Source organism: Lissotriton vulgaris, chromosome 8 (assembly GCF_964263255.1).
Source record: "Lissotriton vulgaris chromosome 8, aLisVul1.2, whole genome shotgun sequence".
In the NCBI taxonomy this organism is placed as follows: Eukaryota; Metazoa; Chordata; class Amphibia; order Caudata; family Salamandridae; genus Lissotriton; species Lissotriton vulgaris.
The window spans coordinates 1,485,970,032-1,486,247,670 of record NC_141696.1 but is presented as its reverse complement, the minus strand read 5'-3'; the positions used below and the strand labels follow the sequence as shown (position 1 = coordinate 1,486,247,670).

At 45.1% G+C, this 277,639-nt stretch overlaps 1 protein-coding gene across 1 annotated transcript; it reads right to left on the bottom strand.

The window, feature by feature from the left end:
• Positions 1-140,107: 140,107 nt before the first annotated feature.
• STYXL2 (serine/threonine/tyrosine interacting like 2) lies at positions 140,108-277,402 on the bottom strand. Its single transcript, XM_086935543.1, has 6 exons — positions 277,265-277,402; positions 226,758-226,886; positions 211,892-211,986; positions 197,504-197,735; positions 168,188-168,405; positions 140,108-143,810 (listed from the first exon to the last, which is right to left on the bottom strand). The coding sequence occupies exons 2-6, from the start codon at positions 226,865-226,867 to the stop codon at positions 140,911-140,913; spliced, it is 3,555 nt and encodes a 1,184-aa protein (XP_086791669.1). The 5' UTR covers positions 226,868-226,886; positions 277,265-277,402; the 3' UTR covers positions 140,108-140,910.
• Positions 277,403-277,639: the final 237 nt, after the last annotated feature.

Genomic DNA, 277,639 nt, shown 5'->3' with positions numbered 1-277,639 from the left:
CACCTCAGGCAGGTCATAACTCGGTCTCCCAGCAGGCACTTCAGAATTCAGCAACATGCAGGGGATCCAGGACAGATGGGCTCTCACAAGTGCAGGCGTCCTTCAGTTTTGGTGACCCTGGTGCTGACCAGGGGACTAGCCACATATCCATTTGAGTCACTTCTTCTGTCCTGGCACAAGTGAATACTTTTTCCACAGGTGGGCATGGTATTCATAGCCCTCTTTGCCAGTTCCTTGAGTTCAGCAGGTACAGCCTTTCCTCGGTTCAGTATCTTTTTGCTGGGTCAAGGGGGCAGCAGGGCAGCCCTTCTTCTGTCTTCTTGCCAGTCCTGTAGTGATCTGAAGACCACGGATCTGGCGTGCCACTTTTATGAAATTCTCATTTGTGGGAGGGGAGGACTCACTAGCCAACTAAGCAACAGTTCCCATGAGGCTACCCTTCCCATCTTACGTCTCTTAATGGGGGATTTGGTTCTCAAACAATCCCAGGATACTCCTCTCTACCCTAAATCAAGATGGCACAAGCCTTCTTCCCCTGTGAGGAGCCCTGAGGACACATCTGAGCTGTACCCAGCCTAATGAGCCACTCCTCCTGGAAAACTGCTTCTGCAGCAGGTTTCCCCCCTGGAAAAGATGCCAGCCTGTCTGCCTACATAAAGTTGGCAGGGTATGCTCAGACGTTGGTCCCTTGCTCACTTTAGCACTGCATTCAATCTAGCCTTGCTTATGAGGGGTGTTACCCCAAACCAGTCCCAGGATGCTTGTTTCTGGTCCAGGGAGGACCTGGCTCGGCAGTACGGGCTGGACTGTTCCCATGAGGCACAGGGTCAGACTGATTTGCATATAGCTGGGTCTGAACTGGGGTGCGAAGTGAGCTAAGGAACGATGATGGATTCAACCCAGATCTGTTACTGGAGGTGAGTGTCTTAAAAGTTTCAGCACTCCATCCATCATCGGCTTGTGTTTGTTTTGTTCGCCCTAAGTTGGCAGGGCATGCCCAGACGTGGGTCCCGTGCTCACTTTGCCACTGGAATCAAAATAGCCTTGCTGATGAGGGGTGTTATCTCGAAACCGGTCCCAGGATGCTTGTTTCTGGTCCAGCGAGGACCTGGCCTGGCAGTTCGGGCTGGACTGTTCAAATGAGGCACAGGGTCAAGACTGATTTGCATATGGCTGGGTCTGAACTGGGGTTGGGAAGTGAGATAAAGAACAATGATGGATTCAACCCAGATCTCTGACTGAGGGTGAGAGTCTGAAAAGTTTCCCCACTCCGTCCATTATCTCCTTGTGTTTGCTACATAAAGGAGTTGGCAGACGAAGGTGTGATTGCTATTTATGTCACTAAGGCACCAACCTCTTTGAAGCTGGGCAATCCATGGTCACTGCCCAGTAGTCATTCTGCTGAAGGAGGCCACACCGTCTCCCTTCAGCATTTCTCTTCGTTCCCTGTTCCTGGAAGCACTACACACATCCTAGCAGAGGGGCAGCATGGTCTCTCAGGTACAACTTCTTCAGATAAACAAAAAGGCCACCAAAGCTTTGAGCAACCTGGTGGTGACTACCTAAAGGCACCTTTCTTTTAAATGTTACCTTAAATCTGATCTCAGCAATGACCCAGATTGAATGTAACAAATAATTTGATACCTTAGATTAATATCGTTGGTGCTCCCAAATGGAAGTTAGCGCTTATTGCAGTAGCTAGTGGAACTCCCTGTTAGCCAATTGGACTACCAGCCTTGCTACAGTTAAAATTCCAATTTTTCATTTTCATTGTCAGGGCACGTCAAATAAAAAAGAAATTTGCCCTTCTTCCTCATATTAAGCCCCTTGCATGGTGGACCACAGAGCCCTTCCCTAGGAGTTACTTACTAATATTTAAAAGGAAGGATTTTACCTGGCAAAATGGCATATTTTGCCATGTCGAGTTGGCAGGTAAACCTACCCGACATGGCTGCGGTGGCAGGTCTAGAGTCACATTTTCTCCTCTTCACTGTACTCTTGGCACAGTGATGTGCTACAGTCCATTAGTGAAATTTAACTTACTAGCCCTAGCCACCTCTCATTCTATATACTAGTGAGTTATAAGTAAGTGAGGTAGTAGCCAATCGTACACATACTTTTTCTAAAACACTTTTTATTATTCGCAGACATTTTATGATAGTGTACAGACAAAATTGGAAATATTTCGATAAATTATCTGTACTAAGCAATGTCCAACCCATTATATTGTTCATATGTCGATATGGAGCATTAACTGCAAAATTGTCCTGGTAAGTTCTTCAGATCTCCACCGGCAGCGAGCCCCGAGACGGTGGAGTACGTATTCCACCCCTGAAGGCATTCCAACCTCCCCAAATCTGTTAACATTTCTTAGGTCATCCCCAATTTACATAGACAGCCTTTTTGTCTACCAAAGCCTAATCCATATCCTTGCACGATTTGTTGTGTGTTGGTGTATGTTGTGCTCCCCAGTGTTTGGCGACGTTACTTTTTGCTATTATCATGCCTTGTGCCACCCAGTCCTGGTTCCTGCTGTTTAGGACTGTGGATTCAAAAATATTGAGAAGGCATCTTTTGGGTTCTGGTGGAAGTGAGGTCTCACATACCTGTGTGATTGTGTGCATGATTGTCTTCCAATAATTCCTAATCTCGGGACAGTCCCATAAAATGTGGTTGAATGTGCCCGCCTCTCCACACTGGCGCAGACAGAGCGGGGAATCAGCTTTTACCATTCTGACTAGAGTTTCCCTTGGTAAGTAGGTTCTAAGGAACACCTTGCGTTGAACTAATCTCATTCTAGAGGGTATTGCCACCTCTTGTGGGGATTCCAGCGCTTCTTGCCAGTCGTTGTCGTGTAATTCCCTATGTCTTTTTTCCATTTTCCTCGGAGACCTTGCATTGGGTTTGGCAAATTATTGATTAATTTTTGGTAAGTTAGGGAGATTGATATGCGGTCCATTCTTTATGTAAGCAACCTGTCCTCTATGGCATTGCCTCCGGGAGAGTCGTGCCCGCAGAGATCACTGCCCTGAGCGCATGTCTGACCTGTAAATAGCAGAATTATTCTGTAATGGCTGTACTGTATTGTTGTTGCAGCTACTCGAATGGGACAACTTTCCCCTTGTCCCAGAGATCCCACTTTTGGAATCCTTTACATTCGATTAGTCTACCCAGTTTCTCAGCTTCCCAAGTGGGGTAAATTGCGTCAGCCTATTATGCCATCCCAGTTTCTAGTTCTAGTGTACCATGTGCCATACATGACCCGTCTGTGCTGTGGGCCCAGTGAGGCTTCTATTGTTACCCTTAGCGTACAATGCTCGCAGTGTGCCCCCTTCACCCAGTGTATGTCTGTCCATTTGAAATCTGGGATCGGTATGCGGGCAGTGTGACCAATGATTGAGGACTATAAACTGTGACACCCAGTAATAATCTTGTATGTGCGGGAGCGCTATGCCGCCATCGTACCATCCCTTAACTAAGTTTTTGGTGGCTATGCAGGGTGGTTTCCCATCCCATAAGAGGGTATGCACTTCAGCATCTTTTGCTTAAAGTATGTCTGTGGTATATGGAATGAAGTATTTTGGAGGGTATTAAAAAATCTGGTAATGCCATCATTTTAAAAAGTGCGGCGCCCCCGTAACGTTAATGGGAGGAAGCATAAGTGTTTGAAGTCGTTTTGCAGGCGTCTCAGGGGCTCCTGGAGATTTCTGTTCATGAACTCCTCAGGATTCGTTGTGGTGAAAATACCCAAATAGCAAAAGCCCTCCACTACTACTGTTACCTCACAGCCCTTGGTTATCTTCGGGGGGAGGGCCATTGAGAACCTATAGGACTGATTTGTTCCAATTTATCATGTACCCCGAATACTTCCCAAAGTTTGTGAAAATATTCATTATTCTTGCAAGGGAGCATGATGGTGATGAATGTCTGTTGTGATCTCACCTGTTTTTGCCTCAGGAGTACCACAGAAGTGAAGACAGGTCCTCAACTTCCCCAGAACACCACCAAGGGCCAAAGAAGGAATCTGGTAAACAAATAATGGTACCCAGGGGGAAGAAGGGAAGACAAAACAAGGAAAGTGGGGAAAAAAGGGTCTTCTCTGGATAGATTGTCAGGAAGGCTGTAGAGGATCCGAAAGCAGGTGTACCTCCAACAATCATCAGCTATGTATTAGAAAGAAAGCAAAAGAACATTTAGCATCACACCCTTGCTATCGGGTGCTTAAATATGTGATATGCCTACTTACTAATATACTTTTTCACTTCAGGTTGTTTTTAACTTGTGAGAAGATAAGACAGCTGGCACCATAAGGACTTCCTGGTTCTATCTGCAATAGCAATACTCCAAGGTCACTTTATGTAGCTAACTTAGAACAAACATAAACTAGTTTAATAGAGTTTATACTCTCCCCTGAATGAGTGGCTTGACGCACATAGAAATAACCCAAAAAGGAGAGTGCTGAAAACGCACTGTGTTGAAAATATATATTTGCTCTCTCTCTCTAATGAGGAGCCTGAAGTGTTCTCAAACCCTGTCAAGAATCACACCTGTTTTACACCCATAGCCACTCATAAATTATAGTGGGGAAATAAACAAGAAATCCAAAAGGTAGTAATTCCTCTAATAGTCAGGAAATACTCAAGCATACATCGATGACAAGATTTGCTTAAGAATCACAGGTATCAGAAATGCCCCAAACCTCAACTACTAAATCAGGAGGAGGACAAACTTACAAAAAAGAGCTTTGAATGCGGTGCGCTAGATTGAGTGGTCTCAGGAACGGAACGTACCTCGGAACGCCGAAATCCAGATGAGCCCGAAAACTCCACCACCGTGACTCGGAAACCAATAGTAAAGCCCCGGAAACGGAATCAGTACGAGAAGCGTTGTTGGGGCTGAAAGGAGGGCTTAAGATCAGCCTCATGTCTTCACACGCATGCGCTAATGTTCGCGCATGTGCATAAGGTATCGGCGGCCATCTTGCCAACCAGCCCGCCGTCCTGGTTTTGCCAACCACAACGGCAGGCACGACAATATCATCAGCGTATAGTGATGTACAGCCCTCACAGTCCTTCATCCAACGGAGTCCCCGTACCAAGGGGTCCCCCCTTACCCATGCTGCGAGATCTTCTAGTACAAGTGCAGTGTATTGGCGACAGGGGGCAACCCTGAAATCTCCCACAGCCTAGGGCGAAGGTCCCAGATAGTCTGGCATTGACCACTACCTGCGCCAGCGGTTTTGTGTACAGGAGGCGGACTTAGGACCTGAATTTGGGGCCGAGCCCCATGCACTCTAAGACTGCAAAGAGGAAGGTCCATTCAATGGTGTCAAAGGCCATGCGAGCATCTAAAGAGAGGGTGATAGCCTCCCTGTATTGTATTTTTTCTCACCAACACCCAGTGGAGGAATCGTACACATACTTTGAGGGTCAGAGCACATGCACTGGGACCTGGACAGCAGGGCCCAGTGCACTACAGTCGAACAACTAGCAACACCAGTCCAAAACCTTTTGGGGTAGAGGATGATCATGCAAAAAGGGTCAATTCCTATAGCATCTTTTTCTTAATTCTGGTTAACCCATATCCCAAGAGTCGGCAGGGGGTGGAATATTTCTCCTGAGATGCCACTGGTGGAATGGGGTTGCCTCAGTAACCAGCCAGTCCGCTTAGGAAATGTAATGCCACTTCTCTTGGGAAACTTGACCAATCTTTGGCAAGTCCAACCCCAGAGCAGGATTTACAGTTCTCTCTTGGCTTTGTGAGCCTGTGACAGATTAGTGTAAATGCTAATGCAACAGGCATTTTTACACCCGTGAAAGGACCACTGTGAAGATGAGGCAGTTTTGTGAGCGACCTTTAGAAAGACAAAAATTATGGAAGCATTTTTTGATCACTGTAAATGAAATTTACTTTTTGTCGATGAGTGTACGTTTTGGTCTGGCCTTGGTGATGGACCCAAAGAGGTAAAACACATTCATGGGAGAGATGTTAGACCACAGGACCAATGAGCAAGACTTCTGTTATCTGATCAGTAGAGTTATCTGGTTGTCACCCATGATTTTAAGGATCCTGCATTGCAGATAGACCATGGAGGTACTGAAAAGAATTAGTGACTGGACCAATCTTGGTCTAACGTCTTAAGCGATGGATTTCAATAGGATGGTTGCCAGATCGCTGTGGTTCATGTGGTTAGTCAACAAGGGTGTAAACCACGTCAGGAGAGTTCTGATGATGATGATGCTCAAGATGTCTGATAGAATATTGACTGCAAAAATATTGTTTTGTCCTCTGCAGTTTTTCTGTCCTTGAGGGGGGTCTGGTGGTGGGTCCTTGGAATCTGGTATGACATAGATTACTTGCCGGTGTGGATGTGGGGGGCACCATATCTTGGCAGACTTTGCAACCCAGAATAGCTGGAGGAGTCCTAAGTAGAAGATATGAGGTATCGGGTGTAGGAAGGTGGATATCTGACTATATGGTTACCCCAACTTTCTGCCTAGTGTTTAGCTGGTTTTTTGTCTTAGTTGGCCTGGGATCCTGCTATTCAGGGCCCCAGGCTGTCTGCTTTCTCTGTAAAATGGACTTCATGTACTTTAGGTACATATCTAATTGGATATTGGGTCATCTTGTGAGCCCCTGTATAGTGTACTATAGGCACCCAGGGCATGGGTGCATCCAAGGCCTACCAGGGTCTGCAGCATGAATTATGCCACCCCTGACTGGCCATCCAAACTGACACCACAGGCTGATAACTCAGCTTGGGCAAGTTTGTGTAATCACCCCTTGCTTAGAGATAGTATTCCTATATCTACCCTTATATATAGACACATAAATACCTATAAGTCACTCCTATGGCAGGCCTTGACAATCCTGAAGGCAAAGTGCTTGGTTTTATGTGAGATGGTGCTCTAGCATGAGCTGAGCCTGTCTGCAGCTTTCGGAACCATGTCCTTATAGCTGTTCTATGATACAGCTGTACCATATCCTCTTAAGTGCATTATAATCCTCGAGGTTAATGCTAACTTTGGTTTGGCTTTATCCAAACATGTCGTGTACGGTGTCAAACACTTTGGAATACTACCCCCCCCCCCCCGCCAGTCCTGGTGGCGGGGGTAGCATTCCACCCTTCTAGAGGGAGAAGATATGCAGTTACTGCTTTCCCCGGTTAAAGTTAAACAGAGCCTCAGCATCACAAAATGGATGCTGCTGCCACAGACACGAGTCTGACCTCCTGCTGCTGGACGAAATTCCAGCAGGGGAGGCCTGGAGGACAATAGGTTTCCTGTCAAGGGAGGTGCTGGCACCTCCCCAGACAGCCTGTAGTGAATTGGGGCAGGGTGGGTTCAATGGAAACTGCTGTTTCCAGACACTGCCTGGGGCACACAAGGTGCTCCATGCATAGCCCAGTTCAAACCAGTTGCAGGGGCACTCCAGCCCCAGCTCTGGCGCGAAACTGGACAAAGGGAAAGGGGTGTAACCACCCCCTTCTCAGGTTCCACTCATAGGAGGGACCTAGCAGGTAATCCAGCCCCTTAGATTAGTATAAAGTTAGGAGCTGTGTCTAGAGACATTAGATTATTCTGGAAGAAACTCTGAAATGAACTCTTGGACCTTCGACGTTCCATTTCGACTGGAAGACTGAAGACATCTCCCTTGTGGTCAAGGAGTGACCACCCTGTGCAAACAGGCACCAACAGTAACTTGCCGGTTTGCTTTGTCGACGCTCCCGCTGAAACCCGAAGACTCAGCGATGCAGCCTCTAGACTTCCAGACTTCTCTGACTCCGACCCACATCCACTGCAAAGCTGAGACCCATGGCGGACACGAGAGACGTGAGACCGGACCTCCTGCAGTACCTGCTTTTTGCTAACTGTGCAGCTTCTGAGGAATCCTCGAAGTTGTGCATTGGGGATTGAGACGCCCCAACCCCGAGCAGTAAGTGCACCGAAGCTCAGCCATCCACACTCCACGAGTGCCGCGTGGGGCCTGCGCCTGCATTTCTCCTCGATGCGTATTCACGGTTGCTAGCCCGTTAGATAGTGGCCCTCCTGAAGACATTCTTTTGCAACAACATCGCTTGCCTGGTTGCTCCGGGTTTGCTCCTGCTTTCCTGTAAAGGGGAAGCTCCCCAGACCTTGCTGGTCTGAACAGAAGCATATCTTCCCTTACTGGGTGGATTGCCTTTGCTAAGGCTTGTTGGGTCCAATCCGGATACCGACACCGCCAACAGCTCGATCCTTTATGGGACAGTCCGTATCCAGCTCCTGGTCATCGTCAATGCCTCCTGGTCTAAGTGGCTGCAGAGACAAGCTTCATCTCCTCACCTGATTGCATCTCAACATCGCCTGGTTCCTTCCTGGTCACTGGCTAGTGACCCAGACTCTGTCCCCTCTGCTTTCAGGTTCTTCCCTGCTCCGATCCACCCTTGGATCAATCTGGACACCTTCCTCTTGGTTGCTTGCAGCACTTTCTTGCAGCTTTCCATAGGATTGATCGCGAAACCCGACACAAAAGAACACCTATGCACCCGGTTTCCCTGATGAGGTAACTCGAGTACTCCGGTGCTCCGTGGGTAATAACTATCCAAGTGTCCTAGTTTAACTGGGTTTTGCTGTACTCCACCTGGAACTGTCCGAAATCTACTACTTTGTAACTTTTACGTTCCCATTGAAAGTATATGGTAACTCGCGTGTGTGTTTAGACACTGCACATGCATCCTGTGGGACTCCTACTTCCTAACCTTTGTATGTTCAGTGTAGCCCCAGCAATTTCCTAGGCCCTAGGCCTACTCACCTTTCCTGAAGTGGTTTTTATATCACTTACTTAGTATATGGTCTGTGAGGCCCCTAGGGCAGAATTGTATTTGTGCAACTTATAGCATGCTTATTGAGTAACTTGTGCTGTATCTCGAACTCTGACCTCATAAAGAGTGCAGAGGGGTTGTGTTAGTAATAAATAAATATATATTTGATATATACCTTGTGTGGTGTCCTTTCATTTGGCATTCAAGGGATTATAATTGGTAAAACGATTGGCTTCACATAGACTCTTGAGTTTAGCCTAAGACTGCTTTGTCCATGCTACCACTAGAATAGCTGGTCTATAAGGTTGACTTTACAACCATCACCATAAGGGTTGTTTGGACTGATACAGGGTGCCCACTAGAATAGTGGACATCACATATCAGGCCAACTTCTCACATCAGGGAGCTGGGCCAGGTGCATCGTACCGCACACAACCTCAGTTCACTGACATAGCTGGTGTTCTTATTACACCCATAATGGGTATCAGCAGCTAGTAGGCAAACAAAATATCCGTAATGTGGGGAACTGTTCCAGAAGGATGAGTTTCCAACACCAGAGGAGTTCAGGGATGATAGAGTTAAATGCATTGCAGATCTTAAGTTACTTTAGAATCAGATCCAACAAGGCTTCAATATTTGTGGTGTTCACTGCTCAACCTAAGCATGCACCCCTGGGAATGGCTATTAACATCTGTGGCCACCAAGAGTGATTCATGCTCTTTATAAAGGCGCCATTGAAGGTCTGGTAGTAGAGGTTCCACATTTTATACTTTGTTTCTCTACAGCTACTCCATATTGTATTGATCTACAGCTGCTGCATAATATATTGATCTACAACTGCTCCATATTGTATTGATTTACAGCTGCTCCATATTGTATCGATATACAACTGCTCCATATTGTATCGATCTACAGCTGCTCCATATTGTATCCATCTACAACTGCTCCATATTGTATCCATCTACAACTGCTCCATATTGTATCGATCTACAACTGCTCCATATTGTATTGATCTACAGCTGCTCCATATTGTACTGATCTACAGCTGCTGCATATTATATTGATCTACAACTGCTCCATATTGTATTGATCTACAGCTTCTCCATATTGTATCGATCTACAACTGCTCCATATTGTATCGATCTACAGCTGCTCCATATTGTATCGATCTACAGCTGCTCGATATTGTATCGATCTACAGCTGCTCCATATTGTATTGATCTACAGCTGCTGCATATTATATTGATCTACAACTGCTCCATATTGTATTGATCTACAGCTTCTCCATATTGTATCGATCTACAACTGCTCCATATTGTATCGATCTACAGCTGCTCCATATTGTATCGATCTACAGCTGCTCAATATTGTATCGATCTACAACTGCTCCATATTGTATTGATCTACAGCTGCTCCATAATGTATCGATCTACAGCTGCTCAAAAATATTATATCAATCTACAGCTGCTCCATAATGTATTGAGCTACAGCTGCTCCATATTGTATCGATCTACAACTTATCTGTATTGTATTGATCTACAATTGCTCCATAAGGTATCGATCTACAGCTGCTCCATAATGTCTTGAGCTACAGCTGCTCCATATTGTATCGATCTACAGCTCCTCCATATTGTATCGATCTTCAGCTGCTCCACATTGTATCGATCTACAGCTGCTCCATATTGTATCGATCTACAGCTGCTCATATTGTATTGAGCTACAGCTGCTCCATATTGTATCGATCTACAGCTGCTCCACATTGTATCGATCTACAGCTGCTCCATATTGTATTGAGCTACAGCTGCTCCATATTGTATCGATCTACAGCTCCTCCATATTGTATTGATCTTCAGCTGCTCCATATTGTATCGATCTACAACTGCTCCATATTGTATCGATCTACAGCTGCTCCATATTGTTTCGATCTACAGCTGCTCCATATTGTATTGATCTACAGTTGCTCAAAAATATATCGATCTACAGCTGCTCCATATTGTATCGATCTACAGCTGCTCCATAATGTATTGAGCTACAGCTGCTCCATATTGTATTGATCTACAACGGATCCATATTGTATCGATCTACAACTGATCCATATTGTATTGATCTACAGCTGCTCCATATTGTATTGATCTACAGCTGCTCCATAATGTATCGATCTACAGCTGCTCCATAATGTATTGAGCTACAGCTGCTCCATATTGTATTGATCTACAACTGATCCATATTGTATCGATCTACAACTGATCCATATTGTATTGATCTACAACTGCTCTATAAGGTATCGATCTACAGCTGCTCCATAATGTATTGATCTACAACTGCTCCATAAGGTATCGATCTACAGCTGCTCCATAATGTATTGATCTACACCTGTTACATATTGTATTGATCTACAGCTGTTCACAAATATTATATCGATCTACAGCTGCTCCATATTCTATTGAGCTACCGCTGCTCCATATTTTGTTGATCTATAGCTGCTCCATATTGCATTGATCTACAACTGCTCCATATGGTATCGATCTACAGCTGCTCCATAATGTATTGTATTGATCATAAAAAGTGTATGATGACCATCAAAGGAAGCTAAATTTTTGTATTTTTAATTCAGTGAACCCCCTCCACCTTTATTTGGGTCTAGTATTGATCAATTGTGAGGTTTATGTTACTGTTGTATTTGTGTTTATGTACCAGGGTTTTTGAGTTAATTCCGTTTTTCCAGTCGCATGCTGAATGGCACAGGAGACTGCCCACTTAGTGGCATCTCTTCTGTGCCACCACATGCCACAAAAAGCAAAGCAGAGATGCCATTTTCAGTAGCTTGGTAAAAAAAGGAAAAGAAAGTGCTTTATGACCTCTTTCACTGGCCCTTTGGTGATAGTCTATGAGCAGAATATTTAATATTTTGACATGGCGCGTTACCTTTCTCACTTCCTTAAAATGTGATGTTCTTGAACAGCATCATATAGAAGGGGAACAGGCTCTGCCCTTCTGGTTGTTCAGGCACAGATTAAAACAAGTTGAAAAACGTTTTTTCTCATCTCTTTGATTAAATGGAAGGTTTTTCATCTCTGTGATCTACCTTTTAGTTTGCTAGAATGTGGAGCACTTACAGTGCTCTGATGCCTAACAAAGAGAGTAAGTTTATCTTTTGATGTACCCTGGATGGATCAGAGGCTTACGTAGAATTTGACAACCCTCAATAAGCAGCAGGTGTCCTGTCTGGCCTCTGTAGAGCGTACAGGGCCTCCATGCGCCCTAGTTAGGACGGACGGGACATTCGCCGCTTTGTTGAGGATGTCCTGCATCTTCTAAACTTTAAATAGGGCCCTTATGGCCTCATATAATAATACAGTTTGCATTTGCAAAGCCTCTGATTCAGAAAATCACAGGGGTTGTGACCTCAAAATGGCTTTTTTAATGTACTAGTCACATTTTGCGATTCAGTAACAGGCTACCAAATTGTAAAATGAGTTTAGAAAGGCATTACACATTGCTATTTGGAAGGGGCATGTTTAGGCGGCCAGTCTAAATAGTGATTCATTGAGGTCCAGGGGACTGCTGCCAAATCTCGAACAAAGTAAAAAAACAAACTTTTATTTTTTTATGCAGCCCTGTTTCCTATATCTTTATTATTCAACTAGCAGCCCGTCCCGACGTTGTCCGGGTATGAATTGCTGCCGGCCAGTAGTATATTGTTTTGTAGGATTTCGTTTTGATAGCATTTCTTATCTGTGACAGGCCTGTGAAACGCTCCGATTCACAGTGCACTGCTGATGCACTTAAGAGTGCGAGTTCAGTAGTGTGTGAACTCGAGTTTCCCTACTTTATTTTTCCTTGCAATATTATATAGCGCGAACTCGACAACATGGCATGAGCACAATTTACATTACAGAAGAACACATTATTTTGTGGTAGGCACGGGGAGACAAAGCGATTTGCCTGGAATCACATGATGTTGAGCTGATGCCGAGATTCAAACGTAGCTCCCCAGCTCTAAAGTTCGCAATTCTAGAACTTGTGGCAGAAGGTGTGTCTAAAACTGTATGTCAGTGCTGGCCATCAATGAGAGAGACCTGTGCATTTTTGAAATGGGTGGTGAAAAAATATGAGTATGTTGCTGGAGACGTGGGCCGCCATGCCACCAATGTACTTACCGGGGGAGGGTAAACACCCATTATTCTGCAACTTTCTTTCCGCTTACCATCACTCCGCATACTTTCATTACGAAACTACCATGACTCCGCAATGCCATTATAACGCATGGCATTACATTTTATATGCTTTTACCACGCATACATTTACAACGAAATTCTTTGTAAATACATGAATGGTAAAAGCATGTTTTTTTATTATGTTTGGATAAGGTAAGTATGGGTATAGGGGTATATGTTTTGGGGTACTGTGGTATATGTTTTGGGGTGTTTGGGTATTTTAAGGGTTCAGATATAGTTTTGGGTTATGGGGTACAGGGGTAGTTTGGGGTTTAGGGATAGGTATGAGTTTTGGGGTACAGGGGTATTTTTAGGGTTTACGGCTAGGTTTGGGTTTTGGGGTATAAGGGCATTTTTGGGTTCATGGGTAGGTTTGGGTTTTGGGGTACAGGGGTATTTTAAGGGTTCAGGGCTAGGTTTGGGTTTTGGGGTACAGGGGTATTTTTAGGGTTCAGGGCTAGGTTTGGGTTTTGGGGTACAGGGGTATTTTAGGGTTCAGGGGTAGGTTTGGGTTTGGGATACAGGGATATTTTTAGGGTTCAGGGCTAGGTTTGGGTTTTGGGGTACTGGGGTATTTTTAAGGTTCAGGGCTAGGTTTGGGTTTTGGGGTACAGGGGTATTTTTAGGGTTCAGGTGTAGGTTTGGGTTTTGGGATACAGGGGTATTTTAAGGGTTCAGGGCTAGGGTTGGGTTTTGGGGTACAGGGGTATTTTTAGGGTTCTAGGGGTAGGTTTGGGTTTTGGGGTACAGGGGTATTTTTAGGGTTCAGGGGTAGGTTTGGGATTTGAGGTATAGGGGTATTTATAGGGTTCAGGGCTAGGTTTGGGTTTTGGGGTACAGGGGTATTTTTAGGGTTTAGGGATTGGTTTGGGTTTTGGGGTGCAGGGTATATTTATAGGGTTAAGATGGGTTAGTGTTTAAGGGTGTTGGGGTATTTTAAGGAGTAAGGGTGGGTTATGATTATGGGGTGCAGGGGTATTTAATGGGAGCAGGGTGGGATTAGCACACGATATGAGACATGGCATGAAGGGCGGAACGTACCACACGCCCCCAGAGTTTGTCATGCCCCCAGCACAACGCAGACACGCCCACAAGGGACTACTTTGCTGGCACAATTCTTTTACCTTTTAAATGTATATGGTGGGCGTCTGCATAGCCCATGTCCTTCTGCTGCAACTGCCCTTTCCAACGCTGTATTGGGTGTTGTGATTGGTGCTGTGGTTCCTGAGATTACCCGCCTCAAAGGTTTGGGCTCTCTCTTTATTATATTAGTATAGATAATTGAACCATCTTAAAAAGACATACAATTAAAATAGCTATAAAAGCACTATAATTATTAAATGTACCTAAAAATATTAGAAGAGATCAAATGAAAATGCAATTGGTAGTTTACAGTCCTTCCTATACCCCAATTGCCAAAAAGAAACTGACCATATATAAGTGCATTTCATTTTGAGGATATTTGGCCATCATTCCAGATGCAACAGATAAAAAGAATAGTGACTAAGAACTGGTCTCTTTTAAACAGCCTTCCAGAGCTACAAGGTAGACCCATGTTTGCTTTTAAACGTGGCCAGAATCTAAGAGACAAATTGGTTCGTGCCTATGACCAACAGAACAACATAAACATTGTGGAAAATATGAGGCAATTGGCACCAATAAAAGGTCATTACAAATGCAATCGTTGCATGGCATGTGAAACAACTAAAAATATGAAGCCATTCACTCTAAACGGCAAGGTGACAGAGCTTAAACAATTTTCCAATTGTAAAACCACAAATGTGGTGTACTGTGTGAGATGTCCCTGCGGGTTACCATATATAGGGAAAACAACCTAGATGGCCAAACAAAAAATATTACAGCACCAATCACGGATACGCTGCAATGTAGAGAATGCCCCATTGGTTGAGCATTATAGAACTCACAAACACAGCGAAAAAGAAATGGACTGGTGGATCATCGAAGTGGTGAAACCTACCAACAGACAGAAAAATGTAGATCAGAACTTAACTATGAAAGAAAATCGCTGGATTGAGGCAGTAAACAGTATTAAACAAGGTTTAAATTCAGCAACAGAGTGGCATACACTGGCATGTCTCAGATGACAATACAATGTAGATTGTGCGCAGCATTCAAGCTGACAGTCAGGTTGTTTTTCCAAATAGATCACTAAAGCCAATATGTGTCATCAAGTTGTATGTAACCAGAAAGATAATGTCACAACAGCAAAAATTGACTTATGTGATGCTTTGACCAACCTGCTGTTTTCTCTCTGTCCACACAGGTCACCAAAAATTTAAATGAAACTTATACTTAACTGTATATCATTTAGGAAATCTTTATTACATAGAACAACACTCTACAATGTTCTTTACTTCCTTCTACACTGTGAGCGTATATCAAAATGAGGTTGTATATATTTGAAATATTTTCTCAATTGTACTTCATTCAGGAAATCTTCTTCATGTGGAACAATAATCTGTAATGTTTGTAACATCTCTCTATATTGTGAGCGCATATTAAAGCGACAGTGAACAGAACTATAATGTTCAGTCATGATGCATCTAGGATGTATAAATTTAAAAACGCGACAGTAATCATTGATATCTCGACTCAGTTCAAATATTCTACACAATTTATAACTGCAGTTAAGTACAACGTACAAAAATTTATTGATACAACCTAAGATTCTGTCCATAAGTGACGTTTTTTTCCAATCACGGCATATATATATATGCCAAGGTCTCTAAATAGCATATGTCACTAGGTCGGTATATATATATATATATAAACAAAACCACCCGTGAATAATGTAATGTGGAGGCTCTAAAGTGAGGTCTCCACTTTAAGATGGCCGCTGTAATACGCTGATGAGTTGAGACAACACCTTAAAGGTAGTATAAGCAAGGTAAGATTCATTTATAAATTGTAAGTTCAGGCAGTTGTAAGTAACGTAAGATCCATTTTGCAAAGTGCAGTTTTTTTAAATCAACCTAAACATATCCCAGAAACATGCCAAGGTTTCTAAATAGCGGTAGTTTCGAGGTCGGCAAATACATAAATGAACCCGCACGTGTAAAATGCTTCATGGCGAGATATCCACTAAAAGATGGCCGCCAAAATACGCTGTAATACCTAGACAACCACAAATGGGCGGGCGTAAGCAGGTATTTATACGTATAGAAGGCACGTCATCGCTGAGTTACTCTCTCGCGTGACTACGCCACGTTCGAGATTGATTCGGAAACTTGGATTTTGAACAAGTAAGTTCGGCATCACAGGTCTCTTTTAGAACTGTTAGCTTATAGAGTTTTAATATCTTTGCAACTCTGAAATGTAAAAACTTTAATTCCCGTTGCTAAATAAGAGGGCGTCAGTTACATTATGTATATGTCTTGGTTAACATTGCCATTTCACAAAGACTTTGATAGTTTGTTAGTATTTTGTTATCAAACCATGACGCACATACAAGTGCTGTTTCCAATTCACGAGCACAAGTCTGTTCTAAAATAACACTTCAGCAACCTCTAGATAAATATTTCTTATAGTTAAGTCAACGGAAAATGTCGCGGTTGTCTATTAAGCGATTATATAAATATTACAATCCTTTTTTAGATACGCTGTGGAAACGCTGATTGAATACGTCGGTTCCATCATCTGTTCATGCTAAAAAACTTCCTCAAGAGCAGGTAAATTTCAGTCTATTATTGAAAATTAGGCATAATGCGGAAGACCTTGCCACAAGGCATTTATTTGCAATTAGATTCTATTATTTGTGGTGAAAAAATGTCACAAATACAAATGTCTTTTCCAATCCAAAAGTGCAGGATTGTTTTGCATATTAAAAGAATACTCAAACAATTGGATATATTTCTGTATAACCGTTATTACTAGCTAAGTCGTGGGCCAATGTCACGGTTATCTACCCAGCGATCACATAAATATCACAATCCTTTTCTAGATACGCTGTGGAGACGCGGATTGAAAACACCGGTCCCATCATCTTTTCTTGCTCATATTCCTCAAAGAGCAGGTAATTTTCTGACTTTCAGAGATAAATAAGCACAATGCAGAAGACCTTTCCAGAAGACATATATCTGCAATTAGACTCTATTCTCTGTGGCAGGTTGTTTGAAACTTCCAGTCAAGACAAATTATCCAGAATTAGTTGGATCCAGACAATATACAGGTACTTGATGTGCAAATACATGAAGACACTTTTATGAATTTGAGGCTGTCCCTTATTGATAGTTTAGAAATATTGAACATTCATCTGTCTCTTGAAGTGAGCAAAGATATTAGGTTATTAAACAAAGAGAATCCAAATCAGATGGGGGGAAAGTGTTCAACAAGTGGTGTTGGAGCACTTAGTGTTTTGTAAAATACCCCTCACACACCAAAAGGCCCCTTGGTGTCATGCTTCATCATCTGGGTCTTTGCACCCCTCTAACGGGATGTGGCGTGCTGCGACCTACGACTACGTGGGAGCACTTATAGTTAATTACTATATGTGGTGCATGTGTATTGGGTGTATTTACAAAGTGAGTGGTGGGACGAGGTGAAGGTTTAAAAAGTACCTGGCACGTGAGCAGCGGAGCAGCGTATGGGGTAGGACGGTGAATAGTATGTCCCGGACCTATTGCATAAAAAGCAAAACCCCAGACGTTCCTATTTGCTCATGAAGCAAGCAAGCAAGCTTCATAAGTCATTGTACTTGTAGCATACCGCTGTAGGCACATTATAGCCTCTTAGTATTTTCACTTTTGATATTTATCAATTTTTATTACATTTTGATACATAATTTAAAAAAACTTGAGTAAGGTGGGGAAGTTGTGCCCCCTTCCTGAAGAAGGAGCTTTGCCTCCGAAACATGTCGACGCACACCAAAGGTTCTGTCCATTAACACGACAGGTTTTACCTCACACTGCACTTTTTTTAATAGTACCAGCCGGAGTTAGGAATAAAATTTTTTCGAGTAAACTCACGTGCCAGGGACTTTTTAAACCTTCACCACGTCCCACCACTCACTTTGTAAATACACCCAATACACATGCACCACATATAGTAATTAACTATAAGTGCTCCCACGTAGTCGTAGGTCACAGCACGCCGCATCCCGTTAGAGGGATGCGAAGACCCCAATGTTGAAGCATGACACCAAGGGGCCTTTTGGTGTGTGAGGGGTATTTTACAAAACACTAAGTGCTCCAACACCACTTGTTGAACACTTTCCCCCCCTCTGAGTTGGATTCTCTTTGTTTAATAAAGTAGTCTGTGGAGCAAGAATCCTTCTCTATTTTGCTCTACCTCCCCATCCTGTTGTTTGTACAAAGATATTAGGTGTCAAGAGGTATACACCAAAATTATAAGTCATCAGTTTTCATGTAGTCATTATATATATAATGACTAAAGTATTGGTTACCAATGTCACGGCTCCAAGGTATCTGATGATAAGAATCAGACATTAATAGCAGGCTACAATCAGCCACATATGCACTAAAGGTCAATTGCACATACACTTACTGCATCGCATAATATGTTATTGATTTAAATAAGCAGGTTTGACATTTGAGTCACATTCTGTTATGTGAAGAAAACGTGTTTAATGAGGAGTTCAATTAAAGCAATACTCCATGAAACAAATGTATTTATCACTGTATTATCTCATGTTCCAAAATGTGGAGTTCAGTTAACAATTAATTTATGTATCAAAGTATATTTTTAATCAACTATAGCGAAGAAGATATGTATTAGATAGCGCTACATAGCTCTATTTGCAAACGGTTTATAGCTTTTAATTTCTATTCAAGAAAGGTAACAATATGATTATTGTATCTTTCACAGGGGTTCTCTACTCTCTAAAGATTGAATTGTCCTGAGGATGGCCTTAAGGATTTAACAACTACAAGGCCGAAACGTCGACTTCTTTGTCCATATCTTTTAAGTTGAAAGAACTTAGACAAAAGAATCATTGTTTTAAGTTATGCAAGATTCATTGTTAATAATTCATTAAGAGTGGACTACAGCGCAAGTGGACGTGAAGAACAATTCATTTTTTCCAGTCCATTTGTCTTTGATGAATTTTTCTTATTGTAAAAGTACCCTTCTTAAACAAATATATATAAAGAGATATTATTTTACAAACTCAATAACCGTGTAACTTTCCTTCTTCCTTAGTATTTTGATTACTATGTCCAAATCTATGTGACAATTCATAATAATAGCAGGTATCGATTGAATTCAGTTGATCAGAAGCACAAAAGTATAAGTGATCAATTACCTGTGATTTAATCTTCGAAAAAATTCCCTTGTTGGCATTTTAATAGAATCAAATTTTAGCCCAAGCTCGCAAGGGTATATTGGGTCACCCACCTCCTCTATAACTATATTTAGCACAGATATTTATCTGCTGTGGGCCACTGTAACAGGTGGTTTAAACAACTTTACAACTTCAGAATAAATCATCCTATGTCTGAAGCTGAAACTCTAACATATTCTGATGAATATGTGCTGAAAATAGCATCAGGACCCTCACTACTGGGCAATAGAGGTCCAGTAACCAATCTACCTTATGAATCTGACTTAAATCAATTAGAACGGCTTAAAAAGAAGCTGGTGAGAACCGAACTACATGCAAAGTTCTTGACAGCTTGCTAGAATTCCAATATTATACCATCTGGTCTGCAGATCAAAAATGTTCCCATCATCTTCATAGATGATGATGTATTGAAATCAGGATTCAGCTTTGCAGCAAACAAATGCTCCAGAACATGGATTGTTTTAAGTATTTAGACTGCCTCCAGACAAGTAAAGCTATTACTTAAGGAAATTGAAACCTTGGAAAATAAGATCTCCAGTAACGTTGATATAACCGATGCTAAAGCTCTATTAGAAAAGGTGTCTGTAACAATAAAAGACTTTGAAGAGTTTAATGCTCAGAAGAAAACTGAGAAATTGCAAAAGGATATACGCAGGTACAACAAAGAGCGTACTTATCCCTACCTCCATAAAGATTACTATCAAAATCAAGTAAGTTATCAGGGTCAGGGAAGCCATCAAGGCAGTTCAAATCAATACCAACAAAAGAGAATTACCTTTTTGGAGACAGGTTCTGACACAGACGGGGAAGATACCACATCAGGTCCCCAAAGACAACATTACGAACCACAACCTTCCACCTCTAGACAGCCTTTTTTAGGGCAGGGCAGGAGAGGGTCCGGACCACCTAGGAGAGCACGAGGCGCGAGACAGGGTTGGTACCGCAATCAATATACACCAGGGCAGAGACAAACTCGCAATCAACACTAAGAATGGTAGAAATGGAGAGATTTACAATGGAGGAAAATAAAACCATCCCCATTTTTAATCTCTCACAACACCAACTAAGTGAAACAGAGATCTCTGTGTTATCTGCGGGGCTTTCTTTTGTGCCCACGAATAGAAACAACCTATTCCAAACAAAATTGGAACTATATCGATTTTTCAGGACCATAAGGCTTAAGAATTTCTTTGCAAATAAGCCATCAAATCAGGACAAAGACATCACAGGTCTACACCATCCATCGACCTTTTTTCCTCCAAATAATCTGGTAGCTAAGGAAATTCTAACATTTGAAAATGCAGTCATGATACAAACTGAGAATCTCTTTCAAAAACCATTCTTTGCTAAAAATAATCTCAATAAGGAAGAATTTTTAGCCCTTAGAAACTTACAAACTCTAAAAAATACCATAATCAAACCAGCTGACAAGGGCGGAGTAATTGTTTTATGGGATCAATAGTCCTATAGGACAGAAATGCTGAGGCAACTCAACCTTGAGACCAATTACCAACGGTTAACAGCCGATCCTTCAAGTAGGCTTGAAAAAGAGATAGCTGCATTAAGTAAAAAGGGACTGGATGGAGGTTGGTTGAGCGAGAAGGAAGCTTCTTTTCTGATCAATCAAGCACCCACCATTCCAGCAATTTACATCCTCCCAAAAATGCACAAAGATGCAGATAAACCACCTGGTAGGCCTATAGCCTCAGGTTGCAACTCTCTGCTGAAACCATTAGCGGAGTATTCTGATTTTTTCATCAGACCATTTGCAGTAGGTGCAAGTAGTTACATCAGAGACACCACTGCAGTGATCAATAAACTAGAACATCACCTCTTTGATCCCACAAAGGAGATAATGATCACCATGGATATAGAGAGCCTATATTCAAACATTCCACAATCTTAAGCTCTGAGTCTTCTGGAACAACTACTGAATACAAGACCTATTCCCCATGATGTACCGACAGACTTTGTGATTGACTGCATAAAGATCTCTCTTTGTGAAAACTTTTTTCTGTTTGAGAGAACTTTTTATAAACAATTTAAATGGGTAGCCATGGGGGCATTATATGCACCAGATATAGCGAATATTTATGTTGCAAACTTTGAAGAACAATATGTTAAGAGTGCGCTCAATCCATATCTAGCCAACATTTCATGTTGGCTTAGATATATTGACGATATATTCCTAATTTGGAGAGGTACTGTTGAGCTCCTAGTTCAATTCCACCAATGGCTCAACAACAGAAATCCTCATCTCAAATTCACAATGGAAAAAGATTCAAAAGAGATGAACTTCCTAGATATAACCATCAACTCATGTGAAAACAATGCGTTCTATACCACCCTTTATACAAAACCTACAGCGAGGAATACACTGTTAAAATATACAAGTCACCACCCCAAGGCACTCAGAGATGGGTTGCCCTTCGGGCAATTCCTCAGACTAAGACGCAATTGTACAAAACGATCTGACTATTTCTATGAAGCAAAGAAACTCAAAGTCAAATTAGCAGCAAGAGGCTATCCAAACAAGCTTCTCAAGACCTCCTTAAAGAGGGCATGGTATAACAATCGGGAAGCCTTACTTGAGATCAAAGAAAAAACAGAAACAAAAGCATTGGTCTGTGTTACCACTTTTGGGACTATGACGCAACAGATAAAAAGAATAGTGACTAAGAACTGGTCTCTTTTAAACAGCCTTCCAGAGCTACAAGGTAGACCCATGTTTGCTTTTAAACGTGGCCAGAATCTAAGAGACAAATTGGTTCGTGCCTATGACCAACAGAACAACATAAACATTGTGGAAAATATGAGGCAATTGGCACCAATAAAAGGTCATTACAAATGCAATCGTTGCATGGTATGTGAAACAACTAAAAATATGAAGTCATTCACTCTAAACGGCAAGGTGACAGAGCTTAAACAATTTTCCAATTGTAAAACCACAAATGTGGTGTACTGTGTGAGATGTCCCTGCGGGTTACCATATATAGGGAAAACAACCTAGATGGCCAAACAAAGAATATTACAGCACCAATCACGGATACGCTGCAATGTAGAGAATGCCCCATTGGTTGAGCATTATAGAACTCACAAACACAGCGAAAAAGAAATGGACTGGTGGATCATCGAAGTGGTGAAACCCACCAACAGACAGAAAAATGTAGATCAGAACTTAACTATGAAAGAAAATCGCTGGATTGAGGCAGTAAACAGTATTAAACAAGGTTTAAATTCAGCAACAGAGTGGCATACACTGGCATGTCTCAGATGACAATACAATGTAGATTGTGCGCAGCATTCAAGATGACAGTCAGGTTGTTTTTCCAAATAGATCACTAAAGCCAATATGTGTCATCAAGTTGTATGTAACCAGAAAGATAATGTCACAACAGCAAAAATTGACTTATTTGATGCTTTGACCAACCTGCTGTTTTCTCTCTGTCCACACAGGTCACCAAAAATTTAAATGAAACTTATACTTAACTGTATATCATTTAGGAAATCTTTATTACATAGAACAACACTCTACAATGTTCTTTACTTCCTTCTACACTGTGAGCGTAAATCAAAATGAGGTTGTATATATTTGAAATATTTTCTCAATTGTACTTCATTCAGGAAATCTCCTTCATGTGGAACAATAATCTGTAATGTTTGTAACATCTCTCTATATTGTGAGCGCATATTAAAGCGACAGTGAACAGAACTATAATGTTCAGTCATGATGCATCTAGGATGTATAAATTTAAAAACGCGACAATAATCATTGATATCTCGACTCAGTTCAAATATTCTACACAATTTATAACTGCAGTTAAGTACAACGTACAAAAATTTATTGATACAACCTAAGATTCTGTCCATAAGTGACGTTTTTTTCCAATCATGGCATATATATATATGCCAAGGTCTCTAAATAGCATATGTCACTAGGTCGGTGTATATATATAAACAAACCCGCCCGTGAATAATGTAATGTGGAGGCTCTAAAGTGAGGTCTCCACTTTAAGATGGCCGCTGTAATACGCTGATGAGTTGAGACAACATCTTAAAGGTAGTATAAGCAAGGTAAGATTCATTTATAAATTGTAAGTTCAGGCAGTTGTAAGTAACGTAAGATCCGTTTTGCAAAGTGCAGTTTTTTTAAATCAACCTAACATATCCCAGAAACATGCCAAGGTTTCTAAATAGCGGTAGTTTCGAGGTCGGCAAATACATAATTGAACCTGCACGTGTAAAATGCTGCATGGCGAGATATCCACTAAAAGATGGCCGCCAAAATACACTGTAATACCTAGACAACCACAAATGGGCGGGCGCAAGCAAGTATTTATACGGATAGAAGGCACGTCATCGCTGAGTTACTCTCTCGCGAGACTACGCCACGTTCGAGATTGATTCGGAAACTTGGATTTTGAACAAGTAAGTTCGGCATCACAGGTCTCTTTTAGAACTGTTAGCTTATAGAGTTTTAATATCTTTGCAACTCTGAAATGTAAAAACTTTAATTCCCGTTGCTAAATAAGATGGTGTCAGTTACATTATGTATATGTCTTGGTTAACATTGCCATTTCACAAAGTATATTGTTAATCAACTATAGCGAAGAAGATATGTATTAGATAGCGCTACATAGCTCTATTTGCAAACGGTTTATAGCTTTTAATTTCTATTCAAGAAAGTTAACAAAATGATTATTGTATCTTTCACAGGGGGTCTCTACTCTCTAAAGATTGAATTGTCCTGAGGATGGCCTTAAGGATTTAACAACTACAAGGCCGAAACGTCGACTTCTTTGTCCATATCTTTCAAGTTGAAAGAACTCAGACAAAAGAATCATTGTTTTAAGTTATGCAAGATTCATTGTTAATAATTCATTAAGAGTGGACTACAGCGCAAGTGGACGTGAAGAACAATTCATTGTTTCCAGTCCATTTGTCTTTGATGAATTTTTCTTATTGTAAAAGTACCCTTCTTAAACAAATATATATAAAGAGATATTATTTTACAAACTCAATAACCGTGTAGCTTTCCTTCTTCCTTAGTATTTTGATTACTATGTCCAAATCTATGTGACAATTCATAATAATAGCAGGTATCAATTTAATTCAGTTGGTCAGAAGCACAAAAGTATAAGTGATCAATTACCTGTGATTTAATCTTCGAAAAAATTCCCTTGTTGGCATTTTAATAGAATCAAATTTTAGCCCAAGCTCGCAAGGGTATATTGGGTCACCCACCTCTTCTATAACATCATTCCATGGGGACAATGTCAGAGTCATTGGATAATCATGCAAGTCTTAGGCGAGAAACAGAGAGTTTACTGAAGTGAATTCCCCTAAGACTTCATGCTACAGTAATATATGATGCTTCAAAAACATACACAGGAGCTCCGTCCGGTGACACAAAACAACTTCTTCGTTGTGGTGTCTTACTATGTAGTTTAAAAATCATGGGCTGAGGATCTGTTTTCTTAAGCAAAGAATTTTAGTACAAGGTAACATAAAACAGGTTTCAACGTTTCTCGGCTGTTTAAGTTGCCAGAGCATACATCATTATGGACATTATTAGCACTCCATTTTTATTTTCCAATAAAACACTAGTGCCCAGTCTTGACATAACATAGACTCTTCTCTTGGCAGCTGGTTGTGTTAGTTCTAGATGCAGAGTAAACATCTTGGGCCCGATTCACAGAATGAACTTAAGACTCAATCCTACACTTACTACTATTTTGGTATTCACAGAATGCACTTACTACTATTTTGGTATTCACAGAATGCACTTACTACTTTTGGCATTCACAGAATGCACTTACAACTTTTGGCATTCACAGAATGCACTTACAACTTTTGGGATTCACAGAAGTTAGGATTTTGTCTTAAGTTTGTCTTAAGACAAACTTAAGACAAACTTAAGACAGACTTAAGACAAAATCCTAACTTAAGTCTGTCTTAAGTCTGTCTGAAGTTTGTCTTAAGACAAACTTAAGACAAAATCGTAACTTCTGTGTATACTAAAAGTAGTAAGTTCATTCTGTGAATGCCAAAAGTAGTAAGTGCATTCTGTGAATACCAAAATAGTAGTAAGTTTAGGATTGAGTCTTAAGTTCATTCTGTGAATCTGGCCCCTTATTATTAAAGAAGGGGTCGTCCACAACTCTGCAAGCCAATGGTTTCAAAGTGAGCTCTACATTTTGTAACCTTTGAACTCCCTCGCGACCTTTGCTGGATAAGATGCCCAGGGCTGATGTTAGGTAAGGGGTCTACACCATGTATCACCCGAAAAAGGATAGGTGTTAGATGAGTGATTGAGTCAATACTGTAAAGGCCCGGTTCGAGTCTCAATGCTGCCATTGTGGTACCACCCTCAAGGCATGATAGGGACCTTAAAAGCAATTTGTAATCTTTTGGAGAGCTGTGGCCTTATGAAAACACCATATTTTGGACCCTTAAAGTGCATAATTTAAAGCTTGCACCCTGTGTATTTTAAGGACTGACTCAAATTAAGGAGCTCCGGTGTTCCCTCTTGCAGCACAAAACAGCATTTGTATTTTGGGCCATGAGACAGACATTTGTTTCCATTCACTTTGATCATGACATTTTGTGGTCACAGTGGATTACCAGGTAGTCAGATGTGGTTACCAGTACCCAGGCCAATGATATTCTGTCAGTTTCAAAGGTTTTCTCTATTTATTCCTAGGATTCATGGTCATAATCTTTGTCTTGGAGCCAGGCATTGATGGTGACTTGTTTAAAGATGCAATAATTTTCGAAGCCACTCTATGGACGATTTATGACTCATTCTGTGCGGGTTAAATGAACAGCGTCATCTGCTAACAGTAAAATAAGAATTCTTTCTCCTGCCGCAGCTGGATTATCTAAATTCAGTTTCAAGAGGAAGCTGCCCACACCGCTGATTTATAGTTTAAACAACGTGGGTGCCTTGTCGAACTCCCACCTTGATGGGAAATCGGATGGTACCTTCCCCTTTCTAATATACCTAACGCTGGCAGTGGGGTTTTGACTGAGAAGTCTCAAAGCAAGTATCTTTTGACCCTCCAGAGTGTGGGCCTCATTTACAATATTTTGATGCACGGCAGCGCAGAAACCCTTCCTGCTGCGCTGCTCTGCGTCAAAAGAAAAGGGCTGGAATGTGCGGTATCTCTGAGATATGGAGCATTCCTGTCCTTTTCCCCGGCGCTGGCGCATAATGGGCGGCCATGCGCCGACGCAGGCAACCTTACGCTATGGTGCAAGGGTGTCTGCGTTTCTGGGGTGGTTGTTTTTGTGCAGGAAGGGATAACTTCCGGCACGAAAACAATCACGAGCGGTGTTTTCCTCTTTCTATATGTACTGCAGAATGCAACACACATAGAAAAAGGGGAAACAAGGAGAAATAAAGGTTTTTCTCTTCTTTGCGCCTCCCTCACGCCTCCCCTGGTGGGGCGTAGGAATCTGACACATATCTAGGTTTACCAAACCTTGTAAATCCAGGAATACGTCAGGTTCCATGGATGTTGCGTGAAAACACCCACAGCAACACCCGTGAAACGCCCCTTTCACACAGAGTAATGCTTGAAAGGGAGCCATATTTACAAGGCCATGAAAAGTCCCGCTGAGTGGCTTTATGTGGCCTAGTAAATATTTGCAGGCACACTGCTCCGAAGGTGCTTCAAAAAAGTGATGGACCAGCGGCACAATGGGCCTTGGGCTATAAGCCCCTGCCTCTTTTGACGTACCCAGTATGGATTGAGGGGCTTACAAAGAATTTCACATCCATCAAGAAGGGCTAATGGATGAATATAGCCAATCTTATCAAGAAACAAAGCGTTTACAAGAGGTGAATCATAATGAATCGCTATTTGGAAGGAGTGCGTTTAGAAGTCTCTTCTAAATAGTCATTCGTTATGGTATCTATCATTGTTATGCGACCAAAATCTGGTCACAAAACATTAAAATGTTATCTACTCTCAAATTGGAGTGGTAAAACATTTAGAAAAGGGAACGGCTGCCTTTAGTTCTCCACTCCTTTTGTAAATGTGAAAAAAGGGGGCTTATTTACAAGCCCCTTGCGCCGCCGGTGCATCACTTTTAATGTAGGAAAAGTGATGCAAAAGTGGCGCAAGGGGCTTGTAAATAAGGCCCTCAGTGTACAATTCGTGACCACTTTTTGTGAATGGAAATTTCGTACAACAGGACCATAGTCTCAAACTTGAACCTTTTTTAATGCAAAGCCTGCATGTGCACAAGCTACCCCATTTCCATTGAAAGAAATGACTCTTCTGCGTGCATTTGGAATGACTTTAGTCAAGAGGACTGGATGCTTTCATCCCACATTTGCCAAATTTACTGAGTGGGGGCTGGAGTTATGTGACAGGAAGTGTCACTCACTTCAGGGGTACGTGAACTGGATCAGTGGTGCAGATGAGGTACGTGATGAAAGAGAAAGCAGAGTGTTTTGATTGAATGCTGTATTTGGAAAGTGTGTGTTGTAGCGAATGAAGGAGAGTGCGTATCCAAGTTGTATGGATTAAAGATGAAAGGGGCATATTATCAAGGGGGTTTATCTCTGCTTTTTTGTCTTTAAAAGCCAAGAAAGCGGAGATAAAATTATCTCCCTATTACCTAGCTGTCGCTAACACCAGTTAGCAACAGCTAGTAGGAGATAGCGACCATCTTGGGCCCCGCTTTGCATGTCAGTGATATTTATCACTAATGACATGCAAAGTGGGCGTGCCAAGATGTTAGCGACTGGAAACAGTCGCTAACATCGCTATCTCCTATTACCAACTTTTGGAGATATTCGCGCTAAGCACGAATATCTCCAAAAGCTAACACCTGCCCTGAGCAGTTCTTAGCCATGTTATCCAATGGGAGGTGGATAACATGGCTAAGAGCATTAGCTCGGTAATGCATGAATATCGCGGAATTTTCAGCGATATTCATGCATTGCGGCCGATTTTTATCGCATTTGCGATAAACCTTGGTAATACCAAGGTTTATTTGCGGTAAAAATCGCCGCAGCTCTGCTGTAAATTTCTGTCTCTAACCAAGCAATAGCGATAATTATTGCTATTGCTTGGTAATATGCCCCGAGGTTTATTAAGCGTGTTCCAAGTTACAGCTAACGCCCCCACCAGGAGCTGCATCCTTGCTACTCAGCCCATTCCTCCACCTGACACTCATCCAAACACTCTCAACATTCTGATGACCTCACACCCTGGCTGAGCAGCAGGGACCTGGGACTCTGGGGAGGATGCAATGCAACCAAGACATGTCACAACAGGGTGTCTCAGTTTTATTTGAGGCTGACAACAGAAGGCATGTCTAAGGCCCTGGCTTCATGAATTTATGGTCAGTTCTGCTCCTCTCTCCCCCGCTGCCCAGAGTCAATGCCGGCTTACAAAAATGAGCCCGGAATCAGGGTTTTGGGGGGTACCGGAAATCCACGGCCTTTAGGTAAATTTAATGAAGGATGTTGAAATGAATTGTGGTTTTATTATCAAGGGATTTTATGGAGTAATCCAAATACATCTTACTGTGCTGGACTGCAATGCATAATTCATCATTTAGGGCCAGATGTGGGTGAATTCAGTTTAGCGTGTCCTTAATAGCGATTTTTACCGAATCGCTATTAAGGACTCGCAAAATTGGATGTAAATTGGAATCGCAAAAAAAATGTGATTCCTTAATATTCCTTAATTCCGAATTGCAAATTAAGATTCAAGGAATACCATCCCATTCATTCGGAATGAATAGGATTTGTGCCAGCAATTTTGGAGTAACCAAGAGGCACTTTCAAGGGTGCAAGGGTTCCAAAAGGACACCCTGTTGCACCCCTAAAATGTGCATGTGTGCACATGTTGCGCACATACATGCCCTAAGGGCATGTATGAGTGCCACATGGCACTCTGTAAAAAGCCAAAAAGTATTTTTTTAAATGAAATCGGAAAATACCACCAACTTGAAGTTGGTGGTATTTTGCGATTCCTTAAGGGAAAATCTCAATTTGCGATGCCTACCAGCATAGCATTTAGGGAATTGCAATTCTCTAAATGTTTGCGCAACATAAGGAATCGCAATTTTTGTGTTTCCTTATTTTGCTTGCGGGTATTTGCCTACCTACATCACTCACAGCCAAATTGCGATTGTGAACGCTGAAATTCTGCGAATTTCAGTCTTTGCGCCGCAATTTGGCTTTCTACATCTGGCTCTTAGATCTGACAGGAATCACATTGCATAAAATCAAACCCCTTTTCATTCTATCTGCAGTGTGGAGTAGCCATGAAAGTCCCGGCAGATTAAAAATCTTCAGGTTATTTTAATTCAGATAAAGATATTGTCGGTCACCCACATTCCAGGGGCATTGTTGTTGGTGTGACAGGTGGTGTGAAGTGATGTTGTATGCACTTCTCCTGACCCAGGATATGAAGCATAATCCTAAACCCAGAGCCACTGGAATTATGCAGCAACGGAGAACCAAATTATGTGGCAGTGTTGACTAAATTATGCGGTAAGGAAAGACCAATTGTGCAGCGTAATGTCTCAAATTTTGTGATGGTATTACTTCCCTATTTTGTCATTTTTACACAAGTTAATTCTGCCTGGGCAAAGGTTTCACATCATTAGTATCAGTTTAACTCCCAGATACAGTAATAGGCAGTAGAAAGGGGACCAGTCAACCTTTGCGAAGGGTTTTCCTCTCCACTGCAGCACACGCCGCTGCATTTTTATGAATTTTTGATCCATTAGAGCTAGAAACAATTTTTCTGTTAACATCTGCAGATTATGCAACAGATGAGGGGTGATGTGGCAAAATATACAGCAAATTCATTATTTTGCTGAAAACGTAGCGATCGCAAAATGGCACAATTCCGGTGGCCCTGCCTAAGACGTTCGAGGGGATGGTTAATTTCTAGATGCAGCAGTTTATCAGATAAATAAAAAATAAAGTCAAAACTAGACTAAGGCTTCCCGAACTCTGCAGTGGGTCAGAAGCTAGCCAGCCGCTACCGTGGGAGGGACTGAAAACGATCGCCCCCATTGGCTGCATCATCATAGCGACCAACCTGGTCAGGGACGAGGGTGAGACACCACCCGGGCCTACTTCGAAGGCCGGAGGCTGCAGACAGCGCAGGTGTTTACAGTGGAGGCAGACTCTCGGCTCTAACCCGCCATTATTTTTAACGATGGCTTCAATTAAAATGCCTTTCCAGAAATGCCTTTGTGAACATTTTAAAATGCCAGGAATTACTACATTAGAGGCCGTCGGCGATCAGGTGTAAAATGTGTTTTTTGACGCAGATCATGTTTAACTTTAAACCCATTACAAACATTTGGGAAATTATTTATTTTTAAAATATTTTGGCTCCATTTCGTCGAGTTTGTTTTATTCATTCTCTTGGATGGCTGTGAATAGGGGCTTCCACGTTGGAAATTTACACTAGCATAGATGTTCATGGCTGGAAAAAATGCCCCAAATTAATCTACAAATGGCTAAAGCGTAGAAAAAAAGCCAATGAGGTGTTTGATATTTAAAAAATGTTAATATGTTCTACTTATTGACATGTTATTTTTGAATTCATACAGCCACACATGCGCACTGCCATTTTTCATACAACACGATGTCATTTTTAAAAATATTCATGTTCTTAAAAGATTGTTGGGGCATATTATCAAGGGATTTATCTCTGCTTTTTTGGCTTTAATAGCCAAGAAAGCGGAGATAAAATTATCTCCCTATCAGCAACAGGGTGCTAACACGCAAATTTGCATGTTAGCACCCTTTTTCTCTACGCTTCCCCTTGCATCTCTAATGAGATGCAAAGGGGCGTTCCAGAGAAAAATAATAGGAGAAATGTTGTTAAGCGACATTTCTCCTATTATCAAGGATTTCACTTACCCTGTTAGTGATAAACAAGCATTGGAAATGCAATAGGTCTCGCACCATTAGAGTTAGTGCTTTTAGAATTGTTTATGGGTTTTTTTTGTAAATGTTTAGCATTTTTGTTTCCTGTAGCCAATGATAAAGTATTACAAATAAAAAAAGCCATAAACATTTCTAAAAGCTCTAACTGAAATGGTCTGAGAACTATTGCACTGTGTGAGGGTGAGTGAGGGTGAGGGTGAGTGAGTGAGGGTGAGTGAGGGTGAGTGAGGGTGAGTGAGGGTGAGTGAGGGTGAGTGAGTGAGGGTGATGGAGTGAGGGTGAGTGAGGGTGAGTGAGGGTGAGTGAGGGTGAGTGAGGGTGAGTGAGGGTGAGGGGTTGAGGGTGAGTGAGGGTGAGTGAGGGTGAGGGTGAGTGAGGTGTTGAGGGTGAGTGAGGGTGAGTGTGAGTGAGGGTGAGGGTGAGTGAGGGTGAGGGGTTTTGGGTGAGTGAGGGTGAGGGGGAGTAGTTGAGGCTGAGTGAGGGTGAGTGAGAGTGAGGGTGAGTGAGGGGTTGAGGGTGAGGGGTTGAGGGTGAGTGAGTGAGTGAGGGTGAGGGGTTGAGGGTGAGTGAGGGTGAGGGTGAGTGAGGGTGAGGGGTTGAGGGTGAGTGAGGGGTTGAGGGTGAGGGGTTGAGGGTGAGTGAGGGGTTGAGGGTGAGGGGTTGAGGGTGAGGGAGGGTGAGTGAGGGTTAGGGTGAGGGGTTGAGGGGGAGGGGTCGAGGGGGAGGGGTTGAGGGTGAGTGAGGGTGAGTGAGTGAGGGTGAGGGGTTGAGGGTGAGTGAGGGTGAGGGGTTGAGGGTGGGTGAGTGAGGGTGAGGGGTTGAGGGTGAGTGAGTGAGGGTGAGGGGTTGAGGGTGAGTGAGGGTGAGGGGTTGAGGGTGAGTGAGGTTGAGGGTGGTTGAGTGAGGATGAGTGAGAGTGAGGGTGAGTGAGGGGTTGAGGGTGAGGGGTTGAGGGTGAGTGAGTGAGGGTGAGGGGTTGAGGGTGAGTGAGGGTGAGGGTGAGTGAGGGTGAGTGAGGGTGAGGGGTTGAGGGTGAGTGAGGATGAGTGAGAGTGAGGGTGAGTGAGGGGTTGAGGGTGAGGGGTTGAGGGTGAGTGAGGGTGAGGGGTTGAGGGTGAGTGAGGGTGAGGGTGAGTGAGGGTGAGTGAGGGTGAGGGTGAGTGAGGGTGAGGGTGAGTGAGGGTGAGGGTGAGCGAGGGGTTGAGGGTGAGGGGTTGAGGGTGAGGGGTTGAGGGTGAGTGAGGGTGAGGGTGAGTGAGGGTGAGGGGTTGAGGGTGAGTGAGGGTGAGTGAGGGTGAGTGAGGGTGAGGGGTTGAGGGTGAGTGAGGATGAGTGAGAGTGAGGGTGAGTGAGGGGTTGAGGGTGAGTGAGGGGTTGAGGGTGAGTGATGGTCAGGGTGAGTGAGGGTGAGGGTGGGTGAGGGGTTGAGGGTGAGTGAGGCTGAGTGAGGGTGAGTTTGAGGGGTTGAGGGTGAGGGTGAGGGGTTGAGGGTGAGTGAGTGAGGGTGAGGGGTTGAGGGTGAGTGAGGGTGAGGGGTTGAGGGTGACTGAGGTTGAGGGTGGTTGAGTGAGGATGAGTGAGAGTGAGGGTGAGTGAGGGGTTGAGGGTGAGGGGTTGAGGGTGAGTGAGTGAGGGTGAGGGGTTGAGGGTGAGTGAGGGTGAGGGTGAGTGAGGGTGAGTGAGGGTGAGGGGTTGAGGGTGAGTGAGGATGAGTGAGAGTGAGGGTGAGTGAGGGGTTGAGGGTGATGGGTTGAGGGTGAGTGAGGGTGAGGGGTTGAGGGTGAGTGAGGGTGAGGGTGAGTGAGGGTGAGTGAGGGTGAGGGTGAGTGAGGGTGAGGGTGAGTGAGGGTGAGGGTGAGTGAGGGGTTGAGGGTGAGGGGTTGAGGGTGAGGGGTTGAGGGTGAGTGAGGGTGAGGGTGAGTGAGGGTGAGGGGTTGAGGGTGAGTGAGGGTGAGTGAGGGTGAGGGGTTGAGGGTGAGTGAGGATGAGTGAGAGTGAGGGTGAGTGAGGGGTTGAGGGTGAGTGAGGGGTTGAGGGTGAGTGATGGTCAGGGTGAGTGAGGGTGAGGGTGGGTGAGGGGTTGAGGGTGAGTGAGGGTGAGTGAGGGTGAGTTTGAGGGGTTGAGGGTGAGGGTGGGTGAGGGTGAGGGGTTCCTCTCGGAAAAGCTAGCAAATGCCCCCTGGCCGCATGAGAACGACACAACGCTGTGGCCTCCACAGAGGGTGTTCCATACACACAACCACTTGCTGTAGTGCTTTGTCCACTTGTAACGGAATCTGGAGAAGGCCGGGGGCGAAATGTCAACAGAGGAAAGAAAGCAAACTCAACCTGGGGGCCGGGTTCAGCCTGGAGTGCCGCTTCCGGGAAGGGCAATGTCCTTCTGGGGAAATTGGGCGCATTGTTTATGCAGAACAAACCGCTCTTCTTAAAGAGGCGGTTAATCCCGTCAAAGGCAATTGCCACAAAATTAGCTAAATGAATTAATGAACATGAAAGAAAGCCCCACAGCTTATCGGCACAATGCCGAGGCTGTCTGGATGCCACAGTGAAAGCCGGGCGCTCGGCCAAATGCCATCCCATATGCGAGGAAGCTGCGCAAAAAAGTGCCGCAGGCCTAGAAGTGTCCTGAAGAACTAACTGCTAAGAAAGAAATTTTCAGCATGAAAATCAGGATGCTGTCACCACAGCTGGGCTGTAAATTTACCACTTACTACAAATGACTGAAAACGATGTTAGTTTCTGCATTTCCTCTTCTAAATTTTAAATGTTTTTTGCGCCCAACATAGCAATCGCTTGTTACCCTGCAGCAATTTTAAAGGTTACTGTGCTGAGACAGGCTGTATAGTCGGGATTAGCATCTTCTGGCGGTACCAAGCAGCTATTTAGTAGAGGTCTTTCAAGCTAGCAGCCTTCGATACAGGGTTGGAGAGGAAGGATAACCAAACAAGCACGTCATACAGAGCATGAATGCACTGTGCACAATGCTGCATGCCCCAGGTCGAAACAAAGAGAACGCAGCACTTGACCCACGCATTCTTTGAAACACTGGAGAATGCACAGGTAGTAAAAGGAAAATGCTGAAGTAAATACGTCCCATCCACAACCTGGACTTGGTTGTTAATATTTTCGTTCAGAGTTTTCGCACCGTGTGTGGGTGACAAGTCAAACAGACCTGTGCTATAAAACACACTGCAAGAAGAAAAAAAAGAGAACGCTCATTGTTAGAAAACAAACCCTGATTAAAATAGGATAAACAACAAATAAGGGCCACCAGGCACAGCGATTTATTTAGGGCAGGTGGGCATAAATCCGCGCCATTCTCATTACACTGCCTGCTCACCTTCACCGTCAGGGAATGCAGGCTGGGAAATTGCTGCCAGAAGAGTGATGTGTTTTGGGTTACACGCAACCATGACTTTGTGGACACCGCTGCCCTTCCAATCTGAGTGACGCACGTGGCCGCGTCCATGAACGTCACGTCAGACTTGCACGACTGCCCCTGCTGCACCACGAGCTCTTGGTTTATTGAGTCACGTCGAAGATATAATTTTCTGTGCTGTTGTTTAAAACCATTGAAGCTAAAATTCATACTGCTGAATGACGTTTGCACACCCACGTCTTTTGCTGCGTTGGTGGTATGTATTCTGTTTCTATGTTGATTGCTTGTGACAGCTTTTTTTTTTTTTACCACAAAAAAAGCGAAAGAGAAAGCAGGGTAACCTGACCCAGGAGGGGGGAGGGGGGAGGGGGGAGGAGAAATGCGACATGGCGGGGAGGGGGCGGAGCGGGGGAGAGGGTGTGTGTGTTGTTAGGAGGGCATTGCGAAATGCGAGACGGCGGGAAGGGGGCGGACATGGCGGGGAGGGGGCGGAGCGGGGGAGAGGGTGTGTGTGTTGTTAGGAGGGCATTGCGAAATGCGAGACGGCGGGAAGGGGAGGGGGCGGAGCGGGTAAACCAAGACGGACGTGCACGCGCTTTTAAGCTCAATGCGCATGCGCATTGAGCTTAAAAGTCACGGGCACTGCAAGGAATCGCCACGATTCCTTGCAGTGTGGATAAAGAGTGGATAAGTCCCAATACTCTCGCTTGCTCGATGCGCATGCGCATCGACAGGCGAGACCTAAAAAAGCAGCGCTAACCGCGGTTAGCACTGCTTTTTTTGCACCTGGTATTTTCCTGACTTAGCCATGATATCCTATGGAAGGTGGATATCATGGCTAAGTTTGTGAGCCCCTATTATCAAGCTAACGCCAAACTTTGAGAGATTATCGTTGGTTTTCCAGCGATAATCTCTCAATTGGTAGTTAGCGCGAGGATTTTTATCACTTCTGAGATAAACCTTGCTAATAGCAAGTTATCTCTGCGATAATTTCCGGCGATGCTTAGCGATCAAAAATTCGTTGCTAAGCATCGTTAGCGATAAATATCGCTAAACGTTGGTAATATGCCCCGTTGTTTTAAAAAAAATGTGAAGTCTTTAGGAAGCCAGTTCGATTTACTAAATTTACCAGGTTTACTAAGGTTTTGAGTCAGGGTAGCGTCACTTTTCTGCCGCAGCCCAGAAGCAAAATCCTTTTAGGTCTTTTACTAAGCTACGCAAAGCCACCTTGACTGGTTTAGTAAATACAAAGAAACGCAAGACAGCACATTGTGCTTGTGCAGCCTTGCGTTACTTTGCGTCCAGAAGGCGTACCTTGGATGGAGCATAGTCCTTTCTATACATCCACCGATCGACTTTGACCCAATTCTAGATTTACTAAGATGAGTGAACCTGGGAATTCTGCAGCACACATCGAAAGAGGCAATTTCTTCTAAGGATCGTTTTTGTGCAGGGGGTTAGACGTTCCTGCGTAAAAACAATCCTGCCTGTAATGCAGGTGCCCTTGCACCATGGCGCAGAGGTGCCCGCATTGGCGCCAGGCAGCACTCAATGTGTCAGCGCTGGGAGATGGCAGGGATGTGTGATCCTAGTAGATATGACACACTCCTGCTCTCGCCATGGCCCACAGTGCAGCAGGTTGTCCTGCTGTGTTGTGTTGCGTGACATTTTGATAAATCTAGACCAATGTCCCAGTGGTTCGATGAGGTCAAGTGCTTGACCAACCAGTCCTAGGGGTCACTTGGGCCTGCTCTGCTCTGTCAGAAAAGGGGCCCTGCATTACTAGGGTCCCTCCTTTCGGGGATGATGACCGGTCCCTCCCTCCTATAACCAGATAGGCAGAGGCAAAGCAGAAGTGCCCTCTGGCCAGCACCAGCGAATGCCTCATTACTCTCTCAGAGACTTGCTCTCGACTCCGTCTGACTGCTAACTCTTACTGACTATTAACACTTAGACAGCTCCATTAATAGACTCCTATTCACACACGTGCCAGACATCGGACAGATTACCTCAGTTACACAAGCCCCTATTGCCTCTTCAACTCTTTTTTTTGTCAAATCTGTTTTTATTATTTTGAGGTTACACTTGACAGTACAAGCATCATTTATAGAAGCTCACAGTCATATACAGGTTATTCGTCAATGGATATGGAGAAGTGTGGCTCACTGGTTAGAGCAGGCAGACCCTGATGCAGAGGTCTAGCCCGGGACCAGGGTTCAATTCCCGACGCGGCAGGGTCTTGAGCTCAAATGTCCACGGACTCGATAATTCTCGCTTCGGTGCCTGACCTAATCATGGGTTCACACTCTGCAACTCTGGGCATTAAGCTTGCTTAATCTCCACAACGGCCCCCCGCGGCGGGATGCCTGGCTTTCACCTTGGGGATGCCCTGTAGGGGCTATCTCACAGGGAAAAGCCAGGACGGGTTCCCAAGGCAAGCGCTTAGAGACCCCTGGGTGATAAGCGCTATATAAATCCAATTTACAATACAATACAATACAATACAATTAGCGCATGGCCACCATATTTTATATGCGTTCAAGCTTTACTATGAATGGAACAAAAGGAAAACGCTGACCCAGGAGCTAACTGAATTACATTTCGCCAGTCCTGATGCAGTCTCTGAGGCTACCATCGAGGATCGGTGTGCTAACCTCTCAATGGTCCATGCGGTCCAGGGCTGACCCTACATCTTGGGCATGCAAACAGATAGTGTATATATGAAAAAAGAAACAATAACAGTGGCAGCAAAAACTGGATGTGTATTTTAACTACCTCTCTGTTCCCCCCCTGGCCCCAACACCCAACACCCCACCCCCCCTGGGTTAACGTGCGCGCTCCTCATCTGTGGCCCCGTTGGTGTGGTTGCCTTCGTGTCCTGGTGGAGCAGGGGTAAAGCATCACCTGATTATCCCGTCAGTGGAACTACCTGTGGTGTGCATTCACTCGTGTGAGCACCTCCCGTACCTTCCGTGTGGCTCGTGTGCCCCCCCGTCCGGCTGTTGGAGAGCCCGAGCATCCGCTCCCAATGGGCCGCTATAGGTTCCTTCCGTAGCCCTAGTGTTTCCTCCCTGCGAATGGCTGTCCACTCTGCCCTAGCCCACGCCTGAAATGAGGAATTCCATGCCAGTGTACACAGCAGGTCACGTGCCTTCCCTCTCTTTGTAAGGAGGCACTTTGCTACCACTAGCCCCAGGTCCAAGAACTGGGACGACACCTTATCCTTGGGGGATCTCATGAAGTGATGCAGGATGTACTCAGGCCAGTCAAAGGGTATGGTTCGTCCTGTGCAACGCTGCAGTAGCCCACTAATTGCGCGCCAGTAAGTGCCCAGCCCAGGACAGCTCTACAGCATATGCAGAAACCCCGCCCCCAGCTCACTACACCTAGGGCTGAGCGCATCATCACAAACTCAGGCGTGAGGTAAGCCCTGTGGACAATAAAAACCCCATGTCCAAACCATAGCGTAGCAGCACCGCTGACAGCCCCATTCTAAGCAATCAAACACCTTCTCCAGGATCAGGCATCCCGCCCTGGGCCACTCCCGCGTGGCCTCATCTGCCACCCTGAAATACCTCCTGAGGTTCAATGACGTGGACCGCGCAGGGACAAACCCGTTCTGATCAGTATGGATTAAGTGAGGGACCACCGGCGCCAACCTCTCCGCCAGCACCTTTGCGAAGATCTTATAATCCACGTTAAGCATCGCCATGGGCCTATATCAGCCTAGAGCCGCATGGTCCCTGTCAGGTTTAAGCAGGGAGACCAAGAATGCCTCCAGCATGGAAGGGGGCAGTGATCCTTCTTCCACCGCTTCAATATATGGTCTATGAAGTAGTGGGGCCAGGGATTCCCGGTAGCTTAAGCTTTATAGTATTTTGCGGGCAAGCGGTCCGGCCCTGGGGTCTTCCCAGATGCCATTGACTGGATCACCTCCCCAATTTTCTCCAAGGAGAGAGGCGCGTTAAGCGTCTCCTTCTGCTCCTCGAAGGCCGTGGGCATGTGGATAGAGTCCAAGAACTCCTCTAGGATGTGCATGGGGCCAATCCCTTGTGTCCTGTATAGCTGTTTATAATGATCTGTTAGGGCACGATGGATTTCGCGCTGTGTATACACCAGCATTCCATCCGCTGTTCGAAGTGCCCCTATCGGGCACTGCGTCCCTCTTGCCTTATCAACCAGGCAAGTAGGTGGCCCGTTCTATCCGCCTTGGTGTGCGTTCTGGCCATGTGTGCCGCATAGTTATGGGATCTCAACCATTCCAAAAGCTCCGCGTGTTGGGTGCGGAGGTCCCCCAGCCTATGTGAGGGCCTGCTCCCTCCCTCTCCTTCCCGCTTATACTGCAGTAGCTCAGACTCAAGGCGCGTAAGGGAGGCTGAGAGCGTCCTGCGTATGTTCCACGTGGCCCACAAGCAATGCCCCCGGACGGCGTCCCACTCTACCTTGGCATTGCTCGCCGTCCCTTCATTGATATCAAAATACATGAGAACCGCCATGCCCAGGGACGAGCGAAACTCTAAATCCCCTAGCGCTCTAGGCTGTAGCCGCCACTTGGGCACAGGTGGGCGATCAGCTTCCCAGCTGATCTAAAACCACAGGGGGTTATGATCGGTGTGTGTCCTCCCCAGGTATTCCGATTGAGCAATAAGCGGGAGCAGAGACTGGGAGCCCACTATTCTGTCCAACCGGACATGCAAGTCATGGACTGCTGAATAGTAAGAGTAAATTCTGTCAGTTGGGTATACGCCACAGGTCCTGCAAAGCCCAGTGTGAAAGCCAGTCCCTGAACGCCTGCGCATTGGACGCATTGAACGCCACTGCTGTGGCACGAAGGGGGGGGCGGGAAGACCTGTCCAGCTGAACATCTTGTACCATATTAACCCCTTCAGCGCGGCGCGAATTTTCGCGCTGTGCTGAAGGTTCTATTGGGCCAACGGACTCATGACGGAACAGTTCCGTCATGAGCATAGGCCAACCGACGCTCATGACGGAACCGTTCCGTCATGAGCACTGAAGGGGTTAAAATCCCTGCCGAGCAACCAAGGGAGCCCGACATAGGAGTGGAGGATCTGGGCCAGTTAATCTAGGAAAGACGGTTGGTCTACTTTGGGGGCATACAATGATCCCAACAACATCTCCTGACCATTCAATTTGCCCCGCACAAATGTATACCTGCCCTCTTGGCCCACCCTCACTTCTTCACAAACAAAAGGAGTGCCTGCCCGTACCCAAATCAGTGTTCCACGCGCATGCACCAAGAAGACCGTACCATAAATTTGTCCCCGCCAACGCCTACGAAGTTTGTCAAGTTCTGTCCGGGTCATGTGTTTTTCCTGCAGAAGGGCAACACCCACAGAGTGGTGGTGCAGGTAGGAAAAGATGGAATAACATTTCGACGGTGTGTGCATACCACGTATGTTCCAGGTCACAATGTTGGTGCGTGTCATCATGTGTCTGGGTAAGCCATCACATCGCAGGACAAAGAACCACATCAGGGGGTCTGGGTCGTGGTCCGAGGGGGGCATATCGGTGTGCTGCAACTCAAACAAGACAACAACTGCAAACACGCAACTAATGGGGCGAATCGCCGAAAGGGCATACGTCCAAACCTCAATGGAAAATACAGGTAGTGGTGAGCTATTCCAGTGCAGTGCCTGGTGGGGTGTGTGTGGTGTTAGTGACTTAGCTGCACTATTCCCCTGTCTCATGCCTCCTGTACTTGCGGGAGGTGTACAATGTGTCGTAATCCAGTCTAACGCGCAGGTCCGGTGTGAGTCACAGTGATAAGGAGCCTGCGATTGTAGTGCCTGCACCGTGTGGCCCGCCCCCGCGCAGCAAGCTGTCCCCCGGCAGTGCGCATACGCCTCACCAACTTTCAATGGCACCTTCGATGTACAGGGCATTTCTACAGCATGAGTGCGGGCATATGAAAGATAAAACAGGTCACAGCATATGTATATTTGTAAGCCATGTATGGGTGCAACACAGCAACGTGGTATCACATGAGCTGGTGAGCAGTTTGGGGTGTCACCACAGGCAAATTTGAGTCCTCGGAGATCACGGTGGATGGAGATGACAAGCCGCTAGTTCCCAGTTCACTGCGTATGTAGGTCTCCGTGCTGCTATTGTTGTGCACTGTCCCAAGGGTTGCCACCACCTCGAGAGCTTCCTGGCGTTCCATCCTGATTTTCTCTGGAATGGGCGCAACTGGGCCCGGCCTCACATTCAGGTGTGCCCCCCGCCGTCTACGCCGTCTTGATCTCCTCTCCGGCCGGCCGCTGTCATCCGAGCCTGGAGGTCGTGTTCCTGTCCACTGCCCCGACTCCTCCAGCCAATCCCAAACTTCCGACGGGACGTCAAAGAAACTAGAACCCTCCTTCGAGACCACTCTTAGGCATGATGGGAACAGCAGGGAGTAAGGCAACTCCCTGAGTTGAAGCTTCACTGCCATGTAGGTGGTTCTCCGTCTCTGCATCCCTGCTGTATAGTCCGGGAAGAACATTACCCGATTGTTTCCCAAAGTCAGTTCGCCTGATTTCCTGGTTTCACGCAGCACCACATCTCTGTCCCAATAATTAAGAAGTTTAAAGAGAAACGGGAGAGGTCTCGCGTCCGGCCTGGGCTTCTGTGCAGGCAGCACTCTGTGCGCCCTTTCCACCACAAACTGCTGTGACAGCGCCCCCTGGGGCAGGAGATCGCGTAGCCCGCGCTCGACGTACTGCTCAGGATGTCTGCCCTCCTCGCCCTCTGGAAGGCCCACCACGCGAACATTGTTGCGCCGGGAGCGCCCTTCCGCATCTTCTATGCGATCTTCGAGCGCGTGGACCCGGTCGATAATGTCTTGGAGCGCTATAGTATGGCTGGATCTCCTGAAGTGTTTGGCTTTGTGTTGTAACCTTCTCAGCTAGTTTACGGTGATCTGCGTGGAGAAGGGTGAAATCCGATGTGACTTTGTCAATCCGTGTCTCTAGGGACTCCTTGGTTTGCTCCAGGGTGGTCCGATCCTTTCCACCGCTGCAAGCGCAGTGTCCATTTTGGGTGCAAGGGCCGCCGCCTAAAGCTCCATGCTTCCACTCTGGCTTCCCTGCGAGGGGTCAAGGCTGCCGGCCGCTGCTGTCCATGGTGCGACTTGTCCCGCAGCTGGCCCATCGCTAGTTGTTGTGCCGATGGCATCCGCAGGCGGGCCTCAGTTCGGATGGGCGCGATCGGTTACAGGCCACCAAAGCCCGGGCCTCTTCCTGTTATCAAGAGAAAAGTCTGTTGTGCCAGTCCGTTAACAAAGCTATTGGCAGGGAGGACCCCCCCTCTGCAAGCATCGACCCGAGCCTGCAGTCAGGTCAGCAGTAGGCTGACTTCCTGCCGCTATTGTCGGGGGGCTAGCCACTCTGCGCTATCTACCGGCACTAGGGTTTTTTTTATCATGTAGTACGCCTTTCCTTTACAATGCAGGGATTTCTGGTCTTCCCCCGCTTGCCCAAGGCGCCACACCGCTGCCCGCGTCTCTCTGGCAGACTCGGCTTAGCCCCACCTAGTACACCTGTCGGGCGCTCACCATAAGTTCACAGGGGCCTTGGGCACAGTCTCCCTGCAGCACCTTTCATCATCCAGGGCCTCCCCTATGGCAGGCGTGACTCTCGTGTCAGGGGCGCAGTCTCACTCAAAATGGCGCTGCCCCCAAAATGGAGCTTGTGTCTTAATACCTCCGCTCACCGCGCTTCAGGCCCTGGCGGCTGGAATTCCCGGTCGGCTCCTCTACAGATTCCCACGCCTCTGGGCACTCCAGGCACAACTGCACTCAGTTTCCCCTGCACTGGGGGCTGCACCTAAGCTATCTTGCCTGGCGCAGTGAATGCCCCCACGTATTTGCTAGCGGGGGGGGCGACCGTCCACTCCACTCCCAGTGTCCTGCACTTGCCGCACTCAAGTCAGAGCCCTGCAGGGGCTACCTGCAGGCGCTCTGTGTCCTCCACAATGTCCTCAGCAGTTTATCCCCCCTGCAGCCCAGATCAGGCACGTCGCTATTAGTCCAGGCTCACAGGCACATCGGGCCCGCTCCTCACCTCTCTGTCTGCTGGCTGCACCAACCCCCGCAGGCCTCCAGTTCGCCTCAGGCCACGAGGGGCCCGCCGCCTGCGTGGGCACTCCGGAGTCCTTGTGCAGCGCAGGGCCCACTCAGGGCCCGAGTCACATCTCGCTTCTAGCAACCTCACTCCACAGGCACAGGGGCCAGCCATTACTTTCAGGGGCCCAGGGCGCACTTTCTCTTCCCAGGCCTCGCGTCTCACCCCGTCAGCAGCTACCTTCCAGTGTTCAGCCGCCAGCAAGTCCCTGGGTCACAGATGCCCGCCCCTCACCGGGACGTCCGCAGAAGACTGTTCGGGGCGCGGGCCGGAACGCTTCCACTGGCGCCTGCTGCCGTCATGGGCCCGCCTATTCCTCTCACCACAGAACCCACAGGCGGCAGGCCGCAGGAGTCCACGGTTCGTGGCAGGTCCCAGCGGCTCACCTCCGGTGTATTCTCGTCGGGGAGCTGTGCTGCACAGGGCAATACCAGGTCAGCCCGTCAGCGCGCCCCGGCCGTCCCGTAGCTCCGTCTCAGGTCCCAACGGAGGCCGTTACCTTCTGCAACAGTTTGCGCGCTTTCACCTTCTGGGCCGCACTGCTCGTCCTGGCCGCAGCTCTCCGTTCAGCGCCACAGGATCGGAGAACTACCGGGCTTCATCGGCTCCCCACTGCATCCACGCACTAGTCCCGCTCAATGGGGGCATTGAGCACACCTCAAAAAGGAGAAATGGAAAATAATCAGGGGTGATCGGACGGAGCATTAACAACTCACGTCTACCATGATTGCTGGCTGGTCACGCCCCCCCATTGCTTCTTCAACTCTTGCATGCTCCTGCTTTCCTGGAAGACATCACTGCTTAATTTTTTAAAGAATAAGTGGCAGGGCCCTTGTCAGGAAGCCACTGTAGATTACACCATCCATTGCCCCGCCAGGGCTGCCAATGCCAGTACCAACACAACTCCTACCCATCACTCTCCTCCAAGAGTGACAATTGAGACTATTGGAGGCCCCCAAAGCTATAGGAATGCCATGGGTAGCAGGGATTAGTCATTTTTAATTTATTTATTTTATTTATTTATGGGTTTATATCACGCTTGAATCCACTCCCGGAGGAGTATCTCTGCACCCAAAATAAAACGCCATTAACAGAGAGAAAAAGGGGGGGATAGCCAATCATAAAAGAAAGAGGATCCTAGTGGAAAAATTCAAAGCCGTGTCAAATTTGAAATAAGAACGTTTTCAGCCTTTTTCTAAAGGTCAGATGGTCCGGACACTGCCTCAGAAAAATTGGAAGCTTGTTCCATAATACAGGTCCAACCACTGATAAGGCTTTGCCTCCTTGCCTTGCCTTTCTAATCCTAGGAACTCGCAGGAGCAGCTGATCGCTCGACCTAAGGGTACGGGCAGGAACATATGGAGTAAATTTCTCTGCTAGGTAGGAGGGTCCAAGTCCATGTAAACCCTTGTGGACCACACAACAGGTCTTAAACTTCACTCTTTGGCGGACTCAATAAATCAATCAATCATGGCATTTATAAAGCGCGCTACTCACCCGGGAGGGTCTCAAGGCGCTGGGGGGGGTATGTTACTGCTCGAACAGCCAGGTCTTGAGCTGTTTCCTGAAGGAGAGATGGTCCTGGGTTCGCCGAAGGTGGGTGGTGCAACCAGTGCAGTTTTTCCAAGAGGGATTTTGAAGGAGACCTGGAGGGTGCATTAAGGACCAATCTGGCGGCAGTGTTCTGCACTACTTGAAGTTTGCCCAATACTTCTATTGTAAATAAAGATAATCCTTTGGGACCAGTTGTAATGTAGATAATATTGTAGATTTATTCATAAAGATAAACACATCAGTAGATCACAGGAAGATGGTAAGTCCTTTAGATGCCCCACCAGGAGCAGCCTCCTTGCTGCTCAGCCCATCCACACCAACTGACTCTGACCACATACAAACCCAACCCAACATTCTACATGACCTCATCACAAGCTGAGCAGGAAGGCAGAGAACTACTGTAGGGAGAGTGCAACAAGTAAAAGGTAAACTACAACAACTTCTTCATTTGCGGATGCCAATAGTCCATTACAATAGTCGAGCCGACTGAGTATCAGGGCCTGCACCAAAGTTTTTCTTGTAGAGTCGGGGAGTAGCGGAAATACTTTGCGGAGGAGTCCTATCGCATGGAAACATGATCCTACTATACTATTTCCGTGCTGCTTAAGGGATAGCTCCTGATCTAAGCGGACCCATATGTTCTTTACCACCTGTTTTGGTTCGGGAACCGGGCCAAGATCTGACGGCCAATGATCTGGGGCCCATAGTAACTTGGCTTCTCCCAACAGCATGACCTCCGTCTTGCCTACATTGCCCTGAAGGAAGTTCGAAGACATCCATTGGGAGACCGCCTTCATACCTTCGGAGAAAGATTGTTTCACCTCCGAGGTAAGAGATTTGAACGGAAAAATAAGCTGAGTGTCATGGGCATTGGACACTGGGATGAAACTGAAGGTTCTCATAATCCTCGCCAGGGGGGCCACATAGATGTTAAAAAGAGTTGGGCTCAAACATGAGCCCTGGGGCACCCCCTTGGTGATTTTTACCTCTGCTGACCGAAACGGTGCGTTCGGAAAGAAAACTCTTCAGCCAGGCCAGTGCCCTATTTTTCAGCCCAATCTCTGCAAGACGTCCAATCAAGATGTTATGTGATATCGTATCGAACGCTGCCGATAAATCTAGCAGTACCAGGACAACCGAAAAACCATTGTCCTGGTACATGCGGAGATCGTCCGTAACCGACAGCAGGGCCGATTTAGTGCTATAATTCGTCCTAAAGCCGAATGTACATTGAATCAATAAACAACTATGATTGTATGATTGTGCTCATCCCCTCAATTAGTGGCAGACTGTCACAGGTGCAGGAGTTGACAATTAAGTGCTAATGCTAATGCTAAACACCGGAAACCACTGGCTCAAATTAAGCCCTGGAGCAGATATATGGGGGTGGAGGGGTGTTCAGGAAGGGGTGAGCGGGATGGAACACTCCCCTCCAATATTTATTGTTAATCAGGTAACATGCCACAGTAGACCAGCTGGTTAAGGCAACTCATCAGGTGAGTGTTCCCCTGGCTGTGCTGACAGGCACAGGGCAGGGTGCTCAAATGATCTGATAGAGGCACTGTGCTTAGGAAGCCAGACTCTCTTCTGGAGTCCTTGACCTAGGCATCATGCTCTGTAATCATTCAAGTCAGTTCATCCATCATTCAGTCAGGTCTATGCATCCACTAGTTTCAGGATGTTTTTAGGCAGTCTGGGGCCTGCCTGGTGTTGCTTGAGTCTCCAGTGAGGGGGTGAGAGGATAGAGGGTGCTGCTCTACTCCCACAGTAAGACAAACCATACATTTTGAACAATTAAAGTAGTGCGTATGTGTTTGTGCATGTGTGCACAAAATTGTGTGCACTTGAATGTGCTTACATGTAACATGCCTACATGTAAATACATGTACAGGTGAGTGTCTGTCCACATGTGAGTGTGCTCATAAATCTGTATGCACATAAGTGTGTGTGTTGTGTGTATGTAGGAATTTATGTTTACCCTCATGTTCACAGTGGATCTAGTCAGACTTTCAACATTCTGAGGTCAATAAGATTAAAGCCATTGAAGCGAGTAGGAGTAAAGATCAGAGGCCAGATTTATCATTGTATTGCGTTGCCCTTACGTCACGAATAGTGTCTAAAGGGCAACTCAAGACTTATTTGCATATTGCTGCGTCTGAACTGGGGTGGCGAAGTGAGCTAAAGAACGATGATGGATTCAACCCAGATCTGTGACTGGGGGTGAGTGTCTGAAAAGTTTCAGTGCTCCGTCCATCATTTCCTTGTGCTTGCTTTGTTCGCCCTAAGTTGGCAGGGTATGCCCAGACGTGGGTCTCTTGCTCACTTTGCCACTGGATTCAAGCTAATCTGGCTGATGAGGGCTTTTAGCCCGAAACCGGTCCCAGGATGCTTGTTTACGGTCCAGGGAAGACCTTCTTTGTTTGTCAGTTCGGGCTGGACTGTTCCCATGAGGCACAGGGTCAGACTGATTTGCATATAGCTGGATCTGAACTGGGGTGGCGAAGTGAGCTAAAGAATGATGAGGGATTAAACCCAGATATGTGACTTGGGGTGAGTGTCTGGAAAGTTTCAGTGCTCCGTCCATCATCTCCTTGTGTTCGCCCAAGTCAATACTTCATGTCAGAAGCAGCGCAAGGCCACCTTGAATGTTCCTGCGTTGCTTGCTAAATCTGGAGAAATACAAAGTTGCGGAAGTTGCAGCCTTGCGGGACTCTGCCCTGGGAAGGCGTTCCATGGGTGGAGCATGGGTGTTCCCTCGCCTCCACCCGTGGATTGTGGCGCATTCCCAGATTTGCAAAAACTGGTAAACCTGCAAATGTGTCAAAATGCTACGCCTTTGCGGGGCACTGCAACAAGGAAAAATATCTTTATTTTGCCGCTTTGTTTCCTTTTTTTTTTTCAGAACAAATTTTATTGTTGTGTTAGGTAAGATTGCAAGAAATCCACAGTACTCCGAACACCGGAGGAACCGTGAGCATAAAATCAAAATACAGAGACAAGCAATCAATATAGAAATCAATATCAATCATTATTATTGAACAATCCTTAGTCCTCCACCCCTTAAGAACTACCCCCCACCCGGGTCCCCCCCTAGCCCCGTTCACGATGTCCATCCACGTCTGGTAAAGTAGTCCGTATGAAAAAGGCAATACACTCTTACCCACGCCCTGGTTCTCAAAGCAGTTGCTCACTAGTTACATCTTGTCGCATCGGCGGCTCTAGCCACAGCCCCCTGTAGTCCGCCCACCTCTTCCAAATTTTGTAGTGCTTTCTGGGGCAGCCCCGGGCCTCAAACACCGGACGTTCCAGACCCATATAGTAGTCCAAACCCTGTTTCCAGGCCTCTAACGGGGGAGCTCGAGGGCTTTTCCAGGCACGGGCCACGTCCCTCTTAGCCACCACAAGGCCCAGGAGTAGTAAGTGTCGTTTGTAGATGTTGCCACCCACCTGTTCCAAAACATGCAAAAGGTCCAGCTGCGGTGTACGGGGGAGCGTCCAACCCAGCACCTCATCCAAACAATCCCAAACACGCTTCCAGTATCTTTCCAATGCCCCGCAGGACCATACTGTGTGTACGAACATGCCAACATCTCGGCCACATCTCAGGCACTCAGGGGAGGCAATCAAACCAGCCCTACACAGTCTCTCTCTCGTGTAATAGGCCCTGTGCAGGTATTTAAATTGGATAAAATGCAGTCGTACAGCGATGGCCGCCTCCCTCGGGGCCGCCAGAGCCTCTCTCCAACCCTCCTCATCCAATTCTCCTACATCTCTCTCCCAGGTAGACCGTAAGTTATCCAGAGAGGGGGAGCAGTGAGTAACTAGTGATTGATAGATGCGGGATATTTTCTTATCTACTAGCTCCCCCATAAACAACTTAGCTTCCAGAGGGCTGAACTCCGGCAGGGAGTCTAGTCCCTCCAGGACAGGGAAAATAGCGTGTCGAAACTGCAAATATTTAAATAATTTGGTGTTAGGCATATCGTATTCGTCCTTCAGGTCCTGGAATGATTTAAGGGTCGTTCCCTTCATGACGTGACCCAGCGCCGAGATCCCTATCGCATCCCAGCCGCGAAACCCCTGCAAGGCTGCAAGAGCCGGTAAGCAGCCATTGTGTCACAGCGGGGTCTCCTCCGTCAGCTTATTCCACCATCCCATGTGGCCAAGCGCTCAACGCCATATTTGGAATACCACCTGTGTAACCACCGAGAGTCTCCTCCTCTTTCCCGCCGAGTATAGCAGCGCATGCAAAGTATCGGGTTCCATAAAAAACCTCTCAAGGGCATAGGCCGGATCACTGCGATCACCATACCACCTCTCGTTTAACATCAACAAGTGGGAAGCTTGGTAGTAAGATAAAATATCCGACGACGCCAGGCCACCACAATACGTGGAAAGGAAGCAGGTGCGAAGTGCCACACGGACAGCACCCCCAGCCCAGAGGAAGCGGCCCAGTGCCGAATTGACCTGACGAAACCACTGCGGCGAGACAGGGTAGGGGTGGTTCTGTAGCTGATAGAGCAGACGAGGGAGGGCCACCATCTTAAAAATGGCCATACAGATTCAGGGGCATGCGGGACCATGTCTTCATATCGGACCGAACCCTGTCCCATACCGGAACGATGTTACGTTCCCACGAGACTCCCGGTATATCCGTTAAGAATACTCCGAGGTATTTAAAGCCCCCCACCGCTTCCTGTAGAGTCGACGCCTAGTCACCCAGCGCCACGCCACCTCCCAGGGTCCATAGAGTAGATTTCTGCACATTAAGGTGAAATCCCGAGACCTCTCCAAACACCCTCATAATTTCAAGGACTCTTGGGCCCGACCTATTGAGGTCTGTGAGAAAGAACAGCACGTCGTCTGCATAGAGAGCAATCCTGTCGGAGGGCCCAGATTCCCACTCAAACCCCTTCATCTGCACGTCTATGCGTACCCACGCCGCAAGAGGTTCCATGGCGAGGGCGAACAGATATGGCGAGAGAGGGCACCCCTGGCGGGTGCCCCGTCCAATAGGGAAGGTATCCGAGGTCGCGCCCGCCACCCGCACTGACGCCGTCAAGTCTGTATATAGCAGCCAAATACAGGAGAGAAAATGGGGTCCAAGATTCAAACGAGGCAGAAGCGCGTAGATAAACCCAGCTCAGCGAGTCAAAGGCTCGATCTATATCAGCCAATAAAAGCGCCGCCTGAGTTCCGGTAGCTCGCATCATTTCCAAAGCTACCCGGGCCCGCCTAATATTATGCCTGGTAGCTCTGTGCTTGTTTCCTCTTTTTAAGTGTGATGCATTCTGCAGCATACTTGGGGGCATATTAACAAGGGCCATATCGTCGCTTTCCCTGCACATAGCGCCGGAAAAGCGTCAATTTACACATCGCACAATCATCAAGGCGGCGCAAACATGCATTAGCACATGTTAGCTGCTATTTATGAGACGCCTCGCATCTTAGCGAGATACAGCGTTAATCAGATGCAAAATAGGTGTTCCCTTCGAAAACCAACATGAAAAAAAGTTGCTAAGGAAACACCGCGGTATTTACAACCCGGCCCCAAACACACGAATCGATAATTAAAGCCGAGCTAACCGTGGTTTTCGCCGGATTCCTACATTTGCAAAAATCTTGACTTAGCTATAAGTTAAATGGGAGGTGGATTGCATGGTTAAGTCCACATCTCCCTATTTATAACATTCTCATTAGCGCTGTTCTTATTTCGCTGTATTCTGCCGCTATTGATGTGTATCGCCATCTATAGCCGGGTTTCATATCGCCTGTCAGCAAAGTGTTGCAAATACGCCGTTAACACGGCGATGTGAACCGGTGATAATGCAAATCTCGCTAAGCGCGATTTGTGATGATTACCGTGGCCCCTTGATAATATTCCCCTTAGAAAGAGGAAACAGTCTCTAAAGATTGTTTTTCTACAGAAAGGTTTTCCTTCCTGCACAAAAACAATCCTACCTGCAATGCAGGCACTCTTGGACCTTGGCACATGGGTGCCTGGGTTGGCTCTAGGCATCAGATTGCGCGCCAGAGCAGGCAGAGATCAGGAATTCACCATATATTGATAAATATGGTGCATTTCTGCCCTCTCCCTTTCAAGTAGCGCAGCAAGTTGTCTTGCTGCATTGCGTGAAATAATAATAAATCTGGCACGGATGTACCATGTTACAACGCATACCGTTACAACTACCTACCATTACAACGCGACCATTACAACGCATACCATTACAACGCATAGCGCTTTGAGGTGCTGGATAGTGGTAAGTATAATTTACTATTCTAACTCCAGTCCCCGTGGACCCTAGGGAAGGTGTTGGATAGTAAATTATACTTATTCCCTATCCTAGAGCGCCCCCTGCGCAATGCGTTGTAATGGTATGCGTTGTAAAAGTCGCGTTGTAATGGTAGTGCGGAGTAACGAATGCGTTGTAACAGGTGTATACCATCTGGCACCAGTGATTCAGTGGCCAGATCCTCATAGGGTGAACGTGCCCAGTCACAAACGCACGTTATGTGTACCATATGCATGAGTGTGAGCACATGAGTGTATTTGTACATGATTATCTGTGTCTGTGTGTGACGCAAAAGCTGTAGGAGCACCAGCAGCTCGGAATCAAATGCATTATCAAAACTATTAGTTTGTCAGTTATGAATAACTAAATAAATGGCCTCTCCAGGTATGATCTTGGTTTTGTTGGTACCTGTCTGAATGTCATAATGTTAGAACAGTGGTGCTTAACCTTCTGACTTTTGTGGACCCTTACCTAATCATTACTGGAACCTTGGGACCCCCACTGAATCATTACTATCCAGATACCCCCACTAAGTCGTTTCTGATGATTTGAACTGCAAACCAATACACAACAAATACAGAAACAGGCGTTCATCAAATAAATACACAAATGATGAAACCTTTTATTTAATTCACAAACAACATTTTTTTTAAAGTCTAAATTTTGGGGGACTCCCTGGCACCGGAAGCAAGGAGATGCCTCTTGAATATTTGGGAACCCACTGACTTAAACACCTCGCAAACACAATGGGCCACTCTGGGTTTCATGTTAGCTAAAAGAAATATAGTCCAGTTGTGGGGATCGGAGCAACCCCCCACCCTGGAAGTGTGGGAAAACAATTTAGATTGGTGTATGTTTAGGGAGAAAACGACGTATCTTGCGAGTGGATGCCCTCGAAAGTGGTCACATGTCTAGGTGCCCTGGAACCGCCATAGAGGAGAAATCTGTACGCCACCCAGAAGTGCCACTCTTGGTAACCCCCCCTCCCTGTCAAGTTTCCTGTTATTCGTATGTATTGTTTATCCAGTGACCCCCCTGATGTAGAATTTTCTACTCCTAACGTACCTCTGTATTGTATCTCTTTGCTGGTGTCTTGTTTCAATAAAAAGAAATATATATAAAAAAAAGTCTAAATTTTAAATGTAATGGGAAGGCAGAACTTTTCAATATTTAATTGAGTCCACTCATCGTCCATACTATAATCTGACACACTTGCTGTACTACCACGAACCAATCTGAGGATACCAACTTAATTTTAAGCCTTACATTAACAGAACTTCATAAACTGTTGCATTTGACATATTACTTCTTTATTTAAATGCACTTCATTGATATGATTTAATTTTCTAAGCATTCATGGACCCCTCGGGTAGGCTTCTCTCACCCTGAGTGGGCCCAGAAACGCTTTTGAAAGCCAAAATGCATTGACAGTTGTTACACAGCTTTCTTGGTGAGAAATTGGATTAAAATCAATCACTGCAATCACTGATCTCCTAGTGGAGATCTTTTTGGGAATTGCTGTTGAAGGAATGTCGATATAAATAAGTTGATTAGTTTGACTTTAGTTCCTATGGAGCATTATATTCCTGCCTCCATTCTTTTCTATTGAAGTTTTTCCTCTGCCATCAATGACATTACCCTGATGCACGACATAAATATGATTAATACCTGGAAGCTAGTTATTTCCATAGGCGGGATTGGTGGTCTCTTTCCACAGGGAGCTTCTTGCCTGCGGAGGAAGCACTGAGCTCCTGGAACGCTGCTGGAGTGCTCCGGATCCTGCTGGATGATCGACTGCAGAAGCGGATCCTGGTGACCTGCGGGCCTTCTGCCCCTGCCATTGGAGAGCCGCCTACCAATGGAGAGGACGCTCGGATCACGGTCCATGGGAGGTGACGAGTAGGAGCCTGCGGAGTTGTGCCGACCACTTCCTGACTGGGTCACGGACCTGCCCTGTGCCCTGCTTGGCTGCTAGAGCTGCCCGATAGGGCTGTAAATGCCCACAAGGATTGTCTCAGCCTGCAGGGTTGGCTGTGCAGGGTCCTCAGTCATCGTACGGGGAGCCGGGCAGCTCGGTGGATGCCGGTCACTGCGGGCTCCACCTGATGACTTCCCACTGCCCGCCGTAGCCAGAGGCATTCGCTGCTGATCTTTACGAGATGGGGACGACCACAGATGGATATTTTATCTGATGAAATGAGCAATGTATTTTTTGTAAAAACCTTACCTGCTTTCTGACTCGCCCCGTTACGCCGCGTCCATTGTGGGCGTTTGAGCGGAGGGTGAGGAACCCACCACTTCCTGCATCTCCAGCGCTCGGGTTAGCGCTCTAGTTCATGCTTACCTATCCCTATTTAGGAGGATGGGTCAGCGACCGCGCAGCGGGTGCGCCAAGTGCGCGCCGAAGGTGCGCAAAAGGCAAGCCCGTCTGCGCCCATCCGCAACCTGACACGGCCAGGGGCCAGGACCCCTGTGTCTGACTCTAAGGAACGGGTAAGAGTTTTGCGATACTCTAGAGAAGAACTAACTCCTACGCCCTATACTCAAAGTAGCGTGTACACATGGTATGTTGCCTGAGTGCATGCCCCAAAAGTGTAGAGGTTGCCACTATTTCCCCACCACTGATTCGGAGATGGTAAGGGGGGCGGACCAACTCTCTATTTACCTACTGAACTGTCGTTCCTTTAAAAAACACAGTCTGAACATCTTTGACTTTCTCATCGACTATCAACCTGACTTGTTGTTCCTAACGGAAACCAGGCTGGATGAGGCCTCTGCTCCTGATATTCGGGAGGCCCTCCCGCCTTTATATGGCCTTCTAAGAATTGACAGAGGAATTCAAAGAGGGGGGGAGGGTATAGCTATTGTCATAAAATAGAACTTGAGTGCTCCTTGGAGCAAGTGTCGATTAGTAATTGCGAAGCGGGCCTTTTCTCTATCAAAGTCTCCCCGGAGTGTACCATTAAGGGCTATCTTATTTATCGCCCTCCAGGGGGGTCTTTACAGTTTGCGGAAAGCCTCCTTGAAACGGTGACTCAGCCTGCTCTTAGGTATAGTAAATTCCTCATAGTAGGTGATCTTAACCTACATTTTGAGGATGCTAACTGTACTGAGGCACAATCCGTAATTACCTCCCGGAAAGCCCTGATGCTTAGCCTATCCGATGGAAGGCCAACTCATCAAGCGGGACATCTTCTTGATCCCATTTTTGCCAATTGGGATGATATTAAAGTATTCCCCCCTATTAGGATCTTATGGTCTGACCATTATCTAATTCCATTTATGGCACTAGGCCTGTCCAGAGGGAAAAAACCTAAACGCTCACCTCCACCTAGGCGCCCATCTCCACCTAGGCGCAGGAATTGGAGGAAATTCAGCCATGAGACATTTGAATCTGCCTTAAGCCCGGAAATCCCTCCGCTTCATAAGACTTTCATGGGAGCTTGGAGGGATTATGAGGATTGGGTAACGAAGGCCCTGGATAAGGTGGCCTCTTGGACTCAAAAAGCCTCGGCACGCGGATCAAGGTCAGCCCCTTGGTACAATGAGGATCTGCGCACAGCTAAGGCCAAATGCAAGGTCCTAGAACGCCAGTGGCGGAAAGACTATGATTCTGCCCACAAAGAATCCTGTAGGAGTAGCCTGTGGGCATACCATAGCCTGATTAGAAAGGCGAAAAGGGATCATATCAAAGAGAGGATTGAACTTTCTGATAACTCATCCAAAGAGCTCTTCCTAATCTACAAGGAGTTAACATCTCTTACGGCGACTATGACCGAAGACCCTCCTTCCAGCAAGATTTGTGAAGACATTGCTGACCACTTTGTGAGTAAAGTGGAGAAGATCTATGAATCTTTTCAGCAGAGCCCTACAGCAGTCATCTCGGCTAGGGTGACCTGCTATGGACCTATGACAAATGGTGATCTCAGGGAATTCAAGGTCCCTCCGCGGGAGGAATTGATAAAAATAATCTCGGATATCCACTCCGGATCTCCCATGGATGTTGTCCCTGCTAAGATCCTCAGAAGTCATCTACCCCTTCTGAGTGACCACATAGGCAATCTGGCCACTCTGTCTTTTCAAGAAAGTCTGGTGCCTGAGGAATAGAAACTAGCCCAGGTTGTTCCCATAAAAAAAAGGCCAATCTGAGTATGACTCAGTTGGATAATCTTCGTCCTATTTCCCTCCTGCCTTTTTGCGCCAAAGTAGTGGAGAAATTGGTTAACAACCAACTGGTTAGCTTTGTGGAGGATAACCATCTTTTTCATTCCTCCCAATCGGGTTTTAGGGCGAAGCACTCTACTGAGACGGCCCTCCTTTTCTCCACAGAATTGCTCAGTTGCAAAGTTGATGATGGACATACTGCCGCTCTGATATTAATTGATTTAAGTGCTTTTGATACCGTATCGCACTCGGGGCTCCTTGCACGCTTGAATGAGATGGGGATAGCCGGCCAAGCCTATGAATGGATGGGCTCTTTCTTAGCTGATAGGAAATTCCACGTCCACTGCCCCCGTATAAATCCAAACCCAGGTCTCTTAGACAAGGGGTTCCGCAGGGCTCTATATTGAGCCCTACGTTGTTTAATCTCTATATGGAGCCCCTTGCAAGGCTGGTTGAATCTTATGGGGTGGATATTGTCTCATATGCGGATGATACCCAACTGGTGATTACTCTATCTCATAACCCAGTTGTGGCAGCTGAGAACTTCTCCACCTGTCTTGTGGCACTGGCTGGCTGGATGAAGAACAATTGCCTCCGCCTCAATGGTAACAAGACGGAACTTCTGGTAATCGGTCCGTCTCCCTCCATCTGGACTTCAGCTTGTGGGCCAGCTGACTTGGGTTGTATGCCCATTCCCTCAGATACAGTGAAAAATCTGGGCGTACTTCTGGACTCTAACCTTTCTTACTCCCAACATATGGGGATTGTAGCTGGGAAATGCTATGGCACACTAAGGGTCCTCCGTAAGATCTCTGGGGCATATTATCAAGGGGGTTTATCTCCGCTTTTTTGGCTTTAAAAGCCAAGAAAGCGGAGATAAAATTATCTCCCTATTACCTAGCTGTCGCTAACACCAGTTAGCGACAGCTAGTAGGAGATAGCGACGATCTTGGGCCCCACTTTGCATGTCAGTGATATTTATCACTAATGACATGCAAAGTGGGCGTGCCAAGATGTTAGCGACTGGAAACAGTCGCTAACATCGCTATCTCCTATTACCAACTTTTGGAGATATTCGCGATAAGCGCGAATATCTCCAAAAGCTAACACCTGCCCTGAGCAGTTCTTAGCCATTTTATCCAATGGGAGGTGGATAACATGGCTAAGAGCATTAGCTCGGTAATGCATGAATATCGCTGACTTTTCAGCGATATTCATGCATTGCGGCCGATTTTATCGCATTTGCGAAAAACCCTGGTAATACCAAGGTTTATTTGCGATAAAAATCGCCGCAGCCTAGCGGTAAATTTTTGTCTCTAACCAAGCAATAGCGATAATTATCGCTATTGCTTGGTAATATGCCCCTTAGATCTTCTCCCCATTAAAGCCAGGAAAACGCCAGTGCATGCCTTAGTCACTTACCATCTCGATTATGGGAACTCACTGCTCTGTGGCCTTAGTAAAAAGGGCCTGACCCAACTCCAATGTGCCCAGAATGCGGCGGCTAGGTTGGTTTTGAAACTACCTAGGAAGTCATCTGGGAAGCGTGCTCTTCAAATCATGCACTGGCTTCCCATGCAGGAACGCATTCGGTTTAAAACCTTGTGCATCACCCACAACATCGCACAGATGCCTCCAGAGCATGACCATATATCGCTCCAAACGGCTGTTGAGATCTATGGGCAGCATGCAACTGGTGGTCCCTCGTATCCGAAGAGCACGGATGGGAGGTCGGTCCTTTAGATTCCTAGCAAGCAAATACTGGAATGAACTTCCAATTGAACTTCGGATGGAACCTTCTGAATCGCGTTTTAGGCTGAAATTGAAGACCCATCTGTTCCCCAAGGTTTAGTTGCATTAGGTTCCTTTTTTCCTTTCCTCCCCTCTATGGTGGGCCCTTTCTGGAGTTCTGACGGAATGCATTCACAGCGCGGGGACGCACTGTTCTTCTGTGTAACCATGCGCTTAATAAATGTTTTTATTATTATTAATGGTTTTAATTAACCTAAGACAATAAAAAATTACTTACACAGATGGATTTGTTCCCATGATTCCCGTGACTGTCCTTCCACTGGTCGTCACAGCCCAGAAGCCCCCGCTACTGGTCTCTAAGAGGAAGGGATGTATTATTTGTGAGACCAGGTCCCATCCTTTTGTTTTTTATTTTGGTTTATTTCGTTCTCCTTCGCTGTCCTGCACTGAGGGCCGAGGAGGTTGCCCCCCCTACCACTGACTCTCCCTGGTGAGGAGAGCTGCAGAGCGTGACCGCTGTTCGCCGACAACGTGTGGTCTGACTGGCAGCAGACTTTGATAGGCCCCCCTGCATATCAGACTCCACCAGGTAATCTGCGAAATCTCCTGAACCACCAGGTTAGGGCTCCCAATGCCCTGGAAACCTCTCCCACAAAATGGCGTCCTTCTAAACACTTCATAGCCAAAACAAACCTTGACTTCTCCTTTCAGGTTCCTAGAAAGCAAAGAAGGTCTATGGTTTGTCCTCTCAGGTTCCTAGAAAGGAAAGAAGGACTATGATTCCATAGCACTAGTTTTTGGATAGGGCAGCCATCTTGTATTGGACACAGTGATCACCACGCCATTGATTGAGCTCTACATGTCCTATAGTGACAGACTTTTCACAACTAATGAATTCTATGTCGGGATAAACATTGCTGCTTCAATCTCTCCTTATTTGGAAAATCACTGACTATCTCTAGGTCTATTCTTCACCCATTCCATTAGCCCCTCACATTGCTGCCTATACTCCCTACTACGCAGCCAATTATTTAGTCGGCAGATAGTTGTATCCCCCAAAGTTTCTATTGACTACCTTTACAAGTATTTTACCCCTCAAACCTTTGGTACATTTATCTATCATGGAGCAATACACATTCAGTTCTAAGGATAACATATTAGCTTGGGTAGGATACAATGCTTTCAAGATCATTTACCCTCCAAACCTATCTAAAAATGCAGCAAAGTATTTCAAACAATAAATTACTCAAACAGAATTCTGAAACGCTTATCTCTGACTCCTAATGTCATTCCAGTGAATGTTGAAATCCCCGAAAACCTTCAAAGCCTTCCTCTTGGACCTGAATCTCACCCATTATGTAATGGTCCTAATAGAGGCGCAACCCTCAAACTTATCATATCCAAAGACAATGTCATACAAATGGAATCCAAATCCCCTTGTGACTGGTCTGATCACTATCTATTTTCCTTCCTTATCTTGGGAAACACGCTAGTTCGACAGGGGCAACCACGTAAAATCGAACAATGGACCTGAGAAATATTAACCTTACTGAGCTATCTTCTAGGAGCAACAATATCTTACAGCCCCCTACAAACATGGTGAATGTTAACGATCTCACAGATCACTATTTGCAATCTACATCAGATATCGTCAACACAGTTGCTCTGAAACAGCTTCAAACACTCCCCTGCAAACCATCCAAACCCTAGTTCAACCGTAACCTTAATGAAGAAAGACACAAGTTAAAACTTGCTGAGAGATCTTGGACAATCTCTCCCTCCATCTCTCACCTCAAGCATTTGAGGCGGTCGAGAAATGCCTATCATAAACACATTAGATGATCTAAAACAGAATCATTTAAGACACAACTAGATGAAGCCAAAAAATAGACCCAAAAAATAATTTGAACTTATGAAGCAACAAGCAACCCACAAACCTAACTCCTATTCAGGAGATAAGGGATCATCACTCTGTGGAAATGACTTCTCCACCCATTTCATGGAAAAGACCAAGAAGATCGAATCAGAACTACATCTTCCCTCCCAACATCTACCAAACCATTCCCTCCCTAATCTCCTTCCCATTCAACAACGGGGAAATACCCCCCAGACAAGCATCTCCTAATAAAACAATGCTACCTGGAATGCTTTCAAATTTCCAGGCAAAGTCGACATACTCAACATGATAACATTGCTAAAATCCTCAAACCATTTCTTTGATCCTGTGCCCGCTAAACTTACCAAATAAATAAAATCCTCCATTCTACAGCTCTGGAAAATGATTATTTATGCATCCCTATCTCTGGGCCTCATTCCTGACTGTTTAAAAATAGGACAGTGACCAGCAAAAATTAGCCTCACAATTTATGTTGCATTCAGCATTACAACTTGGTTAGCAATTGAATAGCTTTATAGGTGAATATATACATGTGAATAGCTACAATTGCCTGGCCCCATCAATATGGTACAGTGACAGAGAAGTACTGCATATTAAATGAGCAACCATTTCAATGCAGAGTGAGGTCACACATTAGCCAATGTGTGCCTACCGTAGAGGTGTCTAGTGTGCCCACAAGTCACACGTGCAGATTGGCTGCTTGGCGCGCAATTTCTTCATATTCATTTAGATCTTTCAATATAGTATTGAAGATATGTATCCATTTGCACTCACAGTAGTTTACGTTGTGACTCACCCCCCTTCCCCGTTGGCTGATGTGGACCTTTTCAATCACTCACCATCTCAGACTGTCTGCAGTATGGCCACATTGGGCGAAATGCTCCATCTGATTTACAGTGTTGTAAGATGCAGCACTTCACTTTTTGGGAGGTCTGGCCTATGTACAGGAAGTCACAGGGGCACTGTTTGGCATATATAACTCTTTGCTGTCAGTATATGTAAACAATCTAATTGATTACCTTTATTCTTTGATTCTCCTTCTCACTTCCCAACACCACTACCTTCCTTTCTCCTACCCTTTTGCGCGCAACCTATGGTTACTGTTCAAGTACTTTCTCGATTGGCTCAAAAATAAATATCTTGTTATTGTTTACAGATATTTGTGCGCCTGTTTGATGTGTGGTCTATTTACTTGTTTTGATGCATAAATCAGGGATTTTATACATGCATTATTTAGTGTTTTAGGTTATTTGCTAACCAAGTTGTAATGCTGAATGCAACATAAATTGTGAGGCTAATTTTTGCTGGTCACGGACCACTGTTCTCATTCCCGTATTGCGCCCAGGCCCGGCTTCACTGTAGGGGCTACCCCATTATCTATAATGGGTAAAAATAGGACAGGTCACTACTATACTCAAAAAGCCTAATGCAGATCAGTCTGACCTCAACAACGTGTGTCCCATTACCAACCACCCCACACTAGTAAAGGTCCTAGAAAAATGTGTGCACTTGCAACTCTGTGACCATATCGAAAAGTTCCATCTTCTGGACGACTACCAATCTGGCTTCAGAAAGGGACATAGTACTGAAACAGCGCTAATACATATTGTTGATGATGCCCTGAGACTGCATGATCAGAATAAATCATACCTATCCTCTGCATTTGACATGGTCAAACATGACAGCATGATAAACCTTCTGGAGACAAGGATGGGGCTATCCGAAAAATTGCAGGCTGGTTTGCAACTTTCCTACACAACAGATCTCAAAGAATAAATATCAATCATACCCTCTCCGACTTCACTCCGGTCTGTATTGGAATACCTCAAGGATGCATGCTCTCTCCTACGCTATTCTATATGTTTATGGAACCCCTCACGGAAATTCTAAAGCGCTCAAATATTCTTTATCACATGTATGCTGAGGACACTCAATTATACTTGAAAATCTCAACCCTGAAGACGGTAAGACTTTCAATCACACCCTGCTGCAAACCAGCATTAGCTAACCCACAACCATCTCATGCTCAACGCACTCAAAACAGAATCCCTCTTGATCACCCCCCACAACTGCTCTGGCCCTATACATGAATGGCTCAAAAAACTTACAGCTTTCAATTGTGTCTCGACTATCATTGACTTCACGAGATCGCTTGGTATAACTCTGGACAAATATCTGAATATGCAAGATCATATCAGCGCAACAACCAGGCGTGCTATAAGCTGTGCATCTTAAAGAAAATCAAACCTTTCTTGCCCCCTGAAACCTTTCGCATGGCAGTACAATCCTTTGTCATTTCCAGATTAATAATAATAATAAAGGCATTTGTAGAGCGCACAGCTTCCTCGACTGATGTGTTCCAGAATCAGTTCCAATTGTGTGACCTACTCGACCGCAGTGTGTGTTGGAGGCAGCAGTCAACCTTGGCCCACAGCCATAAGTCGTCGGCACAAGTGCAGTTGTTAGTAGTGTTCGATCACCTACGTAACAGAGATCCTTTTCACCTCCAGACTGAACAGTGTCTTCCTCTTACTTCTCTCCTTGCATACTGTGATATGTACTCTGCCATGAAGAAATCAAGACTCAGTTCCAAATGTGTGACCTACCTTAACGCAGCGTAGGCCGAAGGCAGAAGTCTGCAAGGGCACACAGACATGTGTGGTTGGAATGTCATGCACAGAGTTGGTGGCACCACATCGAAGGGAGTATTGTGATATAAACTCTGCTATAAAATATGTACATAGTGTAATCAAGACTCAGTTCCAAATGTGTGACCTACATGTTCGCTGTCTATGCCAGTGGAGTACGTCAACGAGAAAGGAGTACTTCGGGCCTTGCTCGCGGAGGCCGTGATGGTCTGAGGAGGCAGCCAAGGTCCCGGGCCTCAGGCTTGGAGCTTGCTCTGACACGTGTTGGGCCCTCTTTGACACACGCCGGTGTTGGCAGGTGATCAGTGAGGCCTGGGTGCACAGGGGCGGGCAAGACGGGTTCGGGGACCTGTGGCCGGGGTGCAGCAGGCGCACAGGATCGCAGGCAACACCGCTCACGGCAACAGCATCGGCCAGGTGGTGAGGTGCGAGGTGCCACCCTGGCAGGCACGTTGGGCATTCCAGAAGAGAACCACGCCCAGCGATACGTGCTTTTTATGCACACCCCTACGATGGCCTGGCGTACGCCGGGCCAGCCCACTCCGCCCACGCTTACAGTGGGGGACGTAACAAGCTACATTTTCGCTGTCTTCCCCACTGGCTGGGGTGACATGGTTGCACCCACTGTCCACTACACTCCATACACCAGCGGTGTATGTCGAAATGGATATGTGTGTGGTCTGCATACTGCAGTCTGGCCATCACATCCATGCCACACTTGGCATTGTGTACATTCTCATTCATGGGTCACTTGCCTCCTTCGCACATGCCTGGTTCCCAACTCTACCCACATTCTGCTATTGTGTGGCTGGGGTGCCATGCCGTTGTTGGTTCATGTACATGGCAGGCCCAGGTTCTCACAGTAAGTTGGGCTGTCGTGTCTGGTGGGTGGGAATATTGTTTGGCATGTTGTATGTGAGTTTGTTAAGTGTGCATTCACATAGTTGTAAGTTGCATTATTGTGGAGTTGAAGTGTGTGGTGTATTCATTAGGTACTTACCAACGGGCAGTGCATTTCCGTAGGTGCCATCCTGGAAGTGCTGGTTGATGATGGGCTGTTGGAAGATGTAGGAATCATGCACACTGCCTGGGTAGTTGGTGACGAAATTGTTGAAGAGTCCCCGGTGGTCTATTATAGCCTGCACATTGATGGATTGCGTGTGCTTTCTGTTGCGGTAATTGTGTGCAGTTTCAGCAGGGGGCAGAAGTAGGACATGTGTGCAGTCAATTGCCCCAACACGTGTGGGAAGCCAGCTATGGCATAGAAGCCTTGCTAGGTCTTCAGCTGTTCCTGTGCAGTGTGGTGGAAGTATAGGTATTGGGGTACCAAGCTGATGATGGCATTCAGGACAGGTGTGAGGAATTTGGATAGGGCTGGCTGTGAGACTTCTCCGACTCTGTCGGTTGTTGGTTGAAAGGTACCAGAGGCCAACGGTGCAGCACAGCCAGCAGCTTTGTCTGAGGTGGGATGTTGGTTGTCTGCTGTGTTGGTACCGTCAGCCTATGGGCAATGATGGACAGGATGCAGAGGACGGTTGTCCTTTTGAGCCTGTAGTGGGCAATGACATTCTCTGGTGTTAACTCTGTGAGGCTGGTGCGTTTCCTGAAGGTCCGCTGTCTTTGTCTGTGCTGCCTCCATGGTGGTCCGGGGGTGGTGGCAGTGGGTGTTGTGGCCCTGTTAGGGCTCTGAGCTGCATGATCAGTAGCTACCTGGCATCTGTTGTTCTTCTGGTGCGGCTCTGGCCTTGGCTCCCTATTCTGGGGCAGGTTGTTGTCCGACTTTACACCAGGTGAGAGCAGGTGCTAATTTCCTGCTGCTAACGCACCTTAACGCCTCTTTTGGGTTCTTATCGCTGACCTGGCTGGTTGTTGAGAATGTTACGGTGTAATGTTGTTGCAGCTTTTGGCACAGGAGCGCCTACTCTGCATCTCATTAGCAATAGTTGCCGGGGTCATCTGTGGCAATGTTTTTTGCGGCTGCTATCACAGGTAAACTGGTGATATGGGCTGCTTGCACCAGCTTTTGAATGGGGTGATAAATGTATCGCTAATTTGGCTGCGATAAAGTAGTGATAACTCAGCGATAAGTCCTTGAGAATATACCCTTAAGTCTCTGAATGGTGCAGGTTTCGACAAATGTTTTGAGGAATAAAATCAGAGAGACTGCAGCCCATACACCTCCCACCTCTTACTCAGAGATAATGTCTATTTGGCAGGAAAACTGGCAAGATTGTTTTTATTAGTGAGTTCCAGAACCCTTTTCGTACATGGATGAACTCACACAAGAAATGTAAATGCAAATGTACAGGAATTTATATAGCGCAAATCACCGAGCGGTTTCTAAGCGCTTGCTTAGGGAACCCGTCCTGGTATTCCCCTGTGAGATATCCCCGGCAGGGTATCCGCAAGGTGAAAGCCAGGCATCCCGCAGCGAGGGGCCGTTGTGGAGATTAAGCAAGCTATTGCCCAGAGTCGCAGAGTATGAACCCGTGAATCGAGTAGGCACCGGAGCGAGAATTGTCGAGTCCATGGACTTTTTAGGACTCAAGACCCGCCGAGGCGGGAATTGAACCCTGGTCCCGGGCTGACCTCTGCTTCCAGGTCTGCCTCCTCTAACCAGTGAGCCACACTTCTCCACTGTATATTTTAAAAGGCTTTAATGAAAATGAGTGCCCTAGCCTAATGCGGATATTACAGCTAAATATTGTAATTAGGGCTTCCGGCTTTATGATGTTTATTTTTTTAACATTTCCATCTGTATTTATCCATAATTATTTTTTGGCTATTTTGTCTGAATTTATCTTTATTTATTTTGTGTTTTATGAATAAATGAAGCAGTAACTCGTATATATGTCCACATTAATTTAACCAATAAATGTGCTCTCATACTTTGAGGCCAGTCCAATATTGGCACATTTATCAGCCAAATATAATAAAACTAAAGCCATGTGAAAATATTTGCATAATAGCACAAACATATGTTAAGATATGCAGTTATTTAAAAACATTTAATGTGTTTTTTTAACTACAAATGCTCTCAATCTGCACCACTATTGGCTGGGCATTCATGAACAACCACAAGAAGGAATCACTGAAAAGGGGCTCAATTTTCTGTATTTTATCCACTTTTAAAAATAAATACAGACTGGAAGCACACTGTTTTCTGTCTGTATGTAGCTGTAAAAATCAGTAAAAACAGAAAACTGCCAGCCTTAATTATAATATGCAAAAAAAACAGTTTTTTTATAGAATTTTATATAGCCTGAACTTGACCCGAAGGTATCAGGTATCAGAGCGTTTTACACAACCACCAGTTGCTTTACATGAGGACACATTCATTTGTGTTAGGCACGGAGAGATTAGTAGCCAGATGTAGGTAGCCAAATACCGGTCGGTAACAGCCAAAAATACAGAATTTCAGCCGTTACTGACCAGTATTTGGACATTGAGATGTAGGGCTCCCAAAAACTACTGAATCGGTAAAATCACAAATTCAGTAACTTTTCCGAATCAGTAACTTTTCCGAATCGGTAAATATTCCGAATTGGTAACTTTTCCAAATCGGTAAATTTACCGAATCGCTAAAGTCACCGAATCGGTAAATAAGAAATGGAAAAATAAAACTCTTGAGATGTAGGTGACCCCTAAAATACCGAATAAGCATGAAATTCGGTATTTAAGAGTCTGTATTTAGCATGGATTGAAAGCAGGTGGTAACCAGGTGCAGGCTATAAAATAGGGCCCCAAAATGCAACAGTGTAACCAGAATGGCAGCATTCTACGTCATAGCAAGGCGGCTACGGCTACAGGCAGCAGGAGAGAGGGAATGGAGAAGGGAGGAGCAAGTGTACAGGCAGAGGATAACACTTCCAACTGACTGAGCCAGAGATACTGCAAAGGTACAGGCTACACCCCCATCCTGGACCTGATCAGGGACCTGCATCCACTCCTGGAGCACCCAACACCAAGGGCGCACGCCATCCCACCCCATGTGCAGGTGCTCTGTAGCATACACCTGCTTGCATCTGGGAGTTACCAGAGTGTGGTTGCTGCGGTAGGTGGGATGTCCCAGAGCTGCCTGTCCCGTTTCTTCAGGAAGTTCCTGGATGCCATGATGCAGAGAATGGAGCATTACATCTGCTTCCCGGAAACTGATGCGGAACTGCTCAGGACCAAGACTGACTTTTACCTAATGGCACATTTCCCACACGTCATTGGCTGTATTGATGGCACCCACATCCCAATATGCCCACCTGCTGCCACAGAGTACATTTACAGGAACAGGAAGTCATCCCACACAATAAATGTACAAGTAATCTGTGAGGCCAAGTACATTATCACGGACATAGTGACCAGGTACCCAGGAAGCACCCACGACTCCTACATCTTTCAAAACAGTGGGATCTACACCCGCCTGACAGCAGGGGAATTAGGCGAAGGATACCTGCTAGGTAAATTACTGTGTGACACTCCCTTGATAGATAATGCAAACGTATGTTTATGTGTGCCTGTGAGTAATGGTTTTCTCTTTTCACATTAGGGGATAGTGCATATGCTCTCTGGTCCTTCATCCTGACACCCTACCTCAACCCCACAACCCCCAGCCAGAGACGATACAATGTGGCACATTAATCAACCAGGAACATCGTGGAGCGCACCTTTTGGCCGTCTGAAGAGCAGGTTCCGCTGCCTGCACAAAAGTGGAGGGGCATGGCAGTACTCACCAGTCATCTGCTGTAAGATCATTGCAACTTATGCAATGTTGCACAACCTCGCTACTAAGAAGGGCACCGAGGTGGAATTGAGCGACTATGAAGACCATGATGATGACCATGCACTACCAGCACCCAACACAGTAGGAGGTCCGACACCAACAGACGGCAGACAGAGATGGGCACAGATCACACACAACTACTTTTGAGTAAGTAAAGAAACACAGCAAGGGGTTCAATGCAATAAACGTAGTTTAATTGGCACTACGGTAAATGTCTGAAGACACATTTGTTAAATCCAAAGTGTGCCTAGCCCAACTGGGCAGACAGGGGTCACCTCACCCTCACATGTCCACGCAAAATTTGGCAGCCTTACTACCTGCGCCCATGCACTACACTGCATGATGCCTGTGGTTGGGTCAGATCATTGTCTGCTGAGCCAGCTCCTGTACTCTGGCGTCTGCTTCTCCTCCGAATTTCCGGGATAGGGGTGCTGCTTCTGGTACTTGTTTTATCTGTGTCCCCTAAACCTTCACCTCCTGTGGTGGCTGACTGGTTAGTCAGCAGCACTTCCATTGCTGTAGTGACTCTCCCCATCCCCCTTGTGAGATCTGTGCAGCAGTGCACCAGCCCCTCTTGCATTGCAACAGAACGGCGACACACCAGTGAAGTCGTTGTTGCCAGACAATGCATGGCCCTTGTCTGCTGTTGCATGCACTGCCTCTCCCTGCGCCTTTGTGCGGGGTCCTCATGGAGTTCGTCACAAAGTGTCATCACGCGCTGTGACATGTCCCTCACCCCATCGGCCATGTCCCTCATGCTGTACGCCATTGATGTGATCCCCAGGTTCATGTTCTCAATGTTTTTATTCATTTGGCGCATTTGTCTGTCCACTGCACTAATTGCTTTTGCCTGCAGGCGCTGCACCTTCACCATTGATGTTTCAAGGCCACGGAAAACACAGTCACCATGCCCACTCAAGCTTGCCTCCCGGACCCTACGGCGTCTTGTGCCTCTGGATACAGTGACAGGAGTGGACGGAAGACCAGCTGTATTTGACTCCATTGACTCCATTGGGATCTCACCCTCCCTTTCCTCATCAGAGGATGTTTGTAGGATTCTTAACGGGGGAACATCATGCCTCCTGGGCCTGCAGATTTCTGACACCACTGAGCCTGCTGGTGTGGAAAGTTGTTGTGGCTCATGTTGTGGGGAGTCAAAGAGCAGAGGTGATGATGGCAGTTGCATGGTGGCAGCCTCTGATGTGGCAGCTGCATGTGTGCAGGGTGCTGGAGGTGTTGCAGTGCTGAGCCCTGCATCCCTGGCTTTATTTATTTATTTATTTATATTCTTGTATAGCGCTAGAATTCGACCCCCGGAAGGGTATCTCCGCGCTTACGCTTTACCAAGGGGCCTTGACCTAGTTCTGAGCTGTGAGAAAGATGGGGAGATAGTCCTAGCAGGCAACAAATAGAAAAGTTTTCAGGGACTTCTTGAAGGATTGGAAGTTGGTAGTATTTTTGAGGGCAGAGGGCAGTGAGTTCCATAGGATGGGGCCTTTGTAGGACAGGGCTCGCCCTCCCTGCCTAGCTTTTTTTATCCTTGGAACCTGAAGTTGTTGCTGACTGCTGGAGCGCAGGGTGCGACTGGGTTTGTAGGGTGTGAATTTTTCTTTTAAATATTTAGGTCCATAGCCAAACGGACATCCGTGAATAGTGCAGCAGATTTTAAATTTTACACGCTGTCTAATTGGCAACCAGTGGAGTTTTGTCAAGAGGGGGAGTGAGGCAGACCTTGGCTGGGCGTTGAGAACTAGTCTCGCAGCAGTGTTCTGGACCACCTGCAGTCTCTGTAGTTGTTCCTCATTGGCCGAGATCAGCAGGCCATTACAGTAGTCCAGTCTACTGATTACCAAGGCCTGGACGAGAGTCTTCCTGTAAGAGTCTGATAGGAATGGGAAGACTCGTCGTAGTAGACCAATGACCCGGAAGCAGGATCCTGCTACTTGATTTGTGTGCTCTTTAAGCAGAAGTGTTTTGTCTAGCTGCACACCGAGGTTTTTAACAATCTGTTTGGGGCTTGGTGTTGGTCCTAAATCTGGGGGCCACCATTCCGGGGACCACAAAAGTGTGGCCTCCCCAAACAGCATTACCTCAGTCTTGCCTACATTGCACTGGAGGCGATTTGTGGCCATCCAGTCAGATATTGCCCTCATTCCGTCCGCAAAAGATTTTTGTATTGCGGGCGTTAGGGTTTTAAAGGGGAACAAAAGCTGAGTGTCGTCAGCGAACGACACAGGGGTGAACCCATAAGATCTTACAACGTCCACCAAGATGGCCACATACACGTTGAAAAGTGTGGGGCTTAGGCATGAGCCCTGTGGTACTCCCTTGGTGAGCTCCCTTGAGATGGAATGATGGGAGCCCAATCTGACCTCTTGTTGTCGATCTGAAAGAAAGCTTTCCAACCAGGAGAGAGCCACACCTTCTATTCCCATCTCCCTCAGACGATCGAGAAGTATCTCATGAGACACAGTGTCGAAGGCAGCGGATAAATCTAACAGCACTAGAATCATGGAGTCTCCTCCATCCAGTGACATCTTGATGTTATCGGTCACTGAGAGGAGGGCGGATTCTGTGCTGTGATTGGGCCTAAATCCAGATTGAGAAAAATCTAGGCCCTCCGCTGCCTCGATGTATTTGGACAAGTGAGTGTTTACGTGTCTCTCGGTCATCTTGCTGAGAAGAGGTAGGAGGGAGATGGGACGGAGGTTGGAGAGGTCGGTCCATGGAATTGCTGCGTTCTTTCGGATTGGGTTCACCACTGCTTTTTTTCCATTCTGTGGGCACAGATCCTTCCCTGAGAGAATGGTTGATCAGTGTTTGGATATGGGGCCCAAGCAGATGTTGCAGGGAGGCAGTTATTTTGGCTGATAGGAAGTAATCTGGGGATCCAGATTTTATGTGGCTCATGAGGGAGGTGAGATCTGAGTCATTGACTGCTGGAAATGTCGTAAGTGTGGTTTTTCTCCGTGTGGGCAGAGTAGGAGGAGGGAGAGGGTTGTTACTTTTTTGATTGGAGGCCTGTAAGATTTTTTCATAAATCAAGTTGATTTTATTTTCGAAGAACAAAGAGATTTCGTCGCATAATTTTTGGGAGAAGTCGTCAGGGCTTTCGCATGCGGTGGGTTTTACAAACTCCTGAAGAATTTTGAATAATTCCTTAGATCGGTTACCCGCTTCTGCGAGTTGTTGAGAGAGGCTATTCCTCCGAGCAAGTTTGATATTTTTATAATATTTAGTCTGGGCCTCATGATGTGCTTTCTTGTTTTCTTCGGTTCGTGTTTTTCTCCATTTCTTTTCTATCCTCCTACATTTTTGTTTCTCTGTTCTAAGCTCCTCAGTGTACCATATTTCTTGTTTGGTAGCAGGGTATTGTTTGTGTAGTTTTAGAGGGGCTATTTTGTCAATTGCTTCTGTAAGAGAGTTGTTGTATTTGGTCAGTGCGATCTGTACACTATCAGTCTCTGTGGGGATGGGCTGCTTCCATTCCCTTTGCAAATCCTCTACGGTGACTTTGTGCCACTGTCGACGCCAGACAGGTGGGAGGGAGTTTTTATGAGAGGGCTTATCCGCCTTGGATATTGAAAATTCCACGATGAAGTGGTCGGACCAGATTATTTGAGCAGGGGGAAGACAATGTACTTTGGGGAAATTAGTAAATAACAGATCTAGGAGGTGACCTCCTATATGGGTGGGTTCGTGGTTTTGCAGATTCAGACCGAGGGAAGATAGATCAGAAACCAGAGAAATTGTTTCCGGGTGTGCAGAATTATCTGCGTGGATATTAAAATCGCCGAGAAGGAGGAAGTCTTCCTTTGCTTTAAAATGTGGGGCCAGGAGTTCCAGTAGTGCAAGGGAGAAGCCTGTAGTGGGTACCGGGGGGCGATAGACTAAGGCTCCTTTCCAGAATCTGTTTGTGACAGTGCATTTTAAAAATCATTATCTCAAAGAGCGGGCTGTAGTTTTGGTCTAGTATTGTGATCTTCAGGTGTTCTTTATACATGATGGCTAGGCCACCACCTGTTTTCTTTGGGCGGTCAAAATGGACAAACTTATAGCCTAGAGGAACCCCCACGGCTATAGCAGGGACCGTATGGGGTTTCAACCAAGTTTCCGTTAGGAAGCAAAGGTCTGGTTGCATTGTATGTGCTAGGTCCCATACTTCTAGTTGGTGTTTAGGTAGGGAGCGGACATTTAAGAGGAGGCACTTTGTCCCTTTAGTCACCTTGGGTGAAGTTTGTTTCCTTTTATCGGACATCTCAGCACAGGGTATGGCGTGTGAGGCTTGAAACTTGCAGTAGATGCAAGAGAAAGGGCCCTCGGGATACGGCCAGGAGTCTCTGGAGCATCCTGATAGAGGGGTTGGTCTGAGGTGTAACAGAGTTTGCGCCCTATACCTGATGTGAGGGGTCCTTGCAGGAGTGTTAGTCTTAGATATCGGGCCCATGGCCCCTGGTCCCGTCCTGTCGCGGACGGGCGCAGACGGGCAGCTCTTTGGCTGCTCTTCGGCGTGTCTTCGTGTGCGCGCGATCACTGCGCGCTCGGGGAGGGGCGAGGGCTAAATAGCCCCAGAAGTGCGAGCACTAGAGCGCTAACCGCTGCAATGCTACCGGAAGTGCCTTGCTCACACCTGACCGCCCTCCGCACAACGGTAATAGTTACCCTGTCGGACCGGGGCGGGCAGGAAGGAAGTAGAGCCTCGGCTTGTTGCTGAGTCAAGACAATTGTGAAGGAGCTGCTACCCTCCTATTATGTCAGGTAGGGAGAGCGAAAACCGTAGTGATTAAAAATGCCGATTCGGCGAGATTGTATTCATCAGGCACAAATGTTATTTTTAAAAACTAGGCATAGTATCAAAGTTACGATTTCCAATTAGAGTTAAAAACATACACAGCGTGGAGCACAGTTTTTAGGCAACCTTCGTCAAGCGAGCGGGTCGGGGACACTGCCACCATCACCTTACCGCAGCTTCTGTGAGGTCGATGCTCAGCCTAAATAGCCCCAGAAGTGTGAGCACTAGAGCGCTAACTGCTGCAATGCTACCGGAAGTGCCTGGCTAAGACCTGACCGCCCTCCGCACAACGGTAATAGTTACCCTGTCGGACCGGGGCGGGCAGGAAGGAAGTAGAGCCTCGGCTTGTTGCTGAGTCAAGACAATTGTGAAGGAGCTGCTACCCTCCTATTATGTCAGGTAGGGAGAGCGAAAACCGTAGTGATTAAAAATGCAGATTCGGCGAGATTGTATTCATCAGGCACAAATGTTATTTTTTAAAACTAGGCATAGTATCAAAGTTACGATTTCCAATTAGAGTTAAAAACATACACAGCGTGGAGCACAGTTTTTAGGCAACCTTCGTCCTGCGAGCGGGTTGGGGACACTGCCACCATCACCTTACCGCAGCTTCTGTAAGGTCGATGCTCAGCCTAAATAGCCCCAGAAGTGCGAGCACTAGAGCGCTAACCGCTGCAATGCTACCGGAAGTGCCTTGCTCACACCTGACCACCCTCCGCACAACGGTAATAGTTACCCTGTCACACCGGGGCGGGCAGGAAGGAAGTAGAGCCTCGGCTTGTTGCTGAGTCAAGACAATTGTGAAGGAGCTGCTACCCTCCTATTATGTCAGGTAGGGTGAGCGAAAACCGTAGTGATTAAAAATGCCGATTCGGCAAGATTGTATTCATCAGGCACAAATGTTATTTTTAAAAATTAGGCATAGTATCAAAGTTACGATTTCCAATTAGAGTTAAAAACATACACAGCGTGGAGCACAGTTTTTAGACAACCTTCGTCAAGCGAGCGGGTCGGGGACACTGCCACCATCACCTTACCGCAGCTTCTGTGAGGTCGATGCTCAGCCTAAATAGCCCCAGAAGTGCGAGCACTAGAGCGCTAACCGCTGCAATGCTACCGGGCTTCTTCCTCACTCCTCTCCCATTGGGGTGCCCTCTTCTCCCTCTCCTGCATTGTCTTGCGCGAAGTCTCTCCTGTGGATAGATATGGACAGTGGCTTAGTGGTGCTTTCATCGTGTATTTCTATATTAAATCACAAATCATTTGCACTATTTCATGGTCCTCCCCTGTCTCTAATTGTATTGTGTGGCATGCCTGACATTCTTTCATGTTGCCTGCTCTGATGTGAATTCTTATGACTACCACTCCCATAATGCATTGCAGGTGGATACAGAAGCCTGTACTGGAGTTCCTCAACACACAGCCACATTGGGGGAGGGAGACAGGCAAGGGGTGAGGAATGATGGACATGTCCCTTACCTTTCTTTGATGCAGCTCGGGCTGAGCTGTCAGCATCACCGATTCCAAAAACGCACTCTGGCACCAGTGTGGACTCCACGAGCTCTTCCAGATCTGTGAGAGCAGGTGCCCAGTTCTTTCCTTCACCTGTAGCATTGGCCTCTTTCCTTATTGCCGCCAATTTCTTTTTTGGTTATGATCCTCAGATCATACCATCTTTTCTATTGATCGTCCACTTCCCTGGTTGTCACTCCAATGGCGTTCACCTTGGACTGGATCCCCAGCCAGGTATTCCTCTTCACAGCCTCTGCTACCTGCAGAGACTGCTTTCCACAAAGCTGGGAGTAGTGCTTTACCACCTCCTCCACCAGCACCTGAAGTTCACCTGTGCTGAACTTCATCTTCCTCTTCCTCTCTGCACCTTCCCTCTGGGAGTCTTGGGAATCCATCTTTCACTCCTGCACAGCTCAGCTTCACAACAGCCTGTCAGTGTGTAACTGCTCTCCTGGGTGATCAGTTACTCTGCACCTGCATGGGTGTGGCCACTTCCTGGTTGTGGGGTGGGGTGGATGCACAGGATTGGTTGATTCCTCTGTTGGTTGGCTGAGGGGCGGGGTGGAGACACATGATTGGTTGGTAGCTCAACTGCTTGCTTTTTTGTATCCCCGATTCGGTATTTACCGATTCGGTATTTACCGATTCAGGAAATACCGATTCAGTAAATCCCATTAATTCCTATGGGCATCCAGGCCCATAGGAATGAATAGGATTTACCGAATCGGTATTTGCCGAATCGGAAAATACTGAACTGGTAAATACCGAATCGGGGATTCCGATTTTTACCGATTCTTTATTTTTTACCGATTTTTTTCCTACATCTCATTTCTCATTTCTAAAATACCGAATCGGTAAAATTTGGTATTTTAGAATCGGTAAAAATGAGATACCTTCATATGGCCCTAAGTGATTTGCCCAGAATCACAGGATGTTCAGCGTCGTTGCCAAGACTCAAACCCGGTTCCCCAGATTTGCGGTCCACCGCCCTAGCCGTAAGGCCAAGACTCAAACCCGGTTCCCCAGATTTGCGGTCCACCGCCCTAGCCGTAAGGCCAACTCCTCTCCCAATACAGTTGATGAACAAAATGCAGGACAATGCCATACATTCTCCCCAGAACAGAGATCTTGGCCTAAATCCATCATTTGTTTGCTCCTCATGCCATTCAAGTTTGAACCCAGCCATACGCAAATCAGTCTTGACCCTGTGCCCAATGGAAATAGTCCAGACCGAACACCAAGGCCAGGTCCTCCCTGGACTTGAAACAAGCATCCCAGGACCAGAACCTGGCTTGGCAGTTTGGACTGGACTGTTCCTATGATGCACAGGGTCAAGACTGATTTGCATATGGCCAAGTATAAACTGGGGTGGCATGGTGAGCAAAAGAATAATCGATTTATCCCAGAACCCTTGACTGGGATGAATGTTTTGATTTGTTCTGCATTCCGTCCATCAACTGTGTGTCTTTTACTTGCTGACCCTAAGTGCGCCGGGTATGCCCAGATGTGGGTCCCTGGCTCACTGTGCCTCTGGATTCAAGCTATCCTGGCTGATGAGGGGTGAAACTGGTCCTAAGATGCTTGTTTCCGGTCCAGAGAGGACCTGGTTTGGCAGTTTGGGCTGAACTGTTCCCATGAGGTACAACATCAAGACTGATTTGTATATGGCCAGGTCTAAACTGGGGTGGCATGGTGAGCAAAATAATGATGGATTTAACCCAGATCTCTTGATGGGGAGGTGAATGTTTTGATTTGTTCTGCATTTTGTCCATCAACTGTGTGTCTTTAGCTTTCTTGCCCTAAGTGCACTGGGTTTGCCCAGACGTGGGTCCCGGGCTCACTGTGCCATTGTATTCAAGCTATCCTGGCTGTTGAGGGGTGAAACCCCAAAACTGGTCCTAGGGTGCTTGTTCCTGGTCCAGGGAGGACCTGGCTTGGCAGTTGGGGCTGGATTGTTTCCATGAGGCATAGAGTCAAGACTGATCCGCATATGGCTAGGTCTAAACTAGGGTGGAATGGTAAGCAAAAGAATGATGTCTTTAACCCAGATCTCTTGACTGGGGAGTGAATGTTTTGATTTGTTCTGCATTCCGTCCATCAACTGTGTGTCTTTTGTTTTCGTGCCCTACCTAAGTGTGCCGGGTATGCCCAGATGTGGGTCCGGGGCTCACTGGGCCTCTGGATTCAAGCTATCCTGGCTGATGAACGGTGAAACTGGTCCTAATATGCTTGTTTCCGGTTCAGAGAGGACCTGGTTTGGCAGTTTGGGCTGGACTGTTCCCATGAGGTACAGAGTCAAGACTGATTTGTATATGGCCAGGTCTAAACTGGGGTGGCATGGTGAGCAAAATAAGGATGGATTTAACCCAGATCTCTTGATGGGGAGGTGAATGTTTTAATTTGTTCTGCATTTCGTCCATCAACTGTGTGTCTTTAGCTTTCTTGCCCTAAGTGCACCGGCTATGCCCAGACGTGGGTCCCGGGCTCACTGTGCCATTGGAGTCGAGCTATCCTGGCTGTTGATGGGTGAAACCCCCAAGCTGGTCCTAGGATGCTTACTTCAGGTCCAAGGAGGACCTGACTTGGCAGTTTGGGCTGGACTGTTTCCATGAGGCACAGGGTCAAGGCTGATTTGCATATGGCCAGGTCTGAACTAGGGTGGAATGATGAGCAAAAGAATGATGGATTTAACCCAGATCTCCTTACTGGTGGTGAATGCTTTGATTTGTTCTGTATTCTGTCCCCCAACTGTGCTTTTTGCTTTCTTGCCTTAAGTGTGTCTGGTATGCCCAGATGTGGGTCCCGGGCTCACTGTGGCACTGGATTCAAGCTATCCTGGCTGACGAGGAGTGAAACTCCGAAACCAGTCCAAGGATGCTTGTTTCCGGTCCAGGGAGGACCTGGCTTGGCAGTTAGGGCTGGGCTGTTCCCATGAGGCACAGGGTCAAGACTGGTTTGCATATGGCTAGGTCTAAACTGGGGTGGCATGGTAAACAAAAGAATGATGGATTTAACCCGGATCTCTTGACTGGGGGTGAATGTTTTGAGTTGTTCTGCATTCCGGGCCATCAACTGTGTGTCTTTTGCTCTCTCGCCCTACCTAAGTGCGCCGGGTATGCCCAGATGTGGGTCCCAGGCTCACTGTGCCACTGGATTCAAGCTATCCTGGCTGATGAGGGGTAAAACCCCGAAACCTGCCCTGGGATGCTTGTTTCCTGTCCAGGGAAGACCTGACTTGGCAGTTCGAGCTGGACTATTCCCATGAGGCACAGGGTCAAGGCTGATTTGCACATGGCCAAGTATAAACTGGGGTGGCATGGTGAGCAAAAGAATTAAGGATTTCACCCAGATCTCTTGACTGGGGTGAATGTTTTCATTTGTTCTGCATTCCGTCCATAATGGCACCGAAACAAAAGATGGTAAACAAGTGGCCACATGATTGGTGGGGTTTTATATAATCCATCTAGAATGGGACCCTCCCTTCCTAGGCTTAGCTGAGCCATAACATATTCAGCATGAACAGTGGCTGAGTTTCTAGATGGACTGTCATGCATACATTGCAAGATATTTTTCAGCCTGTCGCCAGCCAGTATGCCTGGCTTTAGAGACAAAGTCATTTTGTGGCTGTGTTTGGCATTCCTGAGTCTGAGAGTGCAAATAAGACTCAAGCTGCAGGGCCATGGCTACCAGAGCCAAGATGCCTGTGTCGTGAGCCTTTGTCTCCCTGGAGATCCAAAATGGCCTCTTAATCTGTATCATCCAGTTTAAATACACTTTACACATTATCTTGTAAAGAGTCAGACCTCAGGATTTGTGATGTAAAATGCACAAATTTGCACGTGAACTTTGTGTGCACTTACTTAAACTTAATATATAACTAAATCAAACCACTTTATGCAATATGTGAACTATTTGTTGTACTATCAAAATAATAAATGCTATAGTTGTAAATAAAAAACAAAAACGTGCATTTATAATGAATTAATATATGAGTGAATGCATAAATGCTTAAAACGGGGCGCACAAACCGGAAAAATGAAAAGTACATGATAATCGATTTGAGTATGGTGGCTCGTGCCATCATAGGGTAATTCTTGATTGCTTTTACACAATATGTGCAGACTTGTCACAGACTTTGATCTATCGGTTTCAGTTACAACTGGCCATCTCTTATTATCTCTCAGACCCCAGTGAGGTTAGGCCTGACCCCAGGGCTCCTGTGCCCTTGCTTGCCTCCTGTGGTCCCCTGTGCATTTTATGATGAAACCCTGCTCTACTTGAAAGAACAGTTCTCTGCTTCTAGGCCATCTAGAAGCCAGTGTACCTGGGATGCAGAGTTTCTACTTGTACATTTATTTAATTTGAAGAAAGCACTCGGTAGGTTCTTTGCATCACCTAACTGTCACTTGACAAAAACTTCCAGCTGATATGAACGTGCAATGATTTTCAGCACTTCAGGCAAAATAGCATTTTGCAGCTGGAGTGCTGCCAACCCCCTAATATATATAGGCCTTCTCTTGACATTTGCCTCTTCCTAATTGTGGCTCCCTAATGTTGCCGCCTTACTTCTCTTGCTGGAGGCAGCGGTGGCCCTGCAGCTGATCTGTATGAAGCTGATCGTATAATGGCGTTTGTTGTCAATACAAATGCATCTGATTTGAAGGAGCCTTCTGTGTTGGTTTTTTTCTCCTATATTTTGTTTTCTAACTTTCTCTTGCTCCAGACGCTGATCCCCTCTAGGCACTTTATAAATGCGAGTGGGGTGAAAGCCGGACAGCGCCTGTAGGAATGGGTCAACACTTTAAGATACAAACAGATTTAATAAGATTTTGTTCTGTGTTTGCGTCACAAAAGTGAAGCAAATTGGAGCAAAATCTTAGCGCTGGAAATAACAGAAAAGTAATACTATAGCGCTTGGGGCATACCAAGGTTTCTCACGCTAAACCCAAGTGACTAAATTAAGATTGGGTTTAGCGTGAGAAAACTGCGCCCTTTTCAAGTAGGCGCACGGAAGGAGAAATTATTTCATTTCTCCTTCCTTTTCCTTTTCCTTTGCACTGTGCAGCACGCATTCAAAGTGGGGAAAACTTTGCATTGTGTCTGGGCATCTAGCAAGGATACCCTTCCTGTACAAAATCTATGCTAGACTAATGCACACACCCTTGCGTTATGGCGCTAAGGATATGGCGCTCTTCTGCTCCCTCCCTGTAGCGCAATATAGCACAACCTCGCGGGGGGCTGCGCTGCGTGACTTTTTTGTAAATCTCCCCCGAAATGTTGATGTAGAACGCTGCTTTAGAAATACATTCACAGCATTCTGTAATTGCTTCATGGCACCATCATGTCCTTGGCGTTGGCCCAGTCTTCGCCCCACACACAGCGATGCGCTCCGCACTCCAGTCTGTTCCAGATGGCGGCCCACTCCACGCATGACTTTCCCTTCCGCAGCCTTCACACACAGATTCCTGGTGCCCGCTGCCAAGCATGAGTAAGCTGGGATCACAGTTGCCAACCTGTAATCTTTCCTTTGACATGCTAACCTTATCATGAGGGCGAGGGCGGTGGTTCTTTCTCCATCGTCTATTAATTTGTGAAGGCCCATCATGGCCGCCCTTTGCCTGACCCCGCCTGCCTGGCCACCTGCCGGCTGCTCTCCAGGAGCACCTGTACTCCCTGCCTCAGGTACTGCTTTTGTTGGGAGCTCCTTGCCTGTGATTTTAGCTTCTGTGCGGGCGAACCCTTTGTCTCTCGGCAGCTGAAGTACCACAAACGCCTATTGACAAGTCTGTGGTAGCTGCCTGGAAGGCCCAGCAGGGACTTTCCCAGACACAAAGAGATCAGTTGGTTTCAGGTGTAGTCAAACGGAAAGTTTTTGGCTTCATGACAGCGCCCTCCCACCCCCTCGTTAATCCTCGCCCCCCTCCTCCCATTGCTGGAAATGTTTTCTGCAGGAGTTCGACGAATGCGCTTGAATGTTGGGCTCCGTCCTCTTTGCACACTCCAAAATGGCGGACAGGATTGTCATCTCAAATAGTTTCGCCGCAGAGCTCGTCTGTCCACCAGGCAGGCTCCTGCTCGCCTGATTAAACACGGGCTCTTTACAGTTCAGCCGCAGGGTAATCCCAGGGCCTCTTTAGGGGGTTCGCTACAAGACCCAGGCCATGAAAAAGCTGCCCTGCCGAGCCTGGCCTTGCCATGGAACCCCTGCAGGAGTGCCGGCTTGTGCATCTGGCAGGGGCTCGATTGACTCACCATTCATTCTTCAGAGAGCTTAACATTTTAAATTAAATATATAGTTTGAAACCACACCTCTGTAGTTACTGTTGACACCTCACTTCTTAGGAAAGTCTCTTTTTATTTTTTTTGCCTTTTCCCCCTTTGAATAATTTGCGGCTTATTTACAAGCACATTGCGCCGCCACTTTCATTGACGCACCGGCAGTGCAATGGGCTTCTCCATATTTACAAGGCAATGTAAACCCACCCTGCAGGACTTTTCACTGCCTTGTAAATATGTTTCCCTTTCACGCGTAATTCTGCGTGGAAGGGGCCTTCCATGGGTGTTGCTGTGGGTGTTTCCACGCAGCGTGCATGGAGCGTGACGCAATAACAGATTTACAACATTTTGTCAACCTGTGAATGCATCAGAATCCTACGCATCCCCAGGCGCAATGAGGAGAAATACTTTCATTTCTCCATGTTTTTTCCTCTTTCTTTGCGTGCTGCATTCTGCAGCATGCATTGGAAGTGGAAACTGCCTTTAATTATTGTTTTTGTGCCGGAAGGTGCCCCTTACTGCACAAAAACAGTCACCCCCTCAGCTCAGACTCCCTTGCAAAATGACGCAAGGATGGCTGCTGTTTGTGCAGCGGTTCAGGTGAGAAGGGCAGGAATGTGTTGTATCTTGTCGATAAATTGCATTCCTGCTCTTTTATTTTGATGCCTGGCAGCGCAGCAGGAAGGCCTGCTGCACTGCTGTGCATTAAAATATTGTAAATAAGGCCCTCTGTGTCAAACTTGGGGGGATCAGTGTTCAATTGGTTCAAAAGTTAAAAGAAAAGTCACAAAACAAGTCACTTTTTCAAATAATATGTATTTTCCAATAAGAAACTGTGCACATTACTCTGAAATCACCGCATGAGAATTCCCAAAATCTTTAATGGCATAGTGGTCTTTCCATTTTTCAGCGAATTTTATTGGTTTTGTTAAATTTTCTGTTCTGGCATTTTGGAGATAAATATGCCTGTAACTGTAAATGCTTGTGATCGCCAGAAAAACTGCCTATGATGCAAAGTGCGATTTTATGTTAGAAAGTGCATGTGTCGTCTAGGCATAAAGGCAGTAAACACTTGCTGTGCAACCCTTCCAATGTTTACGGAGAATAAGTGAAAAAGAACAAAACATGACATATGTGGGCCAACCCTGGCCTTTCATACGGATGTATGTCATTACAACGCATGCTTTTACAACGCATGCCATTACGACGCAACTTTTACAACGCAAGTCGTTACAACGACTTGCGTTGGGGGGCACTGGATAGTGAATAGTTTAATTTACTATTCCAACTCCAGTCCCCGTGGATAGTAGGGATGGTGTTGGATAGTAATTAAACTATTCCCTATACTAGAGCACCCTCCAGCGCAATTCGTTGTAATGACTTGCGTTGTAAAAGTTGCGTCGTAATGGTGGTGCGTTGTAAAAGTTGCGTTGTAAAGGATGTTTCCCTTTCATACAGACCTGGGAGAGATGGTTGCAAATAAGTCCTTCATCCCCCACGCCCCTCTGTCCTGATAAGAACAAGGAGGAAGCAAAGACTCCTTGCTTTGCCATGGTAGGGTAAAAAAATTAGAGGTGGGCGATTAACTCTGCTCCTTCGGCAGAGTTGGCAGGGTTTTGCTCATTCCGTGCTCCACTTGGAGATCGGAGTTTCAGAAAACTCCGCCAACCACCATATGGCTGAGTTTTTCCTCACACAAGCAAGAAAATGGAGTGCTAGACCGCCTCCTGGCGGGATTTCTGAACGTTCGTGGTCACTGCAGGTTGCTATCACTTGCATTGAGAAGGCTGCCGCTCAAGTACAAAATCTACTTGAGTGGCAGAAAGAAGCAGCACCCTCTGGCGCGCTGCGTGATGCAGTTTGTGCTGTTTTTACAGCGCAGAAAAGCTCCCAGCACTAAAAATTCGTGCGAGCAGCGTAACTTACCAGATTCTGCTGCTTGAGAAACTCTGCAGAATCTCGCAGAGTTTTAGGTAACTCCGTGGAGGGATGAGCAGGATTGATTTGGGGCTCCAGGGGGTTCCTGCACAAAAACAATCCTTACAGACAAATCCTTCTTTCTATGGGTTCTGCAGAATGCAGTATATGTGCTAAGAGGAAATAACAAGGAGAAAGGAAGCTATTTCTACTCGTTACGCCTCTCATGGGTAGGCGCACTATTCCGTCACAAACCCAGGTTTCCAAACCTTTGTAATATGGGTTTGTTCAAAATATGTGTGTATGCATAGGAACCCCAGCCATGCAACGCCTACTAAACACAATATAACGCTAGGCTGCACTAGGCACTGTATTACTTTGTATTTACTAAACCACGCAAAGCTTTATTTACAATTCAGTGCTCCTTGGCGCAAGAGTTAACAGATTCACCAGAAATACTAATGCATCTGTTGGCCCAAAAGTGACGCATTGCTGGAGTTGCTCATAAAAGTGAGGCAACTCCAGCACTGTGCTACAACAAAGAGATGAGTCCCATTCAAAAAGCCCTGCGTCATTCCTCACGCCTGGTCTGAGCAGGCGTAGGGATTTTGACGCAGTGAAGGCGTAGAGTGACGCAGTGAAATATTGTAAATTTCACTGCATCAGTTCTACATGGCTTTTTTGTGTGGGAATGCCCACCCTGCATACATTACACCTGACGCAGGTATAATGTGACGCAGGGCTTTACAACGTGGCACATCTCCCTAGATGCGTCACGTTGTAAGTTGGCCGCATTGCTTGCACTACCGTTGCGTCAAAAAAAGTGACGCAATGGCAGCGCAAGTAGGCGCAAGGGGCTTGTAAATCTGCCACTAAACATCTGCTCTGAAACACAAAATCAGGTTGTTTGGGGTTAGAAAGAGAAAAGGCTGTGAAATATCTGGGACGTTAATTTCCGGGAGAAAGTTTTCCTGCCCAATGGAAATTGCCCATCTGACCCTTTGTGCCTGAAAGGTAGTTGGCGGAACAGAGGGGCATATTATAAACAACTAGCGATATTTATCGCAAAAGAAGCATAGCAAATTTTTTTTATCGCCAAGCATCGCCGGATATTATCGCAGAGATAACGTGCTATTAGCAACGTTTATCTCCAATGCGATCAAATAACCGGCGATAGCGGCGAAATGCGTGAATATCGCTGGAAAAAAGCGATATTCACGCATCATCGCCAATAGTGTCTTAGCCAGAATATCCACCTCTCATTGGATATAACGGCTAAGAACTGGTCTGAGCAGGCGTTAGTTTTAAGCGATATTCGCGCTGAGCGCAAATTTTGTTATCGCTAGGCCTGCCTTGCTAATAGGCGATAGCGAAGTTAGCGACTGCTTTCAGTCGCTAATGGGTTGGGTACGCCCACTTTGCATGTCATTAGCGATAAATATCGGTAAACGGCAAACGGGCCCCAAACCGCTCGCTGTCACCTAAAAGCTGTCGCTAACTAATGTTAGCAACAGCTTGCTAATAGGGCGAAGAAATTATCGCCCGTTTGCGGCTGAAAACGGCCGCAAAGCAGCGATAATTTCATTTCAGCTGCCTTGATAGTATGCCCCAGAGTGAGGGATGTGGGCGCAGGACAGTGACCCGTGATATCTTGGCTCAAACACCTGAAGTGTGTCAGGCTAGAAAGAGTTCCCCTGGTTCTAGACCCAGGGGTTGCTGATGCAGCCATCCTGGTGAATGGCTCAATCTTAGAGTCAGGAAAGACAATGGTATTCTGAAATACGCCACTGACTTAAGGAAGCTCCCTGCGTTGCTGTCTTCGGACGCTGAAACGTCCTCACCTTCAAAGACACAAGTTTAAGTAGACTGGAGAGGCCAAATAGTCATGGAGAGTTACTCGAAGTAAAGTGTGGTGTACACTGCCATCTAGTGGATAAAGTGAGGTTCCGGGGAAGGGTTGCGTGAATAGAGGAAGTATATAGATAGGTAAGGCAGTGAGAGTATCAGCCTCTGAAAAGATAGTTTTGGGAAGAAGAAGAAAAGTGTCAAATTCTGTTTCCTTTATTAGGTGGGGCTTAAAGTCATATTTAAGGCTGAGGAGGACAAAGAGAAGATTCCTAAAGGCGACATTAGATTGTGTCCCTTGCAAGGATCAGGGGAAAGGATTGCAGGGCTGCCGAATGTTGCACCTGTTTTCTCATCTCAGCGCACAAAATAATTACTTTTTTTAATTTAAGAAGAAATGGGCCCTTCATCCAAAATTAGGTGTATGCTAATTGATCTAATCAAAAGATGTAAGGGGCTGCCCTTCGGGTGGGTGTAAAGTTTTAATGCATCTCTTTGAATAGTGGTATGTGAGTGAGGGTTATTGTTTGAGGCTTTTAAAGGGATGAATCGTCACTGTGGGAATGCCTCCTTTTCAATGAAGTTGGAAGGGTTTAGCTAAGAAGAGTAAACAAGTCCCTGCGTGGCTAAGAAAGCAAACACTTAATTGCAAGTCCGAAGGGCAAGTTGTTTATTTAGCTGTTTTCTGTGCACAGGGGGTGTTTTTCTAACGTCACCGAGCTTGGGATAATGTAGGGATTTATCAAATGCTGTCTAGTTAGTATATTGGGCAAAGTTTGTTTTAGGCCATAGCAAGAGAATTTAGTTGATTCAGTTCAGTTATGGGCAACTAACTACATGTAATTTAGGAAGGTGCAAATAATGCTGTCTGGAGTTTTTGCTTTTTAAAATAGAATGAGAGTGGGTCTTCTGCCAGGCAATATGACATGTCGTTTCCTGTGTAGGTGCATTGACTTGATGAGGATGAAGCTCCAGCTCACCTCTGCGGATCACTCTGGCTGGAGTGGTGTTGATGCACCCCACCCCTAACCTGCCAAATCAGCCCCACATCCTGCATCTATAAGTACTGCAGCCTGTGGCTGGATTCACACGTGGTCAGAGTAGCTAACATCTACCTTGAACAGCTGAGAGGTCTTAAAATAATGCCCCCTCTCATAGAAGCTCTCCTACAAGTGGCAGTGACTGACCACTTGAACAGTCTAGACTGAGCTATGCTTATTCGATCTACCCTGCTTGCCCTGTAAAACGTGCACAATGATGCTGCCCCATTTATTTTCAGACCCTCAAGATTGGAGCAATAGTACAATAGGAATCCGGTTATGGCCTAAACTTTGCCTGCACACAGTTTGTCCCTTATGTTCTAGAAAGTGCTCACTCCTTTGGGTCAACCGAAAAAACCCACATTTAAACATACAATTCAACAATTTTGAGGAGCACTATAAGGCTCTTTCACAAAAAAGTCTGAGGAAATCTCTTACACTTTACAGAGTTTACACATTAATCATATATAGATCAAATGACAGCTGTTTCATTTTTGGAATTGTCTTCTTGTTTTATCATGAAATCTGCAAAATTAAAGAATAAAGATGATGAAAAACAATCAGATTGAGAACTTAACTTTTGTAATATATGACTACTAAAAGTCACATACTGTCATTTGATCTATATATGAGTAGTGTGTAATCTCTGTAAAGTATAAGAGACGTCCCCTGTGCTGAGATATCTTTCCACCCATACAAGGTCCAGTTCAAAGCCATGACAACTGAGCACAAAGCACATTGGGCCCAATTCACAGAATGAACTTAAGACTCAATCCTAAACTTACTACTATTTTGGTATTCACCGAATGCACTACTTTTGGTATTCACAGAAGTTAGGATTTTGTCTTAAGTTTGTCTTAAGACAAACTTAAGACAAACTTAAGACAGACTTAAGACAGACTTAAGACACAATCCTAACTTAAGTCTGTCTTAAGTTTGTCTTAAGACAAACTTAAGACAGACTTAAGTCTTTAAATCCTAACTTCTGTGAATACCAAAAGTAGTAAGTTCATTCTGTGAATGCCAAAAGTAGTAAGTGCATTCTGTGAATACCAAAATAGTAGTAAGTTCAGGATTGAGTCTTAAGTTCTCTCTGTGAATCGGGCCCATTACCTCGAGGCACTGAACTCCTGGCCAATTGAACAAAAGAGAGTTTTCCCTAACAAACCCAGAAAGGACTGGGAAATATAGCAACAGTCAAAAGGGAATTGGTTCCTTTCTGTGGTTCCTAAATTAAAGCGCGAAACGCTTTTAGGAATAAGACACCAAAAACTTTTCTGATCTCAATGGTATATATCCTAACATGTTCCACAATTACCTCAAAAAAGCATAATTTTCATTAAAAATCAAATTTATTAAAAACTTAATCAAAAACAGCATGATATATAATCAACAGTTTTGCATATAAAAACAATCACAATACATTGACCTTCAACACAAATACATGTTAACAATAGTTAAAAGTAGCCAAGTTGTCGACGCGTTTCGGTGTTTAAGATTGATGGTACACCTTCCTCAGGACTACAGTAAAATTCTTCAATCTAGAAATATACGGAACAGTCAATTAGTATACATTCATTGAGGGATTTCATTTACAGAAAGTTTTTTTAATCTATTGGTGTCTAGAGTATAAATAGGAAGATTTCTTACTCAATTCGCAGTATTCAATTTGCGGTGTCAGTCTAAATCCTGGGGATAGATAAATCTTATCCACTATTATAATTCTGGTTTGTTCCTTTGAAAGACCTGTGTACACATAATATTATTTGGTGTACAGTTAGTGTGTTGATTTAATCCACAAAACTACCTCTGTGTCCCCTCTAGAGCTAGGTAATCGTATGCTTACTTTATATTTTGTGGTAGGAGCATTGGGGTTTCGTTCTCTATGTTGATTTCAACCATATGAAAACATTTTCCTTGTCCACTGTTATAAATCAGGTTGGTTCCTTAGAATAACCTGTGTATACATAATGATATTGGGTATACATTTAGTGTGTTCATTTAAAACACAAAAATGCCAAGCGCTTTACAAAACTAGATGAAAGTATGCTTACTATGTAACTAGTAGTGGGAGCGTTGGATTTCATTCGTTATACGGAAGACTCAGGGTAATCATCAGGTTGGCGTCTTTCCACTCCTCGCTCTTGCTTTAGCGTGATGGAGATGGAGTGCTTCTTTTTATAATTGAAGAGAGTTCCTTTTATCTAAATAGAGAATGATAGTGGAGTACAAGTATTACACCTTATTGTATTCCATTATCTGTGGGTGAAGCTATTCAGAATTAGTGATACTTTTTAAATTGCATAAAAATAAAGCGTGTTTAGTTTAGAGCAGTGCATATTTAAAAAAGCGTTACGGTGCATGAAAGATTAGGGCGTGTTACTATTAGAACAAAGCTCCAAAGCATCTTAAAGTTAAGCTAATTGCTTAAGATATGTAAGCCCAAACAGACGCTACCCAGTTGGTCTAAATATCCCAATGTCTGTTATCGCCCAGGGAAACATAACGCCCGGTCGTCCCCTTTCTCTTACCTCCGTAGTTAGAGCTACACGCCGCCTGCCTGGTAACCCGGTCTCCAGCGTCAGTTAGTGCGCTGGGACAAGACATTAGGGACCCACCCATGCGACCCATAGTTTCAGGCATTGAGTCAATAACGGAGCCACTCAGCAAGTATGCTGATTGTTTCATTCGCCCCTTAGTTGAGAAACTACCATCCTATATAAAGGATACTGAGGATATGATCTCTAAGATAGAGGGAATTAGCTTTAACAATGAAACCCAGTGGTTGGTGTGCTTGGACATTGAGTCCTTGTACACCAACATACCCCAACAGGATACCATTACAATGATGAAGGACATCTTGAGTGATGCAGAAGGTTATCTGTCTGCACACAACACTTTTATTGTAGAATGCATAGAAACTGTTCTCCTGAACAATATCTTTTTGTTCAATAGTGACTTCTTCTGCCAAATAAAAGGCACGAGCATGGGGGCCACCTGTGCGCCGAGCCTAGCCTGTTTATATGTGGGCAACTTTGAAAAACTCCACATATATAATGAGCTTTGTCCCTTCTATGAGAACATCAAACATTGGTCTAGGTTCATAGACGATGTCTTCTTTATATGGGAAGGGACAGAGGAAGATCTTGCTAAATTCCTGGAGTGGCTCAACTGTGGGGATGTGAACCTCAAATTTACAGCCAATAAGAGTCAGGTGGCAGTTGACTTCTTAGATATTAAGATTAAGGCTGATAACGGAAAGCTATGTGTTGAGCTGTATGTTAAACCTTCAGACTGCAATACCTTGCTCCACCATGAAAGTTACCATCCCAAAAATCAGAAGGATGGCATCCCTTACAGTCAGTTTGTCAGAATCAGGAGGAACTGCACTGATAAAAACTCTTTCGAGAAACATGCTGAAAATTTAAAAATTAAATTATTACAACGAGGCTACCCCAAGAGGTTAATAAGAGACAGCTATAAAAGAGCTAAATACCAAAGTAGAGAATCCCTTTTTGAAACTGGCAACAAAAAGAATGAACTTGAAAATAATATTGTCATGGTCTCGAACTTCAATGGATTAAGCTGTAAGGTAAAAAACCTCATTACCAAGAATTGGTCAATTCTAAACAGAGAAGGTAAAATTCCCCTACCCAAACCTATTTTCTCCTACAGGAGGAATAGGACTATTCGAAACTGTTTAGTTCAGATCTATAGAGAGCCCAAAAAAATTAAACAACTAAGCATTGATCAGGGTAAACCCATTAGAGGCAACCAACCGTGCGGATCATGCACTCATTGCAAGTCCATCATTCAATCTGACAAAATCGAATTGAGAGGTACATCACATTGGGTGAACGAACATGTCAACTGTAGAACTCCTAATGTGATCTACCTAATAATCTGTCCTTGCCAAAAGGGATACATTGGCGAAACTGGGCATGAAATCAGATTACGTCTATCCGAACATCGATCTGCCCTGAAAAACCATAAGAAAAATGCCCCATTGGTAGATCACTGGATCACCGAAAAACACAAAGAGGATGAAATAAAATGGTGCATAGTAGAAAAAATAAAAACCACTATGAGAGGAGGAAATGTGGACGTTAAACGTAAACAAAGAGAACAATTTTTCATGTCTAAATTTCGCACTTATACACATGGTCTGAACAGCAGGGAAGAATGGGAAAGACTGGTGCGATAACTAGCCCAGTGTCTCTTTAAACTTCCTTAGGCGTGCTATGTTCAGTGCAAAGATGTCGGATATAAATTATCATTATATTCATCGAATAAATTAAATGACAAGCTACATAAAATAGATTTATGTCTGTAAATACATCTGTCTATAAAAAGACGAATTCTGAACAGTCCATATGTATAAATGTTAATTCTTTATTAGAATGGAATATTGGCTCTGAGTCTATGATTTGCCTAGAAACGGAATATTGATGAATAAGAATATGTGATTTCACTTCTAAAAGTAGAATATCAAGTTTGTGTATTTGATTCAGTTATGATCTGAACAATGATCTACATAACAAAAATGAATATATTTGTGTGGCCAAATAAGAATGTAAGAGGTGACCTTGTGATGACAATCCGGAGCCCTTTCTCATTTATTAGCCCCTTTTTTTATTCATTAACTATTTTCCTATATAATGAATTGGGCATCACAATTTGAGGCTATTGGTACTAAAATCTAACTCTACATGCTCCGATTTTCATGCATAAGTGAGCCTCAGGTATAGTTATGTGTAGTTAATGTGGACTATACACCTGGTATTATAAAAATAACATAACAATATGATTTATTTGTGGTTATATTGAGATGTACCATCACGAAATAAGCAAGGAGTCTGGTACTACAACATAGATGATAGAAGCCCTACACAATATACATCCTCGCAGAGACTCCAATAAACTACCAAAATGGCGGTCTAACTCTGTGGCTACAGAGTGGTAACATGCCCCGATATATTTACAAAAGCATGGGCCTGAATGTTCTATAATAAAAGTTTATGTTGTGTAACCTCCTAAAAGCCAAATACAACATAAACCAATCAAAAGCGAGCGTCGCGCATAAACGAAATGCAATTGCGCTTCGTAAATAATTCTGTCTTCACGATTAGTCCCTTTTCGTTTGTAGGCAGTACTAAGCCCTATAGAACCTACATCCTCGTAGAGACGCCAATAAACTACCAAAATGGCGGTCCAACTCTGTGGCTACAGACTGGTAACATGCCCGAATATATATTCACAGGAGCATGGGCCTGAATGTTCTATAACAAAAGTTTATGAGGTGTAACCTTCTAAAAGCCAAATACACCATAAACTAATTAAAAGCGAGCGTCGCGTATAAACGTAATGCAACTCCGCTTCGTGAATTATTCTATCTTCACGATTAGTCCCTCCTCGTTTGTATGCACTATTAAGCAAGGAGATGTTAAAAAACTACTAAAATGGCGAACATACAGTGCTTATCGTAAAAATCGGCACAGGTGTTAGAAGTTATTGAATTAGAGCATACCGCCACATAGTATAAAAGGACCCGTCTTGTCCCAGCGCACTAACTGACGCTGGAGACCGGGTTACCAGGCAGGCGGCGTGTAGCTCTAACTACGGAGGTAAGAGAAAGGGGACGACCGGGCGTTATGTTTCCCTGGGCGATAACAGACATTGGGATATTTAGACCAACTGGGTAGCGTCTGTGTGGGCTTACATATCTTAAGCAATTAGCTTAACTTTAAGATGCTTTGGAGCTTTGTTCTAATAGTAACACGCCCTAATCTTTCATGCACCGTAACGCTTTTTTAAATATGCACTGCTCTAAACTAAACACGCTTTATTTTTATGCAATTTAAAAAGCATCACTAATTCTGAATAGCTTCACCCACAGATAATGGAATACAATAAGGTGTAATACTTGTACTCCACTATCATTCTCTATTTAGATAAAAGGAACTCTCTTCAATTATAAAAAGAAGCACTCCATCTCCATCACGCTAAAGCAAGAGCGAGGAGTGGAAAGACGCCAACCTGATGATTACCCTGAGTCTTCCGTATAACGAATGAAATCCAACGCTCCCACTACTAGTTACATAGTAAGCATACTTTCATCTAGTTTTGTAAAGCGCTTGGCGTTTTTGTGTTTTAAATGAACACACTAAATGTATACCCAATATCATTATGTATACACAGGTTATTCTAAGGAACCAACCTGATTTATAACAGTGGACAAGGAAATTTTTTTCATATGGTTGAAATCAACATAGAGAACGAAACCCCAACGCTCCTACCACAAAATATAAAGTAAGCATACGATTACCTAGCTCTAGAGGGGACACAGAGGTAGTTTTGTGGATTAAATCAACACACTAACTGTACACCAAATAATATAATGTGTACACAGGTCTTTCAAAGGAACAAACCAGAATTATAATAGTGGATAAGATTTATCTATCCCCAGGATTTAGACTGACACCGCAAATTGAATACTGCGAATTGAGTAAGAAATCTTCCTATTTATACTCTAGACACCAATAGATTAAAAAAACTTTCTGTAAATGAAATCCCTCAATGAATGTATACTAATTGACTGTTCCGTATATTTCTAGATTGAAGAATTTTACTGTAGTCCTGAGGAAGGTGTACCATCAGTCTTAAACACCGAAACGCGTCGACAACTTGGCTACTTTTAACTATTGTTAACATGTATTTGTGTTGAAGGTCAATGTATTGTGATTGTTTTTATATGCAAAACTGTTGATTATATATCATGCTGTTTTTGATTAAGTTTTTAATAAATGCGATTTTTAATGAAAATTATGCTTTTTTGAGGTAATTGTGGAACATGTTAGGATATATACCATTGAGATCAGAAAAGTTTTTGGTGTCTTATTCCTCAAAGCGTTTCGCGCTTTAATTTAGGAACCACAGAAAGGAACCAATTCCCTTTTGACTGAACTCCTGGCCTCCAGGGTTCAGTGATGAGTGCGAATTAAGCCCTACGCTTCTCAAACTAGTTCCTCCTTGTGGTCACTTAGGCCTCTTAGGAAGACACTTTTCCACTTGTTTCTGCAACAAATTGCAGCTTTCTGTCTTTCACTGTACGATCCTTATCAAACCTAATGAGCTTTAGAAAGCTTTTGAAGCCTTAATTCAAATGTAAAGTGCTCCCTTCCCCGACCACTGTTTATTCTTGCCAGTGTGATGAGTAGTACCTCTAACTATCATTTTGCAACAGCTGCAATAAGTCATATATATGGGCACTATATAAAATAACATATCATTTACCGAAACCCTCCGGCCTTGCTCAAGGGCCTGAGGGGAATATTCTTTTTTCGGGGTGTAGTGCAATTGGAAATGTTTGTGCACCCTTTATCTTGCACATGGTCAGGATAGTCCGTGACCCTCATGATCCTGGTAGTACAAAAGTGCGGAGCGGGACACCATTGGCCTTTACATGGGAAGGGGGTTAGTTAATTTATTTATAAAGTTAATTTCTAGGCTAGAAATGACGAAATCCAGTTTCTAGGTGCTGCATAATTAATTACAAATCTATAAACAAACATGAAGACACAATGGGGCATATTCTCAAGGACTCATCGCCGATTTAGCGGCACTTTTCTGTCATGAAAGCGGCGATAGATTTATCACCCTATCTCCAAGCCTGCGCTAACAGGCGGCATCGCCAGTTTACCTGCGATAGCTGGCGCTAAAAACATAGCTGAGGCAGACAGCGATAACTAACGCTAATCATGCAGAGTAGGCGTTCCCATCAGAAACTCACGATAACACAGGAGGACGAAAACCTGCAGTATAAAGGGAGCCCAGCCCAGAGCCACATCTGGAGACCAACAGATGCCATGGAGCTACTAAACATGCAGCTCAGAGACCCAAGAGGGCCACAACACCCACTGCCACCATCCCCAGGACTGCTCCCACCCCCAGGACGACCCCCCAACCCGGATTACCAGAGAGGCAGTGCAGAACTTGACAGCGGACCTTCCGAAAATGCACCAGCCTCAGAAACTTAACGGAAGAGGATGTCATTGTCCACGACAAGCTCAAAAGGACAACCATCCTCCGCATCCTGACCGACATTGCCCACAGGCTGACGGTACTAACACAAGGACAACCAACATCCCTCCGCATACAACGCTGCTGGCTGTGCTGCCTCACAGCCAGCCCTATCAAAGTTCCTCACGCCTGTCTTGGATCCCATCATCAGCTTGATACCCCGGCACCTTCACTTCCCCCATACTGTGCAGGAACAGCTGGTGACCTAGCAAGGCTTCTACGCAATAGCTAGCTTCCCGCACGTGTTGAGGCAATTGACTGCACACATGTCCTACTTGTGCCCCTGCCGACACTGTACACAGTTACCGCAACAGAAAGCAAATGCATTCCAGGATGTGCAGGTAATAGTGAACCACCGGGGACTGTTCACCAATGTCGTCGCGAACTACCGAGGCAGTGTGCATGATTCCTACATCTTCTGACAGTCCATCATCAACCAGCGCTTCCAGGATGGCACCTATGGACATGTACCAATGGAACACACCACACACCTCATCTCCACAATCATACAACTCACAGCTGTGGGAATGCATACGTAACACAATCACATCCCACATGCCAAACAACATGTCCACCTACCAGTCACGACAACACAAGTAACTGCGGTAACAGGGGCCAGACATCTAGACAAACCATTCACAAAGGTATACCCCTCTGCCACACAATTGCAGAATGTGGGGAGAGGTGGGAATCAAGATTGTGGGAAGGAGGCAAGTGACCCATGAATATGAATGCACACAATGCCAAGTGTGGTGGTGATGTGCTGGACAGACTTCAGTATGCAGAGCATAGACATGCCCATGTGGACATATACTGCTGGTGTTTGTAGTGTTGTGGACAGTGGACGCAACCATGCTACCTCAGGCAGTGTGGAAGACCTTGGACACGTAGCTATGTCCCCCCCACCCCCGTAAGCGTAAGCATGGTGGGCTGGGCCGGTGTACGCCAGTCCAGTGTAAGAGTGTGAATAAATATCCTGGGCCTCTGGACGTGGTTCACTTCCGGGATGGCCACCATTGGTGTGCAAAAAAAGACAACTGGGTGTCATTTGGGGTCAAATATGACATTTCGGGTGTCATTTGGGGTCAAATATGAACCCCCTGATGCAAAGATGCACCCTGTAACTCAGGTCCCATAACATGAGCAACATGGACGTAAGGGGGATGATGTCAGGGTTTATGGTGCATGTGGATGTGTCAGAGTGTGACCTGCTCCTTCATGGATGTGGTCCACACTCAGCCACCTCAGTGTCGTGGCGTGCACCATGTCATGATAATTGGACTGCAGCCATGCTATCAGTCATGCAGTGTCACTTGCATTGTCAGTGTGGCTCATGGACCCGCAGCTTTGCTGGGTTCAGCACAGGTGCATGGGTTTGTTGTGAGATTAGTATTGTGCGGGGAGGGCCCCGCTGGGCACATTGTCAACGGGGGCCTACTTGCTGTTTCTATGTGTGCTGCAGTATGCCAAAGGGATCAGGGACATGACCCAGAGTCATTGTGGGTGTGCACTGTGCACACTTAATTGTGCATGTGTGCCATTGTGCCCATCTCCCCCTGTCCCCCCAGTCCCTGGTCATTACTCACCATGTTGCTGTTGTTGGCTGTCTTGTTCTGCAGTGTCCAGTCCCCCAACTCCTGCCCCCGTCTCTCTACTGATGGCTGTGGAAACCATTTCCTCCCTCTCGTCCAGCTCCTCCTGTGGTGCTGGACTCCCACCTCCAGTCTGCATTGCTGCTTTCCGGTTGTCAGCGAGTTTCAGCTTGGTTTTGCGCTTCACATCATTCCAGTGCTTCTTGGCACTTCACTCCGACTGCATTCACCTTGGCCGAGATGAACTGCCATATTGCATTTTTAGTTGCCAATGACACAGTGGAGGTGATGAACAATTGTTGGTGGTGTTCTATCACCTCAGTAATCAGGATCTTGTTTTGCTGTGGACTGACTCGCGGGTTCCTCTTCTCCTTGCCCTTCTCCTTCCCCGAGGTCCCTGGCTGGTCGTCCAGGGGGTTTGTGGGGTTCTGGTTGGCCTCTGTAGTTGCTCCATCTTCCTCCATGGTGCTTCTCAGTTGTTTGGGTTTGTGTTAAAAAAAAAGATATATATTTGTTATTTTTTTGCAGCTTTTATGGTGATTTTTTCCGCTTGACGTGGGAATAGCAAGCCTGGCGCTGTTTATTGCTGATATTTTTATTGCTGTTGGGCCCATCGCCACTTTTTATACTTAGGGTTTCCTTTTTTTTTGGCATCCCGGTAATTTTAACGCGGACATTTGACGCGTTATCGGGAAACAATGATCCGTTGCTGGCGTGTTGAGAACACGCCGTTAACACAGCGTTAGTTTCCCGCAATAGACAGCTTTATGTAAAATTGCGTTAACCTAGTTTGGCGATAATTATCGCCTGTTCTTGAGCATATTCCCCAATAATTAATAAAATTATTGCACAAGAAGAGAAACGTCGGGGGAGGTTCAGCGAGCCCGGGGAAATTCATAACACAGCACGTGCTGTTTTAAGACTCTGTCTATAAGTGTACAAGCCCTTGAAGTGTTATGAACACAGCACAGGCTATTTCAGGCCTCGGTTTGTCAGTGCACAAGCCCTTGGAGTTTTATTAAGACAGCATGTGCTGTTTTAGCCCTCAGTTTGTAAGTGTGCATGCCCTTGGAGTTCTATGATCGCAGCATGTACTGTTTTAGGCCTAGGTTTGTAAGTGTACAAGCCCTATGAGTTTTATGAACACAGCACATGCTGTTTTAAGCCTCGGTCTGTAAGTGCACAAGCCCTATGAGTTTTATGAACACAGCACATGCTGTTTTACGGCCTCGGTTTGTAAGTGCACAAGCCCTTGGAGTTTTATGAACTCATCACCTACTGTTTTAAGCCTCGGTTTGTAAGTGTGCCAGCCCCTGATGATTTATGAACACAGCACCTGCTGTTTTAAGCCTCGGTCTGCATGTGCACAAGCCCTTGGAGTTTTATTAACACAGCACCTGCTGTTTTACGCCTCAGTTTGTAAGTGTACAAGCCCTTGGAGTTTTATGAACACAGCACCTGCTGTTTTACGCCTCGGTTTGTAAGTGTACAAGCCCTTGGAGTTTTATTAAGACAGCATGTGCTGTTTTAGCCCTCAGTTTGTAAGTGTGCATGCCCTTGGAGTTCTATGATCGCAGCATGTACTGTTTTAGGCCTCGGTCTGCATGTGCACAAGCCCTTGGAGTTTTATTAACACAGCACCTGCTGTTTTACGCCTCAGTTTGTAAGTGTACAAGCCCTTGGAGTTTTATGAACACAGCACCTGCTGTTTTACGCCTCGGTTTGTAAGTGTACAAGCCCTTGGAGTTTTATGAACACAGCACCTACTGTTTTACGCCTCGGTTTGTAAGTGTACAAGCCCTTGGAGTTTTATGAACACAGCACCTACTGTTTTAGGCCTCGGTTTGTAAGTACACAAGCCCTTGGAGTTTTATGAACACAGCACCTACTGTTTTAGGCCTCGGTTTGTAAGTACACAAGCCCTTGGAGTTTTATGAACAAAGCACCCACCTACTGTTTTAGGCCTCGGTTTGTAAGTACACAAGCCCTTGGAGTTTTATGAACACAGCACCTGCTGTTTTATGGCCTCGGTTTGTAAGTGCACAAGCCCTTGGAGTTTTATGAACACAGCACCTACTGTTTTAGGCCTCGGTTTGTAAGTACACAAGCCCTTGGAGTTTTATGAACACAGCACCTACTGTTTTAGGCCTCGGTTTGTAAGTACACAAGCCCTTGGAGTTTTATGAACACAGCACCTACTGTTTTAGGCCTCGGTTTGTAAGTACACAAGCCCTTGGAGTTCTATGAACACTGCACATGCTGTTTTAGGTTTCGGTTTGTAAGTACACAAGGCCTTGGAGTTTTATGAACACAGCACATGCTGTTTTAGGTCTTGGTTTGTAAGTACACAACCCCTTGGAGTTTTATGAACACAGCATGCGCTGTTTTAGGCCTCGGTCTGTAAGTATACAAGCCCTTGGAGTTTTATGAACACAGCACCTACTGTTTTAGGCTTCGGTTTGTAAGTACACAAGCCCTTGGAGTTTTATGAACACAGCACCTACTGTTTTAGGCCTCGGTTTGTAAGTACACAAGCCCTTGGAGTTTTATGAACACAGCACCTACTGTTTTAGGCCTCGGTTTGTAAGTACACAAGCCCTTGGAGTTTTATGAACACAGCACCTACTGTTTTAGGCCTCGGTTTGTAAGTACACAAGCCCTTGGAGTTTTATGAACACAGCACATGCTGTTTTAAGTCTCGGTTTGTAAGTACACAAGGCCTTGGAGTTTTATGAACACAGCACATGCTGTTTTAGGTCTTGGTTTGTAAGTACACAAGGCCTTGGAGTTTTATGAACACAGCATGCGCTGTTTTAGGCCTCGGTCTGTAAGTACACAAGCTTTGTGATTTATGAACACAGAAGGTGTTGTTTTAAGCCTTGGTCTGTGAGTGTATAACCCCTTGGAGTTTTATGAACACAGTACATGCTGTTTTAAGCCTCGGTCTGTAAGTGCACAAGCCCTCAGAGTTTTATGAATGGCAGCACCTCCCCAGACAGGCTTTAGTGTATTGGGGCAGGGAGGGCTGCATTCAGAGATGCTTTTCCATACACTACATGGGGCACACAAGGTGCTCCATGCATAGCCCGGTTCAAACCAGTTGCTGGGGCACTCCAGTCCCGCTCTGGCGCGAAACTGGACAAAAGGAAAGAGGTGTAACCACCCCCTTCTCAGGTCCACCCATAGGAGGGACCTAGCCAGGTAGTCCAGCCCCTAACCTTAGTATAAGTATAGGAGCTGACTCTCTAGGATTTTAGATTACCCTGGACGAATCTTTACAAGATATATCCTGGACCTTCGACATTCCATTTTGACTGGAAGACGGAAGATATCTCCCTTGTGGTCAAGGAGTGACCACCCTGGGCAAACAGGCACCATCAGCAACTGCCAGTCTGCATTTTCAAGGCTCCCGCCGGATCCTGAAGTATCTGCGACACAGATAGACTTCCAGACTTCTCTCACTCCGACCCACATCCACAGCAAAGCTGAGACCCGTGGCGGGCACGAGAGACGTTGGACCGGACACCCTGGACATCCTGCAATTTGCTAACTGCTCAACTCCCGAGGTACCCTCGCAGTTGTGCATTGGGGTACAAGAAGCCCCAGACCCGAGCACCATTTGCACCGAAGCTCAGCCCTCCTCACTCCACGAGTGTTGCATGGGGCCTGCTCTTGCATTTCAGCTCAATGCGTCTTCCTGGTGCCTTGCCTGTTGGCTAGTGAGCCACCTGAAGACTTTCCTTTGAAACAAACTTGCTTTCCTAGTTTCTCCAGGATTGCTCCAGCTTTCCTCCAAAGGAGAAGCGCCACAGACCTTGCTGGTCTGCAACAGAGCCAATCTTGACAACCTGCGTGGGTTGTGTTTGCCAAGGCTTGTTGGGTCCAATCCAGATATCGACACCGCAATCAACTAGATCCTTTGTGGGACAACTCGAATCCAGTGCCTCGTTGATGCCTCCTGGACCTCGTGACTGAAGAGACAAATTCACCTTCTTCACCTGAGATCATCGCGACATCGCCTGGTTCCTTCCTGGTACCTTCCTGGTCACTGGCTAGTGACCCAGACTCTGTCCCCTATGCTTTCAGGTTCTTCAGATCTTCGATCCACCCTTGGATCCACCCGGACACTTTTCCTCTGGTCGCCTGCAGCACTTCTTTGCGGATCTCCATAGAAAACGTCGACGAAACCCGACACCACAAGGCACCTATGCACCCGGCTTCCCTGGATGAGGTAACATGAGTGATTCCCTAGGCCCTAGGCCTACTTTCTATTCCAGACGTGGTTCTTATACCACTATTTTAGTTTATGGTTTGTGAGGCCCCTAGGGCATTACTGTATATTGTGCAACTTATCGCATGCTAATTAAGTAACTTGTATTGTGCTTTTACCTCTGACCTCATAAAGAGTGCAGAGGGGTTGTGTTTAGGATAAATACATATATATTTGATAGATACCTTGTGTGGTGTCCTTTCATTTGGTATTCAAGGGATTATAATTGGTAAAACAGCTTGCTTCACATGCTCTCTGAAGTCTTAGCCTATTGACTGCTTGTCCATGCTACCACTAGGATAGCTTTCTATAAGGTTGACTTTACAACCACCATCAATAAGGGTCGATTAAACTGGTGCAAGGTGCCCACTAGAACTAGTGGACATCATATGCCAGGCTAACTTCTCACACTTGGAGTTCTATGAATGCAGCACACGCTCTTTCAGGCCTCGGTTTGTAAGTGTGCATGCCCTTGGAGTTCCATGAAGGCAGCACACACTGTCTCAGGCCTTGGTTTGTAAGTGTGCATGCCCTTAGAGTTCTATGAATGCAGCACACGCTCTTTCAGGCCTCGGTTTGTAAGTGTGCATGCCCTTGGAGTTCCATGAAGGCAGCACACACTGTCTCAGGCCTTGGTTTGTAAGTGTGCATGCCCTTAGAGTTCTATGAATGCAGCACACGCTCTTTCAGGCCTCGGTTTGTAATTGGGGAAACAAAATGCGAATGCCAGTACTGATGCAAAAGATTTAGTTAACAAATGTCAGAACCCTGGACCTGAAAAATTCATTCAAGGCTGGTCGCTCATTTGTAGCTTTGTTTATTTTCTTTGATTTTATCAAAACACATATATTAAAGGCAGTCAACAATATTACATGCTAGGTGCAAAAAGAATGTTGTAGAAAAAGGGGGAGTTCTTTCATCCAATCAAACATGTCTCAGGCATACAACAATCAACCATTCAAGAACAAAAAAGACAATGTGTAATATATTACAGTGGACAATATTTACAGTGGACAAACAAACACAAAAATTCTGGAAAAAGCCACGGTCTGCAAAATATTTTAGATGATATTCATGAAAAATTATTTTTAGCACATGTACATTTCTTCAACAGCTTTAAATATTCTCTGGTTTAGTTGAACAAAAATAATAACATATACTAAGTAATGTACAAAGGGTAGTGATAAGCAGTAAGACAATTCATATGAGCTTATCATCCATGCAGACTCAAAGGTGGCTATGGGCCTACGCGTTTCGAATCCTGCTGATCTGAGAGGATTCTCTTCAGGGCCTTTATTTTTTATCTGGAGAAAAGAAAAAAGGAGATTTTAGGGGAAATAATAAGAGTAGTGATTTAAACAGGATCAACATAAGATTCCTCACTCAGGTCACACCCACTGCTCCACAGCTTGCCACATTAGTGAAATAACATCTTAGTTTGAATACCAGATTTGCAGCTGACTAGCTGGGGTTTTTTTTTTTTAAGGGGGGCATAATGTACCTACAGAACTTATTCAGGAACACTGCATAAAGAACAGCAAGGGGGACTTTTAATCTTACCTGCCTAGGCGGGGCTGCTTTGTCAGGGATGAAGTCAGTTATGAAAAAAGCAGTAGCACCTAAGGGACAGTGGGAACATGTATAATCAGTAAAATGTTCTTATTGATCCAGCGGCAAAATGTTCTATGCGCACAGGAGCAATCCATACCTAATCGACTGGAGCTTTTATTTTCCAGTGAACCACCGTCGGGAAAGGAAACATGGGAGGTGACGAAATCTGGAGAAAGTTTGAGGAAAGTTTCAGTTCACTGAAATGGTCTAGAAACACTAGAGTCTTATATAGTGGCTGCTGAAAGTTCTTACCTGCTAGAAGCACATGGAGCGTCAAAAGTTCTTATGACCGGCGTTTGTTTTTTCAGGTGTTAGGGAAACCTGAGGGGGGAGTTAACAACCGCATGTCAGTACATTTCAAATCTTAGCTGTAAAAGGCTCCACGGCAAACATGCGAAAAGCCGAGATTTACCGTTATTAGTTGCACATCCAACGTGTGAATACTAGTCACCGATGCTTTTTTCTTTAGGTTAGAGAAACCGTAAAAAGTTGCACGGGCGGGGGCCGCTCAGCGCGGCTCGCTTGGTACCAACGGGTTACAGGCCCTGCAACAATGTAACAAGGCAGGCCTCAAAGACTATTCAGCTTACTTAGCGTGAACGGGGATGAGAAAAAAACGCTTGAAACCTTACCGGCAACGCGGCTCTGCACGCTGAAGGCATTTGATTGAAAAAGGGCTAGATTGCTGTAGTGAAAGAAGGGAGGGGAGATGGAGGGGGGAATTAGTTGTGAGATGAGGAAATCATACTGACTGAAAAAGCGGGACGAGCGCTTCGTGGTACTTACAGTTAAAGAACTAGTCGAAGTCCTAACACGACGGCGTGGCGGAAAGGCTGCACTCTGGCTCAAGCACCTTAGCTGTCTGGGCTGCCAAACGACCGCCTATATATACATCAGGTGTGACAAAGGTGCACGCCCACTGTGTTTCCCCAGTACCTGTTAGGAAAGGGAAAACCAGAACTGGATTGGCGGATCCACATATAATTCCTAAGGGCTACTCTAGCCTGCAGAGCGGGGGAAATGAATATGGGTGAAACTTAGTTATAGTTTAAATATTTCACTTAATTCATTCAGTCCAGACACCGCGGTGTCGAATTTAACTATTAATAGGGCCTCCCGTTTTGACAATGCAAGATTTTGATCACCACCACGAGGACTCTTTTCCACTTTGGAAATTACGGTCCATTTCAGGTCACTTACTACATGTTGCATACGCGTCCAGTGAAGCACTAAAGGAGCGTTTTCAATTTTTCTTTTAATTCTGGATTTGTGTTGTGAGATCCGCTGGCGGATCTCCTGATTGGTTTTGCCTATGTACAGTAGGCGACAAGGGCAGGTAATGCCATATACGACAAACTTGCTCTTACAGTTACTGAAGGACTCGTGTTTCCAGAAAATTCCGTTATGTTGGAACAATGAACCCTCAATACAGGATTCACAGCACAGGCATGTGCCGCATTTATGGTGCCCAATTATGGGGGGCATCCCCATCATTTGGCGCAACGTCGCCGGTTTGGGTGCTGGCATGGCAGCCCGGACAATATGATTAGCGATGTTGTTTTCCTTTTTAAAGGCAAATAGGGGTATGTCAACAAGACTGTCATCCAGATCTTTTACTAAGTGCCAATTTTGCTTTATGACTTTTTTCAACTGGTTGGCATTAGGGCAATATGTCGTGACACAAACCTGTCTTTTCAATTCTGATTTAGTTTTGCGTTCTAGTGTGGTTTCACGTGGTGTCCATTGGGCTCTCCTCATACAGCTTTTCACAAGTTTCTTGGGGTATCCCCTGTCACACAATTTAGATGTTAGTTTTGCTGCGTGTTGTTGAAAATCTTCTTTGAAAGTACAGTTCCTGCGAACTCGCAGGAACTGTCCATATGGGAGATTTTCTTTGAGGTTCCTCGGATGATTACTTGAAAACAACAGAGACTTGTTTCTATCAGTGGGCTTGCTGTATAGGGTCGTCGCCAGTTTCCCTTCAACAGGGAAAACTTCCACGTCTAGAAAAGCAATTTTCTCAGTTGAACTAGACATGCTGAATTTTATATCAGCCGTTCTATCATTCAGCCATTGGTGGAACTGGTTGAGTGTGTCATTATCGCCTGTCCAAATCATAAAAACATCATCAATAAACCGGAGCCACGCTCCGATGTATTGAGTGTAAGGATTATTTTGATAAATGTACGCCTCCTCATACATTGACATAAATAATACCGCCAATTCCGGTGCAAAGGGGCAGCCCATGGCTACCCCCTTGACTTGATAGTAGTATTCGCCATTAAAGCAGAAATAATTCTTCCTTAAGGCGAAGGCTGCCAAGTCCACGATGAATGCGGTGGGTACCTGCATAGGCCTTGGTCTGGAATCAAGATAGTGTGTGAGTACTGCTATCGCCTCATCTTGAGGGATCTGAGTGTATAAAGCAGTTACGTCCATGGTAACTAGTCTGTCTCTGTTTTCAATGAATTCGATGTTTTCTAGTCGGTTGATAAAATCAGTTGTATCCTGGAGATAGGATTTAACACTGATCATGAATTCTTTTAGAAAACAATCAACATATTTCGCTGCTGGCTCGAGCAAAGAGCCACAGCCGGCCACAATGGGTCTGCCGGGGGGATGGTCAGGATCTTTGTGGACCTTAGGTAATACGTAAAACATCGGCACTTTCGGATGTAACATTTTTAGATAGTCAAGTTCTTTCGGCCCAATGAAACCTAAATCAGACCCTTCTTGTATGATGTTAAAGAGTTCATTTTGGAGGTCTGACGTCGGGTCTTTATTTATTTTGCGGTAACAGTTGCTATCTGCCAGTTGTCTCATGACTTCGGTGGTGTAATCATTAATGTCCCACACTACAATTGCACCACCCTTGTCGGCCTGTTTTATTACGACAGAGCTGTCTGTTTTGAGGTTATTTAGGGCTGTCATCTGTGCTTTGGTGGTATTAAATTTTACATATTTTCTTTCCTTTTCCATAGTTGATATGGCCGATAACACACTCTTTTCAAAGGTCAAAAGGTTTTTTGGGACCTTACTAGCTGGGGGGCAGAAGGTGGATTTATTCCTAAGACCAGTGACTTCCATTGCCTGGTTATTTGGGGCTTCCTTAAAGAAAAGGGTCAATCTTAGTTTCCTACAAAATTCAATGAATTCTGACTTCATTTTAACGAAGTCAGTCCTTTTGGAGGGGACAAATGACAGACCTTTAGCCAACACGCTTTCTTCGTCAGGTGTTAGAACTTTTTTGGATAGGTTGAAAATCGGTGAAGCGTCTAGTTTTTGTAATGTTGCCTCCTGGTTTTCATTTCCCATGGGATATTGATTCTCACACTGCCCCTGGGTGGTGCTTGACCTCTCCCTAAAAAATGGGGGTTTGACGATTGGTTTTGTTGTTGCTGGTTGGCGTTCCAGTTGCGATTCCTATTCGGACGGGTGTAGTTTCCGGTGGAGTCACTGTCAGCCCCCGATGACGATGTGTCACTAAAGGAAATAAACTGCTTTCGTGACCTTCCCTGGTTTCCTTGGAGGAAACGTCTGGATTCTACTTTGGAGTAGAAATCAGTCTGCAAGTAGGGGTATATATTATCTAATGAAAAACCTTTTTTGTCCTTCTCAAATTGGTTGGATTTTTGGGTTATCGTATAGTCTTTAAATTCTTGGACCTCCTTGTTAACTTTGTCCAAGAGTGCCTTAGCATCAGCTATGGTCGGATTGGTGCTTATTTCTGACTCTAATTTAGAGATTTCGGCTAGTTCTTCTTTGGATATTCGGGCAGCTGTCTCAACTGTTAGAATCATCAAATCTCTACTGCATTTGGTCTCTATCATGGAGAAACCTTTCTTAAATATTGGGTCTTCTGTGAAGATTACCGGTATATTTTTAATTTGTAAACCAGCAGGAATGGTGCCTTCCCGGAGGTGTTGCAACAAGAAGTGACCGTGGAGGTCTGTCCTTATCTGCTTCTTTTTAAGGCGGATTAGTTTATCCGATTCGTTCGATGTAGTAGCTGTTTCACTTAGGGTGACTGAGGAGAAGACAGGTGGGTCGCTGAGGAAGCTTCTAATGTGATCCTCTGTGTAGGCGAAAGTGTCTTTTTCAGCCATTACTCTGAGGAACAAATAAGAGAAAAGGAAAGGTTACAAAAACCTAAAGAGGGAAAGGTGAAAATTAGCATGTACGTGGAAAACACTCACACAATTAATGCAACATGAAAGGTTAGCGGAAGGTCTATCCTTACTTCAAGTGAATGAACAACAGAACCTCGCGGGCCAGCGCCCGCTAATAGAACCTAAAAACTCAAATGGGGTGGCTCTAATCAGTATGGCTGAGCCAATATCTAGAAAAACAAAATGCGAATGCCAGTACTGATGCAAAAGATTTAGTTAACAAATGTCAGAACCCTGGACCTGAAAAATTCATTCAAGGCTGGTCGCTCATTTGTAGCTTTGTTTGTTTGTCTTTTTTGTTCTTGAATGGTTGATTGTTGTATGCCTGAGACATGTTTGATTGGATGAAAGAACTCCCCCTTTTTCTACAACATTCTTTTTGCACCTAGCATGTAATATTGTTGACTGCCTTTAATATATGTGTTTTGATAAAATCAAAGAAAATAAACAAAGCTACAAATGAGCGACCAGCCTTGAATGAATTTTTCAGGTCCAGGGTTCTGACATTTGTTAACTAAATCTTTTGCATCAGTACTGGCATTCGCATTTTGTTTTTCTAGATATTGGCTCAGCCATACTGATTAGAGCCACCCCATTTGAGTTTTTAGGTTCTATTAGCGGGCGCTGGCCCGCGAGGTTCTGTTGTTCATTCACTTGAAGTAAGGATAGACCTTCCGCTAACCTTTCATGTTGCATTAATTGTGTGAGTGTTTTCCACGTACATGCTAATTTTCAACTTTCCCTCTTTAGGTTTTTGTAACCTTTCCTTTTCTCTTATTTGTTCCTCAGAGTAATGGCTGAAAAAGACACTTTCGCCTACACAGAGGATCACATTAGAAGCTTCCTCAGCGACCCACCTGTCTTCTCCTCAGTCACCCTAAGTGAAACAGCTACTACATCGAACGAATCGGATAAACTAATCCGCCTTAAAAAGAAGCAGATAAGGACAGACCTCCACGGTCACTTCTTGTTGCAACACCTCCGGGAAGGCACCATTCCTGCTGGTTTACAAATTAAAAATATACCGGTAATCTTCACAGAAGACCCAATATTTAAGAAAGGTTTCTCCATGATAGAGACCAAATGCAGTAGAGATTTGATGATTCTAACAGTTGAGACAGCTGCCCGAATATCCAAAGAAGAACTAGCCGAAATCTCTAAATTAGAGTCAGAAATAAGCACCAATCCGACCATAGCTGATGCTAAGGCACTCTTGGACAAAGTTAACAAGGAGGTCCAAGAATTTAAAGACTATACGATAACCCAAAAATCCAACCAATTTGAGAAGGACAAAAAAAGGTTTTTCATTAGATAATATATACCCCTACTTGCAGACTGATTTCTACTCCAAAGTAGAATCCAGACGTTTCCTCCAAGGAAACCAGGGAAGGTCACGAAAGCAGTTTATTTCCTTTAGTGACACATCGTCATCGGGGGCTGACAGTGACCCCACCGGAAACTACACCCGTCCGAATAGGAATCGCAACTGGAACGCCAACCAGCAACAACAAAACCAATCGTCAAACCCCCATTTTTTAGGGAGAGGTCAAGCACCACCCAGGGGCAGAGTGAGAATCAATATCCCATGGGAAATGAAAACCAGGAGGCAACATTACAAAAACTAGACGCTTCACCGATTTTCAACCTATCCAAAAAAGTTCTAACACCTGACGAAGAAAGCGTGTTGGCTAAAGGTCTGTCATTTGTCCCCTCCAAAAGGACTGACTTCGTTAAAATGAAGTCAGAATTCATTGAATTTTGTAGGAAACTAAGATTGACCCTTTTCTTTAAGGAAGCCCCAAATAACCAGGCAATGGAAGTCACTGGTCTTAGGAATAAATCCACCTTCTGCCCCCCAGCTAGTAAGGTCCCAAAAAACCTTTTGACCTTTGAAAAGAGTGTGTTATCGGCCATATCAACTATGGAAAAGGAAAGAAAATATGTAAAATTTAATACCACCAAAGCACAGATGACAGCCCTAAATAACCTCAAAACAGACAGCTCTGTCGTAATAAAACAGGCCGACAAGGGTGGTGCAATTGTAGTGTGGGACATTAATGATTACACCACCGAAGTCATGAGACAACTGGCAGATAGCAACTGTTACCGCAAAATAAATAAAGACCCGACGTCAGACCTCCAAAATGAACTCTTTAACATCATACAAGAAGGGTCTGATTTAGGTTTCATTGGGCCGAAAGAACTTGACTATCTAAAAATGTTACATCCGAAAGTGCCGATGTTTTACGTATTACCTAAGGTCCACAAAGATCCTGACCATCCCCCCGGCAGACCCATTGTGGCCGGCTGTGGCTCTTTGCTCGAGCCAGCAGCGAAATATGTTGATTGTTTTCTAAAAGAATTCATGATCAGTGTTAAATCCTATCTCCAGGATACAACTGATTTTATCAACCGACTAGAAAACATCGAATTCATTGAAAACAGAGACAGACTAGTTACCATGGACGTAACTGCTTTATACACTCAGATCCCTCAAGATGAGGCGATAGCAGTACTCACACACTATCTTGATTCCAGACCAAGGCCTATGCAGGTACCCACCGCATTCATCGTGGACTTGGCAGCCTTCGCCTTAAGGAAGAATTATTTCTGCTTTAATGGCGAATACTACTATCAAGTCAAGGGGGTAGCCATGGGCTGCCCCTTTGCACCGGAATTGGCGGTATTATTTATGTCAATGTATGAGGAGGCGTACATTTATCAAAATAATCCTTACACTCAATACATCGGAGCGTGGCTCCGGTTTATTGATGATGTTTTTATGATTTGGACAGGCGATAATGACACACTCAACCAGTTCCACCAATGGCTGAATGATAGAACGGCTGATATAAAATTCAGCATGTCTAGTTCAACTGAGAAAATTGCTTTTCTAGACGTGGAAGTTTTCCCTGTTGAAGGGAAACTGGCGACGACCCTATACAGCAAGCCCACTGATAGAAACAAGTCTCTGTTGTTTTCAAGTAATCATCCGAGGAACCTCAAAGAAAATCTCCCATATGGACAGTTCCTGCGAGTTCGCAGGAACTGTACTTTCAAAGAAGATTTTCAACAACACGCAGCAAAACTAACATCTAAATTGTGTGACAGGGGATACCCCAAGAAACTTGTGAAAAGCTGTATGAGGAGAGCCCAATGGACACCACGTGAAACCACACTAGAACGCAAAACTAAATCAGAATTGAAAAGACAGGTTTGTGTCACGACATATTGCCCTAATGCCAACCAGTTAAAAAAGTCATAAAGCAAAATTGGCACTTAGTAAAAGATCTGGATGACAGTCTTGTTGACATACCCCTATTTGCCTTTAAAAAGGAAAACAACATCGCTAATCATATTGTCCGGGCTGCCATGCCAGCACCCAAACCGGCGACGTTGCGCCAAATGATGGGGATGCCCCCCATAATTGGGCACCATAAATGCGGCACATGCCTGTGCTGTGAATCCTGTATTGAGGGTTCATTGTTCCAACATAACGGAATTTTCTGGAAACACGAGTCCTTCAGTAACTGTAAGAGCAAGTTTGTCGTATATGGCATTACCTGCCCTTGTCGCCTACTGTACATAGGCAAAACCAATCAGGAGATCCGCCAGCGGATCTCACAACACAAATCCAGAATTAAAAGAAAAATTGAAAACGCTCCTTTAGTGCTTCACTGGACGCGTATGCAACATGTAGTAAGTGACCTGAAATGGACCGTAATTTCCAAAGTGGAAAAGAGTCCTCGTGGTGGTGATCAAAATCTTGCATTGTCAAAACGGGAGGCCCTATTAATAGTTAAATTCGACACCGCGGTGTCTGGACTGAATGAATTAAGTGAAATATTTAAACTATAACTAAGTTTCACCCATATTCATTTCCCCCGCTCTGCAGGCTAGAGTAGCCCTTAGGAATTATATGTGGATCCGCCAATCCAGTTCTGGTTTTCCCTTTCCTAACAGGTACTGGGGAAACACAGTGGGCGTGCACCTTTGTCACACCTGATGTATATATAGGCGGTCGTTTGGCAGCCCAGACAGCTAAGGTGCTTGAGCCAGAGTGCAGCCTTTCCGCCACGCCGTCGTGTTAGGACTTCGACTAGTTCTTTAACTGTAAGTACCACGAAGCGCTCGTCCCGCTTTTTCAGTCAGTATGATTTCCTCATCTCACAACTAATTCCCCCCTCCGTCTCCCCTCCCTTCTTTCACTACAGCAATCTAGCCCTTTTTCAATCAAATGCCTTCAGCGTGCAGAGCCGCGTTGCCGGTAAGGTTTCAAGCGTTTTTTTCTCATCCCCGTTCACGCTAAGTAAGCTGAATAGTCTTTGAGGCCTGCCTTGTTACATTGTTGCAGGGCCTGTAACCCGTTGGTACCAAGCGAGCCGCGCTGAGCGGCCCCCGCCCGTGCAACTTTTTACGGTTTCTCTAACCTAAAGAAAAAAGCATCGGTGACTAGTATTCACACGTTGGATGTGCAACTAATAACGGTAAATCTCGGCTTTTCGCATGTTTGCCGTGGAGCCTTTTACAGCTAAGATTTGAAATGTACTGACATGCGGTTGTTAACTCCCCCCTCAGGTTTCCCTAACACCTGAAAAAACAAACGCCGGTCATAAGAACTTTTGACGCTCCATGTGCTTCTAGCAGGTAAGAACTTTCAGCAGCCACTATATAAGACTCTAGTGTTTCTAGACCATTTCAGTGAACTGAAACTTTCCTCAAACTTTCTCCAGATTTCGTCACCTCCCATGTTTCCTTTCCCGACGGTGGTTCACTGGAAAATAAAAGCTCCAGTCGATTAGGTATGGATTGCTCCTGTGCGCATAGAACATTTTGCCGCTGGATCAATAAGAACATTTTACTGATTATACATGTTCCCACTGTCCCTTAGGTGCTACTGCTTTTTTCATAACTGACTTCATCCCTGACAAAGCAGCCCCGCCTAGGCAGGTAAGATTAAAAGTCCCCCTTGCTGTTCTTTATGCAGTGTTCCTGAATAAGTTCTGTAGGTACATTATGCCCCCCTTAAAACCCCCCCCCCCCCAGCTAGTCAGCTGCAAATCTGGTATTCAAACTAAGATGTTATTTCACTAATGTGGCAAGCTGTGGAGCAGTGGGTGTGACCTGAGTGAGGAATCTTATGTTGATCCTGTTTAAATCACTACTCTTATTATTTCCCCTAAAATCTCCTTTTTTCTTTTCTCCAGATAAAAAATAAAGGCCCTGAAGAGAATCCTCTCAGATCAGCAGGATTCGAAACGCGTAGGCCCATAGCCACCTTTGAGTCTGCATGGATGATAAGCTCATATGAATTGTCTTACTGCTTATCACTACCCTTTGTACATTACTTAGTATATGTTATTATTTTTGTTCAACTAAACCAGAGAATATTTAAAGCTGTTGAAGAAATGTACATGTGCTAAAAATAATTTTTCATGAATATCATCTAAAATATTTTGCAGACCGTGGCTTTTTCCAGAATTTTTGTGTTTGTTTGTCCACTGTAAATATTGTCCACTGTAATATATTACACATTGTCTTTTTTGTTCTTGAATGGTTGATTGTTGTATGCCTGAGACATGTTTGATTGGATGAAAGAACTCCCCCTTTTTCTACAACATTCTTTTTGCACCTAGCATGTAATATTGTTGACTGCCTTTAATATATGTGTTTTGATAAAATCAAAGAAAATAAACAAAGCTACAAATGAGCGACCAGCCTTGAATGAATTTTTCAGGTCCAGGGTTCTGACATTTGTTAACTAAATCTTTTGCATCAGTACTGGCATTCACATTTTGTTTTTCTAGATATTGGCTCAGCCATACTGATTAGAGCCACCCCATTTGAGTTTTTCGGTTTGTAATTGGGCATGCCCTTAGAGTTCTATGAATGCAGCACATGCTCTTTCAGGCCTCGGTTTGTAATTGTGCATGCCCTTGGAGTTCCATGAACGCAGCACGCGCACTTTCAGGCCTCAGTTTGTAAGTGTGTATGCCCTCACTTGGAGTTCTATGAACGCAGCACGCGCTCTTTCAGGCCTTGGTTTGTAAGTGTGTATGCCCTCACTTGGAGTTCTATGAACGCAGCACGCGCTCTTTCAGGCCTTGGTTTGTAAGTGTGTATGCCCTCACTTGGAGTTCTATGAACGCAGCACACGCTCTTTCAGGCCTTGGTTTGTAAGTGTGCATTCCCTCACTTGGAGTTCTATGAATGCAGCACACGCTCTTTCAGACCTCATTTTTTAAGTGTGCATTCCCTTTGAGTTCCATAAAGGCAGTTCGCACAGTTTCACCCCTCGGTTTGTAAGTGTGTGTGCCCTTTGAGTTCTAAGAAGGCAGCACACACTGTCTCAGGCCTTGGTTTGTAAGTGTGCATGCCCTTTGAGTTCCATGAACGCAGCATGCGCTCTTTCAGGCCTTGGTTTGTAAGTGTGTATGCCCTCACTTGGAGTTCTATGAACGCAGCACGCGCTCTTTCAGGGCTTGGTTTGTAAGTGTGCATTCCCTCACTTGGAATTCTGTGAATGCAGCACACGCTCTTTCAGACCTCATTTTTTAAGTGTGCATTCCCTTTGAGTTCCATAAAGGCAGCTCGCACCGTTTTACCCCTTGGTTTGTAAGTGTGCGTGCCCTTGGAGTTCTATGAAGGCAGCACACACTGTCTCAGGCCTTGGTTTGTAAGTGTGCATGCCCTTGGAGTTCAATGAACGCAGCATACGCTATTTCAGGCCTTTGTTTGTAAGTGTGCATGCCCTCAGAGTTCTATAAAGGCAGCACGCACTGTTTCAGGCCTCGGTTTGTAAGTGTGCATGCCCTCAGAGTTCTATAAAGGCAGCACGCATTGTTTCAGGCCTCGGTTTGTAAGTGTGCATGCCCTCACTTGAAGTTCCATGAACGCAGCATGCGCTCTATCAGGCCTTGGTTTGTAAGTGCACAAGCCCTTGGACTTTTATGAAAGTAAGAAGTGCTGTTTCAGACCTCGCTTTGTAAACGGTCATGCCCTTGTAGTTCAATGAACGCAGCACACGCTCTTTCAGGCCTCGGTTTGTAAGTGTGCATGCCCTCACTTGGAGTTCCATGAACGCAGCATGCGCTCTATCAGGCCTTGGTTTGTAAGTGCACAAGCACTTGGAGTTTTATGAAAGTAGGAAGTGCTGTTTCAGACCTTGCTTTGTAAACGGTCATGGCCTTGGAGTTCTATGAATGCAGCATACGCTCTTTCAGACCTCGATTTTTAAGTGTGCATGCCCTTTGAGTTCTATAAAGGCAGCTCTCACCGTTTCAGGCCTCGGTTTGTAAGTGTGCATGACCTTGGAGTTCTATAAAGGCAGCTCTCACCGTTTTAGGCCTCGGTTTGTAAGTGTGCATGACCTTGGAGTTCTATAAAGGCAGCTCTCACCATTTCAGGCCTCGGTTTGTAAGTGTGCATGACCTTGGAGTTCCATGAACACAGCACGCACACTTTCAGGCCTCGGTTTGTAAGTTTGCATGCCCTTGGAGTTCCATGAACACAGCACGCACACTTTCAGGCCTCAGTTTGTAAGTGTGCATGCCGTTGGAGTTCAATGAAGGCAGCACACACTGTTTTAGGCCTCAGTTTGTAAGTTTGCATGCCCTTGGAGTTCAATGAAGACAGCACACGCTCTTTCAGGCCTCGGTTTGTAAGTGTGCATGCCGTATCTTGGAGTTCCATGAACGCAGCAGGCGCTCTTTCAGGCCTTGGTTTGTAAGTGCACAAGCCCTTGGAGTTTTATGAAAGTAGGAAGTGCTGTTTCAGACCTTGCTTTGTAAACGGTCATGGCCTTGGAGTTCTATGAATGCAGCACCCGCTCTTTGAGACCTCTTTTTGTAAGTGTGCATGCCCTTTGAGTTCTATAAAGGCAGCTCGCACCGTTTCATGCCTCAGTTTGTAAGTGTGCATGCCCTTGGAGTTCCATGAACGCAGCACGCACACGTTCAGGCCTCGGTTTGTAAGTTTGCATGCCCTTGGAGTTAAATGAACACAGCACACGCTCTTTCAGGCCTCGGTTTGTAAGTGTGCATGCCGTTGAAGTTCAATGAACGCAGCATGCACTCTTTGAGGCCTGGGTTTGTAAGTGTGCATGTCCACCATTAGAGTTCTATGAACGCAGCACGTGCTGTTTCAGACCTTGGTTTGTAAGTGTGCATGCCCTTGGAGTTCTATAAAGGCAGCACCCACTGTTTCAGGCCTCGGTTTGTAAGTGTGCATGCCCTTGGAGTTCTATAAAGGCAGCACATGCTGTTTCAGGCCTCGGTCTGTAATCGCACAAGCCCTTGGAGTTCTATAAAGGCAGCACACGCTGTTTCAGGCCTCGGTTTGTAAGTGTGCGTGCCCTCAGAGTTCTATAAAGGCAGCACATGTACTTTCAGACCTCGGTTTGTAAGTGTGCGTGCCCTCAGAGTTCTATAAAGGCAGCATGCGCTGTTTCAGGCCTCGGTTTGTAAGTGTGCATGCCCTTGGAGTTCTATAAAGGCAGCACGCGCTATTTCAGTCCTCGGTTTGTAAGTGTGCATGCCCATAGAGTTCTATAAAGGCAGCACACACTGTTTCAGGCCTCGGTTTGTAAGTGTGCATGCCCTTTGAGTTCTATAAAGGCAGCACGCACTGTTTCAGGCCTCGGTTTGTAAGTGTGCATGCCCTTTGAGTTCTATAAAGGCAGCACGCACTGTTTCAGGCCTCGATTTGTAAGTGATTCAGAAAAGGGGGTGGTGATGGACAGAGTATCTGAATTAGGCAGAACACTCTGAGCTGGGATGTTGCAGTGAGCTAAAAAACGGTGATGGATCAAGCCCTGATCTGTTGACTGGGTACGAGTGTTCTGTTTAATTCAGATACTCTGTCCATCACCACCCCCTTTTCTGAATCGTTTTGTCCACCATAAGCGTGGAAGGGTATACTCAGATGTGAGTCCCTTGCTCACTGCACCATCAGGATTCAAGCAAGCCGGGCCGAAGACGGCTGTAATGCCAGAAACCGGTCCCCGGAAGCTTGTTTCCTTTCCAGTATAAGAATTGGCTTGGTAGCTTGGTCTGCCCTGTTCCCATGATGCACTGGGCCAGGGACAGACTAATTTGCATGTAGCCAGGTTCTGAGCTGGGATGGTGCAGTGAGCTAAAAAACGGTGATGGATCAAGCCCTGATCCGTTGACTGGGTACAAGTGTTCTGTTTAATTCAGATACTCTGTCCATCACCACCCCCTTTTCTGAATCGTTTTGTCCACCATAAGCGTGGAAGGGTATACTCAGATGTGAGTCCCTTGCTCACTGCACCATCAGGATTCAAGCAAGCCGGGCCGAAGACGGCTGTAATGCCTGAAACCGGTCCCCGGAAGCTTGTTTCCTTTCCAGTATAAGAATTGGCTTGGTAGTTTGGTCTGCGCAGTTCCCATGATGCACTGGGCCTGGGACAGACTAATTTGCATGTAGCCAGGTTCTGAGCTGGGATGGTGCAGTGAGCTAAAAAACGGTGATGGATCAAGCCCTGATCTGTTGACTGGGTACAAGTGTTCTGTTTAATTCAGATACTCTGTCCATCACCACCCCCTTTTTTGAATTGTTTTGTCCACCATAAGCGTGGAAGGGTATACTCAGATGTGAGTCCCTTGCTCACTGCACCATCAGGATTCAAGCAAGCCGGGCCGAAGACGGCTGTAATGCCAGAAACCGGTCCCCGGAAGCTTGTTTCCTTTCCAGTATAAGAATTGGCTTGGTAGTTTGGTCTGACCTGTTCCCATGATGCACTGGGCCAGGGACAGACTAATTTGTATGTAGTCAGGTTCTGAGCTGGGATGGTGCAGTGAGCTAAAAAACGGTGATGGATCAAGCCCTGATCTGTTGACTGGGTACGAGTGTTCTGTTTAATTCAGATACTCTGTCTATCACCACCCCCTTTTCTGAATCGTTTTGTCCACCACAAGCTTGGAAGGGTATACTCAGATGTGAGTCCCTTGCTCACTGCACCATCAGGATTCAAGCAAGCCAGGCCGAAGACGGCTGTAATGCCAGAAACCGGTCCCCGGAAGCTTGTTTCCTTTCCAGTATAAGAATTGGCTTGGTAGTTTGGTCTGCCCTGTTCCCATGATGCACTGGGCCAGGGACAGACTAATTTGCATGTAGCCAGGTTCTGAGCTGGGATGGTGCAGTGAGCTAAAAAACGGTGATGGATCAAGCCCTGATCTGTTGACTGGGTACGAGTGTTCTGTTTAATTCAGATACTCTGTCCATCAACACCCCCTTTTCTGAATCGTTTTGTCCACCACAAGCGTGGAAGGGTATACTCAGATGTGAGTCCCTTGCTCACTGCACCATCAGGATTCAAGCAAGCCGGGCCGAAGACGGCTGTAATGCCAGAAATCGGTCCCCAGAAGCTTGTTTCCTTTCCAGTATAAGAATTGGCTTGGTAGTTTGGTCTGCCCTGTTCCCATGATGCACTGGGCCAGGGACAGACTAATTTGCATGTAGCCAGGTTCTGAGCTGGGATGGTGCAGTGATCTAAAAAACGGTGTTGGATCAAGCCCTGATCTGTTGACTGGGTACGAGTGTTCTGTTTAATTCAGATACTCTGTCCATCACCACCCCCTTTTCTGAATCGGTTTGTCCACCACAAGCATGGAAGGGTATACTCAGATGTGAGTCCCTTGCTCACTGCACCATCAGGATTCAAGCAAGCCGGGCCGAAGACGGCTGTAATGCCAGAAACCGGTCCCCGGAAGCTTGTTTCCTTTCCAGTATAAGAATTGGCTTGGTAGTTTGGTCTGCCCTGTTCCCATGATGCACGGGGCCAGGGACAGACTAATTTGCATGCAGCCAGGTTCTGAGCTGGGATGGTGCAGTGAGCTAAAAAACGGTGATGGATCAAGCCCTGATCTGTTGACTGGGTACGAGTGCTCTGTTTAATTCAGATACTCTGTCCATCACCACCCCCTTTTCTGAATCGTTTTGTCCACCATAAGCGTGGACGGGTATACTCAGATGTGAGTCCCTTGCTCATTGCACCATCAGAATTCAAGCAAGCCGGGCCGAAGACGGCTGTAATGCCAGAAACCGGTCCCCGGAAGCTTGTTTCCTTTCCAGTATAAGAATTGGCTTGGTAGTTTGGTATGCCCTGTTCCCATGATGCACTGGGCCAGGGACAGACTAATTTGCATGTAGCCAGGTTCTGAGCTGGGATGGTGCAATGAGCTAAAAAACGGTGATGGATCAAGCCCTGATCTGTTGACTGGGTACGAGTGTTCTGTTTAATTCAGATACTCTGTCCATCACCACCCCCTTTTCTGAATCGTTTTGTCCACCATAAGCGTGGAAGGGTATACTCAGATGTGAGTCCCTTGCTCACTGCACCATCAGGATTCAAGCAAGCCGGGCCGAAGACGGCTGTAATGCCAGAAACCGGTCTCCCGGAAGCTTGTTTCCTTTCTAGTATAAGAATTGGCTTGGTAGTTTGGTCTGCCCTGTTCCCATGATGCACTGGGCCAGGGACAGACTAATTTGCATGTAGCCAGGTTCTGAGCTGGGATGGTGCAGTGAGCTAAAAAACGGTGATGGATCAAGCCCTGATCTGTTGACTGGGTACGAGTGTTCTGTTTAATTCAGATACTCTGTCCATCACCACCCCCTTTTCTGAATTGATTTGTAAGTGTGCATGCCCTTTAAGTTCTATAACCCCTTCCACGCGGGGCTAATTCCCTCATGGTGCGGGGGTGGGGAGGGGCAGCGCGCGGCACCGCGGTGCTCGTGATGAGCCCAGCTCGAAATCCTACACAGTGGAGCTATGCTCATGACGAGCTGGGCTCGTCACGACTACTCCCACTCCTTTAGAACACCCGCACAGGCGGGGAATTAGCTGCACGTGGGAGGGCCGCAGCAGTTATGACGAGCTCAGCTCGTCATGAGCACAGCTCCACTGTGCCTCATGACGAGCTGAACTTGTCATAAGCATGGAAGGGGATAAAGGCAGCACGCACTGTTTCAGGGCTCGGTTTGTAAGTGTGCATGGCCTTAGAGTTCTATGAAGGCAGCATGCACTGTTTCAGACCTCAGTTTGTAAGAGTGCATGCCCTTCGAGTTTTATGAACGAAGCACATGCTGTTCGAAGCCTCAGTCTATGACTGTGCCAGCCCCCAGAGTTTTATGAACACAGCACATACTGTTCTAAGCCTCGGTGTGTAAGAGTGCACACCCTTGCAGGTCCATGCACACAGCACATGCTGTTTTAAGCCTTGGTCTGTAAGTGCAAGTGGACAAGCCTTCTCCCAGTGTGATGCTTAGGGGTGGTACCTTCTTTAATCTGGCTCCTGTCACTTTCAGTTTTTTTACCTCTGATCTTGGAGCAACGCCATTTCCTCATTAACAGTTTCTCTAACTTGTTGGAGGTACTTCTCTGGCAGGTTGATGGTAAGGGAGAGTTCCACGAGGTGCAGAGGGGCTTTGCATCTTTTTGATGTCAGATAAGAAATAGGCGCCTATATAACTATGTTTTTCCAGTTTCAGCCAGGCAGACATGACTGCGCTTGTTTATGATGAGCACTGTCCTGTTCTGAACTCTCTGGCGTTTCACAACTTCCTTTTTCTGAATCCACTCAAACACAGCCATGCAGAACTGGATATAGTAAAAAACAGAAACTCAGCTGTCTTTACTAGGAAGTTACTGTGGTTGGTAGAGGGTAAAGGGCGAGTCTTGCCCAGACAATGCTACAGGAGATCATTAGTGGAATTGACCATTGCTTGGACTTGAGCCCTTGTGTCACATTTACACTGCTGTTGTGTCACTTTTTGTGATGCTGCAGCAGCGTAAATCATGTACCACATTGCACCATATTTACGAAGTGACGCATCTAGGCTGATACGTCACTTCGCAAACCCTTGCAGTACATTATACCTGCGTCAGGTATAATATATGCAGGGTGGGCGTTCCCCCGCATCAAAGCCTCGTAGAAGTGGTGCATTGAAATCTATAAGATTTCAATGTGCCACTTCTAGGACGCCATTGCTTGAAAATTTTACGCCTACCTCATGGAAGGCGTTAGTGTGACGTAGGCCCTTTCACATGGGACTTGCAGACATATCTGTAACTCTTTGCGACATAATGCGCCGTACATCAAATAAGGCACATTCATCATGTCACACGGAGGGCGCACTGAGAAGTGTCGCATTGCTGCTTTGTCGCAGCGATGCAACACGTCTCATAAATAAAGTCACGGGCCACCTTTACAGGTAATGGAACAGTCCATATTGTTTGGGCCAGGAACAAGGTTTGGGGGTTTAGTGGCCCTGCTCTTTTAAAGCCCACATTGAACAAGGATGGGGGAACTGTTCTCCCGCCAACTTGCCCAAGCTAGGTGGGCAGCTGAGCTAATAGCCCCCAAGCACTGCCCATGTGTGGGAGGGAAATGGCTTAACCCCCGGTCCCACCCCCAGAGGGTCCTGCCTGTCGTATTCCTTCTAAACACCGACACCCCCATCTCATAAGAGCAGGAGGAAGCTTTCCCCCTTCACCACTTGCGTTGGCCAATAATAGAGGGGGGGGTGTAGGAAGCAGTTTTTCTGTTGCAGTACACCCCCCCCCCCCCCCACCCCCCCATTTTACCAGACTACTGATGCACTTTGACCTGATGTGCCCTGGGTCCCTGCCAATCAGGTTCCCAGTGCCTGTGTTGTTTCACAAAACTGTACCTAGTACCCCTAATTGGCAACTCTCTGGCCACGTCAGTCCCTTGTAAAAGGTACCATGGGTACCAAGGGCACTGTGGCCAGGGAAGGCCTGAAAGGGCTGCAGCACTTATTGTGCCTCCCTTAGAGGCCCTGTAACCTTACACACACACACACTGCCATTGCAGGCTGCATGTTTTGATGCAGAACAAAGTGAAGAATCAACATGGCTTTTATCCCTGTGGGCCATTCCTGCAACTCATTGCCCTGGCATAGATCATCCACCCCGCTAGCTTGGTGCCCTCTACTAGTTGTGAGTGTACAGATGCATGAGCCCTGTAATCCTACAGTGTCTAGACCAATTCTTAGACATTGTAAGTGCAGTGCTGACATTAAGAGTATATGGTGCTGGGAGTTTATCATTACAACCTCCACAGGACTATAATGGCTTTACTAAAAACTGGGAAGTTTGGCATCAACCTTTCCCAGCACAAAAAACCCACACTGATGACAGTGTGGGGTTTAATGAAAAAATGCACTCAAGGGCATCTTAGAGATGCCCTCTGAAAGACAACCAGCCTCTGGGAGGTTCCCTGTCTGGTTCACACCAGCCTGCCACCACAAGACATGTTTCTGGGCCCTTGGGGTGCGAGCCTTCGCTCCCTGAGCCCAGAAACAAAGCCTTTCCTGTGCAAAGGTGGTCACACTTCCCCCAGGCCAGGAAGAGCCATCTGTGGCAGTGGAGCTTCAAAGGCCTTGCCGCCTTTGTAATTGACCCCCAGCCTCTCCTGCTATCAGGAGCAGGTCCCTTCCTGTCTCCCCTGCTTTTCAGTGGGAAGACAGGCGGGAGATTTAGCTCGGCCCACCTCTGCCAACCCCAACCCTCACGTGGGGTAGGCGAGGTGAAGCCCACTCTTCAGTGCCCGCCATTTTGAAGATAGTAGGCACTCTCCAATCAGGATTAGGGATTGTACCCACTCCTCCATGTGGGTGAGCACACCAAGGGTGTAGTCACCCTAAGGTCAGTAGCCCATTGATTACTGACCTTGAGACCCCTAAAACACCCCCTAAATTCAGTATTTAGGGGGTAGCCCTGAACCATGAAGAAAGATTCCCGCAACCTACGAAGAAGAAGGACGGAAGAAGATGCCCAGCAGAGAAGAACTGACTTGGCCCCAGCCCTACCAGCCGTCTGCCGTATCCTGAAATCCTGCACCAAAAGTTGCCTTGTCCTGCAGCCAGCGACCTCCAGAACCCCAGGGAAGACTGAGTGCCTTTAACAAAGACCAGATCTCCTGTGAACAGAAGCTCTGTTAAAAAGAAACTCCCAAGATAGACTCTGAGCCTGCTGGGGACAAAGAAACCCGACACCTGGAACTACCACTGCACCAGACGCCTACTGGCCAATTTCGGGTGGCCCACTAGACCCAGTGAGGTCCCAGTGAGGTCCACCAGAGCTCCCCAATGTCACCTGCAGGCTCTGCACGGTGACCCCAGCCACAAGTGGCCAGTAAGGTAAAATCCAACCTCCAAAGATACCCCTGCATCCATCTAACCGCCCTGTGCCCTGGGGAAGAGAACCCAAGGTGCACCTATGTCCCCGAGCCCTCCAACTTACCTGCCCTGCTGTTGGTGCCTCCTGAAAGTCTTGCTGGACTGAGCCTGAAGCCTAAGTCCAAAACCGGCAACTCCCATTGAAATCAACAGGGCACCTGACGCTAAAACAGCACCCTGCACCCAGCCGCCCCTGCACCGATGCGGGTGCACCTGGTGTGCTAACTCGGATCCCCCTATACCCTGAGCTTAACACCAGGAGCTTTGCTCCCACAACCTTGTGGCCTGCTCGTGAGCAGCCACCAACTGGAGGCCCCATATCCCCCATTGGATAACATTGGGCCTCAGCACTCTGTACCCCGCCACCCTAGTGCCGCTGAGGGTGTTCTGAGAGTGCATCCTCGACCCTGGGGGAACTCTGGTTGTAACCCCAGAATACTAACTCCCACAAATAAGTACTTACTTGCAAACCGTTAACTTCATTTCCTTCCATAGGATTCCTTTAACTGCTTTTCATTGAAAATTCATGTAAGTGAGGAGTTGGCTTGTATGCAACACTGAAAAACTGTAAATGTACTAAAAGTGAATTACTTACATTTTGTCTATAAAATGTCTCAAGTGCGACATCTAGGCATATCGCAGTGATTAGAAAAAGTAACTTAAAAAGTAATCTAAAAATTAACAAGCACAGTAATCTGTAAAGTAACTAAAAAGGGTGCAGAGACAGAATATTGAATCCAAAATATCGATTTACACAAATATCAAGTTAAAAATATCGTGGGTCAGAAATATCGATAGACAAATTCTCGTGGTCAAGAATATCGAATTTAGGTAAGTAATATCGATGTTAAAAATACAGAAGTGTAAAATATCGTTTGCAAAAATATAGTTGTTCAAAATATCGATTTTTTATTAAAGTTATGTATTTTAGTATATACTTGATATGTTTGTATTTTTTTGTATTTGTTTGTATTTTTAATACATGTGTTACATTTGTAGTAGTTAGTAATAATTTTTTATTTGATTTTTGCGTTTTTAGTTCCGTAGCGGGTTGTGGGTTTATAGGGGAAAAGGGTGGGAAGTTGGCCCGAGGATATCTAGGGTGTGCCCTCCAAGATGAGTGGGAAACAAGCCTCTTTGTGAGAGGTTCGCTAGATGGAAAGCGTCCAAAAGGGCAGAAGAATCTGACGCCTTCACGTGGTCAAGATGGCACCTGTAGGTTGTGGGTAGAGATTGCAGGTTTGTACTATGCACAGGGTACGCAACAGACACATGTTCAACCGTGCATGTAAAAAGGGGAACATTAACCATCAGTGCACAGGGAAAGTGTTTAACAATATAACATGCAGAGGCACATGAGGTCAGAATGCTCACTCCGTCTCTTCGGGAAGCACTCATCGTCACGTTGCTCAAAAAAGACAAGCCCCCGGAGCCATGTGACTCTTATCGCCCGCTGTCACTAATCAACATTGATGCAAAGATCCTGGCAAAAATTATCGCTACTAAACTGCAACCCCTAATGCATGGCCTGGTCTTGCCGGATCAATCGGGTTTTATTCCTGAGCAATCCACTTCGCAAAATTTGCACACGCTCTTTTCCATGTTTCATGTGCTAGATCCTTCATTGGAAGCCGCGGCAGTGTTGCTCGACGCTGCCAAAGCTTTCGACTCTGTGGAGTGGCGATATATCCATTTTGTTCTTGGCCGATTGGGATTCCCCCATCTATTCCTGCAGTGGATAAATGTGCTATACGCGGCGCCATCGGCGAGAGTGAGGGATGGCGGCTTGACGTCTGAACAATTGTGTATAAGGCGGGGCACTCGGCAGGGTTGCCCGCTATCGCTCATGCTCTTTGGGATCGTTCTGGAACCGCTAGCGTGTGTGATTCGACAGCGTCATAGAGAGACGGCACTAAATTTCAATCATCGTCCGGTTTCAATCTCCCTATATACAGATGACATGGTGCTGTTTGTGCGTGACCCGTCTCGCTTCCTGACGCAGTTGCTGCGCGAGCTGGTGCGATTTGGACGTCTTTCGGGGCTCCAGATCAATTGGGATAAGTTGCTCATGATTCCACTCACGGCGAGGACCAGATGTCCTGAGCTGGAGTACCCACTGGTGTGGTAGGAGGAACCTGTCAAATATCTCGGGGTGTGGGTGCATCGTGATCCAGCAGTTGTTGTACGGGAGAACTACGGCAGGGCCTGCGCGAACCTACAGCAAACGATTGAGCGTTGGCTGTTGTTGCCGCTGTCGCTGGCGGATCGTATAGCCCTCGTAAAAATGGTGGTACTGCCCCGGTTTTTGTATTCATTTGTAAATGTGCCTATAGTGCTAAATCTGCCCTTCTTCCAGACTCTCAGGGGATATCTGCTCCGACTGGTGTGGGGAGGCAAGAGTGCGAGAGTTCAGTGGTCCATACTCACCCGGGGGTACGAAGACGGGAGTTTCCCGGCCCCAGATTTTTATGTATATTATCTGAGCGCACAGGCCCAGTATCTGTACTACTGGTACAGACCGCATGCTTTTATACCCCATGTCGCAGTGGAGGAGGGTGATGCAGCTCCAGTTCCACTGCACAGCATTGTCACACATTTCTCGCGAGGCACTCCTAAATCGGAGATCAATTCAATCGATGCCACGATAACGGCATGGCAGCGCATAGGGCGGCTGGCGCGGAAGTTACCACTGTATGCGCCGGACCTCCGCTTGGAATGGCATGGGCGACTGTCGGTTACTGGCGAGGGCCCGTCCATGAGGGTGCTCAAAGAGTCGGGAATCACTCACCTTAGAGACGTCTACCCAGGTGGCGTCTTCCTGGATCAAGGGGACCTCGGACACGTGACGAACCAATCACTCTTGTTTCGCTTCGCGATCCATCGACTAAGAGAGCGCGGCTCGGGAGCACTATCTCACCTTCCCAGAGGAGCCCCCGGTTCTGAAGTCGCTGCAGGCCGTTCTCACAGTGCCTAATAATAAACGACTATTATTAAAATTGTATAGGATAATTAAAGATGAAACAGTGGTAGGGAACGATAAAAGCTGGGCCAGTGGAATGTGTGTCTGGACGCTGCCATCTCTGAAGACAATTGGCGGCACGTCTGTGGGCTGACCGGGTCGCTGAGTATGAATGGTAACCTCAGAATTATTCACTTCAAGTATTTACATCAGACGTATCATAACCGGCACGCCTGTATAAATATCGCCTGCGGGACTCGGCGAGGTGTGATAGATGTGGTCAGGATGATGCGGATTTTTTGCACCTGGCATGGAGCTGCCGGCCGGTGGCTGACTTTTGGGAGGCAGTAGTGAGTAGTCTGAGTGAGATGGTTGCTGTGGACATCCCCTGTACGCCGCTGGTGTGTCTTCTTTGCTGTGTCCCACACATCAAGGGTATGAATGGCAGGCTGGTACGTTTGGCGCTGCTCATGGCTGCGAGGAGGGTGGCGATGACATGGGGGAGGGGGAGGCGTCCGAGTTTGAAAGACTGGCTAGCTGATTTGGTGTACTGCCGAGATAACCTGACTGTGTATGCCGAGGAGCTGCCCCTGCGGTCCAGGCCGAAAGACATCTGGGAGCCACTGCGCCTATATTTGCTTGCACATTCTGAGGGGAGTGCAGATTGTAATGTTGGAGGTGGGACCCTCTCAGTAACACTGGAGCAATTCTAGATTTGGATTCAGACACTTGGATAGTATCGGGATTGAACTGTCTATCGTTAATGTACTAGGATTGAAATGGGGTTTGTTTTATGTTTTTCTTTTTAATATCTAAAGGGGGGCTGGCTTTAGTGTTGCTTCAGGTCTGGGTCCACATATGCAATGTTTATTATGGTAGTTGCGATATACCTTGCTTACATTATCCAGTCTTGGATCATCTCTTGGTTTGATAGATTGCAAGTGAGTGTCTTAACGTGAGACTTGTAACCTGCTTTATAATGTGCTGCAAATGTGGATGTATAACGCCTTTGTTTCTATGTATGGCAATTTGTATTGGAAACTAAATAAAAAAATAAATAAAAATAAAAATGTTTAACGATATAACACACAAGACTAGAGTAGAGAACCCGATCATACACGCCGCGCTCGCTGCACAGAACGAGCACCGATGTTTTCCAAACGAAAAAGGCCACATTGCACGTATTTTGCAAGTTACATCTCAAACGGACATTCGCACTCACTCACGTATCAAACACGTTTCGCGCACAAATTATGCAATAGTTTGTGACAGACTTATCCGCACACATTAACACTGTGCATATAACATGTACATAGTCTGTGTACAAGCTGGGCAGTACTCCGTGAACAGTCAGGCAGAGTGCGTGGACATGAACACCCCCATGTCAGGTGCACAACCGAATTCTGCATGTGCATTCACCCTGCACGCTTGGAGCACAGCGGGTCCTCTCTTGCAGCCACCCAGTTGCTGAGCCCACTCTGCCCATCGTTCTCTAGAACAGCACAGTGCAAGGGTCACGTGCACCCTACTCCACCTGGGTACGAATGTTTCCTCGAACCGGCCCCCTCCCCCGTCACATCCTCCCGGGACAGTTGGGTCGGCCTCTGGAGCCACCATGAGAGCAGAGCACCGGAGAGCAGTCAGGCTGGTGGATGATTGAGTCAATGCGGGCAGGCTGGGTGTGCACTTAATGACTGCATGAATGCAGGCACCGACCACTCACGCAGACAAATGAGGGAATGCACAGATGTAGGGTGAGTGAATGCATGGAGAGGCAAGCCCTCAAACAGGACTGGAAGCCCCTACTTTCAACGCGGAAGCCAAAACAATACTTGCTCTCCTTCGCTTGGGCCTCTTTGGACAACGTGGAGGTCTCTTCCTGAGACCGAGGGATGCCCGAGCGGAGGCGCAATTCCCTGCACACACCTGAGATGCAACGGGCAGCAGTAGCCTGGTCCCGTCTCCCCCGGCCTCCAATATTGCTGTGCCAGGCGGGGCACATGCTTTGCAACGCATGTCGCCTGAAACTGACCTGCTGCCACGCCTACAGGGGGCCCCTTGCCGGCAACATCCGCAACCTGGCTATGGAGAAGCTGGCCACGTCTGTCTACTTCCCCTGCAAGGTGAGCCAAGAGGGTGGACAAGATGGATAGGGAGAGTGAGAAGGACATAAGAGAGATCAAACGAATGTAAGCAGAAATGGGACCGCAGCTGCATCAGAAGAAGGGTTGAGGGGAACTCAGTAAAGTAATGATGAGGACAGCAGTATGGTCAATAGAGAGAAAGAGTAAGTTCAGGCGAACGTCAAACAAGTGATCCAAAGAGTTGCAGAGAAGTATGGGAGCAAGCAGGACAAACTCTCCATTTGAACATTTTGTTGCTTCTCTGCGAGCCATGGCCTATTGGTGTCTATTACGCGCACCAAGCACGTAATAGACACCAATAGGCCATGGCAGGAGCAATGCGCCTGCCTCAGGCCAATTACGTGCAGTCTTTTAGAATAAGACGCACGCAAAGGCCAATGGGGTAGTTGAAAAGGAAATGCACACGCACAAGCGTGTGCGATTCCTAGGTCAGCTTAGATTCCCTGTTTTTCACCTACAAAATGTCTCGCGCTGCGCAGTGCAACACAGGCGCGAGACCTAAAAACGCTCTTCCTATGGAGATGCAGACCTACTAAATAACTATCCAGTAGCTACAGTGACCTATATCAGATAATCATGAAATATTCTCCTATTTTGTCATCAAGGGGTTCTGGTTACTTTATACACCATAAGGCCAAGTTGTTTGTAAATGTTATCAGAATCAGGAGACAGCAACTTAGGACTAAATTACACTTGTTACCCATTATGTATTTTTATATTATATGATTATAGGTTTTTGGTATAATTTGGAAGTCATTAACACTTTTTTGACAATTTATAATCAAATAAACTTAGAGAAATTTAAATTTAATAGAAAAATATTTTAGATACAAGAGATACTGTTTTTTTTTAAAGTAAGTATCATGTGGCAACATGAATATTACCACAGGGACATGGAAATCAGAATATACTATTACATCCTTGTTTAAATGTTTGCTTTCAGTGAGAGGACTGATCCGACCTTACAAGTCGACCAGGGCTCTTCGCTCGGATGGAGAAAATCTGGCCATTGTTCCACGAGTGAGGAAAGCACGAACAGGAGGCCGACGGTTCTCACTGAATGTGTCAAACAAATGGAATGCCCTTCCTAGAGAACTTCGAATGGAACCGGATCACCTGAAATTTAGAAGAGCACTCAAAACCTTTTTGTTCCCTACCATCCCTTAAACCTTGCTTCTCGCTTGAGTTCACCAGGTTCAGATTAGGATTAGCGCTGGGACGCTCCAGGGCAGCCATGCGCTCTACAAGTCCAAATCAAATCAAATCTTTCAGTTGATTTTGTTGTCTGCTGCAATGTTAAAATTTATTTCAATAAAATTTTCCCTATACTCTGACAATCGTACATTCCTATGGGCCCGATTCACAGAATGAACTTAAGACTCAATCCTAAACTTCCTACTATTTTGGTATTCACAGAATGCATTTACTACTTTTGGCATTCACAGAATGAACTTACGACTTTTGGTGTTCACAGAAGTTAGTATTTTGTCTTAAGTTTGTCTTAAGACAAACTTAAGACACACTTAAGACAGATTTAAGACAAAATCCTAACTTAAGTCTGTCTTACATTCAGGCCCCCATTTTCCTTTAGGAATTTATTTTACATGAGAGGTGAGAATGACCTAGAAAAGACACAGAATGTGTTTTTGTGGTTCTCTCTGACGTTTTTCCTTGTGTCAGTGTATGCTTCCTGGGTACAGGAAAGGCAGTGGACTGTGCCAAGTCAGCATGCGAGGTGGGTGACTTAAGTATACTATTTACATTTGGAAGTGGCTATTTGCCCAGCCCCTGGCCAGATAGTACATATTCTCTGGTGTTTACCCAGAGGCCAGCAATATAGTACATAATCTCTGCTGTTTAGCCGGCCACAGGCTAAGTAGTAGCAATTATGTACAGTTTGACTGGCAGCTGGATAAATAACATGAAGCAGGTCTTTAAGGAGCAGCAGGACCAACAGCAAATTCTGGAATACTAGAAAGATTATAAGCATGAAGATTATGGCCAGTAGGAACAGGGAACAAGAATAAACAAGAAAGATGATGGGACCAGTACCAAGGATACCAGTATGACCAGAGCCAAGAGCACTAGAACCAACACAAGGAGGATTCGAAGGATGAGCACTAAGAGGACCAAGAACATGCCTAAGAGTGCTGTGTGGGGGGGGCACACCATAGGACCAGGGTCATGGGTACCATGTGGAGCAGAAAGACTAGTACCTGGCGGAAGAAGGGCCAGGAAGATCAGGAGGACCAGAACAACCAGAGCCAGAAAGACTGAGGAAACTGGACCTGGATGGACCAGGATTCAAACAATGAGGCTCTGAAGAACTCAGACAAAGAGAACCAGAACCAAGAGGGTCCAGATCGTGTGCAGTGTCAGAAGAGCCATGAGGACAAGGGGCAGAGCCAAGAGGACCAGGATGATCCAAACCAGGAAGACAAGGACTAAGAGGGCAAGGCTTAAGAGGATCGGGACACAAGAGGCCAGGTGGACAGAGAAGACCAGCAGGACCAGGAACTGAGGTATCAGGAATTGGATAAGCAGGGTATGAAGGATCAGAATGACCAGATCAAGGGGTTGGGGGTCAAGAGAATCAGGAGGGAAGATGAAGAGCTATGAGAAAGAGGCCTGGAAGGACAATGTTGGGCAGGAGGACCAAAACCAAGAGTTTTAGACATACAAGGACCCCAACAACAACCAGAAACAAAAGAATCAGGTCTAGTGGGCACAAAACCAGAAAGAGAATACAAACTGTAATGACCGGAGATATGAAGACTAGTGATAAGCAAAGCAGACTGAGAGTGCGGAAGACTAGGAGAACAGGACCTGAAAAATCAGAAGGAGATGGCCAGGCAACCAGAGCCAGCAGGACATGAGCTAAGAGGACCAGGGCAAGGGGGACCAGTGGAACCACAAACAAAGAGAAAAGGAAAATCAAGTCACCGGGGCCAGGACAGCATACCAGGATAAGGAGGACCAGGATGAGTAGAAAAAGGAGGACCAGGACAAGGAGGGCCAAGATGACAGGAGCCAGGATGACCAAACCGAGTGGTTAAGAACAGAATGAGATGAAGAAGTAGACAGGTTAGTGCAGAATCAGGGGGATCAGAGCCAAAAGTATCATGGCGAATTGGAAGAGGACCAGGAGAAGTAGACAGGGCAGGACCAGGTGGACTAGGGCCATTCAGAAGAGACCAGATTGGTGAGGATAAAAAAATCATAATAAGAAGAACCAGGAATAGGGGTAGGAGTACCAGAAGGGTCACAGCAAGAGGACCAGGACCTGAAGTACCAACTGGAGCAGGAGGACCAAGCTGACGCTGATCGGGGTGACCAGGAAAACCCGAGCTAGCAGGACTAATGGGACCAGACAAAGACCAAAATGAACAGACTCAGCTCAAGAGCACCTAATAAGGTGGACCAGGGCAAGGAGAATCAGGATGATCCATACCAGGAAGACTAGGACTCACAGTGAGGATCAGTAGGGCCAGGATCAGGTGGTCGAGGAAGGGCTAATGCATAGAAGGGCCAGGAGCAGGGCCAGGAAGACGAGGGTCAGGACGGACTAGAACTAGGAGCTCCAGATTCAGAAAACCAATATCTTGGAGACCAGAACTAGTTGGATCATGGCCAGGATGAGAATCAGGTGGACCAAAACAACCCAGAAAAACGGGCACTTGGAATAGGACCAGAAGGGAGACCAACACTAGAAGGCGCAGAAGGACCTGGAGGAGAAGGAAGAAGAGAAGGGTCAGGAAGACACCTGTTTAAATCTATGCCACATGAACCTGGATATCCCTTTTTTTAACAGCTCTTATTCTTGCTTCTTATACTGTCCACCCGCAGGAACCGCCATCTTTTTTAGCCAACATATGGAACTGGTCAATATTTCCTGAAAAATCAGAGCCTGCAAAGGAACTAAAAAGCCAGGACTGCTGCACTCGGAGTGATAGCAGACGCTGTCTGATGCTGACACAGTAATCTAGGGTGGATGAGGTGGCCGGAGAACTGAAACTTATCAGAGGGTCCCAAATGTGGATGGGTGAAACTGAGTTTGGCCTGTGACGAATGGCAGAAAGAGTATATGAAACTCTGCTAGCTAAAGTCATCAAAAATAATAAGGCTCAGATAAACAGGAGAGGGGGTGAGGGAGGCTCTCGATAGATTGCCACCTATAGAAGCATTCTGAATTACAAAGCTGATTGCCAGCTGTGATAGCACTGGGAACCAACGCCAGCAGTGACAGATTCAGCACCAGACTTGTGGTCTGTGAAACTCTGAGGTGAAGGGTGGTGGAGATACATATGTTGCAGAAATGTTTGGAAGGCCAGCAGAGAAGCAATGAGTGTCAACACCTGTTGAATAGTCTGTGTGACTCCCAGACTTCTGAGTTGACATTCAATGTGCATGTATGTGCAGTGGATATGCAGCAAATGTGCAGCACTAAGACTCTGTGTGTGGTGAAAGTCTAAGTGCATGCACCAAAATGCATCCCATGGTGCATTTTGCATGATGTGATGGAGAGTAGACACAGCTTCCCTAGACTGTGGAAGTGTAAAACTGCATCTCTATGGACGGAGGTTGGTGACTCAGAACTGAATTGAGGGATGATGGAGAAAAGGCTACCCACAGATTTTCTGTGGTCCTTCTTAGCAAAGGGCTGCTAATTACTTCTTCCTGAGTGACGACATACTGTAGATGTTAGGAGTGAGAGGTGGGTCAGAGGTTTCTTTTTATTAAGGATGACAACATTTCTAAGCAGGGCAGCCCTTTTGTCTGTGCCTGATGACTGCCCAGAAAGGCTGAAGACAGCCAGGTGCCGAGACCTCACGCTTCACTGTCTCCTTGTTTTGGATACTCCTGCTTGGAGCCAGCACTATTGCTTCTTCTGTGAGAGTCATCACCTATAATACAAAGGTTGTGTCTAAGCTACAACCAGAAAATGACTTTTAAATGAGAATCACCTCAAATTAGTTCTCAAGCCTCAACAGTGGATCCACCTCCCCTGTCCGGGAAATGGGTATAAAAGTGGAACTGTGAAATGATTGATCCCTACGTTACAAGAATGGAGGTAACAAAATGTCTCTGTGTATTCAATGTCTTATTTCTTACAATGCTTGTAATAAAGTCAATAAATACAATATCTCTGTGAATTTAGTTTCTGCTGTGTCTTTGATGTATATATTTACTGAAAATATTCAATCGTATTCCAGCGACACTCAGCGCAGTAATTATAATATAAGCACAAGGATAGAAATGGAGAAATATTCAATGTACTTCCTTCAATGTAAGCTCAGTATCACGAAGGTGCAGTGAACAATAGTAAAGGAAGGGCTGTATATTTCTATCCTATCCTAAATACCTAGTTGCAGATGAAAGAGAAAGATCATTATAGATTTAGATGAGGAGACCAATTAATTATAATTCCATTCCTATGTTTGTGGCTCCTCGACTGAATAACTTTCTCTGGCGGCCTGACAGAGTAGGGGTCTTTGGAGGACAAACTTTACACCTTCCAAACTATTTGGGTAAAATGTGTCGGCAAGGTGACAAGAAAAAAAGTAATGACCCTAACACCTTAGGAGAAAACTCCCAATGTGTGAGAGCAATTCATTTTTATTTTAGGAATTTGTTTTTGTAAAACAAATAAATTTTGAAACATCCTGCTATCATGTCTGATGATATTATCTGTCAAACATTTCCTGCATGGACAAGAACTGCTATAACAGCAGTGCCTGGCAAGATAGCCCCATGAAGGGCCAGATCTTTCAGATCTTTCTGGAACCCCCTGCAATTATGTATTTTGTGAAGCAACTTATTAGCGCATAGATCGGTTTGTAAAATACTATTCCATTCGACAAACAGTATGTGTGCAATTGGTGACCACATTTTGCAAATTAAACAATAATACATTAGGACTCTAACTTTCAAAAAGAGATGGATGGCAATTGTATTCACTCCTTGTTTGCAGTTCTACCTCATGGCAAGTACCTTTTGAAATCTGCATAAGGCATAATAACACAACATTTAAGCTGTTTAGCCCCATTCAGTAAAATTCTGAAGTTCCTCTGCTATGTGCTCGGCTACTGGCCAGGTTGTTCATACTATATGCTATTTAGTGAGCCACCATGTGAATAATGACGTTTCTTTTCTATTTGCAAGGCCACAAGTAAAATAGTACATCATTTCTGCTACTTAGCCAGCAGCCAGGTAAATAATGACTTTTTTTTATATTTGCCAGGTTACGGCCAAAATAGTATATATTATCTTATATTAAACCAGCAGCCAGGAAAATAATTACATTTACTTCCGGGAGACAGCCGCTGATCGTGTAGGTACACGGAGGGGAGCCGTGTGCGCTAAAAGAAACGCCGCATGAAGACATCCCACGCTGTCGTTTCCGTAGGGGCGTAATCATGTCCCTTTTGAAGTCTTTTCATACATCCCTACCAAGTGTGTAGTGAGGTGTTGACGGACAATTTCCGTTTTATTACACTGTATATATTTTTTACACTTAGAGCCTCTCGGGAGGGTGCGCCTTAGCGCGCGCATACCACCGGAGGACTTTTTGATATAGGTCCTGAAGAAAGCTGAGCGATACGCCTACAACAGCTGAAACATGTCGACCAATTTATGCCTCTGACTTAGGATTCCGGTTCCTTAATTAAGAACCTGGGGAGTCCGCTCACTCTGTTTTTAATCGATGCGGGCTGGCCATTATTAAAAAAATTTCTAAAGGCACAACCCATGCATTTTTTAATTAATTTTTTGACACATTTGCACAATCACAGTTAGTCACCTCTTAATTTGGGCACTGTTGCACTCACCACATCCTGCTCCGCTGTAACCAGGCGTCGTAGCACGCTGGGGAGACATTCGGTCACCCCAGCGGGGACCCGATGATGAAGCATGTCACCAACTAGTGGTGAGTGAGGGTCCTTCAAAGAAGTAGGGTTCTCTCCCTCCACCCATGATTGGGTGACCAGCAAGCCCCTAGACTTTCCTCCAGTTGATGATAGTCTCTTGGGCTTAACCGGGGACTTTGAGACTACCCCGCTGTGTGCACTGCACGCGTGTGAGCATTGATCACGCGTGCGACGCACAGCAGAGTTTATTTCTTACAAACCTTTTAACTATCACATTTATTCCTTTGTATCACAGTCACTCCTTTGTTGTTTATAATTTATTTAGTATTCACATAACTGCTGGCCAAGCTGTGAATAATGTCTTCTGTTTTGGCAGCAGCCGGGTATTGAGTGAAGTTTCTTTGCTGTTTGCTTAACTACTGGTCCAATAGTACTTAACCTCTGCTAATTAGCCAGTGACAAGTTACATTGTGAATTTTCCTTGTTATTTGATTTGCTGGTGGCCAGAATAGTACATCATCTCTATTATTTAGCGAACGTCTGGGTAAATATCAACACTTCCCTGCTATTTGCAGGCAGCCAGCCAAACTGTAAATAATTTCAACTATTCAGCCAGCAGCCAGTAAATCGCAGAGAAAATTCACTATTTACCCTGTGGCTAGCTAAATAGCTGCTACTTTTTTTTTTACATAACTGGTTCTACTATTAAGCTCAACTGAACAATTTGGGAAGAATAAAAGGTTGAATCAGCTTTTTTGGACATCAATTGGCCTGCAGTGATAGTCAATTGGGCTGCAGTGATAGTCAATTGGCCTGCAGTGATAGTCAATTGGCCTGCAGTGATAGTCAATTGGGCTGCAGTGATAGTCAATTGGTCTGCATTGATAGTCAATTGGCCTGCAGTGATTGTCAATGGGCCTGCAGTGATAGTCAATTGGCCTGCAGTGATAGTCAATTGGGCTGCAGTGATAGTCAATTGGCCTGCATTGATAGTCAATTGGCCTGCAGTGATAGTCAAGTGGCCTGCAGTGATAGTCAATTGGCCTGCAGTGATAGTCAATTGGGCTGCAGTGATAGTCAATTGGCTTGCAGTGATAGTCAATTGGTCTGCAGTGATAGTCAATTGGCCTGCAGTGGTAGTCAATTGGGCTGCAGTGATAGTCAATTGGCCTGCATTGATAGTCAATTGGCCTGCAGTGATAGTCAAGTGGCCTGCAGTGATAGTCAATTGGCCTGCAGTGATAGTCAATTGGGCTGCAGTGATAGTCAATTGGCTTGCAGTGATAGTCAATTGGTCTGCAGTGATAGTCAATTGGCCTGCAGTGGTAGTCAATTGGGCTGCAGTGATAGTCAATTGGCCTGCAGTGATAGTCAGTGATAGTCAATTGGCCTGCAGTGATAGTCAATTGGCCTGCAGTGATAGTCAATTGGCCTGCAGTGATAGTCAATTGGTCTGCATTGATAGTCAATTGGCCTGCAGTGATAGTCAATGGGCCTGCAGTGATAGTCAAGTGGCCTGCAGTGATAGTCAATTGGGCTGCAGTGATAGTCAATTGGCCTGCAGTGATTGTCAATGGGCCTGCAGTGATAGTCAATTGGCCTGCAGTGATAGTCAATTGGGCTGCAGTGATAGTCAATTGGCCTGCATTGATAGTCAATTGGCCTGCAGTGATAGTCAAGTGGCCTGCAGTGATAGTCAATTGGCCTGCAGTGGTAGTCAATTGGGCTGCAGTGATAGTCAATTGGCCTGCATTGATAGTCAATTGGCCTGCAGTGATAGTCAAGTGGCCTGCAGTGATAGTCAATTGGCCTGCAGTGATAGTCAATTGGGCTGCAGTGATAGTCAATTGGCTTGCAGTGATAGTCAATTGGTCTGCAGTGATAGTCAATTGGGCTGCAGTGGTAGTCAATTGGTCTGCAGTGATAGTCAATTGGTCTGCATTGATAGTCATAGTCAATTGGCCTGCAGTGATAGTCAATTGGCCTGCAGTGATAGTCAATTGGTCTGCAGTGATAGTCAATTGGTCTGCATTGATAGTCAATTGGCCTGCAGTGATAGTCAATGGGCCTGCAGTGATAGTCAAGTGGCCTGCAGTGATAGTCAATTGGGCTGCAGTGATAGTCAATTGGCTTGCAGTGATAGTCAATTGGTCTGCAGTGATAGTCAATTGGCCTGCAGTGGTAGTCAATTGGGCTGCAGTGATAGTCAATTGGCCTGCATTGATAGTCAATTGGCCTGCAGTGATAGTCAAGTGGCCTGCAGTGATAGTCAATTGGCCTGCAGTGATAGTCAATTGGCCTGCAGTGATAGTCAATTGGCATGCAGTGATAGTCAATTGGTCTGCATTGATAGTCAATTGGCCTGCAGTGATAGTCAATGGGCCTGCAGTGATAGTCAAGTGGCCTGCAGTGATAGTCAATTGGGCTGCAGTGATAGTCAATTGGCCTGCAGTGATTGTCAATGGGCCTGCAGTGATAGTCAATTGGCCTGCAGTGATAGTCAATTGGGCTGCAGTGATAGTCAATTGGCCTGCATTGATAGTCAATTGGCCTGCAGTGATAGTCAAGTGGCCTGCAGTGATAGTCAATTGGCCTGCAGTGATAGTCAATTGGGCTGCAGTGATAGTCAATTTGCTTGCAGTGATAGTCAATTGGTCTGCAGTGATAGTCAATTGGCCTGCAGTGGTAGTCAATTGGGCTGCAGTGATAGTCAATTGGCCTGCATTGATAGTCAATTGGCCTGCAGTGATAGTCAAGTGGCCTGCAGTGATAGTCAATTGGCCTGCAGTGATAGTCAATTGGGCTGCAGTGATAGTCAATTGGCTTGCAGTGATAGTCAATTGGTCTGCAGTGATAGTCAATTGGCCTGCAGTGGTAGTCAATTGGTCTGCAGTGATAGTCAATTGGTCTGCATTGATAGTCATAGTCAATTGGCCTGCAGTGATAGTCAATTGGCCTGCAGTGATAGTCAATTGGTCTGCAGTGATAGTCAATTGGTCTGCATTGATAGTCAATTGGCCTGCAGTGATAGTCAATGGGCCTGCAGTGATAGTCAAGTGGCCTGCAGTGATAGTCAATTGGGCTGCAGTGATAGTCAATTGGCCTGCATTGATGGTCAATTGGCCTGCAGTGATAGTCAATTGGCCTGCAGTGATAGTCAATTGGCCTGCAGTGATAGTCAATTGGCCTGCAGTGATAGTCAATCGGCCTGCAGTGATAGTCAATTGGGCTGCAGTGATAGTCAATTGGCCTGCAGTGATAGTCAATCGGTCTGCAGTGATAGTCAATTGGCTTGCAGTGATAGTCAATTGGTCTGCAGTGATAGTCAATTGGGCTGCAGTGATAGTCAAGTGGCCTGCAGTGATAGTCAATCGGTCTGCAGTGATAGTCAATTGGCCTGCAGTGATAGTCAATTGGGCTGCAGTGATAGTCAAGTGGCCTGCAGTGATAGTCAATTGGTCTGCAGTGATAGTCAATTGGTCTGCATTGATAGTCAATTGGCCTGCAGTGATAGTCAATTGGCCTGCAGTGATAGTCAATCGGCCTGCAGTGATAGTCAATTGGGCTGCAGTGATAGTCAATTGGCCTGCAGTGATAGTCAATTGGCTTGCAGTGATAGTCAATTGGCTTGCAGTGATAGTCAATCGGTCTGCATTGATAGTCAATCGGCCTGCAGTGATAGTCAATTGGCCTGCAGTGATAGTCAATCGGCCTGCAGTGATAGTCAATCGGCCTGCAGTGATAGTCAATCGGCCTGCAGTGATAGTCAATTGGCTTGCAGTGATAGTCAATCGGTCTGCAGTGATAGTCAATTGGCTTGCAGTGATAGTCAATCGGTCTGCAGTGATAGTCAATTGGCTTGCAGTGATAGTCAATCGGTCTGCAGTGATAGTCAATTGGCCTGCAGTGATAGTCATATACCACGTCACCCACCCGCTCTCACCACAAAGACTGAGAGTCCAGTCCATCTATGAGGTAGGGGAGCAGGTACAATCTGTAAAAATCACAAAACAGAAGGGGATCAGAGGTGGCCTCTGCTTGTGAAAAGGGCCTCATATGCAGAGACTGCCAGGGACACCCAAGGATGATAAGGAGCCTGAAGGAGTCCAAAACTGCTGAAGCATTCCAGTGAACAAATGCTGAGGAAATCATAGGCCACCGACAGTATAGGAGTGCAGGTTAAACAGAAACAAACGACTGTCAGAGAGAGATTGAGAAGTTACAAAGATGTACAGGGAGGGCAAGAGGCTGGTGGGAGTAGAGGAAGAAAGAGGCCTGCATAGGGAGAGCAGACATTCAAACAGGAACAAAGAGCCCAAGGCTGCCAGTAATGTACGCCAAGCATCTTTGTGGCAGTCCCCTAACACTTCCACAACACCCCCCCCCCACTTACTTCCACCTTAGTAACCAAGGGCACCTAATCTACAGTGAAACTTCAGTCGTTATCCTGCAGCAGGCTTAATAATTTAGAGTGTCTGCTATTTAATCGGCAACAGCATAAATGATTTCTCTATCAAATGGTACCTAATCTCTTTTGTTTTGTCGGTGTCTGTGTAAATAGTGAAGCTTCTTTGCTAGTTGCATGGCCGTCGGGCGTATAGTACATGGTCTCTGCCATTTAGTCGGCGGACGGGAAAATAATGAATTTTCTTTGCTGATTGCACTACTGCTGGCCAAATAGTGCATAATCTCTGCTATATAGTCATCAGTTGGGTAAATAATGAAGTTTCTTTGCTGTTTTCCCAGTTGCCAGTCAAATAGTGTGCCATTTAGTTGGATGCCAGGTAAGTAGTGAAGTTTCTTAGCTGTTTGCATGGTCGCTGGTGAAATGCTCCATGTTCTCTACAGTTTTAGTCAGCAGCCAGATAAATAGTGAAGTCTCTTTGTTGTTTGCACAGTCGCAAGACAAATAGTACATGATCTCTGCTATCTAGCCTGTCAATGTCAATGTCAATGTCAAAGGCTTTTGTATAGCGCAACAATTCACCAAAAGAGGTCTCAGCCTGCAGCCCTAATATTACAGAATCTCTTCTATCTAGTCAGTGGTCGCATACATAATGAACATCTTTGCCGTTTGAACCCCACCGGACAAATAGTCCATGATCTCTGCTATCTAGTAGCTGCTGGGTAAATAGTGAAGTGTCTTTGCTAATTGCGTGGCCGCTGGCCTGATAGTACATCATCTCTGCTCTTTAATCAGTGAATGAGTGAAAGTCTCGAACTTGTTTCAGAAATGTGAGGAATGCAAGGTATGTTTAATGTGGCTCTAACAGGGCCAAGTAAAATGCAGAAGCAATTGTTGTGTTTGATTTCAGTCTGTCTTTGTTTAGGAAAGCTGCATTTGCTAGTAGCAATGCATGGTCTGGAAATACAGGAAATGTTTAATAGTGTTGGCCTCATAACTGTGAAATAGAGGTTTTGAAGCCACTGGCAACCAATAAATAAAATAATTGCATTGTGTTATATATACATGTATATGAATGTATAAACACATATGTACACAATTACCTTACCTATACTTACAATACGGGCTACAGACATCTGCGAAGCTCACACGTAATGCAGCGTCTTACCCTCAGCAATGTTGGGGACACAGACACCAATTTAAAAAAGCCAAGAGAGACTGTAATGATGCAAAATTCAGCAGCCAGGCTGACTTTGAGTTTGCAAGAGTGAGCACACAAAACCCACTCTACACTCTCTTCCTTTAGAGCTCAGAATCTTACTCAAAGCTCCCTGCACTAGGCATAAACTCTATAGAAGAAAAAGGCCAGGCTGTCTGAAAAAAACATGGCCCCACAATATCCGCAAAAAGAGGAGGCATGACAACAGGAGACGTATCGACCAGGAGGTGAGCCAGGTGGGTGCCTCTTTCCGGGCCATGATAAATTCCACATTACTGGATCTTTCAATATTTCTGCACATTGTAAAATGTGACAACCGGCTAATTATATAATAATTGATTTATTTGAATTGATGAATGAAAGGTGGCTGATTGAATTTTGGTATCATTACGTGCAGTATATAGCATCATCAACAGCATACTGACTACCATAGGAGTCAGGGTAATAAAAGAATACCCATACAAATTAAAAATGGATATGGAAAGCAACCTAGATGCTTCAGCTCCGCTATAATTTGATTGTAGTGGCAAGGCAACATACAGCAAAATCAAAACTGAGGCAGTGCTCAAAGAAGGCTAATGAGACAAAAAGACTGTATCATCTATCGAAGAAGGCTCAGCAGACAAAATGAGAATATTTCTTATGCTGGGTCTGGTGGCTTAGTAGACTAACGCGTCCACTGCAGGGGCCTGTGTTTGACCTCAGGGTCTCAGGTTGAATCCCAGCAGGTCTATTCAGCCTTCATCCTTTTGAGGTCGATAAAATGAGTACCATTGAGTTGGGTAACAATAAACAACTGTTATTCAGTGCCAGCATACCCTTCTGGGTGATAGTGCTCTTTACAAATACACGTTATGTTATGCTACAAAAAGACTGAGGCAGACCTCAAAGAAGGATTATTGGACAAAAAGACTGTGTCAGCCACTGAAGAAGGCTGAGTGGACAAAAATATTGAAGCAGCCATCGAAGAAGACTGAGTGGACAAAAAGACAGAGACAGCCATTGAAGAAGGCTGAGTTGACAAAAAGACAGAGACAGCCCTCGAAGAAGGCTGAGGGGTCAAAAAGACTGACACAGCCCTCGAAGAAGGCTGAGCGGACAAAAAGACCGAGACAGCCATTGAAGAAGGCTGAGCGGACAAAAAGACTGGGGCAGCCATTGAAGACGGCTGAGCGGACAAAAAGACAGACAGCCATCGAAGAAGGCTGAGCGGACAAAAAGACTAAGACAGCCCTCGAAGAAGGCTGAGCGGACAAAAAGACTGAGACAGCCATTGAAGAAGGCTGAGCGGACAAAAAGACAGAGACAGCCTCGAAGTAGGCTGAGCGGACAAAATGACTGAGACAGCCATTGAAGACGGCTGAGCGGACAAAAAGACAGAGACAGCCACTGAAGAAAGATTATTGAACAAAAAGACTGAGGCAAGCATTAAAGAAAGCTGACTGGAAAAAAATACTGAAGCAGCCATCGAAGATGTCTGAGGGGCAAAAAATACTGAGGCAGCCATCGAAGAAGACTAAATGGACAAACATACTGAAGCAGCCATCAAAGAAGGCTGAGGGAACAAAACTACTGAGGCAGCCATCGAAGAAAGATTATTGAACAAAAAGACTGAGTCAACCATCGAAAAGGGTAAGCTAGAAAAATATTGCAGCAGCTATTGAAGAAGGCTGAGTGGACAAAAAGACAAGCAGTCATAAAAGAAAGATTATTGGACAAAAAGACTGAGGCAACCATCGAAAAAACTTATCGGACAAAAGGACTAAGGCAGCCATCGAAGAAGGCTGAGGAATCAAATAGACTGAGGCAGTCACTGAAGAAGGCTGAGCGGACAAAAAGACTGAGACAGCTCTCGAAGAAGGCTTAGCGCACAAAAAGACTGAAACAGCCCTCGTAGAAGGCTGAGCAGGCAAAAAGATTGAGACAGCCTTCAAAGAAGGCTGAGCTGACAAAAAGACTAGGACAGACCTCGAAGAAGGCTGAGCAGACAAAAAGACTAGGACAGACCTCGAAGAAGGCTGAGAAGACAAAAAGACTGAGACAGCCCTCGAAGAAGGATGAGCGGACAAAAGACTGAAACAGCCCTCGAAGAAGGCTGAGCGGACAAAAAGACTAGGACAGCCCTCGAAGAAGGATGCCGCCAGACAAAAAGACTAGGACAGACCTTGAAGAAGGCTGAGCAGCCAAAAAGACTGAGACAGCCCTCGAAGAAGGATGAGCGGACAAAAAGACTGAGACAGCCCTCGCAGAAGGCTGAGCGGACAAAAAGACTGGGACAGCCGTCGAAGAAGGCTGAGCAGACAAAAAGACTAGGACAGCCCTCGAAGAAGGCTGAGGGGTCAAAAAGACTGACACAGCCCTCGAAGAAGGCTGAGCGGACAAAAAGACTGAGGCAGTCATTGAAGAAGGCTAAGCAGACAAAAAGACTAGGACAGCCCTCGAAGAAGGCTGAGCAGACAAAAAGACTGAGACAGCCTTCGCAGAAGCCTGAGCGAACAAAAAGACTAGAACAGCCCACGAAGAAGGCTGAGCAGACAAAAAGACTAGGACAGACCTCGAAGAAGGCTGAGCAGACAAAAAGACTGAGACAGCCCTCGAAGAAGGATGAGCAGACAAAAATACTGAGACAGCCCTCGAAGAAGGATGAGAGGACAAAAAGACTGAGACAGCCCTCGAAGAAGGCTGAGCGGACAAAAAGACTAGGACAGCCCTGGAAGAAGGCTGAGCAGACAAAAAGACTAGGACAGCCCTGGAAGAAGGCTGAGCGGACAAAAAGACTAGGACAGCCCTTGAAGAAGGCTGAGCGGGCAAAAAGACTGAGGCAGCCCTCAAAGAAGGCTGAGGGGTCAAAAAGACTGAGACAGCCCTCAAAGAAGGCTGAGCGGACAAAAAGACTAGTACAGCCCTCGAAGAAGGCTGAGCGGACAAAAAGACTGAGACAGCCCTCGCAGAAGGCTGAGCGGACAAAAAGACTTGGACAGCCGTCGAAGAAGGCTGAGCAGACAAAAAGACTAGGACAGCCCTCGAAGAAGGCTGAGCGGACAAAAAGACTGAGACAGCCTTCGCAGAAGGCTGAGCGAACAAAAAGACTAGAACAGCCCACGAAGAAGGCTGAGCAGACAAAAAGACTAGGACAGACCTCGAAGAAGGCTGAGCAGACAAAAAGACTGAGACAGCCCTCGAAGAAGGATGAGAGGACAAAAAGACTGAGGCAGCCCTCAAAGAAGGCTGAGGGGTCAAAAAGACTGAGACAGCCCTCAAAGAAGGCTGAGCGGACAAAAAGACTAGTACAGCCCTCGAAGAAGGCTGAGCGGACAAAAAGACTGAGACAGCCCTCGCAGAAGGCTGAGCGGACAAAAAGACTAGGACAGCCGTCGAAGAAGGCTGAGCAGACAAAAAGACTAGGACAGCCCTCGAAGAAGGCTGAGGGGTCAAAAAGACTGACACAGCCCTCGAAGAAGGCTGAGCGGACAAAAAGACTGAGGCAGTCATTGAAGAAGGCTAAGCAGACAAAAAGACTAGGACAGCCCTCGAAGAAGGCTGAGCGGACAAAAAGACTGAGACAGCCTTCGCAGAAGGCTGAGCGAACAAAAAGACTAGAACAGCCCACGAAGAAGGCTGAGCAGACAAAAAGACTAGGACAGACCTCGAAGAAGGCTGAGCAGACAAAAAGACTGAGACAGCCCTCGAAGAAGGATGAGCAGACAAAAATACTGAGACAGCCCTCGAAGAAGGCTGAGCGGACAAAAAGACTAGGACAGCCCTGGAAAAAGGCTGAGCAGACAAAAAGACTAGGACAGCCCTGGAAGAAGGCTGAGCGGACAAAAAGACTAGGACAGCCCTTGAAGAAGGCTGAGCGGGCAAAAAGACTGAGGCAGCCCTCAAAGAAGGCTGAGGGGTCAAAAAGACTGACACAGCCCTCGAAGAAGGCTGAGCGGACAAAAAAAAATGATGCATCCATTAAAGAAGGTAGAGAAGAAAAAGGCAGAGACAGTCATTGAAGAAGGCTCACTGGAGAAAAAAGTTTGTGTGCGCTGGTCTCGAACTTCACCTAGTGAATATTTTTGAAAAAAAATTGCTTTACATTTAATTACCCACAACTCAAATGATTAGGGCACCAAACCTCTCGGAGACTAACCATAAGTAATTACTCCTTCTTACTGAAAACAGGCATTTACATAACCTATAGCATCCTAACTCACTGCAACACAAACTCGAGCACTCCAAAGTGACTGGAACACAACATCCTAGTCCTCTGTAAGACTGTTGAATACATTAATTACATTCGTTCATTCCTCATAGTAGCCATTCTGCAGCAGAAAATGATTGTGACACAAAATGTCCAATAATGTATTCTAATTTTCAGCAATTAAATAAATCCAGTGCCAGATCCAACACAGACAGTACCTCGATGCATAATGCACCCGTGCTCTTGATTTGGACAGTATACAGCACATTTCAAGTTGATGTTACAGCATAAAGAATAGTCGCTGTGCGACAAATACAGTGTATGTTACCAAACATGGTCATTAGTAAGGGGCAGTGTTTGTTGGCCTGCATGAGCATGGTGGAAGCGGCAAAAGAAGTCTTCAGATTAGCTTCTACAATCTCTTTCCATAAAGGTATTCTAAGAAACCAATAGAAATAACTTTGAGGCAAGACTTGGTTTGCTATGAAGTCACAAAACATGGAAGGAGGATCAGCCAGGGGGAGCCAGGTGTATGCCAGGTAGAGCCAGTTAGATGCCTTCAGCAGGGGCAAAGCCAGATGAGACATTTCATGGCCCACAAAGTGTTTCTGCACATTGTCAAATCAGTTAATTCAGTATTTAACTGAGCATTAAAATGGTCTGGGCATTGCACACCAGGGGGTGGAATTCGATTAAGTTACTCAAATTGATGAATGATTTGTGGTTGGTTGACAATTGGCTAAAACAAGAAGGAGTGAGGGACATGACATGAGATAAAGGTAAGAGGAAACTTGTTTTGGGGAAGTAATCCTTTGCCAGTTCGCTACAAAATGGATGTCTGAGGCTGCTCGGAAGGCAGTAGGCCAACAGTATGGAACAACTACTGTCACTTAGGAAGTCCTGCTCTCCTTTTATGATTTATCAGAGTGTCTGTGCTGCTGTCTGCCGTTAGTCCTTCTTTCGCAGACTATGAAGCTTTGCCTTAGTTTCCTCTTGCTTATTCCTCCAAGCAGCGATGATGTCATCGTCATCCATTTCCTCTTCCTCGTTGTTTTGTCTGCTGTACTGTGACCATCGACCCAATGGTGTTCTTTCTTCCTCTGTGCTGCTACCCTCTTTGGCTTTGTCTGCATCCTTTTCAAAGCTCTGATTGAATTTTCTCTTTGCTCCAAGTTCTGATGCATCACCATTGAGCAAAGCTTCTGATGCCTCAAAGTGACGTGCTCTAGTGTAACTTGATGGTGACTCCGGGGAATCAGGTCGACTGCGCGATTCTGGAGTCGTCCTGGAGAAGAATGGTTCTGGGCTGTCATTCTTTGAGCTGGCGGACGCATTGAATTTTGATTGTGCATAACGGCTGAGTTCTTTGTCCTCCTCCTTTGAAGCTGAGGAGAATATAGACGAGGCTCGATAGCTATCACGCGTACTTTGTTGACAAGTTAATGAGCTGTTCCTCTGTTCTGTTTGAGACCTGAAGATTCTATCACTAATTGATTCGGAGTCTGGATCTCTAGCAGTAGCCCTTCTTGCATACTGGTTGGTACTACTCTCTGAGCACTCTTGATGTATTGTCCTACTTCCAGCTTTCTGGTCGTTGAGCCACTTCTCAACATTGCTTTCTATGGATGACTGCAGACCCCTTGAGAATCCTACGGCAGACATATAGCTGGTTTCAGCTCTGCTTGTGTCTCGGACATCCCTTGAGAAGCCTCCTGGAGAAGCATAGCTTGTTTCAGCTCTACTGGTGTCTCGGACACCCCTCGAGAAGCCTCCCGCCGAAGGATAGCTTACTTCGACTCGGCTGGTATCTTGGTAGTGAAGAGGTCTGTAATTTCCACTTGTGGTATTGAATGAGTCTTCTTCATTTTCATCGTCATCTTCTTTGGCTTTTTTCTTTTTGAACAAAGTGCTACGTTTATTGTCTGTGGCAATTTTCTCTTTTTTATACTCTGACATTTTCTCACTGAGCTCTGTTCTTAGCTCCTTCTCTTTCTTGTTCAGTTCCTTCAGATCTATGTCATCCACAAACAGGCTGTAGAGTGGCTTGCTAGTCTGAGTGATCTTTCCCCTAATGCTGGAACTCAATGAACTATCGCAAGACATCATCGACTGGGTATCAGTGTTTCTGATATCCCGTTGGCGTGACATGGACCCAGCAAAAGATGAACTGCTTTGCATGCTCAGGAGAGACATCTTATCATCATCAGGGTTTCGGCCATGATCACTTGATCTCATGCCGTTACTCACTACAGAAGGGGCACGGGACATCATTAGAATCTCATTCTGCTTCTGAGCGATAGTCTCGTTGACCACATTGGTTATCCAGTTCTGAATGCTAGCCATGGAAATTGCATCACCAGACCCAGGTGTAATATTTGGTAGAGGTGTTATAGGGACTTGAGGAATACCTGGGGCCCCAACAGATTGTGATAATCGAGATCTGTTGCTTTGCATGCTCAAGACAGATGCTGAATCCTCAGCACAAACTCCTGAGTGCACTGATGGCAAAAACGCACTGAGTGGGATACTTCCACTCATTGCACTTTCAGTTTCCCAGCCACATTGGGACTGGCTCTCCTCCAAAGTCTTCCTGGAGCGCTCAAGGATCTCTTCCCGTCTCTGCTTCCTCTTAGCAGAGGCCGAATCATCCCCTTTGGCAAGCTCTACAATCTCATCCTTGTTCTCTGTGCCTACTTTCTTTTGGTGCTTGATCTTCCAAGATTGGTAGGCTGACAAATTGGCGTCTGTCAAATTCTTTTCCTTTGCCTCACCTTGGTCAGCATTTTCTTCCCCCTTAAGGTTTTCACTGGGCTGTGAATCTTTCTTATGTAAGCCATACTGTATCCTTTTTATCTTCCACCTTTCCAGTGCAGTGAGCTTGTCTTTGTTCTTCTTGCAGAAGTTGTAAAAAGAACTGGTCTCAGAGAAAAGGCTCTCCTCGTCTATATCCCGTGGCTTCCTTTCAATCCGGGTAGGGCCTTCTTCTCTTGAGTCTCTGGCATTAGACTGCTTTATAGCTTCTTTTTCAATTTCCTGAATCCTTTTATTCCAGATGTCCCAGGTACTATCCTCTGTGGTTTCAGAATCAACGCGCCGCCTACTCATTCGGTTGATACCACTGGCTTCCAATTGCTGTTTCAACATCTGAATGTCTAAACTACTAACACTTTCTATGTCACTAAGTTCACTTGGAGAATACCTTCTACCTCCCAGGAGAGAGTCTCCATCTTCATCTTCAGACCCGGCCGATTGGTATTTTTCATTTCGACGCTGCCATTCATAGATCAATTTTCCTATATCATCGTCATCCTCACTGGTCTGATCTGGAAGCTCCATTTCTTTACCTTCATTGCTTTTCTTGGGTACTTCACGAGGGGGCAGGCCTTGCTTTACTCTCCAGGCTTCATACAGTTTTTCCTCTTCCTCCTCATCAATAAGAGTAGGTTGCTTGGACACCACACTAGATTTTGCAATTGAGCTCATAACACTTCCCATAACGCTACTAGTTTCCTCCTCTTGCACTGTGATGGAATGCGCCTTCGCCCCCATAACACTCCCAGCATCCTCCTCCTGTACCATTATGGAATGAGCTTTTGCTTCAAGGACTGAGCCCTGGCTTGCCGTTTCATCGTCTCCACTCTCCTGTTCAAACTCTTCCCGCTCTTCCAGTAGGTTGTCATTTATTTCTCTAAGCTGTTTCAAGAAGCCATCATTAGGGTAAATGGCACGCTTCTTCCGGATCGTCATAAGGGCCTCCAGTATAGTCATATGGTGGAAGATCATCAAATATGCAGCAACCATCACCGCCGATCTGCTGGTCCCCATTACACTGTTCACTAAGACTTTGCCTGAAAGAAAACAAGAAAGACAGTCATGAACATTGTAGAGACTATAGCTTTGTGCTCTGAATCCATTGTCACACTATAATTCAAGTTACACACATTAGATGTGTTTACATCAAGGTATTTCCATAAATAAACAGACTAGAACAAAAGAAATTAGATTTTGTGTAGGTTGAGTCGAAGCGATCTCTCACAAGACCATAATTGGATCAACACCACCCCGACAGCAATGATTAATTTGGTGAACTGGTGAGCAAATATGACCCTTTCCCCATCATTCTCTTCTTATATCACTTGCTTTGATATAAATATGTAAAAAATACAAATGAGGTATACACAGGTCCAATTATGCAAGTCACCATTCATTCCACGCATATCACAGCTGATGCAGATATACAAAGCTGTAACACCTAGTATGATGTAGTTGCATTTAAGGTGAGCCTCAAACTTCTAGCCCATTAGCTCAATCCTATGCTCAGGCCACCCTGCCAGAGCTCTGCAAGGTCAGGGTGCTCTCTAATGTGCAGGCCGGAGAATCCCTTCTGATTCTACTACAAAATATCGACCCAGAGAATCTTATGATACAAGAATATCGAGGACAGAATATCGAACTGCAAAATATCAAAAGGTAAAAGCATATAGAGAAGTATAGATTTACTATTCCTAACTCCACATCAATGTACCTGGACGATATATGTACCACATAGGTACAAATATGCAGAGTTAGGTATGGAAAATCTAGATTTACCTGTTGGTATATTTCTTTTCGATATTGTGTCCCATCGATACTCTGAAGTCGATATTCTGGGTGCACACTGTTGGGATTCTTACAACAGAGAACCGATTCAACAAACTAGTCAGATGGCTTTTGTTAGGGTTAATGGAGGTTGGAAAAACACTTTGGACCTATTTCTAAAGGCTCCAATGCCTGCATAGTAGGGTTTACCAGTGTCAACCTGCATGCGTGACTCTGGCAGGTTGCTGAAAAGTGGCAAAAAGGCGTCTATAGAGTTTATGAGCTGGCTGATGAGAGGGGTGTTATGCTGCCCTTTGCCAAGAGCTAAAAACAAAATCATAACCATTTGCTCTAGCACGGCAATTTGGTTGTGGACTTCTGGCATGCAAAAATTAACAAGCTGTGGCATGAATAAGAAGCAGGCAAACAAGAGTGACAAGGAAAGTCAACCAATGTTAAGCAATGAGCAGCCTCAAGCTCCTCTATGTACTTCATCAGTCACAATAGCTCTCGCAACAGACACAGCATGCACTGTCCAATAGGCTCGAACTAAAAACAAGGACACAAATCCTTTGACGCCATTCCTCCAGGGATATGAATGCTATCTCACCTCATGTGGTGAGATTGACCATTGGAATCCTTGCAAAAGGAATGACAGCTCTTAGCTCATCCAACATAAAGTATGCCCCTAGCACCTCAGGCTTCTTGGCTTTGACCACAGAGGAACCTCATTTCTTCACCCTCACTCATCACTATTACATTTTTTATGTATACAATGCTGAATCAGTCCCTAAACTCTTGCACAGGGATACTCTGCTTCCCAGCTACGTCTGTGCTAGATAAATACTAACACAAACATATTTACCCAGGTGAATGTCAACTCATGAGGATTTAGGCATTCTTCCTCCCCTCATATGGTTAGAAGATGTGGCCTTAGGGAAAGCTGGAAGGTCTATGTTTAAGAATACAGTAGCAGAATCATGAACCAGACCTGCTAAGCTCATGCTGGGTTAACGAAAATAACTGAATACCCATGGTGGGTTAACAAAGATGACTGAATACCCAGGGCTGCACTTGAAAAAAAAAAAACAATTGTACTGAGCAGTCGGGGGAAAGCAATACAGCATTCTTCACAACCGGCCCAACACAAGACCATCCCCAGGGGTCTAGACATGCTACCCACACAGACGGCAAAGCTGTAGCAATTCTTGTTCTGATGTTTTGGAATGGTATCTATATCAGGCTGTCTCCTGATCTTGAAGTTTTTATTGAGGACTAGTAGAGAGAGGAGACATCTGCTCAGGCTGTTTGCTCTCTTATTGTGCACACCTGGGATGAGTTATACCATGACCATGCCATAGGAAATGACCCTCTCTCACACAGATTTGTGGCAAGTGACTGGAGTGTTGCCTTATTTTGAGATACAGAAAAGGGCCCAGTGTTGTTGCTATGTACCATAACCACCTTGGACCTAGCTACTGGAATTAAAGAATTTAAGACTGAGAAGACTGCCCTCAACTCAAACAACTTCATGCAGAGGGGTCTATTGGATCCATAACGGCCCCAGGTTTAATCCTGGCTGAGTCTCTTGTACCTGAAACTTGAGAACATTTCAGGGTAGGGAGCTTGGGTACAACAAAAGTGGGTCTAATGGGGTAGGCTTGGACTGGTGGTCCAGCAACCGATGCTAGTGATTTGTTAGGTGACTAAACACGTGTCTCCTTTGCATGGAGATCTACCCTCGAGCAGGATGCCCGTGGCCCTGGAAGTCTCTGTAACCACCTGGTCATCAAGGAGCTGCGTTGAGTTCAGGGAAGAGATTCATAGTCTCTCTGATGGATAAAAACATTCTGGTGCAGGTGAGGCTTTCATCACATCAATATTCAGAAGAGCTTGTATGAATCCAATTCATCTTAATGGAATCAGGAAAACTTTGGGACACTTACCAGGAATCTGAGATCTAAGATAATTGTGATGGACTGGGCCGATCAAATGCAGCCATCTTTCTAAAGGCCGTCTTTGCCTTGAAATTGTCCAGAAAGATGTATCAATTGATATTCTACATGGGAGCTAGGCCACTCCTAGGATGCATAGTTGCAAATACTCTTAAGAGTGTGTTGAGGCTAAAGGACAGCATCCGCTATTGTAATGTTGCTCACCTACAGCAACCTGAAGAAACATCTTGTCTCTCTGGAGACAAAAAGAGTAGTTGCTCAGAAATGCTGCCAGTAGCTTCAATATGTGCATGGAGAGGTATTGTAAAAAGTAGGTTGGTTGCTCTGCATCCTCTTCAAGAGGGTATGGCCAATAATACCCTCTTGAGGAGTCTATCCAATCCTTCCAATAGCTTTTTGGATACCCTGGCATCTGTAGTGTTGAAAACTGAAAGCATGGCAGTTCCCGGTCACAAACAGCCTCCTAGCATCAATGATGACCTGGATTTAATGATGCTAGTGGCCGGAAGGTCTTTTTACCTACCTGGTAGTCCCATATGATGGAGTTTTGGAAATCACCTACGTCAATCGGACATCTTGCCCTTTCATATGGTCTGTGCCTTTCCTGGTCTTACCCTTGATGTTTCTTCTGATGGACTGTGACATTAAGGATAAGGACGTGCTCCATTGTTCATGTCATGTAGCAAAAAGTGGTCCTTGTCCTGAAAAACTGAGAAGCCTTGGACTACTTCCAAAATAACTTGGCTCTGGCCATTACTACTTCAATGGAAGTCATGTATTTAGGTGTGTGCATAACCGTTGTGTTCTACAGGAGCATCTCTTCCATTGAGTGCTCAAGTAGGTTTTTCCAAACAAACAACAGAAAGCCAACAACGCTGTCTTGAGCTACAGGAAACATGTATTGTCACTTCATATAGAGTCTGCAGTTTATTGTCTTTACTTTTTTAATGGTTAGGTCCCTAGAAATCAGCAGTGTCTGCTTACCTACCCAACACTGCTGTCATCTTTGGTAAATATCGTGACTGTAGGAGGGTGCAGAGAGCGACCATTGGTTAGACTGACTGGAAGTAACCACCATTGGAGATCCTGGATTATATCCTGAGTTACTGGGATCAAGGACTCCAGAATGTGGTGTACCAAAGGATACAGATGTAAATGACCACAAGGAAGGATGGCCATTGTTGAGACTGTGTCCCCTTGATCCCTAAACCAGTCACACCAAAGCTTGAGAGAGGGAGAGAAGACCGAAAAAGTGAGCCAGCAACTTGGACCTCCTGTCCTCTGGAAGAAAATCTGCTCCCACATCTGTGCTAAAGAGGACCCAGATGAATTGCAGAGACTGAACTGGCACAAGGCTGGATTTCTTGAGATTTAGAAACAGTTTGTATGACTGGAAAAGATTGCAGAGCCCCTGGAGGCGTTTGTTTGCCTTAAGAAAAGAAAAAGCTGCAATTAGCCAGTCCCCTTGGGTATACTTGAATGTCCTCAAATTGCAAGATATCCACCAAAGGAGCTAAGAGCTTGGTAAAAACTCTTGGCGCTGCGGAGAGAGTGAATGGAAGGACCTGGAATTGAAAATGGTTTTCTCTCAACGCGAATCAAATATACCTCTGCGATTCCTTGTGAATAGATGCATGAAGATAAGCATCCAGCATGTCAAGAGATGCTAAGAAGTCCCCCTGTTTGATCACTGGAAGGATGCTCTGGACTGTGACCATCTTGAAATGGACATGAAGAATATGCCGATTCACTCCTTTGAGGTCCAAAACTGGGCTGAACTTTTGTGATTATTTTTAAATTTGACACAGGATGGCGTAAAACCCCCTCTGTCTCTCCTTTTGAGGAACTGGATTTATTGCTGTTTGTCAAGAAGTACTTGGATTCCTTCGTGGAGGGTCAAACATTGGGCCCGATTCACAGAATGAACTTACTTTTGGTATTCACAGAAGATAGAATTTTGTCTTAAGTTTATCTTAAGACAAACTTAAGACAAACTTAAGACAGACTTAAGACAGACTTAAGTTAGGATTTTACCTTAAGTCTGTCTTAAGTTTGTCTTAAGTTTGTCTTAAGATAAACTTAAGACAAAATTCTAACTTCTGTGAATACCAAAAGTAGTACATTCATTCTGTGAATGCCAAAAGTAGTAAGTGCATTCTGTGAATACCAAAAAATTAGTAAGTTTAGGATTGAGTCTTAAGTTTGTTCTGTGAATCGGGCCCATAGTGCTGGATCTCTTGGAAATGAAGTTGGACTAAATGAATCACTTTGAAGTGTGGAAAAGTCTATGCAATAAACCCCTGATACTGTTTGACCCAAGCATCTGACATTGTTTGAGCCCAGAGATGTTGGTAAGAGTAGACGTCCCCCAACTGGAAGACAGGAACAGTCATGCCTATGAAAGGGAAGGTGCAGTGGAGGACTGAGGATGGAACCAGGACTTGTGGCCTCAAGGAGCACCCCAGCCACAACTCCTTCCACGAAATGGCTGGGAATTACCCTTTGAAGGACCACATGCAAATTTCCTTCAGTAACCAAATCCTCTTAGAAAATGGATGCATTTCTTGCAACTTCTTATTTTCCACAGACAATTTGGCCATCTCTTGTAATTATGGTCTGAAAATCTTTGAGTCCAAAAAAGGCAATTTCATTAACACTGACTTCTGAGCCTAATCAACTTTCCATGAGCAAAGCCAAATGAGATCTCGAGCAGCAATCTCTGCCCCAGAAGCCGCAGCTGAGGCACATAAGTTATCAAATGTAATGTCCGGCAACAAATTTACCTGAGTTTCCTCCATGCCCAATAAGGAAGATGTGTCAGACACTTTATCCATCAAGTTAGCCAATGCTTGGAAGTCCTAGAGACACGTCTGAACTGTATATGTCGCATAGTCCTTTGCTCGGACTGAAATGTTTGATTCAGAGTGTGCTCTTTTGCTAGCCCCTTCAACCTTTGTATCTGTTTGGTCAGCCAGAAGAGCATCTTCTGAAAGCACCATGCCTTGAGAGGATAACCCAGCAGCCAAATTGTCCACTTTCACAGCAGGTGAATAGGTCTCTGAAAATCCCTACACGGATAGCATTTAGCAAGGAACCTAGGGAAGAGTAGTTTGTTTATATCCTTCTATTCATGAGAAATCACCCTTTTAACTACGCTGTGAAGAGGCAAAGAGTCAGGATCATTCTGATGGTAATGTGTACAAAACTCCTCTTTGTCTGTGCCTGTAGCAGAAGGAGTTGTCTCGAAGGTGCTGAAATAGATCAACTAGCTTGATGCCCTGCCCAAATCATCCTATCTTGTTCTCATCCTCAGGCCAGCCTCCCAAAGCCTAGAGATTGCCGGACCCTCCGATGGCGACCAATAAGGACTACCCTCCGCCTGCTCCAACGACGCTAGCGACTCCTGGCCCACTCTAAGGTACCAGACCTGCTCCATGTCGCTTTCACCCACCTGCAGCAACCACTCTTATACCTTAGTCTACTCTGTGCCCCCCCACTACCTGCTTCATGAGGCGTTCTCCCCCTGCAGTAACCACTCTTATACCATCGTCTACTCTGTGCCCCTCACTCATGGCTCCTATAGTAGGGTGGACCCTTAAGTGCCCACCAAACATTCGTCGTGGGCACTTTCCCACAGTCGATACTACCAGACCAAGGGAGTCCCGCCTCCCTATTTATTTATTTCAATTTGTATAGCGCGTTATCACCCGGGGTGTCTAAGCGCTTGCTCAGGGTAAACACCAGATATTACAAGACAGGCAACCAACTTACATCACGCCCCATGCTTCTTGAAAGAGCACCGTTTTTAGGATCCCTATCAACAGGTCGTCCCGTCCCTCCTACATAATACGCAATAATGTCACCAGGCACCCCATTTTCCGCCGCACCACCCATGTCGATCCACATTAACCGCACGGCGCGAATGCCTTCGCTATTAGCTTCTTCCCTAACCTCTCTCCAAAACCAGGAAGAAACCTCAAACATAATCTAATCAGACAACACCCAGAAATGCTATTTGTAGACACGTACCACTGCTCCTCCAAAGGGCAGGTAAAGATGCATCTCATCTTCCACACAGATAGACCTGAGAGCTGGAACACTACATTAAGAATGCAACCTCACATATCTAAAACGACGACCACCTCACATAGCTGTAAACTGACGACCTCTCTCCCCAACCAGGCAACTAGAAAAGCGAGCACATCAGTGACCATTTACTCAAATGGCACAGTTTTGATTCAGGCCAACAATGAGAACTTAGAGGCCTTTGATTCCCTCTTCCCTACTCTTCGCTCCTCCCATCTTCACTCTCTTCATCCCGCTCCACCCCAGCCCCCTTTCCCGATTGACCTGCCCCATCAGGAGAAGAAAATATCTACTTCCACACCCCTGATGAGATCCCCCATCCTCGCCCCCAGAAACTCCTCCCACTCCTCTGTCCCCACGAACCGTGACCTTCAATCTTCCAAGGAAGATCAGTCCCCACAGCCCCCTCAATCTTATCTTCTTCAACATCACTCCATCATCCCACGGGCTCGGTCTACTGACCCCCTTCAATCTTCTGAAGAAGATCAAGCCCCACCGCCCCCTCAATCCTATCTACTTCAACAGCACAACATCATCCGTCAGGCTCGGTCTATTGACCCCCTCATCACTCCAGCAGAATCACTGAGTAAGAGCTCACAACTAAACCCCCTACCGAGGGTAGCTAACAGAGACAGCCATGCTGACCTACTCAGCATTAGACCTCCCAATTCGACCCTGCTCCCCACCCCACCCCACCCCACCCCACCCCACGAGATGTCCTTACCCAAAATTGCACACCCCCAGCCCCGGAAAAAATGGCACACCGTCTGTCCCTATTAGATAGTCAGTTAGAAATTATATTCAGTGGCCTTTCTAACCTAGACAAGGCTTGAAAGCCTCAACATTCCCAACTCAGGGCTTCCTATCCGACTGACTCTAACCCCTAAAACCCCAATTCGGGACCTCACCTGCCCTCGTGAACCGGCTGCTGAGGTCCCTTAGAACCGACGCTGTGATACCACTACAGTCTCTCACAAGAATCAAAGCCCCCGCGTCTGGGGCTCAGAGTCCCACTAGTAAAGATGCAGAGATCCAAACACAAAGACCTTCCAGAACTAAAGCAGCAATGTCCACTGAAGAAGCTATGGACCTAGCCTCCACTTATGACTCTCCTCTCCCAACTTCCACTACCTCCAATATTCAAGAGATCACAGGCTTCGGAAGAGACTTCCCTCCTGTGAAAACTACAAGAGCCCCACCCTCCCTCACCTCCATACCGAGGGCCCCATCAGGAAATCACCCAAGCAAAAATAATCTATCTACTAACTGCATGCTCATTAACTGTAGATCAGCCCCCAAGCATGCAACGGAATTAGCTGAAGTCATCCTCTCTCAGGACTTAGACATTGCATTCATCACGGAGACATGGCTAAATGAGATCTCCCCACCTTGTTTAGACATGTTGGTGCCCCCAGGTTTCACCGTCATCAATAACCCCTTAAGTGCTGCTGACGGCCAACGGTCGTCAGCAGCGCTACCTCCCCAGTGCTGCGCACGACCATTGGACGTCCATTCAGCACTGGTTCCAATGGACAGCGCAGCACTGGGGAGGGATGTTTACACGCAGCTAAGGTGTTAAAGATAGAAAAGATCAACGCGGGGGAGGTGTATCCATCATCCGAAAGGATGACATTGACATCGCTGTAATGGACTCATGCAAATATAGCTCCTTTGAATGTCTATCTGTCATCATCAAGACTAAGGATAACAGCCCTTTAGTTGGTCACCTTTTCTATCACCCACCTGGCAACACCCCCACTTTTGGTGAACACCTATCTGACTTGATTGCCCACTGCGCACTCTAAGACACTAACTACATAATCCTGGGTGATCTCAACTTACACTAGAACAAAGCCAACAACACACTTATTCAATCTCTCAATATTCTCCTTTGTGACAATAACCTTTCCCAACACTGTTCTAAAGAAACTCACAACAAAGGAGCGACCTTGGATGCCCACCAAGGCGCAATTACGATCGACAACATCCTCCCAATGGACTGGTCGGATCATCACATGATATTATTCCGCATCAACCAAGAGTTCTATCCCTGTCTCCTGTTCAAGACCCCCCCCCCATATGGTCCAGAAATCTTACTCAGATCCCCCTGGACATCATGGAAGATAGGCTAAAGTTGCTCCTACCCAGCGACAAATATCTCTACACAACTGACCTCACCTCGCTCTTTAACACGAATTTGGTAATCCTTCTTGAACAACTAGCACCTTTGAAACTAAGAAAAAATTGAGCCATTCTGTCCAGATCTTGGTTCGATTCTGACACTAATGAAGAAAGGAAACAACTAAGAGCCGCAGAAAGATGCTGGAGGAGCTTGCCCGCTACCTTCCATCGCGACAAACTTAGAACTATCCGGAAGAAATACAAAAATCATATCAAGAACAAAAAATCTATGAATTTCCGCTTTGCACTGGATAGCGCAAAAAACAGACCCAAGGAGCTCTTCAGTATTATCAGACAACAAACCTCCAAACCGGATACTTCCCTGGGGCAGGCCTCCAAAGAATGGTGCGACAACTTTGCCAACTTCTTTAAAGATAAGATATCCAAGATCGAGCGCTCTCTGGACACCAACTACTTCTCCCCTCCCCTTAGCAGCCTGGGTGGGGTGCTTGGTAGCGCTCCCCCTCCCATCACTAATCCCTGGTCACTCTTCCAGCCCATTCCAGAAGTCAAACTTATCTCCACCTCTAACCCTTCATCTCACACCCTAGACCCCCTTCCTGCTCAACTCACCAAAAAATTGAAACTCTCCCTAGCCCCTCTATGGTGCAGGATTATTATTAGCTCCCTAAAAAACGGAATCGTCCCAGACTGTCTGAAAGTGGGACAAGTCATCCCACTGCTAAAAAAGCCAGGCCTAGACATAAATGACTTAAACAACTTCAAACCCGTCTCTAACCTTCCTCTTCTTTCCAAAATCCTAGAAAGATGTGTACTCCAACAATTAACTCATCACTTGGACAATACCAACCTCCTCGACTCACATCAGTCGGGATTCAGGAAAGGGTGCAGCATGGAAAGAGCAATCCTCAACATAATTGATGACATACACAAATCACTGAACTCAGACCAATGTTGCCTCCTCATTCTCCTAGACCTATCGGCGGCATTCAACACAGTTGATCGCAATCTTCTCCTCAAAGCTCTCGAAGAAAGGGCTGGACTAGACGATGTGGTCCTCAACTGGTTCTCCTCATTCTTGGACAACAGCTTCCAAAGAATCAAAATCAGAAGCTTTGAATCCGACCTTCACCCAGTCGAGAGGGGAGTGCCCCAAGGATCAGTGCTCTCCCCTCAACTCTTCAACATTTAAATGGAAACCCTCACCATCCTACTCAGAAAAGCTAACATCCCCTTCCATCTCTACGCTGATGATACCCAAATCTACTTGGAAATCACCTCTTCTGAAGACATTCATAGACTCAATGAAACACTAAAGGAAGTGCAATGTTGGCTGTCAAGCAACCACTTAAAGCTGAACCCGGACAAAACCGAACAACTCCTCATTTTGAACAAAGAAGAGAACCCACAAATGGTTGAGTGGTTAAAAGATATTGATGCGCTCAATGGGAACCTCACCATGGCCGACTCCGTTAAATCAATAGGTATCACGCTAGACTCCAAACTAGACATGACCAAACACATTAAGATCTCGGCTAAGAGCGCTTTCCTTAACCTGAAGCTACTAAACAAAATAAAACCTTTCATTCCATCCAAAGATCTCAAACAAGCCACCCAAGCATTGGTGCTGTCAAGACTGGACTATGGAAACCCAATCCTCTCGGGAATAGCCAAAACTCATCTTGCTCCTCTGAAAACAACCCTCAACGCGGCTGCCAGAATGGTCACTGGAAAAAAGAAATTTGATCACACCTCTCCGGAATTAAAAGAACTCAAGTGGCTACCAATAAAAAGGCGGGCGAACTTTAGAACAGCCTGCCTCATCCACAAAGCCCTTCACACAGGCAAACCCGAATATCTGGCGTCCAAAATCAAAAAAGCAGGTTAGAACAGGAACCTCAGAAGCTCTAATACCCTACTTCTTATCCCGCTAAAAGCTTGAAAACCAAAAAACCCGGACATGTCCTTTGCCGCAAATCCGCTCAAAATATGGAACTCCATCCCCCCCACATCAGAACTATTCCTTCTTTCCCTAAATTCCAAAATCAGCTCAAAATCCTTTTCCTCTACCGTTCCCTATCTAACAGATAGGAGCAGTTTGGAGTTTTTAAAGTGACATTGCTCCTTTCTCTGATGCGGATTGTCAAGACCTTGTAATGGAACTCGTCATCATTCTCTGTACTACGATTCGTATCTTGAATGTCTCGCTTTATTGTATTACTAGCAGCCCGTCCCGACGTTGTCCTAAGTATGAATTGCGGCCGGCCAGTAGTATATTGTTTTGTAGGATTTCGTTTTGATAGCATTTCTTATCTGTGACAGGCCTGTGAAACGCTCCGATTCACAGTGAACTGCTGATGCACTTAAGAGTGCGCGTTCAGTAGTGTGTGAACTCGAGTTTCACTACTTTATTTTTCCTTGCATTATTATATAGCGCGAACTCGACAACATGGCACGAGCACAATTTACATTACAGAAGAACACATTCATTTGTGGTAGGCACGGGGAGACAAAGCGATTTGCCTGGAATCACAGGATGTTGAGCTGATGCTGAGATTCGAAAGTAGCTCCCCAGCTCTAATGTTCGCAATTCTAGAACTTGTGGCGGGAGGTGTGTCTAAAAGTGAATGTCGGTGCTGGGCATCAATGAGAGAGACCTGTGCATTTTTCAAATGGGTGGTGAAAAAATATGAGTATGTTGCTGGAGATGTGGGCCGCCGTGCCACCAATGTACTTACCGGGGGAGGGTAAACACCCATTATTCCGCAACTTTCTTTCCGCATACCATCACTCCCCATACTTTCATTACGAAAGTACCATGGCTCCGCAATGCCATTATAACGCATGGCATTCCATTTTATATGCTTTACCACGCATACATTTACAACGAAATTCGTTGTAAATGCATGACTGGTAAAAGCATGTTTTTTAAAATGTTTGGATAAGGTAAGTATGGGTCTAGGGGTATATGTTTTGGGGTGTTTGGGTATTTTAAGGGTTCAGATATAGTTTTGGGTTATGGGGTACAGGGGTAGTTTTAGGGTTTAGGGATAGGTATGTGTTTTGGGGTACAGGGGTATTTTTAGGGTTCAGGGCTAGGTTTGGGTTCAGGGGTACAGGGGTATTTTAGGGTTCAGGGGTAGGTTTGGGTTTTGGGGTACAGGGTTATTTTTAGGGTTCAGGGCTAGGTTTGGGTTTTGGGGTACAGGGGTATTTTTAGGGTTCAGGGGTAGGTTTGGGTTTTGGGGCACAGGGGTTTTTTAAGGGTTCAGGTCTAGGTTTGGGTTTTGAGGTACAGGGGTATTTTAGGGTTCAGGGGTAGGTTTGGGTTTTGGGGTACAGTGGTATTTTTAGGATTCAGGGCTAGGTTTGGGTTTTGGGGTACAGGGGTATTTTTAGGGTTCAGGGGTAGGTTTGGGTTTTTAGGTACAGGGGTATTTATAGGGCTAAGGGCAGGTTTGGGTTTTGGGGTACAGGGGTATTTTTAGGGTTTATGGATAGGTTTGGGTTTTGGGGTACAGGGTATATTTATAGGGTTAAGATGGTTTAGTGTTTAAGGGTGTTGGGGTATTTTAAGGAGTAAGGGTGGGTTATGATTATGTGGTGCAGGGGTATTTAAAGGGAGCAGGGTGGTATTAGCACACAATATGAGACCTGGCATGAAGGGCGGAACGTACCACACGCCCCCAGCGTTTGTCACGCCCCCAGCACACGCCCACAGCACAACACAGACACGCCCACAAGGGACTACTTTGCTGGCACGGTTCTTTTACCTTTTAAATGTATATGGTGGGCGTCTGCATAGCCTATGTCCTTCTGTTGCAACTGCCCTTTCCAACGCTGTATTGGGTGTTGTGATTGGTGCTGTGGTTCCTGAGATTACCCGCCTCAAAGGTTTGGGCTCTCTCTTTATTATGTTAGTATGGATGTTTTGCTTTCTTTTGCACTTTTCTGTAATTATTGTGAAGCGCTCCGATACCCTTCGGTCTGGCTAGCGCTATGTAAAACTTCTTAAATAAATAGTCTAGTCTAGTCTAGTCTGGAAATTTGTATTGCGCAAAACATATCACATCCCGTGAGGGAGTCTCATGGCGCATGCGGACAGTCCCAGAGTAAGAGGAGAGAGATCCTGCGAAAAGGCAAGACCTAGCTGAAAAGCCATGTTTTCAACAATCTTCGGAAACTCATGTGCTCGATCGTTGCACGGATATTCAGAGGAAGTTTGTTCCATAGGAGAGGTGCCATATGTGAGAAAGCACGTCCCCCATTCCTGACTGTTTGTACTCTAGATGGAGTGAGTTGGAACTTATAGCTAGATCTCAGTTCTCGTCCGGGCTGGTACCAAGTCAATTTTTGGTTCCAGTATTTGGGTCCAGTGCCATGCATATGTTTGTGAACCAGACACATGGTTTTAAAAATGACTCTCTTTTTTATGGGGAGCCAGTGTAGATTTTTTAGGCTAGGAAGGGAAGGGGATTGTTTTGGGAGTCCCAAAATCAGACGAGCAGCAGTGTTTTGAACAACTTGTAGCCTCTTTATATGGCACTCATTTATGGCCAGCAAGATGGAATTGCAGTAATCTAGCCTATTTATAATGAGGCCCTGAACTAGAACTTTGCGTGCTTCTTTTGGTATCCATTTGAAAGCTCTGCGGAGGCTTCGCATGATTCCAAAGCAGGTTCCAACAGTGTGGTTCACATGGTCCTTCATGGATAATTTATTATCCATGTGGATTCCAAGGTTGCGGACGGATTCTTTTGGGACCGGACATTCCCCCATTTCCGGGGGCCACCAGTCCTGAGACCAGTGTGCACTGGCTTGACCGAAAGTCATTATTTCAGATTTTGCGCCGTTTAGTTGTAGGTGGTTCAGACTCATCCAGTTTTTAACCTCTATCAGGCACTTTTTAAAACGTTTTTTGGTGTCATTAATATCATGACCAAGGGTAACAAGTATTTGCGTGTCATCCGCATATGATAACACGTCAAAACCATGGGCCCTAATGAGATTGGCCAGGGGGGCCATATAAACATTAAAAAGTGAAGGGCTGAGAATAGAGCCTTGTGGCACACCCCTTGTAACTGGCCGTGTGCTGGCTAAGGTTTCATCTATTTGCAGTGTGGTGGTTCGGTTTGACAGATAGCTAATGAACCACTTTAAAACCTGCCCTTTGACACCATACTCCCACAGTCGTCTGACTAGGATATGGTGGGAGATGGTGTCAAAGGCAGCCGATAAGTCTAAAAGTACCAGAATGCATGACTGGCGTTTGTCAAGGGCACCTCTGATGTTATCGGTCACCTCTATCAGGGCTGTCTCCGTGCTATGTGCCGCACGGAAACCTGACTGTGAGGTGTCGAGTAGATTGTTCCTCTCGAGATAGCTTATCAGCTGCTCATTTACAAATGCCTCCAGCACTTTCCCTGGAAAGGGTAGCAAGGAGATCGGGCGATAATTTGAAAAGGTGTTTGCATCCGCACCGGGCTTTTTTAGTAGTGGTTTTACTCTAGCCGCTTTCCAGATTTGAGGGAATTCCGCTTCTCTCAGGGATGTGTTTAGGAGGCAAGAGAGGGGATGGGCCAACACTGGAGTGAGGGTAGCAAATAGTTTGGATGTTAGGTGGTCACAGGGAGATCCGGATTTTATTTTATGTCCTAGACGTAGGATTTTTTCATCGTCTAACAATTCAAAAGTGGACCAGTTGGGGGAAGAGACATCTTGGTTCATATGTAGCTCTATGTCAAGGTGTTGGAGAGATGTATTTTCTGCATTGAATGGTTGACATATTTTTGTGATCTTATCGTCTAGGAACATTGAAAGGTCTTCTGTCCATTCTTTGGTTTTTGGGGCCTCTGGTGGGCTTTTAACGGACGTAAATAAATAAAAAAATTAAAATCATTAATCTATAGATGAGGCACTTTAGTTGGAGGAGGAAAGAAACCATCACAAGTCTTCATAGCTGCCTTTACAGAAGCATTAATCATTATAATTGAATGAATCAGAGGGCCAAAGAGGTTTGTAAGGTGAGAAGAGATTAAATGAAGTAGGAATAAAATTGATACAGTATAGAAAATATCAAACCCAGCACGCTAATGCTACAACACATGACTAGTTTAGAAACTCTGGCCTGGCTATTCATTCTCCACTGGGGTGTGGATGCAAGCACAATCAACAAGGCAAGCAGGAAATTTCCACAGTTTTAGATCTTATTTTAGTCTCGGGCATCTTATTTTAATCCAGGGGGAATTTTTAAACAGACTGACACTGCATTTTTGTACACTAGGAATCAATTTAGGTGGTATCATTTGTTTAACAGGGGCGTAACTTTTAAAATCGGTACAAAAGGCACTCTATCCTACCGAACTACGCTGCTCGGTGAGGAGTAGGAAGGCAGAGGTGGTCTGGCCGTGTTCAGGGCCAACCCTTGTGCCATTTACTGCCATCATTTTGGTAGGCGGTCTAGTTGCTCTGACTAGTTTTGAAACTCCAACCCAGCTATTTACTCTCCACCTCGGCACGCAGCGGGCGTGCCAAAGGCAAGCCCATGCACCGGTCCGCGTCTGGCCAGGGGCCTGAAATGCTGCCTGCAGGTAAAGCAAGGCCAGTTTATTCAGGAGCGGACCTCCACAGGCTAAATGTCATTCCTATAGATATCTGTAAACAAGACATATTGCCATCCAAGCTGCCATGGCCATGTAAAGCTTGTAAGGCAACTCTTGGGATACTTCATATACAACATTTTATACCCAAGCAAACATGAGTCAGGAGAACTGTCAAACAATCAAGATGTATTTGGGGAATTGTAGGTCGCTTTCAAAGCACAATACAGAGATATGTATGTACATAGAAGATTATCAAATCTGATGTGATGTTTCTAACAGAGACGTGGTTAACTGAGGATTCGACACCTGATGTAGTAATGGCTTTTTCCCCCCCGGGATATATATTAGCGAACTTCAACTGGGAAGGTGAAAGAGGAGGTGGGGTGGCAGTAATCCTCAAAGAAGAATGGAAAGGATCAATCAACCCGGTCAATCTGACTGGTTGTGAGAGCGTACAATTCTCGATAGAATTTTTACCTACCGCCACTTTCTCTGGCCTTCTGTTGTATAGAGCTCCGGGGGCAGCTTCCCATTTTGCTTCATTATTTCCAAATATAGTGGGGGAATACTCCCTAAAAAATGCTAACTTCACCCTTTTTGGGGATTTGAATATTCATTTTGATTATGTGAATTGTGAGGTATCCACTAGGAGGGAAGCTTCACAACTAATACAAATCGCTAAGGGTCCGACTGAGATGCACGGCTATCTACTAGACCTGGTATTCTCTAACCTATCCAATATCTGTACTGAAGAGGCTATTCCTACTCCTTGGTCTGATCATTGTATAGTCCCAATGAAGCTTGAAATGACTAATATTAACGGAAAGGTTTTTAATGGTTAAAGATGTGGCACATTTTGAAACGTTTTTGGAAGAGGTACAGCCGCCACTAGCAAAAACTTTGTATATAAAATATAGATATGGAATACTGAGAACTAAAGTCCTTGAGAAAAGTTGGGTAAAGACAAACAGTGATCTCTTCACTTTATGTCCTAATAATGCAAAGGAAGATGTCTTTCATATATTATTTTTTTGTCCCAGTTATGCGAAGCCTAGGAAAAAGTGGATAGCGCCGCTATGTCGTATTATTGGTTCAAATTCCTATAAGGAGGCTGGTAGAATCTTAAAAACAGACACCAGTCAAGTAATTGTGTTTGGCATCAGTAGATTTCCTCTTGCTGCTAATTTTATTAGATTGAAATTGGGTCTTCATTTCTAACTACATAACTTGTTGAAGTCCTCTTAAACTAATACTATTAAGATCTTTACATATGCCATAAGCAAAGGATGACCGAGTACCCAACTTTGCGGTTGGGCATAACAACCATGCATTACTTTTTACTATTTCATCGTAATTTTTTTTTTGATGCCATGGTGGTTATAAATTTAATTGTCTTTTAGCTTGTAAATATGTTGGCTATTTTTAACTTTATATTTATTCAAATCGTGTGATGACTTCTCTGACCGTAATCCCATGACTCAAATGAGATGATGTAGACCGGGATGAATTGAACTGATAATGTAATTAAATTCTAAGTAGACCCTCCATACCCCATTTGTATTCTTGAATATTATATAACTGTATTTTAATGTATTTTAATTGTATATCTTTTATGATGCAATTGCAACGAAATAAAGATTATTGACTTGACTTGACTAATATGAGTTTGAAGAGGCCTCTGCAACATAAGCCTAGAAGACTCTGGGCAAAATTGGATAGCAGGGAGTCAGATAAAATGTTAACCAAATCTGTATCCGCCCTGACAGGTGACACTACAGAGAGGTATAACAAGTTGGAAAGCTGGTGGAACAAATGTCTGGTTACGCTGGTCGCTTATAAAGTTCCTAAAGGAAATCAAATCGAAAATTTGCTATAGAATTGCAATAGAAGACTACAAGCGTTTGGTAAAAGAAGCAAATATAACTTATTTTAACCCCTTCAGCGCTAATGACAAGGGTAACTCGTCATGGAGTTTCCATTGATTTCAATGGAAATTACATTGAAGTTCCACCAGAAGCATAGCATCCAAGTGGTTAAGGAAAAATTTGACACCTCACAGAATTCTAAGAGAGAACTATTTAAGATAGTGAACTTACTAATGAACCTCCCTTATAGTTCTACTAATTGTCCCTCCTTGACAGAGAGGTGCAATAGGTTTGCGGAATCCTTTCAAAATAAAATTCTGAGTGCTTCATCTTGGAAACCTGCAATAGCTAGCAGACATCTCCTATTTTTAAGAGCTACTTCTGCCCTAATTACGTTTGCACGAAAACTAGGGAAGCCCCCCCAAAAGAACTCCTTCAAATATACTATGCAAAGTGCCACAGCGTCGCTGTTTATGGCGCTGGGGTATGGGGCTATGTACCAGTTGATATTTTGCAGAGGGTGGAGAACACTTTGATTTGTTATTTGTTGGCCGTCTCACAGCGCTCTCCAACGTACGGTTGCCACGTTGAACTTGGTATGGACTACATAGCGGAGTACATAAAACTTCAGCCCATTTTACTATGGCACCGCATTTGGACAACAGAACAATGTTCTTTAACTCGTGCCTTAATCTTAGACTGTCTGGGCTTACATAATTGGTCAAACATTCCGTGGCTGTCTTTTGTACATGATACCTTCAGGGACTTGAATCTTTCTATATATTTTAATGAGCCAGTGCTTTTAACTGGAATCCCAAGAAAGTCTCTGAAATTAACGTGTCTGTCACATCTAAGAGAGCTACGTTCAGCCCAAGAATCTAATAAAGCTTCAAATCGACACTTGCTAAGCATTCAATGTAACCAGGGTATCCAACCGTATCTAATGTATAGCTTGACCAACTATGAAAAATATATGTTGACACGGTTTAGATTTAACACTTTCTTCCGCCTGCTTACATTTCCGAAGAGACAAGATTGGTCTTCCTCTATCACTAGGTGTCCATACGATGGTATCTCGGAACAATCTAATATTCACGTATTACTGTTCTGCAAGTTCTATGACTCACAACGCAAACGCTGGTTACTGCCAATTCTGTTGACCCAAGGCTTAAGGAGATGTCGACCTGCGTTCCTGGCTTTACAACACCTAGAAACTGTATCAACTGCCAAAAGTATTGCTATGTTTCTTAAAAATTGTTTTAAAATACGTTGTTCTTACGACCAACCATAGTTCCAAAGTCGTATTATAATATTTCTCTCTGGAGTTTTAAACTATATTCTTGCCTCTGGTACAAAAAATTTACCATTAACCGACGGTACCCAATCCCTTATAATCTCTTTATTTTTTCATCGGTAGATATAATAGTCTTTATCCGGCAACTGTGACGAAATTGTTTAATATTAATTTTAGCCTGTTTTATGGTAAGTACGATGAAACTGTATAATATGTTGATTGCTTTTATGATTTTATCTAGTTCTAAAATCGAATAAAGCTTTATACTACTAAAAAAAAAAGATAGTGAACTTACTAATGAACCTCCCTTATAGTTCTACTAATTGTCCCTCCTTGACAGAGAGGTGCAATAGGTTTGCGGAATCCTTTCAAAATAAAATTCTGAACATTCTTAACTCCATGGCTGCTAAGGCAATTCCCCTCCTGTGCTGGGAATTGCTATTTGACATTATTTTATGACGAGCTGGGCTCGTCATCAGCGTGCGAGGAGGCTACGCCATGACGAGCCCAGCTCGTCATCAGCTTGGAAGGGGTTAACTCACTCCCAGTAATGCCTGCAGCTTTAGAGATAGGAAGGAAAATGGGTGACAGCCAGAAAATGGCCTGATTCTTACTTCTTTTCCGGCATTAGATCTTGAACCCCTGGAGGCATTTCTTCAATCTATTTAGTCTGGTTCTCCATTAGACACGCTCCCTGCAGATGTGCTTGTAAAAGGTGGAACTAATGTATGTTTTGAATCTCTAGCTGGAGAGTGGTGACATTCCCAGGGCCTAGAAGAAGGCAGTAGTTAAACCTCTCTTACAAAAACCTATGGCCAACTCTGCTTTACTACAAAATTAAAGACCTATTTCTTTTCTCCCAGTGGCTTGCCAATGTCCCTGAAACTGGAACAGTCTGAAGTAAAGTTCAAGAAACTACTGAAAACATATTTGTTTGAGATAGATTGTCTGTTCTGTCGGTGTGAGTTGGTGAGTTAGAGCTGGGAGGCCTAGATAAGGTAGCCTTGCGCTCTACAAAAACCAAGTAGAATACAATATAATTTCAAAGATTCAACTCAAATAAGGCAGCTCCCAAACTCTTGCGGGAGCTGTGCCTTGCTTTTCTTCAGAACACCTGAGCAAGACTTCAAAACACCAGGGCACAACGTGAACACTCTTCAAAAGAGGACTCTACACACTTTAGAATACCAAAATACAACATAAACAAAGCTCAACACTCATTTGCCAAGTAAAGGGGAATATTTATTGCAGCTAGTTCCCATATATCAAATGGCACATGTAAAATAAATTAATATAGTGAATGTATAAACACAAGAATAAATGCATAGAAAGATAACTGCACAGACACAAGATTGTGTAAATAAAACTTGGATTACTACACTGGCTGTCTGTTTTGCTTCATCATCCTTGCCAGCACGACTTGGGAACCCATTTGCAGTCTCAGGCATGGATAGTCTCAACCAGGCACAATAGCCCTGGGCAGTGCATCCACTCCCAGGAGAGTTCTTGTCAAAGCGCCAAGCGGTCTCCGCCTATATACACTTTCCTAACACGGAGAGAGACTTCTAGAAGCTCCTCCTCCCTTCATCTGCGCTGTAGGTGCTGGCTACGCTCTCTGCGTTGAGGTCACTCAATGGAGCTGGCCAGGCTCCAATGAGAGCCTGGTAGCCAGCCTTAAGTTTCCACAACGCACACGAAACCCCTCAGGCTCCGTCACGATGTTCTCCACAACAAAGTACATTGTGGTGTGGGTCCAGGGAGAGGGAGCCAGCGGCCTCGGACAGAGGCAGTGATGTCAGGCACTACTGTCCTCCCAGTCTGGAGGTTGAAGACAGTCTCAGCTCCTGGCTCAGGTCCCTGAATACCCCTCAGACACCACACACTCCAGAGTGCAAGCTAGCGCAGGTCTCCTGGTTGCAAGCACATGTTCTTTGCGCCCCGGGACCTCAGGTGGGCTGCTGATCTTTACGAGCACACTCTTCTGCACAGTGTGATGAAAGTGTACGTCAGGATGATCCTTGTCCCAACCGACGATCACTTTCACCCGTTGCCACCACACCCTCTGCGGTCCTTACAGTCTCAGGGAGATCCTTTGTGTCCCCAACCGGCCCTTGAAGAGCACTTAGGGACCTAAGCCCATGACAGTTGGCACTTAGCTGCAGCCCAGCAACATTCAAGCAAAATCCACCAAGTGATAGCCCCCTTCCTGGAGTACACTAAGCTTGAGGCTACTACAAGTCTGCAGATGATCCAGGTGCAGTTCCTACTGCCCTAATGATTCCTCACATCAATATTCCAGAGTCAAACCAGCGTAGGATGGTTCCAAATCCAAAAGCGTCTCAAACTTTAGAGGCTCGAGCCCCAGTAGTTATATCCACATTGGCCTTTGAAAATACAAAAGGTCAAAAGGCCACCTTTGAAATACATGGCTCTCTCTAAATGTTGTCCTGTTTGCTATCATACCCCAGGAAGTTTGAGCACTATCTTTAGTGGGGCCAAACCCTGCCCCTTGGAATGCAGGTGCATATTCTCCCAGAAAGGCCCCAGCGGTCTGCAGTTCTCCTTGAGCTCCTAATTTATGGCCTTCTATAAGGAATGCACAGATGAAGCTGTCTCCCCAGTGCCCAGCTGTGAATTAGGAGACAGGCCGACAGCCACACAGAGCCACGAGCAACGAAATGCCCACTTTGCCAAAGTGACATTTCCACCTACATAATGCTGAATCCACTACTGGAGAGGATTCGTCATTACAAACTCATTGATATCAAAAACTATACTGCTACTACTCTGCACACTGGAAATACTGCTCAATAGTCTTTCCCTATATTCCCCCATGAAAATGCAACGCGAGAAGCAGGTCCAGTCGTACCGAACGCACCCTCTGGTGCCATTCATGACCCTTGCCTGTAACGCACACGCGCACATGCCGTACCTCTTTCCGACACCATACCCTATCCCCAGGGAGATATAGCAAGAGACAGGGAGAACCTTGGCACATAGATTTTTAAATACGAAAATGAGTAACAGTAACCTGTGCACACAGGTCCCTCCAAGGTACACCTTTGGTACGATCGATAAGCTACCTCCATGAAGGGCACAACCACTGTTTCAGGCCCATGGAGGAGCATTCGAGGTACATGCCCTGGGTATATGTCTTACCCCTCGACAAGGGACTTACAGCTAATTCGAATCAGCCAATCACGTATACACTAATCACAAGTTTGTATATGTTAAGCACAGCGTTTTATCACTGAATGGCAGAGTCAAACGCGCACAAAGTACTAAGGCTAGCACTTCATTCTGAAGAAAACCGTGAAGATGAAAATCAAAAGGTTGAGGGAAAGCACCAAAAAATGAGCTATTTCCAACACCAATGACATTTTAGAAACACCTATCCTAAGTTAAAATACAGGAAGGGAGAGGAATATGGTGATGTGACCGATCAAGAAGCCTCTTAGTTAGCAACAGCTTCTATGCCAGCAGAAAGAAAGAACAGGATGTGGTCATTCCGAGTTTCTTCTTTTCTGCCTCATGGGAGTTTGGCATTTTGGAGAAATGTTAAAAATTTTGGCTTAGTAACAGCTTTTCTAACCCCGCAGAAAACCGCTCATGCGTACGGATTGGGACAGGAAGAAGCACAAGGCGGTAATGAATCCTCTTCCGCCTTCAAGTTAAGTTACATCCAGTAAGATTTCTTCATCAATATCTGCTGGCCACTAGTTCAAATCTTAGCAAGGCCAACTAAGCCTTCTCTCCTCCCTTCTTGACATGGATAAATTGACAACCATTAAGGTTTGTCTCTGGAATGGGTAATACTCATGCTGACTCATAATTATCAGTTCCAAATAATACAGGAGAATCCACATTCTCTAGACAATTCCATTTCCATTTAGCACCAAGTTAGGAGGTAACTACAAATGTTTGCAGGTGGTAAAGGGGAGCCCGGGGCCTATGCAGGTGGCTGGGATTGCTAGCACAATGGGCTGCATGAGGGAGCATTGCACATTCCCTTCCACCCTGTAGGAGTTGGTCTGGTGGAGCTGGGCTGTGCTTGCACCAACAACCCATGGGGTATAGCTTCAGGGGGGGGGGGTGTTTGGGGTGTGACTCTCTCCAAATAAATGCATTCTTGCCTTGGTAGTTTGCTCAGGGGGCCAGAGCTCAGTCTGCTATGCATGTGTCAGTTTTTCGTTGTGGGCGATGAATAAAAGACAAAACAATGACCTTTGCTTTAAAACAGGAAAGAAAGACAGAGAGAAACATCTGGTGGCGAAATTAAAAAATGTGAAACCAGAGGACATGGAGTCAATACCTGCTTCCCTGCTTATATAATAATCCTAGGCAAACATTTTAATTCAGAGCCTCTTTTTACTTTATGAACAGATACAAGAACACTTTTAAATACTTAAGCTCAGGATGTGCTCTGTGCAAGCACCACTTATGATTGATTTAATGGACTCTAATATTCCTCTGTCTACAATAAGAATCTAGGCCACATGTACATGACTACTTTTAGGTTACATGAAGGGCTTGGGAAATAGTCACTACTGTTTTTTAGCAGTAGTACTTTAGAAGTGCAGTTTGTGAATAGCATTTTGCAGTACTTTTGTAGTGCTCTTGTACTACAAAGAATATTGCAAAATACAGGTTGTGAATAGCCTCCTGGACCTTCAATTTGGGGTGAGACATGGAAGCTACACTTTTAGGTTAAGTTTACACTTGATTTGTGAATAGCAGAAAAGTAGTAACCTTACTCAGTTACTCAGGAGTGTAAGGTATCTTTGTGAATCGGGCCCATAGAGTGACTGGTTTACCAAAAAATAGCAACTCTGCACCCATATAAGTACTCATTGAATGGGTACAAATGTACTACTTTTTGGAATTCACAAACATTGGCAGTAATAGACTCAGTAAGCTATGCCAGTCTCACGTTTCCAGGCACATTACTAGCAGTCGAACAACCAAAAGGTGGTGGGAGGAAAGTTTGCAAATAGTCTACTCAGGAGCAATCGGTTGTGGTAGCATTCCAACCCCTCGATTTTCACTCACTGTGTCACAAAAGACAGAGACACACCTAATGCAAATCTGTACTGACCTGTTCCTCATGGACACAGTCCACCTGAAATTTGGTAATCTCACCCCTCCACTCTGCAGCTGACTGCTCTTTTAGTTGGGAAATTTGAGATTCACCCCTACCCCAACCCCCTCAAAACTCTCTGACCAAGCTACGTCCCTGCAGCTGGTGTTTCTGCCCGGTAGAATTGGGTCCAGTGTTCACACACCCAGTAATCGGGCCACTTGTGAACAGGTGGAGCAATATCTTACTCAGGGATCCCACTCTGCCTGACCTGTATTCTAGCACCAAACAGGGTAATAGTAACACCTATCCATTACAGCCAGGCCTGGACTGGAAACCCAAAGAAACCCAGGCAATTTTTCTCAGACCAGCTCCCCCCAAGCCGGGAAGGGTGGGGAGGTTGCAGGTGTGAAGCACTGCTGCTTTTGTTACTGGGGCCAATATTGCAGCCCTTCCAGGCTCCCAGGGAAATGCCCAATGCCCACTACGGCCAGTCCAGCCCCGATTACAGTGCTTAGAAACAGAAAAATGGTACAAGAAAAACAAATTCATTGTATTTGCATTGTTTCACAGTAATGGTCAACGAAAGTCGTATATACTTGTTCCTTGTGTGTTCGTTTTCTCACCTCTGTACGTCAAGAGCGCCTCATCGAGAAATTCGGCCCCTTTGCGAAGGTGCTTCGATATATCACAATCCGGAAAGTCGTCCACCTCTATGCCCAGGTAATGAATGTCCATGCCAGAGTAGAATTCGGGTGATGTGAACACCCCCGTGCCATGCCCACAATTCAGAATGTGGGTGATTCCCATCCGCTTCAGCCGCCCTTTGTTGACAGCGACGCTCCTATGGGAAAAGGAACAGACAGAGGGTTCAGGCAATAGCACAGCATGGAACATGAGTGCCTAGCAGAAACAAATGTGTGAGCTTATACAGCATGTGACAGAGTAGGGTTGTGCTACCTCACATACACGGTTGCCACCTTGTTGTGTTTTTTACAGGCCTGGACTGTAATTTTAAGCCCTGGGCGGGTGAAATACTGAGACAAGCAGTGAAATCCAGAATTGTTACACTACTGAAACATAAACGTTAAACAGCAAACACACAAGAAATCATTATTAGAGCACACAGATGAATAATTTCCATATTAGAAAATAATCCTGACAATTTTACACAAATTCTTTTTTACCTGCCAGTGCAACCAAAAAGCGACGCATTGCGCTTTACCATCGCCTCAAATTTAAAAAGAAACAAAAAAAAGGTGTGTGCAGTTTCCAATTCAAACATTTGTGGACATGCACATTCGGTAGTTCTGAAAGTGGTCTGGTGATGCAGGGGTGAGATGGGCAACTTCTGCTAGGATCCCTACTACATCTGTCCTTTCCATGTACAGTGTGTAAACAGCACACTGGGACAAACATACATACTATAAAAACAAGCGATGACAAAGGCAATAGGACTCACAATCCAAGAGTTATTGGCATTGTCAATGTCTTTTAGCCATGTTAAATAGAAGTTTTGCTGCTGTTCAGTATGGCTGAAAGTCATGGAAAATAGCATTATGACAAAGCCAGCGCTGTCCGCCTCATGACGCTACTCTTTAATTCGAGAGAACATGTCGAAGAGACAGGAAATGCGCTGTCTAGCCTAGACCTATAAGAGGAGGGAAGTGGCCGCGGGAGAGCTGACCAGCAGGAAACAAGCAATCGAGAGTGGGTTGAAGCCATTCAAGGGTAAGAAATCAGACCTGGGAAATCAGTATAAAGAAAGAGTGTGGAGTTGAATATATTAATGCTGTAGAACGGTGACCAGAAATGCCAGGTTCAAGCTGATTGAAAATAAATACATAGAATTTACATGACTCCCCAGCTGATGCATAATAAACCCAGAAAATAGGAGCTATTGCTATAGATATATAGTGGAAATGGGCACATATTTACATACATGGTGATCATGTGCTAAGATGGAACAATTGTGTCTACCAGTAGAATGACAAATATCCAATTTCGAGGGATGGACCAGTAGCCCGCATCCTTGGTTGTGCCTGTTAGGAGTAGTGCTTATAGACAAAGGGCGAAAGAAACCGACAAAAACATCAAAGCTAGGATTAACATTGGCTAAAAGGAGGATTGCCATGAACTGGAAACATTCCACTTAAGATGTGGAGAACAGCTATGGTGAAGTGGGTCAATGCACAATGCAAATTAAGGAGACATCAACATTCTATGCAGGGAGCAGATGTGGCTACCCCAGGATGTGAATAGGCAAGTCTAACTTGGAATATCCCTCAGACAATAGACCATCACGAATAAATGACTGATGTTGAGGAACATGAACTGGAAATCACACTTGACTTGACTTAAAAATGCTACTTAGTTACATGTAAATAGACATATTTGATCTTGTGCCAGTAGGAACTCATGTGATATACACAAGAGCAGAAAATGGCCCAACTTTAATACAAATATTAAGCTTATTGAAGTAATTATGTAATGTAGCAGGGTTTCCGTTCTCCCACAGAACTGTGCACAGAGATCTAGAACCTGGGTGAGTTAGGGTGACCCAAAACTCACCTTTGTTTCAGAAATCCCCTTACCAAGCTAGCTACAGTGTCTCATCGGGAGTAATAACTTACCAATGACTTAGACAATCCAGAACATGAACTTAGGGTACCTCAGGTATCGTGGAACACATGAACACTCTTTCGTTATATAATCATTACAAACCGAAACTGGGAGGGAAAGAACACACGTGCAAGTTTGAAATTTTTTTTTTCAATGCAAAGTTCTCAAACGCAGTATCTTGTATAATATCAACATACATATTATAAAGATCAGAGTTAGCAGCATAGTCACTAATCCATAATAAGCAAAAGGTGATAGCATGTTATGATGCAAAAATCTATAGAATTCTGTATCACCTATATTTCGCGCACCCTATTTAGCATATTATATTATATTTAAGAAGGTCTCGTTTGGGTTCTAGCAGGGCGGGCCCATACCTCTAATTCTCAGTAGGAGTAGATCACATCAACAGCTACCAGCTCTCTAAATGCGAAGCATCAAGTGTGTTGATTCATTTCCTGTAACTCTATCTTAAACCCGCGTAGAGCCCAATGTTGGCAGCAACATTATTTGTGTTATGTCTAATGTGGTGCGAGGATCAAGCCTTCAGCAACCTTGTGTTAGGTTATTCTTAGAGGGTGCAGTTCTCAGTGTGCAGACAGTTGTACCAAGTGTACCAAGCACGACTGATATCAGAGCAATAACATATTATTCTCAAATAAATCACATCTTTCGTCTAGGTTGAAAGCTAACATAACAATTAGGTGTCGTGTCCAAACTGAAGCTGAAAGAAAATATGGCGTTTAAACATTTAATAAGCTCATGCTAACTAAACACAATATATAGAAACGTAGTAACCATATGACACCCCCCCAATGACCCGAGGACGGTTAAAAAAGGGAGAAAATATAAGCCAATACTTAATGAGAGGCAAAACATGAAAGCAGAGTTCAACAATATTGAGCCAAGCTAAATGTATGTAAATGTATATAAGTTTTTAATAACAAAAATATGTATGAATGCCTATAGTGGCCACACCAAAAATATAAAAAATTCGAACTTAAGGCCTACTCCCAGTTCATAGGCCTAGAACATATGAAAGTCGAATGTTCGTAATAAAAAAGGCACCATTCAGAATTACTAAAAAGTCACGTGCCATAATAATGAAAGTCTTCAAAGTCACTCATGGGTTGAATGAATATGCAAAATAGGTAGCTACAGCTTCCAAAATGAAATCACTGTCATCATCCGAAAACAGTTCAGCCATCCAATTAAGCAATGGGAAAGAACATACGTGCTCCTCCAGCACCGATTCCTCTAGTAACATCAGAGGACAACTCAGTGGGTTCTCAAGAACGCTATGTGCCAGAAAGTCATGCGCCGCTGCGAATATGTCCCACTGACCCATTAGTCCATGCATCGCTGCCAAAGCCATAACCCTTTCGCCAGAACAAACCAACTCGTGAGAAACTACGGGGCTCATCAGCTGATCAAAATCGACGTCAGGAGAAGTCGGTAAGCAGAGACACAAATCAATGGCCCAGTCGAAATCACAGCTCAGGCAATGAAACACAGGCTGGACACATGTGAAATAGGAAAATCGAAACGATAATCCAAACGCTGTGCTTAAAGTCGCAAGCGGTAAGGAGCCATAGTATTCAAGCATCCGGTTGCGAAACTGCATCATTAGGGGCTGAGCGTTTCCTTGCGCAGGATGGGCATCCATGTTTTATAAAGCAAAATATCACCAGAACTCCTGCAGCCAAAGCCAGCAAAACAGGGAATCCGCCAAACAGGCTTGCGAATATAGAATGAAAAACCGCAGGGATAATACCAAATACTTTTTCAAACGTAGTCACGAGACCACTGCTAACCAATTTAAAAAAATGTGCTAGGCCAGTCGTGGAGGAGGCATTGAAGATCTGATGAACCAGCTCGCAGAAATGAAACGGCAAATCAGTATTTAAAAGTGCCTGCACCTCTGTGGGTGTGTTAGCTATGTGAAGGACATAAGTTTCTTGGGCCGAACTCAGGGCCACTTCTTTCTGAGACAATAGTGCTCTTATTCGGCTCAAACCATTGAACTTCGCTCCCAAGGTTGGTATTCGGGGCCAAATAGAAACATCTGCACTCCCATGCGTGGGTGGATATAATACGTTCTTGCAACACACCACGCGTTCTGATACAGTAACCACATAGGCGATACCGACCATTAACCCACAACACATTTCGTTATTCAAAAGTAAATAACTACCGTTAGACAATAAAGTGAATGTGGGAACTATTGCAGGAACCGGCGTGCCTTTCAAAACACAGGCTAAGTTAGGCTTGTCCTGATTACAAGAACCATGCAACTGGATGAGTCTGCATATTACTGAGCGGTCAGGCGACTGTGTACATTCCTCACCATTCAGATTCACTTCATTTCCCTCCTTAAGACATCTATATGTGTACGGTAAGGACCATGTCTCATGGAGGAAAGCACTTCCTAATGGTTCATATCGCCCTATAGCAATATATCGCATACAATTTGTAAATTTATACATAGCAAAAGGCAAGGTAATAATACCATGTATAAGCCATGCAGCAGCAGTAACCTCTGCCACAGAGAAAGGCAAAGATTCTAACTTCTCAATGTGTAACATAGAAAATGATGCATCTCGCATGGAAAGCATGCGCTGCTTGTCAGTCAAATTAAACGGGGCAAATAATGATGAGACGTTCATATAACTCCAAGGCACTCGACCAGACTTCAGAGTCTGTAGTGTCCAGGCAAACTGCATAACAGAACGCAATTGATTTTGACCATGATATAATACGGACACTTCATCATGCACAATGTCAACAACAGAAGAAACAATATTGTTTAATGTGTAAATTCGGGAAGAAAGCGTGTTAATACTGTTATCGACCACTGCAAGTACCTTTTCCAAATTTGCTTGGTCAATTGCCCTTAGGCGCTTAGCAGCCTCAATTTGAGACACTTTCCAAATTTCATTGTAAACAGCATAAATCCACCGTTTAGATCTACCCTTAGCCGGGCCTTTTATGAAATCATTTAAATCCACATTTTCAGTTAATTGAGATAGATGTAGCTTAACTGCAGCTAATGTGGAATGTTGCAACCAATTCTGACACAGTTTCCCCACAGAGTAAGTGGTGACAGTATAATCAGTTTCAAAACGAGGATCTGGTCGTACTTGAGTGAACCCTTCAGCCAATCCCAGGAATCGACGTTGGCAAGAATCAGAACTCTTTTGCCACAACAGCCAACCTTTTGGATCCAAACTGGATATGTTAAAGGACGAATTGTGTAACAGAGACTGTATCTCATTAATAGACAAATCTGAAAAATTACCCCATCCTGAATATTTTTCTAATTCGGGGATAATTGGTGTATTTAATTTTTTAGAAGTAGCCAATCCAAAGCATGTTGTTTGGGAAACAGTAGAATTTAGAAACAACATGTGATCGGGATGAGACATGCACGGTGCAAAGCCTCAGTGCCTTGTACCTGCCAATCTTTGGTATCCCAAACCGATTTAAGGTCAATTATTCCATTCCAGAACTCGTAGCCATCTAAAGCCAATCTGTCTAGAAAGGACTTCGAATACAGCAACTTTGTATCGGTAAGTCTAACTTTGGACATGGACTTTTCTGTCATTCTGAAATAAAAGGACTCAGGATTTGATTGATTGAAATCTGTAAAATATTTGTATCTTTTCAGAAATGTACTGGAGCTTCCAATTAAAGGAGCTGGGCAGTGTTCCCATTGCGTGTAATTCACAGTAACTCTCCTGGAATTTGTCTTATGGAGAAAATTATTACCATAATGTTGGAAGCAAAACAAATCACCATAATTTATAGAATCTAAATATAAGTCTTCAGCATCAAAAGCCGCATAGTATTTCAAATCAGAAAATAATGCCTCTACGGCCTGAACATCCCAATCATCAGAACGTATATCTTGTTTAATAACATCTCCCATGTTTACTCTAAGTACATTCGGAACATTAATCACTTCAGTGGGCCCATGTATTTGAAATCTAACCGCATCCCACACAATCCCATCAAGGACAGGCCAAGCAGTAATGTTAACTGTATTTAAGTTTCGTTTCAGTCTGTGCGCTGAATGTGAAGAGGAAAGAGGGGCCAATGTTCCATTAAGGTACCGAATTCCTGTTCTTTCTTTAACATAGTGACCATCGATCAGGCGGAAAAAATAAAACACAAAACCAATTGACATAAAAAGGTAAAAAGAAAATAAGATCAACCAAATGTATGTCCAAGGGGGAATCAAAAAATGTTTTTTAAACAACGTGGCATATTTTGCAATAGTTGAGGGTTTCTTTGAAGGTTCCGAAACAGAGTCAAAAGAGAATCTGGACTGGTCGGCCAAACGAGTCTGCAAATTAGGCATCGATAAATCAGCAGGATAGGTGTAGTTCAACTCATCAATGTTAGTAACAGGAATAGTATTTAATAAAGGACTGGATATGGCAGGCATCTCGAGGGACACCTCCTGTTCTGCACCAGATGTAATAGCCAGCACAGAGTGCCTCACCATGGAAGGACAGGATACAGCCGGTGTCATGCTATGAAGAATCGGCCACCCTGTGTGTCTTGACATTGTCAATAGAAATAAATCTGTTTTCCTTACGACCTGGAAGTGGTGGTAAAATGACTGTTCTTGTGCCCTTCACTCCAAGAACTCGAACCGGTGCACGATATGAGGGACCAAACTCTTTCTTGTTATCGATCTTCTCTCGAACCAGTTCTCCAACTTGGGGTAGCCAGCCAACTACCGGGATCTGCAGCGCATCATCCGATGTGGAGGACAAATGTTCCTTTGCAAGACTGTCTCTGGTCTTTTGTAGATTCTGTAAAACATTGCAATGTTCATCTACGTCAAAGGCCGTGGCCTGGGCCTTGCAGTCTAGCCCATCGAGGTCAGGGACATACATCTTGATACCAAAGAGCATTTCGTACGGGGTCCGCCCACCCAGAGACCTTCTAGGGAGATTATTAAGCGCACGCTGCACGCCTATGAGGTGGGCTAACCAGTTTCTGCCAGTGCCTATAACTCGAGCTGTCAAAGATTGCTTTAAGTCGCGGTTCATTCGTTCAACTACACTATTGCCCTCGGGCCTGTAGGGACTCGAAAACTTGACTTGGACCCCCAACGAAACCATAGCATCCTTATACGCCTTAGAGGCGAAAGCCGGACCCTGATCCGAATGGAAGGTACCACAGGCAAAAATTCCCACAAAGACTCGCAAATCCTTAATGACAGTTCGTGAATCAGCGCTCCGATGTGGCCATACCCACACAAAGCGTGTGCATGAATCAACTGCTACTAAGATGTACTTGTATGCAGTATCAGAAGTAAATGGACCGCAGTGATCCAAATAAACGCATCCTAGCGGTTTATTCGAGATGTACAACTGTGTCTGAGGCGGACGCGCAGCAGTTGAAGGCTTAATCTGCTGGCAAATGTCACATTGAAGGACATAATCGCGCGTCTGTTTGTACAGTCCCCGCCACCAGAACCTTTGTTGTAGCTGAGTTACAGTGGCTGAGACGCCCGCATGCGCAGACGCCACTCCTTCATGAGCCGCTGCAATCAAAGTAGCCCTGCGATCCGAGTTGGGAACTAGACGTTCACCAACATCAGGAATTTTCACATAAGGAACCTTATCGGGACTTAAGTGGTATGTGTATTTAGAAGGGAACCCCGCAGGATATTTACTTCCCTTCTCTGTTGCAGCAACAGCTGCCAAGATGTCATCATCTATTTTGCTTTTGGACCTCGTGACTGCTGCAACCAAGTATTTTGATACCACTGACTTCGCTGCTTCATCAGCAAGCGAATTGCCAACAGCGTGGACCCCCACGCGCTGATGGCCGAGAGTATGAATCACAAACACGAGTGGCAACTTCTCTTTAAGTTCCGCCACTCGGACCCAGATCATTTTATGTTTTATTGTGCTACCTTTGGAATCACGAAACTCATTCTGAATCCAAAAGAACAAGTTTTCATTGTAAGACTGGACACAGTAGTAAGAGTCACTTACGATCAAAGTCGTCACACTTGGATCTGCGTACTCCAATGCAAGTATCAGAGCACGAAGCTCAGCTAATTGTGCGGTGCAGTCCCCAAGCGTCTGCGTGTGCACGACACTGGACTTGAACTCGTCGTTCACCATGGCACCGACCACAATGGCGCAAGCGGAAACGTAGGCATGTTTAGAGCCATGCGCAACCTGCTCCGAACCATCAGTGTAAATGATGCAATGGAAATCCTCCAACGGCCGCATTGCTAAAGGAGCAGGATGAACAAATTCATACTGTAAATACTCCTGCGACCGTAAAGTGGCGTCAAAAATAAACGTGACATCCTATGACGTCAAGGATGCAGCCCATTGAATCCACCGAGGGTGCAAAGCTTTGGAATTAGGTACACTGGCTTTCGTAACCGCCTCTAAGGCAGGACACGGGGTAACAACCAACATGCGTTTTCCTTGTGACAGGGCACGTTCCTTAAGAATTGCCATCTGTACTGCAGTTAAAACTTTCTCCACAGTGGAAAAACACAATTCAGCCGAAGTGTACAAGTGTGACTTGTAAGCAATAGGTACTGTATCCCCTTCATTAAAGGTCAGGTAGGTGAAACCCACTGCCCCCGGGATAATTCTTATCACCAGGTTGGTCTGGTTATCACGAGTCTGTAAGTATTCAGAAGCGAGCAAATCAGCCTGCAAAGACTGCAGAATCGCTGAATGCTCAGGCAGCCAGCATGATTTGGAAAAAGTTGGTTGTATCAAAGCATACAAAGGCTTGATACGCTGGGCATATTCCGGAATGTAAGTTCTCCCGAAATTCAAAAAGCCCAGTAAAGATTGTAATTTTTTCAGTGTTGTCGGAGAGCGCAATTGTGCGCATTTCTCCAGGAAGTGAGGTGCTAACCCTTTTCCCTCGTTGTTAAGCTCGTAACCGAGAAACAACACCGTGTACTCTGCAATGTGCGACTTTGCAAAGTTAAACTTGTAACCAATGTCAGCAAAGTTACAAATTATGCTATTTACTCGACACAGATGCTCCCAAAGATCGTCGTCTGTGAGATAAATGTCATCCACATACGAACAAGCAACTGGGTCGATGCCCTCCAGAAGAGAGACAATGCGGGCGGAGAATACTCCAGGACTGTTCTTATAGCCCATTGGGAGACGCCGAAACATTTTTTGCACACCGCCGCATGTAAAACTGGTCCATTGGGAACTTAGACCGTCTAATCTATGTGCATAAAAACCATTGGAAATGTCGAGCGTGGTTTTGAACCGCTTACGCTCAAGACTATTCACTAAAGCAGAGCCATGAGTATTCTGTACTGCGCAGTTACGGCAATGCGAGTTTAAATGCCTATAATCCAAAACCAAACTATATGAGCCGTCCGGCTTGTTTACAGTAAAAAGGGGGTTATTCATCAGTGACACACACGTTTCAATTACACCTTGATATTCCAATTGTTCAAGGATAGCCGCGACTGAAGCTTTGGCTTCACGCCGTATGGGATATTGAGGTTGAGGCTGCGGCTGAGACCGTAAAGGAATCTCGTGGCTTGGTGACAATTTATCCCAGCCACACTGATTGCGGTACACAGCCGGCGCAAGCGCCAGAGCCCACTCTTCTGCAAAATGCAGCGCTTCCACTCTCGGTACAGTGTGCGCGAAACTGGGTAGGATTACCTCCTCCCCTCGCAGAGCTGCGAGAACAAAAGGCGGGGGCCAGTCAGCCTCCGAAAGCAAAATGTCATACGTAGATGAGAGATTTTCCCAAAATACCCCTTTTACAGTTCGCTGCATGTCACCTTCAATTAACAGGACAATTTCAAAAAGACGTTCAGGGGGAGCAACATGCGTATCAGCAGTTTCAATCACAACATAAGTTTCAGTCGCTGTCACCTTCAACAGTGGACGGAGGGCCTCTCTCACTATGGTAATCTCCGCCGCGCTGTCCAGCAAGGTCAGAGCCCACGTCAGATTCCGAAGCCGCGTTCTCACTATCTGGGGCATAACGATGCGCTGTCAGGGCGGCGACTTTCTTCGTGGCAAACTGCGGTCTCTTGGGCGTAGAGCCTTCCTGCTGCTCTCCACCGTTACGCGGGCGGGGCTGACCACGTCCTTGCTGGCCACCCCGGCCCCTGCCGCCCCCTCCACCACCGGTTGACGGAGCCGATGAGTCCTGAAAGGAACGAGGAGAGCGTTGGTCAGAAGCCTGAAACCTCTCAGGCGATTTAATCATTAACGCGATCCGACTGCGCAGGCAACGGAGACGCAGGAGCAGAAACCTGTGTTTGTTGTTGTTGTTGCTTACCCTGATTCTGCTTTTTAGGCCAATTTTGTTTCTTGGACTTTTGTTGACCACTAGTTTCCAATGTCTGACCCTGGGGCTGCTTTTTCTCTTTATCAGGAAAAGCCTTAAGCCCCTTTGCATTGCGGCCCACCGTTTTATAAGCAGCCACAATAATCCTTGCCAACTGACGGGGTCTCTCGGCCTCGGGAATCAACGCTAAAGCGTTAGCAACCTGAAAGTTCACTGCATCTCCCTTGACATTTGCAAGGATCAGATCGCAAACTACATCAAAGGAGCCACACAGGCGCATACCCAATTCAACCGCCGACTCCGGTCCGTGTTCGTCCTGAACACGTTTAAGGACCGCACCCAGATTGGTCACAGACGGGGTGCCATAGCACTTTGAATAGACCGCTGCAAAAGTCTTACCCCAGGTCTCACAGTCAACAAGCTCAGGTGCAAATCTTTCGGTAAACTAAGTGTAAGAATCCGGTGCTTATCACCGGGATTCGTATTAGGAAACACAGCTTCTAGCTGGCCGAATTTCTCAGCAAGCCAGAACGGAAAATCATCCTTGTCCTGCGGCTTTTTGCCCATCACGGAATTCACCATGACAGGATTGATTTTCAAACCAGCCTGTTCTGCACGAAGCTGTGCGCCCCTAGGGGCTACGTCTTGAACATTACGGCTAGTGTAATGAACAAGCGCTCTAATCACTGCCACTGCGACTTCATGAAGTTGCCGCAGATCAGCTATGCCACAAGTGGCTCGATTAGGGTGAGGAGTGAATCCAGCCAAAGTGGGCCAAGGTGTGCCCGGAATGGACAAAGGACCCAACCACGGAGCGGTTAAAGCGTGTGGTAGGGCGCCACCAAACCAAACTCCATGCTGCCAAGCGTCAATAGGAACTTCCAGTGCTCTGTACGGAGCATACGCAGCCGGTACAGCCGTAGCAGTGTTCGTGTGGAAAACACCAGAATTAGCGTTCACCGCCGGAAATGTCACCCACGAATAAAACAGTTCGTACGGGTAAGCATGTTCCGCACTCACCACTAGAACAACAGCCAAGCCTTCCATAGGTACATTATAAGCCCGCAAATGGTCACGCACCGCAATGCGACTATGCGGCGGGATGTCCACGGCTTGTGCCATGTCAGCACAGGAAAGTGAAAAAAAAAAAGAAAAAAAGAATACTTTGTAGCACAACTGGGTAGTAATTCAAGGAAACCGTTTTTAGATAGATTCAAGCTTGAAAAAGACCTATTTCAAAAATAGGTAGGTTTTTCCGACACTGCCGTTTTCCGGAAACGGGAATGAAGGGGTTAAGGTTTGAATGATATACTACTCGAGTGTCATGACATAAGGCCAACAACGTATGGGCGCCATGTAGCAGGGTTTCCGTTCTCCCACAGAACTGTGCACAGAGATCTAGAACCTGGGTGAGTTAGGGTGACCCAAAACTCACCTTTGTTTCAGAAATCCCCTTACCAAGCTAGCTACAGTGTCTCATCGGGAGTAATAACTTACCAATGACTTAGACAATCCAGAACATGAACTTAGGGTACCTCAGGTATCGTGGAACACATGAACACTCTTTCGTTATATAATCATTACAAACCGAAACTGGGAGGCAAAGAACACACGTGCAAGTTTGAAATGTTTATTTTTCATTGCAAAGTTCTCAAACGCAGTATCTTGTATAATATCAACATACATATTATAAAGATCAGAGTTAGCAGCATAGTCACTAATCCATAATAAGCAAAAGGTGATAGCATGTTATGATGCAAAAATCTATAGAATTCTGTATCACCTATATTTCGCGCACCCTATTTAGCATATTATATTATATTTAAGAAGGTCTCGTTTGGGTTCTAGCAGGGCGGGCCCATACCTCTAATTCTCAGTAGGAGTAGATCACATCAACAGCTACCAGCTCTCTGCATGCGAAGCATCAAGTGTGTTGATTCATTCCCTGTAACTCTATCTTAAACCCGCGTAGAGCCCAATGTTGGCAGCAACATTATTTGTGTTATGTCTAATGTGGTGCGAGGATCAAGCCTTCAGCAACCTTGTGTTAGGTTATTCTTAGAGGGTGCAGTTCTCAGTGTGCAGACAGTGTACCAAGTGTACCAAGCACAACTGATAGAGCAATAACATATTATTCTCAAATAAATCACATCTTTCGTCTAGGTTGAAAGCTAACATAACAATTAGGTGTTGTGTGCAAACTGAAGCTGAAAGAAAATATGGCGTTTAAACATTTAATAAGCTCATGCTAACTTAACACAATATATAGAAACGTAGTAACCATATGACACCCCCCCAATGACCCGAGGACGGTTAAAAAAGGGAGAAAATATAAGCCAATACTTAATGAGAGGCAAAACATGAAAGCAGAGTTCAACAATATTGAGCCAAGCTAAATGTATGTAAATGTATATAAGTTTTTAATAACAAAAATATGTATGAATGCCTATAGTGGCCACACCAAAAATATAAAAAATTCGAACTTAAGGCCTACTCCCAGTTCATAGGCCTAGAACATATGAAAGTCGAATGTCCGTAATAAAAAAGGCACCATTCAGAATTACTAAAAAGTCACGTGCCATAATAATGAAAGTCTTCAAAGTCACTCATGGGTTGAATGAATATGCAAAATAGGTAGCTACAGTAGTAACCGTATGACAGTAAGCTGAATTTAGTATGAATCAGATATCTGTGTTGTAGTTGGTTGTTATTCTAACTGTCACATACAAAATTATTAGATTTAAAAAAATACATTTTCTATTGTTATTAGTGGAATGACAAGAGAGTTGAAGAATGCACCATATACAGGTCAAGGAAAATCTATTCTTAAGGTGCCTGAACTGAAGAATATTTTGGTATCAAAGATAAAATGGTTTTAGAACTAGAATAGTTTTTTTCAAACTGGTAATTATACCTATAGAACCATCCATATGGTTAGTACCACTATTGGTAGCAGGAAGAGCCAATGCGAAGGTAACATTTTGTGAGGATCTCAGGGATTTAAACAACAAGATTTTGCTGGACAATTTCTTTTGCCCAAAACAGGGGAAATCTTAGCATCTAGGATGCAAATTGGTTTTCTATACTTGATCTTCCAGCTGCCTACCACCAGGCATCATTACAACCAGAAAGTAAAGAATTAACAGCATTCTGAACACCTGTAAGACGCTTTCAATTCAGGCAGATACTCTTTGGTTTGTCTTTCACAGTGTTTCAGATATAGCTGAGCAGTTTACTGGAAGGTGTGAAGGGACTTATGCATTTCCAAGAATCTATGTTAATTATATAAATACTAGAGAAGAATGGGTTGAGAGCTGTGGAAAGAATCTTGTTTTAAAGAAAGGCAGGGAATATTTGAGATTTGGGTGTCCAAAGCAGAATAAAATCGGTACTGAAGGAAAACCCTTGTGGAAATTGAGGGTTAAATTAGTAGACGAAGACATATTTGTCATAAGGAAGGACAATATCGTTCCACAATGACAGATGAGAAATAGGATATTAAAGATGAATTTTGAAGGCTCTTGGGATTTCCTCTGCATGGTAAAAACATGTACCCCTGTCCTAAGTGCCCAACTGTACTGCTGTCTGGATTCCTAATGCTGAATTTTGTTGTCATAGGGAAACACGGATCATGTGTGGGAACCATGACTAACACCGGTCTCACGGATTGCTGTCTTGTTGGATTGGGAGGGGCACCCAAAGCAAAACCGTCATACTGGTGCAAGGCTACCACCAAGAGTCAAGCATCACGAATGTGGTGGTGGCAGCATACCGTGTAGTGATCAATAGGAGTGAACAGGTCCTTGTAACCCTTTGTCACTGGAATGAGGCTCACTCGCCTTTGTTAAGGTTCTGCTGCTGTGTGCTTAACTCACCCTTGGCCTGCATCAGGTTGAGGTAGAGGGCTGTGTAGCATGGAAGACGTGACTCTGCCCTGGATTTATGTGCGCCTTGGAAGGGTACAGTACAGGGTTAGAGCAGTGCAGCATATGTGTGGTTAGTGCATGTTCTGAGTGTATGTATGCCTGCAAGGAATACCCTACATGAGCTATAGTGCTGTGCAGTGCATGTGCTGAATGTATGTGAGATTATGGAAAGTACAATACATGAAGGGTGAAGTGATGTGCAAGGTTCACATGGTGACTGTGTGTGTGCTGGCAGTGTGTGTGTTTGCAAATGGCACACCCTAGTGCTATACAGAAAGGCTACAGTACTGAGCAGTGTGAGTAGACTGTAAGTGGTGCTGAATGTGTGTGTGTGTCTATAATGGCACAATGTATGGAGGCAACAGTACTGGACAGAGTGTGTGCTGTGTACATATACTGAGTGAGTGTGCCTGCAATTGAACATTGCATAGCGGACCCTGGGTTCCGTTTTGAGAAGCCCAGGCTGCCTGGTGAAGACATGAGGACTAGAGGACGCCCCCACCCAGACAGATTTGTGTATTGCTGCATTCATATGAGATGGGTGGGACACACTGGTGCAAGGGAGGAACAGACTTCCCCTTTACACCACAAAAGGGTGCTCTGTGATTCAGTGGTGGATCACAAGGAAGAGTCCTGAACACATCTCAAGCAGGTGATGGAGGTAATAAACGAATCCTAAAGAGTAGGACTGGGAGACCAGGATTAACCTTTTGATGTACATATCACAGTGGCTGGCATTGAGGTGTGAACTCTGGTCACTCCCATGAACTATGTTGTGGGACTATAAACTTTGTAGTATCTCCTGCTGTGAAAGATAGCCATTCATGAAGGAAGAAGTGAAGGAAAAATGTACACTTCAAAAGAAGCAGAACTCCAACATAAGCCTTCAAAGAATCAGACCCTAAATCAGATTAAATGTATGGAAAAGGACTATAAGTAGGGGAGATTGAGACCTCAACATTTCTCATCTGCCATGTAGCTAGATGGGCTATCTGAGAAGGGGAAGCTCTGCAAGACTTCTGCCTGTGACCAGGACTGTGGGCAAAAGCATACCAGTCTCGCTGCTAGGTGAGAGGTAATCACCCAGGGTAACCAAGACTACCTGCGCCAGAGCCTGAAGCACCAGCGCCTGCCTGCTTGCAAAGACCTGTATGCCATGTGAGGAAAAGGAGAGCGAGGTCCAGTGGGAAGTTCTACCAAGAGGACATCCTGAGCGAGGTGTGGGGACTTGGCTGTTCACCAACAGGTCATAACACGTATGCAGGTTTGCTTTTGGCAACCCCGGTATGCCAGGAGAGGGCTGCCGGAGATTGATCCGTGCATTGAGCGCTGTGCGGAAAGCACCAAACCCATACTGCCTCGATGCGGTGACTCCATATGCCTGACTGCTTGCTTTCCCTCCTGAGGCTTGAGCCGGGAGGTTATGCTATTTTAACTCCTCTAATTTTAAAAACTGTTGAACTGTTGAATTTCCCTGTGTGTCCTTTCCCTCCCATCGCGCTGAAGTGCTAGACGCGATCTTGCCACTTTGATATTTTAAAAATCAAAAATCGCCACTTAGCTACGCCCATATCTATTTTGGAGGAAAGGTGTATGAGACCTGGAGTTTCGCTCCGTTTTCCCAGCCAGAGTAGCCTACTTGCTCGGACTCTCTCGGTGGGTGTGGCCGATTAAAGGGCCGTCATCTGCGGGGACTGGGTGAATACAACAGCGGCCATATTAGTGTGGGCTCGCTGGGAACGTCGCTCGGACGACGTCATAAATACATACGTTCATGGCTCCGCGCAGCGGACGCGCATTGCGGGCGTGCCGATCGCGCGCCGGAGTCAAGCCAGAGTCCTGCCCGTCTGCGCCCGTCTGCGACCGGACGGGGCTCGGGGCAGGACTCCTCAGATCCGGCTCCCCAACATCTTTAGAGCCACATAACAACAAGAGTCCTCGCTGTTATTATTCTAAAGCTGACCTGCTGAAATTCGGTAAGCCACTATCACCTCATTGTCTGCACGCTACAGACCCGGTACTTATACCCGCACAATGCAACATATGCCATCAATCACTTCCCAATAGTATCTCCACCACGAATGAAACGCTGAACCTTAATATGGCATTACTTAATTGTAGGTCTATGCCTAAGCATAAAATTGAAATTCACGATCTGCTGACTAATGGAGATCTGCACACCTTGTTTCTTACTGAAACATGGTTAGATGAAGCTTCCTCCCCGGAGATCTTAGAGGCTATACCGAACAACTATTGCCTTCTGAGAATAGACCGTCAGAAACAACGGGGGGAGGACTGGCAATGATTTGCAAAAAAGAACTTGAGTGCACCTTAACCGAACAAAAAATCACGGATAGTGAGTGCGGCAGATTCACCATCAAATTAGATACCACTAATACAATCACGGGCTTACTAATATATAGACCTCCGGGAGCAGCGCTATCCTTCTGTAGCCAACTTATTGAACTGGCTACGCAGCTAGCCATCAGACATAAAAATACTATCATACTTGGCGACCTTAACATCCATCTAGAGGATAGCCACTCCAAGGAAGCTCAACTCCTACTGAATGCTTTTAACGCGATTGATCTCAAGCTTCTATCCACTTTGCCCACACATCAACAAGGGCATTTATTAGATCCGATATTCACTAGCTGGGAAGGCGTTAATATTTCACCACCTATTCCACTAATATGGTCTGACCATAGTATGGTGCCATTCAAGATAGCCAAAAATGGTATCACCAAGTTACATGCGAAAATCCCTCCTTACAGACGTCGTAATTTAAAAAAAATGCACCCCTGAATTGCTGCTGCAGGAACTTACCGAACATCCCCCGGCAACAGGCGATTCCCTACAGGAGGTATGGGATAACTTTGAATCATGGCTAACCAAAGCGTTAGACAAGATTGCTCCTTGGACGACCAAACCACCAGCTCGACAAACTAAAAATGCCCCCTGGTTTTCTGAAAAATTGAAAAAGGCTAAAGCCCTATGCAAATCCATTGAACGAAAGTGGAGGAAAAACTACACTCCAGAACTCAAAGAAAACTATAGAACTGAGCTGAAAAAATACCAAAAATTGGTACGATTAGAGAAGAGTCTCTATTACAAAAGCAGAATTGTGGAAGCTAAAAACCCTACTAAAGAATTATTCGGTATCTACAGAGAAATCACCATACCCTCTCGCCTGGATACTAAAGACACCTACTCCACAGAAATATGCGACCAGATAGCCAATTTCTTTGTGGAGAAGGTAGAAAAAATTCATGCTACTTTTTCCAGCAGTACCAGGATAGATAAAAATAAGGTAGATAACCTAGATTCTTGCCCTCACAAACCTCAGTTAACTAACTTCAGGACCCCCAATAAACAGGAACTAATGAAAATTATAAACACTATTTGCTCAGGCTCCCCTATGGATGCCTGCCCCCCGGAACAGTACAAAGCGGTCATGGAAAGCTTATTACTGGATCATATAAGCAACATGATCACAACTTCATTCCGGGAAGGCAATGTCCTGAGAAATTGGAAATCTGCCCAGGTAATACCACTAAAAAAGAAACCTAACATTCCAATCACTCAGCTTCAAAATCTGCGGCCAATTTCCCTCCTACCTTTCTGTGCCAAGATCATAGAAAAGGTGGCCAATCTCCAACTCATGGAGTTTTTGGAGAAAGAATCACTCCTCCACCCTTCCCAATCAGGGTTTAGATCAGGCCACTCAACAGAATCAGCTGTTCTGTTTTCCACTGAACTGATTCGGAAAATGGTGGATGAGGGAGAGACAGCAGCGTTGGTCCTATTGGACCTAAGTGCAGAATTTGATACTGTGCTGCACTCAACGCTGCTGTCTCGGCTCTCAGACATGGGAGTAAAAGATTCTGCTCTCACCTGGTTCCAGTCCTACCTCACTGACAGAACTTTCCAACTTCACTGCCCACCCTTTAAGTCATCACCTCGCAGTGTTAGCCATGGGGTTCCACAGGGCTCTAGTTTGAGCCCTACCTTATTTAACATCTACATGGAACCCCTGGCACACATAGCGGAGGAATTTGGGGTGGGCATTGTCAGTTATGCTGACGACACCCAGTTGGTGTTCAAAATAACGCCAGACAGTAGAGACTTAGCCTCCAACTTCTCTAACTGTATGTTAAAGATAGCGACGTGGATGAACGACAACTGCCTCCGTTTAAACGGAGAGAAAACAGAGGTACTGATAGTAGGGAAGGATACTTCTGTCTGGTCACATGCATGGTGGCCGAGCGAGTTGGGAGAACTACCTGTGCCTGTAGAGAAGGTGAAGAATCTCGGAGTCATGCTTGACGCCGATCTCTCAGGCAGGGCCCAGGTAAACAAAGTGACAAGCAAATGCTATAGCACCCTAAAAGTACTGCGTAAAGTACTAGACCTTCTACCGTCCGAAGCGAGAAAGACCATAGTCCATGCCTTAATATCCCCTCATTTGGACTATGGTAATGCTCTCTTACTTGGTCTTAATCAAAAGAGTCTGCACCAGTTACAATGCACACAGAATTCTGCAGCACGACTGGTGCTCGGTCTCCCACGGAGAGCATCCACAAAAAATGCGCTTGCCAAGCTTCACTGGCTCCCTGTTAAAGAGAGAATTATATTTAAAACTCTCTGCTATGCACATCGCATTGCCCAAAACAAAGGCCCTAGCTATCTGAGAGGCCTCATCACCATCCATCGGCCGATCAAAGATCTTAGATCAGCGGGCATGATGCTATTTAAAATCCCCCGCATCACTAAAGCTAAAATGGGAGGAAAATCCTTCCGCTATTTAGCCACCAAGCTCTGGAATGCTCTGCCAATCCAGCTGCGGATGGAGCCATCTGAAACAAGGTTTAGAGCCAGACTTAAAACTCATCTATTTCCCAAAAATTAATTCCGTTCGCCCGACTCATGATCTTTCTTGATGGGTTGCATTTGCAGTCAGCGCCGGGACACACAGTTTTGTGCAGCCAGGCGCTTAATAAATGCAAAAAAAAAAAAAAAAAAAAAGAGGCAGTGGTGTAACAAAACTTGAGGGGGCCCCCCTGCAAACTACATGGAGGGGGGCTCCCCTCCCATCCTCCGTGCCAGTCTAGAGCTCTCAGGCCAGCGACCCGCCATACTGCAGGGGATGCGGGGAGTGGTATGGCTCACCAGTTAGAGGCGGCAGACCCGGGAGCAGAAGTCGGCCGGGACCAGGGTTCAATTCCCGACGCGGCAGGGTCGTGGACTTGGGTCAGCGGACTCGATAATTCTCACTTCGGTGCCTACTCTAATCTGGGGTCTCTCTCGGCAACTCTGGGCATTAGCTTGCCTAATCTCCACAACGCCCCCCCCCCCCCAACGCCGGGGATGCCTGGCTCCACCCTGGGGACTCCCAGCAGGGACCATCCCACAGGGAAAGCCAGGACTGGTTCCCCAGCGTTGCACAGCGCCAGGAAACCTCCGGGTAGCAGCGCGCTTTACAAGTGCAAACATAATAATTGTTACGCCACTGTCAGCAATACAGTCGCTATAAGTAACACTGGATGGTGGAGTCAAAGGTTGGGCTTAGTCTGCCAGCAGGCTATAATAGGTGGTGCTCCATTCATTACAGGGTCCCCGCCATCAGCAGGCCGGGGAAGTTTGCCCAATTTTAGGTGGGTTTCCAGATGCAGACTCCTGTCATGATATACAACATCGGGCCCACTCATCGTTCAGTTTTGACAAAAGTGCATCCACTGCTCCTTCTCGTTTCCGTTTTAAAACATTAGACAATGCGACAATGCAGTATTTCAAAAGCAGATGCAACTACAAAGAGCAAATTTTGATAATACATTTTTATTAGTAGACAATAGCAATCTTAAGAGGCTTTGCATAGCTTCATACACACTGTGACCCCAATTCCATCACAGTCTTTCTCTCTCTCTCTCTCTCTCTCTCTCTCTCTCTCTCTCTCTCTCTCTCTCTCTCAGTGAGTCAGTCTCTCTCTCTCTCTCAGTCAGTTAGTCTCTCTCTCTCTGTCATTCAGTCTCTCTCAGTCAGTCTCTCTAAGTCAGTCAGTCAGTCAGTCAGTCTGTCAGTCTCTCTCTCTCAGTCTGTCAGTCAGTCAGTCCCTCTCTCTCTCTCTCTCTCTCAGTCAGTTTCTCAGCCAGTCAGTCTCTCGGTCAGTCAGTATTCGGTCTTTGAGTCAGTCAGTCTCTACTCTCTCTCCACTCTCTCTCTCCATTCTCTCTCTCAACTCTGTCCACTCTGTCTCCACTGTCTCTCTCTCCATTCTCTCTCCACTGTCTCTCTCTCCACTGTCTCTCTTTCCACTGTCTCTCTCTCCACTCTCTCTCTTCACTCTCTCACTCGCCACTCTCCACTCTCTCACTCTCTATCTCTCTTTCTCTCTCTCTCTCCACTCTCTCTCCACTGTCTCCCTCCACTATCTCTCCCTTCTCTCTCCCTACTCTCTCTCCCTTCTCTCTCCCTACTCTCTCTCTCTCTCTCTCTACTTTCTCTCCACTCTCTCTCCACCCTCGCTCCACTTTCTCTCCACTCTCTCTCCACTCTCTCTCCACTCTCTCTCCACTGTCTCTCTCCACTCTCTCTCTCTCTCACTCTCTCCACTCTCTCTCTCCACTGTCTCTCCACGCTCTCTCCACTCTCTCTCTCTCCACTGTCTAACTCCACTCGCTCTCCACTCTCTCTCTCCCCACTGTCTCTCTCCACTGTCTCTCTCCACTCTCTCTTGCTCGCTCTCTCCACTGTCTCTCCACGCTCTCTCCACTCTCTCTCTCCACTGTCTATCTCCACTCTCTCTCCACTCTCTTTCTCTCCACTCTCTCTCTCCACTCTCTCTCTACTCTCTCTCTACTTTCTCTCACTCTCTCTCCACTCTCTTTCACTCTCTCTCCACTCTCTCTCCATTCTCTCTCCACAATCTCTCCACTGTCTCTCTCCACTCTCTCCCTTCACTCGCTCTACTCTCTCTCCACTGTCTCTCTCTCCACTCTCCCTACTCTCTCTCTCCACTCTCTCTCCACTGTCTCCCTCGACTCTCTCTCCACTCTCTCTCCACTGTCTCTCTCTCCACTCTCTCTCTCTCTCCACCCTCTCTCTCTCTCCACCCTCTCTCTCTCCACCCTCTCTCTCTCTCTCTCTCTCTCTCTCTCTCTCTCCACTGTCTCTCTCCACTCTCTCATTCTCCACTCTCTCTCTCACTCCACTCTCTCTCTCACTCCACTCTCTCTCTCACTCCACTCTCTCTCTCACTCTCTCTCACAAAGTAGTGTGCGTTGCCATGGGCGTCTGCAAAAATGTTTCCGGGGGGGAGAGTAGGAGGGGGGGGGGGTAAATTTTTAACTTCATCACCATCCCCCTTGCACCCTTCTCCCCTCTGCCTTGCACCCTTCTCGCCCTCCCCCTTGCACCCTTCTCCCCCTCCCCCATGCACCCTTCACCCCCTCCGCCTTGCACCCTTTTCTGCCTTGCACCCTTCTCCCCTCTGCCTTGCACCCATCTCCGCTCTACCTTGCACCCTTCTCCTCTCTGCCTTGCACCCTTCTCCCCTCCCACTTGCACCCTTCTCCCCTTTGCATTTCACCCTTCTCCCCTCCGCCTTGCACCCTTCTCCTCTCTACCTTGCACCCTTCTCCTCTCTGACTTGCACCCTTCTCCTCTCTGCATTGCACCCTTCTCCTCTCTGCCTTGCACCCTTCTCCGCTCTGCCTTGCACCCTTCTCCCTTCTACCTTGCACCCTTCTCCCCTCTGCCTTTCCCCCTTCTCCCCTCTGCCTTTCCCCCTTCTCCCCTCCGCCTTGCACCCTTCTCCTCTCTACCTTGCACCCTTCTCCTCTCTGACTTGCACCTTCTCCCCTCTGCCTTGCGTCCTTCTCTCCTCTGCCTTGCACCCTTTTCCCCTCCCCCTTGCACCCTTCTCCCCTCTGCCTTGCGTCCTTCTCTCCTCTGCCTTGCACCCTTTTCCCCTCTACCTTGCACCCTTCTCCCCTCTGCCTTGCGTCCTTCTCCTCTCTGCCTTTCCCCCTTCTCCCTTCCGCCTTGCACCCTTCTCCTCTCTACCTTGCACCCTTCTCCTCTCTACCTTGCACCCTTCTCCTCTCTGACTTGCACCTTCTCCCCTCTGCCTTGCGTCCTTCTCTCCTCTGCCTTGCACCCTTTTCCCCTCTACCTTGCACCCTTCTCCCCTCTGCCTTGCGTCCTTCTCCCCTCTGCCTTTCCCCCTTCTCCCCTCCGCCTTGCACCCTTCTCCTCTCTACCTTGCACCCTTCTCCTCTCTGACTTGCACCTTCTCCCCTCTGCCTTGCGTCCTTCTCTCCTCTGCCTTGCACCCTTTTCCCCTCCCCCTTGCACCCTTCTCCCCTCTGCCTTGCGTCCTTCTCTCCTCTGCCTTGCACCCTTTTCCCCTCTACCTTTCCCCCTTCTCCCCTCCGCCTTGCACCCTTCTCCTCTCTACCTTGCACCCTTCTCCTCTCTGACTTGCACCTTCTCCCCTCAGCCTTGCGTCCTTCTCTCCTCTGCCTTGCACCCTTTTCCCCTCCCCCTTGCACCCTTCTCCCCTCTGCCTTGCGTCCTTCACTCCTCTGCCTTGCACCCTTTTCCCCTCTACCTTGCACCCTTCTCCCCTCTGCCTTTCCCCCTTCTCCCCTCTGCCTTTCCCCCTTCTCCCCTCCGCCTTGCACCCTTCTCCTCTCTACCTTGCACCCTTCTCCTCTCTGACTTGCACCTTCTCCTCTCTGCCTTGCACCCTTTTCCCCTCTACCTTTCCCCCTTCTCCCCTCAGCCTTGCACCCTTCTCCTCTCTACCTTGCACCCTTCTCCTCTCTGACTTGCGCCCTTCTCTCCTGAGCAGTGCTCTGTGCTGCCTCCTGCTCTCTCTGGGCCCCCATCCCCCATCCTCTTTCCGGGCCTCAAGCTCTGACTGAAGAGAAACAATGTAAGTTGATACTTTGTTTCTCTTCAGTCAGCGGGAGGGGCTCAGAGCAGGCTGCAGACATCCTGCACCTGCTTTAGAGGGAGAGAAGCGTGCTATAGCACAAGCCTCTCTCACAGCTCTCACTGAAGAGCTGAGGGGGCCTAGGGCCCCCTTCATTTACTGAAGAGAGTGGGGCCCCCGCACCGCCACCTGCCAGGACTCATGAATGCCTTAGCAGCAACCCTGTATGCCAGGAGGGGCCGCTCTGGTGAGGGCGATTGCAGTAGACGAGTCTAGGCTGTGTCTGGAGATACTGCGGAAACTCCGTATGCCAGGAGGGGCTGCCAGTGCTAAGTTGCCAAGTGTGGCTGTGAATCCTGGGCACCTTAGACACTTTTGACTAATTTGTAAGAGTCAACAATGAACTCTTGAGTACAGCCTACTAGTGAGTGTTCCATGGTTGTGGTCACATGTACATGGGGAATAACTCCAACCACATTTCATGGAAAAGGGTGGAATAGAACTTTGCCTGACAAACACTAGAGCCCTGCCATCAAGTGGATTGTGTTATTGTTTACAATGGTCATTATATCTTTGCATGTGTAGAATTAGAAATTAAATATTCTCTTTTTTATTGAAAAAAAATTTGACTGGACATTATTAACAGTGCTGTGTGCACTTTGAGTTATGAATTGTGTTCACTTACCTGCATCTACACTTCCCCCCCTCGAGGGAGCCTTTGACTACTTGTCCACATCTACCACTGAGAGTTAAGTGCAGAAGGGGTACTTGGGCAAGTTGCTCAGTAGCCCCTGCATCCAAAGAAGTTCTGACAGAGGGCATATGGGAATAATAAGGACCATGGAAAGAATAAGGGACAGGTTTTGGTGGCTGAGTATTTACTGATAGATTGAAAGGAATTGAAAGGATTGTAAGAAATTGTGCCAATTGTGTCAAGTATGAGAGTGCAGGTAAAACTCAAAAAAGTTTTGGGGTATATAATCTGCCCTGAAACATGTCCTAAAATGCCATGGGAGATGTTTTCTATTGATGTAGCTGTGTAGCTGTTTGATTCAAGTGGCTAATGGGGAGAGTAATTATGTGATAGTCTTCATAGATATGATTTTCAAATTGAAAGAAATGGAAATTGTGTTTAAGGCTGACACTAATGCTATGTTCTCTTTTTCAAAGTGAAGGACCACCCTCGCTTTAAATTAGTACCAATGTTATTTGATGACTGCTAAACTTATCATGCAAGTGGTAACTGGTTGGAAGAAAGGTTCACCCAAGTGACCAAAGGAACTATTCAGCTAGTTAAATGAAAATTCACTCGGATGAAGAAATCAAGGAAATGCTGTGAGCATAAAGAGGAACCTCTAATGACACCACAGGTTTATTCCATTTGGTGTCAGGAGGGGTGTAGGCCCTATTACCAAAGTTGGACTCATCAAGTTAAAAGCAACAGTTGAGAATGGTTAATTGGTCTTCTGCTAAAGTAAAAAAGAAAAGGAAAAGAGCCCAACAAGTATATAAAGCATAGTATGACAATTGAACCATGTTGTCATTGAATTCAACGGAAAAACCCTGACTTCCAAAACATTCAACAACTGTAGGAGTCAGAACGTGGTATACCTGCTGGTCTGCCACTGCAATCTGGGGTATGTGGGGGAGACCAGCAGGGAACTCAGACTCAGAGTGTTGGAGCACAAATCGGCCATTCGCACAAACAAATGCAATGCACCATTGACAGAGCATTTTAGACAGCATAATCATTCTTGCGATGACATACGGGGTACATCCTGGAGAAGATTAGAACCACCAGACGAGGTGGTGACATCGATAAATTAAGAAAAACTCGGGAACAATGGTACTTTTGCTTTTTAAATACCATTCTTAAAGGCTTAAACACCAGAGAGGACTGGACAAAATGTATTTAGACCAACCTATATTTGTCTCAATCTGGAGACATGAATACTCTGTTAAGCTTTCTACTCACCAGTTTTAAGTATTTCTCAAAGTGGAGGCACATAATTCCTCACGTTTATATATGAATCTCACCTATTAGGATTTATTTATTTCCTTTTATAGACAAACTTTCCCCATCTTACGACCCTTTTTTATTTTGACAGCATCAGGAAGCGTGTTAGCCCGTCCCTTCTGCTCTTAACGCAATAAGGAAATTGGTAGCAAATTTTTTTTTTACATATTCTTCTTTCTCGGGCTACGTATCCCCTAAACCCCTGCACTATTGCAGCTATACAACTTTAATTAGTATTGAAAGTCCGGTTGCCTTATACAAACACTTCAGTTAGTAGACCAATCACAAGTTTAGTACCCCGGCCAATGGGATTCCGGCATCACAAGCCCGTGTATGCAAATACCCTAGATCCAAATACACTCTTCTGATTGGCTCCTATTTGGACCAATGATGCGCCAGATACGGTATTTAAACACGGCGCCCCCCACTTTCTGGTAGACTCCACGCAACCAGAGAAGCAGGCAGTCCTTTGCGATTCAATAGGTAAGAGGACATGGAAACATGGGGAATGTAGAAGGCAAGCTTTAAAATTAAAACGCTTCACCTCTAACGGCCCCGTCTGCACCTTTGTCTCGATTTCTAGTGAAACAATTGTTTACATCGCAAGGACATGACGTAAGCGCCCCTGGTTCCTTTTTAAATGGAAAGAGAAACGCACTACGAGGCTTAACTATTTGAAACGACTACTGCCAACGTTTAAGCGCCCTAGTAACAGGTACGCCAGTCCTCTAATAAAGCTAGATGAGGTAGTACGATACACTGTAATTACAACTATCATGATCAGTGCCCTTCCCCGGTAAAGATATATTACTTGCCTCCTCCTAACTGCCCATTAATGTTTTGACTTGTAGGACTTTTTACCTGCAACTCGATAAAGAGATGGAACTTTAAAATGGACATATGAAGCCAGTATTTCGTTGCCTACACCATATTTTATTGTGGAAAATAATGGAAATCTGACAACATCCAAAAGTGGATTTAAAGGTAACTAAATAACAACAAAAAATGATCGCTATCAAAAAGTCCAATTTGGTAATCAAAAACATGGGATGCAGGTCATAATCCCTGGTCTTTAAATCTGCCAAATATAAACAGCAACTTCAAACGCCAATTAAAATCAAGCTAAATACAAATAGATGTTTTCTGCTAAATTTGTTAATAAGAGGAAGAGTTAACAGGAGTGAAATGTAATAGTCCCCTGAAATGTAATAGTCCCCTTTTTTCTAGAGGTCTATAAAAGTGAGAAAAAAAGATTCCTCCTCACATGCCAATCCAGGCCTTCGAAACTGATAGGTAAAGGGAAATTAGCAGACTAGTCAGTTCCCAGAAACATAGAAGTGTATACATTTGAAACGAATGTTGTAGCACATTAGAAAATGTATTGTGATTGTTTGTAAAGGAACTTGGTATTCAGGCTATATCGGATTGTTTTTAGATTGCCACGTGTGACCACAAACACAAATGTACGAGCAATTGTAATGTTTTAGGAAGGCTTTCACTTATGCAATTATTCTTGTACTGTTATCCTTTCAACTGTAGGAAATTAAAACAATTCTAACAATTTGGAATTATGATGTATCCACTCTAATCCATTTTGTATCCATTCTTTAAGGAGATTATATTGACCCCTGTACTACAACAGATACCAATTGTAGTCTTGACAAAGGTGGATAGAATTGTGGGAGACCACCGAAACGCGTCGACGCATTCTTCAGTATAAATCTCGACTCGGATATCCTTGTTGATACACTGTATTGTTGTGTGCATAACATTGGTGTCAGAAATAGAGTTTGAATATACGCTTAGTATTGTACGAGTTTAATGTCTTACTGTTTTCTGTCTTCATGTATCAATTTTGCTGGTCAATATTGAATGTCAGGTTTTTTTATTGTTTTCATTGTTTTAAAAATCTGTGTCAAGTGGTCTTCTAACCGTCCACTTTTTTAATTATTGTATGATCAATAAATTGTGGTCTTTTTTTATATACGTGAATCTTGTAATTGTTTTGGTCCCTAAAGTTTTACAAATTTTATTTTTGTTCAAGGGAATCTCTCCTTTTTACATGGGTCATTGAAGTATGGCAATGGGACAATCAGTGGAACTAAACAAGTCTGCAGCACTAGCATTTACCGAATAACTATGTGTCTATCCATCCAGCTAGGATGTATTATGTGTCAAATTATTTAGCAATTGGGCAACTCCATTATGTGGGAAATGCTGATGGTGCAGACACAAAAATACAAAAAACGTAAGGCTGAAATACCTTAATTTTTGTTTAAATTCTGTCGAAAAAATATTGTGTTTTTAATTGAAATTGCTGTCATTTAAAATGAACATTAGCATTATGCTTAGGATCCGCATTACTTTTAGAATCTGGACACAAGGATAGGGTCACTTTTAAGGGTTTGTGGTAGTCATATGGTTAGGAGTGGGTGTAAGGTCAATCTTAGACTCAGGGCTGGGCCTGATTTAGAGTTTGGTGGAGGATTCCTTCATCACAAACATGATGGACATCCCGTCTGCTTTATTACAAGTTCATTATATCCTATAATACTTGTAATAGGGTGGATGCGATGCCAATCATGCTTGTGATGCAGTAACCCTCAGCCCAGCTATAATCAAACCCTTCGCTTCAGGACTAGGGATATGCTTAGGTTAAGGCGAGCATTGGACTAATGTTCAATGTGGGCTCAAAAACGTTAGTTTTAATTTTGATGTATTTCAGGATTCTATTCTTGGGACTATAATCATAACCATTGTGATCATGTTTTAGGAATTTACTTGTTGATGTTCTGTTTTCAAAATAATTGGTTTAGGTATTAAGACTTACAACTTTCAGAGATACACTAATTTCCTCATAAGTTCTGGAGGTGGAACTCCTTAACAATGTTCAAAATCTAGGACCTCCTGAGATATTTTAAGTGCAAAATGGCGGCAATGTGATTTTAGCTATGGTGGCAGGGTTGATCTCTGATTTTGCATGTGTGGTACGCAGTCTCGATAGTGGTAGTTCTTTGAGCAATAATTTCACCAAGACAGAAATTGGGAGTTTTGCCACCAATATGTCTTCTAAACTTCAAAGCTAAATAAGCTAAATAACTTGAAAACACAACTTAACTGTTAAACAATGTTCCTTGTTTTAGAAGGGATGCATTAAACAAGTTAGTTGGGGTAGTGGTATAAACAGACTGGCAAATGCATCAACAATGCCTTTTGCAATTCCTTATTAGCAAAAAATAAGGATTCACTAATAAGGAATAGCAAAAGGCTATGCATGTAGAAATCGCGAAAAATAGCGATTTCTAAACATTCCTTAATTGTGACTCGCAAATTGTGAGTCGCAATTAAGGAATACCTCCCCATTCATTCCAATAGGGCTAGAGGCCGATAGGAATGAATGGGAAGACATTCTCAATTTGCGATTCTCAATTAGAGAATCGCAAATTGAGATTGCAATTTCAAGGGTGCCAGGGTGTCAAAAGGACACCCTGTTGCACCCCTGAAATCTGCATATGACTACATCTGTGTGTGTAAAATGGAACTTTGAAAAAATGCACTTCAGTGCATTTTTCAAAGTTTAAGCAAATTACAATGAAGTTCAACTTTATGGTTATTTGCTCCCCTTATTAGCGAAATCGCAAATGTTTTAACTTTAATGAATTGCATTTAAGGAATCTCAACTTGAGATTCCTTAAATGCAATTGCAATTTAGAGATTACTTAAATTGCGATTTTTGATTTTGGGATGATGCATCCCAAATGCAAAAATACCGGTAGCAAAGGGGCAGATTCTGAGAATCTGCCCGTTTACGACCGTTTTTTGCTTTGATGCTTGTGGGCCAGAGTCCCTATCATTAATGAAAAAAAGTTGTAAAACTCAATCTGTAGTGTGACATAAACTTTGGTAATTGAAAGCGAAGTGGTAATGGTAGACAGCCTTCTGCAGTAGAGCTGCTGCTATTGTTTGCACTTCTTGCAATGCCTTATATTAAGAATAGGCCCCACAGTGACCTATGTTGTCAGAGGTGTCAGTTTCTGGGCAGTCATCTTTGTATGGGATATCACACAAACAAAATCAAGCTTTTCATCCCTCCTCTCCTATCCTCAACACCTTTACTCACTTTTCTGCTATGAAGACATTGGGCCAGACCTCATCCACAGCATTCATTGGGGCCTCGAGGCGATCTTGCATGAGTACCCTCTGCAGGTCCAGCACACAGGGAGTATTGAACAGGCTTCTATCATCAATTTTCTCCTTGATCCGGTTGTAGAGGTCTTCCACCATCAGCTGCTCGGCGGATTCCATCATATCCTGGTGCGTAGAAAGTGGCTTCACCTCCTTCGACTTCAACTCTGGAATAAACCTTCACTGTCAGTAACAAACATCATCATGCACTGCCTTCCTACAAATCACCACTCCACACAAGAGACATTAAGGAGCAAACCATGAACTAAAACTGAAAGCCATATGCTATCATATAAATTCACTTTTTTGATGACTGCATTATTCCCTGTTATTGGTTTCTAGCAGTCTAAGCAGAAACACCATTTGAGCTTGTCTTCTATTTAAATGGAATACAAGTTACAATATTCTTCTGTACTGTATAAAATATACTTCAGCACTTTTCTTGCTTCATTGCAGCGTTGAGAGTTCCTTCTAATCCCTCACACCTGAAAACATTGTCACAAATGATCATTCTCTGAGTCAACCACATTAATAGGCTGCAGATTAGCCCTTCATCATGCTTACCTGGAACATTCCTTATTACTAGAGGTGAGTCCTCAAGACACGCCACCTGATTGCCACCAACCTCCAAATGTGAGAAACTCTATTTTTGACCACACCCCTGAGGCAGAGTTAAATCTAACCCAGACTCATTCAGCCCATCTGTAGGGATGGATGCCTTGTTTGAGTTGGAGAGGGTGTCATTGGTGTCTCTCGTCTGCAGCAACAGTGGAGGGTCCTAGGCAACACTAGTTTACTGCATGATTCAGGAACTTTAGTCCTCTGACAAGTCAGCTGATTCCTACAACTGGAGGGAGCTATCACAAGCTCCCCTGGCATTTCATTTCATGTTTGGCAGATTAGCAGGCAGTTCTACTTCTCATCACCAACCAGGTGCAAATGTTCTATATCAGAGGGGCTTGTGGGTGGGATCTGCGGAAGACCGCAGATGGATATGCACTGACACTATGTTGTATAGTGCCACAGAGGGCCTTGGATGCAAACCCTGGTGAGGTTGTATCACACAAAGGTTTCCTAGGAAGAGTATATTACACTTGTTTTACCGGCAGCATATCGTCCATGGAGTCAGATGATTTTAGTTCAGACACCAGGATACTTTGAGTCATTCAGAATACTGGCTCCTCTGGATGGACCTGTTGGCAACAGTTGCCATGGATTTTCTGGGGTTCCCCTGCAGAATTTCATATACCCTGTCCCTTTAGCCTATTCATCCATTGGAAGACCCCAACGCCTTTGTGTAGTAGTTGAGAGGATAAAACTGCAGGGCTTCAGAGGAAAGTATTGTTTATAGGGAGGGATGATCTGCATACATGAGTCTCAAACAATTGCAGTGGCTCCCAACGCACAAGATGTATATTTGCCACTGGCCCAAATCTTTTTTCTTGTGGCTCCTCTAATGGTTTACATCCCCGTTGAGGCAGTCGATCCGTTCTCCCTTGCAGTATTGTTGGATTCTCGAGCCTAGCAGAAGATTTGCTTTGAAACTTTTGAAAAACTGACTTTTCAATTTCTATCAGCTGTGATGTTATTCTTTCTTGCCATCTCTTCTCTCTGAAGAGCTGGGGAAATTGGTGCATTTCTACAACATGAACTGTATCTCAGATTGCTGACAAATAGGGTGCTTGTGCACCATGGGCCATTTGATCGTCGGTTGATCACCATTGACCTTGCCCTCAGGAAAACAATCTTAGCCACCTTAACATGTGAGTATATTTTGCTATTTCTAAAGAGGTGGATCCTTTACCTGCTTCATTTGATGGCTGTTGTACCCTGGGATCATGGTATTGGGAAAACACCAGGGGATGTCCTTGAGTGACATTAGCAAAGCAACCACATGGGCAACCCTCTCACCTTCATTCATAACTAATATTTTTTGAAGGAAGATTACATTGCAAAATTTTGACCCCTAGTATTGAGTTTTATACTTGTTGATAATTATTCTTTGAATTGTAATAAATTATAGGTGGTATATGTTGGCTTGGTTTGAATATTCCCTTGAATAAATCACTGCTAAATAAGCAATATATCATGGCCTGGAAAATGCTCCAGGAATCATTACTTCAGTCTAATCGACTTTGCCACAATTGCCGCGACCCTTCCCACATCGAATAGTTGTGTGTCACTAAATTGAAGTCAATACTATCCTATAAAAATATCACACCCACCATATACTTTTAAGTCCACATCTTCTTACCTTGACAATATAGGGGCTCATTATGATGTCGAGCGGAAAGTTTCCCCCAGATACCATCGTCTCTGATTCTGAACCGACCGACTCGCGGTCGACAGTTCCACCCGACCAATTACGATGCGACTGAACACTGTTCGGTCGGATTCCGTTTTCCCTATGGGAGCTCGTGTTCCGACCGACAACTGGCCTTACCACAGGTTCCTATAGGGAAATGGGGTGTGTGTGGAAAAGCCTGCACCCTGTCCCAGGAACCCTATTGTGCCTCCCACACAGTGTAGGGTTTTACAGGGGGGTGCCTTGGATATCTCTTTGGCCTCCAACCGGAGGCTTTAGGATGAAGAGGGCCCTGCTAGAGGCCCCCAAAGTCAATTTCCGACAGCCTTTTCGTGTTAGACAGGCCGACTCGGAAAGACTGTTGAAAATCAACATTGTAATCGGTCGGTCAGAAACGCTGTCCATAGAGGTGCACGATGCGGTTTGGACCAACACGGATACTCTGAGAGCCAGTCAGAACCGATTTGGAATGACCCAGGGGTTTACTTTCCAACGCGAACATCATAATCGGTCGGGTGGATTGCAAACCGATCAAGTCGTTCAAAAGGGTTGCGACGCAGTCTATGATATTCCGACTGTCGGACGGAGGCTTTCTGCCCAACATCGTAATGAACTCAATAGTCATAGTTGGTGTAGTGAATGCAACAAGTTTGTCATGCTGTGTATTGCATACGATCATACAGGAGTTCCTGGTCATTGCTGATTTATAATCAAACTGAACAGTTGAATCAAGCTAAAGTTGTATTCTTTGGAGTTTAGATTCAACCCGCTTGCCTGTCTCATTGACAGGGACTGACCTCCAGCAGTGACAGCTGTGACGGCTAAACATCAGACTAGCAGTAATAAACATGACTGGTAAGTAAATGAGCTAAACAATGAGGTAACTGCTATGCGACCATATGTTTTGTTATGTGGGCAATGGTCTTCGATAGGAATACTCTTGTCAACAGTGGGCATTGCTCTTTCATGTCATGCATCAGTGATGAGCCATTAAAACATGATCAGATAGAGGAACTATGGCAACTGAGAACCTGGAGGGAAACATCCTTTACAACGCAACTTTTACTACGCAGTGCTTTTTCATTGCAACTTTTATAACGCAAACCATTACAACGCATTGCGCTGGGGGGCGCTCTAGGATAGGGAATAGATTTAATTTACTATCCAACACCTTCCCTACTATCCACGGGGACTGGAGTTGGAATAGTAAATTAAACTATTCACTATCCAGCACCCCTCAACACTATGCGTTGTAAAGGCATGCGTTGTAAAACTTGCGATGTAAAAGCATGCGTTGTGATGTCATACATCCGAACCTGGGTTCTAATCCCGGCTCAGGCATATGACTGAAAATCATTGTGTTCTTGGTAAATCACTAAAGGCCTGATCTTGATTGAGGAGTATGATACTTACTAGTCAGGGCGAGACAGCAACTAAAATACTCAGAGCCTTGACTGAGTCCCTGTCCTCCTCATTTAGAGATGTCTGCTGGCTCTGCGGACATCTCGAGCCACTAGCATGAACCGCGATCAAGGCAGTTCCTGTTAAAATGTTAAAAATTTGATGAACGGATGGATGGCTCTGTCAAACAATACTCCGCCCGTGAAACCTGTAACCAGTTTTTGCTTTTAAAAAATATTTGTTTCAACATTTTATGCTTGAAAAAGCAAAAACTAATAACCCCCACATCATAGAAGCTATCTCCTATTGTGTGAGAGTTATGATTTTTCTTATACAGTTTCTCACCGCCAGGTTTTCACCTGAAGGTGACGAACAACAAAAAAAATTATATAACCATACATGCCAACATTTTAGGACAGGGACGTGGGAGATTTAAAGTAAAAAATCAGGAGAATGAAAATTCCCCATTGACTTCTATTGTAGAAAATGCAATTTGTGGCGGGAGACAACTGAAATAAAGCAATTTTTGCCTTGAAAAATCCGTAGTCTCCCGCCTAAATTGGGTCTATTGGCATGTATGTATATAACATCGTCCACTCTAAATCAGACGGGCAGAGTTATATGTAAACCTGCGAGGGGCTGTCGGAAGAGTATGTAAGTGGAAGAACTGGAGTAGGCTCCACTGCTGACATACTTAAGGTCCGTCCGCCTGTAAATCATGTGGACTGACCGAGGGTTTGGTGGGGATGGTACTTTGTCACAGTTGCGATGGAGTATCCTCTGCGCGAAACAAAAAATCAGGCCCTTAATCTCCCATTGCTTAAAACTGTAAATATGTGTGAAATGCAATTGTAAATATTTTTTTCCAAGTTTTATAAAGCGCGAACTCGACCAGAAGGTATCAGAGAGCTTTACATGAGCACCAGTTGTGTTATAGAAGGACACATTTATTTTTTTTAGGCACGAGGAGATTCAGTCGTTCCACCTGGTTCCACAGCTTCAAAGTCAGCCGCTCTAGCAATTAGGCCACATGTGATATTATTAAAAAATTCAAATGTGTGAATTCTCAAGAGAGCGATACGCCCTTGTATGGTCTCCTATCGCCCCCATAAATGGACGGTGCTTCGCTGCTCCTAAATCTAGGTTTCTAAAACATACATACAATATGTAGAGATGGAGACCTGGCACTACTCTGCTAGCTCCTTTGTATTCTTTCTAACCTGGATTAAATGTGTAAGAGATGCGCCCTCCAGAACCACACATCATTTCTTATGTCTAATTCTCAGACTTAGGGATGGGCCTTTCCCGTCTGCTTTATTACAAGTTCTCTTCACTAAAAATGTCTAAGTTGTTATAACTCGCACCCATACTGAATTAGTTTAGATCACTGATGCAAATCTGTTTCTGTTTCCAATGGCCTGATTTAGAGCTAACATAATTATTCATGCAAAATGTTTAAATAATGTCATACAAATTTTGTTCTATAAAATAACAGGTTCACTATTTGGTGCTGAAAGAGAAATCGCTAAATTTGACAGAGGAAAGGCAGTGAAAGTGGATGATTTTTAAACAGATATGTGAAATTTTGCAGCCAGACTTTTTTCATGCATTCACTATGCAAAGCACCAATTGAGAGGTTGGATTAAATATGTGCAGAGATTCCAGGTGAACGGAAATACCACTTTCCATTGGCATTTCCACATATTTACTCCTATTACGAGCTAAGCCACTAGTGAGCAACCAGAATTACCCACCACAATTCCACAAATATTCGCATTTCAGTGGAATTTAACATAAACAATTATTATCTGTTCTAAGCAGCTGCAAAGGTGTATGGGGATGGTGTTATAAGGGGAAGTGGAGGAGGGGTGGTAGGGCAGGGAATATGAATTCTGCCCCATTGCATCTGTTATTTACTGCAATAGAAAATGTCTGCAATATGATATAAGTGTAAAGTTACTTTCAGTGGTGCATTTGAATAATAAGTTTCCAAAAAACAATTGCACAGGTACTTTTAGCACTGACCAGGAAGACATATGCTCTACTCGAGGCCCCTTGAAGCTATAAGAATGGTTTGGGTCGCAGATATTAGTCATATTTAATGTGTACTGAATTAATAAAAAACTCTTGCTGTGTTCATCTCTAATTTAGACAAGCAGCGCACCATGTCATAAGTGTTGACAATTTAGATTTTTCACAGCCTGCTGGGCAGAAAATCTGGATTTTATTAAGAACACGGAGGCTAATATTATGCAAATCTCCTTTATTACCACAGCTCAGCAGCAATAATGGAATAGAACTTTGTGAACATTCTGAAGAGATGACTAGTCCCTCTCTGACCAGGTATCTTCCTTCTTGTCAGGCTGCGAAGAAAGATGTCCAACATGAAGAAAGGAACAGGATTCCAACGAGTAAACTTTCAACTTCTAATCAGGATTCCAACGAGTAAACTTTCAACTTCTAATCCAGTAGATTCTTATTCTGAAAGAAGAAGAATACATTTCCGAGACATTGTTCAAATAAAAGGGTGGGTTACAAATCAGATTAAAAAATAGAGGCGGGATAATATTAGCCTCCGTGTCCTTAATAAAATCCAGATTTTCTGCCCAGCAGGCTGTGAAAAATCTACATTTTATGGCACAACACGGAGGCCATATTATGCAAGTTCAAAGTGCATTAAGAACATTATCAATCACATTAGAGATTGGTCTAAAATAACAAGATCTAAACATAGTATCATTAGACCAGTCTGCCGCCTTAAGAATTTCTTGTAAACCACCACCAAGGAAATAGGCTTTAGAAGCGGAAGCGCCCCTAAGGGAATGAGCTCCAAAGATGGAGGTGTTCACACCACTTTCGCACATAACTTCTTTCACCCATCTGGCTAGAGTTGGAGAAGAAACTCCTTTATGGGGAAGTCTAAAGGAAATTAATAATTGAGTTTCATTTGATCTTAGACTGGTAGTCCTCCTCTCATACTCTTTCAGACATTTACCCACACAGAGTCTTTCATTCTGAGGAAAAAAGGGGTAGAAGATAGAGGAAGATAAAGTCTTAGTTCTTCTCTTAAGGTAGAAACATACACCTTCTGGTTGAATGGATCTGCTAGAAATATCTAGAGCTTTGACGTCGGAGGTTCTTCTAAAAGATACCAGACATAATAAAACAGTAAGCTTGAAAGAGATACGTTTTAAAGAGAGGGAGGAGTTCTCTCCCCAAGATGATAAGGTTCGGAGTACCAGTGTTACGTCCCAAAGGGCGGTATATTTAGCGGTAGGTGGATTAATGACTCTCATGCTTCTCATAATTTTTTTAGTAAGTAAGTTCTGTCCGATGGAGAGACCATCAATGAGGGAATGACCTGCAGAAATTGCAGATCTATAGACATTTACGGTTCTATAAGAGAGTCCTGAAGTAAAGAGTTCAGAAAGGTACTTGATGACATGAACTAGATCAACTGAAACGGGATCGTGACTTCGTTGAAGACACCAGCGAACCCATTTGCTCAATGCCAGTCGATACGCTTTCCTTGTACCTTGAGCCCATGACTCAGAAATGAGTCTGAAAGCATTTGGCGAAAGCCCAGGGATTTGCCATTGTCTCCTGAAATCCTCCAGGCCGTCAGAGTTAGAAGACCCTGATCCACGAGGGGATGGACGTCTCCCTCTGGACCCGAGAGTATTTCCCTGAAGGAGGGTATTAGAATTGGTAAGTCTATGCTCATTTCCAGAATGACTGGAAACCAGGCTTGGGACCTCCAAAGAGGAGCTACTACAGTTATAACGTCGTGGTAGCGTCGAGCATGAAGGAGAAGCCGAGGAAGCAATGTAAAAGGTGGGAAGGCATAAGGTTTCAGACCTCTCCAATCCTGTAGAAAGGCATCTACATTCTGAGCTTGAGGGTCGGGTCTCCAACTGAAGAATTTCTTCAGTTGTGTGTTTAGACGGTCCGCAAAAAGGTCTGTCCTGTATGGACCCCATATTGATTGAATGGCTAGAAAGGTCTGTCTGTCTAGTCTCCAGTTGCTTGAATCTCTGAAATTCCTGGAGTACCAGTCTGCGACACCATTGCTCAGGCCTGGAATGTGTTCCGCTATAACCGAAATACCTTTGTTCAAGCAGTATTCCCAAAAGCTCTTCGCAAGGTGCGTTAGGCCCTTGGAATGTGGACCACCTAATTTGTTGACATAACGGACTGCCGAAACATTGTCCATGCGTAATGTCACACAGCATTTCGCTGTTTTGGGTGTAAAGCAGCGAATCGCAAATGAACCTGCCAGTAGTTCTAAGCAGTTGATATGCAATCTCTTCTCTTGAGTGGTCCAACGACCGCCTGTGGAGTATTTCCCACATCTCGCTCCCCATCCTTCTAAGCTCGCATCTGATTCTATTATCAGATCCGGTTGTTCCCCGAAAATGGCTCTGCCGTTCCATGCTTCCGCATTCCTGAGCCACCAAAGGAGTTCCGTCTTCGATTCCTGATTTAGAGAAACCATACGGGAATATGAATGGTTTGATCTTAGAGCACTCGCCTTTAGTCTTTGGAGTGCCCGATAATGGAGGGGTCCCGGGAAGATAGCTTGAATCGTTGAAGAGAGGAGGCCAACGATTCTTGCCAGTACTCTCAGAGGGAAAGTCTTCTTCGCTAGAGCCTTCCTCAACTCCTTCCTCACATTCCTGACTTTCTCGGAGGGCAATTTCAGCTCCGCCTTGAGAGTATCTACTGTAAAGCCGAGGAACTGCGTTTGTTGGCTGGGAATAGTACAGGATTTCTTGGTATTTATGATGAAACCCAGATGTTGAGATGCAGTCTCATTCGATTGGGCCATTATAAGGATGTCGTCTAGGTATATGATCAGTCTTACCCCTCTTCCCCTGGGCCAGGCGGTTACAGGGCATAATACCTTGGTGAAACACCAGGGGGCGGACGACAGACCGAACCGGAGACTGCAGAATTGGTAAAGTTTTCCTAACCAAGTGAATTGGAGGAATTTCTGGTGAGGTTCCCAGATGGGAATTGTTAAGTAAGCGTCTTTTAGGTCTAACCTTGTGAGCCAGTCCCCTTTCCTCAAAATGTCTCTTAGGAGGTGTATACCCTCCATTTTGAAATGTTGGTAAACTACCCAACGATTTATGTCTTTTAGGTTTATTACGGGTCTCTGTTCTTTGTTCTTCTTTTCCACTAGAAAAACATTGCTGAGGAAACCTTTTGTTTCCGTCTCGACTATTGCCCCTTTTTGTAATAGTTCTTGTACTTCTTTGGAGACTAGGGGCCCGATTCACAGAATGAACTTAAGACTCAATCCTAAACTTACTACTATTTTGGTATTCACAGATTGCACTTACTACTTTTGGCATTCACAGAATGAACTTACTACTTTTTTTATTCACAGAAGTTAGGATTTTGTCATAAATTTGTCTTAAGATAAACTTAAGACAAAATCCTAACTTCTGTGAATACCAAAAGTAGTAAATTCATTCTGTGAATGCCAAAAGTAGTAAGTGCATTCTGTGAATGCCAAAATAGTAGTAAGTTTAGGATTGATTCTTAAATTAATTCTGTGAATCGGGCCCTAGGTCTCGGTCTTTGAGAGAGAAAGTGATCTCGTGAGGGCAACGTGTTTGAAAGGGAATACCCAGAAAATCTAATTTGTAACCCTTTACTGTATCTAAGACCCAATTGTCTTGTGTTACTAAGTTCCAGTTCCCAGCAAATTGCCGTAGTCTCCCTCCCACCCTTGGAGGGATATCTGAATGGTCTTTCAAGGTTCCTACCTGAAGAAAAGGAACGTTGTCTCCGCTCGCCTCTGAAGGTGCGACCTCGATTCCTCTGTCTTTGTGGGAAGAATTGGGAGCCATGGTTGTTGGAGAATCTTCCTCCGCGGGTGTTGAAGGGTCTTGAAGACTGAATTCCGCGGCCGGGGAAACGACCCTGTATTCTCCCGGCCCTGGTAGAAACTCTATCACTGAATACTTTTTAAATTTCTTTTTGTGACTTTTGAATTGAGCTGAATGCGCTCACATATTTAGGCATTTCTTTTATGAAGTACTCGCCAAAGAGGAGACCTTGTGAGTCCGCACCTCCGTCTTTCTTGGCTAATTCGATGAGTTTAGGATCTATTTTAAGTAAGACTCCTTTTCTCCTCTCGGTGGAGATGGCAGTATTAGCATTGCCAACAAGGCATATTGCTCTTTGCACCCATTCTCGTAGCTCCTTAACATCAATTTGGTTATTCCCTACGTATGCAGACTCTGTCATTTCGAATATTTTAGTAGGGGGTCCTATTACATCAAGAAGACGATCTTCACATGATTTCAGTCCTTTGTCTAGACCCTTCCTTGGGTCCCTGTTGTTTTTGGCTATAAAAGCCACAACCTTAGGGTCTAACTCTGGGGTCATTGCTATTTTATTTGGTAGGGATGGGCGTGGGCACTCGGATCTGAGTCTAGATCTGACTTCTTGGGGTATTTCCCTTCTAAGCCAGAATGACAGGTAATCGACGATGTGTTGGGAGGGGGTCCATTCCGGGGAGAGTGGGTGCTTAATTAGAAGGGGATCAAACATTTCTTCCCCAAATGGGTCTAGAGGCATACTGTTAGAGCCTGAGGCCTTCGAAGCTCCTTCTAAGCTTCCGCTTTGTCTTATATTCTCATCCTCCACATCGGTATTAAACCCTGATGAGCATGATAGCCCAATTTCTTCTTGACAGCTTTCGTCGCAGTTGATGTGGATAGGAGACTCTGGGCCTATATCCTGCCCATCTGGGGTGCCCGAGGCACCAGTCTGGTCAGCGCCCCTAAGGCATGAAAGGGTGGAGCTTTTGGGCTTCTTTGCACCTTTAGATGGGTTAGCCCCAGTATTAGTTCTCTTTTTATTTGTCTTTGATAGCCCATTTACCTTGCTAGTTGAGGGGATAGATAAATTTGGAATAGAATCCAATTTCTTACTGATGGCATCGTCAATTGATCCCAAGGCCTTCTCTAAAGCCTTGTTGATGAGTTCCTCTAGCCTTTGGTCAATAGAAGGGGGTGTAGTCATGGTTAAATATGTGGCTCCCCCTTTTTTTTTTGTGTAAAATTAAAAGCTCCCAGTGGTGATCTAAATAAGGGAATAAATCGGAAAAGTTACCGATTAAATGCGTGAAGAAAAAACCGTGTAGGGGGAAGATTGTAAGTGAAGGTCGTTAAATAACCGATCCGCGGCGTAGCTGGTTGCTAAGATGCATGGGATGGTTGATATGTGTATGACGAGGCGTACGTGGCCGTCGCTAAGGTACTTTCTTCTAACGCGCGTGCGCGTCATTGCATCCAGGTCGCATCGGTTCCTGGTTTACCGAAAAAGTTCCGATGCCGGTCGTGAGTGGGCAATGAGTTTGGGAGAGGACCAAAGCGAAGCTTGGAAGCGGCCGGGTGGACGTAGGTCAGAGACCGGAAGAGCAGGTAGGCCGAGAGCGAGGCACGGGGTGCGCGAGGGGCAAGTCGCGCGTGCAAGCAACTTATTTTTGAAAATATCTCCGCTAGGGAGAGGAAAGGTGCCCGTTTGTAGTGACACGGCAGACAAGGTGTAAAAGGTAACACGATCGCGATCGGTAAAGAAAAGGCTCGTTGTCCCTAACTGCGATATAAAAGGAAATGAAATGGGGCAATTCAGTACCCCAATAGCCTGAAGTGTATCAAAGCAGGGATCCAGGGGTAACAAGTGAATTAAGGGATCGAGCACAATAGAGCCATAAAGTACAAAGCTACTGCTGACATTTCAAAGAAAAATACGCTTAAGCAAAGAAAAGCTCAGAATCATTATAGCTAAAACCATTACATAAAGCGCTCTACAAATAAACAGGTAAACCCCAAATGTTACAACAAAGCTAAACTTAAGTAAGTTGCTAAGCTTGAAGAGCAGTACTTATCTTTCTGAGCAGCAGCAACAAAGAAGGAAGATACCTGGTCAGAGAGGGACTAGTCATCTCTTCAGAATGTTCACAAAGTTCTATTCCATTATTGCTGCTGAGCTGTGGTAATAAAGGAGATTTGCATAATATGGCCTCCGTGTCGTGCCATAAAATTAATTGCTGGTGCCGAGCAACCACTGGCTCAAGTTAAGCACTGCATCTACAAATCTATACATTTTAGGCATGGCCGGTCTTACCAGTCTAATGTAATAAAAACACATATCTATCTATCTATCTATCTATCTATCTATCTATCTATCTATCTATCTATCTATCTATCTATCTATCTATCTATCTCTCGCTATATATATAAATATATATATGTTGTGTTTAGAGCAAAGTTCCACAAATTACGCCCCACTCTATTTGGCTGATTTCAACACACGTTTATTTCACTCTTCTTCCTCCTTCACCTACGCGTTTCGAACTTACAACAGTTCCTGATCACGGTAGTAACAAATCCCTCATTAGTTTCTTGTTATTTATACTGAGTCGCCGCTTATACATTTAAGGTGCATTGTGGGCTCAGTAGTTTAAAATAACAGCCTGTCTGTGCCTGTTTCTTATTTGGAGGATTTTGAGCTTTCACCAAGGCATATCTTCATATGCTTAGTGCATACTCTATCTAATGTAGGTGATTGCTTCCACTGTACACGGAGAAGGCAAGGTGTAGGCTAAGTGCCTGATTAACCTTTTCTGTTTATATATCTTTCTACCCGTAATATGGGGAAGCAAATCATTTAGGTGTTTGATCGATTCAAACGATTTTAAGCTAAGTGATTGTAATTGTCAAAAAGGGGGTGGGGTCGCACACTACTCACACACCGGCGGAAGTTGCCCCTAAGGACTCTGGTCATTGTAGTAGAGTGTTCGCGATGCATCATCTTTCGATCTTGCTATCTTCGCTGTCTTCGCCATCCCTGGACACGTGTTTCGGGTTTTCAACCCTCGTCAGCAGGGATAGGCAGTGTTCTGGGGTCGCCGATGGCTGCCAATATCTGTGTGCGACCCCACCCCCTTTTTGTTGCTTGTAATTGTCCATCTAGTAAAAGCTCTCTCTCCTTCCCAAGCAATAACACAGGTAACACAGACGTGTGTTGATATCAGCCAAAGAGAGTGCGGCGTAATTTGTGGAACTTTGCTCTAAACAAAACATTGCGAGGCTTGTCTCTGCCTCGCCGCCGGCACCAGCTGTTTCCTGCTCCTCCCAGAAGGGACGTTTGCTCTAACACATATATATATATATATATATATATATTGTCGTGAGGGGTGACAAATAAAGTATTTCTTGCCTGAAAAACTTTGCTGCAGAGGCCTGAGTTTCCTTCTTCGCCAGGGGCTCGTCTGGAAGTGGTGGGAATTGTTTCGAATATATATATATATCTCAGCGGTTCCCAAACTTTTTCGACCTGCGGCTCCCCTGACCCAATGGCCGTTGCCCGTGGCTCCCCACTTTTACTTTTTTGGGAGGGTGGGGTGGATGTAAGCCCGGCTTCGGGAGTATTTGCATTTTTCTCCCTGAAAATAATTGGGATGAAGCTATTAAAATCATATATGCAGGGTGTTTTGTATTACTAAGGTGGCGCCTCTAATAAAATATTCCTAGTTACACTTCTTTGCCCATGTCTTTTTCAGAGTACCCTCTGAAAAAATGTTTTTATCCCACTTACAGTGCTAGATAGCATCCCATGCATGTAGGCCCCATTACCAAAGTGTTCTGTTGCTGAAGAATATTTGTGTGCACTTCCATTTCTACCCATGTCATACGTGCCAACACACCTGTCTCAGCAGGGTGACTCACGATTTTTTAAACAACATACAGCTTTATTTTTGCTGTCTCCTCCCTAAAGTTGCCTCCAAATCAATGCAAGTAAAATAAATTCCTCTGATATATTTTTTTTAAACGTCCCTTTTTCTTGCTTCCAAACGTTGGCATTATGCTGTATATGGTGATTTACTTCCCTGGTGTCAAGGAGAGAGCAGGCCTGTCTGGAAATGTGTGTGTACTGAAAGAAATGTGTACTGGAAGTACCTACGATTCAAGCACAAATGTCAATGCTTAATAATTCTTAGTGTGTTTAATAGACAGGACAACTGTACTTTCCAGCTAACTTGCATTGGTGTAAAATGCATTTGGAAAAAAAACAATTAACGAGTCTAACACAATAATTCAGGCATCTTCTGCTTACTTTGGGAGTGGTGTAAAGTGGGCATCCAGTGAAATATGGAGTTCATCCCCCTTTGACATGCCATCAATTAGGCATTCCGTTTACAGCTTAAGGCATGTTACTTACAAATCATCGACATCATGTGCTTAATTCGAATTAGTTTAACTGAAGCCAACAGACTCTTCAACATTCAATGCATTAGAGTGCTTGATGTGCAGCTCCCCAGGCTAGGTTTGAGGGCTCCTCAGGGAGCCACGGCACAGAGTTTGGGGACCACCGCTTGTAGGCAGCCAAATGTCTTCTTTTGTTCGTTATATTTTGTGCAATATGCTTGCAATAACAATAAACAATGAAAACAGTTACATCATAGCACTAGCTTGCCAAGGCCAGGCCTATTGGCTTTGCATATGTTCTCTTGGTCGTTAAAGGTGGACACTGTACGCTCTATTTGTCCTTACAGTCATGCTGGCTGGGACAAGGATGGCGAGAAGCGAAGCTTACCTTCGTTTATGATTTGCTTGGCAGCGACAGCAGATGAGAGGTGGATGGGCTCCATGAAGATGCTCGCGGTGTAGGAGTCTGACAGCAGAGAGTACCTGTCAATCAATGCAGATGAGATGGAGACCATTAGTCCTTTCCAATCACCCTTTACACATGGAATGCAACTCAAAGCTTGATCACATTTTCAGAGACTTTATTCCCAGTTGTGTTACTCAATGAAATACTACTTCCAGGGAAGCTAGACATTACTATCTCTCGTGGGTACTCTTGTTTGTCTATAGTGTCACTAGCCCAAGACCAAAGGCACTAGTGTTCTACAAAGGACCAGTCAGCGCCACTCTCCCACAGTAACTTGGGTGAACGGTGAAGGATACATCTTGGAGATGTATAGGTTTTGGTCCTGCTACAGCTTGACACTCTATACTGCACAACAAAGGTCAATGGTGAGTCTTTTAAAAATAATACAACTTTACAATTAGGGAAATGCAGTTTAAAAAATATATAAACACAGGAGGTCTTAAGGTGTTATCTATATGTCTGTCTACAGATATACAGAGTGTAATATGCTACTTATTACCATTGTATGTGAAGGCCAGAGTGAGCATGATGCTCCCCTCAACAATGGTGACCAAAAGCATGTTACATTCTGCAAATCCGCATACAAGGTTTATACCACGCCACTGCTTCCATGTTTATGTTTTTCAAAAAGATATTTAACCAAAACCAGGATACAGGGTTTTAAATTGTGTAGTAAGGTAAACTCACACTGAAGAGGCCTTGCACTCTCAGGAGAATTATTTGTATGTGTTCAGTAACTGTAATATACATTACCTACGGCAGCAAACAATGTTCTTGTAATATGAAGTTCGCTCTACTGTGCAATAAACCGCATTTTGACCGTGCGCTGGTGTGATTTAATCGTGAATGTTCGTCTATTACTTAGAAAAATTGTATTAAATAATGTATCATCGAATAACATTTACTTTCACTGGTATTTACCTTTTTGTATTCACCATCAGTTTTGCCGGAAGGTCTGATGAGAGAGTGAGGAAAGCTGAGGCTGCTGATGACTTGTAGATTGACAGGAAGTACTCAATGCACGCGGGGGAAGGCGGGCAGTGCTTACACACAAGGATTGACCATAGAAAATGCTGTGTTTTCGATCCTGTTTTTTTTCCAGTGGATTTTTATTATAAATCTCATCAGTTTTGGATGTCCAGTAGTTGGTGATATTGGATAGTTAGTAGCACATTTCCCAACTTAAAATAATAACTAATAAAATTGTCACTTTTACCCAAAACAGTGAAATGCTGAGAGGGATATATGAGATGTGTCTTGTTCCTCTGGGTCTTCTACAGTGTCTGGATTCTAATGTCTGTGTGTGCAGGGGTTGTGATATTGATTGATTGTTGGACAGAAAGGTTCTAGAGATCACTCCTTCCTTGGGAGGGGTGTACATCTTGTGTATTCATCTGGACATACTTCCCTGGCTGCACCTGACCGAACTCGTGAGTGTAGGGGTGCATACGGCTTGCCTCTAGTGTGCCAGTGGCCGTCAATGTACAGAAACCTCAGGCAACTCAGAAATACAAGTTTAGCAACTTATCTACATAAAAAGGGGTTCACAAAAATGTACTTCTGTTGTACCCTCTAATTATACGTTTTATCATTAACTGGCAAAATTTAAAAACATGGTAAAACATAAAGTTACGTCCTAAATTCAATTAGTGCAAATACTGCCTTTAGAAAATCCACATCATATCCTTCCCATCTTTCACCACACATACCCTCATACATACATCTCACACAGACATGCAGATGATATACATGACGTTTTCTGTAGCACTCGAATCATTAGCACCATCTTTTGGGGTTTTTATACATGAATTCTCAGGATCATTAATTGTTATTTTGACATCGATACAACAAATCTTTTGTTTTCCTTTTTCCAGTGGCTGTAGGTCTCAAGTTTTTATAGATGAATTCTAAAAATCATTAGATATTATTTTAAAATTGATACAATTATACTCTTGTTTCCGGTGGCTTTAGGTCTCAGGTTTTTATAGATGAATTCTAAAGATCATTAGATATTATTTTGACATTGATACAATAAATGTCTTGTTTTCCTTTTTACAGTGGCTTTAGGTCTCTGGTTTTTATAGATGAATTCTAAAGATTGTTAGATAATATTTTGACAATGGTACAATAAATCTCTTGTTTTCCGTTTTCCCGTGGCTTTAGGTCTGTACGCCTGTTTCAGCAAACCCGCCTCCATCAGGAAAGCCACAACTTTCTCAAATGATTCAAAGGAACCTGTTGTTATGCTATAAATGCCACGACGGAATATATGCATATAATTACATCCAAAGGAAAATAATTTGTTGGTAACCTTTGATTGATAAGCAAAAATGTCCACCCGGGGAGCCCATAAGCGCCTTGATGTGGTTCAATTGATTGAAACTAGTCGACCTGGAGATGAACTGTGATGAAACTCCAGGGTTCTACATGTAAACAATATACATGTTGGGGCCAGTGGAGATGGACTTTAGTGGAGTTCCAATTTTTAAACGGTGATGGACTTTAGTGGAGTTCCAATTTTTAAAAGGTGATGGACTATAGTGGAGTTCCAATTTTTAAAAGGTGATGGACTTTAGTGGAGTTCCAATTTTTAAAAGGTGATGGACTTTAGTGGAGTTCCAATTTTTAAAGGTGATGGACATTAGTGGAGTTCCAATTTTTAAACGGTAATGGACTTTAGTGGAGTTCCAATTTTTAAAAGGTGATGGACTATAGTGGAGTTCCAATTTTTAAAAGGTGATGGACTTTAGTGGAGTTCCAATTTTTAAAAGGTGATGGACTTTAGTGGAGTTCCAATTTTTAAAGGTGATGGACTTTAGTGGAGTTCCAATTTTTAAAAGGTGATAGACTTTAGTGGGGTTCTAATTTATAAAATCGGTTATGGACTTTAGTGGAGTTCCAATTTTGAAAAACGTGATGGACTTTAGTGAAGATCCAATTTTTAAAAGGTGATGGACTTTAGTGGAGTTCCAATTTTTAAAAGGTGATGGACTTTAGTGGAGTTCCAATTTATAAAATTGGTTATGGACTTTAGTGGAGTTCCAATTTTGAAAAACGTGATGGACTTTAGTGAAGATCCAATTTTTAAAAGGTGATGGACTTTAGTGGAGTTCCAATTTTTAAAAAGTGATGGACTTTAGTGGAGTTCCAATTTATAAAATTGGTTATGGACTTTAGTGGAGTTCCAATTTTGAAAAACGTGATGGACTTTAGTGAAGATCCAATTTTTAAAGGTGATGGACTTTAGTGGAGTTCCAATTTATAAAATTGGTTATGGACTTTAGTGAAGTTCCAATTTTTAAAAGGTGATGGACTTTAGTGGAGTTCCAATTTTTAAAAGGTGATGGACTTTAGTGGAGTTCCAATTTTTAAAAGGTGATGGACTTTAGTGGATTCCGCTTTTTAAAAGGTGATGGACTTTAGTGGAGTTCCAATTTTTAAAAGGTGATGGACTTTAGTGGAGTTCCAATTTATAAAATTGGTTATGGACTTTAGTGGAGTTCCAATGTTTAAAAGTTGATGGACTTTAGTGGAGTTCCAATGTTTAAAAGGTGATGGACTTTAGTGAAGATCCAATTTTTAAAAGGTGATGGACTTTAGTGGGGTTCTAATTTATAAAATTGGTTATGGACTTTAGTGGAGTTCCAATTTTTAAAAGGTGATGGACTATAGTGGAGTTCCAATTTTTAAAAGGTGATGGACTTTAGTGGAGTTCCAATTTTTAAAAGGTGATGGACTTTAGTGGAGTTCCAATTTTTAAAGGTGATGGACTTTAGTGGAGTTCCAATTTTTAAAAGGTGATAGACTTTAGTGGGGTTCTAATTTATAAAATCGGTTATGGACTTTAGTGGAGTTCCAATTTTGAAAAACGTGATGGACTTTAGTGGAGTTCCAATGTTTAAAAGGTGATGGACTTTAGTGAAGATCCAATTTTTAAAAGGTGATGGACTTTAGTGGGGTTCTAATTTATAAAATTGGTTATGGACTTTAGTGGAGTTCCAATTTTGAAAAACGTGATGGACTTTAGTGAAGATCCAATTTTTAAAAGGTGATGGACTTTAGTGGAGTTCCAATTTTTAAAAGGTGATGGACTTTAGTGAAGTTCCAATTTTTAAAAGGTGATGGACTTTAGTGGAGTTCCAATTTATAAAATTGGTTATGGACTTTAGTGGAGTTCCAATTTTTAAAGGTGATGGACTTTAGTGAAGATCCAATTTTTAAAAGGTGATGGACTTTAGTGGAGTTCCAATTTTTAAAAGGTGATGGACTTTAGTGGAGTTCCAATTTATAAAATTGGTTATGGACTTTAGTGGAGTTCCAATTTTGAAAAACGTGATGGACTTTAGTGAAGATCCAATTTTTAAAAGGTGATGGACTTTAGTGGAGTTCCAAATTTTTAAAAGGTGATGGACTTTAGTGGAGTTCCAATTTATAAAATTGGTTATGGACTTTAGTGGAGTTCCAATTTTGAAAAACGTGATGGACTTTAGTGAAGATCCAATTTTTAAAAGGTGATGGACTTTAGTGGAGTTCCAATTTTTAAAAGGTGATGGACTTTAGTGGAGTTCCAATTTATAAAATTGGTTATGGACTTTAGTGGAGTTCCAATTTTGAAAAACGTGATGGACTTTAGTGAAGATCCAATTTTTAAAGGTGATGGACTTTAGTGAAGATCCAATTTTTAAAAGGTGATGGACTTTAGTGGAGTTCCAATTTTTAAAAGGTGATGGACTTTAGTGGAGTTCCAATTTATAAAATTGGTTATGGACTTTAGTGAAGTTCCAATTTTTAAAAGGTGATGGACTTTAGTGGAGTTCCAATTTTTAAAAGGTGATGGACTTTAGTGGAGTTCCAATTTTTAAAAGGTGATGGACTTTAGTGGATTCCGCTTTTTAAAAGGTGATGGACTTTAGTGGAGTTCCAATTTTTAAAAGGTGATGGACTTTAGTGGAGTTCCAATTTATAAAATTGGTTATGGACTTTAGTGGAGTTCCAATGTTTAAAAGGTGATGGACTTTAGTGGAGTTCCAATGTTTAAAAGGTGATGGACTTTAGTGAAGATCCAATTTTTAAAAGGTGATGGACTTTAGTGGGGTTCTAATTTATAAAATTGGTTATGGACTTTAGTGGAGTTCCAATTTTTAAAAGGTGATGGACTATAGTGGAGTTCCAATTTTTAAAAGGTGATGGACTTTAGTGGAGTTCCAATTTTTAAAAGGTGATGGACTTTAGTGGAGTTCCAATTTTTAAAGGTGATGGACTTTAGTGGAGTTCCAATTTTTAAAAGGTGATAGACTTTAGTGGGGTTCTAATTTATAAAATCGGTTATGGACTTTAGTGGAGTTCCAATTTTGAAAAACGTGATGGACTTTAGTGGAGTTCCAATGTTTAAAAGGTGATGGACTTTAGTGAAGATCCAATTTTTAAAAGGTGATGGACTTTAGTGGGGTTCTAATTTATAAAATTGGTTATGGACTTTAGTGGAGTTCCAATTTTGAAAAACGTGATGGACTTTAGTGAAGATCCAATTTTTAAAAGGTGATGGACTTTAGTGGAGTTCCAATTTTTAAAAGGTGATGGACTTTAGTGGAGTTCCAATTTTTAAAAGGTGATGGACTTTAGTGGAGTTCCAATTTATAAAATTGGTTATGGACTTTAGTGGAGTTCCAATTTTTAAAGGTGATGGACTTTAGTGAAGATCCAATTTTTAAAAGGTGATGGACTTTAGTGGAGTTCCAATTTTTAAAAGGTGATGGACTTTAGTGGAGTTCCAATTTATAAAATTGGTTATGGACTTTAGTGAAGTTCCAATTTTTAAAAGGTGATGGACTTTAGTGGAGTTCCAATTTTTAAAAGGTGATGGACTTTAGTGGATTCCACTTTTTAAAAGGTGATGGACTTTAGTGGAGTTCCAATTTTTAAAAGGTGATGGACTTTAGTGGAGTTCCAATTTATAAAATTGGTTATGGACTTTAGTGGAGTTCCAATTTTTAAAAGGTGATGGACTTTAGTGGAGTTCCAATGTTTAAAAGGTGATGGACTTTAGTGAAGATCCAATTTTTAAAAGGTGATGGACTTTAGTGGAGTTCCAATTTTTAAAAGGTGATGGACTTTAGTGAAGTTCCAATTTTTAAAAGGTTATGGACTTTAGTGGAGTTCCAATTTTTAAAAGGTGATGGACTTTAGTGGAGTTCCAATTTTTAAAAGGTGATGTATTTAAAGGCAGGCCATCCTGTTTAGATGAAGTGCTGCCTGTCCTGGGGTTACCGGCTTTCCATGATGGATGTCTTCAAAGTTCCCTATCAAATGAAAGGCACTGACCAATGGCAGTCCAGCTGCATTCCTCCTCTGTGTGGGGGCACCATCAGTCTCATTAAGGGGTGTTTAGTCTGCCCGCCTTCTGCTGCGTGATCCAATGAGGTTAAGTGTTAGTCTCAGTCCACAGACCAAGAAGATGAAGTACACACCAACGGCGAAGCAGCGCTTAATTTGAGCCAGTGTATGTAGATGGGACACACAGGCACTCATTTTTTGGGGACGGGAAACTATTTTTCTTTCATAGCCCAGGGCAAGAAAGAAAGTAAACGAAAAGGCGGAAAGAGGGAGGAAGAAAAATATGGACAAACAGTAGCAAAGAAAGTAAGCAGAGACGACAACAATCCTGCAAGAGTGAGATAAAGGGGCAGGGAGTGTCTGGAAGTGGATTAAAGAGGCATGAGGTGGATTCAAGATTACACAGCTATGGTATTTGGCGCACGGACTTACAATAGACCTGGCAGCAGGCGTCTGAGCAAAACTTTAGACTCAGCATTCATTCTTATACAGATTAACCACTGCAGTCAAGAGGGGCTGACAGTGATGATTTTAATTTAAAAAATACACTCTGCAGTACAGCTATGACCAGGCCAAACATCCAACTAATCTCGGGCATTAAATCAGAACATCCCTAACCTTCCAGAGCCACTGACCAGTGCCATTCAGGGGCGTAACATAAGGGCCTGTACCACAGGGACCCCCTAAGGGGCCCCTCAACCCTTGACGGGTCCTCATTCAACCCAAGGCCAATGAATAGTTGTTAGATATGGCAGACTTTCAGGCCCCTCCTCACGATTTTGCAGGGGGGCACCATTATTTTTTGTTACGCCAATGGTACCATTGTTTGCATCCAGTGCACTAGGATCAGGGGCGTAGCTTAGTCATTTAATTTCGGGGTGTGAATCTCAAGTTTCTTAACTAAAAAGACAGTGTGCCACAAGGTTGGGGTTGAGATGGCCAAGGTTTGGGTTGGAATATTTCCATGAAGTACAGGGTCACTACTAATTTGCATTAGGCGAGCCTCTATCTAGACTGGCACAGTGAGCAAAAAACGAAGGGTTGGAATGTTATCCTGTGCGATTGACACTGGTTAGGCTATTCACAAGCATTCACTCCATATTTCATAAACCTTTAGGTATTTGATTGTCAGTAGTACACCTAGAAACCTGACTCTGGCACAGGTTTCCAAGTCTACTACTGCGAATGTATGTGAATTCCAAAAAGTAGTACATTTGCACCCTTTCAAAAGTACTTCTATGGGTGCAGATTTGAAATGTATTTGGTAAACCAGTCACTATATGGGCCTGGTTCATATAACTTCCATTTTTGAGTAATAATCAGCTTTGAGTAAGTTTACTACTTTTTGGCTAGTCACAAAATCCAAGTGTAAATTTACTCAGACTGTAACTTTAACGTCTCTGGCAACTTGAAGGGCCTGGGGCTATTCAGAAACAGCATGTTATTGTGCGTTTTGTAGTACTACAATAGTACTGTAAATGTAGTACAAAATGCGAATCACAAATTGCACTTCTAAAGTACAACTGCAAAAAAAAAGTACTTGAGAAGCGCGGTTTGTGAATAGCATTTTGTATTATGTTTGTACTGCTCTTGTACTACAAGACGTACTACAGAATGTAGTTTGTGAATAGCCCCCATGCTCTTCATGTAAACCCTAAAGTAGTCAGGTAAACCCAACACATGGCCTAGATTCTTATTGTAGATGGTGCAACATTGTCTATCAAATCAAACATAAGCGGTGCTTGTACAGCACCTATCCTGAACTCAAGTATTTAAAAATGCGCTCATATGTGATAATAAAGTAAAAGGAGGCTCTGAAATAAATTGTTTGTCTAGGATCACACAATTTGGACAAGCAGGGAAGGCAGTATTGAGTTATCTGGTTTCACATTTTGATTTCAGCCACCAGATGTACATCTTAGACGCTCTCTCCTGTTTTACAGCAAGGTCACTATTTTGTATTTTATTCTTGCCACAGGACCGACACAGACACAGCAGACCCGACTCAGGGCACCCTGACCCAACGAACAGGCCAAGAATGCATTTATTTGAAGTGTGTCACATCGCAAATACACTCTTGAAGCTACGCCCCTGCCTATGTCTACTTCAAATAGATTGTGGATTCTGGCTTACCCCTCTCCTAATCCCAAAAGTGACAGGAGCAGGCGAACTGGAACCACATACACAATTACATCATTCTAAAATTAGACCAGACAGTTTCATAGCAGTGATTGGTCAGCATTTTATAACTGTGCTGATCTGATGCTTCTGCAACTGTCTACATTTCCCCACATGGAATGGTGATATTGTTTGCCTGGTCATGCTCTTTTTTAGATCTTGCTAGAGGCTGCTTTAGCTGTATGCCAGTATAAACTATGTGCAAACTGTCTTGCTACAGTGTCTCTCCTCTGGTCTATCCAGTGCTTAATTTGGAAAACAGTTAAGTGCCAGGGCCCGCGTCAGGATGCTACCACAGCTCGCACCAACCACTGCCCCTGCCAGTACTGCCAACGATGGTACCGACAAAACTACTAACCATCACACTCCTACAAATGTGACATTTCAGACTATTCCAGGACCCCCAAAGCTATAAGAATGGCTGCGGCGGCAGGTATTAGTTACTTTTAATGTATTTTGAATTAATAAACAACTGTTGTACTCATCTCTAAATCAGATAAACAGTGCCATCATGTGGCAAACTGCCATAAGTCCCAGTGTTGAGAAATAATTGCTGGTGCCGGGAACCAGAAACCACCATCACAAATTAAGCACGGGGTGTATCCATATATCTGCATCTCCTCACAACTACAACCAAGTCTTTCCTTGCTCCATGGTCTCGGTCCTAATTCAAGACTTAGGAGTCAATTAGGATGTCGTTCAGAAAGGATCCGAGCGGCATTCGATTAGTTTGAATCTGATTCCGAAGCCTAGTTTCAGACCGGCTCGGAAGCATTTCCGAACGACCGATCACGATGTTCGTAAACCCTTCGGACTGTCCAACTCGGTTCCAATCGACTTTTGGAGTAACCGAGTCGATCGGAACCGACTCGTAAAAGGTTTACGGACCGAGGTTCCGACCGAGCGATAAAGATGTCCGATTAAGACAGCATTTCCAATTGGTTGTTCCGACATAGATCGGCTGTCACAATCTGACTTTGAGGGCCAGTAGCAGGTCCCCCTTCACCCAGGGGCCTCCGAATCAGGGCTGTGGGAGTACCCATGGGTCCCCCCTTTCCAACCATACACAGTGTAGCAGCATCTTGGGGTGCCCCCCACAGGGTGCACGATTTTCCCCGCCCACACCTTTCTTCAATGGGAGGCTGTGTATTTGGTCAGAACACAGGCTCCCATTGAAGTCAATGGGAGTCCGACTGAACAGTGTTGGGAACCATCGTATTTTTTTTTGTAAATATCTTTTTATTGCAGCAATGTCATGAATGCATACAGTATATTCGAGCCATTTCCCTTGTCGCTCAATTGAAGCGCAACTCCCCCACCCCCGCATCACAGAGCCATTCAGCTCACACCCCGGAGGTTGAGCGGCAATACCATGGGGGAAAAAAAACTGCGCTGGAGCATTCTGTATCGGTCCATAACTACCAGGTGGTTGGGAAATGGCAGAGCTGCTTTTCGGTCCTCACGGTCCCTCTTCCGTGCCCCAAGTCCAGTTGAACCAAGAGTCGCTTTTTACCCTTACTGAACATCCATCCCCCACTCCCCCTCAACACTCCCATCCCCGCCTACCCCTCTACCCTCGCCCAGAACCACCCAGAACTGCCCCCCCCGCCCCCGCCCAGACCCCCCACCCCCCCAGGCGTGCCAGAGTACCACCGAACCGAGTTCTCAACCCTCCCAACTAGACCAGATCCGAAGCAGAGCACCAGGATTTATCAGCAACTATTCGTAAGTCACCACATTGGAATGCAAATAGGGGATCAGCAGAGTGGGCCTAAGTCATCCCCCCGTCAGGCGGGCGCACCGCCGGAGCCGGACTATGCACCGGGGTGTCCTCCTCTTCCATGTCCAGGAGCGTGAGATCCAGGACCAGCCCCTCCCACGCCCTGGCCCTCTCCAGTGCCATGTCATTGCCTGCCCTGAGCGCGGCCTGCAGACGAAGCTCACCCTCACACCGGGCCCATTTATGTAGCTCAGCCTTCCAGCGCTCTACCGTGGGGCCCCTGGTCGCCTTCCATTGGGACGTAATGGCCCGTTTCGCCAGGAGGAGCTCCAAATCCAGAAACTTGCTAGTAACCTTGTTTTTTGATGTGTGTGGGAACCAGTGTAGTATGCAGTGTGCCATGGTGAGTTGCAGGTCCCTCTCCGTTACCTCCCTCAGAACCTCCACTACTTCCCTCCAAAAGGACCCCAGCTCAGGACAGGACCAGAACATGTGTTGGAAATCGGCGAGATCCGCCGGGCAACGTGGGCAGGACGCCGAGTGGGCCGGGAAGTATTTATGTAGTTTGTCAGGGGTCAGGTAGGCCCTGTGTAGGACATAAAAGTGCACCAGCTGGTACCTCGCGTTGCGCGTCCCGTTTCGGGCCCCTTCCAGTATGCCATTCCATGCCTCCTCGGAGATCTCAGTCGCCAAGTCAGCCTCCCATTTCGCCTTCAAGGCCAGCAGTGGAGCGACGGACTCCGAGACCATGCGTCGATATATGCACGTGACAGCCTTGACCGTCCCCGCCATCATCACGACGTACTGGCAGCCCAGGGACAGCTGTGTCTCCAACATGCCCGCCCTCCAGTGTTTGCGGATAGCCGCCGTTAATGCCGCGTGAAGGAGGAAGTCCCCTCCCGCCAGCTCAAAGCGGTCCTTCAGGAGGTCGAAGGGCAACATCGCCCCGTTTTCGTACAGGTCGCCCATGGATGACAGCCCTTGCTGGTCCCAACCGTCTAGCCCGCGCCACGAGCCCCCGTGCGGAAGTGCCCCGCAGAGTTTAAGTGGGATCTCAGGTGCGTACGGAACCGTAATACCGCTCCTTCGGCGATATCTGTTCCAGCATTTTCGGGCCGTCGCAAACTCCTGAGTAAGGTGGAAATCTCCCATCGGAAGTCCCAGGACAATCCGGGACAACACCTGGACCGGGCCCGCCGGTTCTCCTGAACCGTCCTCCCCTTTTCTGGCTCTTGCTACCCACTGTGTTAGCCATTGCAGTTGCGCCGCCAGGTAGTAGAGCTCGTAGTCCGGCACTGCCAGTCCTCCATCCGCCCGAGGGCGGAGAAGTGTGGCATGCGCCACCCTGCGCCTGCCCGCCCCCCACAGAAAGCCGATAACCATCGATCTCAGCCGCCGAAAGTAGCTCGCCGGGATCCAGATCGGGAGGGTCCCGAAGAAGTAAAGCAGCCGCGGTAAGGTCACCATCTTGAGTAGCGCCACTCTCCCCATGAGTGACAATGGGAGCGTGCTCCAAAAGTCAAAGTTCCCTTTAGTGTGCCTGATCGCCGATCCGATATTTCCCTCAAGGATATCGGCCCTGTCATGGAAGATCGAGGTGCCATGGTATCGCAGGCTCCTCTCTTCCCACGTCACGCCCTCCGTAGTTTGTGGGCCTGCTCTCCGTGGGCGGGCTGGGAATAGGTGGGACTTCGCCCAGTTCACTCGGAGGCCCGATACTCTGCTCAGCGATTGCAGGAGGGTCTTAGCTCCACGCAGGGAGTCCGCCGAGTTCGCCAGGAACATCAGCAGATCATCTGCATATAATGCGATGTGGTGTACCTGTCCATAGACGTCCAGGCCCTGATACGCCTGGCCCAGCCGGGCTCGCGCTGCAAGGGGTTCGACAGCCAGGGCAAACAGCAGGGGGGAGAGAGGACATCCCTGGCGGGTGCCCCTGCCCACCTTGCACATCTCAGAGATAACTCTCCCAGTTCTGACTTTCGCCGTCGCGTTCTGGTAGAGCAGCATCGTCCAATTTACGAAGCCTTCGCCGAGGCCCAGCGTGCGCAGAACGTGGAAGAGATAAGGCCATTCCAGGCTGTCAAAGGCCTTCTCCATATCGACAGCAAACACCACTGCCTCGTCGCCGTCATAGGTGTCAGCCTCCAGTACATGCAGGAGTCGCCGCACATTAAGCGCCGTATTGCGGGCCGGGATGAAACCCGACTGGTCCGCGTGAACCAGCATGGGCATGTGGGGGAGCAATCGCGTCGCCAAGATCTTGCTTAAAATCTTGTAGTCCAGGTTGAGCATGGACAGTGAGCGGTACGCTGTTCTGTCCCACGGTTGCTTGCCCGGCTTCAGCAGGGGGACGATCAGCGCCTCCCTCGTGGTCGCAGGAAGACAACCCAGCCGCTTCGACTCGTTGTACAGCCACGTCAGCCGGGGCGCAAGGAGATCCGCGTAGGTGAGATAGAATTCCGTAGGGAATCCGTCGGTGCCCGGCGTCTTGTTCCTCGCCATGCTCTTGATGGCGACCCGCACCTCTCTCTCCTCGATCTTGTCCCCGAGCTGCTTCGGGTCCTCCTCTCCCAGTTCCGGCAGGTCGAGACCCTCCATAAAGGCCTGGAATTCCTCCAGCGAAGGGAGGACCCTGCTGCGGTAGAGTTCCTTGTAGTAGTCGTAGAACAACGCGTTGATCCCCTGTTGATCAAATCGCGCCGCCCCCGCGTGGTCCCTGAGCTCAAGGATGACCGAGCTCCGACGAGCCGGATTGGCCAGCCAGGCCAGAAGAGCTCCTGACTTGTCGCGTTCCGAGTGCGCTCGCGTGAGGTAGGCCTTGTAGTCAAAGCACCGGAGGCGCTCCACCGTCGCCGCCACCGCCTCTCGCGCCTCCAGCAGGGCCTTGTGGGTGTCCGGCCGTTCAGGCCTTGCCCTCTCCAGCCCCCGCAGCGTCTCGTCCTCTTTCTCAATTTCCGTTCTCCGCACCCCCGATGACGTCGCAATGCACTGGCCCCGTATCACAGATTTGAAGGCGTCCCATTCCGTCGCAGCCGAGCCCGCCGTGCCTGCGTTCACATGGAAGTAAGCTTCGATGCCCGAGGCAATTGTGGTACGGAAGAGCTGATCGTCTAGTGCCTCAGGGGGGAGTTTCCAAGCCGGGATCCTCGGGCGGATTTGCGACCAGCGCATCCGCACGAGAAGCGGGTTATGGTCAGAGATCGAGCGCGTGAGATACTCACTGTGGCACACTTCTGCGTGCACGTCCTGGGAGCACAGGAAGGCATCTATGCGGACGTGCAACTCATGGAGAGCGGAGAAGAAGGAGTAGTCCCTGTCCGACGGGTGGTTAGCCCTCCAGGAGTCGACCAGTCCCCACTGGCGTTGCCAGGCGGAGCGCGCGAGTGCAAGTCTACCAGCTGGTGCATTCGGCAGGGGGGGGGGGTGAGATCTGTCCAGGGCAACGTCAGCCACACTGTTAAAGTCGCCGCCAGGAGCAAGGGTTCCACTAAGAACGGGGCTAGTTTATTGGACAGTAGAGAGCGAAATGCAGGCTGGTCCACATTCGGGGCGTACAAGCAACCCAGGATAAGGTCCCTCCCATCCAGCTTGCCTCGCACCATTATGTATCTCCCCTCCGGGTCAATTACCTGTTGTGTACACTGAAAGGGTACCCCCGCCCGTATCCAAATGGCCACCCCCCTAGCATAAGCAGAGTAGCCAGTGTGATAGACCTGCCCCCTCCAGCGTCGCTGCAGTGCCTTCCCTTCCTTAGCTAGCAGATGCGTTTCCTGAAGGAAGGCGATGTGTATGCCCCGCCTGACCAGATAGGAGTGGATCTTGTGTCGCCTATGCATCGAGTGCATCCCCCTTACGTTCCATGTGAGACATTTGTAGCCTAAGTCGGATCCCATGGTAGAGTCCACCGTGTCCTATTCGCCCTCTCAGCGACCCCCCCAGCACGCCCAGGTCCCACCCTCGTCCCCCCCCAACTTGCGTAACCAAACTACCCCAACTCCCACACCCCAGGACAGACAACCAACGTGGAAACCCCATCCAAACTCAAGTGTCAAAAGCGTATCACTACAGAATAGGGCTGGGGTGGCAGTGATGCCGGCCCCAGACAGGCCCGAAGCCCCCCGCCCCCGCCCCACCTCCCCCAACAACACTCAGGAGAGATCCCCCAATATCCCGCTCCACTGTAGTCAGGTGTCGTAGCACACCCTATAGGCACTCGGCCTATGGGGTGGGACCCCAATGAGGAAGCATGTCACCAACCAGGTTGGTGAGTGAGGGGTCTTCTTAAAGGACTACTACTGTCCAGTTAACGGTGTTGGGGCACTTTGTGCTTACCTAGCCATACCTAATAGGAAAGAGCAAATTGCTGTTTTCCTCCCCTTTAGGGGGTACACCTTGTAATGAGGCCCAAAAATAAAAAATAAACACATTTTAATTTCTAGTGTAATGTAATTTTTCAAAGAATTACAAATGCTCTTGAAATGAATTTGATCACAAAAGAATATTATAGTCTGACAACATTGAAAGAATCTGGTGCTGGTAACAAGTGGTACTCACTGACTGGGAGAAGGACTGCGGAGATAGCGGGCTTGGACTGCCCTCACATCGCTTTCATCCTCTTCATGTGGGACAACCTGTTCCCCATCGGAGTCTGTGCCGCTTGCCATGGTTATCTGCTAGATGTGCCTAAAAAAGGAAATCAATAACATTAGAAAACATGTTGCAAAACTACTCCAATAGCTGCCAGCAAATTCAGGAATCTGATGGTTTAACTGGTCAGGATTGACTTTGATACTGCTCTGGCCAGTGTTATATGTGGTTCATATTAGTAAACTACTGTGTCTGTCTGTTAATACCAACTTTTGATCCATTGACTCAGTGAGATTCTGTGGAATTCCAGGAATGGGCATAAATAGGCACATTGTGTTACTTGTGCTTTGCTTTATCGCAGGAGCTCATTTTACGCTGAAGGCCGCAGCTTCATGAGTTGATTTTGCTGTCGCTTCAGTAGATCTTCTACTTGCGCAGCAGCTTTCTGACCGCAAGCGGTCACGACCGCCTGCATTGGGGAAATCTCACTGGGTGCCCCCCTTGCAACTGAAACTCGTGCTCTCACTTACCAACTTACCTTTTTTTAGCTGTGTGGGAGAAAAATGCTCGCCATGCGGTGGATGGTGGAATTTGGATGAAACTCTGCATTACAAGCGTAACGCTGAGTGGAAAAAAATTCCATCAGTTCTACCGCCCATCCCTACAATTAAGGCATATTTGATTTCTGTGATACTTATAAATTAAGTTCCAAACCTTTAGTGTGAAATATTTGCAAAATATGTCAGTGCAGAATAGAAAAAATATTCCTGCATGGTGTTCTAATGCACCTTAATACATGTATCCCAATTTTTAAAATGGAGACTGCATTTCTTCACTATTCCTCTTGCTCTGTAATTGCTGTGCTTCCCAGGTCTGCTGTTCTGGACAGTTGTGGGCACTGTCTTTTTGAGGGTGAGTGAGTGTTTGTGTGAGTTTAACACACCTGTCTATCAATAAAATTGATCTTCAGACATTTTTTGTTTGCAGATGACACCTTGATGCTTAGGCCAAGCTACCAAGAGTGAGTCAATGTGCTTCTTACAGAAACCAGACTATCTATGTGGAGCAGAATGTTTGGGAACTGTGGGGGGTAAGACACAGAGCACATCAGGACTTTAGTCTATCTTCCTTGTGTGTTTCATTTTGAAAAAGCTAGTATTTAGCAGAAAGTTCTGGTTAGCCTAAAAAGGCAATTTACATAGTCCAGGAGAAATTACAATGCCACTCTCCCAAAGAGAGAACAAATGAAATGGCATTCTAAGAATTGTCAGCTGGTTGAAGAAGCTGTGGCAAACTGCTGAGCTGATAAAGTAATGGCAGACCCAATCAACAGGCCCAAGCATCTAAAGTAATGTCAGACTCTATCAACAGCCCCAAGCATGTAAAGTAATGGCAGACTCAATCAACATCCTCAAGTAAATAAAGTAATGGCAGACGCAACCAACATTCCTAAGTAAATAAAGTATGGCAGACTCAATCAAGAGTCCTAAGCATCTAAAGTGATGGCTGATTCAATGAACAGCCCCCAGCATCTAACGTGATGGCTGATTCAATCAACAGCCCCAAGCTTCTAAAGTAATGGCAGACTCAATAAACATGCCTAAGCATCTAAAGTAATGACAGACTCAATTAACATGCCTAAGCATCTAAAGTAATGGCAGACTCAATCAACATGCCTAAGCATCTAGAGTAATGGCAGACTCAATCAACATGCCTAAGCATCTAGAGTAATGGCAGACTCAATCAACATCCCCAAGCATCTAAAGTAATGGCAGACTCAATCAACATCCCCAAGCATCTAAAGTAATGGCAGACTCAATCAACATCGCAAGCATCTAAAGTAATGACAGACTCAATCAACATCCCCAAGAATCTAAAGTAATGGCAGACTCAATCAACATCCCCAAGAATCTTAAGTAATGGCAGACTCAAGTAATGGCAGATTCAATCAACATCTCAAAGTATCTAAAGTAATGGCAGACTCGTCTAACAGCCCCAAGTATCTAACGTAATGGTAGACTCAATCAACATCCCGAAGAATCTAAAATAATGGGAGACGCAACCAACATCCCCAAGTATCTAAAGTAATGACAGACTCAACCAACATCCCCAAGTACCTAAAGTAATGACAGACTCAATCAACATCCCCAAGAATCTAAAGTAATGGCAGACTCAATCAACATCCCCAAGAATCTAAAGTAATGGCAGACTCAATCAACATCCCCAAGCATCTAAAGTAATGGCAGACTCAATCAACATCCCCAAGTAAATAAGGTAATGGCAGACTCTATCAACATCCCCAAGCATCTAAAGTGATGGCAGACTCAATCAACATCCCCAAGCATCTAAAGTGATGGCAGACTCAATCAACATCCCCAAGTAAATAAGGTAAAGGCAGACTCAACCAACATCCCCAAGCATCTAAAGTAATGGCAGACTCAATCAACATCCCCAAGTAAATAAGGTAATGGCAGACTCAACCAACATCCCCAAGCATCTAAAGTAATGGCAGACTCAATAAACATCCCCAAGTAAATAAGGTAATGGCAGACTCAATCAACATCCCCAAGCATCTAAAGTAATGGCAGACTCAATCAACATGCCTAAGCATCTAAAGTAATGGCAGACTCAACCAACATCCCCAAGCATCTGAAGGGATGGTAGACTGAATCAACTGTCCCAAGCATCTGAAGGGATGGCAGATTCAATCAACTGTCCCAAGCATCTGAAGGGATGGCAGACTCAATCAACAGCTCCAAGCATCTAAAGTAATGGCAGACTCAATCAACAGCTCCAACTATAAAAAGTAATGCCCAACTCAATCAACATCCCGAAGTATCTAAGGTGACGGCAGACTCAATCAACAGTTCCAAGCATCTGAAGTGACAGCAGAGACAAGAAACATCCCAAAGCAGCTAAAGTGATGGCAGACTCAATGAACATCTTCAAGCATCTAAAGTAACAGCAGACTGAATCAACAGTCCCAAGCATCTAAATGGATGGCAGACTCAATGAACTGTCCAAAGCATCTAAAGTAACAGCAGACTCAACCAACATCCCCAAGTAAATAAGGTAATGGTAGACTCAAGCACACATCCCCAAGCATCTAAAGTAGTGGCAGACTCAATCAACTGTCCCAAGCATCTAAAGGGATGGCAGACTCAATCAACATCCCCAATCATCTAACGTAATGGCAGACTCAATGAACATCCTCAAGTATCTAAGGTGATGGCAGATTCAATCAACATCCCAAAGTATCTAAAGTAATGACAGACTCGTCTAACAGCCCCAAGTATCTAACGTAATGGTAGACTCAATCAACATCCCCAAGAATCTAAAATAATGGGAGACGCAACCAACATCCCCAAGTATCTAAAGTAATGACAGACTCAACCAACATCCCCAAGTATCTAAAGTAATGACAGACTCAATCAACATCCCCAAGAATCTAAAGTAATGGCAGACTCAATCAACATCCCCAAGAATCTTAAGTAATGGCAGACTCAAGTAATGGCAGATTCAATCAACATCTCAAAGTATCTAAAGTAATGGCAGACTCGTCTAACAGCCCCAAGTATCTAACGTAATGGTAGACTCAATCAACATCCCCAAGAATCTAAAATAATGGGAGACGCAACCAACATCCCCAAGTATCTAAAGTAATGACAGACTCAACCAACATCCCCAAGTACCTAAAGTAATGACAGACTCAATCAACATCCCCAAGAATCTAAAGTAATGGCAGACTCAATCAACATCCCCAAGAATCTAAAGTAATGGCAGACTCAATCAACATCCCCAAGCATCTAAAGTAATGGCAGACTCAATCAACATGCCCAAGTATCTAAAGTATGGCAGACTAAATCAACATCCCCAAGTATCTAAAGTAATGACAGACTCAATCAACATCCCCAAGAATCTAAAGTAATGGCAGACTCAATCAACATCCCCAAGTATCTAAAGTAATGGCAGACGCAACCAATACACCCAATGGAAGTGACATCATGGTCCTGTTGATGCCGGCATCACAGGAAGTGACATCAAATGCCATTTGACCCTGATAACATTCCAGCAAGGATTGCGACATTGCTCCTGACACTGATGAAATCACAAGAAGACATTTTGTAATGAAGGCCGTTTACTGAAATGCATTGTGGTTGATTATTGTCTAACAGGTTAAGCAAACTATTTGCAGATTCATAACATGTTTAAAAACAAATTTTCTCCGAATTTAAGTGGTTAAATACATTCTTCAAAACGTGTTTTTTCTAAGCATTATGTTACGTTTTTGGTTTTCTTTTGTTTCTCCTCTGCGAAATATTCTTATTACATAAGGAGGCTTTGGGACGACTGACACCTTTTCCCAGCAGAGGATGAGTGAATGAGAGAAAATAATTTGAGAGATAATCATTGAAAATATTTTACCAGTTTTCAAAATGACTTAAAAGGAAATCACTATAGACAACATGGTAATCAAGATGTCCCTTTTACTGAACAATGTTTTTATTTTGGTCTCTTTGAAGGAAAGCTCACTTACAAACTGTATAAACGCTTTTAGTTCACCTAAGATCTCCTTCACAACAAGTACTATGGGCTGGAGTAAAACAGTGATAGACTGGCACAGAGGCAGGGGTCACTAGAAGGGTGCCACTGGCTGCCAGCAGGGGCACAGGGGTCGCAGCTGCTTCTTCTGGCAACCCCTAATTGTCATCCATAGGCGTGCACCCACCCTTGCCTTCCGTACCCCCGTCTTCTCTCAAGATCATTGTATCCCCTTACCTCCACTTTCAGTATTCTTTGTTACAACAAACCAGGCCCTCAACAAACACTGTATCTTGCCGCCTCTGGGTTGGCAGGTCTGTTTACAAGAGATCTGCCATCACCCCCTTCCACCCACCGCATTTCATTCATACCTTCAAGATCAGGGTTGACCCAGAGGTCACCCCCTCTCCAGCTGCCTCACCACACTGACAATACCACCTCCATGAGCTGTTCCAGACCCTCATGGAGGGGGCTGGAATGTTCATCAACAGAGCCTCACCTCTGCACCATCAGTAGCCTTCAGTGCTCCCACAACCTCACTCAGACACACTGCTATCACAATCATCCTCCCTGTGAGGATTCACCCAGCACCACCTACACCTTGTGGCCACCTGTACACTCTCCTTGACTGCTCCTCCTAGGTCCTTTGTGATTACACCTTAGAACTGGACCATCAGCAGGCCGTCCGCGTCAGCTAATTCCTATCAAAATCTCTCACTCTCAGATGGCAAGCCATGTAACACAGGAGTAGCCAGAAAAATAAAATACCTCCCACTTTGAGCCCTATCCTGGATGACTTGAGTGTATGGGGCCAGGCACTTGTTCGGTCGATTTGCTGTGGTAATCCTGAAAACAGTGAAGCCAAATGTTGCCTTTTACACCGGCATTATCAATGAATCTGCTCATCCATCAATCTACCTATCTTTCTTTCTGTCCTTCCTTCTATCACCCATCCTTCCTTTGCTTCATGCACCCATCATTCCATCCATCCATCCTTCGATTGATCCATCCCTCTCTTCATCCACCCATCAGCATTTCTTTTATCTATCAACCATCCTTACTTCAGTCTATCCTTTCCATTATTCCATTCTTCTCTCCATCATTTCACCCATCCATCCACCTCTCATCCACCCATCCCTTCCTTTCTCAACCCACCACTTTTCCAACAATTCATCCACCCATCTCTCCATTAATCCATTCCTCTACACATACCTCCCTTCGTTTTTGCTTTTGCCCTCTCTTGTTGCAATTGTCCCCTCCCCCCCACAGCTACATCATGCTATTCCCCATCAGTGTGTCCAACTGAATTCCAAATAAACCTAGGCCACATTTTAAAGTTTTAATGTCAGACACCCCGTCTTGTGGCACACCCTGCCTCATCCCCCTTCCTCAAGCTATTAAACTTGGGGACTCGTGACACCCCTGCCATGGAATCTCATCTCGATTTTATCACCACAAAGTAATTTCCCTCATCATCAACCCCTCCACCTCCAATCACTCAAAAATCCACAAGACCATTAACTTTCCACCGCTCCCTGCTTCTGCTGCTAAAACACTCACCACCTCAACAAGGAAGATCCATTCAGCCCCATATGGAATGATCCCAGGCACTTCTCAGCTATCTCTTCTGCAACGCCTTCAGTAGCACAATCTCAATTTTCTTCCATTTCCACTAACTCCAACTAACTTACACCAAGACTCATGCCAGTAATTCTGCCACTTCCACCTCTGCAGGCAGAGGAACTACTGCATCCTGGAAACCTCTGTGTGCACAAACAGGTCCTTGGTACTCTTATCGCCACCCATCATTCACCTGCATCGGTTTTGAATCTTGATCTTATATCCCCTCTTAAATCCACTCTCCCCGAATGTATTCATAACTATCAGTTGCCTCTCTTCCTGTCCTTACCTCTGCAACCATCGCCTTACCTAAGCCTACCCCTAGATGATTAGGAACAAGTTCAGCGCATTCCCTATGCCCTTCAACCACCCTCTTATTCATCACCCGCTATCATCTCTCACACACTCAAACTCCCACTCTGTGGCGTAGGAAGGGGGTGCAGTAGGTGCGGGACGCCCCATTTGTCATCACTGAGGGAGGCGACAAAATGTCACTGAGGGGGGTGACAAATGGCAAAAATATGTGTAACTATCTTTTTTTCCTTATTTTAATAATTTCAATGTGGGCGGGGAGTGACAAGAAATCTTCCGCACTGGGTACCACCTGCCCTTGCTATGACACTGCTCCCACTCACCTCAGGAACTGAGATCCATACTCAGATCATCTGACCAGCTGTGTGCCCAATCCAACCCTTGCAGCCCACAAAATAATAAACCCTGTAGTCCTCCTCAGTTCTGTGACAGTACTCCCCAGAGTCTTCTGCTCTTTGACTGTTGAATGTATTATGTCTATTGTCCCTCCCTCCCATGCAGCTCCTTTCCCTTAACTTCAGTTTTCTCTAATTGGCTTGTATTTAATCCACTCTCTCTCTCTCTCCTCAGTCAAGCCACAGACCCCCCTGCCATCTGGGCTTCCACCGAGTTCTCGCCACTACCAATGAGCCCACATACTATTTCCAACTTTGCAGCTTCTGGTCTTTATAATCCTATGCCGATAGTTTTCTTGTTGATTTTTATGCTGTCATTGACACTAGTAACCCCCTACCGAGTTAGCCACCCTACCATGCCTGGATATCACAACTCGATAGCATGCTACTGACCCTAGCATGCTTAGGCATCACAATCATGCTAGCCTGCCTGGGCATAACAAGCACCCTACCATCCTAGCCACCCTAGCCTGCCTGGGCATCACGACTCCGTACCATGCTACCGACCCTAGCATGCCTGGGCATCATAATCATGCTACCATGCTAGCCACCCTAGCATGCCTGGGCATCACAACCACTTTACTGCGCTAGCCACCCCAGCATGCCTGGGCATCACAACCACACTACCGTGCTAGCCACCCTACCATACCTGGGCATCACAAACACTCTACCATGCTAGTCACCCTAGCATGGCTGGGCATAACAACCACCCTACTGTTCTAGCCACCCTAGCAGTCACAGTTTTTAGAAGCTAATCATAAGCTAGATGATGTACAATTTGGGTTTCGTCCAGCTCATGGAACGGAAACCACCTTAGTGACAGTCATCGACGAACTTAGAATGCGAGCTGACACAGGCCAATTGGTTATACTAGTGTTACTAGATATGTCAGCCGCATTCAATACGTAAATCATAACATCCTTCTAAATAGACTTACGGGTGTCGGAATAAAGGGAATGGCACTGAATTGGTTTCAATCATATCTGTCGGGTAGACAACAAGCAGTGGCTATACCTCACTTTCTGTCCAAATACATGCTCATCCAGCATGGTGACCCTCAGGGATCTGCAATTAATCCAATTCCATTCAATATATATTTGCGCCCACTCATCTCTATTATCAAATCTTGTGGAATAGAATTAGTGAACTATGCAGATGATACACAACTTGTTTTCTCAATGGAAGGAAATCATGCAGTATCACTCAACAGATTCCACAAGTGTATGCGAAGGACTGCAAATTGGCTTAAGGACAACTCCTTACAATTTAATGGAGGTAAGACAGAAATTGTGTACTGTACAGCAAACAAAATCCCTCGTCTACTCCCAGCCAATTTCTGGCCTACCCCAACAGTAAAACCACTAATTACATCTAAGACAGTGCGTAATCTGGGGGGGATGTTTGACAATAGTTTACAGCTAGACTCCCAAGTGAATAAAACATTTGGTACCTGTCTGTCACTGATTAAAGCACTACAGAAAATAACTCAGCTGTTGCCAATCCCCGCCAGGGCGCAGGTGGTGAGAAGTGTCATCTTGAATCGGCTAGACTACTGTAATGCTCTGCTACTTGGCGCACCAAATTCTCTGATAAAGAAGCTTCAAAGAATTCAAACAAAAGCTGCCAAGTTAGCTTTAAAGAGACAGAGTAGGTCCTCTGCTTCTTTTTCCCTTAAAGATCTCCATTGGCTACCGATTTTGCAAAGAATACAGTTCAAATCACTTTGCATCGTCTTCAAGGCAGCACATGGAATGGGACCTAGATCATTGCAGAGTAAATTCACTTGGTATACCCCACCCAGAAACCTTCGTTCATCAACAGCAAAGCTGGTGAGCATATCTAGATTTAGAAACCAGGATCGGAGGCAAGGCATTCAGCTCTGCAGCTATGCGGCTGTGGAATGAACTCCCAGCCGATCTAAGCCAAACAGAGGGTCTTTTGCACTTTAGAAAAAAGCTAAAAACGTGGCTCTTCCCTAGGGCATAATTGGAAACCAGCCATTGCTCTGAATAATTCCGTTTGGTATGTTTGTTCATATGCGCAGTGGAATGTAGGGTAATCTTAGCGCCAGGATACCCGTGGGGTGATAGTGCGCTTTATAAATCTATTTTACATTACATTACATGCCTGGGCATCACGGCCATTACACCCTGCTAGCCACTCTAGCATGCCCGGGCATCACAACCATGCTAGCTCCCCTAGCATGCCTGGGCATCACAACCACCCCACCGTGCTAGCCACATTAGCATGCGTGGGAATCACAACCACCCCACCGTGCTTGCCACATTAACATGCCTGGGAATCACAACCACCCCACCGTGCTAGCCACATTAGCATGCCTGGGCATTATAACCACCCCACCGTGCTAGCCACCATAGCCTGCCTGGCCAACACATATCGTGCTACCAACCCTAGCCTGCCTGGGCATCACAACCATGCCAGCTGCCCTAGCATGCCTGGGCATCACACCTGTGGGCTCACTGTACCCCTCAAATAAAGTCTGCATAACAGGAAAACACACTAAATTGTGGATTAGAGATGATGGGAACTTTACTAGCTTTACTAGCGCTGAACTTTCCACATTTACTTGTACTCTCATAGCGTAGTGTTGCCTTGTTAATATTATTTGCCTGAAGCTTATTTGCCTTGTGCTGCCCTGCTCGCTGCTCCGCTTTACTAGTGCTGAACTTTCCACATTTACTTGTACTCTCATAGCGCGATAACCCCCGGCGCTGTTCTCTGCCCTCCCCTCCGCTGCCATTTTGGTTGTTGTTGTTGTGCTCGGTCAGCGTCCTCGTAAGCCCGCCCCGCCTCCCAGCTGAGCCGCCCTCGCCCCTCCCCTTTCCCACCATCCATATATGACAGAAGTCCATGCGTGCAGCGTCCACGCGCAGCGTTCGCGCCCCATTCGCGCCGAAGGTGCGCCAAAGGTAAGCCCGTCTACGCCCGTCCGCGCCTGGACCGCGCCCAGCGCCAGACCCCCTGGTCTCCGCAATGCCCAGCCTTCCCGTATTACTTATGACGCCTCCACCCTCCTAGCTCTTAACCCCGGACGATTCTCCAACTGCACCCAAGCCGCCCCTGGACACACCCATGGACCCTTCTCCTGCAATTCATGCAAGTCCGACGGCACCAAGACCAATTCCTCATCCTCGAACACCAAACAGAGCTCCGACACTAACCACCTTAAATGCATCCTGCTCAACACCCGATCGGTCCACAGACACGCCATCGACCTCTGGAATCTACTAGACACCATCTCCCCGGACGTCGCCTTGTAAATGTAAATGTAGTTGAGCTTATATAGCGCACAGCTACCCGCAGAGGGTGTCCCGGCGCTTGCTTAGGGAACCCGTCCTGATATTCCCCTGTGTGATAGCCCCAGCGGGTATCCACAAGGTGAAAGTCAGGCATCCCGCCGCGAGGGGCCGCTGTGGAGATTAAGCAAGCTATTGCCCAGAGTCGCAGAGTGTGAACCCATGAGTCGAGAAGGCACCGGAGCGAGAATTATCGAGTCCGTGGAATTTTTTAGCCCAAGACCCGCCGAGGCGGGGAATTGAACCCTGGTCCAGGACCGATCTCAGCTTCTGGGTCTGCCGCCTCTAACCCCTGAGCCACACTTCTCCTTCCTTACAGAAACATGGATGAACGCCTCCTCAGCCCCAGACATCACCATTGCCATCCCAGAAGGTTACAAGATCATTCATAAGGACCGCGTCAAGCACAAAGGAGGAGGCATTGCCATGGTCCATAAGAATTCCATCCGCATCTCTACCAGCTCAGACGTCAACGTCTCTAGCGCCGAACACCTTCATTTCCAGATCCACACCGACCCCAAGACCACACTCAGAGGCACCCTCCTCTACCGACCTCCAGGATCCCGCGCACAATTCAGTGACGACATCACCGACTTTATCACCCCTCACGCTCTCCCCTCCAAGGAATACATTCTACTTGGAGACCTCAACTTCCACCTGGATAAGAGCTTCGACTGCAACACCACCACCCTCCTGGACAATCTCGCCAACCTCGGACTCAAACAAATTGTTAATACCCCCACCCACATCGCAGGTCACACACTCGACCCCATCTTCACCTCCAGCAAACATATCTCCTTCAGTCACACCACAACTCTACACTGGACGGACCACAGCTGCGTTCACTTCACCTACAATAAGTCCACAACTCACAACCTCCCTCAACCCACCCTACGAAGAAACTGGAACAAAATCACCATCGACCAGATCTCCTCATCGCTGCTTCAAAACCCCCTTGTCCACACCTCAAACCCCGACCAAGCAGCTATTAACTTCACCCAATGGCTATCCAACAGCGCCGACATCCTAGCACCGTTGAAAAAACGTCAAACCAAACTAGGCAGCAAAAACGCCTCCTGGTTCAACGATGATCTTAAAAAATCTAAGAAGCTCTGTCGCTCCCTCGAGAAAGCCTGGAAAAAAGACCCAAACACCAGCACCAGGGACGCATTCAAAAACGCCACCCGCACACACCACCAACTGATCCGGACAGCCAAGAAAGGCGCATTCAAAGACAGACTAGATAACAACGCCCACAACAGCAAGGAATTATTCAACATTGTCAAAGAATTTACCAACCCCTCCGCCAACTCCAACGACATCACTCCCTCGCAAACCCTTTGCGACTCCCTAGCTTCGTTCTTCCACGACAAAATCGCAGACATCCACAACAGCTTCGACAACCAACCTGGAGACCAACCCAACCAACCTTCTGCCGTACCCTCACCCCCCTTGAACATCCTCAATGACTGGAACCCTATCTCCACTGAGGACACCGTCCGCCTGATGAATTCCATTCACTCAGGATCCCCAACAGACCCATGCCCTCACCACATCTTCAACAAAGCAGACTCCATCATAGCGCCACACCTCCGAGACGTCATCAACTGCTCCCTCAACTCCGGCACCTTCCCAGAAAGCTGGAAACACGCCGAACTCAGCGCCCTTCTGAAAAAACCCACAGCTGACCCCACCGAACTCAAAAACTACCGACCCATCTCGCTCCTACCATTCCCGGCCAAAGTTATCGAGAAAGCTGTCAACAACCAGCTCGCCGCCTTCCTCGAAACCAACAAATCCCTCGACCCTTCACAGTCCCGCTTCCGAGCCAAACACAGCACGGAGACCGCCCTCATCGCCGCAACAGACGACATCCGAACTCTACTGGACAATGGAGACACAGTCGCCCTCATCCTCCTCGACCTCTCCGCAGCCTTCGACACAGTCTGCCACAGCATCCTTCTACAGCGCCTCAGAAACATCGGAATCCAAGGAATAGCACTGGAATGGATCACTTCGTTCCTTGCCGGAAGAACCCAGAGAGTCTGCCTCCCACCATTCAAGTCAGAGGCCACTGAAGTCATCTGCGGCGTGCCACAAGGATCCTCACTCAGCCCCACCCTCTTCAACGTATACATGAGTCCCCTCGCGACCATCGCTCGCCAACACAACCTCAACATCATCTCCTACGCAGATGACACCCAACTGATCCTCTCACTCACCAAAGACCCTAATACCGCTAAAACCAACCTTCGGGAAGGAATGAAAGAAGTAGCTGAATGGATGAAGCATAGCCGTCTAAAACTTAACTCAGATAAAACAGAAGTCCTTATCTTAGGAACCTCCTCCTCCGCCTGGGATGACTCCTGGTGGCCAAAGGCTCTTGGAAAAGCACCCATCCCGACGGATCACGCACGGAACCTGGGCATCATTTTAGACTCCTCACTCTCGATGTCCAGGCAGGTCAACGCCGTCTCATCATCTTGCTTCAACATTCTTCGCATGCTCAAAAAAACATTTCGCTGGATCCCCACCGAAACCAGAAAACCGGTCACCCATGCACTGGTTACAAGCCGCCTGGACTACGGAAACACCCTATACGCCGGCACCACCGCAAAACTCCAGAAAAAACTCCAACGCATCCAGAACGCATCAGCCAGACTAATACTCGACATCCCACGTAAAGACCACATCTCCAGTCACCTGAAAAAACTCCACTGGCTCCCCGTCAATAAGAGGATCACTTTCCGCCTCCTAACCCACGCACACAAATCACTTTACGAACTCGGACCCGATTGCCTCAACACTCGACTTTCCTTCTACACCCCCCCCGCCAGCTACGTTCCTCCTGCCAAGCCCTTTCTACCGTGCCTCGCATCAATAAAACCACCATGGGAGGTAGATCCTTCTCCTACCTGGCCGCTAAAACCTGGAACTCACTCCCCACTCACCTTCGTCTCACTCAGAACCATCTAGCATTCAGAAAGCAACTTAAAACCTGGATATTCGGCAAGTAATCCCCCCACCCTTCATCAAGCACCTTGAGACCCTCTGGGTATGTAGCGCGCTATATAAATTCTTTTGACTTGACTTGACTTGAAACATCTATGAGGCAATGTGTCCCCAGAGATAAGACTCAAAAAAGGATCGAAAATACTCAAGTGCAGTACAGAGATTGGAAAATGCAGAAGCAGCAGCAAATGCATTAAAATACATAGAAAAGAATTTGCCACCATGGCTCCCAATAATAGGAATAATACAAAATAATGAGTAGTAAGACATAGAGTAAGTCTCAAATGTACAGCAAATCAGTGAAAGGTCAGACAGCATTCCTGGAGGCACAGGACGGTCTTCATGGCACACCCCTATTTACAAGACTTCAGATACAGTTTTCCAGCATAGAAATGTGTCATGCCCCCCCAAGTAGGACAGGAGCCTGGAGTAGTATTCAACACGTCTTTATTCATGGCTATCCTACTCTTAACTAACTTCCCATTCCCCGTTTCCTGCTCCTCCCTTTCCTGCTCCTCCCACGAGTCTATCCTCAAACACTAGACTGCTACACACGACATGACATCTCCCCCTTTCTTAACAAAATAGTCATCTTCAACTTGTTCGTAGTTTCTTGACTGTCCACAAACAGATCTGCGGGAGTCCGCAGGGGTCATAAACACATTGCCGTTCCAGGCTTAGACTCAGTCAGCTTCTCAGGCGCTAGCAAGGTATAGTCTATTGAGGCACTGCTTTGTGCAAGCTGCTGTCAGCTGCCTCGACAAGGGTATCCTTGACTGCGGGAGTGTGCCTTTGAAAGTACGAAGTATTGTGTGTGGTCTTCTGGTTCTCTGATTCGTTGCGGGCTTCAATAGTCTTCTGGGTTATCCACCCATTTACAGATTCTGACTCGATCGTGGCTGCTTTGTGTGAGACGACATTTGGTGACTCAGCTCGATAGCGGCAATCTGTCTTTCTTGGTAGTTCTCATTCGACTGACGCTCGATCTCCTTCAGGAGTGGACGGTGTTCTGGTTCTCTTCCGAGCATCTGTACGAGATCTTACTCCCTTCTGTCTCTTTGAGCCGGGGGCAGTATTGTCCTCTTGTTTCGAGTCGTGCATACCAGTCAGCAGGGCACTGTCTGACGTGGGTGACCCGGTTTGGTCTCGGGACTCATTTGTTGGCCCTGTGTCCTCTTGTTGCGAGTCGTGCATATCAGTCAGCAGGGCGCAGTCTGCTGGAGATACTTCGTTGTGTCTTTCCGGCAGTCTTGACAGGAGTATCGCTTCTTGTGATGTGGCTGTCGATGGCTCCGCTAGATGTCGGCTGTCCGTATTCTTTTGTAATTCTTGCTTGAGTGACAATTGATCTCTTACATGTGTGTCCGTTATTTTGGTTTTCTTCCGAGCGCCTGCATGCACTTCTATTTCTCGTTGTCTTATTCGGTCAGGGGCAACACTGTCCTCCTGTCCGTGGACAGGCATACCAGACAACCTAGGTGCACGTTTCCCTTCTGACTGATGATGATGACCTCTCTTTCCCAACGTGTTGGCCCTTCTGGGTGGGGTGACTGGGTGGTCTTTTCCCGCCCAGCGGGTACAGTCGCCTGCATCCGTGCTTCTTCGGTGCCCCTTTTGCGTAAGCCTTGCTGACCCCTTCAAAGGTGACGGTATATTCTTCACGTCATGATGTTCCTGGGGCTGACATGGCATGTTGTTTTGTGGGGAGTTCAGGCATTGCGGGTTGTTGGCCTGAGGTGTGTTGCTTTGGACAGGGAAGACGGTCTTTGCTTCCACTGTGTTTTCAGGTGGTGGACACCGTGACTGTTGTCGGTACCAGGATTCCGTTGATCTAAGTGATCGTCCAGACATGCTTTCTGAATCGGTCGATGACGCACTCCTGGAGTCGATGCTGTCAAGGAGACACTCTTCTGGGTGCATCTCTTGAAGTGTCGATGACACGCTCTTGGAGTTGATGCTGTCGAGGAGACACTCCTCTAGGTGCATCTCTTGAAATGTCTTTTGTGTTATTGCTGTGACGGGGTTGTTTGCTAGCCACGTATTTACTTCCTTGGTTTAGTCTTGGAACATTCGACTCTTCTCTGTTTTCTCCTGATCACAGATGGCTTGAGCGTATGCGTCTTGAGTTGTTCGAGTGTGTGTGTATATCGGTTTCTGGAGATGGCGTGGCTTGTCCCCTCGCCTGTGTTTGGTCCTTTCCTCATAACCGTTGAGTTGACTGTCGTCGGTCTCCTCTGTGTGGTCTGTGTCTCTGCTTGATAGTTCACCAGAGTAGTATGTTAGTTTCTGGATATAACATGACTTGTCCCCTTGCCGGTGTTTGGTATTTTCGTCATGACTGTTGAGTAGATTGTCTTCGGCCTCCTCTGTGTGGTCTGTGTCACTGCTTGATATGTCTCCGGAGTAGTGTGTTGAGCGACTTCTCGACGTTATGTCAATCTGGTTGTCACAATTCCTGGTTGTCCCAGTCTTTCGTACACCCTTAATCATTGTCCTTTGTGTTGGTGACTCAGGGAGTTCCTTGTCACTTTGTCTCTCATGGTATCTTGTCTCTGGTCCGCTGTCACTTCGTCTTTCATGATATCTTGCCTCTAGTCCGCCTTCGCCCTCCCTCTCTCGGGTTTTGTTTGTCTCCTGGGCTTTCCTCGTGGACATGGGGGATGTCTCCTTTCTTCTCTTTTTGTTTCCTGCTTCCCTGCCACTTTGTCTCTCATGGTATCTTGCCTCTAGTCTGCTTTCACCCTCCCTCTCTCGGGTTTTGTTTGTCTCCTGGATTTTCCTCGCGGACATGGGGAATGTCTCCTTTCTTCTCTTTTTGTTTCCTGCGTCCTGGTGGAATTCTTTGGATGCTTCCCTCGCTGTGACCCGCTCTCCAACTTCGGCTCTCCTGATGATCTCCTTTAGCGAGAACCGCCCTTGAATGATCTTGCGCTTGGTGTCGGGCTTTGAACAGCCTTCAATCACCCGCAGTCGGATTGCATCTTCATTTGTGAAAGTGTCGAAGTGGCAACATTTCACTAGACGTTGCAGCCAGGTAATGAAGCTTGGTAAGAATTCTAATGGTTCCTGCCGTGCTGCGTTGAAAGCAAGGCGTTCATGATCCACGTCTTCCTTTGTGTAGAAATGAGCGAGTAGCGTCTCTCTGAGTCCCCTATATGTCTCTGTGTCCTTTGCTGAAAATGTTTTGATTAGGCGTCGGCCTTCGTGACCCACCAGCTGAAGCAATAGTAGTCGACGTCTGCTATCCCTCCGCTCACCGGTTGTTGTGAGGAATTCGTCCAACGACTCCAGCCACCTTGACCATTCGGGACCTAAACAGTGGTCACTGGTCTGTGCCACTGGAGGAGGTACTCCGATGCAGGGGTTGGGTTTATGCGTGTCCTTCCTTACTGGCATGATGGTGGAATGCGCAAGCTTCAGTTGGAAGGACTTGGTTTCTTGAGATCAGCTTGGTCGTCACTCGCCCGTTGGCTGTATGTTTCTTTGTTCGTAATTGTTGCGTTTGATTGTTTGTATTTGCTTGTGCTTGTTATGTTAGAATTTGCATTAGCTTTTGTTCGTTGCTTTTAAGGCTTGCATTTGCTTGGGTTTGTTGCTTCACAAATTTGCCTTAGCTCGTGCTTGTTGTGTTCGGGGTCCGTATTTGCTTGTGTTTGTTAAATTCGAGGTTTTTTGTGTTGGCTTGTGCTTGTCGTGTTTACCGTTGCCTTGACTTGCGCTTGTCGCTAAAATCGCTTCGATACATCATACTTTGCATATGTTCGTTTGCTTGTTCAGCCGCTTGTATTGACTTGTGCTTGTTGTTTGTACACCTTATTTATTGCATTTATCAGTGCTTGTTTATCCTGTGTATCAATGCTTGTTTCCAGGTTTTTTTTTTTCTTTTCAGTGCTCATTTCCCAAACCCTGCTTGCCTGACTTAAAGATGGCCGCTTAGGCGTTTGAACAGGGGTGTCTCTATAGGCTGCCTGACTTAAAGATGGCCGCCGACACTGAAGTCTCAGTTCACACGAGACTTCCTTTTCATTCATTCCGGTCAATGCTGATTCATCCAGGACTCACCGACCGCTGGTCGCAGAGGCAGCAACTCTTCTCCGGGTCTCTTCGCCCTCGCAGCGCTGCAGCATCCAGGTGAGGTCGGGGTGGGCTCCCACCTCACTTTCCTCGGTCGCGCGCTCACTCGGCGACTGTATGCCAAGTCTCACGCGTCGGGGGTGAGCTCCCGATTTTGGGCTCCAAACAGCGCTCGGTTTCAGGCGGCTCCAGCGCTCAACAGCGCTTGCTGGTCAGGCTTCACACAATCACCTGATCGTGGAGTTGGCTCACTTGCCATGACTTCAAGTCAAGTTCATGGGGCAGCATTCAGGCTCGACGTGTGGCGCGTTTCGTTTTCGCGCTTCTTGCACTCGGCGCTGACACAGGCTGCAGGCTCTCAGGTCTCAGGCCGTTCACGGACGGCAGGGGTTTTGGGCAGATGTGGGTTTCAGCATAATCCCACTCTCGTCGCCATTGTCATGCCCCCCCCAAGTAGGACAGGAGCCAGGAGTAGTATTCAACACGTCTTTATTCATGGCTATCCTACTCTTAACTAACTTCCCATTCCCCGTTTCCTGCTCCTCCCTTTCCTGCTCCTCCCACGAGTCTATCCTCAAACACTAGACTGACAAAATGCTAGAAACTGCACAGTCAGCATGATGTGAACATGACCCTAACAAACCATAATGCATATATTTAAAGCGTCAGATAACTCTACTATCTTAGCACACGCCCACTACATGACATGGCTTCTGAGTCGCTTCTTTTGAGCTAATGTCATCTGAAGCAGTGAGAACAAACTAGTCACATAAACAAAAATAAGCCATTGTAAATGTACACAATCCAGTGAGCTAGCAGGAAGAGGCTTGAGATTGTAAGAAGAAGACGTACTCTAGTGAGTTTTTCGAAAAACAAGCCATCATACAAACTAAACAATGCTACAGGTAGAGTTGGACAGAAATATAAATCAAGAATACACATCATGAACTGGCATCCACTTTAGTTAAAATGGCATCGAGGCATAACTGAGGCCTTGTTAATCTAGGCAGGGAAAAACGCATTAAAATACATCATCATGGTTTTGTTCCAATTGCAATCGCTTTTTGTCATTGTGTGAATTCAAATGCAGAGCTACTAATATTTATGCACATTTCAGTGGAATCATAAAAGATTTAACAATACCACCCTACGATGCTAACCAACGTAGCATGCTTCGGCAGCTCAACCACCCTTCCGGGGTAAGCCTATGTTAACCTATGAGAGAGCCAGCCTTGTCGCAGTGAAAACCAACTTTGGAGGTTTTTATTACTGCTAGGACATGTAAAAAATTAAATATACATGTCCCACTTTTAAATAACATGCACCCTCCCGTATGGGCTTTTAAGGCCTAACTTAGGGATGACTTACAAGTATTAACAAGCATTGGCATAGCCAATAGGTCTTGCTTTTGGGACCTTATAAGTATTTAGTTATGCAGCACAATATCCTTGGTGCAACAACATCAACTGTTGCATGGCTAAACACTTATAAGCTCCCAAAGGCGATACCTATTGGTTATGCCAACGCTTGTTCTTTTGAAAGCTGGTGCTGATCACATGAGTGAAGTGCTTCTCTTCGCCACACATACATTTATGAGTGAGTAAATGAATGATCTTCTACTATTAAAGGACGCTGTAGCTCAAAACTGAACATCTAGGGCAGTGATACTCAAAGTATGCCTGGGGGCGCGTGCGGCCCTCCTGACCTTTATGTGTGGCCATCTGCTCAACAGTAGCACTGGGCTGCTGTTCACCAGACAGAGAACTAACATTACAAATATGCTACATAAACAGATTTTTAATGTGGGTGATGTGAGAGAGTCTACTGCAGACATTTTGCAGAGAAATGTTGTGCTCGTGTTGCATGCAGCCTCCATAAAAAAGTTTATTTTGATTAAAACAGAACCTCACGTATGAGGAATGGGAGAGTATCAAAGAGATCAATTGCAGTAATATTCCTGAACTGCTACTGTTTTACAATATTGAAAACACGTCACTATTCCCGAATATTTGATGTAAACACATTTAGAATTTGGAGGAGTAGGCCTGTGCACTGTCAGCGACCTGGCCAAAGAGGGCATGAAAGAGCTGACATTGGATCATAAATTCAAAGCTGTCCTGAATAGGGGCCCCCAGAATAAGTTTCGTCCAGGGCCCCTAGCATCCTTAAGATGTCCACAGGTGCTAACCTCTTCGAAAAGGTTTCAAATCTGCGCACAAGAAACGCTGCGCAATCCTTGCCTTGGTGCTGAATCTGGTCCACAGGTGGAGGGGCGCCAGTGTGGTGCGCCCTGTGCAAGCCCTTCGCGGCGGAATCACTGTGGTGAAAATGAAACTGGTAAAGAGATTTGTGAAACGCAAGCTTGCTGGGGTGCACTGCATGTTTGTTTTCTTCTCTGCAACACTTGCCTCTTCGCACAGCTTAAACTCTGCAAGGGAGAAAAACCTTGAACACATACTAGCAGATTTACAAGCCCCTTGCGCCACTTCTGCGTCACTTTTAACATGGGAAAAATGACGCAAAAGTGGCGCAAGGGTCTTGTAAATCTGCCCCATAGTGTTCAATGTTTCCAAAATGTGGTGAAATAGTTCACTTTATAGAACATATGTCTACACATATTGTCCAAGTAGCCAACGCTTTCACTCTGAATTCTAAAGAGAGACTTGTGAAATATTCCTAAACTTTAAGCTTGTGGGGGCAGATTTACAAGCCCCTTGCGCCTCTTTTACACCGCTGTTGCGTCACTTTTGTGACGTAGCGGCGGTGCAAATCCTGCACCATGGTGCGGGGTACTTACAACGTGACGCATCTGGGAAATGTGCCACGTTGTAAAGCCCTGCGCCAGAAGTAGGCGTTCCTGGGTAGGGGGGGTGGGCGTTCCGGCGCAGGATCGCCTCCGAAAAGTGTCTGAGTGAAATCTACAAGATTTCACTCAGTCACTTTTGAGCCCATGCTGCGTCAAAACCCTGTGCCTGGTTGAAGCAGGCATAAGGACTGACGCAGCATTGTACAGATAGGGCACCCCAGAGCCTTGCTGGAGCTGCGTTGCGCTTGCAACTCAACTCCAGCAATGCGCCGTCTTTACTGCACAGATGCGTCACGCATTGTCCGTTTTTGCCCCTGCATTGTAAATTCGGCGCATCCATGGTGGCGGAGCTGTGACGCACAATAACTGGCGCATCCCTGCTGCTGATATGCAGGGATGCGCCAGTTATTGTAAATCTGCCCCGCGGTTCGGACCGCAGGGGCAATAGTTCTTGACAGCAGCACATCTTGAAGGGGCCGATAAGACGAAATCTACATGGGCGGTTGGTCCAATGAAGTACAAATGGCACTTAAGCACTTCGAAGCAGAGGTAAGGTGGCATGTCTGTGCTTTGTAAAATACGTAAATAAAATGAGTAAATTGTCATTGCTAAGGAGAGGAGATGGACATCTGGCTTTTCACCTTGACACAATGTGTGATCTTAGGTACACTTTTTAGTCACTTTTAGCTGCACCTGAATTCACTCTGGAAAAGCAGCGCATTGGCGCTTTATAAATACAAACTGAAAAAATGTAACTGGCAAAGTGGCTTCATTAGGAAGTTGAGCTGGAAGTCTTGGATTCCCGGCTGAGACAATGTGTGATGTTTGGCACATTTTACGCTTTATTACTGGTGTAATTTTCTTGCTCTTGAGATTCAGGTAAAACTAAAGTAACCTACTGTGCAAAATCAAGCATCAATATTAAAAGTCAAAGGGCTGCGTTTCAGCCTGCGGACATGGAAAGGCAATAGGAAGACACATTTGCATTGTTCGTGCACATGCAGCTCGTCTCGTGACTTCACACCTCTATAAATAACAGGTGTTCTTACCCAACTCAATGGAACTCACTGTTATAATTTCAGAATAATAGAAGGTTCATACGGTTAACGGTTTAGAACCTGCCCCTAGTTTGCACGTGGACTTCCGCAGCTTGCGCATTACCCACTAAGCATCACAAAAGACTGGAAGCACACATTCCCCACACCAATTACAATCAAAGCAGGCAGCTTGTGTCAGACCTGAAATAATCCCAGTGCTTCAATGTACCACCCCCGGGGAAACCATGCCTCTGTCGGATAATAAACATGTCAATATTATTGTCTCAGTGCTGTTTAATAACTGCAAGATGACAGTCAATTTCCTCCTCAACTTTCCAATTTCTCCCAAAAATGATAAACTCCTTTCCACGTAAAGACGTCGGAATATCTGCGAATCGTATGCAAAAAATGCCAATTAAGACACAAAGTTCACTTTGTTCATGGCTTAGAAAGCAAATAAAATGACGTCCGGCGGTAATGTTGGACACTGGTTTGGGATCTTCGAACACACCTGGCACAGAGACCAAGGGAGGGTCTCGGGGAAACCCCTCCTAGAACACAAAACAGTGCAAGACACCAGCTTGTACGAAAGAAAGGGAGCAGACGTGGGGCTATGTATAAGAATTATCAGGAAACAAGCTTCTGCAAAAGTGAACGCGACCGCCATCTCTTTCCAATTAACTCTCCGCCAGACAGGCAAATGTAAACAAGCGCGGGTGCGATAATTGGAAACAGATGGCGCAGCTGCTCGCTCCCGCAAGGTGGATGCTGTACGTGCATGAGTACTCATTGGAAACAGTGCAGTACATGCACAAGTTTTCCAAAAAGTACAGACCAATTCCAAGAGGTCATCTCCTAAGCAGCGCTTGTCCGCTGCCTAGGCTTGACCTAAAAAGGAGGGTGTAGGCTTGATAAAAAGATATTTTTTTCCAGGTTGAAATAGCAGTGTAAAACGTCACACACAGGCTACAGTGGTAGGCCTCAACACATTTCTTTCAGTGCACATTAGTGGGTGGCACAATGAGTGCTTCAGCCCACATGTAGTAATCAATTTACAGGCCCTGGGTACAGGTAGTACCATATACTAGGGACTTGTAAGTAAATTAAATGTGCAAGTCAGGGTATACCAATCTAATAAATTTAAAAAGGATAGCGCATGCACTCTCACACTGGTTAGCAGAAGTAACGTGTGCAGCGTCTTTGGGCAAACAAAGACAGGTTTAGCAATTGAACGCAAAACTCTGGGGTAAAACGATGCAAAAGAACACTTCCAACGGCTTCTAGCATAAACTGTACGAGTGCATATTTATTTCCTTTCCCTCATTCTCATCGATCCGACAATGTTGAATATCCGATTGTCCTAAAGCCATCAGCCTGAAGATGCCCCTCTGCCCACTGAGAATGGACTCTTCCAAAACTTAGACTGGCTACTTCTCTGCCTTGTTTGTCGGCAATAACCTCATCGCCGCCCTCCATTCTCCTAGAACCCTCACCATCTAACTCAAGCATTCATCAACTCTGCAACCTGAGTGATGAACCTGCCCACCCCTCATCCACAACATACATCAGACATGAAGCAGGAAGGGCCTCCGCGAAGGAGAGGGTCTCAAAAAGAAACTACTCACCATTGTGTTGAGACCCAATCCCAGCAATATAAATGGATCGCTTTCACATTTTCTGTTTGCAATACTCCTCTGTATTATTAGGCTTCCCTCGTGTCAGTGATACCTTACTTGTTAATGTATTGCACAATTATTGTCTACCTCTGTGACCCCTTACCCATGGGATTTTACTGCTGCATCCGTGTTTAATTGTTAAACTCCAATAAAACGTTTTATAAAAAGTACTCTCTACTCCAGCGAGCGCTTGTCAGCATGGACGGCAATTCACCAAAATGCCAGGGGTAGCGGAAGTGACTTCACATGCCCTTTGACCTTCACACTCACTCACACTATATACACATGCTTACCCATGCACACATACACATATTCATACACTGCCTACACATGGACACACATCCAGACGCACACTCTCTCGCATAAACGAACCCACTCGCCAGCTTAGGTCATGCTGCACAGGGCAAGTACAGGTCCCGAAGGTCAAAACAGCCAGAATGGGTGGAAAATCTTTTAGAGTCATGACTGCTAGGATATGGAACCAGCTGCCAGAAAAACTGCGTCTGGAACCCTCTGAGTCAAACTTTCGAAGAGACCTGAAAACAGTCCTCTTCCCCAAAGACTAAGACCGGATTTAAGACCTTCCACGCAATCATGCCATGAACTCTTGGAAACAACTGTAGCAATCAGCGCGGGGACACACTTGCTAGTGTAACCATGCGCTTTACAAAATACAAATAAATAAATAAATAAACACATTCATAACTGCTAGCACGCGCACAACAAATACATTTAAAAGCATTTTTTAACTTACCTCGTCTGCTAGGGAACGTCATATTCCAGCTATGTGTAGTCCATTTGTTTTATTAAACGAACAGTGAATAATGTAATATTATTCGCTATGAATATAATAAAATAATTGACAGAAACAAGGAGAGTGAAGCCCTCACAGATGCGGCTTCGGTTAATGCCACTGATTTTGCCACTGCTGGTGCTAGGCGTCGCAAAGGCAGTGCCAGGGGTCACAGGGGGCATGCCAGGGGTCGCAGGAGCGACCGCTGGCGACCCCTACATGAAGTCAACGATGTTAGGTCTTTCCAATTACTTGTCCCACTGCTGTAGCTAGCTACGACAGGAAGGGGACTGAAAGGGCAGTGCTTCTCCACAAGGTGGCGCCAGCGTGTTAGTGAAATCCTATGCTTCAGCTATTGTACACACACTGCTTTGATTTTACAAAGCCTATTTTTTAAAGCGAGTTAAAAAAAATCTACGCTGTAGGGTGCCAATAAAAAGTGTACACAAACAGCTCTTTTCAGTCCCGACTCATAGACTTTTGCTCACCTACGTGGAACTCAGAACCAAACGAAAGCAATGTCGGAGTTTGGTCTGTTTAATGCGTTTGCTTTGTTGTGTGAACTTGTGTGGTGTACATAAAGAATTAATTAACTACAACGTATTTCTTTGTGGTATCAAACACACAATTTGTAGTTAAGAAAGTATGATTAATTGGACAATAGGTAACACTTTTAATATTTATTTCGTGAACGATGTTTAGGTTGATACTGTGGACAGTGAAGTTGTTAGGTAACACCATTAACATGAATAAATAATGTCTCATTTAAATAAACAACACCCCTAACATAAAGAGGGATAAAGTTGGTCTGAGCTGTAGACAAGTTTTTTTTCTCCAAATTCCCTGGTGTCAGATACTAAGGATAAAAGGGGTTGAGTTAAAGGGAAAAGGGCATCAAACGAATACATTTGAGATGAAAATAGGAACAAGACCACTTAATAGAATATGAATTGAGGACACGATTATGACTTATGAGACTGTACATTTTTGTAAATTGAGTTCTCCAGTAAAGAGGCAGTTATAACAAATCTGTTAAAAAGTGCACAAAAGATTCTCACACAGGGGTAAAATCTCGAATAGATGTATATCTAACAGTGAATTATTTTCTTCCAACAAAGCATGGCCAACCATTTAAGCTACTGAGTGCACTTCTTTACAGAATGCGCTCATGAGAGAAACATATGGAGGGGTTTGAAAGGTGCCCCAAATCAAAGATCACTTCCTGTATGCCATGAACAAAAATCAGAAGAGTCATCATTTACTTAGCCGTATCCATATAGAAAACCAAGCTATCAAATCACACACTAGTGGAGCACCTGACCCAACATCAAACAAATTAGGAGAAAGTAGGAGATGAGGATGAGTTGAGATTTTGGTAAAAGGCCTTTGTGAGCTGCTGGTAGCAGTTAGTTGAAGATCAGTTAACCTCTCTTCCCTGCCTCCAAAGGGAAAGTTGCACCTTTTATCAGGTATATATTGTATTGTAATTGCATTTATAGCACTTACTACCCCTGACGAGGCGTCAAAGCGCTTTTTCGAAGAGTAGCACGCTACTCCGTGACCCATAAAGGATAAGTGTTGAATTAGTATAGTGAAACATGCAAGTACATTTTAAGTGGTGGATAGGTTAGTCAGTTATTTGGATTTGGAATGATAGTAGGATAGAGGAGGACAAAGGTTTGTATTTATATAGCGCTTGTTGCCTACAAAGGATTAGTGGTGAATTAATATGGTGAAATATGAAGTAATTTCAGTGGTGGATATTAGTCAGTTACTTGGAGTGAGAAGGAAAGCGGAGGGATAAAAGGGGAAGAAAGATTCGCATTCATATAGCACTTGTTACAGCTGATGGGTGTTGAACCACTTTTCTGGCGAGTAGCACGCCACTCCGGAACCCATAAAGGATCACTGTTGAAAATTAGTATAGTAAAAAATATGAAGTACAATACAGCTCAAAAACAGAGATTCCCGCAAGCGGCAAATCAACCAACATTCACTCTTCAGCCATCTGGATTAGATGCCCGCAGAGTTACAGTGTGCTATATAAGTTTGAAGCCAATACAATACAATTAGGGCCACCGCCGTCTCACTCAGCCAAAGTGGGGAATGCTGTGGTGAATATGGCTCCAGTATCTCTCTTAAGCCTCAAGTAAATCAAGTCTCCACAGCTTCCACATGATGAGATGTTTTTAGTGAACCTTCCCATACATTGATTTCCCTCAGAAAATTTGAGATACCGTCACTTCAGTAATGTACCCCTCTTGACAGTCTTTGCACAGTACCCCTTTCAGCATCTTTGTTAATAGTGACAGACAATACAGAATGCAGCGGGCAAGAGCTTCAGAACCCACCAATCTGAAGTTATTTGACACCAGGGCCACAGCATTTCCCTGGCTGTCTGTGATTGGATGCATCACTTTCAAAACAATGCGCATCACGCCTAAAAAAATCAATGGGATTGGACCGTTCTTTCTTCAACAGATACTCTGCACCAATCATCAAACAAGACCATCACAGTCCAGACTGGCCCTTCTTTTGCACATCCCTTCCTGCAAACATTAGTCGCCTGGTGAAAGCCAATACTCAGTCCAAACTGACAAGACCTGCAACTTGATGTCTGCATGAGTAAGAAGAATCGACAACCAATTTTAATTCTGTAGAGCTCAAAAACCCTGGGTCTTCCCATCCACATAATCATAAAACTGCAGATGATCAACCAAATAAGTTTGAAAGTGGGTGTGCACACCTGCATATCTTCTATGTTGTCGCAACACCTCATGCTGTGCAACAGTGTGTGCCACACCATGTCTACAGCTTGCCTTTCAACCTCACAAAGCGCTACCAACACCATCCAAGTAGGACAAACTACATCTTACATCCTTTCCACCATAAACTCTGTAGGGATGTCCAGGAACTGATGCAAAACAGAGCTCCTCATGCCCACATCAGGGGAATAAAGACCCAGCCAAATATACCAATGCAACAGACTACAAAATCGAAAATACATACTTAGTGGCACTAATAAAATTAAACAATTTAAAAATATATCACAGACACTGTCCTAAAAGTAAGGATTTAAGCCCTGTGCTCTTCCTAGTGTGAGGACCAGGGCCGGACTGGCCATTGCGGGCACTGGGCAATCCCCCGGTAGGCAGCAAGGGTGGGGGCCGGTTTTGGGCCCCTGGGGGCCGGTTTTCTTACAGGGCCGTTTTTGCAGCATAGCTGCAAAATTGGCTCTTTAACAAAATCGGCAAAAACTGGCGCTGACAAAGAGCTCGGTCGCACCCTCAAACTCCCCGGGGTGGGGCCGCTGAGCACTTTGCCAGAACTGGTTTTGGTTACCAGTCCGGCCCTGGTGAGGACTTCTCACTATATTCGCCATCAAAACTCCCAGGTGTATCCCTTATCCTAGGGTCCATGTGAGGTTCTGGCACCTTCCCCATCAGCTGGCGTGTCGCTACAGCACCTGCCTTCTTCGGTGCCGTGATCTACTCATACATGGGGCTGCGTCTCGTGTTCCTAAGTTGCTTGTGTTTGTGTTCAGGGGGGACCTGGCCTGGCAGTTTGGGATGGACCGTTCCCACAAGGAGCAGAGTCAAGACTGATTTGCAAATGGCTGGGTCCAAACTGAGGTGGCACAGTGGGCAAAAAAAGATGGATTGGGATGTGGCCCGAGCGATTGCCAGTGGCTGAGATTAATTCAAACATTCCATCCATCACCTTGTTATTTTTGTATTTGACGTCTCAGCATTAGCCAGATAACTGCTGCCACCATCAACCTCATTTGCTCCACCACCAACCTGATTCTGTTACTGTTAATGAAAGGCCTTGGCAAGCACTTCATCAACTTGCTGTACAGAAGGCAAAAAGAAAATAAGGTATACTATAAGGGCCACAGAGCCACACAGACATACACAGGGGCATTAGTTTCTGAGCAACATCCTACCACTGATGAAAATGGAAGCTGGTAGAGCCTAAATCTCGCAGACCACCTTCAACCGTCCAATTTCAGTGAAATAATTGTAAACACTGCAGCAGACCTGTCCTGTGTGTACACCATGGCCCACAAACTATCCCCTGACATACCAAGATCTCTTTCCAGGGTAAAGACCAGGGCCCTAAAATAACATTACTGTAGCATTTTTGTTTGCAACCCAAGAAAACATGCTGCTGTGTAAACACAGAGGGCATATGCTTGCATTAACTAAACTAAACATAGCAGCGGATGACCGTCTTGCAGAAGTATTGTACGTAGTCTATTGTTGTTCCAGCATGGTCGCCACATTTAGAATGAAGATGTTGGCCATCTTGGAATAGTAGATCAATGATACACTATTGACAACATTTTATAATATTTTCCTGACTTAGAGGAAGCGGTCACGTGGGATGCAGAGCACTGCAGATGAAATGAGCGGCAAACGAATGACCAGTGCACACTGCCTGGAGATTTGCATTATCGTCTTAAGAAATGTTAAAATAAAAAGATGAGAAGCAAAGAAATTAGAGGACTATAAAAGGAGAAAAATTACACTTAAAAGACTAGCAAACCAGCCCTGACACTGAGGCATACTCATATTCAGGTGTCTATATACATGCAATCAGAACAAGCTGCCATTCACAGGGCGAGAGAGTCAATGACTGATGTGGACTGAACCATTACCCCATGCAGTATGCTGTGCTGGATCGAAGCAGAGTGTAAATGACACTCGGACAGACCAATGGCAAAACAGGGCTGAACCAAAGTCCTTCTACGTGGATATAAAGGTATATAGATGGGTGTATGTATTATTTAATGGCTTTCTCTGTTTCATGATCCAAGCAGACAGCTAAGAAGAGATTCTAGCAAGAATTATTACATTGCAAATATACACCCCCTAGTGTTTGCAAGTGGTAGTAAACAACACCAAAATCCTTCCTTACAAAGTTAATCTGTGTCATTTCATTTAACAAACTACCTATCTGAAGACTTTAATACAGAGAAATAATAATCCACCCGTAAATACCTATTGACTTTAACATGTGGTTTTTACAATCAATATGTCAGGCCTACAGCATCAATGATAACTTTGCATAATAAACTGAACAGCCATATGACATTGGAAGTATATTTTTCTAGTGAACCAATCAGGCCTCTTGCTGTTCTCATTGGCTTGTCACGTAACCAATTCAAACTTACTATTTTGTTTATAAGCCACAAAGCAACCATCAGGTATGCAATAATAATATTACAATATTTACACAATGCAGTTATCAAACTAATATAAAATCCCTACTAATACTGTCTAACAAGAATTACCATAGTACAAACCATCTATCCCATGGTATGTTTGTGTGGGTCACCTACATCGAACGCCTACTAAGGCAATCCGCAAAATTCCATGTAACAAAGCTCCCTCCTACAGCCTCTAGCACAAAAGAATAGCAATTCACCCATAAAAGTCTTTTACACATGCTTTTCACAATAATTAAGTAAGGCCTACTTGGTTTGTCACAAATTTTCCTCGTAAACAGATCACACCTAAGGAATCTAACATAACTTTTCCCAGTGAACCGATACCCTTTACCAAAGGCTGGAAACTATATACATCTCAAGCCTTTGGAAATTCGCAGAAGCTGGCAACCATTGGGCATACATTTATAAAATTACAAATATGCACAAACTTACAGTTGGAAAACAATTTATATCCCCTCTCAATCAACAACAATCACCACAGACAAATTCTGCTCTTGGGGTTTGACAGAGTGGGTGACCAACACAAGACCCCTCATCTATTATGATAATGTCTGAGATTACGAGTAACCAATACCTTTCTACGGCCAGTGACATAATGTGACAGCAATTCACTGTTATAAGCCTTTTGGGTGTTCCATATGCTTCTCACAATAAATAAGCCAGGCCTACTGGCTTTGTCAAACCTTTTCATAATAAACAGCCCACACCTATGGCATTGGACATAACGTCGCCCTGCACATCAATCAGGCATACAGCCGTTATCATTGGCTTGTCACTAAAACCAACTCCCCCAGCACCAATTCAAGTCTGCTGTACTGAGCGTAAACTTTCTACAAAGCACCCAACCAGCATACAGTGACGTAACATTAGCCCCGGCAGCCCCCACGGTGCGACGAGGCCCCCATAAACACTGTGCATGGGTGATGGGGCCCTGGCTTGAGAGCTATTGTCTGGGTCTGGTGCATAGGGGGCCCCTCCATGTACTTTGCAGCGGGCCCTCTCCGGTTTTGTTACATCACTGAGAGCACACAGTTATAAAAGTACAATTGTATACAAAGTTGCAGTTGGCAAGGGAAAATACTATCTCTACAAAGAGAGTCGTATGAAGATTATTGTAGCTCATATCGTCTGTCCTTGTGATTCGTTCGTGTGAATCACCAACAGCAAACCCCTTGCCGACGATGGTAATCTGTGAAATTCCATGTATCAAAAATACATGCCTACTGGCTTTAGCACAGAGTAATAACGATCCATCCTTAAAATCCTGCTGTCTTTAACTCATGCTTTTCACAATAAGTGGGTCAAGCATATTGGCCTTGGTATAACATTTCATAATAAACCCCTCTCGAAGACAGACTACTGGATGACTACTTACCCAAAAAAGCGATCTCACTTACATACTAGAAACTGTTAAATAACTCCCCTGATACTCTGACTTGAATGAGAGAGACCTGGGTGGTTTGGAGGAAGAAAGGTGGCCCGGGGTCTTGGATTCCTCACGTGAGGAGGCCATACGCTCGCGCTTTTGTCTCATACAGCTTAAGATCCTTCATAGGTGTTACTATGTAGCCACAACAACAGTGAAAATGGGTAAAATCGATGCCGCACTCTGCCCCAAGAAATGTGGGCAAGTAGGCATGTTTTATCGTGTGATATGGAGCTGCCCGTGCTCCAGGGGTATGAGGTGGCGGTGGTTGACTGCCTATCGAGCGTATTTGGAGGTGAGTGGGAGCCCTCAGTGAAATGGTCTCACCTGAACATTTGGGGCAAAACAAATTCCACCCACATGGACTGCCTCTGGGCTATGCTGGGACTGATGGTGGCCAGATGCAACATGGCCAGGATTTGGGGAGCTGACACTGTACTGCAGCTGGAAGAGGGACATGGACAGGTGAATGCAAGCGGAAAAGGCAATCCTTGAAAGTAGAGGTTGCATGAACAAATGGATCAAGATATGGGGGCATGGGAATGCCAATTGGGGGATCCTCTGCACTCCTGTTGTAAGCGCTTCTCGAAATGTGGGGGCTGGGAAAGACTGGATGTTTTTGCTGTTTAAAGAGTTGCTGGGGATGGGGCGGTTACGGGGAAACATGAGAAGTTACATGGAAACTTACTGCTACGTGCATATGTACCTCTTTGACCATCATGCTTATACCAAATGTCCCGTTTTCTTTTTGGTTTCATGTAAATAAAAAGATTTATATAAAAAAATAAAATTCATAAAAACCAGATCAACCCTCTGAAATGTGGGATGACTTTTCCCAGTGAATTGTTGAAAGATTTACCCTTTACTATTGACGTTACACCTTACAGAACACTGACCTATTTACGTGAACAAAAACCATCATCCACACAGTTATAAAATTACAAATATGCAGAAAAATACAGCTTGCAACATGCAAACCCACTTAACAGGGCCTGATCATCACAGTGAGATCCCTCAGGGTTTGTGAGAGCAGGAGGCCAACGCCAAAGCCCTTGCCTACCTCGCGAGCCTGTAAGATTACATGTTGCAAAACTCCTATTAGTGGACTTTATTTATGGGGTAATAACAATCCACAATTAAATGCCTATAGACCTAAACATATGCTTTTCACAATAAACAGGCCGGGCCTGGTGCCTTTATCATAGCATGTTATAATAAACAGATCAGGCCTATGAACATGATCCTTGCTCGTCACCATAACCAACTCAGTTGTGTATCGAGTTTAAACTTACCACAAGCCAAGGCTTGCAATATGAGCAGTCTTTTAAGTAAAAAACTTAACTTCAGCCCAATCAAGTCCTGTTCTCATGGGAACCAACATGCGGATGGAGCCCAAGCCCTTCTCTGAGTAAGACTGGGAAAGTTGTTTTTTGTTAATCACATATAACATTCAGGCAAACTTTGCGCTGTCAAGACAGACCTAAAAATCCATGTAGATTAGTGTATCTCTGGGTATTACATACGGCTCTGAATCACAAATCTACTCTGAAAGCTAAAGTCAACGATGGAAGTGGACAGTGCTGGGACTGCAATATATTCCTCATGGCTGTCATCCTCCCACCTGTGCTGCTGCCGGAGAAAGAAACACGCAGTAAATTATCTTGTTATCTGAGACACTTTAATGGCATTGCAGTGTCATGTGTGTGCCTTTGAAAGTTCAAGCTCAGGTAGCTAAATAAATAAACAAGATTATCACAGCAGTGTGGCAGGCAAACACTATTATGTAGACGCACACAACTTCTGCCTAATCAAAACATGTACTCCTGGCTCCCAAAATGTAGGTGGGGCCAAAGCCACTCTCATGGTGATTCTCACATAATTGTCTGGCAAAAGCTGCGCTGTCAAGCCAGGCTACAAAAAAGTAAGTGGGTCTTCAAGGGGTGCTGCCACACATAACTATCAAAACTACAAAACTACCTCCTGATGAAATCCCACAGCACCCTTCCACTTCAGCCCCCAACACTCTAAAGTCTGCACTCCAAACTGCGCTCCTTCAACCCGAGCACTATGAAAGGTGTCCAGGCCCGGACTGGCTGTAGCGGGCACTGGGCAATCCCCCGGTGCGCCGCACAGGTAGGAGCCGGTTTTGGGCCCCTGGGGGCCGTTTTTGTCACAGGGCCGTTTTTGCAGCATAGCTGCAAAATCGTCCCTGCAACAAAATCGGCAGAAAACCGGCACCGGCAAAGAGCTCGGTGGCACCCCCAACGCCCCCAATGAGCACTTACCCCCGAGCCCACCCGGAGGCGTACACTTTGCCAGGGCCGGTTTTGGTTCCCAGTCCGGCCCTGAAGGTGTCAGATTAGCAGATTAGGGGAACCAGCACATACAGTATCTGTAGGCCCATGCCTCTGCACACGGTCTCTCTATCTTAGATGCCATTCTGTTAAAAACTATTTCCAAGTACTCTCTAAATGTTTCCTAGGGACCTCGAAACCTCCCACATCACAGTTGTCCTACAGATTCTGTCGCCGGTGTCCCACAAGGTTACACCATTGTGCTTCTCCCCCTTCACCACAGCTCTATAGTGAACCTTATCAGATCCTTCAACCTCAACTGGTACAGCTGCACTGAGAACATACAGGGGATCCTGAAGCTGAAACACCCTGTGGTGTGGACTCTCGTGCCCGGAGTCAATTCCTCTAAGCAGTTAATGGTCAGATAATATGCAACCACCTCAAGCCTAACGCGTCAAAAACTGAGATTCTCACATCTGGAACATGGACTACCCATCATCCACCTCCCTCTACACTATGCACACTCTTCGCATCTTTCCACATCCGGAGTTCACACGCAGAGTGAAAAGCACTGTTGCCTTTGTTGTCTTGTCCATAGATTACCCCATAGTGTGTACCCTGTTGGCTCCAGCCAATCCAGAGCATCATCATCAAACAACTTCTACACTTTGCAAGACCACATATACCCCTTCAAGCCTTGCAAGCCCTTCATTGGCTGACAGCAACAAGAAGGATCGTATTCAAGGCTCTCCGCATCACACGTCAGACATGCCTTGGCTGAGGGCGATCTTCGTTCAACTCAAAATGTGCACCTATCAACAAAAAGGACTGACTGATCCAGGCTGGTCTCACGCCAGACTATCCCTTCATTTAGGAAAGCTTGCATTGGTGATACATTTCTCTCTGTACTGAAGGCGAGGATCTGGAACTCACTCGGCAAGGACCCTCCATAACCACCTAGAATTCTAGAAAGGTGTAAAGACCAGGCTGATCCCAACTAGATCTGTCATTGCATGTGATGGAGCGAGGTGGAGAAACAAAATTTTGTATACCCCTCGTGAAATCATTTCCTCATAACTGTAACTTTTATTGACTGTGTGGTGTGGAAAACATTAATCAACATAGTATAGAATGCACACATAAATACACGTGGGAATACTAATCTGCTTGTATGGCGAAAACATAACTAACTAATGAATGTTGTTGTCGTGATGTGAAATAATGCAAAAGCTTCTAAATAAACAAAAGCGGCATAAAAGTGCTTTTTGTGCATGTATTTGTGGCAGAAGCCGAAGGATAAGTGAGTATAAATTCCATATATGTTGCTTGTTTGCTAGGTAATAAGTAACAGGGAAACCTTAGTAAGGGGGAGGTAAACAGAAGGGCTATATTTCAATAATTAACATTTATTTGTGTTTGTTTCTATGATAGTTCCCGTTCTGGCCTGTGAGGCCTAGCCACAAAATGGCTGCTGTGCCAAACCACGAATGAAAGACAGAGTGCGCAGAAGCACTTTGAACAGAACTGAATGCGAGCTGACTGTGCCTGCATGAGAGAACGTTCAAGGACAGACTGCCCGAAAACCCTATTGACTGCCAAAAAACTAAGGACTTCTCCATTGTGGAACGTGAGAAAAAATGTGAATATTGCAAATTAAGGACATAACTGAGGAAACTTGTACAATGACAAAGGACCATTTAATTTCGCTGACGTGATGGAAGTTTAGGAATGAAATGATGAGGTTATGCTCATCCACCCTTGACTTTGTCCAATCAGAATTTGAGTTCATATTGACAGTTACTTTTTAGATAGAAAAAGTTAGTGAAATAGTGTGTTAAACCCCCCGACTTTACTTAAGAAAAAAACTCCTCTTCGATTTCCTCCTGAGATGCTGTCGGAATGCTGATTTTCCTGAGATGTAAGATTTTCTTGAATAAATGTTTCTATTTCGTTGAATGAGAAATGAGTTTTAGATTAGGTTATTAGTTAGGGTAATTAGGAGAAAATGAATTTTTGGAAATATCTGTCTTTTGCTAATAATTGTGTTCTGAAATCTAAATAATAATGTCTATTTCTGATTTTCTGAAATAAAATGAATATAACTGTTTGAGATAAACTTTCCTTTAAAGTAAAATTTTGAATAAAGAAATAAATAAAACGAATAAACTGTTAGACATGCTAAACTTTGCTTTTAATAAAAATTAGATAAATGGAGAATTAAGCTGGTCTTGTATTTTCCTACGCCTAATTTTTTACTAGCAGATTCGTTGACCATAAGGGTGGTGTGTCTAAATAAATGTTTTGTTAATAAAAACCATGGTGAAACTCATTTAAACTGAAGGTGTAAATAGTATAAATATTCATTTTTAATTTAGACCCTCCGCTATGATACAGCAGCTCTCCTTTGAATCTCACTGATCCATGAAGTAGGATAGAAGCGGTTTTTGAGTAACTCGCAGTGTTATGGGCCCCACTGATGAGTAGATGTATGATTTATTACTTCAGGGAAAGGTGATATGGTTTTAGAAAATATTTCCGTAGTAGCGCTGCATCACATGCTTGTGACACGAATATTGTATATAGCGCAAGACGCAGGTCTCTGTACGACACGTTTCTGCGTCACTTCATGCCTACGTGCAAATACAAGCTCAAATGACAAGATCGGGACACATGCACCAGGTAACACACTTCACATACTCAGGAGATGTGTTAGGATATTCTTCTTGAGGTTTGTGTACATGACTTTGCAAATATGTTGTGCTGTTTATAATTCGTACTTACAGGGTTAAAGCACTATTGACTTGTGGTGTATCCAGGTTTTATCATATTGGGTATGGTTTGATATATCAAGATGAACTTAATATGGTCCTCCGTTGGATCAGGTATTACTCAATAGGAATATTTATGGCCCAGTGGAGACTATATCTGTGCAGTACAAAGGTGCGATATGTATGAAGTTTTGAAATAGGAAAGATAATGTTTTCTGTATATTATGTAATTCTGTGATACACACTTTCATGGGTTAATTGGTACATTTGAGTCTGTATATTTGGGTTTAGGTGGTTTCATTGTAAATGTTATGTTTTATGTATTTTACGGCCCTGATGAAGTCCTAGTGTAGGACGAAATGCGATGGTTGGGCTGATCAAGATTTTATAAAGAAAACAAGAAAATTACAGAATAAAATACAATAATTATGATACAGAAATTGTTATTTGATTCGTTTGGATCGATGGATGAAGACTGTGCAGGTTTTTCAAACACCATGGGCAGGTGATCTGGGTTTGGAGTTACTGCTCTTAGAGTGCTCACCATTATGTTATTTATTTTGTGCATTTTGTCGCAAATAAAAGGAAAAGAACTGGCAAGAATTTGTAAGTATGTAACAAACACTATTGTTGCACGAGTAGGGGGCTCCTCTTGCCTGCGGCGGATGGACACTACGGGCCCGATTCACAGAACTAACTTAAAACAAAATCCTAAACTTACTACTTTTGGTATTCACAGAAGTTAGGATTTTGTCTTAAGTTTGTCACTTAAGACAAACTTAAGACAGACTTAAGACAAAATGCTAACTTAAGTCTGTCTTAAGTCTGTCTTAAGAAAAACTTAAGACAAAATCCTAACTTCCGTGAATACCAAAAGTAGTAAATGTAGGATTTTGTTTTAAGTTAGTTCTGTAAATCGGGCCCTACAACAACAGGGAGGAGGGACTGGTGCATCTCTGGCCATCGACTCTCCTGGTTTACCAAGGGCAGGCCTGCCTTTATTCTTAAAACGTCTACATCTTTTTTGTTGCAACCCTCCTCTGGAAATGTTTCAGTGGAACTCAGTGGCTAGTAGTATTTTTCCTCCTGTTTCGAAATGTCCCTCTCGGATTTCCCAAATGTTGACAAGGGTGTGCTGAGACCCACCGCAGTCTTGAGAAATAACACGTGTTACTATTACTCAACCTGGTGGCACTCCTTTTATCCCCCCTGCACACATAAATCAGGTCGCATGAAATTCGATCCCGCAGATTGCACACGGACGTCTGCTGCAGGCGCATGAACCCACCGAGGTGCCTTCGGTCTCAGTAATATTTAACGGCTTATGAAAGCCTAATGGTGGTTCACAGAGACGGTTCTAGGCACAGAACAGCTGGAAATGACTATAATGTAATGTAATGTGAGCCGATTGCACAAATCACGGGGTGTAACGTATATGTACCAGCGCACACGAAATATAAACAGATATGTGTATATTTTGCACTTTGTTATATTTTGTTAAGCTGTGACACGGCAACTTTATCATGATCTACAAGCATATTCTATTTACTTCCATTTTTTTGTTTCACTGCGTTTATATAATCCACTTTTTATAGTTTTTATGGTTTCCACATCTTTTAAGTGTAATTACTGTTAAGGAAAGACCTCCGCAAGCACTTCATCAACTCACTGCCCAGATGGCAAAAAGAAAATAAGGTATACTATAAGGGGTCCTAGAGCCACAGTGCCCCTCAGACATCCTCCGGTATTCCAATAATGCGCACGTTCTGCCGCCTGGCACATCCTTCAAAGTCCTCCAGCCGTCTCGAGAACTAGTCATTAACCGACCTCAGGTTGCGGACCTCCGCTTGCAGGTCAGAGACATCAGTTGTAAGGCTGGAGGTCTTGATGTCGAGGGATTTTACTCGGTCATTAGTTTTGCCTAAGTCGGCCCTGATCAGGTTGAGGTCAATGGCCAGGGTGTCCACCTTCTGTGCCAGGACCTCGTGCTGCTTATGCATCTCAGTCCTGATGCTTGTAATGGCCCCCATGATGTCCCTTAAAGTGGGCTCCGACCCTTCGGGCGAGCTCGTGCGCACGGAGTCCTTAGACTGAGCCATTACCGAAGGCGAGGTCCTTTGTTGGGCATATCGGTCGATCTTATTGACCTGGGGCTGGATTGTCTTCCTGCTAGCCCGGTTCGCCGTTCTATCGGGGTCACCCCTGCCGGCCATGATGGGTTCGGAGAGAACAAAGGGTGACACGGCAAGAACACAGCAGGCACTTGTGTAGGCACGAGGTGCAGCTTCCACGGGAGCCAAGTCAGCAATAAGCAACTCCGCAGCCACGTACACTCCGCCAGCAGGAACAGGAGATGCTCGCTTCGCATATCAGTCATGCTCCGCGTCGTCTCGATCACCAGCCGCCCACCGAACAATGGCGCATCCCTGGCACAAAGTTCAACACGACATAACTTTGCCTAGAAATGTCGGATTTGGAAGCGGAAAGCAGTTCCCGCGTCCATGACCATTCGCCAATTGGAATCCACCACCGTGGAACAGGATTTCTTCCAGGATATTTGCGGAGGGTCGGAGGGTCCGCGGAGCTCCGAGCTTACGCGGCCATCTTGCTTGCCCGCGAAGCTCCTCCGGTAGCAGTTAGTTGAAGATCAGTTAACCTCTCTTCCTTGCCTCCAAAGGGAAAGTTGCACCTTTTATCAAATATATATTGTATTGTAATTGCATTTATAGCGCTTACTACCCCTGACGAGGCGTCAAAGCGCTTTTTTGGCGAGTAGCACGCTACTTCGTGACCCATAGAGGATAAGTGTTGAATTAGTATAGTGAAACATGCAAGTACATTTTAAGTGGTGGATAGGTTAGTCAGTTATTTGGATTTGGAAAGATAGCAGAAGGATAGAGGACGACAAAGGTTTGTATTTAGATAGCGCTTGTTGACGCACACTATTCAGGAAGCCTACAGAGGATTAGTGGTGAATTCATATGGTGAAATATAAAGTAATTTCAGTGGTGGATATTAGTCAGTTACTTGGAGTGAGAAGGATAGCGGGGGGGATAAATGGGGAAGAAAGATTTGCATTCTTATAGCACTTGTTACCCCTGATGGATGTTGAAGCGCTTTTCTGGTGAGTAGCACGCCACTCTGGAACCCATAACTGTTGAAAATTAGTATAGTAAAAATATGAAGTACAATACAGCTCAAAAACTGAGATTCCCGCAAGCGACAATTCGACCAACATTCACTCTTCAACCATCTGGCAACAAGGATTAGATGCCCGTAGGGTTACAGTGTGCTATATAAGTTTGAATACAATACAATACAATACAATTAGGGCCACCGTCGTCTTACTCAGCCAAAGTGGGGAATGCTGTGGTGATTATGGCTCCAATATCTCTCTTAAGCCTCAAGTAAATCAAGTCTCCACAGCTTCCACATGCTGAGATGTCTTTAGTGAACCTTTCCATACCTTGATTTCCCTCAGAAACTTTGAGATACCATCACTTTAGTAATTTACCCGTCTTGACAGTCTCTGCACAGTACCCCCTTTCAGCATCTTTGTTAATAGCGACAGACAATACAGAATGCAGCGGGCAGAGAGCTTCAGAACCCACCAATCTGGAGTTATCTGACACCAGGGCCACAGCATTTCCCTGGCTGTCTGTGATTGGATGCATCACTTTCAAAACAATGCGCATCACGCCTAAAAAAATCAATGGGATTGGACCGTTCTTTCTTCAACAGATACTCTGCACCAATCATCAAACAAGAACATCACAGTCCAGACTGGTCCTTCTTTTGCACATCCCTTCCTGCAAACATTAGTCGCCTGGTGAAAGCCAATACTCAGTCCAAACTGACAAGACCTGCAACTTGATGTCTGCATGAGTAAGAAGAATCGACAAGCACTTTTAATTCTGTAGAGCTCAAAAACCCTAGGTCTTCCCATCCACATAATCATAAAACTGCAGGTGATCAGCCAAATAAGTTTGAAAGTGGGTGTGCACACCTGCATATCTTCTATGTTGTCGCAACACCTCATGCTGTGCAACAGTGTGTGCCACACCATGTCTACAGCTTGCCTTTCAACCTCACAAAGCGCTACCAACACCATCCAAGTAGGACAAACTACATCCAACATCCTTTCCACCACACACTCTGTAGGGATGCTCAGGAACTGATGCAAAACAGAGCTCCTCATGCCCACATCAGGGGAATAAAGACCCAGCCAAATATACCAATGCAACAGAATACAAAATTAAAAATTCATACTTAGTGGCACTAATAAAATTAAACAGTTTAAAAATATATCCCAGACACTGTCCTAAAAGTAAGGACTTAACCCTATGCTCTTCCTAGTGTGAGGACTACTGTGATCCTAGGGTCCATGTGAGGTTCTAGCATCTTCCCCTTCAGCTGGCGTGTCGCTGCAGCACCTGCCTTCTTTGCTGCCGTGATCTACTCATACGTGGGGCTGCGGCTCGTGTTCCTAGGTTGCTTGTGTTTGTGTTCAGGGAAGACTTGGCCTAGAAGTTTGGGATGGACTGTCCCATGAGGAGCATGGTCAAGACTGATTTACATATGGCTGGGTCCAAACTGAGGTTGCACGGTGGGCAAAAAACAATGGATTGGGATGCGGTCCAAGCGGTTGTCTGTGGCTGAGATTAATTCAAACATTCCATCCATCGCCTTGTTATTTTTGCACTTGACATCTCAGCAGTAGCCAGATAACTGATGTCACCATCAGACTCATATCCTCCATCACCATCCTGATTCTCTTACCGTTAAGGAAAGACCTCCGCAAGCACTTCATCAACTCACTGCCCAGATGGCAAAAAGGAAATAAGTTATATATAGAGCCACAGTGCCCCTCAGACATACACAGGGGCACTCGATTCTGGAGCAACACCCTACCACTGATGAAAATGGGAGCTCGTAGAGCCTAAATCTCGCACACCACCTTTGCACCTTTACCAAGCCAATTTCAGTGAAATAATTGTTAACACTGCAGCAGACCTGTCCTGTGTGTACACCATGGCCCAGAAACTAGTCCCAAACATGCCAAGACCTCTTTCCAGGGTAAAGACCAGGGCCCTAAATTAACAGTACTGTAACATTTTTGTTTGCAACCCAAGAAAACATGCTACTGTGTAAACACAGAGGGCATATGCTTGCAATAACGAAACTAAACATAGCAGCGGATGTCCGTCTTGCAGAAGTATTGTACGTAGTCTATTGTTGTTCCAGCATGGTCGCCACATTTAGAATGAAGATGTTGCCCATCTTTGAATGGTAGATCAATGATACACAATTGACAACATTTTATGTTTGCCTGATTTAGAGGAAGCGGTCACGTGGGATGCAGAGCACTGCAGATGAAATGAGCAGCAAACGAGTGACCAGTGCACACTGCCTGGAGATTTGCATTATCGTCTTAAGAAATGTTAAAAAAAAAAGATGAGAAGCAAAGAAATTAGAGGACTATAAAAGGAGAAAAAATAAACTTAAAAGACTAGCAAACCAGCCCTGACACTGAGGCATACTCATATTCAGGTGTCTATATACATGCAATCAGAAAATGCTGCCATTCTCAGGGCGAGAGAGTCAATGACTGGTGTGGCCTGAACCATTACCCCATGCAGTATGCTGTGGCGGATGGAAGCAGAGTGTAAATGACTCTCGGACAGACCAATGGCAAAACAGGGCTGAATCAAAGTCCTTCTATGTGGATATAAAGGTATATAGATGGGTGTATGTATTATTTAATGACATTCTCTGTTTCATGATCCAAGCAGACAGCTAAGAAGAGATTCTAGCAAGAATTATTACATTGCAAATATACACCCCCTAGTGTTTGCAAGTGGTAGTAAACAACACCAAAATTCTTCCTTACAAAGGTAATCTGTGACATTTAATTTAACAACCTACCTATCTGAAGACTTTACTACAGAGAAATAACAATCCACCCGTAAATGCCTATTGACTTTAACATTTGGTTTTTACAATCAATATGTCAGGCCTACAGCATCAATGATAACTTTGCATAATAAACTGAACAGACATATGACATCGGAAATATATTTTTCTAGTGAACCAATCAGGCCTCTAGCTGTTTTCATTGGCTTATCACGTAACCAATTCAAACTTACTATTTTGGTTATAAGCCACAAAGCAACCATCAGGTATGCAATAATAATATTACAATATTTACACAATGCAGTTGCAAAAACCAATATATAATCCCTACTAATACAGTCAAACAAGGATTACCATAGTAGAAACCATCTATCCCAAGGTATGTTCGTGTGGGTCACCTACATCGAACGCCTACTAAGGCAATCCGCAAACTTCCATGTAACAAAGTTCCCTCCTGCAGCCTCTAGCACAAAAGAATAGCAATTCACCCATAAAAGCCTTTTACACATGCTTTTCACAATAAATAAGTAAGACCTACTTGGTTTGTAATAAATTCTCCTTATAAATGGATCAACCCTAAGGAATCTGACATAACTTTTACCAGTGAACTGATACATTTTACCAATGGCTGGAAACATATACATCCCACGCCTATGGAAATACGCAGAAGCTGGCAACCATTAGGCATACATTTCTAAAATTACAAATATGCACAAAATTATAGTTGGAAAACAATTCATATCCCCTCTCAATCAACAACAATCACCACAGACAAATTCTGCTGTTGGGGTTTGACAGAGTGGGTAACCAACACCAGACCCCTCACCGTTTATGATGATATCTGAGATCACGAGTAACCAATACCTTTCTACAGCCAGTGACATAATGTGACAGCAATTCACTGTTATAAGCCTTTTGGGTGTTCCATATGCTTCTCACAATAAATAAGCCAGGCCTACTGCTTTGTCATACCTTTTCATAATAAACAGCCCACACCTATGTCATTGGACATAACGTCGCCCTGCACTTCAATCAGGCATACAGCCGTTATCATTAGTTTGTCACTAAAACCAACTCCCAAAGCACCAATTCAAGTCTGCTGTACTGAGCGTAAACTTTCTACAAAGCACCCAACCAGCATACAGTGATGTAACATTAGCCCCGGCAGCCCCCACGGTGCGACGTGGCCCCCCATCAACACTGTGCATGGGTGACGGGGCCCTGGCTTGAGAGCTACTGGCTGGGTCTGGAGCATGGGGGGCCTCTCCAAGTACGTTGCAGCAGGCCCCCTCAAGTTTTGTTACGCCACTGAGGGCACATAGTCATAAAAGTACAATTGTATACAAAGTTACAGTTGGCAAAGCAAAATGCTATCTCTACAAAGAGAGCTGCATGAAGATTATTGTAGCTCATATCATCTGTCCTGGTGGTTTGTTTGTGTGAATCACCAACAGCAAACCCCTTGCCGACGATGGTAATCTGTGAAATTCCATGTATCAAACATACATGCCTGCTGGCTTTAGCACAGAGTAATAACGATCCATTCTTAAAATCCTGCTGTCTTTAACTCATGCTTTTCACAATAAGTGGGTCACGCATATTGGCTTTGGTATAACATTTCATAATAAACCCCTCTCGAAGACAGACTACTGGATGACTACTTACCGAAAAAAGTGATCCCACTTACATACCAGAAACTGTTAAGAACTCCCCTGATACTCTGACTTGAATGAGAGAGACCTGGGTGGTTTGGAGGAAGAAAGGTGGCCCGGGGTCTTGGATTCCTCACGTGAGGAGGCCATACGCTCGCGCTTTTGTCTCATACAGCTTAAGATCCTTCATAGGTGTTACTATGTAGCCACAACAACAGTGAAAATGGGTAAAATCGATGCCGCACTCTGCCCCAAGAAGTGTGGGCAAGAAGGCATGTTTTATTGTGTGATATGGAGCTGCCCAGTGCTCCAGGGGTATGAGGTGGCGGTGGTTGACTGCCCATCGAGCGTATTTGGAGCTGAGTGGGAGCCCTCAGTGAAATGGTCTCACCTGAACATTTGGGGCAAAACAAATCCCACCCACATGGACTGCCTCTGGGCTTTGCTGGGACTGATGGTGGTCAAGTGCAACATGGCCAGGATTTGGGGAGCTGACGCTGTACTGCAGCTGGAAGAGGGACATGGACAGGTGAATGCAAGCGGAAAAGGCAATCCTTGAAAGTAGAGGTTGCATGAACAAATGGATCAAGATATGGGGGCATGGGAATGCCAATTGGGGGATCCTCTGCACTCCTGTTGTAAGCGCTTCTCGAAATGTGGGGGCTGGGAAAGACTGGATGTTTTTGCTGTTTAAAGAGTTGCTGGGGATGGGGCGGTTACGGGGAAACATGAGAAGTTACATGGAAACTTACTGCTACGTGCATATGTACCTCTTTGACCATCATGCTTATACCAAATGTCCCCTGTTTTCTTTTTGGTTTCATGTAAATAAAAAGATTTATATAAAAAAATAAAATTCATAAAAACCAGATCAACCCTCTGAAATGTGGGATGACTTTTCCCAGTGAATTGTTGAAAGATTTACCCTTTACTATTGACGTTACACCTTACAGAACACTGACCTATTTACGTGAACAAAAACCATCATCCACACAGTTATAAAATTACAAATATGCAGAAAAATACAGCTTGCAACATGCAAACCCACTTAACAGGGCCTGATCATCACAGTGAGATCCCTCAGGGTTTGTGAGAGCAGGAGGCCAACGCCAAAGCCCTTGCCTACCTCGCGAGCCTGTAAGATTACATGTTGCAAAACTCCTATTAGTGGACTTTATTTATGGGGTAATAACAATCCACAATTAAATGCCTATAGACCTAAACATATGCTTTTCACAATAAACAGGCCGGGCCTGGTGCCTTTATCATAGCATGTTATAATAAACAGATCAGGCCTATGAACATGATCCTTGCTCGTCACCATAACCAACTCAGTTGTGTATCGAGTTTAAACTTACCACAAGCCAAGGCTTGCAATATGAGCAGTCTTTTAAGTAAAAAACTTAACTTCAGCCCAATCAAGTCCTGTTCTCATGGGAACCAACATGCGGATGGAGCCTAAGCCCTTCTCTGAGTAAGACTGGGAAAGTTGTTTTTTGTTAATCACATATAACATTCAGGCAAACTTTGCGCTGTCAAGACAGACCTAAAAATCCATGTAGATTAGTGTATCTCTGGGTATTACATACGGCTCTGAATCACAAATCTACTCTGAAAGCTAAAGTCAACGATGGAAGTGGACAGTGCTGGGACTGCAATATATTCCTCATGGCTGCCATCCTCCCACCTGTGCTGCTGCCGGAGAAAGAAACACGCAGTAAATTATCTTGTTATCTGAGACACTTTAATGGCATTGCAGTGTCATGTGTGTGCCTTTGAAAGTTCAAGCTCAGGTAGCTAAATAAATAAACAAGATTATCACAGCAGTGTGGCAGGCAAACACTATTATGTAGACGCACACAACTTCTGCCTAATCAAAACATGTACTCCTGGCTCCCAAAATGTAGGTGGGGCCAAAGCCACTCTCATGGTGATTCTCACATAATTGTCTGGCAAAAGCTGCGCTGTCAAGCCAGGCTACAAAAAAGTAAGTGGGTCTTCAAGGGGTGCTGCCACACATAACTATCAAAACTACAAAACTACCTCCTGATGAAATCCCACAGCACCCTTCCACTTCAGCCCCCAACACTCTAAAGTCTGCACTCCAAACTGCACTCCTTCAACCCGAGCACTATGAAAGGTGTCCAGGCCCGGACTGGCTGTAGCGGGCACTGGGCAATCCCCCGGTGCGCCGCACAGGTAGGAGCCGGTTTTGGGCCCCTGGGGGCCGTTTTTGTCACAGGGCCGTTTTTGCAGCATAGCTGCAAAATCGTCCCTGCAACAAAATCGGCAGAAAACCGGCACCGGCAAAGAGCTCGGTGGCACCCCCAACGCCCCCAATGAGCACTTACCCCCGAGCCCACCCGGAGGCGTACACTTTGCCAGGGCCGGTTTTGGTTCCCAGTCCGGCCCTGAAGGTGTCAGATTAGCAGATTAGGGGAACCAGCACATACAGTATCTGTAGGCCCATGCCTCTGCACACGGTCTCTCTATCTTAGATGCCATTCTGTTAAAAACTATTTCCAAGTACTCTCTAAATGTTTCCTAGGGACCTCGAAACCTCCCACATCACAGTTGTCCTACAGATTCTGTCGCCGGTGTCCCACAAGGTTACACCATTGTGCTTCTCCCCCTTCACCACAGCTCTATAGTGAACCTTATCAGATCCTTCAACCTCAACTGGTACAGCTGCACTGAGAACATACAGGGGATCCTGAAGCTGAAACACCCTGTGGTGTGGACTCTCGTGCCCGGAGTCAATTCCTCTAAGCAGTTAATGGTCAGATAATATGCAACCACCTCAAGCCTAACGCGTCAAAAACTGAGATTCTCACATCTGGAACATGGACTACCCATCATCCACCTCCCTCTACACTATGCACACTCTTCGCATCTTTCCACATCCGGAGTTCACACGCAGAGTGAAAAGCACTGTTGCCTTTGTTGTCTTGTCCATAGATTACCCCATAGTGTGTACCCTGTTGGCTCCAGCCAATCCAGAGCATCATCATCAAACAACTTCTACACTTTGCAAGACCACATATACCCCTTCAAGCCTTGCAAGCCCTTCATTGGCTGACAGCAACAAGAAGGATCGTATTCAAGGCTCTCCGCATCACACGTCAGACATGCCTTGGCTGAGGGCGATCTTCGTTCAACTCAAAATGTGCACCTATCAACAAAAAGGACTGACTGATCCAGGCTGGTCTCACGCCAGACTATCCCTTCATTTAGGAAAGCTTGCATTGGTGATACATTTCTCTCTGTACTGAAGGCGAGGATCTGGAACTCACTCGGCAAGGACCCTCCATAACCACCTAGAATTCTAGAAAGGTGCAAAGACCAGGCTGATCCCAACTAGATCTGTCATTGCATGTGATGGAGCGAGGTGGAGAAACAAAATTTTGTATACCCCTCGTGAAATCATTTCCTCATAACTGTAACTTTTATTGACTGTGTGGTGTGGAAAACATTAATCAACATAGTATAGAATGCACACATAAATACACGTGGGAATACTAATCTGCTTGTATGGCGAAAACATAACTAACTAATGAATGTTGTTGTCGTGATGTGAAATAATGCAAAAGCTTCTAAATAAACAAAAGCGGCATAAAAGTGCTTTTTGTGCATGTATTTGTGGCAGAAGCCGAAGGATAAGTGAGTATAAATTCCATATATGTTGCTTGTTTGCTAGGTAATAAGTAACAGGGAAACCTTAGTAAGGGGGAGGTAAACAGAAGGGCTATATTTCAATAATTAACATTTATTTGTGTTTGTTTCTATGATAGTTCCCGTTCTGGCCTGTGAGGCCTAGCCACAAAATGGCTGCTGTGCCAAACCACGAATGAAAGACAGAGTGCGCAGAAGCACTTTGAACAGAACTGAATGCGAGCTGACTGTGCCTGCATGAGAGAACGTTCAAGGACAGACTGCCCGAAAACCCTATTGACTGCCAAAAAACTAAGGACTTCTCCATTGTGGAACGTGAGAAAAAATGTGAATATTGCAAATTAAGGACATAACTGAGGAAACTTGTACAATGACAAAGGACCATTTAATTTCGCTGACGTGATGGAAGTTTAGGAATGAAATGATGAGGTTATGCTCATCCACCCTTGACTTTGTCCAATCAGAATTTGAGTTCATATTGACAGTTACTTTTTAGATAGAAAAAGTTAGTGAAATAGTGTGTTAAACCCCCCGACTTTACTTAAGAAAAAAACTCCTCTTCGATTTCCTCCTGAGATGCTGTCGGAATGCTGATTTTCCTGAGATGTAAGATTTTCTTGAATAAATGTTTCTATTTCGTTGAATGAGAAATGAGTATTAGATTAGGTTATTAGTTAGGGTAATTAGGAGAAAATGAATTTTTGGAAATATCTGTCTTTTGCTAATAATTGTGTTCTGAAATCTAAATAATAATGTCTATTTCTGATTTTCTGAAATAAAATGAATATAACTGTTTGAGATAAACTTTCCTTTAAAGTAAAATTTTGAATAAAGAAATAAATAAAACGAATAAACTGTTAGACATGCTAAACTTTGCTTTTAATAAAAATTAGATAAATGGAGAATTAAGCTGGTCTTGTATTTTCCTACGCCTAATTTTTTACTAGCAGATTCGTTGACCATAAGGGTGGTGTGTCTAAATAAATGTTTTGTTAATAAAAACCATGGTGAAACTCATTTAAACTGAAGGTGTAAATAGTATAAATATTCATTTTTAATTTAGACCCTCCGCTATGATACAGCAGCTCTCCTTTGAATCTCACTGATCCATGAAGTAGGATAGAAGCGGTTTTTGAGTAACTCGCAGTGTTATGGGCCCCACTGATGAGTAGATGTATGATTTATTACTTCAGGGAAAGGTGATATGGTTTTAGAAAATATTTCCGTAGTAGCGCTGCATCACATGCTTGTGACACGAATATTGTATATAGCGCAAGACGCAGGTCTCTGTACGACACGTTTCTGCGTCACTTCATGCCTACGTGCAAATACAAGCTCAAATGACAAGATCGGGACACATGCACCAGGTAACACACTTCACATACTCAGGAGATGTGTTAGGATATTCTTCTTGAGGTTTGTGTACATGACTTTGCAAATATGTTGTGCTGTTTATAATTCGTACTTACAGGGTTAAAGCACTATTGACTTGTGGTGTATCCAGGTTTTATCATATTGGGTATGCTTTGATATATCAAGATGAACTTAATATGGTCCTCCGTTGGATCAGGTATTACTCAATAGGAATATTTATGGCCCAGTGGAGACTATATCTGTGCAGTACAAAGGTGCGATATGTATGAAGTTTAGAAATAGGAAAGATAATGTTTTCTGTATATTATGTAATTCTGTGATACACACTTTCATGGGTTAATTGGTACATTTGAGTCTGTATATTTGGGTTTAGGTGGTTTCATTGTAAATGTTATGTTTTATGTATTTTACGGCCCTGATGAAGTCCTAGTGTAGGACGAAATGCGTTGGTTGGGCTGATCAAGATTTTATAAAGAAAACAAGAAAATTACAGAATAAAATACAATAATTATGATACAGAAATTGTTATTTGATTCGTTTGGATCGATGGATGAAGACTGTGCAGGTTTTTTTTTCAAACACCATGGGCAGGTGATCTGGGTTTGGAGTTACTGCTCTTAGAGTACTCACCATTATGTTATTTATGTTGTGCATTTTGGCGCAAATAAAAGGAAAAGAACTGGCAAGAATTTGTAAGTATTTAACAAACATTATTGTTGCACGAGTAGGGGCTCCTCTTGCCTGCGGCGGATGGACACTACGGGCCCGATTCACAGAACTAACTTAAAACAAAATCCTAAACTTACTACTTTTGGTATTCACAGAAGTTAGGATTTTGTCTTAAGTTTGTCTTAAGACAGACTTAAGACAGACTTAAGACAGACTTAAGACAGACTTAAGTTAGGATGTTGTCTTAACTCTGTCTTAAGACAAACTTAAGACAAAATCCTAACTTCTGTGAATACCAAAAGTAGTAAGTTTAGGATTTTGTATTAAGTTAGTTCTGTAAATCGGGCCCTACAACAACAGGGAGGAGGGACTGGTGCATCTCTGGCCACCGACTCTCCTGGTTTACCAAGGGCAGGCCTGCCTTTATTCTTAGAATGTCTACATCTTTTTTGTTGCAACCCTCCTCTGGAAATGTTTCAGTGGAACTCAGTGGCTAGTAGTATTTTTCCTCCTGTTTCGAAATGTCCCTCTCGGATTTCCCAAATGTTGACAAGGGTGTGCTGAGCCCCACCGCAGTCTTGAGAAATACCACGTGTTACTATTACTCAACCTGGTGTCACTCCTTTTATCCCCCCTGCACACATGAATCAGGTCGCATGAAATTCGATCCCGCAGATTGCACACGGACGTCTGCAGCAGGCGCATGAACCCACCGAGGTGCCTTCGGCCTCTGTAATATTTAGCGGCTTAATGAAAGCCTAATGGCGGTTCACAGAGACGGTTCTAGGCACAGAATAGCTGGAAAAGACTATAATGTAATGTAATGTGAGCCGATTGTGCAAAACACGGGGTGTAACGTATATGTACCAGCGCACACGAAATATAAACAGATATGTGAATATTTTGCACTTTGTTATATTTTGTTAAGCTGTGACACGGCAACTTTATCATGATCTACAAGCATATTCTATTTACTTCCATTTTTTGTTTCACTGTGTTTATATAGTCCACTTTTTATTGTACATCGCGTTTTTACAGTTTCTACATATTTTTTAACCCGTCATTTGAATATCCGTTTGTAAAATTACTTTTAAAGCGCCTTAAAGCTTCCAGAGTCTACTTCGTGCTACATAAAAAACACAGAATAAGTAACAATGCTGGTATTTCACTGCATGCACACTTAACGCATAAAACACAAGCAAAAGGACCCGAGCTCGCAAACAATAATAAACTGCGCATGCGCTTAAGAGTCAAACCTTAACGCACCGCGGAATGTACACATCTAATTCCACTTCTTTGTGAATCAGGCACAGTTTTCGGCCAAAATTACTAAGAGGGGCCAAAAAATGGGAAGCGATTTAAGGAAAACTCCAGGCTATTTAAGTTACATTGAAGGGGGGAAAGTTTGAAGTTAGAGAAAGATTATTTAACGTTATAGAAATCTGAAGTCTAAGCCACACGTCTCCTACGTCGCGCTGCATTTTTAGGTGAATCTAAACGTCACCAGGGCCGCTGATTCATTCTTCCAATGGAGGGACCTGAGCTCTCGGCTATTTTTAAACGCTATTTTGTATTTTGTGCGACCCTCTTTACACCTGTTGCCTTTGCGCACGTCTTGTAAAAAAAGTTCTGATTAACCGGCATGAAGGTTTATTTCCCGACGCCCCATAACACCCCATTTTCGGTCCCCTTCAGGGAGGGGCGCTCCCGGGCTCCTGGTCAGGGGTCTCTCTAGATACAACACAGCCAGGAATGTGCCCGCAGCAGCTCCCAGCAGCTGCTCCGGGGTGTCTGTCCTGCTCGGATCCCAGCCAGCTCATAGCAGGCCGCAGGCCGCAGGCCGCGACACTGAACCGGGCATTAATACACGACAAACACCCAGCACTCACCTCCAGCGCCTCCAAAGGTACCCCGACTGCGAGCTGTGTGCTCCTCGACAACGACAAGTGAAGGGATCCGTGTAAGCGGCCTCCGACCTCAAGGCGCCCCCGGCTCTCCCCGTGGCTTCCCTCACAGGCACTGACGCGTCACCGGCTCCTTTCTAAATTTAGGCCCAGGCCGGCATTGGCTGTGTCTGTTTGTGTCCCCGCACGGGAATGTGATGGCTCATTCAGGGTGATGACGCCTTATCACTCCCATAGCCTAGTTCCGGGGCACCTGCGCCCCCCCCTCCATTTTAAACACATATTTTGTTTTTATTCCCACAACCCGGTACTTTTGTAATATATGGGGAAAGTACTGCCAGCTGGTTATTGTTAATCACA

Excerpts from the sequence above, each read along its gene's own strand:
- STYXL2 (XM_086935543.1), bottom strand. The coding sequence starts at position 226,867 with ATGGCAAGCGGCACAGACTCCGATGGGGAACAGGTTGTCCCACATGAA. Across the intron at positions 211,987-226,757 it reads CGCAGTCCTTCTCCCAGTCA|GTACTCTCTGCTGTCAGACT; the intron begins GTGAGTACCACT and ends ATTGATTGACAG. Across the intron at positions 168,406-197,503 it reads AATGTCTTCATAGCAGAAAA|GAGCGTCGCTGTCAACAAAG; the intron begins GTGAGTAAAGGT and ends CTTTTCCCATAG.